The sequence below is a fragment of the Struthio camelus genome, chromosome 1, assembly GCF_040807025.1.
Source record: "Struthio camelus isolate bStrCam1 chromosome 1, bStrCam1.hap1, whole genome shotgun sequence".
Lineage (NCBI taxonomy): Eukaryota > Metazoa > Chordata > Aves > Struthioniformes > Struthionidae > Struthio > Struthio camelus.
Genome location: NC_090942.1, coordinates 43,394,526 through 43,674,994, shown reverse-complemented (window position 1 = coordinate 43,674,994; position 280,469 = coordinate 43,394,526). Strand labels below are relative to the sequence as shown.

General features: G+C 41.3%; 4 protein-coding genes and 3 long non-coding RNA genes across 21 annotated transcripts; 5 read left to right on the top strand and 2 right to left on the bottom strand.

Annotated features, from left to right (window-relative positions):
• The first annotated feature begins 36,888 nt into the window (after nucleotides 1–36,888).
• Nucleotides 36,889–137,359, top strand: OSBPL8 (oxysterol binding protein like 8). Of its 13 annotated transcripts, none has more exons than XM_068936043.1 (25): nucleotides 36,993–37,081; nucleotides 72,329–72,435; nucleotides 80,182–80,218; nucleotides 85,568–85,705; nucleotides 99,021–99,263; nucleotides 105,979–106,049; nucleotides 110,793–110,873; nucleotides 111,666–111,767; nucleotides 113,009–113,212; nucleotides 117,802–117,886; nucleotides 119,218–119,386; nucleotides 121,589–121,823; nucleotides 123,244–123,428; nucleotides 124,739–124,820; nucleotides 125,519–125,617; nucleotides 126,111–126,207; nucleotides 126,540–126,638; nucleotides 127,722–127,819; nucleotides 129,245–129,334; nucleotides 129,931–130,067; nucleotides 130,406–130,591; nucleotides 132,005–132,092; nucleotides 132,492–132,597; nucleotides 133,174–133,279; nucleotides 135,163–137,359. In XM_068936043.1, the coding sequence occupies exons 5-25, from the start codon at nucleotides 99,122–99,124 to the stop codon at nucleotides 135,296–135,298; spliced, it is 2,598 nt and encodes an 865-aa protein (XP_068792144.1). In that variant the 5' UTR covers nucleotides 36,993–37,081; nucleotides 72,329–72,435; nucleotides 80,182–80,218; nucleotides 85,568–85,705; nucleotides 99,021–99,121; the 3' UTR covers nucleotides 135,299–137,359. The 13 variants fall into 13 exon arrangements, with proteins under 13 accessions (XP_068792106.1, XP_068792094.1, XP_068792114.1 ...); XM_068936035.1 differs by lacking the exon at nucleotides 36,993–37,081 and adding an exon at nucleotides 96,015–96,135 and having other exon boundaries at nucleotides 72,197–72,435; XM_068936013.1 differs by lacking the exon at nucleotides 99,021–99,263 and having other exon boundaries at nucleotides 36,947–37,081.
• LOC138066374 (uncharacterized) lies at nucleotides 130,739–138,558 on the bottom strand. Its single transcript, XR_011139784.1, has 2 exons — nucleotides 138,425–138,558; nucleotides 130,739–131,533 (listed from the first exon to the last, which is right to left on the bottom strand). It is a non-coding gene; the product is annotated as an uncharacterized lncRNA (long non-coding RNA).
• A 1,344-nt stretch (nucleotides 138,559–139,902) lies between these two features.
• BBS10 (Bardet-Biedl syndrome 10) lies at nucleotides 139,903–142,165 on the top strand. Its single transcript, XM_068931285.1, has 2 exons — nucleotides 139,903–140,093; nucleotides 140,189–142,165. The coding sequence occupies exons 1-2, from the start codon at nucleotides 139,903–139,905 to the stop codon at nucleotides 142,137–142,139; spliced, it is 2,142 nt and encodes a 713-aa protein (XP_068787386.1). The 3' UTR covers nucleotides 142,140–142,165.
• Nucleotides 142,166–150,716: 8,551 nt separating this feature from the next.
• On the top strand, nucleotides 150,717–166,552 carry LOC138066376 (uncharacterized). Its single transcript, XR_011139800.1, has 4 exons — nucleotides 150,717–154,297; nucleotides 155,704–155,835; nucleotides 158,196–158,317; nucleotides 164,411–166,552. It is a non-coding gene; the product is annotated as an uncharacterized lncRNA (long non-coding RNA).
• A 37,323-nt stretch (nucleotides 166,553–203,875) lies between these two features.
• On the bottom strand, nucleotides 203,876–207,614 carry LOC138065771 (uncharacterized). Its single transcript, XR_011138845.1, has 3 exons — nucleotides 207,313–207,614; nucleotides 205,488–205,584; nucleotides 203,876–204,133 (listed from the first exon to the last, which is right to left on the bottom strand). It is a non-coding gene; the product is annotated as an uncharacterized lncRNA (long non-coding RNA).
• An 18,894-nt stretch (nucleotides 207,615–226,508) lies between these two features.
• NAP1L1 (nucleosome assembly protein 1 like 1) lies at nucleotides 226,509–258,636 on the top strand. 3 transcript variants are annotated; one of them, XM_068935981.1, is made up of 16 exons: nucleotides 232,232–232,403; nucleotides 236,008–236,100; nucleotides 242,551–242,585; nucleotides 243,296–243,384; nucleotides 245,758–245,860; nucleotides 249,283–249,424; nucleotides 249,873–249,953; nucleotides 250,187–250,312; nucleotides 250,809–250,880; nucleotides 251,533–251,672; nucleotides 253,263–253,408; nucleotides 253,491–253,510; nucleotides 254,782–254,904; nucleotides 255,615–255,647; nucleotides 256,002–256,052; nucleotides 257,917–258,636. In XM_068935981.1, the coding sequence occupies exons 3-16, from the start codon at nucleotides 242,569–242,571 to the stop codon at nucleotides 257,950–257,952; spliced, it is 1,179 nt and encodes a 392-aa protein (XP_068792082.1). In that variant the 5' UTR covers nucleotides 232,232–232,403; nucleotides 236,008–236,100; nucleotides 242,551–242,568; the 3' UTR covers nucleotides 257,953–258,636. The 3 variants fall into 3 exon arrangements, with proteins under 3 accessions (XP_068792074.1, XP_068792065.1, XP_068792082.1); XM_068935973.1 differs by lacking the exons at nucleotides 232,232–232,403; nucleotides 236,008–236,100 and adding an exon at nucleotides 226,509–226,680; XM_068935964.1 differs by lacking the exons at nucleotides 232,232–232,403; nucleotides 236,008–236,100 and adding an exon at nucleotides 226,510–226,680 and having other exon boundaries at nucleotides 250,184–250,312.
• Nucleotides 258,637–266,572: 7,936 nt separating this feature from the next.
• PHLDA1 (pleckstrin homology like domain family A member 1) lies at nucleotides 266,573–270,825 on the top strand. The gene has a single exon (XM_068935950.1). It carries the CDS (start codon nucleotides 266,669–266,671, stop codon nucleotides 267,152–267,154), a length of 486 nt encoding a protein of 161 aa, XP_068792051.1. The 5' UTR covers nucleotides 266,573–266,668; the 3' UTR covers nucleotides 267,155–270,825.
• The last annotated feature ends 9,644 nt before the right edge of the window (nucleotides 270,826–280,469 follow it).

Sequence of the window (280,469 nt, the reverse complement as noted above, 5' to 3'; positions counted from 1 at the left end):
GACATCTCAAGGAACTGTTCGAGTAAAATGCTTTCGATGCGGAATTTTGGGTCACGTCCGAAAAGAGTGCACCGCTTCCGGTGTTTGGTGTGTAAAGTGCCGTTCGGACACTCATAACACTGGAGCCTGCCGCCATCGTTTGGGAAACTCCACTGGGAGCGCGAATCGGAGCAGCCGCGCGCAGACACAAGTAGCTGCTGTTCAACAAGTAACACCTCTCGCCTCCGACCAGCAACAAGAGGGAGTCTCGGACTTGACCTGGCATCCGCTGTAGACATTAGTCTCTTAAATACTCAGCCATGTCGAATTCCTGCTGGAGTGTATGGCCCTGTTGTGATTCAAAACAAGTCTGTGGGAGCATTATTGCTCGGCAGGTCATCGGCATCAATGCTGGGGCTCTTTGTTTTATCTGGCGTTGTTGACGCTGATTACACCGGAGAAATAATGATAATGTTATATACCCCTTTTCCTCCCGTACGGATAACCAATGGACAACGCATCGCCCAATTGGTCCCATTGGAACAACTTACAAAGGGAATGCCGTCGTTAACTGATAAGGATTGAGGTGATGAAGGATTCGGTTCTTCAGGGGGACTGACTCTTTTGACCTTGACATTAAATGATCGACCTAGACACAAGGTTGAGATTGGTTATGACAATCAAAAACTGATCCTTATGGCCCTTTTGGACACTGGGGCAGATTCTAGTATAATTACTCCATCGCAGTGGCCCCAAGGATGGCCCCTGTTTCCATCAGTTACTACGGTTACTGGAGTTGGGGGTATAACATTTGCTCAAAGAACGCCCACGTTAAAAGTAAAACTGGAGGGTCGTCAAGTTTCTGCTGTGTTTTCTGTGGTACAACTATCACCAACTGTGCAGTGTCTAATTGGAAGGGACATACTCTCACAGTTGGGGGTTGTACTTACGAATGAGCACCCTTTGGCCTATTAGCCATTGCTTGGACTTTCCCAATTCCCATTACTTGGACAACTAACACACCGGTATGGGTTAAGCAATGGCCATTAAAACGGGAAAGTCTGTTTCATGCTCATCAATTGGTCAAAGAGCAATTTCAACAAGGTCATTTACGTTTGTCCACTAGTCCACGGAATTCTCCAATATTTGTCATAAAAAAGAAGTCAGGTAAATATCGATTGTTACATGATCTGAGAGAGATTAATAATCAGATGGAACCGATGGGTGCTTTACAGCCAGGGCTACCTAATCCAGCCATGATTCCAGAGTGTTGGTCTCTGCTAATTATTGATTTAAAGGATTGCTTTTTTACAATTGATTTACATCCTCAGGATCAAAAACGGTTTGCTTTTACCTTACCCTGCCTTAACAGAGAGGGCCCAGATCAACGATTTGAATGGACAGTATTACCACAGGGTATGCGTAATAGCCCCACCTTGTGTCAATTATATGTAGCTGCTGCACTACAGCCGTTACGTGAACAATGGAAACATGTTATAATTTATCATTACATGGATGATATATTATTTGCTCAAGCTGCGCCCTTTTCTGACAAGCAGATTAAACACATCCAACGAGTGTTACAATGTTCTAATCTGCTAATTTCTTCAGATAAGGTTCAACAGTCGTCACCATGGAAATATTTAGGATGGGTGCTTACCGACAAAACTGTGTCCCCTCAGAAATTACAGTTGCAGTCGCGACTACAGACTCTTAATGATGCACAAAGATTTTTAGGAGACTTGCAGTGGCTACGGCCCATAGTGGGTATACCAAATGAATTGCTAGAAGGACTCCGTCCATTATTGAAAGGCACGGTGATTGAAGAAAAGCTGATCCAATATTACTGCGATCATGTGGTCCTGGATCTACTGTATCTTATTTGTGTGTAATACCGTTTTCGCTATGTATCTCAATTCTCCACCAAACTTATGGGTAACATGGGCTAACAAAATGCATACTACTTCCTTTTGTTTGGCATTGGCCTCTGCCACTGATCCTTTTCGTACATGTTTGGTTGGAATACCCGGATATAATACAACTGATTTTTCAACAATATCCAATGCCACATGTAATAGGTCAGATGATAGCAGTAAATTACAGCCAAATTATTAGCTGCATTGAACAAAACATTACCCTGGGTTCCTCAAGAAATCGGGCTTTTAGGTAGCAGAATGTTGAATAGTTCAGCAAATGAATCAGGATGTGTTGAATTGGGTAATTATAGGCAAAATGTCAATGATCCTACATTTTGGCTTACACCCAGGAGCTATCCCTTTTGGAACAAAACATATATGTGTGGTGATCATAGGACCTATGGTTGGGGGAAAAATGACACAAAGATTTGGGCTAATGACAGTGCAAAGGCATTGCCTGGCAACACCTATTTGATTTGCGGGGATCGAGCATGGCAAGGAATACCTAGGTATGCTCATGGTGGTCCATGTTATCTGGGAAAATTGACTCTTTTTGTACCAAATGTTACTGTAATATCACAATTCCTTTTTAATAAGACACGCCGTGATAAGCGAGCTGTAGCAACCCTCACACCTGACTGTAGTGATCAAGTAGAACTCTGGGGACCCACGGCTAACTTTTTTGCATCAATTGTTCCAGGGGTAGATGCTGCTCATGCGCTTCGTACTATAAATAAACTAGCATGTTGGATGGTTAGGCAATCAAACGTAACAACACAGATATTGAATGAACTAGCACAGGACATGGAAAATCTCAGACATCAGATACTTCAAAATAGAGCCGCTATTGATTTTTTATTATTGCCTCAGGGACATGGTTGTGAAGATTTTGAGGGCATGTGTTGTTTTAATCTCTCCTCAAATTCAGAATCAATTCACAAACAATTGCAATGGCTTAAGAATCATACTAAGGATATTACTGTTGTAACTAACCCGCTTGATGCCTGGCTATCATCTCTCGGTATTGGTCCCTGCCTTAAGACCATGATTATGTATGCAATAGGTATAGGATTGATGGTTTTGTTGATTATATTGTTTTTACCCTGTTTTGTAGCCTATCTACAGAATATAGTTATACGCATGGTCCATAAAACACAAAATAATTTGTTTTTATTAAAAGAAGACGGGGGAAGTGTGGAAGATATTATTGAATACTGGCTACGTGACAAGGGGCATGAGAATAAGATCACAAGACCTGCTTAAGTGCAGCTGGACACGTAGGCAGGGCACGGAACAGTACAATCTAGGATAGAAAAATGTGCAGCAGGAGATAGAAACAGGCTCTTGGCTTAGAAACCAGAAAACAATATAGATAACAATGTCTTGGGAAAAGTGCATAGCCTTCTACTGTATCCACCTATAAGGAGCTTGGCTTTTGCAATATGTATGAGCTAATTAACTCTGTTATATAAGTAATAAGATAATTCTGAATAAACTGAGACTTGTTGATCATCATCGGATGTGCTTGTCTCCCGTTGTTCTCCAACAGCTTTGCTTTACATCATGTCTTCACTAGGAAAATACCGAGTTTTGCTCTTTTTTGAGCACCAATCAAACTTGGTTTACTTGTCAAACTGTATATTGGCCCAGCTGAGTCCCAGCTTGTAATGACCAGCAAACTGGACTTTAAATTTCACTCAAAGCCATAGACTACCATAGGAAATCCTGCCAAGCTCACATTATCTATCTGTATAATTACAGCTTTTTAGTTCAGTGGGGTGTGATTAGCTCAAGCTGTAACTCATTTAGTGCACTATAATTACAGTGCACTCAGCTTCACAGTTGGTTTTGACCTAGAAAGGGTATGTTCCTGGGGTTATTTTTAACAATCTGTTGGCAGTGCTTATAGGTATTACCAAGCCTCACAACAAAAACATCTGAAATTTGACAGGCACTTGACAGTCTTGTTAGTGGATGCCAGTGTCAAATGTGTCCGGATATTCCTGAGTATTTTGCATGTTGCTATCATTGTGTGTCTCTTCCTGTCATTTCAAGACAGTTTCTTCTTTTAGAAGCAGATGCTCAGTGAAACAAATCTCGCGCAAATGGCAGGGTTAGGCTAAGACCTTTTGCTCTGTTGGACCAAAAGTGAGTGGGAGGAGTTTTACCTTAGGAAGAGTGAGCTGATTTTTTAAATACTGATTTTAAGTAATTCATCTCTTTCTGATTAGAATTACCAAAAAGATAAATATGCAGTAAATGTTGGAGTATGAAAGGCAATGAAGAAATGCAAGCTGTGCAGAGAAAAAGTCTCATTTTATGATGAGGAACTACCCCTTAGTGTAATTAGAGCAACAGATGCAAAATGACTGGCCTCAAAAGAAAACAACAACTAAAAAAATCCCAGCTTCCACTAAAAATCTTTTGCAACACTTCTACATTATAGATGCATATAAAAGTTATGGCAGTAGTAAAGCCTCAAAGGATTGCCCTCCATTTTTGCATGGATTTTTGTACATAGTGCATTTCAATTAATGTTACTAGATGGTTCTGCGCATGTTTCACCACCCCTGTGCAGAGAAGCTGCTAATTCATCTGCGCTGTGGTGGTGGCTTGGTGGCACAAAAAACTGCCTGCTGGTCACACAAAATAACCTTTCTCTTCTTGTATGTTAAAAAGAGGCTTTCTGAAAATCTCTCCCCTCTGTGTCGCTTTCATGTGATACTGCTTGAGACATGAACACTGATAAACTGCTTCTGCAGGATCAGAACTGCTTTTCACCTACTAGGAAGGAATAATTAGTTACTACAGAGGAAAAACAAAAAATAATTTGTATATGTCTCTGATCATTAGGGAAAGTATTCTACATTCAAAATAATTTGGATCATTGGCCAATGTTTTTAAATTGTACATGAATTGGCACAATGGCCTGCAATACTGTGGAAACTTCGTATAGCCATCTTTTGTTTTTTTTGTACACCTGCAGGTTGCAGAAAAGGACACAGAAACACAGTGCTAATGCAAATACAACTGAGAACAATCTATAACAAAACTGTTTAAGAATTTTGCCACTATTGTTGTGGAAAACAGACTTTTCAACTTAGACTGCATCAAAAATATCCTTCCTCTGTAAGAGGTGATACTGGCATTTAGTAATCTGATAATCAATCAACTTTATTAGAGAACCCAATATTATTGAATGTTACTGGCAGGGAAGAATAGTGGAAGAGCTCAGAAGTATGCCTGCTTTTCTTACGGGGTGGTGCTGGAAATGGCTTGCTATGGAAGTAACAAGTAGTTTTTTCATAACAGTGAGTTAACTTCACTCTTTTGTGTGCAGGGCTGAGCACTCTGACTTTCTCTGAAGTTCTCCTGTCACTTACACCTTGCTCATCTGCTCTCTTAAATCCAAAGGCCACGAAGGCACCTGCAGCCAAAGCAGGATGAAACTTCCTGCCTGCTAGATGATTAAGATGTCCCAGCACATTAATAGAATGCTGTTTGCAGCAGTGATATGTGTGAACTGTGAATTACAAAGCCAAGCCATGGTGCTTTGTCCCACAAATAAATTGAAAGAACACTACCAGTCAAACCTGCCAAGTGAATCTGAAACAGATTAAACTCAAGGACCTTCAGGAACTCCTTTTCTTTAGACTCTGCATGGCAGTGTGTCTTGTGCAGCCTTCTGTGGCTAAGAGAAAAAATGATGCTGGCTAAAAGAGACAGGATACTAGTGTAGTCCTTCTAAAGTGACATTACTATAGAGGGTGGCTGTGGGAAGGGGATTCGTTTACCATTCACGATAAATAAACTGGTAAATACTCTGGATAAATAGTGGATAAATACTCTTTACAGAAAGATTGTGCTATTCTTATGTGTTCTGAAGGGCTGCATAATTGTAACAAAAACTTCTACTGCTCTTCCCCAGAGTGTTTGTTATTTGAGAAAGTTTTCCCAAGAAACAGTCCAAATAGGTCTCTCTTATTTTCCTGGACACGTTATTAAAAGCCCAAGTCTGCCACTGTTTGCCATGCTGAGAAGTGCTATCAGGACAAAGGAAAAATAGAACATGAAATCCTTATAATTTAACTGACTCAACTCACAAATTGAAAATATATTAGTGCCTTCTTTTCGTCATGTCTGCATATTGGGTGCCTTCCCTTTTTCTATGGTCACTTTTCTAAGCCATTATTTCACAAAGAGCCCCGATTAGAGTAGCAGATACTTTTCCATGAAACACTGCCCAGCTGATTTTATTGTAGAAGTCCTGCAAGAATAACTAAATAGAGAAGAAGTGTTTCCTTCTGAACAGAGGGTAAAGCATATGTCATGAGCTAGTTATTAAAACAACAATGTGCATTAATACAGACAGATTCAACCCTTTGGTAGGTGCCATTTCAACGACATTTATTAAAACTTAGCAAGTTCTTTTCCATAGTGGTATTTCAACTGCTCCAACTATCAAGCTAAAAAAAAACAGACAAACAGCATTTTGTATTAGAATTCTAAAGATTTATTCTTCAAGGAAAACTTATTTAAATATGAGCTGTATCTATGTACAAGGTGTTACACTAAGGTCAACAGAAGTTTTACCAGAGGTCAGCTTCTCACATGTCAGCTTCTCAAATGTTTAGGACATTTCTAGAGAAGTGATTTCTGCAATTCAGCTACTGGGGTAGCACATGAAGGCTTAGGCAACTTTGACTCAAGTCTCTGTTTTGGACAAATTGCCAAGATTAAATACCCCTTCTCTAGCAGTGTTCACACATCTCTTTATCAGGATAAAGACAGCACTGCAGGAAAAAAATGGGATGCTTCAATTTGCTTGTTAAAGCTGGACCAAAGTGCAGCTTTGAAAATTAAGATTCCCAGGGCGCTGAAACCAGAGAACAAGAGACAGCCTGCATCTGCTGCCCAGTGAAGACAGGACTTGATTTGTTTGGGAACAAGGACGAGAATCCATTTCCTACCCTGCCTCTTTCTCCAGGGAGGTGTTCTCCTCACCAGGCTATGGCCAAGCTCTTTCTTGCCCCCAAAATGCTGAATTTCCTTCTGTGCTGTGCCCCTCTTAAACAGGAAGGGAGGACAGGAGGGTACTCAAAAGTCAGATGAGGTGCATAACAGAAAAGGGAATCCATCTTGGCATTAGGACAGAGCTAGGATTTCAGGAACACCCCTCTGCAGTAGGCTCTGTTGGCGTCTATGTTTCCCTTCAAACCACCTTATCAGCACACAGACTTGTCTTCATCCCACTTCTGGATTTCTTGCTCCCCATGCAGACAGCATGGGTTCCTAACCTCAGGGTATGAATTTCAGGATCTGGCTCCAGCAATTAAATTATGTGGATTTGGGTTATTTGCAGCGACAAGAAATACATTAAAGGTGACATGGACTTGTGGTACCATCAGGAGCCATATAAGAAGCAATTTTCATGCCCTTTAACCATACTGCCATATGTAACACTGCATCAAGGCTCTCTTAACATGTAATAATTATTGAAAATGATTCTTCCACACCTGAGAACAGGGGTTCTTCTCAGACCATCCCAGTCTGTTCGATTTCCTGCATTTCTTTTCCTGGTTAAGAATTTTCCCCTTATTACAAATAATATGGCAGAGATGAGTGCCTAGTGCTTCTGCTTTCATGCTTATTCCTTTCTCTTTGTCACCTTTCTGGAATATATCCCAGTTCTTCACCCATCTTAAAGTGACTTGAGTAATGAGCAGTCTTAGTCAACACTTTAGCTGTTCTCTGCCTTGTGTTTTGCTTCTTAATGAGCTGAGAGGGTCAAATTATTAGCATGAACTTTCTCCAATAGCTGGTCTGACTATCCATAATTTTAGCAAATCTACTGATGCCAATTACAGACATTCTTCTGATTTGCTCTTCCTTGCCACAGTCAGTAGCCTACTGCCTGATGATTTCATGCAAGGTTCTCACCAATGTCTCTCTCTCCAGCAGTTCTGACGCAATTGTGCCCTCCTCTTCAGGAGGATTCAAACATCTTTATTACATCATTCTCATTATTCTCTGGCTTCCTTCATTGCATAATACAGTCAGTCTCTCTCCCTGTCACATACAGGAGAGAGCAGAGTTACTTGTTTCCCTTGTTCTGCTTTAGAGGAGTGCAGGTTCATATGGCACAATTCAGACATGCCTGATGACTGTAGGGAAAAAAATAAAAAAGCTTTATCCCAGAACACAGAAATTGACTCCTCATTACAGTGAAAGAATGAGAGAGGATAACCAAGAGATATAAGGAATCCCAAATGTAAGGCAAAAAAAAGTACACTAAGAAGTATGTGTCCTTTTGTTAGACTACAACTTGAAGTGTCTTTTAAATCCTTGGTCTCTCTATAGAAACATCCAACGTCCAGAAAGGGTTAAAAGTTACTGTGTGACATATTTGCAGACTATATTAAGCCTCTCATTGATTTTCTGTACTTATATTACACTCTACTGTGCATCTCAGTTTTAGTCCTGTATCTGTAAGTGAATGAACATACATGATACCGTACCTGCCAGCAGAGTAACTGAGCTATCCATCACATCACATTTGCTTAGTGGTCAGGTTATTTCCCAAACTTGTGCTCCGTGAATGTGTTCTACTGGGAGATTTGTCCTTTCTTTACTAACTACTACTTGGCAGACTGTAACTGCTCATTTAGAAACAATTGTTCTTTTCAGGCATGTATGCCTCTTGTTTACTGTTCCAAGGTCTCTCACACACCTTCTTACTACTCCTTGAAAGTCTATGTACACATAGAAATGAATTTTCATATGCAGATTTGAAGAGACTAAAGACACTGGATCTACTGAGAAAGTGGCATAAGCAATGACATCAAGTGGATTCTGATAATTTAAGCTGTTTTTCATGGTGATACAGGGTTTGTGTTGATGTACATGGTAGATACTTTGGATCGATGCAGAATGTTTAGTGCCAAGTGAAAATACATGGTCATAATACCTACACAAATAAAGCTTAAAAAAAGAAAAAAGCACCAATTCTGCAATTCACCATTCTACGATCTGAAATGAGATTTTGATTAAGGGGGTGGGGATAGGATTGGCAATATTAAACATCCTCTGACTAGATAACTTGGTCCTTCAATTCCAGTCAAGGAGAAAAAATTAGTAGATTATGATGCATAAGCATAACAGATCTGTCTATATCATCATTTAAAGCCTTGAAAGGTCACTCAAGGATGTTTTTTCTAACTTTTGCTGAAAAAACTACGCTGTTCTCTATTAAATTGGATAATATATGCAAGTTCTAGTCCCATCTGTACCTGATATCTAGAGATTAATCTAGGATTACAGCCCTACATTTGCCATTGTAAAGCCTTTCCTCCAAAGATCACAGAGAGCTTCACAGTCATTACTAAATGAGACCTTACAGTATTCCTCTGAAACGAGTTTCTTAAAGATGAAGCATAGAAGAAGCTGCAGAAAGGAACCACTGTGAGTTCCTGCTTGCACGGAAAGGTGTGGTGGAGCTGTGTGTCTATCCGTGGCTTCTCACAGAGGCATTTTATCAGGAGCAAACAAAACACAATGGCTGCAGGGACAGGTGCCGTACTCTGATATCCTTTCACAACATGTATGTAACTACTTTTGAAGCCTTGCTCTTGGGCCGTGGGGAGAACTCTGTCTTTCTCTGCTCCCCTGAGGGGAGTCCAACACTGCCCTGCAATGAGTCCTAAACTGCAGTTCTTTGGCCAAAGGGCTGAGCCTGGCACAAAGAACAAAGCTTGTACCTGGCTTTTGGGCAGAAGGAGCGAGAAAGGCAAACCATATAAAAAAGTTAACCGCATAAACAGTGTAGTTTTGGCAAGTCAGTGGTAGAACTTAGAACAGAATCTCAGTCCTCTTCCACTTTTCTTCCATGTAGGCAGAATTATCTAGATACTATAAAGATAAAAGCTGAGAATACCAGGGATATATTCAGTACTGCTCTGTCCCCAGTAAAGTCAACGAACTAACAGAAAAGATGAATTTGCTTTTGGTCTAACTTACCAAAGGAGCACTCAATCAGATAGTTACATGATGAAGAGTCTGTTTTCACTTCTCTCTTTGTTCTTCTCCTTTCATTCTCCTCTTCCCTTTCTATTTCATGCAGTTAATTTTGTTTAGTCTTTCTGGAAAGCCTCTACAGAGAAAGAGTAATGAAGCTACCAGTATCCTGTTAATTGAACTCCATTCTCTTCTGTCTTGTGCCTGGAGCACTCTGACGTGAAGGGAGTATTTTCATGATTGAACAATATTGGTTTATCTACATCACACTATAAAAAGAAATCATAGGGATAACTGTCCTACAACAATGATTAGTGTAGTAAGCTAGAGGGCAAATTCTTCTAGAAAGAACAGTTGTATAAGAGAAGGTATTTATTTGGTATGGTCGTGTACGTGTGTAGGGAAGTGCTGTTTCTTGTTTTAAAGCTGGTCTGTAAAGTCTCATTAGAGGCTTTTGTCATCTTCATGTTTTATTTATCCATCATCAGTCTCATAATCTAAACTATTTTTCTATTGCCTTCTTTCTGTCCCCTCAAGTATCCAGTTGTTTTGAGCAGGGTATTTGTAGCTCTAGTTTCTTCCTTTCCCCTCTTTCTTTTGTTTCTGTCTCCTCTACTTTTTAATTTCCATGACTAATGTATTACTGTGAATCTTGCATCCTTTCTATTTCAAAAGTGATTTTTGGTGCTTTCATAGTGTCACATTGTACCTTTCTTTCCTTAGCAGAACTTCATTTTTCTCACACCCCAGGCCTCTCTTCTCAAACCACCCAAAATATTCAAATCCCTTTATTTTATTCCAGCAGGTCCCAGGTCCCAGTTTCTGCCCTCTTCCAGCAGCTTCCTGCTCCAGTCTTCCCTCTAGACTCCCTGTCCCTTTTTACCACTCCCTGCCACCCCTCCATCACTCCTGGCTCTAATTCAGTTCCTTTCCCCTTTGCTGCCAGGACTGCTTCAGTAGAAGGAGCACTGAAAATCGCCAAGAGACAGGCTTGTTGCTCTCAGCTCGTGTCAAGTAGCACAAGGTCTGCAGCAATGAGAAGCAGCTGCTGCAGGGCTCTGCTTAGTCCCTGCACCTCCGTTTGGGCAATGTACATGCTCACTACAGACAAAATTCCCTGGGAAGGTGGGTACCAAACTCTGACAAGTCTTTATGTAGCACATGTTAACTGAGCTATCACAGAGATTTATAACCTTGCCAAAATAGTCTGTTGTCAGAAGACAAGAAAATAAGAAATTACTGACGTGAGGGCGTTCCCCTGCTGAAAAGTAACTCCAGCTCCAAAGCAGAAAGGCAGCGGAGAACTCTTTTTAATATGCACCAAAAAATTTTTCCATTATTATTTTTCTCAGAAGTTTATTTTGCTGATTTTTAAAGTATTGTTGAAATTTCAGTATCGATCAATAATTCAGTCTGAAACAGATATCCAGCAAGGAAAATTTCAGTCTGAACATTAAAAGTTTGTCAAAATGATAAACCGCTAGAAATGGAAATTCCACTTATAAATAATAAGATTAATTATGCACTCAGTTGTCTAGTAGAACTGAACTGTGCAGTGCTTGCCTGTGTGACTGTGTATCACAGTTCTCTACAGGTAGAAATCAGAATGGGTGGCCTGTTTCAAAATTCTAATGGTACAACACAGAAACAATTTTGCAAAACAGCATCTTGGAGATTCCTCCCTGCACCTCTGCCTCACCTTCTCTGTAAGAAGTCAGGAGATAATACATCAAATGTTCGTTCTAATGTTTTTATTTTCCCTGTGTTGGCTACCTGAGAAGAGCAATCTCTCCTCCTGTATCCCTACACCTTGGCTCAGACAACATATGTGCTCACTACAGACAAAATTCCCTGGGAAATTGGGTACCAAGCTCTGACAAGTCTTTATGGAGCACATATTAATTGAGCTGTCCTGAAAAGACCTTTAAAGTCAAAGTGACTGAATGACAGTCAGACACCGAATTCTTAGGCTCATTTGAAAACTTTAGCCTATACTCGGAATGAGCACTCACCAACAACTTGCTCTAGATGTCATCAAGCTTTGTATAGAACCTGGGATGGCTTCTCTGTGGACATTCAGAGTTTGTTACAATGTCCTGGTCATGAATCTGGAAGCGATAGCTGCAAGGCACTCCTGTACTGATGCAAAGTCTAATGCAAATTGGCCTTGAGCGCAAGTGTGGTTAAATTGAGCAAAGATAAAGAGAGGCAAACTGCAGTACTGTGCCTACATTTTTTGTGGGTCAGTTTTGACATTCTACAAGTAATAGGAGAGACAGATTTTTTTTTTTTTAAATATGAAATACGTTTTGGGACAAACCTTGCTACAGCTTGTTTGTGCTGCTTTGACAACAAAGGAATATAATTTGCTACTAAAGATGTCCCCAGCTCTTCAGATTGCATAAACCGGGTCCCTGTGCCACAAGCTAGTCATATCAAATACTCCTCCTGTGTTGTTGGTCCCCAAGTGGCATACATTCGTTCCTGAAGCTGTTGCCAGCCCACCTAATGTAAGCTGCTATAAATTGCACCTGGAAACTGAACCCAAGATCAGGGAGCTGGCTTCTTTAGAGGGGCTTACTGTGTACACATATAGACAGATCCTACCATATTTTGTGGCCATTAGGTCACATCAAGGTATGAGCAGAGTCCGTGTTTGCAGTCTAGCTCATTGCCAATAACAGCAATGGCACTGAAGCTCTTCTGTCACTAAGGCCTAAACCAGCACATAGACTCCAGCAATGAAATATCTTTGTATACACAGTAAGCTCTGTTTATGAATGTCAACACACATAAAGGCTACTACTGACATTAGACCAGGAGAAAATAAAGATCAATAGGACTGCTTGAGGAATCATTGCATCTGCAAAGACACTTTTGTGGATTTCACCCTGTGCAAAGCAAACGCGCTTCTATCATGTATGCAGAAGCCACAGATCATGGCTACAGACGGATCATGCAGAGACAGGGAACTATCTTTTTTGCAGGAAGATAGGAAGATAGGAAGCTTTCCTACACCAGAACCCAGTGGGATCTTCTCCATAGTATCTTCTCCCTCAGAGAAGGGAGAAGATACATGCCACATACTCTACCACGAGAGGCAGAACCATGCTAAGTATGCAGCAGTACTTGTACCGCAGAGCCCAGCAAGGCTGTCAGGATAGGGAACTTCTGTGTGACCAGCAGGTTGGCAGCAGGAAGAGTCTATGCCTTAGACAGCTGTTTTTTCTAAACTCAGGAGAATGGAAGGATCTCTTCAGGGAAGTACATGCTAACCTGGAGGTTAGCATTAGCCAACAGAGGCTCTTGAGATCCAATATGGAGGGCTGGACTATTACTCGAAACGATTCTGCATCGAGTTGTGGTGGCAACATTCACTGCTGCCTTGCTACAGCACAAGTTTCATAACATATCCCTACCACTCCAAGTTCAGCTCTGCTCTGTTATATAGCTACCTCTACTCTTTCATCTTTTTAGCTCCTGAAAGTGCGGATGGATGTCTTCCCTCCATTTAGTCCTCCTTCCTCTCAATTAGTAGACTTTATCAGGCTCCCCGACTCACTGATAAAGTATGCCACTCCTTCACAGAGAAATGGTTCCTGATGCCTTCCCACTCCTTTATCACAATCACAGAATATCCAAACTCTTGAAGAAATTTACAGGGAAAAATAACACCAGGAAATAACTGTTTAGTTGTTTATTGAAACACCTTGCTACTGGGGAAAAAGATGAAAGCGTGAACAGTCTAATAATGTTCTGTATGCATCATCAACAATTTCTCTATGAAACTTGGGGAGGTGAATCTAGCTGTGACAGAGGAGCAAGTCCGACAAAAAGTACTGCAACATTCTTCAGTGTCCCACCACATGGCTGGTAAAGATTTCAAAAGGTGAATGCACTGAGGAAAGGAGTGCCTGTATGGAATCCATAAACTACTAAAGTGCATCCACATCTGAAAAACAAATAAATTCTGTGTCCCAGGGGAGAGCCATGACCACTGAATCAACATCAACCACATCAAATCTTATTTGGACATTTATTCCTGAGTCACTCCCTCTCCTAGCTCTGAGAGCTTCCTTCTGTCTTCAATCTTATCTCATTCTCCGCCACAACAGAAAGCACAGAACTACACCTCAGTTTTCTACTCCTGCCTGCACCTTGGAGAGAGCTTGACTGTGCTTGCAGCTTCAGTTCTGAGCAAGAGGGGATACTTAACCATCTTGTGGATGTTTATACCTAGAAGATACAGCAAATGCATTTTTAGTCTTCTTCCTCTTTATTTGCAGGTTCATAGCTGTAAATTGCTTTTCATTTGCTGCGTCAGTTGCTCTGACCAGCAAGCAGATCAAAACAGAAACAAGGCTCTGCCCTTTGCCTAGCTACACATGGCAAGGGGAACCACATTAGCAGCTCTGAACATGCAGCTGTCAGGTTCCAGTAGCACCCTTAAGAGCAGAAGCGAGCTTTTCATTCCTCAGCATGGGTACATGGCTTTATCACAGTCTAATTCTGAGTCTAACCCTATGTGCAGGGCTCCAGAACTGATATTTCCTGCTGCCTGTTTGTGAGCTCCCAGGGGAACCAGCACACAGCAAAAGGCTTCAAGTGTTGCTCTTGCTGTCAGTGAAAGCAGCAAAATCTTTTGGGGCATTAGTGCTACCGTAGGTGAGAAGGCAACAGATGGAAAATAGGTTTAGATGCTCCAGTGATGCTCCAGGGATTGCAGATAGCAGGAAATAAGCACAGTAAAAGCAGCAGTAAAATTATTCAGGGCCTCTTACCCGCCTGGAGTCACAGGTGACTTGGCCACCCTTTTAAACAATGCCCAGGACAAATGGTTGGATATCTATTCAGAAGTTGCTAATACCTTGAAATATTAGGACAAACCCTGAATTCTGCTAATCTGCAGATCCTAAAACTGCACAAAAGATACAGAATGAGGCTCACCCATAAACCAAAGAGCATGAATAAAACCTACACATTTGTAGAGATGAATTTGTACTCTCTTGCTCTTATCTGCTCTGGCTCATTAACAGAACAAGAAACATTTTAGAGCTGATTTTTAAGTTACTTGCTCTTTGTTCTACAGACCTTGGTTTTGAAAAGAACACATACTGATCTATTCAATTGTCTCAAATTTTCTTTATAAAGCGGGGTGGGGGGGAATTTTGAACCTTCATCTATTTTAAGCTCTGTTTGTACTGAGAGAACACAGACAGAAGCACTGCCTTTCATTGCAGGGTGTCACAGATGAGCTACAAGTATGTGAATTCAGGGAAGAAAGAAATAGGATAGCAGGCAACAGCACCTTATTTGCTGAGTTATCTCATTGATTCAGAAGGGGTTGACCTGCAAAATAGTACACAAAAAAGGTACAAGAATTAGACCCTAAAGAGGGAAGCTGAAAAAAAAACGTTTTATTCATTTATCATAAAATCAAGCAACACAGAAAAAGCCTGCTTTGGCACAAGTTACAAGACTACCCAATAACTAGTTGTTTTTCCCAGTGACTCAGGAACCTAAGTTTCTAAAACCCCAAACAACAATATCAATCAAAAAAGGAGATTCCAGACAAAAACCTTATATCATGAAAGAGAGTTGTTCTTACTTTGTAGAATGCCACCTTTCCCAAAGAGAGATGTGTTCTGTTTTCTTATGACTCATGAAGTTATGAGCTGAGACAGAAGAACTCAACTTAGAGAATGAATGTAATAGTTTTAGTAGCTAAGACAGAATAAAATAAGAAAAATTTAAACAAACAAATCCAACTAATATATTACAAATATTTTTTAAAAAAAGAATCTATGCTGCTTCTACAGATTACTCCTGCAGACAGTGGTTTACAAGGCACATGGTAGGCCAACTGTATTGCAACATCAGTTTTGTGTCAGTAGAATTACATTGGCTGAATGGTTAAAACACACATATGCAAACTCTAGTCAATCTACCATTTTAACTGAAAAGAGTGATTACTGTTAGTAAACCAGAAGTGTAGAGTTTGGCAGAAGATGAGATCCAGGAAGATATTTAAAAATTCAGCTAAAAGCAAATATTCATATAGAAAGTTCATGATTGCAGCCCATCTTTATAGTCATCATTCTAACTCTTCCTTATTTTATCTGAGCACCTAATAAAGACAAAGCCATCCAAACAATATAACCTTATCTATTGAGGGTATTGTGCCCAAAATGGCAAGCAGAAAGCCGAAAAATTCACTTATCAATGACTTGCCTAAGGACCTACAGATAGTATCTATATCAATGCCTGGAGTTTAAACCTTGCTATCTTACTTATCAGCTCCTCCACCACACAGTCATGAATAATAACTTAAATCTCCACCAGAAGTGTTAGGAATCTGAGTCAAAAATGGCTGGAGATTGCTGCTTTAGAGTTTCGCTTTTGGATGATTCTGCTTATTGTTGCTCGCATATAGCTGAGAAAATCCCCCCACCTGCTGGAGAGAAGAAAATCTGCTCTGGTTTCTGTAATTATAACTATTCATCTTCCTCCGCCTCATGGGAGCTTGTCTCAGTTTTGCCGTAGCACTTTTTTGTTTGTTTGTTTTCAGTAAGCTGTTTCTGGTTTTAATACAGCTGGTTTAATTATCTTGTGTGCACAACAATTTGGCCAAGTCGTTTTGTGTGCATACATATACCACTATCTCAGATGTTCACTCCATTCTCCACTCCCACTGCTATTTCATAGTGAGGCAGACACAACTTCACTTTAGCCATAGTAACTAGATGCTTAATATGAGAAACTTACTTCATCATATCTTTACCACTCCTTAGGGTAGAAGGTGACTTGATCCAATATGTTTCTGAAAAGCAGGCTTTTCAAGCTGACCAGAACAGAAAATAAGTAAATAAATCTAGCAGTAGTTTTCCAAACCATTATTTTATCGATTTATCTGCAGTTTTCCACTGGGTTATTTGTATGAAGGGAGAACAACAATCCTATCCATGCCTTTATACTGTAACTGAAATGACTGAGTCAGCCCTCAGAGTCCTGGAATGTACTGCAGATGGACTGAGCTGCTGGAACAGATGCACCTGTCACAGGAAAAACTTTTTCATACTCTAGAGGTGATTTAAGCATGAAAACAAAGATAAATCTCTGCACTTCAATACCTACTATGATGAGGTCTGTCCGCTGTTTCTTATAAAATGCAGCAAAGGCAGCACTGACCTATGCTAGCATGCACTACTTGTCACTAGCAATAAAAGGAATGCTGTAGAGCACTGATATTATCTGATAGCTTTTGGAGCTTTTTGGAGAACAAGATTTTACATCTGGAATCCAGTGCTTTGGAATCCTTTCCACATCTAGCTTTCTTCAAGGCTCCAACTTAGCATAGAGCATATGCCCAATACATGTTTAAAGCATGGTAACAGCTTCTCTCTGTCTATCATGCCAACTGGTGTCTGTTTAAACATAGCTTAGAGTATCTGAAGAAACAGCTCACTATGGCAATCCCCCTGTCTACCTTACCAGATGAAATTCCACAACTTAAATAAAGAAAACAGAAGGCTAGCATCTTTGCCTGTTTTAACACATTGTGTTCACGCCCTACTTTAAACATCGAGCACATGTTCTCACATGCAAGCACACATACATGCCTACAACCTTGTGCATGCCTCCTGTTTCCAGTTTACAGGGATGATGGATATATTGTTAGAAGTCAGATCAATAGTTATTACCCTTTTATACTCCTCCAGTAGCATCATCCTGATTTCTACACCAAGCCCAAGAACAAAGACAACAGGAATGCTCTCTTTGACGGGACTGCTGCAGTCTCACAGAGCTTCGCTGTATCACAGACATTTATTACAAATGTAGCTGCCTTTTTAGCCAGGTAAATCCTGTTGGTATTTTTTCCCTCAGCTAACCTTAACCTTTGTGCTATGGTAACAAAAGCCAGTGCTCGAGCCAAGCACACAGAGAAGTTTTCCCTGCTTTCTCCTTCAGTTTCTCTACACAGGTCCAAAATATAACCCCAAAATCTGACATGTTCAGCTATTCAGCTGTCCAGTTTTTGAATACTTTATTTATAACAACATACTATCTAAGAGTCCAACTCTTCCATAACTAAGTCATATATTTTAATATATATATTATTTTATTAATTCTAGCATGTGTGAATCAAGAAAATCAAAACCAAAGTGACCTACAATTTAAACACTGATTTCTCCTTTTGGCATATGTAGCAACACCATCAAAAGAAACCGAATGATTTACAGCCTAGTATATAGTTGTCTACTTTATGAAGCAGTACAACAAAGAGGAGCAAACAAAATGGAGGAAAGGTAGTGAAAGTAGCTTTGATCTCATTTATTATTTGTCTTTTCAAGTGCATAAAATAAAACAGTAGGTTTTGCTCTGGATTCTATGCTTCTTATGCCTAGAACAAAGGCAGAATTATATGTAAAAAAAGGACCCATGTCTCAGAATCCAAAATCCTTTCTTATGAACAGATGGCAATCAGTCCAACCCACAGCCTGTTCTTTCCCAGTCAGAGAAAAGGAAAGAAAAGGCAGGTATTACAGTGTATCCAAAGACCAAATAATGCAACTCTGGCAATTCATCCAGTTCCCACAGAATTTTCTAAATAAAGGAAGTCAAGTATGAGCTGAAAAAGTATGAGGGCTCTTGGAGATATTATTACTAAGCTACAGCCTGTAGTAGTAGCTGCAAGATACACCTCCACTGATTTCTGTTTCGTGCAGCTGCGGAAACCCAGCAGTTATCACAAACTTCACACAACTAAAGCCTCTTGGGAATTAGGCAAGACCTTTTTCTTGCCATAAGCTTGTTCCTATTGCTGCAGATTATAATTTGCTTGCATCATACAACCAGAAAGGAATGTTTTGCTAGAATATTTTGATTATATAGGTTCCAATGGAAATGGGTTCTTTTGATTTAAAGCCACATATAGGGATGGTGGGGGGAAGAGCTAGAAAAGCACTTGTTTGCACAAAAAAAAAGAAAGAAAAAGAAAAAGAAAAAGAAAAAGAAAAAGAAAAAGAAAAAGAAATCGGCCCCTTGCTGTGCATTAGGTAGGCTAAACAAGAACATCACAGGTTTTCTTAGGGAGTGTCAGAAAGTATCAGTGCTGTCAATAACTTAAATTGCAAATATACAATTATTAGATGCTATTATATGCATGGAGATGCATGAAAGGTGTAGAAATCAAAGAGCTGGAAGAATCAGAACAGCTAATTCTTATGATGTCCAAGTAACAAAGAGTAAGGATAGAAAAATCACACTAGACTCTTGCCTATAGACATAACTATTACTTCAGCTAAATCGTTATTCAAACTGATTTATCTGGAGTAACACTCATGTAAAACAGCAAAAATACTTTTGGTGAATTCACCTAAAGCAGTCCTATTGTTTTGGAAACCAAAAGCTGGAACTCTTAGGCCTCTTAGTGAAATGACTGTAAACATACCCGTGATTTATAACTCATACTGGATCTCTTATACGGCAGTGCAGAGAGGGGAAAGGTTGTTTTAGTTCCAGAGAGGTTCCTTGTTGGGTCCTCATGAAAATCTGTCCATCTGTTGTCAAGTTTAGAGTCAGTTTGCAAATATACAGGCACATTAAGACAGGCCTAATTCCACAGATCCCATGTGCACTAGGCATATATCCCAAAGCTGCAGAGGCTGAACATGGTTTTCCACCTTTATTCCTGGAGCCCTGTAATTTCAGACATCAGCACCAGTGAGCCATCCTGAAATTTTTTATGCGTTCGCTCCCATGGTCTAAAGAGCCACTTTGTCAAAAGGATAAATAAAAGCCAGAAAGACTAGTATTAGCAACAAGCAGGTCATCAAGAACTCTGTGCTGGGCTAACAAGCAAAGTGTGCACCATGTCTTACTACTTAGCTTGGTAAGCCTATCCACCCGGTCAGCAAGGGAGCAGCCATGATCATATGGAAGACTGTTACTAGTTGCTTACAAGAACCAACTTCTTAAGCCACTTTTTAGGTGAAAGCCCTGTAGTTCTCTGAAGGACCTGGAGTAAAAACCATAAGATTCTTAAAGCATAACAATCACCTGACATCAGCAAAAAACTGTGAAACTCAAGAGCAAACTAGATCTTATCTGCTTGCAGAAAGAATTTTCCCCCTACTACTGCCACAAGCTACTCCATTGCCACAGAGAAGTCTAGTCCTAAAATTTCCAGTGGGTCAGCTATCCAAAATAAGGGCCAAATGATTGAATTTGCTCTTCCCCAACCTTTCCAGTCTGCTTCTTGAGAGACCTACAAAATTCAACACACTCAAATATATGCATATAGGGCCACACATTGTAGAAAACTTGCATTAGAAGAAAATCAATGATCCAGAAATACAATAAGAGCCAGGAAATGATCAAAAGAAATTTGCCTGTGCTGATTAGTCTCATAAGCCTGTGGCAAGATGCAATCTTCACATAGTACAATTATTCTTTCTGATCAGGATGCCTGCCTGACACAGTAAAAAGGATCTACCTCTTCTGGGGATAAACAAACAACAAGCAATATGTGCCATCAGAGATCAAAGCAAAGTTATTTTAATAAGTAATATACACTACGTAACATTCAGACACTGGAAACATTCATTCATTCCCAAAATATGATCAAAAAAGGTCACCATCATTAAAAACTCGTAAGGCTTTTTAATTAGTTTAAAAAAAAAAAAAAAAGAGAGAATTCTCACCTGAGAGTACCATTACCAGATCAGTAAGTTAAGAGTTTCTACATGCCATAACCACTATGCTTAGCTCCATCCCTCCCCCTCACAAAACATTGTCCTCCCAAATCATGCAGGTCCCCGGTTAATCCCCATTTTTTTTCTTACAGCCTTTTCTCTTTCAGATTACATCATCCTGTATCGCTCTCCCTCTCTGCAGCTGAGCCTATTTTAGCCACTTCCTCAGCAGGTATAGCTTACAAGCCCTCCCTCCCTTGAACAAAACTCAACGTGCAGCACAACTACTCTGCATTTATTATAGATGGGATTATAAAAATTCAAGCCAAGGCCCAAAATACTTAACAAGCAAGACGAAAATAGCTTCCTATTGCCAAGACCAGAAAAAATAGCTGTGAATTATTTTTTTTTTCTGACAATATGTTATTTATGGTAAGCGGGCAAGCACAGGGTGACTGTAAGTGACTCCAGGTCAAACAGAACGATGGTGAAATCTGTCAGCGTATGGGTTTGTCATCGCTCCCTCTGACCGTACAGCACAGAAAAATAGGGAGTAAGGATTTCTTGCCTGATTCCCCCCTGCTTTTAAACAGCCTTTTCTCCACCTTGACAAGAATATACAATACAGTAGGCTTTTCCTTCTAAAATGGAACCATCAGCAAAATGCTGATGCAAGTGTTTTCACAAGGGTTAAGTACACCATCTTGTGCTTTTTCGCAAAACTCTTGCAATTTGGGATGAGTTTCCCTGCTACTTACTAATGAGTTATAATGCCCAAGACACTGAAAGAAACGGCAGACAGATGGAGCTAGTGATTTATGCATAGACAGGAACAGAAGATAAGTGAGAGTGTTTATAGCAGCCATCTGCAACCTTTATGCACTGATTTTACAGTCTGTTCATTATATTTGGACTTGACACCAGCGAGAGGATTCTTCAGTATACAAGCAGCAGTGAACTGTAGGTAAATTGCAGTAAGATCCGTTGTAATGAAGATTTTAAGCTCCCTGAGTAGAGTACCCTACCTCAATCTTTTACTGAAGAAGGAAGCTCCTGCAAAAATATCCCAATGCATTATCCACTGACATACTAGTCTTATCAGGGTAGAATTTTCCTATGCTCGAGAAATAAAGTCATAAATCCTGGCATGCTTATCCTCTCTAACTTTGATCAAGTCCTTCAACTTTCTACTTCAGTATTTCCTTCTATGAAAAAAGAGGATACTTTCTTTACCTCGTATACTGTGAGAATATTTTCATGTTTTTATATTGCTTTTTACACGCAAATGCACACTTCAACAGAGTCAATGCATATTTCTTTAAAAGGTCACCATCGCATGCTTTAGGACATATGAAGCACATGTTTCAAGGCTGTTTTTGTTATGCACAGCAGGGGTGTGTCTAAAGTCCAATAATTTAGACAAGGCTCACCACTGTTCCACAACACCGGGTTATACAGATTTGGAGTACAGGCTTAGGTCTGTCTCCTATGAATACACACAGTATATGCTTTGGAAAATCTTCAGTGAAAGATGAATTTTAAAAAGCTGCAAACAATTTAAAGATAACAAGTGTGCCGATGCATTAGAACTGGAAAATAACAATCAGTTAAATGAGATTACACGCTCACAAGATTATACGCTATAAATGAGATTATCTATACGCTCACAAGTCTGTTAAGATTCTTTTTGTCCAGGAAAATTGCAACTATCTTCAGCAGCTAAGGAGTCAAATATGGAGAGACTACCTCCTGTTCTCCTTCCTACAGCATGACAAAACCCATGATGAATTTGCAGAGTAAAATGTGTCATGACATTCTTCCTGAACACTAGTATCCTAATATCTCCCTTTTTTACGTGAGAACAAAGCAGAAATGGGTAAAAGGAAGAAATCACATGGCATCCAGGTAAGAACCGTAAAATCCTGGCCCCGCTAAATTCAGTCAGCAGTTTGACAGGGCTACTATTTCAGCACTTCGGGATGGAAAGTTTTGACACAGTATCTTATCCCTCAGACCCTGATCCATGGATCTGGGTAAGCAATATTTTGTTCCAGACTTGAAACAGAAAGTGGACTACTGTGGTTTATTCCTACAGTTCTCTAAAACTAAAGGCTCCTAAGCACTGAAACAAATGATAAAATGGAAATTCACCAGAGATGTATTTTGCATCCAATGTACAAACGGAGTGCTCAGAGCTAAAGCACCTCCTCACTTATGGAGACAAATTTCCAGTGAAGCCTTCAAAAATTCTAAATGAGTTTAAGGAAGTTTTGTTTAAATCTAGACACTATGGCATTGAGATGACAATTTAGGAAAAAAAACCTAACATACACTTTAGCACTAGTGAGTAAATTGATTGTTGAGATTGTCCTTCACCTGAGCTCTGAGCAACCAAAGTGACAGAAGAAAAAAGTTGTGTGCCTCTACAATTTCAGATTAAGATCACTTAAGAAGGCACATCATTTTTGCAACCAGTTAGCACCCTCATATGAGGATACTGCAATTCATATTTTCTGTAGTACACAGTTTGTAAAGAGAGAAGAAAAGCAGATCAAGCAAAAAGACCTTTCTCTCTTCTCAGGTAAAGCCTTATATTTCTAGAGGTGAAAATAAACTGAGCTACCACATGATTACATTATTTTTACAAAGTTGTATTTAAATGACAACTGAGTGCACTAATAGGGGCAGAGTACCTGCAGGTATTTTACTTTGATTTTGATTCGGTCCTCACTGATCCATATGTTGCACAAATATTTAGTAAGAGGTAGAACTACTCCAACAGACTGATGTCTAATTTTAGCAAACAGACAATGGAGTTGTATTCGAAGGAAGAGAGGGGTGGGTACTCAGAGGAGGAAACACGTAATTACACCTGGATGTGGTATGGATGTAATTATTAGCATCTCAGAATTTTAAATTCAAAAAATTTTAAAAAGTAGTGTTTTCTTTTTTGAAATTTGTTTTTTTTTATGACTAGTGATATCATCAACTCTACAAACCGTCTGCCTAGCCATTTTCACAGTACCACAGGAAACTATGGATCTACCAGAAAGGGTTTTTAACCCACTCTGTTACAATAAACGGGTTTCAATTATGCAACTAGGTGGCTATGACCAGTTCCTATGGAGCACGAGTGTAACCCCTCTTCCTCTTTGGATAGTTTGAGGCTGTGTCTGCCGTGGTCTAGCCTTCATGAAGGATAGTTTCAAAGAAAGGATGAAGTATGGGCTTCAATGATTAGTTTGGGGAGGCTGTTCAAAGAATGTGAGAGAAGTAGCACTGCCATCAATTTTTTAAACTATTTCTGTGTATTTAAATTGGAAAGTCACAGACTGTGAAAGGTGAAAATATATACAAACTAAATTTGGCTCTCACAGCTAAATAGTTACACGAAAGATGTAAGCACACATACATGAGTGCACACAAAGGCACATTAAGTTCTTCATGTGAACGGAGGCCTGAAGAAACTCATTTGTTCACAGCCAAATTTTGGCATTATTGTATCAGCCAATTCCTAGATGATTATCGAGAGGACCCACTGGCCGTAAGTGGCTGGTGCTAGTGCAGGGAGCTGTGGGTGCCTGGGGTGGAAGATGCTGAGAGCTGCCCTGGGCTGGTCCCAGCTGGCTCCAACCCTGGCGCAAGGACCTGCAGCCTGCCAAACTGCCAGAGGCCAGGGGAGCCCCCAGCAGGACCACAAGAACTCCACCTCAAGGTCTGTTTGCAATTATTCCTTCCTCCTCTGACTTGTGCAGCCCTGCCCTTCATTGTCCCTCTAGCATGAAGTTTTTCTTTTCCTCTCATTTGCTTTCAGGTCTCATCTCCACATTTTTTTTCCTGTGCCTATTCATATGCCTCCCTCTGCTGTGTTTTTTATTCTGTACTTCATAGCTATATCATTTGTATGAAGTACTACATGAACTGCCAGGACAAAAGGAGGTGGAGGGGAAGGGGCAGGTTTTTTAAATTCTGCTTAATTTTTATACTGTGATGATCACTCTGTCTATGTAACGGAAGTCAAGTCAATGGAATTCAATGGAAGTTTCCCCATGGCACTGTGAAAATGGCTAGGCAGACTATAGACTTGTTGATACCACTAGTCATATATACAAACAAATTTCAAAAAAGAAAACACTGCTTTTTAAATTTTTTTGAATTAAAAATTCTCAGATGCTAATAATTACATCCACACCACATCCAGGTGTAATCGTTTTTCTTCCTCTGAGTACCCACCCCTGTCTGCCTTCGAGCACAACTCCCTTGTCTTTCCCATGAAGGCAGGATTGTATTTAGGGACCATTACAATGTACTAGAAGTAATTACCTAGGTTCAGATGCAGCTGTTTTTAGTGATGAGAAGCATTACTTTTCTTAGCAGATAGCTCCATTAAACCCTACATAAAAAAAAATCAGACCCTGAACATGTAATTCTGTTTTCCAGCTTTCTGAATGCAACAAGTTTGAATCTGGACCCACTTTCACTGGTGCAACTCAACTGGAAGAGGTGGGTTCATTTCTATGGTACAGAAGTATCACAGAGCAGAACTGGGTTAGGGATACACCCCAGAAAAAACTATCGTGTTGTTTTTTTAGCATATGCATTCATGACTATTGAAGACAACGGAAACTTTGCAAATGCTTCCCTTTAACAATAATCATTGTGCACAGGTCGAGCTTCATGAAGGTACCTTTACAAACGCAAGAAATGGTTAGTGAATTTTTTTAACTTTTTTTTACTGACTCTAGTCAATTTGTTCAAAACTGGGGATGCTGTGCCTACATTGTCTGTGGGATTTCATAGCTTCTCCTGCCAGGCAAATATTCCCAGGCTTCCCCTGTGTTCTTTTTATTCTCCTCCTCTTGGGAATCTTTTATTACCAGAATTTGGCTTCAGTTATACTAGCAATAGACCTTCATACAACAAAATGTTTAAGCAGGTTTCAGCCTTCTTGCATCTTGGTTTCATAGAGCTAAATTAAGATTAGTGGATTCCTACGTGTTTCCTATTGTACTTTGTTGTGGAGAAATCATTAAACACTCTAAACTGTTATGAAGATTTAATAATTTGCATTTGTTAGCATCAGGGGCATGTAATTCTCTCTCTGCTCTTATATAAAGCACTTATTAGATCATTTGTACCAAATGACACTAAAGAAAACTAGGAAAAAAATCTTACTGTTTAATTCCAACTAGAGTAAAAATCTCTAGGGAACTAGGTGAATTAACATCATTTTTAGTTCCCTTAAAATCTTAAGCCAGTGCTGTCCTTTGCCAAATAAAGGATGCTTCAGGGATGCAATAAGCTTGGCTTCCCTACAGCTTTCCTAAACTTGATTAAAAATAATTGCTATGAATGTCATAAGGGACTAGATGGTATTCCGAAGTACAGAATTTTGAATGCACTATAAGTATGCAATGATTTAGTCTTCAGATGCTCAAAAACATGTACTACCCAACTGAACTTTGACTAGTGGTCACCTGAAAAATAATTTCTGGACCCAAGTGGATCTGGATCTGAAAGTGAATCAGGACAGAAAGTCCTGGCTAGAAGTCACTGATAATCTTTCTTTGAGCAGAATAACACCCTTAATATCAAATACATTCAAAGGCAGTATAAAAATTACTAGAGTCCAGCTTCCCTGTTCTCTTAAAATAAGAATTACCCATATAGGCAAGCCATTTACCAAAAGCACTCTGGGACTGATACTGCTGATTAACGTGATATAAATATTGCCCGCTAGACTTACTACTACAACAAGCAGTAAAAATAACTCGGGTAGGAAAGGACAGTTTGAAATCATCAATGAGGGATTAAATACTGTCACATTCCTGAATGCCTGATTCCCAGAGATTGTCTATCTGTCTTCACCTGTGTGGATACTGAAATATCATTTGTAAAGCAGATGAGGAGTTCCTTTCAGGAGAGAACAGCACTTTCCTTCCTTTAAGTTTAACGACAGAGGAAAACTAAAGCCAGCATAACTATAACTACCTGAGAACTTTCACATTAGTGTCAACAGAGAACAAGGAATGAAGGGGTATTATCATGTCTCCTTTTCTAGACTAAATAAAATGCATTTTTCACTACTCTCTCTGAGATTATGTTTTCTAGATCTTTGATTTTTTGCTCTCCAGTAGACTTTCTTCAACAGGACACATCTTTCCTGGAGCACTAAGTTCCACACTGATCACTTTCTCTTGCCAGCATAGGCTACGGAGGCTAACTACTTTCTGCACTACATTTGTGCAATAGCATTTCTATTTATATACCTGCATGGCACTGTTGACTTGTGACTACTTTATGATCCACTGTAACAAAGACAATTAACTTTTGATTTCTGAGCAACTTGACTGTAGCTTCCATGCCAGCCTGTCTCACAATGACCAGCAAAGACTGCTGGGTTTGTGCAACCACAAGTGCGAGTGGAAGAAAGCCAGGGATGCTGCTGAGGCAGACACTTCAGCTGGGGAATCTGGCATTATGTCCAGTCCAACTCCTCCTTGAATGAATGGAGTATAAAGAGCCCAAGGGCATGGTGGTCATCTCCCACCTTTGAGGGACATGACACTGAGACAGGAGTCATGCGTCTCACAACTCTTAGAAAAAGGTTTTGTATGCAGAGTGCAAAAGGTTAACCACTCTTTTGCTACAGCCATTTTCCATCCTGCGTTTAATTGCTACAGCTTTCGCGAGCATATTTTACCGAAATGCATTATGTACCTTTCAGATTACTTTTTTTCCAGTCTGTCATTTTTACTCTGCTTTTTCTATCCTTCCTGCTTGCAACTTCCTTTATCTCAGAATTTCATTTGGGTCCATCATTCTCATTATCAGTAAAAATTGTCATGGAACCCACAGAACTCTATGAACCCACAAGAACCACTGATAAGTTCTCTAGTTTTAAACCAGAGTTTTAAAGGTAGACTATATACCTGCCTTACAGAAGTTTTATCCAGACCGTATTTTCATACTTATTAAGAATTAAAAATATTATTACTGAATTTAAGATATATCACAGCAACCTCTTCCTCTTCAGAAAGCTCCTTACACAGTCGTAAAGGAAATCAGAGTAATTTGACAGGCTTTGTTCTGATTTATTAATGCCAGCTGTTGCTTATTACTTTATTATCATCTAGTGCTTATAAATAGTCCAATTTCCGTTCCTAGAAATATACAGGAATAAATTATCTAAGTATAATTCCCTCGGTTGTCTTCTTCTACCCTTCCATCCTTTCAAAGATAGACGCTGATTTCTATTTTGCAGGCCTCTAGAGTCTCCCTCATACTTCACGATGTAATACATTACTTTCAGCAATACTTCTACAACTATGCACACACACTTGTTGCTAATGAAGGCTAGTTTATCCTCCTCCCCCACAGAGATACCTGCAGGTGAGATATGACATGCAGTATCGGGATATCCCGGAGATCTGAATTATCATCACTTAGTCTGTAGCTATTCTCTTTTGCAAATAAATAAAGGGCTCGGGTCTCCTGGACTGTGATTCACGGGCAAGTTTCATGACAATTGTATTTACATAGAGAGAAAAAATAAATAAATGACGGTTCAAATATTTCCTGAGATAAAAATGCGGTACCATCACAACAACTTCCAACTAGATTTGTAGACCACACGGTTGCAACAGACAGGAACGACAAGAAATTCCCTGTGGCTGGGGCAATAACAAGTCTACATATATTTCATTTGTGATGTTTATAGCTATTAAACATGTGCCAAAATGAAGGACATAACTCCCAGCCTGTCAGCATTAGCCTGTCAAGGCCCAGATGTGAGACACTGGCCTTGCATATATTAAAAGGCATATATTAAAAAGATTACAAAAACAAGGGGAAGAATGAAAAATAGCATAGCATAACATGGAAAAGACCTAAAAACACGTGTGATTAATTGCTTTTACATAGTTTTCTATCTATCAGCGTTTCTTATGACAGAAATGAAGTGTTAGATAACACAGGAGCTGTGTGGTACACAAGCTAAAATAGAGGAATATCGCCTAAGTTGCCTTTCCCTAATTAGAAAATGCTTCATAACATGACAGGATGGAGCTCACATAATCACAACGCACATTTGAAGAGGTGGATGGAGCCCTGATCCAATTGTCCTACTGCAAAACAGAAATCTTAACGAGATTGAGAGATGCCTGTGCTCTGCTCTGAATTAATGAATTCTTGTCTGTGAGAGAAAAATCAAATGTGACAGTAGACTTCTTTTAACAAAACCCCTCAAGCACTGGCTAGATAACCACCCTGAACAGTGAAAAAATATATATCTATATAGATATATATATTTACAGTAATGATGTGCTAGAGGCCAAGCATTTACAAGTTAAGTGAACTTTATCTACCAAGAAAATGAAGGGACTGGGACACGGTTAGCCCTGCTTAAGGTTAGGATGAGACCTGGAACTAGAACATGCTTTGAGGATTATGCATTTAAGGACATGATATAAAGACATAAAAGTACATGCATTAAGGACATGAATCAAGCTGGCAGTCAAGGGTTCAGGAGAGGGGCTTACAGCAAGACACAAGCTTTGTTTTCATAACCAGCTAAGGATCAATTGCAGATGCTACTAGTCACAAGGGGGGTTATACTCATAGTTGCCATGATCTAGCTGAATGGGCTTGCTTAAGCAGCAATTGCTAATAGGTCTCGGGGAAGGAAGAGCCTAAACTCACCTTGGGTTAAAAGCACTCCTTTTTGTCCTAAGCTGGACTACAGAATGGTATTGCATGAAATAAAGTAGACAGCTACTGAAAAAATAGGAGGAAAGACTTAACATAGGGTACAAAAGTAGAACCACAAAAGGGCACTGAAAAGAGAGCTTTAATAGAAAGCAGGGGACCAGCAGATGTTGCCCACTGACTTGAGATGGGACAAGAAAGCCTCACAGCTATGGAGGCCCCTTCCTTCCCCTGCAAGTAGGTAATCTATCTTTTGAAGACAGATTTATGACTATGTGTATGTCTTCACATATTCTGTACAAGATTCCACAATAAGGAGGAAAATACAGGGAACATAGCAAGTTCTGGAAATGAAGGTTTAACCTGGAGCATCCTGAACTAAACGTGTGCATGTGTTTCTTCCTCCCTGCAAAATTGGTATGAGTTGGAGGAATTGTGTCATCAGCACTCCAGGAAGCCCATTAAATCTCTGTAGAAGCTGCTGCCTGACACCCTTGTCAAACCATGCAGGGACAGAATAAGTGCTGGACCACCTAAACTCCACCCACTCTCATATCCCATCACTCTCAGTCAGTGTGTGGTGGATGAGTGATGGGCCTAATAGTAAGCTTCGCAAGGACAAATATTAGGGTCAGATGGGAGCCCTCGATCACAGTATTCACCTGAGAATGAAACATGGATAACAGTCGACAGATAGGTCTGCACCCTGTGCAGAAAACTAGCACCATGTAGTTCTTACAGGTGTACCAGTACAGGCCATCATTTTTGTTGCCTTTAGTCATGGCTCATCACCTTTACAATGAAGCGGTGCTTCTGTAGTAAATGTTCTGTGAAGAAATCCAGCTGTGGTGTCCTGAACACTGTGATGTATCTACATCCTCAACATGGAGAAGACTATCACCACAGAGAAGTCTTGACAGAAAAATACCCTCAGAAGCAGTGGAGTTGACTTGACCAGAGACTCCAGAGGCATATGCAGTACCTGCAAGAACCCTATCCTGTCAGCACCCGCTATCCAGCTAACAAGAACTTAGACCTACCTCAATCTTAAAGTGGTCTAGTCCAGGCACTCTCTCTAGTTTTCTGTGATACCATTATACAGACTAGAAGTTTCCCCTTCTGCAGTGAGTATCTCGTATTTTAGGAACTTTGATTACTTTATTAGCAAGGATCTTCTTGATTTCTCATTGCAAAACTCTTTTAGATTACTTTTTGGGTGGGCAGAGGGGGGTTGATTTCATCATTTAACTGTTTTTACGCAGAGGAAAAATTATCTACGTTTCCACAGAAGAATAACTGCCAAAGATGTGTGATGGTGCAGAACCAGCCCTGCATTCTTCAACTGCAAAGTTCAGATCTGGATTCATTAATGACTGCGTAACCACAGCCTGAACAGGTTTTGGTTGATATTACTGTCAACCAGATATAACTGTATGCTATGAAACGCATCAGGGCTTTTCACCTTCTCCCTCTTTGTTTCTGTCATCCCCTTCAAGACCCTGGCTAATCTAAACTTCCCAAAACAAAAAGAAATGTTTCAAACCAGTAGAAGAGCTAGCTTAACACCCCATCTCTGACAGTGCCACTGAAGTCTGATACATCTGGTATTTGCAGAGAGCCTTATAATAAAGAGTTATGAAATTAATTATTGGAAAGGGTTATTGCAAACCCCAGTAAGAGCTGACTTACTGTATAAAACATGAGTGTTTACATCCTGTACGTACCCAGTAGTACAAGAGGGGATGCATTTTTGTTATCTATTTCCTCATAATACCAAACACTCACACAAAGAGTTCTGAGAAAACTGACTGTAAAGATATGCAAACTAAGTAGCAGGTGAAGCAGGTGCATTAGGTCTCCTTGCAGCCACGGATTTCCTCTCAGAAGGATTATTGGATTAAAATCCTACTGATACAGCTAAATATAATTTTATCAAGCTAAATCCAATGTACCTGAGAAATCTGAGTTTCTCTACATGAAAGTGGAGGCTAAAAAAAAAATTGCACTCAGTAACAAAATGGAAGCCACAGAGTCATGTGGAAAGAAAGACATTTTTCAAGATAGCGTAGGAACTCATACAGCAGATATTTAAAGAGGACTTGTCAGACAAGTTCATACTAAAAATTGCAAAAATGACAAATTGAATCAGGGCAAAGAATACTTGAGCACTGGGGATGCAAAAGAATAAAAATACACTGGTACTTGACAAAGTGCTTGTGTTGAATTCAAAATCCTACAACATCATGTTGTAAATAACTAAATATAATGTAGAAGAGCAGGAGTAACAAATTTCATAGAGACAAGCTTAGATCTAAAGCAAGGAGGAACATAGGTAATAGCACTCTGGAGTGCCAACACTTGTGACAGACTGAGTAGTTGCACAATTCAGCTGCTTGTAAAATAAAAATGTGATCTAATAGTGGAAAGATAATGTTTAGATTTTTAAGTTAGCTCCATGAGTGAGTGGAGAAAATTATGGATTACCATGGAAAAAAGCCACGTCATAAGGATAGCAGTCTTAACCATAAACAAACTGAAGACAACAGGAAATAATGGAAAGTAAATTAGAAAGATGTCAGATATCTACAACACAGCTGTTAGAATCAAAGTTAAAATATTGCCATCTCGCTTCTAATTTCAGTTACTACAACCCTGCTGACCTCAGATCAGAAAATTCAATCATTATTAGACATATAAATATTTTTGAAGCATCAAAACATTTATTCTAAAACGACCATACATTACCAAACTGCATGATGAAGAGGGTACTACTAAGCATTGTCTTCTGTCATGAACTGTATGCTCAGAACCACATAATAAGTCTCTTTAAATTAATGAATAATGTCACAATGCAGATAATTTCTCCAACAGAACAGAGTAATGCAATGAGGCATTTACTGTTTTGCTTCTTGGCAAAAAGCGTTCAGCGGCTGTAGAGCTGGTTACTCCAGAAGCAATGCTAACAGTACCCCGTAGAGGGCAGCAGAGGACCTCTGTAAGTGTGTCCTTCCCCTTTTCCCCCCCGCCCCGCAATAAGAAAAGTCTAAAAAAGCACATTAGATAAACATTTCGCTAAAAAAAAATTTGCTATTCTCTTCCTGCCCAATCCCAGCTGCTTTTGTAATTATAACCAAGAACTGCATTTCAACTTTTTTAAATAAAATCTTCTCAAGGTGAGAACAAAAGCTGCAATTTTCTTTGAGATGTGTGAAGCTGCAACTTCTCGGAAGAGTAAGTACGGAACAGCTCTACAGAAGATAGGAAGTTGTTGATATATTTCATATTAATGTTTTCAGTCAAGATTTCTAGTACATTTCTGATTTTTTTCCAATTTTCAGAGACTAATTAGCTGTCTGTGCCTACAGATGTTGCAAAAAGTTATGCTATATGCTCCAGAGAAAAAGGAAAAAGGGCAGAAGGCTCCCTCACCAGGACTGCAGAACTCTCACTTTACTGTAGAATCTGCTGTTCCTTTTAGCCTTTTGCTCTGTTACACCTTACCAGTGGAGCGCCATGTGGTATGTGTTACCACTAGATAATCAGATAACACTTACCAAGATTACAGTGAATAATCCTCTAGTGACTCTGCAAGTATATTATCTCAGAATAATGCAAATTTTCTTATCATTGCTTGTTTGCATTCCTATACCATCTATGGGCCCTAATCATACCTCATCAGCCCACAAAGCTATGTGCAACCACAAAACAAAAAGCTGTGCCCTTTTGTTGTTCAACTTAAACTCTAAACTACCTTATCATGTTTTCTGAACACACAGCAGAGAATACATGAATTTAGGGATCAACTGTGAGATGCTGGCCTGTCACGAGCTCCCACACTCCTGTTGCAGGATGTTCATGCCTAGCACTCCCACTTCAGCAACAATCTTGCTCACTCTTTCGCTGCTCCTTTTCCAAGAGCTGATCCAGGAAGAAGCAGCTGTAGGTAACTGAGGTGAAGGTGTTTACTTATTTCAATATATTATTACAAATTTTATCCTGCACAGACTAGATGACCTCAAAGGTCATGTCCACCTTTAAATTGCGTGTATCTCTGCTATTTTAAAGAAAAGCATATGCCCTACAGAAAGACATGCTTCAAAGATAGAACTGACCTCCTACCCTTTTATAGAGCCGTTTCCACCTCTACTGCCGCATATACGTTAAGAGACATTGGTAACTGAGGCTTTCCTACAGGAAAAGGAGCAAAAGGAGCTCTTTTTTTCCTTGCTGAGGACCTCTCTTGGTTTTATACAGTCACAAGCATGTTTCCTACAGATCTGTTAAAAAGACACATACAACACAAGCAAACACTTTCCCTAGTGAATGTACCTGTGGTGCCTGTTACATGTTTCTTCTGCCTGACAATCCTAATGGGTGAGGTATAAACTCATACCTATATATTCATATATACATACCTATACATGTACATATCTACATACCGATACCCATTCATACCTACTACATACTCATATGTCTACTATTCAGTAGCACTCTGGCTCCTCAAATCATTTTTCCCCCTGCTATAAGAGGAATCATTTACAAAATTTCTCTGTTACATATTCCAGGTTTGCACCACCTATGCAAATGTATACTAGCTTTTATTTGACTCATTATAAGCCACGTTAACAGAGGCCTATGACTCTCCATAAATTGTTACTGCTGTCTTGGTGCGCGTTATGAGCCTTCCCCTTCTATCACAAATCCAAATACAAGAACTCTGTAGTGCTAAGAAAGCACTCTAAGGCATAAGGAATAGAAGTTTACTAGTGCCCTGCAGGAAAATGAAAAAAGCATAGCATGGAAAAGGGATCAAGCACAGTATAGCTTCATAGAATGCCACTAAGTGATCCAATTCCTGCTGCCAGCAACTGCCTGGCATCATATTCCTTGTACATCTAAAATTGTGACCTATCCATGAGCGTTTAGCACAGCTTTAAGAACTTCCACTTTTTTTTTTTTTGAGCTCTCAAAATATTAAAGTGCAAAATATAGTGTATTTGAAAAGAGCTTTAAAAGAACTGCTACCTGTCATAAGGCAAGACATGAACTGAATACACGAACAGAACTGCTGCTTCCCAAGGCTAGACTCAATCCATTCGATAGACCACAAATGACCTTAAGAATTACAGCTCTACAGTGAAAAAGCCCTAGTGTCTAACTCTTGTCAGAGTGAATTATCTCATTCCAGGGCTCTCCTTTGGGGACAACTATTGCTTAATTATAGAAAGCTTTATAAAAAGAGATTTTGAATCCTTTCTTTCAAATAATGAAAACAAAATTGTTCTCTGCAACATTTTATACCTAACTGTTGAGAAGAAAAAGGAATCTTCTGTACTCAGGAATATATACATATATATTTCTATAGAAACATTAAAAAGTATTGAGGAAATTATACTCAGTCTTTTAATTAAATCGTATTATTCAAGGAACAGAATGAAAAGATTGTGAGTGGAATATTAGCCCAAGATAATGGACTCCTAGTGACACTGCTACATAATTGAGGTAGAGCAGATAATACTATGAAATATAGATTGAGCTAGAAGGTTTTTTTTGAGATTTGGATATATTAATCGTTTGACTGCTTTTTTGCGTCATTACTTAGCAGGTCAACGCTCAAGGTGCCACATATTTTCTGAATGCACTGACAGTAGTTCCCCTCAGAATAAGCAGAAAGAGAAGATGCTTAGCCTCTTCAGAAGTTCCTCAGCCTTTTACAACTGTTTTCAGTTGTGTCACCTGGCAGATGACGAAAACCTGAGGTACGTATTCATTTTATTTTAAATATGATGACATGATACGGAAGCTGCTCATTGTCATTTTATACTACCAGTAACATTTTAAAACGTGCTCTGGATTTTTTGAAAAAAAAATCCAAAATGGTGTTCTTCCTGGCATAATAATTGGAGATCATCCCACTTGTAGAATTATGGCTTTTATTCAGAGAACACTTTACTTCCATTGTTACTAGGTTTTTTCACTGCCTAAATTATTTTAAAACACACTTAATGATTATTACAATGCTTTAATGCTATTTATCACTGAACTGTTTCCAGCATTCAGTATAAGTTATAGTTTCTACTTGAAGGAGTGGTGCTCCTTGAATGAAAGCTGCTTATAAAAACAAGCAAACAAACAAACAAACCCTAACATCATGAACTTCAGCAGCTCCCTCCCAGCTAGGCCTCCCTCCAATTATCCCACTAAACATCTTGGTTCTGCCTTTCAGATTATATTGTGCTTTTTGTTGTTGTTGTGGTTTTGGAACGATCTTTGCATCCTCTTTCCTACCTCAGTCCATCAGTGTTTCCCAGCTTTAAAACAATTATGCTTCCCACAGCTTCCCTGACAGTAGCTTTCTTCTTTTAGTCCCACATTGGTACCATCCAAGACCCACCCAGTCTTAACATAAAACATGTGGTTGGCCTAAGATTATTTCTGTCTTACGTTTCCAGGCGTTCTTAAAGCCATCACCCTGAACGATGGTAGGATCTCCTGCAGTTCGTAAAAGGGGCAGGTTCAGAGTCTCCTATCTCCTCCTCTAGGTCCTGCCTCTATGGATGAAGGTGGATGAAAAACTGACCTCGTCCTGCGGAAGGTATGGAGACACCAAAGTCAGCCTGATATACAGGACTTCTCTCCCTCAAAACTGCTTCAGAGGATTTTCTTTGTGCTGGGAGAAAACAGGAAACAGAAAGGGGCTCAGGCTCCCAGTTCCAGCTTCTAGACCACTGTATCTGAACTGACAAAAGCTATGTCGGAGGCAGAATACTGATAACTGTCCGGCCCCTCACTCGGATTTTACTGACTACAGCAAGTAGGTCTGCCAGCACCTCCAGCCGTCGCACAGATACGAATACTCAAGGCTCACAGCTTAGCCAAGGACAGCGCACGACCCTCAGCAAGGCCACTCTGCGGTTTTATGAAGTCCCTTTTGTTCTCTCAGGACAAACGCGATGAAAGAATTGCGCACTAGCTGGGAGAGGTACAGGGAAAGCAACCCCACCCCGCCTGTGGCCCAGCCCTGCCCGCTCGGCCACAGACCCACCCCGGGAAGCTACGTGCGCCCAGGGGCGAGGTAACGGGCAGGGCGAGGGGGCGGGGCGGCGGGGGGGCGAGGTAACGGGCAGGGCGAGGGGGCGGGGCGGCGGGGGGGCGAGGTAACGGGCAGGGCGAGGGGGCGGGGCGGCGGGGGGCGAGGTAACGGGCAGGGCGAGGGGGCGGGGCGGCGGGGGGCGAGGTAACGGGCAGGGCGAGGGGGCGGGGCGGCGGGGGGGCGAGGTAACGGGCAGGGCGAGGGGGCGGGGCGGCGGGGGGCGAGGTAACGGACAGGGCGAGGGGGCGGGGCGGCGGGGGGCGAGGTAACGGGCAGGGCGAGGGGGCGGGGCGGCGGGGGGGAGCGAGCTAACGGGCAGGGTCAGGGGGCGGGGCGGCGGCGGGGGGACGGTCCGCGCCGCGGGCAGGCGAAGCCGCGGCGCGCGAGGCGCTCGCGACCCCCCAGCGGCGGGGGCGGTGCACATGCTGGCGAGGCACGTGACGGGGCGGCGCGCGCCTGCGCCCGGCGGGCTCCTGGAGGCGGCGCTGCGGCCGATGAGAGAATCAAGCGGCGACGGGGCGGGAGAGCCTGCGCGTGCGCCAACCAGCGAGCGAGCGAGCGAGCGAGCGAGCGAGGTCGGGCGCCGCGGGCGGAGCGCGGCGGCGGCGGCGGCGGCGAGGGGAGCGCTCCCGGCCGGCAGCGGCCTCCGCCAGGCGCCGCGCCTCCCCGCCGGCACCGAGGTGAGAGCCCAGCTGCGGGGCTGCGTCCTCATCCCCATCTGGGGGCGCCTCCGCGTCTCGCCCGGGACAGCGGCGCGGCGCGGCGGGAGGGCAGCGGCGGCTCTCAGTAGCCCGGAGCCCCGCGGGGCGGCGGGGCTGCTGTCATCCGTACCGCTGCTGGCGGTGCGGGGCGGGGCGGCGCGTCGCGGCGGGGCGCCGCTGTGGCGGCCGTGCCCCGCTTCTGGAGCGCGCTGGGAGCCGCTCGGTGTCTGGCGTAGGGCTTCGGGTCCGCCCGCCTTCGGTTTGCCTGCTTGAAGTCGGGACCGGTGGCGTGCCGAAAGCCAAAAGCGGTGATTTAGCGTGCCCGCTGTCATCGCGCTGCCAAGGCGTAGCGGCGTTTCAAAACTTCCTTTTAGTTCGGGCCGGTCCCGCTTTGTAGTCAAGGCGTTCATCGTGCTTGAGGACATTTAAGCCTACTTCATGACAGACATTGTGTTAATTACTGCCCTTGCCCCTTCAACCCCCAAGGGTCCACAAAGCACAACTTGAAAGCTGTTAAGTACCAAGTGCAGTTAAAAATTCGCTCCTTTGATTGTGAGTAATCTTCTTCCACTCGCACTGCGAAAATAATCTCGTTGGGCAGTGCCCTGGGGAACAGAGCCTAAATCCTTGTTATTGTAACTGGTGCCTTACTGCTGCCAGCCGTTCTTCTGTGTCTTTTATGAGCAGGCCTTATAGATGGCTCGCTTCCAAACAGAGCGCCCTCAAAAGTTGCCTAGCCACATTTTGTTCAACATACTCGATGTCAATTCCTATAAGCCGCAAACGTTTGCTTGAAATATAGTCTTCCTAAATCATATTTGTTAGAGATGCTGTGTAGAACTCAGTGTCTCAAAGGACCAGGAAAACCATTAATCCATGTGTGTGATTGAAGATGTTTCTAATGTGAGATTTTGCTGCTTGTCCGTTTTGGGTCTGAGAACAGGAAGTCTTTTAAAGCTTATTTTTCATCTGGAAGTTTTCTTAGTGTTAGTTATTTCAATTTAATCGCGGGAAATATAGTAGAAATCAGTGCTTGATGCATTAAATATTATGCAGTTGAGTCCCTGCTGATGCTTATTTAATGTCTACCTAATTTTCACAGTTTTGGAAAGACAGGAGTTGAGCAAAAGTTGTTCTTCCATAGCAAACGTTATGAGCAGTAGCAGATGTCTCTTGTCTTTATCACCTCTGTTCTTCAGTTAGTGGATGTTTAGTGTTGATATCCTTAACTACTGGTCTTATGGGGGGGAAATCATATGATTTCGGTTGACAGATGCTTAGTATCTTAGAAAGGAACTTTTTAGAATTCCCCACAAGCTTCTTAGGATGTTTATTGTTTCAGCCATGCGCTGACTTTTATCAAAACTCCTAACCTTTGAAATAATCTGTTCTGTGAACTTACTACCATGTAGCCATACTTTCCACATGCTAATTAACAGCATTAACTGTTTGTTTCAAATACTGAAATTCTCTAAGATGACAGAGATATGTGGTTGGAGTCGCTAGTCTTGCCTTTGCTGTAACTTTTCTGTTATTGTAGAGTTGTGAAGCTGCTGTAAATAAAGGGAGTTGTTCAGACTGATATAACTTAGATCTAGAAGTGAATTGATCTCTCTCTCTTTTTCCTACTTCGATCATGGATCAGGGAAAGAGCTCCTTCTAAACACGCATTCCTGTCAAATTAAAAACTGACACTTCAGAAAAAGTCTATCCAGGTCATATTTCTGCCCACAACTCTTGAAGGACACACGGACTTCTAGGGTACTTGAAACTCTGGATTAAGTGTCATAAATGTATAAGCTTGTTAGCCTTCACAATATGAAGTAGAATTTCCTGACGTTGCGGGAAAAAATGATGAACTTTTGCGTTTCTTATTCATTGTTGCATAAAGGATTCCTGGCACCTTTTTTGTCTTTGTTTTGACATGGCAAAGTAGGTTTTGACTTCCTTGAGAAGATGATGTTGCTTCTACCTGACGTCAGGCTGAGCAACAGAGGGAAGGATTTGAAAAGTTCTGTGTCATAAGTTCTGCTTAGCTATTGGGTCAGTAGATGTATTTCAAGGGCATACTCTAACTCCTGTTTACTTTAGTGGGAATTGAATCAGGAAAAGAAGTCAGACTGATGTGCTCCTATTCTTTCATTACTTCATATTGTCATTTTGCAGAGCTAAAGGGAATTAAAATGCTAAAATCAATGGGAAAAGACTTTGGGAAATAAAGTTTACTGATGATTGCTCTATATCGAATTACTTGCAATAAACCTTTTAGTGGCTATAAATGCTCTGGTGAAATCGTCAAGAAGGCTCTTAGGGGATACAGTGCTTATAAATGTACTGTTTATCTTTTGTCTGCTCATATGTTCTCAAAGAAATGCTTGTACGACTTCCTAGTATAAGAAACTATGCATATTTTATATTCTGTGAAGTGGTATTCCATCTCTGTCTCTTTACAATAAATTTTTGTGCAGATCACTTCAGACAAGGTTCAGTAAACTGCCAAATCAGTTATTTGGCTTTTATCTCTTCAATGATGACTGTTACACCACCCACCCCTCCCACCCCCACCTGACTTTGTTTTGTGAAGCTTGAAGGAGAGTCTTAGGATTTATTCTCCCCGCTCCCTCCCCATGCCATGGATTTCTTTCATTTTTAGGCTGCCTGTCAAAAATGTTATCTCACGTTAGACTCTTTGGCTACTGTTTCCAAACAAAATAGACTTATATTTAGAAAATACATGCCATCATGTAGCTGAAACTTCCCCATGTGACTAAGCAGAATTTTTTTGTTTTCTTTTTTGTAAGAACCAAACTGTAATGTTGTCAGGTTTGTGATAAAAGCAGTACAGCAACTTTTAGTGTTAAACAAGCCAGAGAATCATAAAAGAAGATGGGGAAAAAGGTTTTCGGTAGTGAAACAGTATGAGCTGTTTTCTGGGAAACAGGATGTTCTTCCTGGCAAAATGTCTCATTCTTTGCCTGGTGGGTGCTGGTGCTGGTGCCCTAGAAAGGAGTAGAATGGGGCAGTTGCTTGCACCATAATACAAGTAGAACAAGCACAAAAGTTGATAATACTGTCCCCAAAAGCTTAATATGGGAATCTTGTTCAGGTAGATTGCGGATTCTAATATAGTTTGCAGTTAATGAAGTTCTTGCTTCTGTGGCAGATGTGCTGTTGAGGAGGAGGGGAGAAGTAGCTGAAACCTGTTTGAGATGTGTATTTGTGCAGTCCCTATGATTACAGGAAGTGAAACAGCATAGTTTTAAGCTTCTAGTCCTTTACCTAGGCTGTTTTGGTGAGTTGGTGAGGAAGATTCTTTAGTGAGTGAACTGTTATTTTTCCCCTCTCCCATTTTGTGGTCATACTGATGTTATCGAATCAATACAACTTTTTAATTTTGTTAGCCTTTTCAGTTAACTTTTATTGCAAGACATATGTAATTGATGGTAAAATAGCTCAGAAATATGTGTATTTTAAGAGCCCATGAGTGCAGTCTTGATGTAAAAACAATTTTTTCCGAAAGACTTTATGATTCATGTTAGAGGGCTCTTTCTGGATTTTGTTCAAGTGATTTCTGTTGTTGTTATCTTGTATTTTGAATAAGGCTGATATACTCTGTTTAACAAACTTCAGCCTATCAATAGTTTCCTTCCTTACTGTAGCTCCTTACAGCTCTTCCACCAATACAGAGAGAAGAATCCTGCTCAGAGTTCACAGCAGTGGCAATGTAAAGCCTCTGTGACCCTCCCCTTTCTGTTGAAAGGGTGAGCAGCTATAGAGATTAGTGTGGCTTTCACAGATTTCCCAGATGGCAGAGGATCTTATTTGTAACCAAAAAGTCCAAAAAATAAGTTATTTACTTTGAAAAATAAACATTGGCTTTCATGATCTTGGGAATTAGTAGAGAAAATGTATTGTTGCTGCTTTATGGACTCGCTTCCACCCTGGACCTGAAGAATCACTGTCATCTGGGAGATGGTTTTATAAATTATCTTCTGGTCAGGGAAATGGTTCCTCTGCTTGAAAAATTACATCAGTTAAAATGCAGTAGAAGCAGAAAAGATAGCCTTATCTAAAACCAACACTTGGCCAGCTTGTGATAAAGGCAAGTTACATGCTTTTCCAGTAATTTGGTCTTAGTTGACTCATTTTTGTAATTTCATACTATAGTAGAGAGACTTGGTGGAGCTTAATGTTTTGAGGACTGACACTGACCTTTAGAAGGAAGGTATATATGCAATGTTGAATCCGGTAAAACGTAAGTGATGTTTGGGAAACAGTGCTTGTAGCAGGGCACTGATTAGCAGCAAATACATTAGTCAGAAGCGTTCTGTTCAGAGGAGCTGGTTCTGGATTGTACAGTTTAAGTTCACTGCAGTATTTTGCTATGTTTGTTTTAAAACAAAACGTTTTATTCCATCTGTACTCTGCAACAGGGAAATCTGTTGCAGATGTAATGTGTATATTAGCATAAAAAGCCTCTTGAGAAAAGCTAAAAATGTTTGACAGATGGTAAGAGGCATTTGAGAAGGGAGATCTTGGTTGTGAGGAAGTAGCTTGGACCTCTGGTGTTAGGAGATGAATAGATAAACCCTATTTTCTTCCCACTTCTAGGTGGAAATGTGAGTTTTAGTTGTTTTTTTTTTCTCTCACTGCATTCTGCAGTGTTGATGATCCTTTATCTGATGAAGATGTTAATCTGTCACTCTGAAAAAGTTCTTAAGGATTCAATGATGTTGAAGCCATACCAGAGAGTGCATATTTGATCGTCCTCTTTCTACACTCAGCCGTTTCCCTTCTTTGTGTTTCATTTTAAATTGTTCCTGTTGCATTTAAGCTTGGACTAGTTCATAAGCTTTTATAGGCTATCTGTATATTTGTACATGTACTAGTGCAGTAATCCTGTCACCCAGTGTTTGTATTGAAGTACTGCACGAGAAGTTACTATGAATATCCTGTTGAGGTAAGGGAAGACAGCTTGCTTCTTTCAGTTATCTCTTTCTTACTATGGCTTCTTGTCAGCAGGTATTTTGAAGGTTATTTTGAGGACCAGCAAATTGCCTTTTTGAAAGGCTTGTACTTGAGAGTACAGCTATATTGCTGGTCATTTAAATGCATGAAAGAAACATTTCAATCAAATTAAGTATTGCTACACAACTTATGGAAACATTGTTTTGTATATCGCAGGTGAATTTTTGGATTATTGAAAGTTTTTAGCTATTTAAGGAATTATGCATCAGAAGAAAATAGGTTGATTTTAATACTGATCTATTTGAAGCCCACAGTAAGCTGGTGGTCCAGGAACCTGAGGGCACGTGGCTGTGGTCCGAAATTTATTGCAAGTCGAACATACTTTTCTCAGGAATAGCTTTGATAATTTAAAGAAGATTTCTAGCTTTTATAAATTAAATAAGATTTCTCACCTCTTCTTCCCTCTCCCTGTTACTTCCAAAAGTAACAAATTAACACCTGTAAATGAAAGACTTGACTTTCCAAAGGACAGAGATGACATTACCAAACTAGGTTTGTCTTGTGCACTGTAGGCCTTTTTCTAAGCCCTCACAGAGGGTTTTATCTCAGCGGTTGGCATATGTTCTGCTTGTTCCTCAAAAACATGTTCTTTAGGTATTGTATTTTTTTTACAGACAATTTGGAGAGTTAAGATGAACAGAGTTTATTGCTTATAACCAAACTATGTTAAGCAGAAAGAACAGTATATTGCTGGTATGAGAACAGTGTGATAAGTTGTCAGTTCAGTTACCATCTCTCTAATTTCTAAATTATTGAAGATTTTTGGCTGCATTCTAGTGGAGAAATGTAATTTTGAGGATCATGAAACACATTTGCCAAGTATCTAGCAAACTTATTTTGCTGAGATGCGGGAATTTTTTGCTTGAAATTTTTCTTTCCAGGCATTTTTTTTATTATTATTGGCAAGAGATTTAGTCAATGCATTTATAGACAAGAGTACTTCACTAGGTAAAACATGTGTAAGGTTTGCTCAAGTGTTGCACTGACTGATCTCATGCATTCTTGGTTAACAAATTCAAACGGTATGTTTGTACATTCTTTGCCTGTTTAAAAAATGTATGGTAGTGCTATGAAGCTGTGATTAAATACTCCTCAAATGGTACTAAAAAAACCAACGTATGTTTACTAGACAGCTTAGTTGTCCTTGTTTGGTTATGAGATAAAGAAGAGATTGGTCAGTTTGAGGATACGTAGTGACAGATAAAACCTTTTTCATACTAAATAACCTCCCCTGCCGGATATTAAATTCTGACTGATGTAAATAACCTGCTTATGGGTCGCTGCTTTTTTTTTTGCCCACAGGGCATAGCATGAGAGCACATGTTACATAGTGTTGCAGATGGTCTAAATACTGTAAAATACAGGTGGAGAGTTAAGGATACGTGGAGCAAAGAAGGGAGGAAGAGTCTAGTAGGAGTCTCATTCTTTGCCTGGTGGGTGCTGGTGCCCTAGAAAGGAGTAGAATGGGGCAGTTTGTCCAAAGTAGAGCTTTGGCTATGACCTGTTAACCTTTACACTTCATAAAGCAAATAACTGTTCTTAACCATGGAAGGAATAGCTAGGATATTATCTAGACATTATAGCAGTGAGTTTGCATAAACTACAGTTCGTTGTTTGTCAACTATGGGAGTCAAAAACTGTGCCTCACTGTACCAGGAGAATAGGTTTACCATTGTCACTGGAGAACTTTTCCAAAAGAATGACTACAGCCTTAAAACAAATGGCTCTAGAAGATCTCTAGTTTCCTTATTTGCCTGATGTTAGCTTTGTCTGAAAAAGGCTCCATTATGAGGCTTTTGGTGTGAGGAGATCGTCTTGCATAATTGAGAACTCTTGTAACGTCTTCCAATATTTTTTTTCCAGTGGAAAGCAATCACAAGACTAAGCTTATGTGTGGCTTGCAGAGAACTGAGCCAGTTTAAATATCCAGTTAGAATAGCATAATCCAATATCTAATATAAAGGTACAAAATGTTTTGGTTGAAACAAACATGTAATGTATATAATGTGATGTATATTACTTGGACACCAGACTCTGAGTTTGAACCATGTAACTTTCTTCCCCTCACGCTCACATGTAGAGCATCAACATGAAGTAACTCCTTTGTTTGAATTCATTGCTTGTCTCTGTCTCTTAAATAATTTACCATTAGCATAGCTCTAGACATATAGACAGGGCGCAGTGCTTCTTGTGTAGGGAGATGGCGGTTGTTTCTGCTCCTTGTCTGTATTGACACCCACACTTGGACTATTGAAAGTGAAGCTGCTTTTGTATGTGTGCTTTTATTAACTGTTTATTCTGTACCTTACAAATGGAAGCTAAACTAAGCGTAGCTGTTAGGAAAGTTGTTGTGTGATGTTAAGGATATCTGGGGAAATTGTTTAGGACTTTGATTACTTTCTAGTGAAAGGAGCCTATGAAGTCAACCAAACACTTTAGGAAGTAGGCTTCTTTTCCCCTGAGTAGGGGCATGTGTGTATGCTTTTTTTAAATTCATCTGTCCTTTGATTTAATTAATACATTTAAAACTTGCTTACATCAATAATGTTCTTACAGGGACATAGAATTTCTGTACAAAGAAAGACTATGTCAGTTTGGCCTTCAGTATAGCATAGACTTACCAAAGATTGTAATTTCTGCAGGCAAATTAGCTGTGTAAGATGTAACTACATTATATATTTCCTTTGGCTAAATGTCTTAAGAAATTCCTTTATTCCATTCTATTCCTTTTTTTCCTCAAAGGGGATTAAAAAACAACAACAACAACAAAACCCCAAAAAACAAAACAAAAAAAAATTCCCAGATAGGATCATTTAAGTATGAGCCTGTTGAACAGCACCGCCAGCTGATTGTTGGCACAGTGGAAAGGATGGTGAAGTGTGGCAAGGAGAGTGGAAACAGGAGCTTCACAGAGCATGGGAGGAACTTTCTAAGCCAATTTTGATGCTAAAATAAATATTTTTTTATAGCTGCAATTTAAAAAGCTATGCTATGTAGCTTTAAGCAAAGAGTTTCATGTTTTGTCACAGCAAGTTATTCTGCGCTTTAGTTGTTCATTATTAGAGCTCAATTCAGTCAAAATCTGATTTATTTATTTTGCTTCGGCCTCCACCTGCTGTATCTCTACATTTTTATTTTTATTTTTTTCCCCTGTTAAATTTGAAATGCCTTTTCCTCTCAGACCAATTCCTGGACAGCTCCTGGAAGACTGAGGTTGTCCTCTTGTAGTGAGTCAAGCATCTTTTGCTTTGCTATAAAAGATATTTTATAAATCTTTGATGTGTTCTTGTGGCTTCTTGACCTAGGTATGGCTTACTAATATACATATTCTTCTTGGTTTTTTGTTTTGTAAGCGGAAGCCATGTTTTTTGCAAATGGCTTCACTAAAGCTCTCAGATCAAGCGATGCTAATCCTTTTCTGTGATTAATGTTTTCCTTGTTAATACACAGAGATCAAGCTTGCCTCTCAGCAACAATTTAGAATATCCATGTTGATTTTCTAACCATGAATTGTAGGTCTTTCATAGTATTTGTTTTCCAAGAGAGTCTGGTTTCTTGTAATCAAGACCGTAAATCGCACGTAAAATGTATAACTTTGCATAGCAAGGAGGGGCTCTTGAGTACAGTGTGTCCGGTGTCTGCAAAATGACTCTCAGTCCCTTATCGTTCCACCAGGTTTCATGGTTAAGACTGCTGGGGCAAGTTTCACTTTTCACTATTTCTGCAGGTTATTTCAAATTATCCATTGCAGGCTTATTTGTATCTTCTTGTGAAATAGGTTCCTTTTGAATAGGTCAGAACATGTATGCTTTTAGTCTGTGTTTTTCATCAGACTTAATGAACTACAAAGCAGATGCAGTCCCTGGGTAGCAGGAAGGTCAAACCTTTAAAAGGGATCTTTGAGAACTTAAAAGCTTGAATTGACGTCACCTAGAAAATGCCACTAGCATCCTTTGAAGAAGTTTGAACAATACTAAACGTTTCAAAATCACATGAATGTTATCTCCTCTTTTGATATGAGATGGTACTAGAAAATAAAAGCCTTTTATGGTTGCAGAAAATTCAGCTGCTGTTTTTTTTCTTTCTTTCTTTCTTTCTGCACTTAGTGAGGAGAATGATTTAGCAATCTAGCTCCTGGAGTTTTCAGACCTGTGGGAAATACAAAAAATAATTGGTACTGAATGTGGTATCTTTATATTGTTCTTGAGACAAGTTCCAGGCTTGAAGGTTGAGAATCCAGTCAAATATTTTGAAATCTCTCATTTAGTATTTTGAGGGTGAAGGATTGTCTTGAATTTACCTGTAATCTGAAGTGTAGGAAGGGGGTTGTGTGTGTGTGTGTGTACACACGCGCGCGTGTGTGTCTGCGTGTTTTTTTGTTTGTTTTTATTTCCTTGTGCATGACTTAAGCCTTCTTTGGGTTCCTCACAGCTTCAGGGTTTTGCTTTGCTGTAACGCATGTTAGTACCTATTTTGTTTAGCACTTTCAAGTCTGTGTAGCATTTTTAACAGTGCTGTATGATCACATATTCTAAAAGAATCTGAAGTCTTTTTGAGGTAAGATGATTTAGCCTTGTCTCTCACCATCTAACTTGCCGTGTTAAATGGAAGTTCCTGTAGGTATTGTATGTTTTGAAGATGTTGCAGGCCTTGTGTAAATATAGAGGAAAAATGAGAAAGGAATATGAACCTCTTCTGTATGAAACTGGTTGATGGATTTTGCTTTTGGGATATTGCAAAGAACTTCATGGATTTTTTTTTTTTTGTCGCCTTTGTACCGTGTGTTTCACATGTTGGACAACTTTATTGACGCAAGTTACATATAGACGAAATCCTAGTTCTATTCTGACAATACTTCCAAGGCTGATCTTTCACTATTCACACCTGGTTTAAAAAGCAGGTGTACGCTTACCCTGTAGTCTTTAGAATTGTTATCTTCTGATGTTCCCATCAATAAAAACTGTGATGGAGGAAGAAATTTAACTTATAAAACAGCATTTGAGATATATCTGCATTAGCCTGTTTTATATCTGATTGATAGTGCTACTGCTAGGAGGATTTTAGCATAACAGAGTCTGCTTTTGTCTCAGTGCCAATTTTGTTACTGTTGGAGTTACGAGTTTGAAAGGCAATATTTGCATCTGTTGGAAAACCTGTGTGTATGAATTCTTTCAACCCCATAGTATGCTTTATAACAATGCTTTATATTAATACAAATATCTAGTGTAGTGAATGAACTAGAAATGTGTACTCAAATAACTTTAGCTTAGTTTGTTATCTAAAGTAGATGCAGATCTTCTTCACAGATGTTCTTACAGGTTCTAACATCTCACAAGAGACTTGTTCTGTTTACTGCAGTTGATTACAGCCTGTGTAATAAAAGCAACATAGCTAAGTTTATTGCAGATGTTTGGCCATATAAGGGTTATGATCCATTTCATTTAGCTTCTGTGATGGAAACAACTCTCAAGAATTTTTCTGATAAAGATAAATAAAATTCCTGAAGTGTGAAAGTGGCCTTTTAAAATTTTTTATCTTTAAGAAAAGGAGTATCAAAAACATGATGTCAGATCAATATTAGGGTAGAATGCTAAAACATAATAAATTTGTACAGTAGAAGCCTGTTACTGGTTTCAGTATATGCCATAGCTTGTTGTGGCAAAACTATTAAGTCTAGACTGTCTGTCTTGATTGGTGGGCGTACACAGTCTAGATCCTGCTCAAGAAGGAAGAGGCTTTGTTTCATGTACTGGCTTATAATGAAATAATTTGGTAACTAATCATCTTTTGTTCTGTGTAAGTTCTTGGCTTGTATAAAAGTAAAGTTACTCTGGTTTAATTTTTCCACAAAAGACTGAAAAATAGATTACCTTATAAAAGCCCTTTAATGCAAGAGGTAGAGGTGCCATTCTTTTTCCACAAAGCATCCTCAAAACATGTTAGTCTTTGAGCTGTTTGGGGATAAAAGACTAATAGCAATGTTAGTGTGTTTTTCCACAGTGTTTGAAGTTGCTGTTCTGCTGTTCTTGATGGTGGACTGAATAACATTAAAAAGTGTTTACTTTAAACAATTGAAACATACTGATTTTTATTAATTCATTGTCCATGCGTAAATATAAAATACAGTATCCAAAGACATTAGGATGATGTGTGGAATGGTAACTAAGGGAAGTTTGAACTTTTCTAATATAGTAATGAATGTAGGAAACGTGAGTGGTATTAAGTCAAAATATTAACATGACAAAAATTATAAGAAGTGAAGACCGAGTGGCACATCTGTTGTTCTATTTAACAAACATTTCAGTAATGTTTAATTACCATGATGCTTAGTCAAGTCTAGGGGAAATAACACTTCTGTAGTAGTTGAAGCAGAGTTAAAAATAAATAAAATGCTTGAAGCGTAGTGATTTGTCGATGAGTCTATAGGTAGTATGATTGGGAGACGTGCAGGGGAAAAATTTCTGTAGACTTGGGTCAGAAAGAGGCATCAACTTGATGTGAATTCATTGCTTAATAGGTCTGTCTCTTTTCATGTGAGAGTGACGTGTTGAGGCATTGTATGTCAGCTGAGCTCTGGTAACTGTCTTTGCACTATAAGCCTTTGGGTTTGACTAGCCCCTGTGGGCTAGTTTCATCCGTTATACAGCCACCATACATTAATTCTGAGCACAATAAACTGTGTTTTATCTGAGTTTTGATAATATGTGTTAAAATTTGCTAGTGTGAGCTATACACTTGAATAACTGATTGATTATGCTCCATTGGAAGTTAATATAGGAATAACCTTTGGGAAGGGAAAAGACATCTGTGCATCAGAAAGAAAAAGTTATTTTCATCTTCCTTTAGCCAACACTTAAGGATCATAAGCAATACTATTGCTCTTGATGTTTTTTCTTAAACCTATGTGTTCTCCAGCTCTCCAGACACCAAATATATCAGTAATTCTGTAAGATGTGCATTCTTTTATTCTTATTTCTAATGAGGAGAGCGTACAATGTTCTGTACTTCTCTCTGTGGGATTACCTTCCTTCTGATCAGATTCTTTTGCAATTTAAACAGTGTTATGGAAATCATGGTAATGCAGAAGAAGGGGGCAGAAGGAGGATTGGGGAAGGCTAGAAAATCCTTACTTAAAGTAGTGAGTATGTTTAACTTACCGTGACTGAGCAGCTGACTGTGCTGCTTGATAGTGTGAATCTGTAGCTGACATTTAACATACTTAAGGTGCAAGCAGTGTGCATGGTACTAATGAAAGGATTTTTTTTTTTTTTTTTGAATGAAGAGGACGTGTGTAACTTTTCTTAACAGTGGATGCATGTACACGTAATGGAATCTTCTCCCTCAATGTTGAGGTAGCTTCTTTTTTTTTTTTTTTTTTTTTTTTACTACTTTTCCTTTCTTTCTTCCACGTAAATGGGATGTTGAAAGACTTTTGCATGTTAGTTTTATTGAGGAAAAACTTCTGGGATTATGGTTTTCTTTTTCCTGTGATTTATGACCTGTCTACATACATTTCCCTGCAACTCCAGCTACACTGCCTCTTCTCATTTTCCTGGTTGTCATCTTTCTGCTCCCTTGATCTGTTATGCAGATCGTGGTTAACTTGCTGCAAGGAATTTCCTACCTCATTTTTTTTGTAACTCTAGACACCATATGACTAATCATGGCTTTAGCTATTTTTGGAAGATTATGGTTTTAGAAGAGGGCATAATCATAACCTTTTATTCCCTCCAGGTAGCTCGGACGCTGTGGAGGACGACTAGTTTTTTGTGAAAGTGATATACTTGCAGGAAGGATGTAGACTATGATCATCTGTATGCGTACTGTAGGGCACAGACACATCACGTGTAGTATCTGCTGTAGTGCAAGAACTTGCTATACCTGTAGAGCATGAAGTGTGTGAGTGTGTATGTATATATTTGTGTGTATAAAAACAATTGTGTTAGAAATATATTATGAGCCGGTAACTTCCTCTAAACTGCTAGCTGCCAGTCCTCAATATAAAACTCTCTCAGCTAGGCTTTCAGTTTAACACATCAGTAGAGGTAAACGTGACCTGAAGTCCTTACATTATTTGCAGCCTCTTTTATATGGATAAGCACAGCAACTTCATATGGTCTTTATGATGCAAATTTTAGGCTTTGAACATGACTCTTTAATTAGTCGGTCTTTTTTTTTTAATTTCTAAATTGAGTCTGCACGATACATGAGAAGAATTTGCAATTCTAGTACAGTAATTCTGGCTTCAGAATTTACACTAAAGATTTTCCTAGATTGTCCATTATGATCTATTGGAGGCTGAACGATTCATGTAGCAATACATATTTCCTGTGCTGAGAGTACAGTTTTGTACTGTTTCTTTTGTGATCAAGTCAAAATCTCAATGTTAATTAAAATGTAGTCTTCATGAGTACATTCAGAAAGCTGATACTTGTTTGAGTTTTGTTACATAAACCAAATTATGGGCCTGAAATTTATCTAGCTATAAAGATTTGTTAACAGAAAAGTCCAACAATAATGTCAATACTCTAATTCTAGCTTGCAAATAAAATTGTAGTTAAAGTTAGCTCTCACTGGCTTGTGCTGCCTTGCAGAAGGGAGTGAGCATATTGTAATGCAACAACTATGTTTAAATACCAACAATGGAAAAAATCAATAGTCTTTTTAGTGGGGGGAAGAATGGGCTTAGGCTATCGTATTGACAAGTAAAAGCAACCTCTTCTGAACAAATGCAAATTCTATCCTATTCTATAGTTGGACACGATTATTTGAATAACACACAAGGCTACTGAATACAAGGAGAGGTTTAAGCCAGATTTTTAGAAAACTCCCACTAGAAAGAACGTTCTCTTATTTGAAAATGTCACACTGAGGCAAGAAACACTGATTTAAAAAGCTCAATTCCTGCTAATCAAGATAGAAAGCAGAACGGAGAACAACAAGCTGTCATAACATGGAGGAAAAACTTCCAAAATAGAAGTCTGGTACCAGGTTTGTACAGCGTCAACTACTTGAATTAAGTATTAACTGGTATCCATTTACAGTCAGTACTTTAAAGAAGTCAGACTGTGTAAGCAGGGAAGATGCTTGCTGAAATCCAGAGTTCATAGTGGAACGGTGCTTGATATTCTCCTCCAAGCATAACAACAATATTTCCTTTTTAAGCTTAATAATTGATTCCTTTCACAGTCATCAACTCCATTTGGTTCTCATCTTGGAACAGAAAAACATGATTTTTTTCTCTTTTTGTGTAAACTAAGAGCTGATGTCAGAAAGCAGAAAGTGAGGCTTTTTTTTTTTTTTTAATTCTAAAAGGCATCTATTCTGGTCACTATCCCTTCAGATCATAGGTTATATAAATAATGCTTGATGTCTTAATAAGTAAGTTCATACTGAATTAAAACAAGTTTTAGCTCTTTCTTTCCTGTATCTTTGCTATATACATAATATTTGTGTTTAGTCAACTTTAAAAAGCTGTCCTTGTATATCTTATTGTTGCTTTCTACTTTCTTCGCTAGCAGAGCTTGACTTATATCACAAGACCGATTAAAGATTTGGTACTTTGTCACTATTTTTAATCATAATAAATTAGAAAAATGTATATTGCAGCATATGCTGAATATAAATAGTTACTTTTTGTTAATAAGTGATCAAAGTGTAATTTTTGAATAAAAATTTTGAACATGTGTTATTATCAAATGATGTTTGATTCCTGACTATTATTTTGTAATTGTACTTCATTTCAGAAAATGAATTGTTTTTTGCTTATCTGAAGCTGCTTTTGCTTTTGCTTGACAGATTTCTCTTTTTGTAAGTACCACCCATTTATGAAAAGGCCTTGTGTTATCTTTTACTGTATATATACTGAAATTACCTTCTTTTTATTAATTGTCATATAAGCAGCACAGAAGGAATTGATACGTGAACAGAATAAGGCAAATATTAACATTCAGTTGTTCTGTTCTGTGAACACTTCCAAGTTTCAGCTGGAAAGTCTTTCATTTGAAGAGAAGAAACAAGGTAACTTATCTTTAAATCCTATATAAATTAGATGTCTGCCAACAGAAAGCTCAGAAAAAATATATTGCAGGTGTTGCTAATTTATCTTCCTTCATTGCAGTTCTTCTTAGTTCCTTTCCAAGGATATATTTTTGAACTCCTTTAGTTATTTTTCTGTATAACATGTTGTGAAGTCCTCCTTCTTCTTATTACAAATGCAAGAGTTCTTTATGGCTCTGTAATTCTTAGCATCTTGTCTGCTCTTATGCTGTGAACAGTTAAAAATCCTGTCTTTTTGTCTAATACATTTCTTCTGGATCTAAACTGTTAGCAGAACTGACTGCTGTGCTGACCTGAACCTGTGCGTTCCAGGCTATCAAAGATCGAACAGAAAAGCTATACTACTATATGGTTTAGTCTGCTTTTGGAAAAACAGGCTGGTAACTGCCGTTAACACCATGGTCGCTTGGTTTAGCTGAGTAGGAGTGGAAGGCTTAGACCTCTTGAACCTCTGGGTCTTTTGTTCTTTGCTTTTGTTTTAAATTTCAGGAAGCTATGACTTGCTGCATCTTTCTTAAGTAAACAGTGTAAAAGGTAACTTGACTGTGTTTTGTTAGCGTGAACTGTAGACTAGAGAAAATGGGTTAAGTTTTTTTTTAATTCTGAATATGTTGTCTGGCAGCTGACCTTTTGTGAAATTGGTATGTACAAAAGTGTTCTTACTGGCAGTCACAGCAGAGGAAGGGGAAGCTGGAGTGACAGAGAGCTGATATTACTCTCAGCGTATAGTGTCCAGAAGTGATAGTTGAAATTTGAGACATGTGACACAGACTTGCACTATTATTCATCGTAGACATTTTCGGGGGAGGTTTAAAAAGGAATGCTTACGCTTCCAGTATTAACAATTGATTTTATTTTGTTACTATTTTTTTTTGGTTGGTTTTTCTTTTTTTTCTTTTTTGCTATTAGTTCCTTGCAGGTGATTAATACATGGACTGCTTTTTTATTGGGTATTTCTATCTTAATTTATACTTGAAACTTGGATTGTCTCTTTTTGCAACATGGGTGCCATTTGTTGTGACTCGTAATTCTTAAACATGTTGAGAGAAGTAAATACAGTGGCCTATTTGGAGTGTATTGGAAGTAAGCTCTTGACTCTTAGGGTCATTAGAATATAGTTTAGTGCCTTGGTAAAGGTGATGTTTGGATTTGCCTAGCCATCTGTCTATGAATACTGGGAAGGAAGGAAGGAAGAGAGTTTGTTTTGTCAGAGAGCGGCAGGAGTTTTCATTACTTGTAACTTGATATAAACTAATCTTCTGCAGCCTGCATTGTGTGTTCCAAGGCAGGGCAGTCCAGATAGCAGAAACAGAAAGTAATTTCTAAAACAAGCAAGTTTCATGTCAATGAAAACTTAGAAAAAGTCTTGAGAGAAGAAAAGTGGGGAAATCAGAGTTTTAACTTGTGGTCCTAAAGCCCTCACTGAATGCTTTGTTCTTTGGGTACCCTCTGCCCCCTGTATCAAGGGTCAAGGAGAAACTTGAGTCTTGGAGAGAAGTGATGTGAGGGCTTTAATACAATCACTTAAGGGTGTAGTAAACAGAAATTTCCCGACTTAGCCTACATCTGTTTTATTTTCTTAAAAAATAAAAATCTTTACTTCCACCTCAGTTGTCCTATTGCAGCCATCTTTTAGACTTTTGCTTTGTTTCATTAACTCACTGTTTCAATTATACTAGTCACGCACTTTAAATACCTTTTCTCCCTCCTAGCTTTATTCTTGGGTTCCTTTTTTGACGTACAGCATGACACACAGCTTCCTTGCTTTCCCATTTTTTTTTCCTCCAGGTCATCAGAGTCTTATCTTCAGTTCCACTCACCTCCCTTTCTCATCTTTCACTTGGGTATATAGTAGCGTATTTGTTCTTGGCTGCTGTTCTGCCTGTCTTAGCAGCTCGCAACTCTAGTGACATTCTTTGTGTTTCTTTGACCTCTGTCTGGAGGAAAATACATATGTTCACTTTTTTATTTTATTATTTGTTCTCATCAACCTAGTTGCCTCTTCTGCTGTTGTCAAATTTTAAATGTCTCTGCTTGAAGCCTGTGCTTAGTAAACTTTGCAGCTTACCTTGCATTGCACAGCTCATGCTATTGTAACAGTGTGGGAGAAGCTGCAGCAGAGTGCTTGTGTCAGCAAGTCTTTCCTCTCTGCAGCCAAATTACTACAAACATGAGCTGTACAAGCAAAACTAGTAACGCTCTGTTTCTCCCAGTATATATAGCATCTAGGATGGCTGTTATCAGCATCCATTTATTTGCTAGGACCAGAACACTTCTAGAAGCCTTATTATTGATACTCTGGCAGAATGCAATAATACAGATCTGTTCTCCATTGCAGCTGTGGACTTTGCTGTTAAGCTTGCTGACTTAAGGAGGATGCTGTTGTGACTTGGCTTTTGCTCCTCCTTCATCAGCATCTCTGACATCTCATACCTCTTGTGTTTCCCTGCAAACGTTTTGCTTAAGATCAAAGTTACTGTCATCTCTATTAAAAGGATCAGGCGGTCCTTTTCCGTAGGAAATGGCAAGGCTTGTAACTTATTCTGACTTGTGAGCGTTATGATAAGCTTGTATACTGTGTCCCATGAGAATCTATTTGAGCTAATATTTACGTACCTTACTTGAGTGGTATATAATGAGACTGACAACTCGGAGAAAGTTTTTAGCCTAGGGGGAGTGCAAACATGAGAATTACTGAAGAGGTGGCTTCTGAAACTGTTGACTCACCAGTGGTTGGTCTGTTTTTCTTGGTGATGGCATGGGGTTTTCATATTGGTGCTCTTAATTAAGAACTCCTTCTAAACCTATACAATGCAACCTCTAAGAGTTGTGTTGCCAGAGCTGTACGAATGGGATACAGCATATTTTGTTTTCCTCCAAGAATGCCCGTTGAAAGGAATCCACTTGGATGCCTGTCACTTATCCTTTCCAAGGGTGAACTGCATATTAAGAACTTGTGTGAAGCTTATGCCGTATGTGTCATGATGTGTATGACCCTGTAGACAGGAGTGACTCCTGGGGGGTTCAGCACAGGGGAAAGCTTCTAACTGCCAGACTAGACTCCTCTTAATGAAAAGAATTAGAGGTTAGACTGAACCTCAAGTGGTTGCTGTGCAGGCCAGTATTTTCTGGCAAGTCTGTGCCCTGATTCCAGGAGATTTGAAAGTTTGGAGGATCCAGATGTGCTCTGTTACATCAGAACAGTGCTTTCTGGGTAAAAAGGCTTATGCTGTTCTGATCCTGGTCAGCTGAAGTACAATGTCTGAATATGGTCAATTCCCACTTGCAGGAACAGCTTATTGTGGGTCACAATTTTGAAGGCTGTTAGCTGTAGTAACTACAGTTTTTATGATTCATTAGATGTTATGATACACGTCCTTAGCTGTCTGAGAAAGGACAGAGATTCTGCTTTTCAAGCTGACGTATCAGGTAGGTTCTGCAAATACTCAGACTGCAGTTCTTGTAACAAATCTTGCAGTTGTATGTATTGTGCTATTTAACCTGGGGTTAAGGTAGGTGTGAGTTGTACTCACATAGAATACTATGCCATCAACAGAACAACTGAAATACAGTAGTTGTCAAGGATAACTTAACAACAATCAAGATACCCCCTGATGGGAGTTAAATATTTGAAATAGGTCTTAATGTCTTAATGTGGTACTGAAGTTTTGTAAGATCATTCTAAGAAGGTTTTTAGCCACCTTATAAAGGGGCCACTTTCAAAGTGAATAGCTAAGTCAAGGTTGTCAAAATACTTGAAGAAATGCTTGCTAATCAGATTAGTGTGGGTGTGGGGGAATCAACACCCCCGTCAACTCCGCTAGGAAATGAGTGAAGCTATACTGCAATATAATACACAGATCACTGGAAACAAAATTCTGATGTTAAAATGAGCAGTAACCTTAAAACAGAGATAAGCAGTTTGGCTTCCTTACACAAGCAGAAACCACTTTCTCTGCAGTTCCTTCTATGAAAAAGGTACGTTATGTTTCTGCTTAGTGTTGTGAGTGAAAATATCATGAGCTTATGGTTTAGTGTCAGAGGAAATAATGACGATTAACATGAAGGACTAGATGCAACAAGAAACTATAAAGACATCTAGATTTTTATTTTGTCATTAAAATGTGACAGTGTCCTGTATAGAACAGCATGGAAAAATTATCAAGTTTTATACTTGGCTCAGAATCTGATATTATAATATGAATTTGAAGCTCAAATAGGGAAGGGTAGAAAATGGGAATTAGCTGTAGATTTGTTTTAAGCAAAGCTGAAGAGTGCTCTTGGTCCCCAGCTGTCACAGTATTTGTATCTGACATGCAAAGTAGCTCTTGTTTGGAGTCTGTATACTGCAAAATGTTCGTGTAAGTGGCCAGATGTTGGTCTTTATCTTCTACACCATCATTACTAAGGGGTCTGATAATAGAATGACATACTGACTGTGCCCCAGCTGCGTCAAAACCAAGAGGAAAAAATAAAAAAGAAACCTAATCACCTGCTGGAGATCCACACGCGTGCAGAACTTCACAGCAAGGCAACTTGTTTTCATATTTTTTACAGTGGATATCATATTGACTCTTAAAACTGATAAAAATGTTTTTGTCTAAACAAGAGAAAACCTCATGTTCAACAGAGTGTTTTAAAAGTTCAGAACCCCTTTTGATCAGTTTGAGGCACTCTTTGTCTGTGTAAACCGGAATGTTGCTACTCTTAGAAACATTCCTGAAAACAGACAGTTGCTTGTGGTTTTGTGGTGTGTTTCTTATTATTTTAAAGCCAGCTGAGCTTAAAGGTCAGCTCTGAAGAGACTAATTCCACTCTTAAATGTGCGTGTGTATTTTTTTTAATTAAGTTTTCAATTTCTGGGCTTTTATCTCAGTCGGAGGTTTTTCTGAAGCCTTACCTTGCAGTTAACTATTGTAGCCCAACATTTTCCATGCTCTTCACATGTAGGTTAGAAGCAGTCAATGACAAAACTGAAATTTCCAGTTCCACCTGCCTGTCCAGTAGTATTTCTTCTACTTTAGAAATGATAACCCCATAAAAGGCAGTTTCAGCAGCAAAAGTCTTGAATACCTCTCATTTTTAATAGTCTATTGACGGGGTGGGGGGAATAGAAAGAGTTCCTGCGAGTTCCTTCTAAGAGACAGACAAACAAAATGGCTTTACAAACCAGCATAATTATATTGCAGCAAATACATGTTTTCAAAAAAACTGCTTCAGTGGAAACCTTATTTTGTGTATCTGTGACATACTGTGCACTGGAGTATTGTTATCCCTAAGAACTATGTTATTACTACTGAAGTAGATAGGATCAGAACAGAAGGTTAAGATGTCCTAAAGTGCTATACTCATGCCTACTCGCATGGCATGGTTGTGATTTCTGCCTATTGGCTGTGCCTGGGCGTCACTTGGGGGAAAGCGCAAGCCCACAACCATTCTCAAAAGGCAGAATAAATTAGGGCACCCTATTGGGGGGGAAAAAAAAAGTTAAGCTTTGTTAAATGTGAACTTTGTTGTGCCAGCTGAGAATGGGTCCTGGCTCATTTTGGATGCTAGTAGTGATAGAACTAATATCTATCACCGTAGCTAATGAAGAAAAAGGGGAGTCATACTTCATAATCCAGGTAGTCCTCCTTCATCCTTTGTTTCTATGACTTTTTTTCCCCCTGTTAAGAATTTGGTTTTGTTAGTATTAGAGACCCTTAATAACCCTTAATAAACCTTAAATGTTTTAGTCTCTTCATGGGGAATTGAACAATTCAATTCTTCAGTTCTTGTTGAAATGTGTTTTATTTATCGGGTAGTGAATTATGATTTTTATAGAGACAACCAACAAATCCCTAGTAGTGTCTGAAGAAATAATTGTGCTTTTCATTTAATTTTTTTTTCAATTAAATGCATATGTAGTTCTGTAGTCCCAAAGTGTATAGACTGCTTTGCATTTTAATTGGTTTTCAAGTTGAATTCGTCTTTAATGTTCAAGGCCAAAGACAGGGTTATGTAGGTTAATCTTACTTATCAACACTTGGAAGCAGTTGTTCTTTTACGTGAAGTGTTGGCATGGTTCTCCCCTCATTTGCAGGGAGACCCAACGAGCTAGTTAGATCATGAAGTAATTAGAATGTTTATATGTTTTTCTTGGTTAGATGGTTTGGATGGATAATTTTCTCAATTATTTTGCAATTTCTCATTTATAAAGGAGATCCAAATGGATATTCATTAAAGATTTGGACTTTATGAAATTAATAGTACTCATGGAGCTACCAGGCACTAATTTCCTGTTTCAGATATGTTACAGAGAACTTGTATAGCCATTATTAAAGATTACAGTATGTTGTTGACTGTCTCCTTTTAAGAACAAAAACTAAGAATGTCACGGATTTTTCTAAAAGCTATCATAGGAACGTAAAGCTTGCACTGCATTAAGAACTAGTGGTTTACCTCAGTATCTTTTCCCTAGTTGTGATCATTAGGAGGAGAAGGCAGCTGATCTTTCCCTGGATTTTTTTGAAGGCTGCAGAATGAAGGAACAAAATCCTTTCTCACAGTAGAAGTTATGCAGACCTAAGTGTCTTGAACGAGGATTTTGGAACACTTGTTGCTTTCATTGAAATGAGTATTACATGTGCTTTTGCATGATGATTTTGAAAAACTTTATTCTTCTGCATGGTCATCTGCAGAAGAATCTGATTTTTTTTTTTCTTTTAAATTGAAACCTTTAATTATGAGGTGCAGTGTACCTGCTGAACTTCACTGACTTATGTCTCTGACCACTGATTTTGGGTCTGGGCACTCCATTAGTAATGGAATAAAAATACACTGTACTTTTATAGCCTATCTCATGGTTGGAAACGCGTAGCTCCAGTTGTTTTTCTGGCTACTTCTGCAGGAGATCTAAACAGATAGATTCAATTTTCTTCTAGTTTTCCTTTTTCTGACATCTCAGCGCTGTGTGCGAAAATAAATGTCGTATGAGACCATATGTGCCTAAGGAAACGAAAGCCTAGCTATGATTAAGTCTAAGTGTACATTTCTGAATCTGAGCTATAGCTACCTAACTTCCATTCTTTATTATCGAGATGGAGCTATATGTTATTTTTTTAGCAAAATACTGGACTTGGGAAACATGTGTAAGTTGCCTTTAAGAGAATAAAATGTGTAACATGGTACTGGTGTAGTTAGTTGCTATGGCAGAGAGATAATACTAGCTTAAAGCAATTCAATACCTTCTCTTAGTGTTTAAGCTAGTATTATCTTGATATTGTGTACAATTTTAAATATGAGTATAAACTATAAAAAGATATTTAAAAACTAAGGATTATTCTGGTCAGTTTTGGTGGCAGTATTGGAATGAGGGTAATAGTTTGAAGAGAAGGGTTTAGTTTTACTCTTTTTAAAAATAAAGACGTTCTCTCTGTCTTGGAAGTTTTATAATCTATTGAGTTTGTGAGGTGAAAGATGCTCCTTTTTAGAAGTATTCTTGCACTTATTTTATTAAGAACTGATTTTGCTGGAGTTCATGCCTGCCTTCCAGGTTTTTGTGACTGTTGTCAGTGTATCCCTGGCCGCCCCTGCTGAGGGATGTCTTTTTGTCTCCTGCCCCATGCTATTCTTGCTTCCCTGAACTAGCTGATTAATGGAGCAGGTGGAGGATGGTGGGGAAGCAGGGTTCAAAACTTCCCGTCCTACTGGATTGCATGGTTCAGCAGACAGCCTTCCCCTTAAGTCACCTGCTCAAACTATCTGACTACTCCATTAACCCATTTTCTGGGGAACAGAATTCCCAGTATTTGAGTACACTGGTCAGCGCTTTCGGGCCCTTAACAGAACAACTCTTCCTCTGTGTCGGCCACCAGTCTTTCCTCCATGGGAGCTGTTCTTCTCTGGAACATTTCAAAGGACTTCCAAGGCTTGGTCTTCTGGCTGCGCTGTACAGAGTAAGTGAGCTCGCAAACTTTGTGGTCCAGCAGGAACAAAATTCTGTTACCTACATCATCACACTTTCTTTTCTGCTTGAATGAGCTGGTCGTTTGTGTCAGTCCCTGAAGGAGAACGCTGAATGCACTCTGATAATGGTGTGGATTTCTTGCTACTGAGGATCCTGGTATCTCCCCTTGGTACTGGGAGCAGAAAGCACTCTGCTTGTCAGAAATGGGTAGCGTAGCACTTCTAACTTCTTAAGTCTAACTTCTGTGCTTAAGGATAGGCATTGATCTGGGAGAGGGCTGGATTCTGTTTTCAGCTCTGGCCAAAGTTTATATACATTGTTTGAGTGTAAATAGTGTGAGCTGTTGCCTAACTTAAAGCAGGAATATCAAGCTGGTTTCTGAGGGCTGTGAATTGTAGTTACGTTAAGTCATTTGGCTATGTTTGTATCTCTTCCATAGCCGCTTGTTGCGGTAGGCTAGGCACTTCTCATCACCCAAAGAAATTTCATGGGGGACGTTTACCTTTTTGAAAATGGGTGGGGAAACAAGGGGGCTGTCCAAAATGTGAGTGCAGTATCACTTGACAGATCTGGAATACCGTAATATTTTACAGCTCCAGTGGGCCAGATTATATGGCTTAAATGCTATTGATTCATCCTGTTAAGTTAAAAGCTGTATAGCATTCCTGCAGCGCTTTCAAATGCATGTTGATAAGCAGCGACTCGGGAGCTTGAAAAAGACATGCTTGGATGTTCGGTGCTAAAGGCGTTAGTCCTAGTTAAGCCTATACAATGGCTATTGGAAATACTTGTTCATGAGGTTTTTTTAAAAAAGCTATAGAAGATCTTGAGTAGCTAACATATAGACTAGCGTTGATGCATAAAAAGTTAGAAGTTAGGTTCACTAGCTCACTTTAATTAGGCAAGCAGTGAAGTGAAAAAAACTAAACTTGGCATGAACAATGGAAATCTTAATTAGACTTTCTAAAACTTTTTAATAATCCATGATGTGTAATCCAGATACTATCACTGCCTGTTTTTGAGCCTGCCGCTCCTTTAAATTAGAATTTCTAGCTTTTTTCCTGTTGCGATATACTTCTCTGACCTTTTGTTCTGCAATTCTAATACAGATATCCTGTGTCTTGAAATTGTGGAAATTACCTTCTAGCACTAGCTGAAGGAAACTCAAATGAAGGCTGTCTCTTATGTCATCAACTCTCTATTAATATCAAGAAGAGACACTGCTGCCAAGATATGGAAAACTGAATTGTGCTTGAGAATAAACATTAGATTCCCGTTTGAAATGTGCACGTTTAGTCCTGCAGCACATACATTTCATACAGCCTCCCAGTCATGGTACAATTATATTGCAACTAAGCACAGGTCAGCTGAAATTTGCCTGTGTGTGTTTAGTTTAAAAGCATGAGAGACTGTTTAGCGCTTGTATTGATTTTTTGTTTTGTTTCTCTCACTTTGGACCAGAAATTTGAAACATAGTTGCTCTCTAACTGAACCCTGGTAAGTGTGTTCATGGTTCATCTTAGCAGGAACCAGAGAAGTAATCTCAGTTCTTACTTTGATGAAATTAAGCTGTTTGGTGAGAGGAGGGAAGTTCTGTACTGGTAGATGTTTGGGAGCTCTGGATGAGAAAAGATAGGTATGTTCTTTAGATTGATGCATTTCCTCAACAATGCTTATTAACAAAAAAAATGCTCTACCATTGTTAGACTTTTGGAAGCCTGTAGTCCAGTGCTAGTTCTAAGTAAATACAGTTTAAGGCAGTGTCTACAGAATTTGAATCATTGTATTCTTCTTGGGCAGATCTTAGTAAATCAGCTAAGCAAAATGTTTTGGGATTTTTTTCAGTACCCAGAACCAATTCCACTCCCCCATGCCCTTTGTGAAACTAAAGGTTTCTTTTGTACAAGTAGAAATGAAAATATAAAAGAGCTATTAAAGTTTATTTCACTTCTTTAAAGTGAACTCATCTTTTTCAGTTCTTAGAAGCAGCGAAATAAACAGTCCAGAAAAAAGATTTAAAACTTAGTAGAATTGCCACCTGGAAAATCAGTCCTTTACTTCAGACTCAATTTTGAAGTAATGTTATTTGTCTTTCAGCTTTGGTTTTCTTCTTTTTCCATGCTGTAGAAGTTCATTAAGATGATTCTGTTCCTTCAACTCTCATGTCTAGGAGAGCTTGACAAACTTGTCTTTGAACCTGATGGTTCTTTCACATTTGGATCACATTAAACTGGATATCTTACAGATACAGAACGTTAGGATAGTTTGTGCTCTAGAGATCTTACAACCAAACACTGTCATTTATCAGTTGAATGGAGGGATCCGTTAAGAAATGTTGTTTTGTTTTTAGGGGGACTGCCATTCCCATTTTTCTAGGAGTCTAGCTCCCAGACAGATGGGGGAGAGACTAGGTGAGAAAAGAGGATAATTCTCCTTAAGCAGAAGACTATGTAATCTCTTGGACTGGGGCTGGGAAAAGTATTCTTCTTCTTCTCCCAGCAATACAGACTTTTTTTTTAGCATGAATGACATTGCAGCATGTATCATGTATGTTGCAATGTCTGAGATAGTTGGTTGGTGTTCATATTAAAACTACAACTTGTTTATAAACTCTCAGTAAGCAAAATGTGAGAATGTCTGACCAAGTACATACTCTGAAATTGTTGCAAGCTAGAATCTTGTGTTTGCTTAAGGCAGAGAAAAATGATATTGGGAACCAATTGCAATAGCTTTGATATGGCACTGAATTGTCCTCGTGATGATGCCTGTGTGTCCAAGCAAAGTCATTACAATTTCTGAGGTACAGCTTAAACCACTATGAAATAGCTAACTTCCTGTTACAAAGGAAGTAAAAGTAAAGAGTACTCATCTAGCAGTTGATATAGTTTATCCGACAATTGTCAACTCACTGATTCGTAATATGAACAATTGCAAGTAATCATACAATGTGGTCTCACAATAACTGTCTTTGAATCTTTATTTCTTATGCAGTTGATTAAAATTTCAAGTGAAGGTCAAGAATACAGAGATATTTGTATCTGTGATTGTATTCTAATCAAGATGTTTAGACAGTTTCATTGCTGAAGATATTTTTCTGCTGTGTTTAAAGTATTAAAGTAGATATTTTTTATTGTTTTTAGTGTTCCTTTTTCAGCATGATGAATTAGTTCTGCTACTAATATGACTAAAGTATTTTTCATAGGCTTGAAATAGTAGGTATCCCTTTTTTCCTTTTAATGCTTTGAATCTATATTCTTGACAGTAGTGTATGTCCAGGGGAAAAGAGAAAAATGTTCCTTTTAAGAAAAGCAAGGTTGGATTTTGTTTTGGAAAGTTCCATGTAAAGGAAATTCAAATCTGTCTCAGTATCTTAGAACTGCAACTGATTCCACTTTGGCATCAGAAATGGAAGGAATTGCTCTTCCACCTATCCATCTTGTCTATGGAAACATCTCTGACTTATCGTACTTTTTCACTTCAGAAATTCCTTAAACAAAAGTATTGTTTTTCCTTTTCCCTTGGCTTGACTCCTTTTGTTTCCTGCATCGGTTTCTGGTCACTGTTGGGTGAGTCCATAGTCCACAGTTGTACTAACTGTTGTGGCAGAAACTGAGGTAGATTGGGAGGGTGCCTCTCAGCTGGTGCATGTTGTGTGTGTGTGTTTTCTTGGGTTTTTTGTTTTTGTTTTTTGTTTGGATTTTTTTTTTTTTTTACAGATGCTATGTCTGATCTGCAAGCAGAAAGGCAGGTGCAAACTCTCTCCATGGCCTAGCTCAGATTAAGTGAGTTATGCTTTGAGAAATGGCTGTTTAAAAATACAGAGAATAACATCGCTGCCTGTGACAGAAGAGGGTTTGAGAGTGCCTGTACGGGCAGCCACGCAAGCAGGGCTGCAAGGCAGCGACCTCCAAGGATTGGAGAGGAGACAGTGACCAGTGCTGAGCACTGATAACCTCAGCATCAACTCCAGCTGCGACTAGGAGAGCTTATCTGACTGCTGTCAGAGTTAGAGATAAGAAGAAACCATGGGGAATACCAGCTGGCATCACAGTAAAGAACGATTTTTTTTTTTTTTGAGGTATTTACTGGAACATCTTTGCTTCTAATGCAGATCACTAAGTAGATGAACATCAGTTGGCTAGCTAGATGTGTCTGACTATTACTAATACATTTACAGTTGTGAAGGAAAATTTCTGATGCTGTTAGAAGAAAGGAAGGATTTTCAAAATTGAAGTAATCAAATTTGTCATGTTACATCGTTAAACGTTTTCCAGCTTGTCATCTTTGGGCAGGAAAATGCTAGGCCCAAATAGAGATCTAAAGCCCCAGAGCGGAGTTCCAAATGGAAAACAGTTTGAACTGTGTCTAACCACTTAAAGTGCTGCCTTTTTTTTTTTTTTTTTTTTTTTTTTTTTTGTCCCAAAGGCTGTATTTGACTGACTTAACCTTGTGTAAACAATGCTTGTGCTGCAGAAGATAAAAATGCATCTGCTGCAAGGTCAGTTGGGCATCCAGTTGGTTATTTTGCTGGTTGGTAATGCTGTCCACATGTTAAAGATTTTTAACTTTCAAGTTGGGGAAAAAAATGTGAACTGTCATTTAAAGTAAATTTACAAGAAGAATATTTAAGACTGTGATTGTATTTAAACGTTCCTTCGAAGGCAAGGGTATGTACTTACCTTGGAAAAGCTCCTTGGGTCTCAAAAAATATCCCTAAACACTGATTTGTCTCTAAAGATCATGAAACATTAGCTTTATCTTTAAGAGAGAAATGATTTGGGAAAGGAATTGTCATTGGGATCACTTGCAAGTCCCCTGTGTGGTAATTCTGTCCAATGTTGTTTGTGACTTTCTGCTCTGTTCTGCAGGATGGATTATAAAAATAAAGCAGTTATAAAACACTGTTCAAACTGCTAACTTAAAAGTAAGGGTGTGTCTGTGCTTGTTAAACTGTGCAGGTAAACATCTGTGTCTGCCTTTTGTATTTTAGAAGAGCAATGTTATTCTGCAAATGCTAATTATAAATGTGATCCTAAATTTTCTTTTCTGTATATGCATCTGTCCCTCAACACCCGTGAGGGTATATGCATCTGTCCCTCTACACCACCAGCTACTATGATAAAAACAAGTGTGTGTTACTAAAACCAGCTGAAGCCAACAAACTTCAGAAAACTATATTTGAAGAGGAGCAACGGAAGACAGAAATGAAATCCACAAAATATGAGAAGACAGCAACCCCTGCCCCAGCATCTCAAAATGTTAAAATAAAATACTATATTTGGCTCTGTGAGGCTTAATTAAATCTTATTTCTCCATGTCATGACAACAAAGCAGAACAAATGTTTTTGAACGTTAGGATGTCCAGAAACACAGGAAGTTCTGAACCACAGGCAGTTCCATCTGAACCTGAGGAAAAACTTCTTTCCTGTGAGGGTGACAGAGCACTGGAAGAGGTTGCCCAGAGAGGTAGTGGGGTCTCCTTCCCTGGAGATATTCAAAACCCACCTGGACGCGATCCTGGGCAATATGCTCTAGAGGACCCTCCTCGAGCAGGGAGGTTGGACTAGATGATCTCCAGAGGTCCCTTCCAACCTCAACCATTCTGTGATTCTGTGATACTTTAGGGAGTGTCATAGGTATTTCCTGGTTCAAGCTTAATAAATGCAAAAGCCTTAGTGATCCATTGCCTCTGTTATTCTTATGTGCACAAGTTAGACTGAGCCCTAGGTAAAACTGGCTTGTGGAGGCAAAGTGACTAGTAGTCCAGGTAATGAGACAATCTTACCTGAAGAAATGGCCATCTTTACCATGAAGACAGCCAACTTTGAGTCATGGAAGCAATCTTGCAAAATGTGCATCATGAAGACTGGGGCAGGTTAGGCAGCTTTGAAGTGCATTTTAATAAAAGGGCTCTGGAACATCTGGGACTTGATCATTGAGAGGCTGTTGCTTTTCATACCTAGAAGTAGCTCTTGCTGCCTGTTCTGTATTCCTTCATTTTTACCAGGACAAGTTTGCCTTTTGGACAGCTGCTTAAGATAATTTAGTAAATTGGCTGTTCAGAAGTCTGTCGTGCTTTTCTTGGCATTTGTTGCTATCTGCCACTCTCAAAGAATCAACTGAGTGATCTAGATTGTGCTGCTGGTTTGCAAGTTTTTTCTAGACTTGAGATTTTTTTTCAATTCTTTCATAAGCACTTCACCCTTCCTGTTTTGCTTCTTCTGAAAACAGCAATACAGAAAGATAGGAAACAAAGCTTCTTTGCACATGAACTGTTTATTCAGGAAATGAGAAGGCAGGTGATGAAACTCAGGCTAGACGTGTTTTACAGGGTGTATTTGGTGGTTTATAGCATTGAATGAGCACTGAGTGTTTGGGGGACATAACTGAAGGATTTGTTGAATCTAGTATGATTATACCATAAGCAGATTCTTGAGCACTTAAACTTGCAATTCAGAGTTAACATAGCATGTGGTTATTCATGTATGACTTTCCCTATACGTCTTTGTTTTGTCAGGCATTCCTATTTCACGTGACTTCTAGTAAAAGGAATTGAACTAGAATTTACTCATTTCTCAAATTTCTTTCTAGAACTACATAATAAAACCCCTTCCTAGTACTTCCAAGTTCTTGTCAGCATGCATAAGATGTTTAGTTTGGGAGATGGGGGAAACTGGTGACTTAAATCTTTTACCGAATCTTTTACTGAATCCTCTGGCCTTGTTGGCCACACTCCATTTTTACCAGTGACTTAGCTCCCGTTCCTGCTCTTTCAGGACTTGTCTCAACAAATGTGCAGTCCTTAGCATGCAGTGACTATGTGTCTGGAGCGAGTGACTGGCCTGATCTGCACTTGTTAATGAAGCATGCTTAGTGTACAGACTCATCAGCACTGACAGAGGGTCCGTGGCATGCTGACCAAGGTGAAAGTACCTTCACCCTGTTATGTCAGAGCCATTGCACGTGGCTGCTGAATTGCAAATTATTTGTGAGCTTTGGTTTGGTCACCCTGGTTAGATTCAGGATTTAAATTTTCTTTAGTCTCTTTAAAACTGATCCTACCCCCATTAGCTTTGAATTAATTTTTAAGAAACTTGTTTCTCCTTTTTTTTGGCGCTCATAATGTCCTTCTCAAAGGTGTTATCTTCAACTCTTTACGGGGCTCACTGAACTGAATGCATTGATAACCACACCTGAGAGCTGCTTCCTGTGGGGTAGCATTTTTCTGGTGTTGTGACTCTTTGCTTTCAAGCAGGGACCTAGGTGAATTTTTATTCTTCCTGATACCATTGTAAACAGCCAGCTTTTGTTTCTCTTACTGGGCCTTGTCTTGTCCTGTTGCTATATTGCTCTTTGAAGTCAAATATATTATCCCTGTGCCATCTTAAACTTAGAGTACACTGTTAACTGATACCCATGCTGGACAATTTAAGTGCACGAACTTATTCTAGGCCTTAAAGAAAGGAGGAAGAAAGACCCTTCTGAGTTCAGAGACCAGAGGATGGGTGCCTGTTGGTTACTGCACGCTGCTCCGGCCTCTCTCTTTCTGTGCGCTCGGTGCAGCACACTAGCAGGTCACAGATGATACAGTGCACTTGCCTCTGAAACTTGAGGTTAGAGTGCAAAAGTTGCCTGTGATACTGTAACAGATCACGAAACAGTAGCATGGTGCAAACGGGGTATCTAATGACTGGGTGGTAGTGACTTCTGAACAAAGCTAAAACCTACTTACATAACATACATTACACTTACTCGTATGCAGGCATTCGAGAAACCTGAATGCATTGATTAAAAAGAAAACACACACCCACACCTGCCAGATACAGGGGTCATCTCTACCACTTTCACTTTGCAGCTATACCTTGGCTGAAGTTTGAGAACTTTTGCAGGGTGGGGGGTGGCAAGGAGATCTCAGGTAGTGTAGCAGTTGTCTCAGCTATATGACTAAGCGAAAACTTTTGATAAATTTCTCTAAATTTAATGAAGTATTTGAACTGAAGCTAATCTTTTTTTGGAAGAAGGGGAGGAAGGACGAGTTCTTCTGTGAACTGAACTACTGATTTAATGTTAGAAACATACCCCCAGTAGAGAAGTCCTGCCATGGAGTCAGGGTTAAATCACTAATAAACCTGGAACAACTTTAGAAACGTATTTGATGAGGAACCTTTCTTATAGTGGAGGAAAAAAGGACTTCTTGTTCCTAATACCCCCTTTATTAAATTAAATGAACATATCCCTGTAATAAACATTCTGGTAATCTAATTAACCTACAGAACTCATAAGTCAATACAGAACAGCACCAATTCCATTTCATGCATCTCTAAAGGTACAAACAAAGGCTTGCCTTTAGAGTCCAGGAGATTTGGGACTCTCTCTTGCTGTTACAGGTGCATTTGACACTGCAAAGACATCCGACTGCTGCTGCTTTTGCTCTGTGACTGTATAGTTACAACTGCATAACTATACACGAGAAAATATTGTGTAACATTATAGTACTGAGGCATACTTTCATGGCTTTTGTGTGTGTTTTTTTTTTTTTTTAGTGCCTGGGTATTGGGAAGAGGTAGGGAATTGCATAAGGTACTTGTGTGTGCGTGTCTGTAGGTGTTCAAGATTCTGTTGATGCAGAATAGTAACTTCCATCGATGCGTGTGACCATCTACTTCCTTCAGAGATCTAAGCAGGATTTTTCTATTCTCAAGGTGCAGCAAATTGAAAATAAGATCTGTTATTATGTTATGGTTGAAGTGATGTCTAAGATGAAGTATGGATATTAACATGACGGGTTATTGAACGCGTGGTAGGTGGGATGAATCATCTTTCTGCTTTAAATGTATACATCTGAGCTAATCACCCTGGATTCTCTTTACCCTGGGAGAGAAATAGCTTATTTTATGGCATGTTTTGTTCGGTTGGTACAGCTCCTTTAAAATTAAATAAGAAATACCTTTGTAAATGCATGTTTGTATCCATTATCTGTAAAAGAAACATAAGGGATTAATTGGGATGTCATCATACAAGTCTTCCAATAAAATTGTACTCCATGTGCCCTTCTGAACATGGAAGCTCTTAGTTGTGATTTTGAAGTAGGAATATCTGTTAATTAAAACAAGAAGTCCCAAACCAACCAGACAAAAAGGCAAACTGCAAACATTTGTGATCATAGAGAGAAAGTAGTAAGGGCATTTCATAAATGTCCACCCCCTTCCCCCAAGAGCTAAAGAGATGGTGATTTAAATTTGGAGTTGTCCCCAAATCTAATATTTGGGTTAGTTGGAGTGGAAAAGACTTCCATGGGTAGCACCCCTGAAATAAACTAGCCTGGCTGCATTTAAAAACAAATAAATAAAACCCTCCCCTTTCCTACCTGGGCTGGGAAGTTGTTTCAAAGCCTCGGTACTGTGATGGTTAGAAGCATTCCGTAATTTTCAGAATAAATTTATTCTGAGAAGTTAATGCCTATTTGCGTTGGAATTAAGAAGTTAATTGCTTACTTGCATGTTGCTTTTTTGGTAACAGAAGATCCTTTTCTCTCCTTGGTATTGACTTTGGCATATTTCAGAAACAATATTGTTCACTTCCAGCCTTTGTTTTGCCAAGACAAATAAGCCAGTCTTGCTGTCTGCTCAGTGTTAAGTGATGTGGGGCAACGTAGACCTTACTGTTTCTGCACCTGCTTTACTCCGTGTGAATGTTTGAACATGGGTAGGTAGAATTTTCCCCCTCCCTCTTTCTGTCGTGTTCTGGAATCGATTAGATTTAGTTTCCTGGGAACCTGGAAAGTGGGTGACCGCTGAGGAGGACGCATAAGGAACCTGTCAGATACTACTACTCTTGAGGCTGAAATGAGGAAGGATGTAGCTGCGGTGGTTATGTAAACAAAAGGAGGACCAGAATACACCAGGAGTGTTGACAGTAAAAGCTGAGTTTAAAGTGTCTGTTAAAAATAGAAACGTGTTTACAGCTTTCTTGTTTTTTTTTTTAGGGTGAATGTTCCTGTAGCAGGAAAGATCTGTTTATTTGGATAACAGTATGGTGGCAGGTTCTCGTCACTAGAAAGGCTGACTAGCTGCTTTAAACATTAGTGTATACATCTGTTTGCAATGTTGCACGTTTTTCATCCCGTTTAAGTGTTTAATGTTTCTGTAAATCAAACACGTATGCAGGCAGCCTCGTGTTGCTGAATAGCCTGCTAATGATAGGACATGAAATGGCAGGGAGAGGGATGAAACAACCTCCAGGAGACATTTAAAAAAAGAAAGAAAGAAACAAACAAACACTGAAAGAAATTCTGTCTCGCTGATCTGAATTCACTGTGTACCACGTGGAAGGTGCAACTGGGAGCATAGGCCGCTTCTGGAAATCTGCAAAGCGTTCCTTTTTTCGTGGTAGTGTTGTCTTTCATTATAGTAATTTGAATTAATAACTTCTAATAATCTCCCTTAGAACGTGTACTGTTTGTAATTTAAAGGAAGACTTGTGATTTAAACACAACTCGGTACTTACTCAGGTACTTCACTGAGACCCTCTTTGGTTCTTTGAACTGAGCCATAGGGAACAGTAAAATGTGCAGTTCCTTAAGTGTTGCATCATACAGTGTCTTTTTGTTTTTAGTGTTTCTCATTAACATTTTTTCTTTTTGTGTTTTAGTGGTGTGTGTTATGGTAATTTGCTCTAATTCTGTATGCTCTTCCCATGGGAATTTTAATTCTGATGTGCTTTATGTAATACAGAAGAGAAAATACGGTAATAAAAAATTTACAACAGTTGAACAAATGGCGGTTCTTTATAGTGAGATATGTTTTCACGTGTGCAGGTTTCCACGGGCAGGCTTTGAATTGCATGACCTTGTTGGGGTGTGTTCGTTCCCCTCTCCTTCCCCCGTCGTCCTGCAGGCGACCCCTCTGAGGGGGCTCCGCTGCCTCCTGCCGTCCCCGCTGCCCGCACCGCAGCAGCCGTGCGGCTCCCTCTGGGTGTACCGTTAGCTTGAGCTGAAGCCCTACCTTTCATGCATCCTTTAAGCAGGAATAAGCTAACGCTGTAGCAAAAGGTAACGCAGCTCCCCCATTCCCCACTCAAAAAAGGAAAAAAAAATCCAAGATTTCTTGGGCTGATTCTCTGCCTTTTTGGCAAGACAGAAGGGCAGGGTGAGCGTGGCTAGGGAAGGGTGCGATGCAGGGTGATTTTTTTGTTTGTTTTTTTTTTTTTCCCTCCCCCTGCAGGATACTGGCTTTGCCTATTTTGCACAGGCCTGCTTACAGCCCTAGCTTTGGCTTGCGTCTTCTGCTGGCTGGAGCCTGGGAGAGAGAGGTAGAGCAGAGGGCTTTAGGTGAGCCTCTCTGCAGTCATCCTGCTGTAATGTACTTCCACCTGCCCAGCGCACTGAATGAATGGTTAAGGACTGGTTGGTGGGTTTTTTTTTTTTTAACCCTCAGTGAGTTTTATTTGATTCTAGAGCAGTTTCTTGTCTCTCCAGCAACTGTAATCGTGATGTGAATGCTAAAGATTATTGCGGCTTTTGTTCTCTATCAAAAAGGCAGATAGGAAACGTCCAGAGAACGAAGTGGTGTTTTCTAGCTTCTGGTGCTATGACAGCGGGGTGAACGCCCGAATCTCCCTGGGTGGTGCTACTTAACATAAGTGACCAAATCATAGAAATTAAGTCATGTTTTGCCTTATGAAACTCTTTCTGAAATTATATTGAGAAATTCTAAATTGACAGATTTGGTGTGTTGTAGAATAGCTCTTACATACCGAACCTGCGCGTGTGTGTGTCTGTTGGGAGGGAGCGGTGTGCTGCTCACGAGGTCTGCAGCCCAGAGGAAGTAAAGGGGAAAAATTGTGGACTTTTCTTTTTTGTGTTTGTTTTGTTCTATTTTTTTTCAGCATAACTGTTCCTCATTTGAGGCAAACATATGACTAAAAGTAGAAGCTTTCTAGTGGGGATGTATGTGGAATAACTTTTGGTTGTTTTAATCGAAAATGTCCTTTCTATTCCTAGTAGGTTGATTTGCATGGGTAATGTGTGTGTTTTGCAAGGGACCGTGATACAGACAGCGTATGACAGACAGCTGTTTACTCTCTCAAGAAGTAGGAGGCATAGGCCTCTTTAAGTGATTCCAGCCATTGAAAGTGACTTTTCTCTTTTCTTTTTCTCTTTTTTTTCTTTTTCTCCTCCCCTGCCCCCCCAGGATATATTGTGTAGCAGGATGGAAGAACTCTAATTGAAGACGAGACAGAGACAAGTTCTTTCAGCATGGAGACTGTTTTGGTTGATGGGGAACTTGATAGAAATTCAGTGAGTAAATGAAATATGGCTTTACGTATTCAAGTGAAGGTAAAGGTACTTGTGCAGGGGAAGGGTTAAACACCTTGAATTGGTTCTGGTTTTCTTTCAATTGACCTTTTTTTGGGAAATGCATTTAGAACATTATGTGGCATAACTTGCTGGATTCTGATGTCAAGGCGGCTGGATGTCAAGAAACTTGTTTATTGGATTTTATACTTGGTGTGTCTGAGTCCCAAGTGAGGAAGGTATTCCTGTCAGTCTTGCTAATCAGCACTTTACTAATTACTAGCTATGTAAAATTAAGAAAAGGCAAGACGAGTGATAATTACTTAGTCTCAGGATCACTTCAAGTGTAACAATAATCTGTGCAGTTTATAAACTTAATGAAAATATCACCACTTCATTTTTTTTCCTAAATTATGCTTAAAAAGAAAAAAAGGGCCAATGGGTACTTCATTATCATTTTAATGTTGAAGTTAATTAAGAACTTAGTTTTTCTGTAAGTTGTGTTACGTGGAAACACTCTCATAACTGAAGTGGAAAATGATTTTTTTTCTTTGCAAAGCTGCTTTCTTATACAAGCACTGCCTCAAAAGCCCAAAATAGGGTGGGTTTTTTTTTTTTCTGTAATTGAAGTGAAGCTCAGGTTTAACGCTTCATTAGTGACAAACTATTTCTGATAGTTAACTACTGCATAAAGCTATACACTTGATAAGATAAAGACAATAATTAGGCACTTGTAGTGATAAATTTGGAGACAAGCTGCGTTGCAGTGTGCTAAGAAAATTCTTGGCTTTTTTGGTAATAAAGTTCATTGATTTGCTACAGCACAAATGTGTCTATTTGCCCCATGCGAAATACTAGGAGTCTACTGTGTAAAAATATACTTTATTTTAAAACTTCACTTGCTGTGCTCATTATTTTCTAAATAAAAAAATGTTACCAGTTTACAGGGAACTTAACGGTAACTTGAAATTTGCTATTTTTGTCTTTTTTTTTTTTTGACATGCCTTCATAATAACATGATTTTAAGAGGAAATCTTGAAAGGAGGGTCTATCCATTATTGAGTCTATTTCAGAAGAATACAAAGTGTGAGGATAGATTTGCCTTTCATCGAATGTGCATAGGCGTCTGGGGTATCTTCTCAGAATGAATTCTTTTATATGTTGATCTAGTGTGACTGGCTACTCTTGAGTACTTCTTATCGGTAGTATATCATTTAGTTTGGGTAGTTGTGCATGTTAATTGCAGATATAATGTAGAGTTGTGTTACACTACAGCTGGTAAACATTCAAAAATATTTTATCTAGAATATCTAATTTACTTGATCCACAGTAGATAATACTGAAACTGAAATATTCAAAAAATAAGCATATCTAATTTGAAGAGAGATTGGGTCTAATAATTTTGAAAATCCTGAGTGCGTGCAAATCCTGACACTTTCCAGAGTTAAATTTTTTGGAAGGATTGTGTTTGTATTCACATGGAGATCAGGATCGATTTAGCCAACATTTTTTATTTGAAGACACTGGATTTGCTGTTTACACATTAGAGCTGGAACATAAAGAATAACTTCTGGATGTCAGTGCCTGAACCTTTAGTACAACAATCTGTGTGTTTAATTATTTTTTTTTTAAATTTTGTTTCTTTTGCTGTAATTCTGTAGATTGTGATTTATGTTCTTGAACTGTTGCAAAGAAACCTTGACTCTTATTCACAATCACAACAACTGCATTTCCTGAAAGTGGAAGCATCATTCTTCTTCAAAGCAGATGTGGATTATCTCAATACCCTAAATAGTTATATTTAGTGGTTGATTTAGTACCTGTTTTCTCTTTCTTTCCCTTCCCCCCTGAAGCTTAGGTATATTCTTGTTTCCTTCACTTCGGTATCTGTGGGTGGTCTATAGCTTAGGTTACACAGGGGGTCTACTGCAAGACTAATGTTTAATGACAGATTTCCAGAGTTCAGTCCAGTACCTTGCTATTAAAATTGTCCTTTCTCCTTTTACTGTTTTCTTTTGTTTCATTCTGCTAAAGCTTTGAATCGCTAGTGCAATTACTTTGCAATTGGATTGGATAAATCATATTCTGATACTTTGTGACATCTCTTAATTTTTAAAAGCATATTTTAGGCACTTGAATTTTATGTTGTTTACAACAACATACGTTTACTCCTTTACCATGGCATCAAAAAAATCAAGAGTTCTGAGCTGCTTTTCTGATTAGTTCTGTGCTATTACTTTCAAAGCAGATAAAGGGTGAAGTTAGATATATCTCAATATGTACTTAATTTTACTTAATGGCAGTAATTCTGAAATGAAGAATGAAACAGCCTGGCCTGACTTACCTGTTTTGGTTTGCAGCAACTTTCTGGTGCTTCAGCTTTCTTGGTGGTGATCGGACCTGTGAGAGTGTAAGCAAGCAGGTGATGGCTTTTCCATGGTGTTTTACAGAAAGGCTGTGAACATGGGTGGAGCACAGGGCAGATGGGAAACACAGGAGAGTTAAATATCCTAAATTGATTAGCTGCTCCTCTGTTCTTGCTTTGGGCAGAGAAATCATTTTTATTTAGACGTGCATCTTAAAACTCCTTTCCTAACTGTCTTCAGTAAGACAGGAAGGAACAGGTTTGAAAGAGCCGACAAACCTCTGTCTCTGACTTTGGGGTCTGGGAGTTATTTGTGGCTTTTTTTGTTTTTTTTCCTCCTCCCAACAGTCTTGTCACAATAGAGCGATATTTTTTCACCTTATGGTGAGATTGCATGTCTTCTGATGAGTTTAATTCTTTGTTGCTCAGATGTCAATGTGATCCTTGTAGATTGATGAATGGCACGCATTGAGTGAATGAAGGAGTGAGGATTAGAAGATGAGTTACTTGTATGTGGAAGAATCAGGCAGATAGGAGTAGATAGTGATGTTAGAAAGGCAACTGAAAAAGCAGCATTTGAGGTGGAGTTGGAGTAAAACTAAACTTTGTTAGCAGATGGGAAGAAAAAGGATGTTTCAGACCTACTGTGGTTCAAGAAAGACCATGCTACTGCAAGTAAAAGTCTTTAATGAGAAGAGTTAGAGGCCTGAAGATGCAAGAAGCAGATGGTAATAGCTTCAGAAGCAGGAGACAGGGCCATTAGTTTAAGGCTAGATGTGAACAGAAACCTATAGGAACATTGTAGGAAGGCATAGCAGAACGGAGACAGGTCGGTGTTAGTTAGGGTGTTTCAGGAGAAGTAAAAAGCTTGAGGAACAGTCTAAAAAGTTGAATGTAAATGAAGTGCAGAAAGATAAAATAGGAGAGGTTTAGAAAAGTGACATAACTTCAAATGTAACTGTGTAATTGAAAACACTGGCAAAGTACAGGCCAGTACATGTAGGCTATACATACTTTCGTTTGGGTATTGGCAGAGTTTTCATCTTCTAATACATAAATACCTAGGGTGTGTATGTCAGAGATTTAAGATAAAACAGATTGATTCATTTTTCAGAAACAACTATTCATTATTCTAGAAATAATAAGTCAGCAGAAAGCTGACTGTCTAAGAACATGAACAAGTAATTCAGGGTATGCGTTTTATGTGGGCAAATGATGAGGGTACATTTTCTACTTTATTATTAAAGTGCAGTGAAGTGAGTGTGTAGATATAATTCTTAGTTGTTTCAAAACTGCTACTAGAAGTCCAATAAGATAAAGTACTGTATATGCAAATGTCTACGGGTTTTTAGCACATCAGTAAATGAATAGGAATGCCTCTTTTTGCTTTCCCCTGATCCTCCCCTTGGACTATGTAGAAAACTGAAAGATTGAGTAGAACCAGCACAAACTCAGTTGAAAGTGAGCATCTTCTGTTGTGCTCTCCGTTGACACATTATACTTGAACTTATCCATAAGCACGTTAAATCAGCAGTCAATTCTTGTCCTGAAGCCTTTGTACAGGAAGAACTTGATTTGAAACAAAACTATTTGCTGCATTTCAAACTGCCTAATGTGCTACATCTGAAACGTAAAATATGTACTTTTGTGAAATACTTTACTACTAAGAAGTTAGATTTTTAAAATTAATCTCAGATCAAATTCATCCTTAGGTCTTATGAGATTGTTCAGCGTTTCAGATTTTTAGCTGCAATCATTTGATTTTTTAAAGTTATTTTTGGCATCCTGATTAAAATTCATAAAATACATGAGTTGTGAACATGAACGGAAAAGATTGATCAACGTTTTTCTGCAAAGTTCAAGGGCTTTTCGTTAGTCAGGCACTGTTAAACCAGCATGAAGTACTGGAGATCTTGTTTCGAGTTCCTGTTTGGAAATAGTTTTAGCCTGTTTTTCTAAAATAAACAAACAAACTTCATTGGCCCAGGACTTGGAACGTGCCATGGAAACAGGTACTTTGGCTTGAATATTTGCTGAAAAACCTAATTGTTTTTTCTTTCCAAATGTTTTTTTAGAAAACTTTCTAGTAAGCTTTAGCTTTTACCAAAACATATATTTCATAAGTAAGTTGCTTTTGGAACAAACTTGTACAGTCAGACCTTGCTATTTAAATACATGAGAAGACATAAAAGTATACTTTTTTTCCCTAAAGCATAGAATGTGTGTCCTTCTTACTAGTCAGATTTACGGACAGATTTAGTGATCCAGAATTTAAAAGTGGTATGATTGATCTTAAACTCATTTAGACGTTTTAGAGACTACTTTCAGGAGGAGACTGCCTTTAGCAGGCTAAACACTCTGCCTTGGCTTTAAAATATGCATGCCTATGCACAGTCTGCTAACAATTTAACTATAGGTTTAGGTGGTAGATCTTGTATGCATTTTTAACAAATTTGTCTTTTGTACTATGATGTTCAGACGTGTTAGCAGAGACATATGTTTCTGCTTTTACCCTAGTCTCCAACAGAAAAAATGACTTTGTTTTATAGGACAAGTGGGCAGATGTAATTTTAGCTTTAATAGCGTTTATTATAAGCTGTGCCTCTGAGAAATCGGTGTCTAGAAATAGTACTTTTCTGAAGTAGAGAGCTGTCTTGTATGCAATCAGAATTATGGCTGCTGTCTCTAGTGATGGCCTGTTTTGCTGTTTTTAATCCTTACAGTCCTGCATGTCTAAGCATAACGAGGAGGAGTGCATATTTTAGTATATTTTGGTAGCAATATTTTAACTAAGTATGCCTCAGCAGGAACTGACTAGATAATATGTTGGGAACCTCCCTTGTCAGAGGTCTCATTCTATAATGGCAGTTCATCTTAAATTAAATAAATGTGAAAATAAGTGTAGGTTGCGTCTCTGGAAATAAATTAAGTATGTATTTCTCTTAATTTTGGAGACGATAGACAGTAATGCCCTGAAGACATTCTTTCCTTAGAAGACATTAGAGTAGTAAAAACTACTACTAGTGGTAAGGCATTTTGTTGCCTTAGGGATCTGAGTCCCTAATCTGCAGTGATGGGAATTGCAGGTGGTACAGGGTGTTAAAGGGTGTTGGAAAGTAGAGGTTTCTGTGGCTGAAATGATCTGGTTTCTTTCTCATGTCGTATTTAAAAATATATGCTCATATGCTCTGCTGCTTTGAGGAAGATGCACAGGATCATACTGAAGAGTGGAGGCTGATCAGCCAGGACTGCAGTTTGCCATGTAAACAGAGGGTTTGCTGGAGGTGGTGGGGACAGAGTTGGGCAGGCTTGTGTTTCAGCCTCTGGCACAGGAGCTGTTTATACCAGTTCACAAGATTAACCATGCAGTGCTGAAATATTTACACAGAAGTTGCTGCTTGGTCTCTGATGACCAGTTGCCCCACACTGGGGTGTTATGCTGTAACTTGGACAGGACGGCTCCAGAGGCAGGCAGTGAGACATGACCTGCTGCCGGGCTTTTCCCTCTGTGTCTTCAGTGTGTGAGTGTGGGCTGGTAGTGAACGTGCTGGCTGAGTAGCAGGAGCTTCTCATCCTGTATTTCTGCTAACAGTTTTGTTTCCCAGTTCTTTGCTCTGCTTTCCAACTTCTTGTGTGAAATAAAGCAGACCAGTGAGTGCTGGTGCTCAGTGCTCTGGCCGGTGGTTGGATCTCTGTGCTGTTCCTGCAGGCTCTTTCTCCTTGCTCTAGTTGGTCAGGATACTCTTGAATTTTAAAAGCAGCATAGGGCAATACAGCTCCAATTCAAATATATATGGCTTCCTTGTCTGCAGTATGTTAGCACTCTATATTCAAAGAGACTTTACCTTAAAGCATTGAATTCTCGAATGCATCCCATGGCCTGGTATCTAAACCTGTACGGTAAGTTCATGGGTTGCTTCAGTAATATTTCCCTCTTTCATCTAAAGTCTCTGTCAGGGGTAGAAGATTGTTCACCAAAAGTGCTTGGACATATTTTATAATTTATTCCAGTTTCTCCTGTTCACTCAAGTCCTTTTCAACCAAGTGCAAAATCGTGGGGGGGAAAAAAAAGGTTCTCATCTTTCCAATATTTTGTACTGTAATACTATAATTTTTATTACAATATTTTGTACTTGCACATTGCAATGACAGTTTAACACCAGCGCCCCCTCCTGGCAGTTGTGAGGGGTAAAAATCCACCTTTTGACAGCAGGCTTGTGATTCGGCTATCCAGGAGATAAGAGACTCCTGCTTGCTAGGATTTTTCCATTTTCCTTCTTGTTTAGGCCTGATAACATAGGAGCAAAATGAGATTCTCTGTAAAGCAGAGCAAGGATTTCTCTCCTTTATGGAAATGGAGCAGAAGCTTTTTGTTTAGGATGTGGAAGATACAGTATATCTAGTTTTCTTATATTTTTTACAGAGGAAGCATATGTTCACGCTGATCAGTGTGCTTATTTCTCCTCTCTTTGTTATTCTTCTATCTCAAAGACAGAAAGCCCTTTGAGATGGGTAGGTGGATCTTACCTTACATCTGTGCACTGAGCACAGTCTTGATCCTGATTGTGGCTTTGAGTACTAATGATTCATAAAAGAGTCAATTCAAATGTCAAAAAAGGAGCAAAGACTATTACTATGTAATTATTCTCCTGTAGTGCTTACAGTTGGTGTGTTTCAATGGGAGATAAATATATATATATTTTTTTTTATACAATTCAATTCTTTGGAGACATTTGGATTCAAAATGTCATTTTAATTTTAAAACTGCTTGTCTCACTTCCTAAGCAATTTAAAATGCTACCTGTGGTTGTAATTGAACTACATCTGTGGCTTCCAAGTTCATATTTGTGTGCAAAAGCAGTTATGCTTGGCTATGGCATTAGTCAGTATTTGCATGTTAATGATCACTTAAGAATTTTTGTGTTTCCAAAACACTTGTTTAAAAGTGGAACAGTTTCAGAAATAAATTTTCTATTATTCTTTCTTTAAAGCTTTAGTCTTCTGAAAATGTTCCAGCTAAAAATTTCTTAAAGTACGCTGTATATCAAGTTAAATTGGCATAAAATTGCTGACTGAGAAGTTCCACTCAGGATTAGCAGTTGAGGCATTTGCTGTGTACTAACCATATATGATGATGGCTTCTAATAATGGCTTCTTTATAAGCATATTTGTCAGTTTTGTTGCTTCAACTTTGATTTCTCAAATGCTGAGTCTCTGAGGTCTTGCCTTCAGTATTGAGGTGCATGTTCCATTTTAGTTATGAACTAACACTGTTTTCATTGTCCTTCTTCTTTCCCGCTGCTGCTGCTTTTGTGCACTTGCTTCTTCCTGGCCTGGATTTTTTTGTTTGCTGTTCTTCGTTCTTCAATTGTATGTGTGCACAGCATCATGGTGATATCAGAGACTCTCATGGACCATCAAGTAAGTGACTCCCCTTTCCTACAGTATGTTTGGACATATGTTCGTAATAGCTAACGTGTATCTTTTCAGGTAGGCCAACTGGGCTAAGTATTAGGGTTTCTTCTGTGTTCTAATTGAGAAGCTGAAGTATCATGAAAATTAATTGTTGGAGAAGTATTTTACCTAGCAAACTATTCATTAGCATCTAAAAATTTCTTTCAGGTTTACTTTTTTTTTTTTTTTTTAAAGTGGGAAATGTTTATTTCTTGACTCTTCCAGTCATGGTCATAAATATTTTAAATTGTTCCTTTGCAATATGATATGGATATATTTATCAGTCTGAAATGGAACATTTTGCCTTTTACTATGTTGTTTTGAGTGCCTAGGATGATGAGTCTGTAATCTGAGCTGGAACATTCAAATGTTACTGTAGTAATAAAATAGTAGTAATAAATAATAGTAATAGTGTCATAATAAATAATAAAGACCTGGGAAATAATGATTCAGAAGCATTTTTAAGCGAGTCTGTTTATAGTGCTGTGTGATTCACTCAATTTCAATAAATTTACATAGTCAGAACTGTACAGGTGCATATACTCTAATACCCAAATAAGGATAGTCTCTGGTGCGATGATGGGGAAAACTTCTTTGTATGTACATGCATGAAATCAAAGATCCCTTCGTGTTATTGTATCTTGTGCTGTAGTATGGTCATATGACTGGTGGAATAGCTTAACCTCAGATTGAGAGGAGTTTGTGTATGTGGGGAAGGGGAAAGGGCAGACACAAATTCATTCTTGGTCTGTGCAGAAGCTGTAGTCTTTAGCAGTCCTTGTGGGTTGTCTGCTTATCCTACATGCGCTTGTTGGAGGTTTAATTTTCTAAAGGGCACTTTTCAGTGAGGCATGCTCTTAATGTTAACAATTGTAAAGAAAAAGCTGGTTAACACAGTCTTAACTACCCTTCCAGGTTTCTCACTAGAATTCTTTCCATTGTCATACTAACATGATCTTTTTTCAGATTAATACAGGCATCTCCTTTCTGTGACAGTAGACATAGAGGACAAACTTGTCTCAGCTATTTTTAATGCTATTTTGCAAATATGCCTCCAGCCTGCTGTTGGCCTCTTCTGTGAGTTGGTGGTGCAGTTAATGGCATCTCCAGATTCACTTTTTGCTTGTGAGCCCTAGATAGGAGGTACAAGAAGTCTGCACAGACTTTGATTGCAAGAAAAGTTCACAACCTTTTACAGTAGACAACTATGCAACACACACATTCAATCTGAAAAACTGGTATTTACTAGCGTGCACCCACACGTGCCCACAAACATGCACACACAGTTCCTGAAATCTCTTTTTTTCTCAAGTCCTGAAGTTGTTTTTCAAGGTTTTTTGATGAAAGCTAAAGCTTAAAAAGTACCACGCAGGCTACTGGGAGATGTCTGGAAACAGAGCTTTTAAAAGCTAACTGGAAGTTGGTGGGGGAGGGGGGAGTAAATAGTACTCTGAATTTACCAACTTCTAGTTTTCCTGCTTTTTATCAAGTAAAGCTGATCCTGCTGATTTATAGACATTCAAAAATAATACAGAATTGAATTATAATGAACCTATTCCTAATTCTGATGTCCTTGCACTGTTTTCAAGAGCACAGGCGCTTTGACTTTCTTATTATGCGTATAAAAGCATTGGGAATTTGCCATTTCAGTTTTTTTTTTCCATAGCTTCCTCTGATGACATAAATTGACTGTGAAGATTCCAGTTTGTGTTCCTTCTGATGCATGAATCTTACTGGCAAACTATAAATTAGCAGTTTGATGGCCCAAAATGAGGGAATTGGAAAACGTATTTATTACCAACTCTCATAGTTCTATTGGTATTAAAATGTGCCCTACAAAGATTCACAGAGAGGCTTTGATGTTGTAATACTATATGTTCCCTCTCCAAAACAACCTGCTGCTCATTTTCAGAGAGATGGATGGTAGGAGTTTATACCCATTCAGATAAAGGAAAGGATGAGCTGAGGTCTTCTGCATCTTGAGTGAGTGCTCCAAAGTCCAAGCCGAAGGTTTAAAATACAGCACCATTTTGTTTGAGACATTTGAAAGAAAGGAATGGTTGACAGTGCTATCGTAGGTCTTTTTTCTTTTTTTTTTGGATACAATGAGTGTATGTCTCCCAGATCCATCTCTTAGGTTGCAAAGATGGCAGGTGAAGCCTGGGAAGAATTAGGTGTGAGAAGTTCCAAGGAAATTGAAAAATATACGATATGTACGTCACAAAGTTCTACTGATCTGATCAAGCAGCTGAGAACTGACTCACTATGAAGTGTGAGTGCTTTGAAGACTAGTCAGAAACTGAGTAATATTTTTGAGGCTTACAGCTTTTGATTTGTGTGGCAAGATCTCACTGCGAGTACCTGTGGACACCTGAGTCCAAAACTGTACGTTTCAGTTTGGTATTGGGCACATGAGAAGTAAAATGTGTTTGACTAAGATCCTCATTTAGTCATTGATGCTAACTCTTATTTCACAAGTAAGCAAGGCCAGAAGAGTAAATGACCATTGCTTACTTTCAGTATCACTTTTGGCTTTTTTCTGTTGAATATACTGAAATTCAGGGGTAAAATTATTCCTTGTTAATGAGTTTGAAAGTAGCTATGGGACCATGAAACATTATCAGTAAATGGATGATTTGAGTATGTACTGTAAATTTATAGAGCGTTCATAAAATCAGCAGCCAAAGAGCTTCTCCAAATTGTTGTATTATCTATTAACGTGTAATAATTAAACCTGCTGTCCGGAAAACATCATCTTCCAAGTGGTGGCTTTTTGATTTAATGGCATCTTGAAAACTCAGGTTTATTGCGATTCCCCCCTTCCACCTACTTATTCCTTTCTCATTGAAATTGCTTTCTTTGTTTCTGGCCGTCAGCCTTTTGAGATTCCAGAGCTCCTCCCCTCAGATGCTTAAGGCATATCTGTACAGAGAGGTCCAAGCGCTGAATGACCTGCTGATTTGCAGTTGTGATTACACGAGCACATATGAAAATCAGGTCATTAGCTTTTTTGCAGAAAGAAGATAAGAGTTCATTACTAATGTTGCTCGCTGCCCCCTGCTCAAAGTAACAGAGGTATGATGCGTCTTTCCTTGTCTCCCCCCTCACCCCAGAGCAGGTGTCTCTGAGCATCAGGATGAGACATTTTGAAGTGCGGGGGGGGAGACTCCTTCCTAGTGGCTGCTGCAGTACAGATAGACATGTATGTTCTTAACTGATTTATTTCCATTTCTTTAGCACTCCTATAATGCTGCCTTAAAAGAAAATTCTAAAACTTTCCTGTTAATCATCTTTAAGGTTTGCAGGTTAATTTTCTTGAAAAGCCCACTTGATTGAAGAAGTTCATCTTAAACCCCCAAGCATGCAAAGTGCTTACCACAAGATATTCTGTATTAGGTGGTATGTAAACTGTGTTTTGTAAGAAAGGAGTCTTTTTAAACTAAAGGAGCATGAAATTAATAGCGACCTTGAAGATTTTAACCATATGGGTGTTGGTAAGTTACCAATCACTGAGTTTGGTTTCCGTTTTTGTGCAAGCTAAGTGCGCAGAGCTTGCTTACACCCTAAACTGTGAGCACTGAGAACTGCTTGCCTTTCTAAAGCTGAAGAAAACCCCTAGTAACTTCCAAAGTATAAACGTGGAAAAAGTGTTAGCAACTCTACAGGCTCAGAGAGCCTTCTGCAAAGGTCACTTGAAAATGTGTGGTTAATGACCTTAACGATTGATAATCTTACCATGCTGCGGAGTGGATGTTGGGGGTGGGGGGGTGCGCGGTGGGAGCAGGTGGGGTCCTCCCCCCACCTCAGCTGGCCTTCCCAAAGCCGTTTTCAGCAAGCTGACTGAAAGTGGATGCTGTTTTGGCTCGTCTTACCTCTGGTCAGGAAGAAGTGAGCATTGCCTTTACCAGGGTCCACTTTGGGCCAGTCTGTGAAGCAGCTGTCTGTGGTGCCCGTTTAGCTTTGGTTTCCAACACCTGACCCTTTCTGGGGCAGGCCATCCCCAGACTTAAGCAACATGCCCTCTTTCCCCTTGCTTGTAGCTGCAGGAAACTTAACAATCAGTTTGGTGCCGCAAAGAGAGAGAGCAAAGACAGTTGCTACTTGGAAGTAGCCTTCTAGCACTGACAGCTTTGAAGTCTGAAAAATACTTTATTTGAATATTATTTTTGCCTGGACTAGTAAAATGAGCTCTTTGCCTTGCTTCTCTGTCTCCTCATTTAGCTTTCCTGAGCAGCCCTCTGCTGCTTGGGGTGTAGTTTGTCTGGAGCAGAGCTTTAGACAATTTATCTGATGGGGAAAAAACGGTGCAGTTGGGTATCTCGTTCTCCTCACCTTCCTCATGCTGCCTCCTGTTTATTTCAGGCTTTCCTGGAAAAAAATCTGTTTCAGTTACTGTAAAAGTAGTAGTAATAAAACTAAGAAGTGAGTATCTGTATTTTGAAAGATTTTGTCTAGAAAATCAAACATTTTTTTGGACCAGATCTTCTGTGGAAAACTAATTGGGAAAAGTGTGGGATACCTTACAGCAAGAGCAATAATGTCATAAGTTACAATCTTTTAGTCAGGTTATTATTTAGTAGTCATCTCGTGTTTACCCCTCTGATGTCTTTTTGTCAATGAATCTGTTTCCACAGGAGACACATGCGTTAGTGAGTCAGTCATTGTTCCATTATTCAAAAATCGCTTACTGTTGCGTGCCATCTAAGGAAATGTACAGGCACCATAGGCAGGATGGCTGCTTGGATAGTCTTACAAATAGCTGTGGGAGGTCAAACAATTCTTCTTCGGACTAGTAAGGTTCATGAAGGGTAACTTCTGCTTTAAACTTTTCCCTTGACGAGAGTCTCTCTGTGCTCTTTATTAGCAGGACACACATTGCTTTTGACATATGTGTATATGCATTCATTGTAGCTTTCTGGGATTGGGGGTAGCATGGCTGGATCTGGCAAGCTGTCTCCTGGGAAGGCTGATCTTGTAGCCGGTGAAACCAAGAACTGTCACAGAATGAAGAAAGCAGGATTTCAGAAGTTACACCACAGCTGAGTGCTCTCTCTGCATTCAGTAGCAGCTTGTAGTTTTCCTTCTGTGCTAGTCCTTGTCTCCATTTTCTGCCTCGAGTCTTAGAACAGTCTTACGGGCTCCTTTCTCCCTTCTCTTCCCAAGCAAGTCTCTAACTAGAAATCTTTATTTTTAAAAAAGAAGAATTTCACAAGACGGCATTTGAATACCAGTTTCATAAATAGCTGTGAAATTGTCAATAGGAATACATGCACAAGCAAATAGTATTATTGAGTGAGCATCCATTTTGTATTTCAGCAGTGATAACAAACAGTGATGAATCACACCTTTTAACCCCAGGAAAGATGAGCCAACGCCAAGGGAAAGAAGCCTATTTTACTCCAACCAAAGAGCAACTCCAGCCATCTCTCAGCCCAGGAACCACCCACAGCCATGGTAAGAAAGAGTTATTTTTTACAGAGGATTTGAGGAACTTTGATGCTGACATTAACTGCCTATTGCATATGTTGATTCAAAAACAGTGTTTCGCAATAGAGATTTAAGAAAGAAAGTGCATTAAAATATTGCCTGTAATTCTTTGTATCCTTATGCTCTAATCAGAAGCAGAAAAAATGTAATACAAGGTACGCTAGTTTAATTAAGGATGGCATGACTTGTGGGAAAACAGTCCACATGACGGTGAATGACATGCATGTATAATGCTGTAACTGATGATCACGTTAATGTCTCGGGTATTTTGAATTGTGTCTTTATGCAAAAGTGTTATGACACACCACCTAAGCCTGGAAGTAAAGATCATTTAACAATCGCTTCTATTGGAAGATTCTTCTCTTTTGGAAAGAAAGAAAAAGTGTCATCACTGCTCTTTGCCAGTCTTCAAACAGTCCTCTGCCTTGTTACACTTACCAGAAACAAACTTAGGGAATTAATGTGAACTGACTGGATCCAAAATGAACTTGAGCAACAGAAGTGAAACTTGTTAGTGGACCTGACATGTCAATAGCATTATAAAAAAAAAAAAAAGAAAAAGAAAAAGAAGAGAGGAGAGGGGGAAGCCATAGTTACTTTCCCTGAAATTCTGTACTTGTTTGCAGTTGAAAGTGCCTGTAGTATCTTATTGCCTAGGGCATCATTATAAATATTTCTGTCATGGCATATGCAGTCCTTAACAAAAAAGGAAGACAAAAAGGTTTCGTTAATACTCTCTCTCCTTTTACTGTTGGCAGCCATGCTAGTCATTGTGCACTTCCTTAAGTTCTTGAGATGAGTAGTGTTCCTGTGATTTTTTTTTGTGTGTGCAAGCCTCCCTAAACTGCAGCCTGCCTCGCCAAAGAAATGATGGCAGTCAGTCATAGTAATAATGGCAGTCTCACAGGTGTCTCTGAATTATTTTGCTGTCTTCCCATTCACTGTAGTTCAAATAGAAAAAAAATTTTGGAGCCAAAGACTGTTGTAACGTATGTTGAATTTGGTAGTCTTTTAGCATATCTTAAGGATTTTTATGGTAGTATTTTCTGTGCTACCTATGGCTAGTTCTGAGATGTTTTCTAAAAGCTGCTGTTATCTCACTGGAACAGCAGCATCAAGTTCTCTGGCTTGTTTTGTGCTTAGTGTGGAAATAATGTCTGTAGAATTTACATATGTAACTTGTTTCGAATGTTTATTACATCATTCAAAGAATTGTTGGTAAATCTCTCTGAATACTGCACTGTAACCTCTACTTATACTACATCATTTATTAGGTGTGTTCAAATACTTTAGTAAATGCTTCCTTTCAGTGTTGCTATTTCCACTAATTTATAGATATAATCAAACTTGTGTTTTTTTTAAGGGCTTTTATTCATATGAAAAACATAAAACAGGTTTGAAAAGCATTAGTAGTCTTGATTGTGCTATGTCAGTCTCCTTGCAGATACGAAGTCTTCTCTCCCAGTTTTTTCCCCTGATTATTTCAGGGCTTATGTAAATGATTGGAAGCAGGTTAAATGTATCTGTACTCTGTTTAGCATCAGTCATCACTATGTCTTTGTCTTCCAGCAGGGCTACTAGAAATGAGGCTCTGGTTGCATGGTGCAAGGAATTTGGCTTGCAGTGAATTTCAGTAGTGAAAAGGTACAAAATGGGCTAGGCTTCAGCAACCTTTCATTACTGACTTCTAGCCTATCTGCAACTTGGGAGGTGTAGGTTTGATTTTTATGGAGGTGACTGACTCACATTTAAAAGTTGTGTGGTTGTTCTGTGGTGGTTATTCTGCAGTGGTTATTCATGCAGAGGAATTAGAGTACTGATGAAAACATGAGCTAATTATGTAGGGGAAAGCTATGCAAGCCTGAAAAATAGGAAGCAGAACAGATGTAGCTGCACGATTTGAAGGGATGGGGTACTTGAGTGTGACTGTTGTAACTATGGACATCCTTCTCATGAAGAGAACCGGCAAAGGTATTTACAAAGTGCCTGCAGTGTGATATAAAGAGAATACACAGAAATGTATGAAATGTTAAGATATAGCATTTTAAAGCTATTTCTGTGAACTAAACAGAGATGGTTTTAGTTACTGGCACGTGAGTACACCCTTTGGTGATGGTAGCATAAGTAAACAATTAAAAAGCATGTTAGGCACAGGATAAAGGAGAACCAGAACAGAGAAATGTATCATGCAGTCTGCAAGGAACTGATTAATTGTAAGGGGGAGCAAGCTTGGTTTGTGTCTTCTGCTTGTGTTTTGAGAAAGATTCTAATGCCTAATATGACAAACATGATTAAGAGTAAATGAGAACTTGAGTCTTAACATGTGGGAGTGGAGGTAAACATTTAAAAATAGCTTTATGCCCTTGGCTCCCTCTTTGGAAGAAAGGGTGAACTGTATAACGAGTGTGACTGTGAAGTTGTAAGTGAGATGTGCTTAATGATTTTAAGGGTTTCTGTGTATAACTGTTGGGTTTTAGTTTCAGTGAAACGTAGCTCTGTGGATTTCAAAAAACTTCTGTTTCCCTGTGCTTGGTTCCTTAGTTTAAAACAGCTAACTTCTTCCTTCCTCATTGCTTTCATTCATGTTTATAGTGAGCAGCTAGCTTAACCTAGGAACCTGGGGTTTTTTGTTTTGTTTTGAAAGGCTTATATTTGAAATATAGTTAAGCTGATGTGCTAGATAATGAAATGTTGTGTGCTAATCTGATTTATGATATATGTAGTAGGGAACCGAAACAGTTCTGCTTTAAAAATTTGTACCTTTAAAAAGTATGGTTAAGTGCAGTGCTCGAAAATGCCTCCAAGGGTTTTCTCTTCATTTTAAGAAAACATTGCAAAGTGTCAGTTTTGACTTAGCAATGTTCAGACGATTTAAGCGCTCATCCCTTCAGGAAGAGTGAAGGAGAAGGTATTGTAACTTTCTCTGTAAAGATTTCTTGCTTTAGCTATGACTTTTGCATCCATTATTTTAGAATGGAATTTAATATGTTATCTAAGCTAAAGATATCTGTCTTCTTTTTGGAATCCGATACACGTAAGTTTTAATAATGCCGAGTACAGCTTAATTTTGTAGCATTGTCTAGTGATTGTTCAGCAGAAGTGTATTTATGCTATCCTTGTTTTGTACAAGTTTGCATGAAGAAATTACACTGTCTAAATTTATGTAGTAGTTTTAAGGTCCTTGAGAGCATGCTGTGCTTTATTCGGAGGCCGAAGACTAGCTGATCTTCCAGGCTGCAGGACTGGCCTTTAAAGGTGTAGAGAACGTTTTGAGACTCACTTCCGTGGAAACCTTCAACTAGGTTATTTGACAGAAATTTCTGCTTTAGAAAAGCTGGCTGTGGGGATTGTTATGCTTGGATGATCTCACCAGTTTACATAGGAACTTTAGAGTTAGTGTTGAAAGGTTAACTCAGCAGTATATAGCATTGGTTCTGAGATGGATTTATAATCCTAATTATTGTGGATTTAATGCATTTTTGAATTTCCCATGTGTTAGTTAACTGTTGTTTCAGAATAAGCCAGTCCTGACCATAGCAGGTGTTACACAATGTGTTCCATAGAACAAATGTATTGGGGCTGCAAATATCAGTGCTTTAAGTTAGAGACTAGCAAAATCCAAGTGCCATACAGTGCAAGCATTGAGACACTCAGATGTGATGAAGTTTGAGAGATATCAAAACAAAAAAGCTTGAATTTTGCATCCACAGGATGCAGGAAAGGATTTATAGACACAACGTTGGTTTAACTACACAATCTTTTACATTTTTGTATGGTACTATCACTTCCAGCCAGCCAGCCATACAAATTTTCGTGGAGGCTCTAAGCTCAACTTTACAAAGGAAAGTATTCTGGTTGTGGCTCTTCTCAGCATCATAACTCTATAACAGGAGCCCAGGGTACCTCCACATTGAGTTGATCTTGAGAACATTTTCGAGTTTTGCTCACTTTACATTGTATACATTCAGGACTGCATGTTTCTAGTCTCTTTCCTTCAACAGCATGTTCAGAGAGCGGGAAAGATTTCACGAGAATGTTCAAGATGGTCAAGCTTTCTCAAGGAAATCTTTTTTTCATGTATAGTCATTAATTGTAGCTTATGAGTTCTTTGTTTTTAATTGTCCATGCATAACATGTCAAATCAGCATCCTGTCTCTAAGTTGTCGGTGCTGTATATTAAATATGAACGTTACCTCCAGTATGCCTTGTCTTCAGGTCGTTCTTGTGTTTTTTCAGTTTCCTGCTAGGCAATGAAATGTCCCTAATTCTGTGTGCCTTGAACATGCTAAATGGTCATGCAGCTTTTTTAGTAAATATTTTGTTTAGAATTGACAAATCTGGTATTGGACCTAGAAAATTAAATGGTCTTTTTGATGGAGACTTCAATAGGATTTAGGAGCTAGCTTTTGCTGTAAAGCTTTGTTTGCTTTTATGGGACGGCTTGGTTTTAGATTCTGTGTGAGCTAGCATGGTCTTGCTGACTTGCCAAGACAAAATTTTGGTAAATGTAGTGTATCTAGATTTTAGGACTCCTAAAACAACCTTCAGTTCTAGCAGTGTTTAATTTAACATTGATCAGTTTATTTATCCATCTAGCTCATTTTTTGTTTGTGTTCTTTAACTGAAAATGTTTCTGACTTTTAATAAGCTTTTAATAAACTACTAAACTTTTGATGAAGCTAATTTGTCTTTTTTCTTTTTTTTTTTTTTTTTTTTTTACTTTTTTTACTTTTTAACCTACCATAAGTGCAACACAAAGGAACCAGTGACAAAACTATTTTATTACAGTTAAAAATAAACGTGGCAAATATTGAATCTAAGACTGCATTTTACAAGGTGTATGCAGAACTCTCTGTGTTAGTGTAAGCTGTTTATGTTGTTATGCAAATTATCCTTGGTAAATTGGATTCTTGTAAATCTTGTTAACTCAGACTTGCATCAGCATACCACTTTATTTCTGTTTGATAACATGGATTAATATAGACATAGCGATCACTTAAAATATAACACTTAAAAAAATGAGAAGTCTTCAAAAAATGTTTTAATATTTCCCAACTTATGAATTTCTGTGCTGTTTAAAAAAATACTTCAAACTTTTAACTAAAACACCATTGATGCTTAAATAATAAAGTGTACTTGCAGGAAAGAGAGAAATCCGGTTATAATAGTAATACTGAAAATTCTGTAATTGGTTATTTGAAAAGGTCTGAGCTTTTCTGTTTTATTTTGTTATGAAGTACGTATGATGAAATGTTTTTATAGTTTATAATTTGCTAGTAACTTTTATATATTTTTATTTGCTCGGGAGATGATCTCTGGGCTTATTTTTAAAGTGTCGGAAGATGAAAATCTATTTGAAGAAGAATGCAAAATTCACAACATGCATTTTGGGAAGATTTTGCCATTTTAGGTTTCTGTGGATTTGAATGAGGACTTAATTTATTGATAAGATTCATGGGAATATCATCCAGACTTAAACAGAAACAAATAGCAATGGTGCTGTGTTGAAAAGATTATAACTGATATATTAAGGCTAGCAACTCAGCAGATGATACGTTAAGCTTTTGGAGCTCTGTTTTCTGCGTTTCATTGCTTGTGCAGGCGAGCTTCCCGGCTCATCTACTTGATCCCATCACCCCTCTGAATGTAGAGAAGTAGATGAATTGCAAAAGTACACAGTAGCTGGGAAAAGCTTATCAGGATGATTGAGATTAAGGTGGAGATAGTTGACCGTAGTATAAAACTTTGAGCTGAATTAATAACTGTGGTGCGCGCTTTTATTTTATTTTATTTTTCTCCTCCTTTCCCTACCCTTCCTTGTTATCATGCAGTCGACCCCCTCCTACGTTTGCCTCGGGGCATGTTTGCGAATAAATTGGTTCAGTTTGCCAATTAGGAGGGAGAAGGGGATAGATAATTTTATGCTGGGTTTTAGGGTCTTGACTGTTTTAATATTAAGTTAAACTGGCTTGCGGTGTGAGTAGGTGAATTCGGCCAAAGAGGGTAAGCAGTAGAAATGTATGCTCCAGAGGAGCTTAAGATGAGAAACGGAATCTGTCCCCCTCTCTGTATTTTGTGTTACATGACTGAGAAGCGGATAGATCTTGAAGATCATTTATAAGAAGTGGATTAGAAGCAGGTAATTAAGAAGGGAGATGGACTGACAGTGGAAGCGGAATTATAGATCTGCCGATAATTATGATAATATCCGTGACAAATTGAAAGGAGGAAGTGAAGTGGCTTTGGCAGGAAAAGTAAAGGCATTTTTGGCTGCGTTAAGCTTACGCTGAAGGCTGTTTGCTCTGGAGTAAACGTCTAAAAGATGTGCTAGGATTGTCGTGCATAGGATGCTCAGTTTAGAGAGAAAATGTAAATTTAACTACTTTTATGAATGAGAGAGAAAAATGGATATTTTCAAACATTATGTCCTGAAGAACACTTGCTAATTCCTAGAGGGTTGAGCTGCCTTTGGAGCCGTAATGACCAAGAAAATACAAAACTTTACCTTGTTGACTGTGTCTGGCAGACAGTGGATTATTGTAGATGGGTACAGCTTGCAGCCTTTGAAACCATTTGTTGCAGTTGGTAGCAAGCGTGGGAGACTCTGGACATCTAGCACATATCACCTCTCACCCAGCCCTCTGGCCAAATAAAAGGAATTTGAGGGCACTGGGGGAAGAGGGGGTTATTGTGGCACAGAGAAAGGAAAGATGTGGCCCAGGTCAGTAAATCTGAAGCCTTCTTAAAGTGTTAGCTGCTTGTTCTGAGATTGGCGCGTTAGTTTGGTGCTTTTGGTCAGGTTTCTGTTGAAGAGGTTGAGAGTCCACTCGTGGGTCTGCACAGGACTGAAGCCAGACTGGAGAGGTCCTGTGTTGGGACTGGAGAAAGGCATCCTTCATGCCCGTAGTTATAGAAGATGCATTTATTGCATGTGTGGCAGATTACAACCGTATTGTCAGAATATTCATCTCTGCGAGAATGTTGCTATTTCTTTTTGGTAAAGGTGTTTTGGCTTGGGGATGGTAAAATCTTGCCAACTGAACTGGTTCCAATTCAGGTTGTTTCCTGCGAATTTGGGTTATATCTAATCTCTGCTATTGATTCTGGTTTTCTCCTTGTGTTTCCTCTGACTTCACTCTGTGTATCCAGACAGGCTTAATTGTGCAAGTAATTTGAAGGTCATCTTTATAAGAGCCCTTTGTGCACTTTCCTGTTTCCCTCCACTATATCTGTCCTTCGAGTAGAGAAAGTGAAGAATGATTAAGTAACTGACTGTCCTGACACAGTAAAAGCAACTTTTTGCTCTGCCTGTCTTTCATTTTGACTTCAGTGCGTCTTTCCAGAAACTGTCTCACTGTCTCAGCACTGCAGAGGAAACTACTGGAGGGCTTTTTGAGGCTCTTTAACAAGCTCAGTTTTTAAGCAGTTTCACATTGACAGTAAATATTGCTTCTGAAGTCAACCTCCTTCATGTAGAAGAAGTATATTAATATGGCTAATGTCCTAGAAAAATGTTAACCCTTTGGCTTTCTACTGCCACAAGGGAATTCTATCTAAAAAAAAATCTCCTTGCAAGCCCTGATATTTGAGGGTCTTCATCTCTCAGGCTATATTCTTGGGATGTGTTTAAATTTGTCTTAATTTGTGTTTTATTACGGACATTGATTTTGTTATAGGATGCTGAGGAAGTATTTTGCCATCTGCTCTATATAGAAACCATGTGGACTAGTTGCTCTTCAGGTAATTCTGGACTAAATATCTGTTGTATTGCTGTATGTGGATACAGGGAACTGACCTCAGTGACACGGGTGATCTCTTCCAGTTTTGTGCTGGAGTGCGTTTGGTGGAGGCGAAGCCCCAGTTCTGTAAAATCATGCAATGTAGGGATAATAGCTTTTCTGGTATTCTGAAACAGAATGTAAGGTTCTTTTCACAGTAAACAAGGAAGGAGTTTGACCCCTAAATAATTTATTTTTTCAGCTTATGTTGCCAACCTGAATTTCTAGTGAATGTTTTCAGTCCTGCCGTGCATGGTTGGCCTTATGAAATTGTCCTGCTTTCTTTTTCTAATGCATACTCATGCACATTCTAATATAAGTCCGCTTTATGTGTTTATTAAAACTAGCCACTTCTCAAATGCTACTCCACCCAGCATTTATGGCTTGAGTAAATTACATGTGCTTCTTTCTTTTTCAGTTATAGCTTTGTGAAAGTGTGATACTGGGTTTAAAAGGCATGGTATGGCTGATTACTGTGAAACTTCTCAAGTTCTTTCTCCTTGTAAATCACTGCAAAGCTGTCCTGCTTGTACCTGAACTGTGACCTTGAGAATTTTACAAGTGGTGTTGAGATCGAAACTGTTGAAACCTGAGTAGTGACCAAGCCTACTTACTTTAGGTGGGAGGAGTTGAGCAACCCTGTTAGTGAGCTATGAGGTGCAGCCAAATACAGTCGCCAGTGGGCACTGAGAGCTGTGGTATTAATTCATTAACCATCCTCAGATATGTATATGGAATTACTCCTCAGCCAAAGCGTGCTTGTCTTGCAAATACTAGAGAACAGAAGAATATTGATGAAAGAAACTTGCCACTATAAACTACGACACAACATGTAGCCCCTTTTTACATATCTTTTTTGTGAATTGAATATTGGTGTCTAAAGGCAAGTATATCTTTAATAGCACTTTTTGATAAATGGGAGAAAAAGGCTTTCATAGTAAGTCCAGGTGCAAAATGTAGATGCTGGTTAAAACCCATTTATAGGTAAGATAGTCTAGCAGTTTGCTTCATCTGTTTTCTGCATATCATGTGTGTATACTGTATATAGGTAATGTGAAATTATTTATGACCTTTTCATTTGTTGGACTGGAGGGAATTGTGTTAGGAAACATAGCATTGTTGAGATGTCAGGGCAGATTATTGTCAGAGACTTGAAGAGTGAGTCTAAGAGTCTTCTATTTCCTCTACTACACCAGCTTTTAGGGAGTTTGATCTGAAAAGGTTTTTGGTTTTGGTTGTACACCTGTGGGGGAAGGGTGGAGGAGTACTGTGTGTTTTTTATTTTTTCTTTGCATAGGTAGATGTATTGTGAGTTATATTTGTTATTGCACCAGTATAAATATCAGCTTGTACAATGTGGTGTTCATCATCTTTAAGAATCCTTTGTATATAGACTTCAGAAGTTTTTTTGTTTTGGTTTGTTTTCTTTTAAGTCCTCAGTAGGATAGTTCAGAATGTGATTTGAGTTCAATTTCCACGCTCAGACTTAATGCCTGTACGATTCAAAGAGGTCTTTTTTTGATAAGCCTGTGCTTTTTTCAGCTGTAAACATTTTTCAATTGGAAAAATGATCTGAAGTTAAAAGTAGGTTGGTGTCAAAAGGGTTTGTGCTCGTGCATTGTTGGAATTGCATGTGTCTTCTGTTTGCCTTTGTTTTGTGTGCTGAGATTTAAGTTTTGCTCAGGCAATATCCTGAAAGAATGTCTTAATCACTGGATTATGATTTTGTTTTTCAACTGGTATTTACTACTAAAGAAGCCCTAATTGAGTAGCTGATGTGGGACATACATTCTGCCCTTTAGAAAATGTATGCAATGGATACATTTTCCTACCTAAAAGAGAGGTTCAGCAAATACTGAGAATGGATTGAGTGGGTTTTTTGCTAAGATACTTGAACTAAATAGTCAGAGTCCTTTTTTTCCTTCTTCCTACTGACCTTTATATAAAACAGAGACACCAGAAGACTTTTTTCTCCCTTAAGTAAAGCGATGTAGTCAGTCAAATGCCTGCTTTCATTAGCTAGTTAACTTCTGGTATGGAGAGTCGTATTTTTTTCATGTACAGACCCACTGTGACATGCACCTGAAACACATGTAAGCTAGAGCGCAGATATTTTCCAGTGCGCATAGACTTTTCAACTTCTGTGTAACTTCAGCCGTTGGACTTGGCTGTTGTTGTATTTGTGCATGTTTTGCAGCTGCGTAATTGTCCAAGCTGCTGCATTGGTTAAGTGCATTTCCTAAGTGAATCGATTACTAAGGCATTGTGAACTGATACCGTGAGAATAGAAAGCTTTCTGGGACTTTAGTCTAAAATTACTTAATTAAGATACTAGTTCTCTTTTATCAGAAGATTGGCCCGTTACGTCTGAATTTATTGGGAGGTTAGGGAGAGAAGAAGGATCTGTGTCCAGTATTTGGTGGCTACTGAAGTGCTCCTTCCTGTTGTGATGGACAGAACGTGCCCACTCTACCCAAAGTACCTGTGTGTCTTTTTAGGAATCAAGCTTGTTGCAAGGAATGAAAAGGGCTTCTAGGAGCTTTGGATGCTGAGCATGTGGACTGACTCTCAAGAGCTTTAAGAAACTTTAGCCTAGAATCGCAGCACCGAAGACTGTTGGTTTGTACTAACTGTTACGGATTCCTTTCGCCATAACAGCCTTTTAGTTATGTGCTGGTTCTCTCTCCAACAATATATACTGTTCTGAAGTAATTGAAGCAAATGAATGCATGTATGCAAGTGTGAGCAGGCATTATTAAGTCACAAGCTGTTGAAAAAGTGGATAACTAGTGAATTTTTGCAGCTAAACCATGTCATTCACTGTTTCACCACTGCAGGCTTAAGTGAAATATGAAGAGAATTTGTTGGGGGTGGGGGGAAGGAGATGAAGAATTAAGTTTGAATCAGAATCTTTTTTTTTTTTTTTTCCCCTCTTCTGTGTTGGTAACACAGAGTTATCTTTTGACAAAAGGAATATTTAATGTGCCAGTGAGTCTGACTCTCTTATCTTGCTGCTGAGCTAAAGCAAAAGGCACTTAGTCAAAATGCCCAGATAACAGCTTCCTTGATTGGGAGACAGCTTCAGTGAGTGGAAATGTGACTGTAACATTATTATTGTTGAAGTTCTTAATTTTATGTAGCTAAAGAGTTTAGTTTTGCTTCTAAATAAAGAAGAGGGCATAGGAAGGAACAACCAGTTTTTAATCTACTCCTTCCCAGCTTGGCTACATAAACAACGTCAAGGGAGTGAGCATGAGGGGGAGTGAGGGAAAAACCTTCTAAGATTATATTGTTTCTCCAAACCCCCATTTTGTGTAGCCACTCTTCAGTAAAATGAGCATAACGGGGTAAGAGTATATTGTAAAAGAACCTAGTAGCTTGGTAGAATAATTCTTAGCAGTAGCTGCAGACCTGGATGGTGTGGTGGCTCGAGGCCGTCCTAGAAGAAGGTGTCTGCATGGTTGCTGCTGGAGTCTCTCTTCAGATTGTTTGACCCCGAGGATCTGGTTCAAGTACAAGATACAGGAAGTGTCCTGTGACAGCAGTAATAGGAGAGCATTCCTTGACCGCTTCATAAACTTGACTCTGAAATAGTAGATAACAGAGCCATTCATTGGACAAAATGGGTTTGTAATGAGGGGATACAGTTATTTCTGTATGTAAAGGGGAGTTTTTCTGCTGGAGCTTTTTTCTGATTTTATTTAGAAAAAGTAAAATGCACATGCTGAAGAGATTTAGACCACTGTAGTTCTTGCTGTTTTGTAGTTGGTAAGTCATATTGGAGAAGTGTACGGTGCTGAGTTTATATTTAAAAAAAAAAAAAAAAGTTCTATTCTCCATCATTGTATCTCCTGCTCCCTGTGCCCCACTGCCCCAGTCCATAATTTTTTCAGCTCCTATTTCCTTCTGGGACACGCAAACAAGAATTGCCTCAGCTGAGAGAAGCGTGACACAAAGTAATGGATAAATGGAGCTGGGCCTGTATTCATGGTATGCTCATCCTGTTATCTGTGCCCACCTTCATTTTTTTCTTGATGGTATTTTAGTTCTTGTACAAAAGAAACATTAATGGCTCATACTAGGGTATTTCAGTCACTTCTCCTTTACTCCTGCCTCTGTCTTAAAAAAAAAAAAAAAAAAAAATCATTTTTTGGCATATGTTGGGACATTATTCTGTTAAAAGAGGTGGGAAGAAATTTTAACAATTCCTAGCAGGGTGGAAAAGAGCTACAATACTTACAATCAGAAAAATAAATCAATATTTTGTGTATGTGTCTTTTGTGTATATGTGTATACATACAGGTGCACACACAGAAAGATTGTAACTGAGGTTATAGCCTTTCACAGAGGTTATAGAATGCTTCAGTCTATTGTATTATCCTTTGGGCCAATGTGAATTGAAATCACTTGGCTGCAAATGGTATGGTTGTTTACATAAGCAGCTGGAGTAAACAATATTGTTTGAGGATTAATCAAATGAATCAAAAAAAATTATTTTTTCAGAAGTATTGTGTGATGGGAAAATGGAGTTGGCAGAGAAGCACCAGGCAGGAAGCAAATGCCGCATATGGAAGCGGGTGGCCGTACGTGCTAGCTGTCAGGGCAAAGAAAGGGCCCATCTAACAAAACTAATACAGGAGGGAGGATAGGGGGAAGCCTTTAGGACTTTATTCCTATTGTTAACAGCAAGAGCACTTTGGATCATTTGATTCCTAGACTTGCTAGACTTGAAGCACAGTTTACTGGGATTTTTAAAAGTTGTAGGTGGAAGAGTTGATTCATTTACATGCTTTGTTCATGGCATGAAGTGTTTAGGGCTTTAATAATAAAAAAAAAAAAAAGAAAAAAAAAGAAAAAGAAAAGAAAACACAGAAACGCTAACTCTTTTGTAGAGCTTATTTTGTGCAGCTCCTCCAGGAGCTTTGAGTGTATTTGTGTGTATTAATATGGTAGAGTCTTAGAGAAGAAAGAGCTATCACCTTACCTGTTAAATAAGAAATGAAGATATAGAAGGCACAGCCATCAGTTAATGAAAACTAGCTATGTAAGTGCCTAAATAGGAAAGTTTAGCACTGCTACAAAAAGCAAAATATTGGCTCCGTTCTCAGGATCTTTGACCATGTTTTTAAGTAAGCAAGGTATCAAACAGGGAAGCCGCATTAGCTCATGAGTTATTCTTTGTGCAACATATGTTTGGGAGTTGAAAGTCTGAGAGAAAGAAGAGTTCGTTTAAGGAATCCTGAAATCCTAAGTTAGAAGTTGCGTGCTTAGACAGCAGAGGTGAACAGAACCTCAGATGGAGCTGTACTGGAAAATGGGATGTGATATATTTGTGGAAAAGAGAAGCTGGAACAAAGCCATTCCGCTTGAAGGGTTCTAACGGATTTGCTGAAAATAGTATAGTGTTGCTTGGTTTCTTGCTGATTTGACAGCCTCTGTCTCTTCACTGCGTTTTTCACGTGTGCCCTTCGTTTGTTTTTTTCCTCTTATATCTTACTCATCAGAATGTGAGGTAAAAGGCTGTTACTGCAACACTCTTGTTCCAACCAGCTAATGCTAACCAGCTTTCACAGCGAACATAATCCTTACACAAACATCTTAACTCATGAAGAAAGAGGGGCCACTGCGACGTAGGTTTTCCTCATGTGCTGGGATTTCGTCTGTGTTTTCTCCAAGACCTGATGGCCGAAAGCTTGTCCGGAATGCTTCATTTGGAGGATATAATGAACTTTCTCCTGCTTTACCAGGTTTGTTTTGGTCTTGCTTTTCCTAATGTACAGAAGGTACCCTATAATTTCCACCTCAAACTCTTCAACTTGAATGAAAATAATCTACTGAGATGTTCTTACCTCTACTGAGGTGGTAGAGACTGTTTGCAAGAAATCAGGAAGAGTATTACTTGCTTGCATTTCGATATCGGCTGTTTGTAGTGCCGGGAGTTGTTGTAGATAGGCAAGTGAATAACTTAGTTTACACCGCAGCAAATATCCGTTTAGAAGGGATTTGTGTATTTGGTGCTGACTGTGTAGTTTGTTTAGGTGGTCCTGTTTTGGGCTTTTATGACTGAAGTTCTCCGATGTGGTTTATACCCTCCCCCCCCCCCCCCCCCCAAAAAAAAAAAAAAAAAAAGAACTTGCTTTAAAATAGAAAGATACTGCATAAGGTTTTAATTTGACCATAACTGCGGAAGAATTTGTATGTGTATAACCAGTGGTTTGGCATAAAATGACAAAATAGAATGAGTTAAGGCTAAGAGCATAACCTTGCTAAACTTCCAGCGTAGCTGTGTACTGTAAGAAATTTAACACCAGAAAAGGGCTTGAATCTCCTTTTGGTCAGATTTATTTTCTCCTTAAAATCAGTGCTGGGATATTGAAGTGAATTTTTAGAATGTCGTTGTCCGTAATGCACTTCTGATACACAGACTTGAATTTCAGTAGTTTACTTCAGGAAACTTGGAGCCTTGAAAATGTGTTTCAAGGTCATCTCTTTCTGAAAAGAAACATTGTAAAAATTGACCAGAATTATTCTGCCTGTGTGATCTGTTTTTTGGCTGCACACATGCATGGTTTACTGCTTTGTTCCATGGGACCAGAATGCTGAAAAAAAAAGAAACAAATTTTCAGCTTTTATTGTATGCCATCTGCAGAATAGGTCACTGAATTTGTAAGACACAGCCCACGGAAAACAGCTGGAGTGCATAGTGTAGGGGAGCTGCAGATTGCAGTTCAGGAGCTCTCTGCATCACTGGCGTATGCTGGCTTGCAGGATCACTGGAGCAGTAATTGCAACTGCAGGCTGGGGAGCAGTTGCTTGGGACACCAGGCTCTGTTAAACCTCGTGTTTTACCATATAATGTTTCCCTTCACTGAGCTTCAGGAACTGATTAGCCTTCTACTAAGAGTCTAACACTCTGTTTTATTAAAGCTGCTCAAGAAATGAAGATCTCAAATAAAGCTTGAAAGTGTAGAGCTGGCAGCTAGACAAAACCTCCGTACTTTTAAAATAAATGCATATGATCAGTAATTACTGAAACAGAAATAGATTAGAATTTCCTATTTGGTTTCTTCCTACATGGGACTGTGCATTAAAGCTGATCACCATCTGTAAGTTGACAATGAATGATTTTTTTGAAATGAACAAATGGAAACAGATTTTAATGACAAAATGAAGTTAAAGCAGATAACTAAAAAATTGATCCATTGGAATCTTCCATTTGTTTCAATAGTTTAGACAATATGAATATGTTGGGTAGGTATGGCCTTTCAGTTTGTGCTAAACAAGGAATTGTTTTTGCCTGTCTAAAATATGCTTATGTGTAGTTACAGAGCGTTCCTTTGTTACTATTAATTTATTTTATATAGTGTTTGCAAATAAAACATTACTGTGAGGAAGTACATAAAAGGCCTTTGCCTGCTTTTCAGTCTACTTCAGTTTCAAAGTGATGGATGCATCCAAGGCAATTAATATATGGTTGTATTGTTAAAATTGGGTGTCAACAAACTTTTGAAAATCAGTTATTTGAAAGTGCTATTGTCTCCTCTGTTCAAATCCTAAAGATTTTTTTTTTCTTGCCATGGTTATTATGACACTTGTATTTCTATCTCCCACTAGGTATAGCTGGTTGCAGTTCTTGCAGAAGCATACAGGTTTTTAGCTCAATTATTTAGTCTTCAAAACTGCATTCACACCACTAATCAAATCAATCTATCCCTTGCCTTGCATTTCAAAGTCAGTAATGTTGTTGATTGGCTTGCTGTTTGTGATCTTTTCATGCATTGATTACTTCTGTTACTTGTTCTTATGTTTTTTTTTTTAACCAAAAAAAGCCTCCAAGAGATAGTAATTCTTTCTTACCTTTTAGATAAAATAGGTTTGTTGATATTAAGAAGCAATATGCTTTTTCTGTTGTATTTTTCTCATTGAGAGAAACTGCAGATGATATTTGCTGAGAGCTACAAAATCAGCGCTTGGGAGGTAGATGTTGCCTGATTGGTTTGTTTTTTCCCTTCCCTCAAGATTGATTGAAGGGACAGATTGCAGGTGCAATTTCAAGAACAGTAACTAAGTTATCCTTCCAAATTGAAGCTTCTTAAGTTAAAACTTAACTTCCTAATAGTCTTGTTTTAAAATGTTGCCACGCCACACACTTCATGCTAAGGCTTCCACTGCTTGGGTACTAATCTTGTGTGCAGGTACTCATCCTTTTCTGAAGGCAGTGTTTTGAAGGATTTCTTTTTTCAGTATTGGCAGGATGTTCCAGCTCAGTCTCAAAAGAGGCAGTGTTTGATTTTGTTCCAAAGACATCCTACATGCACAAAAGTCTGGTTGCACAAGTTATATGCGGTTATCAGACTTTCCTGTCTGCCTGAAAGTTCATCACAAGTCTTCGTTGAAATTTAAGTCTGAAAGTTTTAGAACGATTCGCCGAGTGCTCCCAGTGGAACATGGTGAGGGAGAGTTTCCAGCGGATTTCAAGGTCATGTTATGAACTCCACTGGGTTTTGGACCAGATTTCAGATCACATAAGCCCTGACAGGCCTTCAGACAGATATTTGATTTGATGGCAAAAAGCAGACTTCAGTAGACTAATAATGCTACTCTTAAGTGTCCTGAGCATGCAAGAATGGTACTTGCGATGTTAAGACACTAAGGAGCGTGCTGGGGAAAGTCTGGGACAGTGCTGCCCCGCATGCAGTCCCTGGCATCCAGAGCCCCTTTAGTGGCTACAGCAGTGAAGCTTATGTTTAAAAAAGAGAAGAAAAAAAAAAAAGAAAAGAAAAAAAAAAGGAAATCTGTAAATGCCTGAAACAAAACTGGAGGCTTGATCTACAGATCTGAAGATTGGATTACATTGCACATGTTTGCCATCCCCTAGCTCTATTAGGGCTGAAGATTGGTCTCATGACTTTGGGTAGAACATGATCTGCAGATCCAAGGGTGATGATAAAAGAGAAAGTCACAGAAGAGAATTTCAGCTTCAGCACCTGAATTTTTGCGTTGAAACGTGAGCCAGTGTTATCCTACCGATTAGTTCCCAATTGTATTATAGGATTGGAAATGGCAAGAAAGCTAAAATATTGAGCTGCAAACACTAATGATAAGCATTGAAAATCTTGGGAAACAGTGTTTTTATTAGACACTCCTTCTAGCCACTCATACCCTGACACTGTCTGCGCTCCAGACAGCAGCCTCAGCTACCTTTTGTGTTGTTTAGTATCGGGAAGTGCAACTTTCAGTACCTTTGGGGCTAGCAAGACTACAAAAAGCAAAAGGGCAAAGCACTGTATTGAGGCATACTTTTATCAGGGATGCTGTTGTCGTACTCGGGAGTCCCCTAAGAGAAATTTCAAGTTCACTGCTGATAGCAGGAAGGGAGAAAACAGTATTTCTTATTGTTGATCCCAGGAATATAATTATTCTAATTTTGCTGTTTCCTTGACCATGTATTTCCAAGGCAAATTGTATGTTGTCCTCACTCTTGGCCCATGTATAGCTTTTTGTGGTGCTTCAGTACAGACTTTCCCTCAGGCATCAGTCTCGAACTGCTGCTGTTAAAAGAGAGAGGAGTGTTTCCTGTACTGGATACCTCCATCTTAACAGAGACTTGCTGGCAAAAGCATCGTTATACTGAGTAAGGTGGTGGCTAGATCAGCAACTGAATTCTGATTTTTCTTTTTTGACGTACCTTTTATCACAAGGAGAAAAGCCTGCCATCTGTATTGTGAATTAGCTTATTCCTTCTAGTGAAAGAGTAGTTACAAGTAGGGTAGTGTGGGGTAGGGAATTAGGCCTGGTTTGTTTGTTGTTGTTCATGTGACTAAGGAAGGGCACAGTAAGTGTGGCGACACGTTTATGAATCAGTGACTCTGTGCATCTCTCCGACTGGAGACACTGGAAGCGAGAAAGTGAAGTTCAGGGAAACATTGCTGAACTTTGCTCTTTGTGTCCGATGCTTTGGGTACAGAGCAGCTCATTCTGTTTTCATTTCTGCTTGGTGAGACTGATTTAAGGGTTGTTAGGTAAAAATGTGTAAAGTCATTAAAGCTGCTCTGCTTTAGAAAGCAAGCTGTGAATTACAGCTGCTTTTCTTTAAGAAGCACAATCCTGATGTCGCACTTCCTTGTTGATTCTAGTTGCTAAGGCATATATGTGTACCCACACGTATATACAGAACCTGGAAAGTCATTAGAAAATGTCTGTGTTACCTTTTCAGTGGAACTTGGTTCCTAGCTGGGGCTTCCTTTTGAGTGTGGGAGTAAAGAGAAAAGAACACGATTACTGTGGTTACACTGTCTGCTTGACTCCCTAAAACTGGCATCAAATCTGATAGTTTCCTCAGTGAACTAAGTCCTGTCCTTTAAGGCTTGAAGCAACTTTTTCTTTTTTGTTTCAGCACCTGATTACCTGTGCTGTAGAAAATGTGCTTTTGGATTTGGTGTTATATTAACCGTGACTTTCAGCCTCTGCACTTTGACATGCCTTTTTGTTTTCAGGATTCAGTGCCACTATTACAAATCTTCTGCCTGTCTAGGTACCCCTTCTCTGTGGTGAAGTCTTCTACGTTATAGGTTTCTAGTACCTGAACAAACCCATCACTAGTTGGATAGAAGAATTTTGTAAAGGAAGGAATTTTGTAAAGGAATTTTGTTTTCCCATCTGGATGTGATCCTGGGCAATATGCTCTAGAGGACCCTCCTCGAGCAGGGAGGTTGGACTAGATGATCTCCAGAGGTCCCTTCCAACCTAAACGATTCTGTGATTCTGTGAAGGGTTTAATAAACTATATACAGAAGGGCTTCTATAAAGCCATGTAAAGTTTTCTTTATATACAATTTAAATGAAGTATCTTTTTTTTTTTAAAGATCAAATTAAAAAATTATATACTGACAAGCAATCTCTGCAAAAGGTATTAAATTAAAAAATCCTGATTACCAAAACTAAGGGGAATCTAGGATTTCTTGTGTAACCTGAAGACCAACCTGATGCCTCTGTAACTCAGTGAAACTTCCCAAGGTGTGTATTTGCGATAGATAAGTCTGTGATATCTGCAAGTTTCTGAACAGTCTAAGTTGTGGAAGGTAAAGATACCAGTTCTCAAAAGCATCCCACATCAGAAACCCAAGCTACCCAACACCGCTACAGATAGTTTATAAAGCTTTTCTAAAAGTCTGGAGAGATCAGAAGCCCCCAGGCTTCCCCGAAGAATATGAAATCAAACAGTTCCTCTTCTCCTCGTGGAGACCTATCTGAGGTAGCAATTTCTGTTTCACAGTTCTGAAGTTGCTCTTCAGCCTACAGAAGGGAAGCTCAGGAGAGCACTGGTGTCTGTTTCCAAGTTATCTGTTGATGTAGTGCCCTCTGGTGGGCTAGGGCTCACTGGTTTTTGGTCTTCGAGGGATGCAAGGGTTTTTAGCTGGCTAGATTTCTCCTGAAATTTGTGCATGACTTTGTATTTGTCTGCTTTATATCTGGAGGGCATATGAATGGTGGCGTCCCTTATTTACTTAGGTAACTTCATTGAGAAATTTGTTTTATTGCTCCTTATAAGCGCTTACACTAGAACAGAGCTCTTCAAGCAAAACGGATCACTAAGATGATGTCTCATATATGTAGTAGATTCTTTTTCCTTAATACACACTGAGAACAGAATGTGCTTTTCTGTGGCTTGTAGTAGCTGCACAACAGCATCATTAGTAATTTGACCTCCTTTCCGTTGTCACACGTATACTGGCTACAGCTGTTGTCTCACTTTGCTTTTTGGATCCTGATGAAGTGTGGAATTTATATTGTGAATCCTTCACATCGGGTAAATATGGGCTTTTGATTGCTTTGATTTAAATCCTCACAGATACACCTATGCAGTGTCAAGCTAAAAGTATAAATTCAAGGCTAACATAAGCAGTCTTCCATATTTGCTCGCAAGAAACTGACTGGTAATCTTAATCAGTGTTGTAGATATGCTTCCATACATCTGGAATTTAACAGATTGTTTCTATCTAAAGAAATGAACAAAACAAAGAAGGCTTTATTTGGTACTGCACTATATATGGACAAGTGCACGTTTGGGAACGGAGGAGAACAGGACAAAAGTTTGCAGACCACAGTTAAGACTGGCCGGGTTATTGGATCAGTTGCAGCACCATCCAAATATGGTGGATGTTCTGGTCTAGAGTGGGTATTAAATTTGCCTGTATTGTGGTAACTGGTAAGTTTTCAGCTGATAGGATGAAATAATACGTATGAGTTGTTTGAAAACTAATTTTTCAGTTAGTTTTAATTAAAAAATCTCGGTAGAATCTTTGTGGTAAGTTACATGCTGAAATGATATAGAACTTCATTAAAAGTCTGATTTGCTTGCACTTTTTTGTTAAACATAAGTTGCTAAATTTATTTCCAGGCTAGCTCATGTAAAATGTAACATGCTCATATCATTCATAACAATGTCGCCTTTTCTTTAAGGTTTTGACAAAGGGAAGGACGATGTGTCACAAAGTAAAGAGGATACAGCACATTCTATATCAAAAAGCAAGGTAAGGAAAGTGGCCTCAAACTGGCTTAAAAATGTCAGCATACAAGAGAGCTGAGTACCTTTTTTATTAAATACAAGTATATTTAACTTTCATTGTAGATAATCCTGAAGATTTCTCCTCAGGTTTAGCAATAGATAAAGATTAAAGTAAGTTTATTAATACGGTTCTCGAGATGACATCACATGGAAATCTACAGTTTAGATTAGGGAAAAGGAAATGTGGATTCTTCTTGCTGTCATCTTAGTGTCCGGTTTTGCCTAGCCAAATGTAATGATGGATATAGGCCAACTTTTTGTATGGAAGAGGATTTACAGTCCTTAAAGATGTAGGTGAGGATGCTGTTCACTGAGCTTTAGCAAATCTTCAAAGACTGCTAAAGAAACTGTAACTGGAAAAGGTTTAGTTTAACCACTTATGAAGTTGCAGGCTAAAACATAGTTACACGTATTCTTTTGTTCTGCTTATTGAAAGGGCTTTTGTGCCTCAGAAGTCATGTATAAAGGTCCATTTCTGTGAGGCAGTGAGGGCACAGAGGAAAGCGTGCTCAGTAGTACAGTAAACTAGATATAATTGCTATTCATGCTTATACTCTCTGGCAGTCTTATAGAAATGGAAAAGGCAGGAGTCAGGCAAATTCATAATCATCGTGGTATGGTCCCAAAATAAAAAAAAAAAAAAGAAAAAGAAAAAAGGAAAAAAGGTTCATTGAGATGCAGTCAGAATTGAGACCGTACATACTGGAGCTGAGAGACACTGCAGTCACCAGAAACATAGCACTGACATCTTGGGATGGTCAAACTTTAAAAAGGAAGAAAACATGAACTACCGGAGAGCATCCAGAAAGACGTTTACTCTTGTTATATAATGATCCCAGGTATCTCCTTCCAGAGCCCGAATGTTCTGATCAGTAAAAGTGCCTGGCATGTCAGTGCACTAAATTTTTATCTAGTGATTGTTATATATTTAGAATAATAATTCCAGAAAAATATTTTATCAGATGTTTCGTAAAACAGATATCTTTAATGCCTTTAAGAGAAAAAGAGAGAGGAAGAGACTGCATTTTGCAAAGGGGGAAGTTCTGTATGATGAGATCACTGAACTGAGGAGTTCAAGTTGTCTGTTTTTCTTCCATAAGCATCACTGCAGGACAGAGTTTAAAGATACTTTAAATTATCTACGTATGTATGTTTGTATTTTCCGCTGGTGCATCCACTTGCTTTCTGGCTTTTACAAAGGAAGAATGTGATATTAGACACTTAAAAGAGATTGTCAGGGCGCAGCAAGAGCAGGCTTCTCCATAGGGAAAGGTGAGCCTGAGGGTGGGGAGTGACCACGCCAAGGAGGAGTGCAGTCCAGCAGCAGCAAGGTGAGCAGAGTGGGGCTGGAGACGGCAACCAGGCTCAGCCAACAGCCCCGATTGCCGGGCAAGTCCGTAGTGATAAGGCAGGTCTGAGGTCTAGCCAGAAACTGAAATCCATGGGTCAGTGCTGGATCAACGAGCGGCCAGGCACAGGTGTATCTGTAACCTTAGTTCAGGCTAGGCCGAAGGGCTCGTACCTGAGCTTAAATACAGTTCCCAGGGGAAGTGGGGCAGATGCCTGCTTCTCACTGCTTTCTCACAGAGCTCTTTTCATAGCAGTCTCATCCAGCGTTACACAGCTGCACTGTGTCAGAGCTGGCCTTAGGCACAGGTGAGGAAACCCCTCGGAGGGAGAGGGGATGCGCTCAGGGCTTTGACACAAATTTTTAAAAAATGTTTCATATGTCAGAGTCTGAAAGAGGAGTTGCTGTTTCCTCCATTTAAAACAAATGTTTAATAGATATTGAAAAAAATCAGCGTAATTTAAAGATTTTTAGTAACAGTTCCCTCCTTAAATGACGTCATTGGAATTGCCCTCGGGGAAGGCAACCTCGCCCTGAGGTCGACAGGTCTCTGTGATGTCATAGCTGAGAAGTCAGGCCCGGGTCTGATCGGAACAGCAAACCTCAGCATGTGTCATCTTTACCCCATCCTAGAGTCTCATTGGTCAGGCAGATCAAGGAAGGGTACTTTACCATTCAGCTTGCTTCTGACTGAAATATTTATATTGGTCCAGAAATCTCTAAATCATCTTTGACTTGGAAGTCAAGTTAAAACTGTTTATTTTAACTTGAATTTACTTCAAACTCTATTAATTATTCACCTTTTACTACCCAATGTATTTTTTCTTCCCTATGCTTATTTTTCTTGATTCTTTTCTATCCAGAATCTTAAACCTCTGTATACTTTGCTGTTACTTTGTTTACTTGCATTTTTCTGCTATCCAAGAGGAGACAGGTATTTCGGCTTATCCTAACATAGGTTTTTCTTCATGTTCCTTTTTGCAATAACTCTGTGTGGCTTAATAAGACTACTGATTCCTTTATACCCCACAAATAATCTTTAGCAGAAGATGGCAGTTGGCTGGCCTAGCTGTGGAGGTTAAGTAACATCCCTTCTTTCTAAACATGGATCAGAAAAGCAGTAACGAGCCTTGCCCAGAACCTAGCATAAAGGTACTGAACGTACCTCACTGGGAATTGCAATTGATTGGCCTAAAACGTCCTCCTCTTTAAATTAGGATCCCTGCAGCTTATTATGTGTGGATAGAGTACTGAGACAGTTACTAATTTAAAAATGTCTGAATCCTCAATCTATCCCAGATCTGTTGTACAGGTGAATATAGTTTCATGCTAGTGAGCTTTAGGATTGTTACTGAGAAAATGAATTTTTGTAACCTGGGGTACTTAGTGTTTGGGGGCTTAAATATTTATGGGCTTTAGATTGTATTAGCTTTCTGTTATTGAGCAACTAGATTATTTATGAATATTTTACTTAAGTTTTCCGTTATACCTTGCATAACGACTTCATTATTTCTTCTTATGAGACAGTGATCCTCCTCTGTTCCTACGTTTGAAGTACAGTATTTCTTTAACTTCTGGACAGAGGATTTACACCACTAAATCTCAAGTTGTATGTCTGTCTTAAAGCTATATTTTGAGTGTTAAGAGCATATGTTTAACACATAATGATAAGGATTCCTTCCTTCCTCCAAGATGTAGGTGGAAGTAGGACGTACCGATTGCTGAAATGATTTTCAGATAGCAAGATTACTTCTTGCCATTAATTTCACTTATCTTTTTGGGGCTTTTTCTGGCAATATGCTTCATGCCTGACAGTGGAAGCAAATAAAGAAAAACTAATTTAGCGTCGGCACAAAATAACAGTTCTTTACCTTGCAATAAAACTAGTTTAATTTTGGCACTTAACAAATAAAAGCTTGTTTGACTATTTTGACTTTTTGGCAAACAAATTAATAGCCTTGTCTAAAGAAACTCCTGTAAAGTGCTAATGCTAATGTCCTGTTAAAGTATTGGAGGCGATGAAGCAGGATCAAGGTTAAATTGCTGTTTGTTCTGTTCATAATTCTTTAATTTTTATCTCTTTGGTTTGAGTGACTTGTGTGTTAGGAAAAAAACAATGTTTAAATGCACTACTTTTATTATTGCATTAAATCATTACTTTTCTCAATGCTTGCATGTTTTTGACTATCACTTTATAGGATTCCAAAATAGAAATTCAGTGAATAAACTTTTCATTGTAGTCTGAGACTTGAAATTACCATTCAGAAATGTTGAACAGACTAAGAAGCAGTTTTCCGTGTCCTTGAATTTACAAAGCTTAAAAGGTTTTATCGGTATTTTTTTTCTCTGGGAAGGAACTTTGAGTGAATCAGATTTACGTTTCAATGCACAAAGAATATAACTCTTTGTGATTTATCATTTATATAGTGGATCCCTACTCAATGTTTCCTGAGTTGCAATAGGAATGACAAGTTCAGTAGACTTTTTTTTAATTTTAAAGACCTCTGGAGCCCAGGGCAAATCTTTGGTTGGCTCCAGTTCCCTTTTAACTAGTAGGCAACCAATGCAAAGGAATAAACTTTGAACCTTATAAGACATGGGGAAAGGGAGGAAGAAATCATGTGGTGCTGAGACAGCATATTGTCCTGTCATGAATGAGGACTTAGAGTTTATAAACAACCTCGAGTGTCTCTTTCTCCTGTCTCGTGGCACTGCGAGCTTCCCTAAGATGGCTTGAAAAATAGTCCGATCGTGGGGCTGGAAAGGAAGGAGCTGAACGAGTAGCTTTAGTGGTCAGCTGTACTATGATAATTTATAGAACATTAAATTATAGACTGAAGAGACTGTATTTTCCTTCATGGGTCACGGGGTAAGTTCCTCTATAGCAATCAATCTGGAGGAATTGTCAAGTTATGAAGGCACTGGGACTGGGATTGGGAATGAAGGAATATGTCAGACGTGGACCAACTCCCATGTTTAAATACCAGGATTTTCCTAAAACCTTGAAGTCTTCTGTCTGCTAAAAAACGCCTAGCTAGTCAAGAATGTGGCATATGAGCAACAGAGTACAGGTGCTAAATATCTGCTGTATGTAGTTCAGCTTCTGGAGAAGTCAGACTCTCTTTGCCCTTGCAATCCTTATGAAGTAAGACGACTCCATAAATAGACGGTAAACAGCTCATCTTACCTTTTTTTTTTTTTTTTTTTTTAATGTGGAAGAAATGGAAGAAAAGTGAATGTGATTGGATGTTTGTAAACCTAACTATGCATTTCATACACTTTTTTGAAAGTGCCTGAAGCAATAATATGTCCTGGTATCTATCGTTGTCTCTTCTTTATTCTACATTTTGTGAATTTCAGTCTGAATCCAAACTTTTCAATGGCTCGGAGAAGGACATCTCTTTGTCTTCAAGCAAGCTTACAAAAAAGGAATCTCTCAAGGTGAATAAATTCCAAAGTATCTCCTCATGGACTGTAAACATACTCACATAGTTTTACCATATTCTCCAGTGAGAAAATAGAAGCCAAGCAGTGATGAGACCTCTGTGGAATACCTATGTATTGTGAGGAGTAGCATTATTGATTCTCTTTGGTTTTCCAGTCTTATTGTGTTGTTACTTGAGTATGGGCTTCTGTAATGTAGTCTTTAGGGCGACAGAAGATTATAGGATAATTTAGGTTAGAAGAGACGTCAGGATATAACCTGTTCCATGTAATTAGATGGTGAAAAGAATTTTCAGGGTTACAACTTGGTGTACCTGCAGTCAACTTGCCGTACCTGCAGTTTTCCTACTGGCTTTGTCCCTGTGTTGTAACAAGATAAGACGCCGCTGTTTGGCAGTTAACACGGCAGGAGAAATGTAAATCTTTTGCCACTAAAGGAGGGTAGGTTGTACCACTGTGAATTCCTACTAGCGAGGGAAAGTAATTGGTGGATGAAGATGACTAACCAGATAATGTACCTGTAAATCTGAACCTGGTTCTGAATTTGTTTTTATATTTAAACCAGGAAAGGAAGTTTTTCTGGGATTCTAATGGGAGTTTTCATGATTCTCATTCTTAGAAACAAACTCTTTTATATCTTGAAGGCAAATACTCTGTTGTGTTTTAAAGCTGCTTCTCTGTATCTGCATTAGAAGGTTTTTTCCTTAATTTGTATTTATAGATGATTTTTGTGCAGTGATTACTTGTTTAGGTCTGTGGCATTATAAATATTTTTATTATTAATTACAGGTTCAAAAGAAAAATTACAGAGAAGAGAAGAAGAGAGCTACCAAAGAATTACTTAGCACTATCACAGACCCATCAGTTATTGTTATGGCTGACTGGCTGAAGGTCAGAATTTAAGTGTGAAACCTGAGCTGAAGATCTAGCAGCTGCCTGCTGCTTTCTCACCAGAATAGAAAAGGCTTAATCGCTTAGTTGCTGATCAATGTTTTTCTACAAGCGCAGGAGCTGTTAATTGCATCCCAGAGTCTCTCTGCTCAAATCCTAGGAAAATAATGGAGTAAACCTAGCTCCTACTTACTGCAGTCACCATAGTCACATGCCTCTCGTATGCATAGCAATTAACTTCAGATGAGTTGGCTTTCAGACTCTTATTTTGTCCTTTTGTTTTACACTTTGAATTTAAACTCTGTTGCCAGTAGCACAAGTCATTCAGATATGTTAAATATTTGAATACAGACTTCTTTATGCATCTCTTTCCAGTTATTTTTCCTTCCTCTCTTAAGAACTAACTGTCCTCTCATACTTGTATAAAAGGTGAGAAATTCATTTTTTACAGGTAGTAGTCAGTCTCATCAGAAGTATTGCATTCTGTTTAATTACTTGAATTTTTAAACATATTTCTTACAAATTGTACAGGAATTTTTTATGTTTAACTCTGAATGATAGCTTATCTGGGAAAAGTTTCTCCAGCTTTTTGTAAAATCAAGGTAAATAGGCTAGAATACTGCTCAGAGATCAGACTGGCATTCAGTCCTGCACATGCCGAAGGAATTAAATTCCAGAGTGGACAGAATGGATGTGAGCAGCCTAATCGGATATGGAAATTCAGGGAGGTTCTTGAAAGGTTCTCCTATCATCTGTGGAATGAAGTTAACAGCTGTTTATAAGAGATTTTGTCCAAGAAATACAAATATGTATGGGAGTTGTTATTTTGTGACTATTCTATTTTTCTCACCAGACTTCTGATCTATTTTCAGTGGGGCTCTGCTTTCAAAGATATTTATACCGTTAATCTTGATTTCATGCTAGTGGTAAAATATTTTCCAAATAGGAAAATTTCAGATGAAATCTCTAAGTACATCTGAATCTGTGTGTGGGGGGGGGAGGGGGGGGTATTGATCTGTAGAGTAAGTTTTCATCAAGAAAGAGTAGAAGAATGGACATTAAGATTACACTTTTACTGTTCTTTTGATGAAGTTGAATAAACATTTGGTAAAACTTTATACACTCGATAAACTTAGCTTGGAGTAAAGCTACTAAAATTCAATGTTAATTGCCCTTTTGTCAAAGGGGACGCTTCTGGTACTGGCTTCACTCAGATTTAACTTTAACTGTTCATCTTCTAGATTCGTGGCACCTTGAAAAGCTGGACCAAGCTGTGGTGTGTACTGAAACCAGGAGTCTTGCTTATTTACAAAACTCCCAAAAACGGCCAGTGGGTGGGAACAGTGCTCCTGAATGCTTGTGAACTCATTGAGAGGCCTTCTAAAAAAGATGGCTTTTGTTTCAAACTTTTTCATCCTTTGGAGCAGTCCATATGGGCTGTAAAGGTTAGTGGTCATCCATTGAGAACTGTACGTGTTATTAGCATTACCAACTTTGAGTGAAAACAACCTTAACGAAAAGTTGAAGTAAATATTCTGTTAAAGCTTAAGTGGTTTGTCTCTTCCGAACGTAAAGCTTAAGTGGTTTGTCTCTTCCGAACGTAAAACTTGAACATCTAGTCTTCCTCATTACAAAAAGTATTTGATTTATGCTGCATAGTTTACGCTGCTCTGTACGGTTAAACAGCTTCAACTGTGGTGTGTGGAGAGATGCCGTTAAAAAAATTAATGCTGTCTCTGACAGTGGTGTAAGTGGAAGAAAAGAGTATAGTATATAATGTTATATTTTACATCCATCCAGTCTAACCTTCCAATCGCTGTGTATGGTGGGACATTTAAGGAAGGAAGTGATTTGCCAAAATGAAAGAGCTGAGATGGGTTGTGATCATTTCTTGGCTTCGAGTCCTATTATTCAGGGTGTAATAAGTCATTCAAATGGTTTCCTTGTACAGTAGTAGTACATATTACAACTTGTTACCTACTTATGTTCCTTTTTTACTGAAATTTTAGAAAGATAAATGATGTTTGCTTTGTCATATATGGCATAATATTGTTAGCAGCTCTTAGCCCAAAATCATTGAAAAGCATAGTGTGTTCGGCACAGTAAAGGATTATTTCAGTTTCTCATGAGAATCTTTGCTTCAAAATTTGCTATTATTTACTTTTTATACTGGAATAAACAGGCTAATAAAGTCCTTATTTTATGTGCACATACGGAGAGGGGGTGTGGAAGCATAGCACGAGTGAACGTATTTACCTCCTGAAATGACATCTGTAGTTGAAATTGTTGTACAATATTAGAACCCTTGTAACAGAGAAATAAGCATGCCCTCTGCGACATACATCTTAATACAGATACTAATTGTGAGACTGTATCTTGTGAATCTTTTATTGGTATAGATAATACCAATATAGATATTGGCGCTGTGATATTTGTAGAACGCGCTACACTTTTTGTTTCTTCCCTGTCTCAGAACCAAGGAAGTTAGCAAGTGTAATTCCTGATGTTTGTTTGAGGTCCTCTTCCTGAAGCATTATCATTATCAGTATTATCTAAATTTATGACATGTAGATCAAATCTTTTGTACTTACTTTTTAGAATGATTTTATTTTAATATTCCTTAAGAGGATTTTTCACTGATTAGTGGTGATCTCACATTTGCAGAACACAAGCTTCATACTCTTTTACAAAGCTACAGGGTGGGGTGTTAACGTGACTTAATGGTTTATGATCATGTATATCTACGTTGCAAAGTGGTGGCCTGTCTGCAGAAGATCACAAATCAGTCTTATATTTCTTTATTGCTTGGCAATGAGAAATGGATTTGTTTGTTTTTCTAACTAGATGTTTAGAATTTAGAGGACATGCCCCACCAGATTTTTACTTTTTTAAGGTAGGTCAAATTTTGAACCTGAACAAGTTGATATTGTCCATTATAAATGTGCTGAGAGCTGGAGTGGCATTTGTTCATTTTGGTATGGCTATTTGCAGTTGAGAATTACTAGTTTTAATTAGGTGAAAGGCCTTGAAGTTTGAAACTTGCTGCCCTGTCTTCCTAGTTAACTATATAACTTCCTAGTTACAGATTTATTACTGTGAGGCAAACATTCATAAGTGTTATAGCAATTGACTCATTTACAGAGTAGATTTACCAGAACAAGCCTGAAGTCTAAGATAAAATGAACCTTGTTTACCATCAGCCTAGGAAGATGACATTGCAAGGAAATATTTACACAGATGTAAGTACTGCAGGAGATTTTCTTGCTTGAACACACTTCCCACAGCGCGTCCTTTTGGCAGACTCTGAATCCTCTTCTGCAGTAGTTTGAGGCCAGTCACTTAACATGCTTCCTTAAGCCTATTGCTGTGGTCTTTGATGTTCCTCATGCACTCTGAGATAGCTGATGCACTGTATCTTGTTCGTTCTCCTTCACATGCCCAGTCCTGAGGCCATTTTAATTTCCTGAGACTGCTACCTAGAAAAATTACTGGAAATAATTTTTCACTAATAGATTTAGTTAAAAGTGTGACTGCTTATCTATTTTTGTTACTTTCTATGAATGTTCGTGACATTTGCGTTTTATTGGCATGAATATTCTGTAGGAAGTAAATTTAAAAGTGTGTTGTTTTTTTTTTTAAATCTGTGGAAGTGGAGTTTTAAACTTAATCATTGCCTTGCATTGGAGTATTTGTACAGTCATTTTATCAGGAAGAGAAGCAGTTCAAATGAAGTCACCTAACCAGTGGAAACTGACTGATGTCTCTCTCTCAAAGAATATTAATATACAGATAATTGGTTTTGATTCGTAACTGGTGCCATCAAAATAAAACATGTCTGGTTCTTTTGGAACATCAGTCAATCAGAGAAAATCAAAATCCACAAGCAGTTATTCCAAGAGAAGTCAGCCTGCTTAAATGTTTACTGCAAATTATTTGCTCAGTTCTTATTACTGCATTGTCAAAGCACATAAGAACATACCTTTCTCACAGCAGCCAATCTTATCTTCATTCCCAAATTATAGTTATTTGAGGCGTAGTAACTACTATATTCTGTACACCTAGGTCTCATGGGCAGAGCTCTGCCCTTAGTCCATGTTCTGTAAACTGAGAATTGGAGGACTTGTGATGGCTGAGGCCTTTGTGCAGCACCGCAGCACCTCTCCTGGCACGCCGTGATGCGCCATGCCGCATCACAGTGCTCTTCCCTCCCCAGGGCACTGGTCTAGACCACTTCCCCACGTGCCCACTCAGCGATCTGCCCTGGAAATGAGGAGCGCTCCTGCATGGTGTTGTCTCTTGTGGCTTTTGTATAGTTAACGCCCAATCCTTCTATTGCTACTTCACCCAGCGCTTTTCATAGATGCACCTTTCAACTCATTCTGAAGAGGGCTGCAATATATAATCTTGTTTTTAACACCCAAATTGCGGTTACTCTGTACTTATTATTCGGAAGTTGCTGAACATCATTTACACCTGTGCTAGCTTGTGTGTATTGGTATCTAAGTGCCACCAACGCTCCTTGCTATCCCCCGCCCACCCTTGGAAATGTTTTGGCTGTTTCATATGCTTGCTTCTAAAATATCTGCCTTTATCTGCTTTTGCTCAAAACTTCTGCTTGCTTTCAAGTTCCCTCTTCTAAGCCTTGTACTAGCTTTTCATTAGGCTTCTCTGGGGAAATCAACCAAGACCAAAAAGTGTTAACTTACCCGTTAGGTAGGCTTAACCCAGCTCCACGATAGCTTCAAGTTTTACTTTTTAATACAGCCCTCTTTGCCTGTCAGTTGTCTTACTGTTTCTGTAGGTAAACTTTGTAAAGGAGCCTTAAAGTGATTGCTTGGTATTCTATTCCAAAACAATACTTGACAAAAATAGAAGGGTCTTTTGGAATAATGTTTGAATTCAAAATGCACAAATCTTCATAGTGTAAGTAAAAATTTGGCATTTTAAATCCTCTCTGTGTCTTTTAGTTGAACACAATGTCATGGTGTCCTGCTGATACTCTTTATAGAGGGACTTAAGCATCTAAATGCCTTTGATAGACCTAGGTATGACCTTTTTTGTGGGCACCACCTCCATCGAAGCCAAAGGTTAGGCACCTACATGTTTTGTGGTTTGACTACTGGATAGTAGAGAAGTTGAAGAGGAAGGAGGGAAGGAGAAAGGAAGAAGGGGGAACCTATACAGATACCTAGTGTTTGGGTGGGAGGGGTTATCTTCCATTTCCTGTGAATGTAGAGTGACTCATCTGTCTTCCGAGGACAGGCAGAAAGCATGCAGTCCAGGAGCATAGTGCAGTGCTGAGGAGCCAAGCACATTGTCATGTAACATCAGCATGAAGTGCATCACTGAAAAGGGCCTCCTGTTCTCTGCCATGGTTCATCTTGCCCTCATGTCTCGCTGTGCTTTATGAACCATAGCGCCCTGTTAGGAACCGAGGAGAGTCTTTGCTGTCATCAAAAAAAGGACAGAGACCGGAGGAGGGAAGAGCTAGCTGCTGTAAAAAATGTGGGCTCTTCTGCTTGACAGCATTTGTTGTAAATCCGTTCTCTTAAGCCTCCCCACAGAAGTGCCTTTTGTTTTGCTTGCTTTCAATCTCACCTTTTCAGCTTAAATACAAAGCTGAAGAGGAATTGCTTGTCCCTTGCAATCTTGTCTATGTGCTGTAATCCCTTAAAAATGAGGGTGACTCCCCCAGTAGGGTTCCTTTGGATGCTTTTGTCTTTTTGCTGTAAGTGGCATCAGCAGAGCGTTTGCAAGTTACTCTGCCAAGTATGATTTACCAAAAAACCCACCAAAATTATTTGAATGCCAAAGACCTTTCTCTTCAAAGTGGGCTTGAATTGGGAGCTGTACTTAGAGTGAAAACCCTGAAGAGGAAATCCAGTAAAAGAGGGCTGTCCATCTTTCCATTCATGTCTTCATTAGATGTTGCTGAGTGACAGCAAGTAGCCCTGCACTGTGTCAGCTTGAACAATACACTCTAAAACTGAATTAAAATATCTAATGCTATTGCTTTTGTTTTTTGTATTTCAAGGGTCCAAAAGGTGAAGCAGTTGGTTCTATAACTCAGCCGTTACCCAGCAGTTATTTGATCATCCGAGCTGCTTCAGAATCAGATGGTAAATAGATATTTTAGCATTTTTCCACAATGAGAGAACTTATTAGAAAATAGATGTCTTTAGTTCTTTTCCTGTATCTATTGCAGCATTGTGTTTGCAGTTCCATAGTTAAAGTTCTCCATTAGCGTAGTACATTCAGTTGTGTTGGTACTAGACGTTTTTCATGGTTATTAAAGCAGAATATTGTCCTGAAGAAGCTCACTGGGCTCTATACAGTTCCCTTGCTACGGTTGGGTAGAGGAGGGGAAGGGCTATTTCAGGTTTCATTATGTTAATTTTGGTCTAATACTCAAGCTGTCTCCTTTTTAAAGTGCTAACGTGGACCTACTTTGGTTCTAATGCAACTATTTATGTATTATAAAATGCAGTAATACAGTAGAGCTCTAGCAGTAACAGTTCCCTCAAAATATAGCTTTGTAACAATGCTTCATCACTGAGGGGAGGTGGCAGTCGATATTAGGGCAACCATCTTGAAAGGTTGTGAAAGGGAAACAGTTTAAGACGATGTGTAACTTTTTTTTAGCAGCTGCTTTCCTTCTATGGGTTAATTATAAGCTTACCAGTGCAGACTTTAAAAGTAGGACTTTATTTGCCTGCAAATCAAGAGATGATTGGTTTTAAAAAGATAGCGTATTTGAAGGGGAATAGGAGAAGTGGCATTTTGAGGTTATTTATTTTAATTCATCCCTAAGCGTAAGTTTATGCTGCTTTCATTATTTTATTCAAATCCTTTTATTTATTTATTGTTAATGACTTGCAAAGTTGGAAACTGATTATATACAGGGGAATGAAGAAAAAAAGAATGGGAAGACTGAACAAATTATTTTCTGGTAGTTATTTGACTTTTTGCAAAAAATGAAAATATCTAATGCTTTATACTGAAGTGATATTTGTATGTTACCATTATAGCTCCTTTTTCACATTGTTACTGTAGTACATTGGCAAATTTTGCCAAGCGATGCAGTTACTTAGTCTTCAAAACTAGCGCATGGTGCAGGCAACTTCAGAGGAGTCCGGCAGTTAGGGCCTAAATGGAACCATAATCCTTACAGTATATTCTAGTATTTCTTCCTTAATGCAACAGAAGCATAACTTACCTTGCTTGTTCTACCCTGAAACATCTCTTGTACCAGCTGTGTAGCCATGAGTTATTTCTGTCACCACCAGATTATAAAATCCAATGCATGTAACGTGGAACAACTCCTTTCCACTGAAGCGTGTCTTCGATGGTAAAGTAAACAGATTGGGAAAGGACTGTGAAACTAGGAAACTGAAGTTGTACAGTTCAGTAAAATACTTAATTTTTACTCTATTAACAACTCTGTCTTTAGGCAGGTGTTGGATGGATGCTTTGGAGTTGGCTTTGAAATGTTCAAGTCTGCTTAAACGTACAATGATTAGGGAAGGTAAAGAACATGATTTGAACTCTTCAGACAGCACGCATGTGTCTCTCTATGGTCTGCTTCGTGGTAACAACTTACACAGTGGAGAAAACTTCCCGTAAGTAAATTAATTACTAAAACTGATTGTCCTTTTGGCAAAACCTCGTAGCGATAACTTCATTTCTCCAGAGGGAGAATCTCTTTCTAAGCTTGCAGTTTCTTTTGCTCCTGAATTCTTTTTAGATGCGTTAGTTGCTATGTGTTTATAAAGGTTTGTAAGAGCAAAATGGGTACAGAGGGAGGTTTGGCCCAAGGAACTCAAAGTGGAATATCACATCTGTAAGTTTTAAATACTCAGTTCAGTTGTTAAAGTTTAATTTTTGATATCCTCAGGTTGGTCTTTCTTGTAGTCTTCACCTGAAAATATAAAGTTCAATTTATGTGACGGAAGTTGGTAGATCTGAATATATGTTGTTGTTCTTTGGTTGAACTATGAATAATATAGTTATTTAAACAGTTTCAGCATGTTTTAACTTTGAAGCATCGGATAATATAATAGAGTGACTGAAGTATTGTTCATTCAAGTTAAAAAAAAAAAAAAAAAACAGCACAAAAGTTGAACTCTCGCACTTGGATCTCTTCAACCTTTTTGGTATCAGAAAGTGCATAAAATTTATCATGTGGCATCCAGTGTCTAAGTACACTTGAGTAACTGCCTGTTCAGTTTAATAAATACTTTCAGATAGATTTTTGGGAGCATAATAAACTTTCTCATAAAAATATTATTAAACAAGCATGATGAATGGTATTTTCAAACACTTTGATTGTGACAGCAAAGTGCATTAGAAAATACAAAAGATTTAGTCCTTTATCTGAAATAATTAGGTCTGAAGCTTGGGCTGTGCATGACTTTTCTGAATAATATTCCATGAATTCAGTATACTTTCTGATTGACCTTAAAATATTTTGAATAGTCACTCCTGCATGTGAAGATTCAGTTGCCTGTCTGTCCTTTCTGGGTGGGCAGGAAGTTGATGTTGCTGTTAAAGTATGTTTCAGTATTTGAGGTGAAAGTAAAGCTTTGCACTGGGAGAAACACAATTCTTTCTGGCCTAACTAGCCTGAGAAAAGGCATGTTGTTGCCTCAGGTCCAGATTCATGCCCCTATCCACATGACCAAACAGTCTCTTAGTGGAGTTCTTGCTCCTTCCATTCTCCCATGGAAAAGAATATTGCTTTATACAGTTCAGCTGAAGATCTGTTGTCATGAATAGTAATTTAATGTCATTATGTTCTAGTTTGGTAGGTGAGAACTCTTCAGCTGGCTCAGATTACAGTCACACAATTAGTTACATCTGTTAAGCTTAATTAAGACTAATATTTTAATTAAGTAGTTCTTTGGATGTAGCCTATTCTAAGTGTTTTCAGTGTTTGAATCTCTAAGGAACAAAAAATCTTCAGGCCTGATTTTAATGGGATTAGCAGGAGAGGGAGAAGAAAGGTGAAGGTGGTTTTAGCTCCGTATTAACACAGCCCACCACACTTCCTGCTTCAGGTTACACAGTTGCACACCTTCCCAGGAAGACTGGGGCATGATGCTCTGCTGTGGCTTGGTCAACAAATTTTAAAAGGCTAGTTCTCAGCTGTATCTTTGACAAAATCAACATTTACTTTTACTGCCTTAGTCTGAGAGAGGAGGCAATGTTCTCCACCTGCCAGTTAGTGCCTTGTATGAAATACAACTTCAAATACAGAATCTCCTGTTTTCACTTGATCTTTTTCTACTAGGTGGAGAGTTGCTTTCCCACCCTGTTAGTATGATCTCATTTATCCAACCTCTGCAGAAGTCTTTCTCCTTCTCTCCAGTTATGCTCTGGTGCTATTGCAACAGTTGGTTCAGCCATGTTGTTTAGGTTGCCTGTCTTACTTGTGCAGTTGCACAAACAAATGTTATGAATAAAAGTTACTTGAAGTGTTGCCAAACGTAACTTCTTCTCTAGTAAGCGGTGAACTTTACATGTGCTTTCAGGCTTATTTGGTCTGCATGCATGCCAAACTAACAGGTAGTATATAGTGAAACTATACAGGGAAGGCAAATTAATCTGAGAACTTAATAGGTAAAAATGTAAGGCAGCTAGACTTAGTGCATTTAATGTTTCAGTGCAAAGAGTGCATCCTGTATTCCTCCAGGGAAGGTAGTTTGACGTTGCTGCAGATCAGGGTTGATGCTCACTGGCGCTAATGTTTTGTATTTTGTCCAGATCCTGGTTTGGAAACAAGAAATTAGTTGAATATTCATTTTGCCTTTATATTTGTGTAGGTTAAACGACAGTGAAATTGAAAGGCATCAGTTTAAAGATCCAGACATGTACTCTGACAAATCTGATAAGGAAAATGAACATGATCATGATGAATCTGATAATGATGGATTGGGGAAAAGCGAAGAAAGCGACAGTGACACCTCAGAACGACAAGACGATTCTTATGTTGATCCGGAACCAATCGATATTAAGGAAACTACTTATTTAGAGCAGAGTCATGAAGAACTTGGGGAGGTAAAAGTGCTGTTTATGTAGTGGGCAGACCTCTTTTCCAAATAGCAGGCTATAGCAGGGTATTTTAGGGGTCAGATCATATCTGGAAAACTGACTTGCAGGATTGGCTTTCATATTTTCTGTAAATACTGGGGCAAAGTTATTTCCACCTATGTTCTGCTGTGCTATACCACTGCTGTGCTTTTGTGTCTGAGACTTTGAGGAAAGATAATGAGAAGATTATATAGAAGAGGAAAGATAATGAGAAGGTTATATAGAATATTGCTCAAACAAAAGGCACTGATTTTGAAAGGACAACCTGCAAGAGAAGTTGACTGTCTCTCTTTCCTTTTGTTATTGTTTCTCATTGCTTTTCATTAACTTATTTATTTTTCCTCAGATAAAGAACTAGGAGCTGTAAATATTTTAATGCTAGCTGACACCTCTATTTTTCTACTTTTTTTTTTTTTTTTTTTTAAAGAAAGGAGTTAAAGAGCCATAGGATTTGCAGAATTCAGTAGAAGGCTTGCTGTCCTTTTTATGGTCACCTTAGATTCTAACACAATGCCCAGAGTTACCATTCCGCTTGTGTGGGTTGTCCTGTGCATCTACGTGAGGCAAATATGAGAGGGATTTGTTTATTTCATTTGCTATTAAGATACCAAAAAACTTTGTAAAAGAAACTGAACTGAACTTTTTCGCAAATCTCTTCTCTCTCAAGTGCGGGCTAAGGGAATGTTTCTTTTTTAGTTACCTACTGGACATAACTACTTGGTGCTTTGTTACTTTCTAGTATTCTTTCTATGTGGCCTTTAAGAAAAGTTAGGTTGATAGCTAATTCTTGACTGTGCATTTTAGAACTGTTTTGGAAAAAAGGCTGCTTTTCCTACAGCCTTTGCTTTTGATTTCAGAAGCTGTAGGGAGGAGTATCTCACCTTTTCTTGGACAGAAGGGGGCTGCAATTTTTGCTCGCTAACCCCTAAGTAGTCCTTTGAGGGAAAGCAGCTGATACTGTTGACTGATCAAGGTGGATAGCAGAAATGTGGCAGCTTTCCTGGTGGGGAAAAGCTGATAGAACAAATAGCCCTTTGCTTTATAAATCCTGCACGTGAGGACATAGGGTAAATGTACTGATACCTAGAAAAAAGCTAAGGAAGGACTCTTGAACAATAATATCTGTCTCAAAATTTTCTGTAGTGTTTTAGGGCTGATGAAACAAATCTGGTTTATAATGGTGAATAGTGAATCTGGCATCCTGCACTGAAGATGTATTTTATGTATTTAGAGCAACTTGATCCCATAGTTACTTCACCTCTTCCGAGTTGTTTGTTTTGAGTATCCAGTTTTCCATTCTCGTTACATCCTTAGAATGTGATAGAATGATCTGTCTTTAAAAAAATATTTTTTCTCCTTTCTGTAAGCAGTTTTTCATTCATCCTAGGCTGGAGAAGCTGCTCAGACAGAAGTAGTGTCAGAAGAAAACAAAAGTCTGATCTGGACGCTGCTGAAGCAAGTCCGTCCAGGAATGGACTTGTCCAAGGTTGTGTTGCCTACGTTTATCTTGGAACCTCGTTCCTTCCTGGACAAGCTGTCTGATTACTACTACCATGCAGACTTTTTGTCTGAGTGAGTCAATCCTATTTCTAGTTTTCTTTATTTTCGTAGAATGTATTTACATGCTCAAATAAAGCTAATAATTTAAAGGAAGCAAATGGAAATATTATTCAACTCTGAGTTCTGTATGTGAGTAGAACAGTTTTCTAAAGCAGTGTCTTTATAAATGGAAGAACTGGAGTTGAGGTGGAACAGGAGTTATAGATACAAAGGCCTAAAATATTTTATGTCCTGCGCTACTGTTCTTTCTTGTGATTAAGCTTGGTTGACTTTGTAAAATAAATGGTTTTTTATGTCTTTCCCTATTATATATAGGAAGGAGAGAGAACTTGTTTGGGCCTAAAATGTCACAGTGTGGTCTGGAAAGAAAGAGTTCTCTTTTGGAGAGAGGGAAGGATTCAGTTTGTCAAACTAAACCCAAAAGTAAATATGCTCTCAAAGTACAGACTTCTGAGGTGGATTACACTGCAAGTGCAGGGTCTGTTAACAGTAGAAAGAAGCAGAAATCCACGATAGAAAACAAAATATTTAGTATAATTTCAAACACAATTTTTTATTTTTATTACTCACTGGACAGGTAGGTTTTCTAAATGTTAAGAAAACTCTTTAATTTTGTCCTTGTGCAGTATACCATGTGCAATATATTAGGTAGCACTGTCTCCCAGATCTGACCTTGGGGAAAATTTCTGTGGAGGGTACTCGAGAGAAGTTCTCCAAGGAAGCTTTCGCCAGTGTTTGGAACATAATACTTTCTAGGTTTTGGAGAGTTTTTTGCGTGTTTCTCTTTTATCATTCAGACAATTTTTATTCTGCTATATCTGCTTAGTTATTTACACATTGAAATCTTATATACAAAATAGCGTGGTTGAATACATGCTGTGTATAGCTTCCTCATGCTCTGTGGAGTATGCTGTAGGTAAGAGGAAGCTTGTCCAACAGACCGGCTATAAGAAACACTAACTATACTTGAAATGTTTTTCTTGAATTTATTTTGTATTTACACAAATTCTTGCTGTTATTTTGATGGATTTGTGGTGATCTGTGTTTCGTGGTTTGAACAGTTAGAGTTTCCCCTCTCAGAAAAGACTCAATTTTGGAAGTGCTATTTCTGATTTTCTGTTTGATTTGCATTTTGAGACATTTCTTTGAAATTTTTGGTTTTGATGCATCAGGCTGGAAGTTTTACAATACTGCAAATCACAATACCATTGTCTTGGTTGCTTCCTAGTTATATCACAATGATTTGAAAAATGTTGTAACTGAAACAGTACATAATGTAATTCATTTCTGTATGTGATCTATCCGTTCTATTTGTTTCATAGAGCTGCTCTTGAAGAGAATGCTTACAACCGTATGAAGAAAGTAGTGAAATGGTATTTGTCAGGATTCTATAAAAAGCCAAAGGTATCTTTTCACATATTTTGTCATTATTTTAGAGGCTATGTCTAATTCCAGAGCTTTGGGATGTGTTGGAGTATGTTTTTAATTATGTTGCTATGCATTTTTTTAAAAGCAAGGATAAGTTTTCGTTATTTGGAAAGTGGACATTTTTGGTCACTAGCCATGCTTAAAATGTACTGTATTCAACTTTTTTTTTTTCCCTTGAAGTAGAAATTGAACTATATTTTTTGAGGTAAAGTTGAGACATTTCTTTATTTAGTAGTCATCAATGATGGCAGATTTCTGGTGAGGAAGAATAGTAATATTTCCACTTCTTCAGTTAGTTTTGTACTATATATTCTTTTCGTAGTCATGTTGGTGGGAAACAGTATTGACAGATTAAAGTACTTTTTTTTTTTTTTTTTTTTTACCTGACTTCATACAAAAGGTCTATAATAATTCTCCTATGATAATTCTCAGTTTTTGTTTGTCCTTGTATGTAGGCTGGAAAAGCTTAGTTCGTGTACCAAATCTGTGCTGGTTCCCATAGAATGAAGAGTAGAATAAATATGCGTAATATTCAGATGATGAATTCAAGTGCAACGTGTTCTAAATTATATATTATGCTTTTTCTTTCTCAGTCTTATCTTCAGTTTCAGACTAGTAAAATATTTTGTAAGTTCTGTACCTGCATTGTATGACTCTGTTCTGTTTCTGCTCAGGGACTTAAAAAACCGTACAATCCTATACTTGGTGAGACTTTTCGCTGCATGTGGATTCATCCAAGGACGAATAGCAGGACTTTTTACATTGCAGAACAGGTAGTTGCAAGAACTGGAAAAAAGGTTTTTGAGAGAATTACCTTTATAGCATTTTTGGGCTAGACAAATGATGTTGCAGTTTTAGAAAAAAGTATTTAAATACGTGAAAAATATTCAAAAAGCTCTCCTGATGAGCATTGCTCTTTTACAGACATCTCTTTTAGTCTGTCTTTTGAGACAGACAGACACATAGCAAGTGAGAGAGAGAGAGAGGTGTTTCCAACCTTTCTCTTCCCTCTTCCTCCAGTAAAAGTCAATGGTTAGTTTTCTGAGTAACTCTTGAAATCCAGTAAGACTGTTTGATTGATTCTGAGTAACGCTGGAAATCCAGTAAGACTGTTTGCTTGATCTTTATGCCTAAAAGATGTGATCGCATTTCATATATATTGACTGTACTTAATTGTGTGCATCTTGAATTTTGTGTTCTATCATTGTTAGTTCAAGGTTTATACTATACTGCATGCTTTTGTTCAAATATGTGTGTTTTCAACAGGTTTCCCATCATCCTCCAATATCCGCCTTCTACGTTAGCAACCGCAAGGATGGGTTTTGCCTTAGTGGTAGCATTCTGGCCAAATCCAAATTCTATGGTAAATAACGTGATGTTTTCTGGATGTGTAAAATGTGTGCATATGCCACAAGCTAAGTTTTGTGGATAGAAGAAGGCTGTTAAAGGAATTGGGTTTTTGATCATTGTATTCTGCTTTCCTTAAAAAGTTTTTACTACTGGTCTTGGGGAGTAATCAGTATTTTAATTTATAATTGGAGATGCTGCTTTTTGTAGTGGCTTCACTAGAAAGGATAGATTGCAGCACTGAATATACCAGTGTTCTTAATTTTGTTGCTCAGTTATTAGGAAATGTTGGCTATTGTCTTGCCGGGAGGAAACTACATGATAAAATATTATCTCTTTGAATTTTAGGGAACTCGTTATCTGCCATACTAGATGGAGAAGGACGGCTAACATTCCTAAATAGGGGAGAAGATTATGTAATGACTATGCCATATGCTCATTGTAAAGGTAGTTGGTTTTTTTCACTTGCTCGATGGCAAAGTTATGAGAACAGAGGTTCGTTATTCTTAGTAGTACATTGTCTTGGATTTGAGCTCGTCAGCTGAGAAGAGTTTTCTGAACATGGGCAACTTTGATGGTTGTCTTTATCTAGACTTTCAGGACAAAAAATAGTTTTTTTTAAAGCAATGATCTGATTTTTGGCTCAGACAATTTTTTTTTCTCAACATAAATGGGAAAAGTATATATATTTATATATAGCTATCTGTCATTATATGCCAGTAATTAACTGAATTTGAATTGTTTTCTTTCTAAAGAACAATTTTGTTGAGCTTCTCCAGTATTTTTTCTCTTGCAAATGTGAATGTCAGGCTAGCATCTACCCCTCAGTACACTATTTGAGTGTAAATCACACTTATTTTTCTCTAGTTTCAGTATAGGAAACCCATTAGTACTTTGTAAAGCTTTCAGGAAGGCTGGTAGTTGTACACAATTACATTGCAGTATCGCTGTTTTTTAAACTACTGCTTACCCAAGTATATTCAGCTGAATATTTTTTGCCGGACTTTGGCCAGTTAGCAACTACAATTCTTTCTTCATTTGAGATGTATGGAGATGAGTTAGCAGAATTAGATAATGTGACATTAGATTGGTAGGCCTTTTCCTTTCCATTTTTCATAGATGTTTTCGATATTCTCTGTGTGTGTGTGTGTGTGTGTGTGTGTGTGTGTGGTGGTGTTTTTTTTCTTTTTTCTTTTTTTTTTTTTTAAATATGGCTTTGATGATTAAAAATTAGCACTTACAATGGATGCATGTGCAGATGCACTTCTTCAGCCTGCATATTCTTCCACCCTACTTGTAATTCACTTGGATGTTTGTGTGTGTTTGAGTTATTTGACAGAAAGATAATGCTCATAATTAGGAAAGGTCACCTAAAGAGATGATAAATGGAACTGTTTTCTATTTTTTCCTCTGACACAGCAGGGTTTACTCTAGGAATTGTGCCCAGAGAACTTAAGTTGTATATCTTGTTTAGTTGTAAATGTTCATTCTCCCTCTCTCTCTCTCTCTCTCTGTTTTTTCCCCTCCCAGGAATTCTTTATGGCACAATGACTTTAGAGCTTGGGGGAACGGTCAACATCACCTGTGAAAAAACTGGCTACAGTGCAACCATTGAATTCAAGCTCAAGGTTAGGAAATGCTGTGGGTGGGCACCAGAAGGGAATGAGCATAATTCAGGTCACTCTGTAGATATGGTCTAATTTCTTTCTCTTTAATATGGAATTGGCTCTTTTGTCTTTTTGGAAACAGAAATTTTCATGTCAACTGCCGCGTGTCCAGCTATGTGTATCTAGAAAGCAACATTTAGAATACTAAGACTTATATTGTCCTGTATTATTTGTTCAATACATTCTTCTGGATCCAAAGGTCTGGAGTGAAATTTACAGCCCTGTCTTTAATCTCTGGTCATAAGGACACTACTAACATTGTTAAACATATCAATCTTAAGAACAGCTACAGCAGGTAAAAGCAAGGGTCTATATGTGTCTAGGAAAGTCTGTAAGAACAGGAAAAGTGTATAGTGATCTGATATGGAGCTCAGGCATTTTGTAAGGTGTTAATGATATCTTGTTGTGAATACCCCATTATGAATTTTTTTTAAACTGATAATGTTCAGAGTGTTTTTGACTCTGGAGACCTGGAGAAGCATTGAAAGAGAACTCAAATACAAGTTCTTCCCCTCTTCCATCCAGGATAAAGCTTAAGTTGCTTGTGACTCCTTGAGTAAAGATGATGCAAAGGTTTTAACAAGCATTTTGATCAGTCTGATGCCCAAGGCTAAGTTATATGGACTGCTTTTGAGAGCTGTATGTGCTATAGAAACATTGCTCCAAACTTAATAAACAGATGCAGTGAAATTAATGTTAATATTTGTAGTACTGCCACCTTCCCACTCAGAAAGGCTAAACAGAGAGTTCTCTACTACATATAGATGACTTGCATTTCTGAAAATATATTTTTGGTGTCTGAGGCAAAATCTGATTTGAAGCTGAACAAACAGTTGTAGAGGAGAGGTGTTCATGTAGAGGGGGAACCTGTGTGTTCAGTTGAAATTATAGGTGAAAATTAAAAATTAGGAGACTGTATTAATTGAAATTTTGCCTCGTCAGCCACAGGATGCATGTGCAGATTATCAAAAGGCCTGAAAGAAATCCCTGGCAATCGTGTTTGTTGCTGCTTCTGCAAGAGTTCATCCCTAGTAACAAAGGACCCTTGACAAAGTGTTAAAATTATTTAGTAAATGGCAGCTTCCTTCAAGGTGATATAGTCACTTAGTTTCCTGCATTATTCGCCATTTTCTGTCCAAATTTCTTAGGCAATTCCTATGCTTTTGTCTAACAAAGCTTCTGAGAGTATGAATAGAGGGTGAGAGAACAACTTTCTGTGATTTTATACTTATTTCTGAGATTAAGTAAGCAGAAAGTATTATCCTGAAAGCAGTGAGGGCTGTTTGCATCAGATCTCATAACTGTACTTTTTTCCGTAACACTTGACATGTATGAAAATATAATTTGCTATTAAAATAAAAATGAAAGCATTTCTTTGTTTTACAGCCATTTTTGGGTAACAATGACAGTGTTAATCAAATATCAGGGAAAATTAAGCTTGGCAAAGAAGTTCTGGCTATTTTGGAGGGTCACTGGGTAAGTAGTGAGCGATAGTACTTTATAAATTCTGACTGACAGTTAAGTGAAAATAGTACTCAGTTACAAAACAGATTCTAAAGTTTTGAGAATTGATAAGTGACACTTTTATGAAAGGGTCTTGTTAGAATCAGCTCAAGAATGTTATAACGTTATAGTCAGTCACAGGAATGAGCGACATAAGGTCGCTTGCAGCTCTCAGTGGTGGAAGAGTTGAGTGTGTTTGACTAGTTCATGAAAAAATATTTTTCAGCTTGTAAAATGTCTTCAATATATGTATTAGTGCTATGAGGAATTGTTATGGCACCAGCATGAAATCAGACCTGGTTCAGTTCTAGTGAGATGACAGTATCACCACTGTTTTTTGGGCATGGTAGTGGTTACATTGCTTTTCTATTCCAAGTTAGAACTAGTACAGGCTGTAGAAATTGGACTCTGAAATTAGCATTTGTAATTATTAGCAGCTACGTGTATCCGAAAGAAAAGAAAAAAAAGAAAAAAAAAGGTTACAAAAATTGCTTATTCCTCCCTTTTGTGTTATCTTGGCACTATTTGAGACTATTACAGTTAGGCTAACTAAATTATATATGTTACAGGACAGTGAAGTTACCATTAGTGACAAAAAGACAGATGCTTCCGAGATCTTCTGGAACCCAACGTCTGATATGAGGCAGCGTAGATTACTTAGATACACAGTGAAGTTTGAAGAGCAAGGTGACTTTGAGTCAGAGAAGTAAGTTTACTTTAGAAGCGTGTATAACTGTTTTTACAAAATAAAACTCATATTATAGTCTCCAAACTGTAAATATTAGCTAGTAGCTGATGTTTCCTGTTTTACTATATTTTCTGCTTGTGCCCTATAAAACAAGAAGGGAACACTGTTAAATACAAACTCATTATTTACAAATCTTACAATCACAGAAAGTCTTAATGGAAATATAGATACAAGATACATTACACTGTGGTAATATTTTTCTTAGAAGTTGATCCCTTTACTTAGCTTCTAATTAGGGAAATGTTTACAATTTTTTCTGTCAACCAGAGTGTAAGTCTGTGTTGCTCACTTGTCAGGCTTTGGCAGCAAGTGACTCGAGCAATAAATAACAAAGACCAAACAGAAGCTACTCAAGAGAAATATGTTCTGGAAGAAGCCCAGAGAAAGGGTGCCAAAGAGAGGAAGCTTAAGGGTGAAGAGTGGACATGCAAACTGTTTGATCAGGATTCAGTCACAGGAGAATGGCACTACAAATTTGCAGAGTGAGTGCTGGAATGTCTCTAACAAAAACTGCTATTTAAATGTTTGTAAGTGACTGTTGCTGAGGTTCCTGCGCTGGTTTCAGGAGTAAAAGAGCTTGTATAAATGACTGAGTTTAGACTTGCAAAACAATGCAACACTACTTGATATTTCTAATCATGTTACATATTTTATTTAAAATTCATAATTTATTAGCTGAACTTGATTGGCCCCTCACCAAAGAGAAGGTGTTAGTAGGTATTGTTGAAAAGACAGTGATTGCTGCTCATCGCGTTTCATATAACCATTGCAGTGAGCATTTTCCTCTTTGTCTTTATGGTTATGGGCCTCTCTGAATTCATGGCATGTTTTAGGGTTTTCTCGGGTATGATCTACTCTCACAAAAGCTGCATCAGAATGATCTTCATGTGGCTGACTTGCAGTTTCTATCTGGAAAAGGTAGTAATTGGCCTATTGGGCTTTGCATGCCTGTCTCTTCTCTTGATGTTGTATTTTGGCTCAAAGTTCTTCTCTTCCTTGAAGTGGAGAGGGTCTATAGACGAGTTTTATCGTTGTTCCTGAAACAATATGTTCTCAGTTCAAGCGAAAGACAGTCTGGTTGTCGTTTGGTCAGAATGAAGATGGTTTCCCTTCTTATAAGTACAAAATTTCTTATACTAGAATCATTTTCTGCAGCTGAACTGGTTACTAAGCAATGCTTTACTTCATTGAGGTGCAAAGCATTCCCCTTCCCTTTGGCTGTTTGTCATTGTGCAGTGAGCCATGCATCTTTTGCTGGACTTTTCTATATCAACCAATATTTGGGAAAGCCCACTTAAACATTTGAGCAAGCAAACTGTATGTAGCTCATTATTGCCTCTTGAAACCAGTCTTGACTACTGTTAGCTGCTTTCGGATGAAAACATTTGAAGTGACTGTTTCCCAACCTCTTCCTCCTAGGCATTCTGAAACACAGGTAAAAATGTCTGAATTATTATGCAATTAAGTGATTTATGGTGTCTACTGCCTTGTCTTGCTCTTCTAGAAGGGAAAAAAAAAGTCCAAAAAAGCCTGACTTTGCTCCTAGTTTCCCTGTAGTTCCATGATGACTTTACATTGTGTAGAAAATCTCTCCATGTTTGGCAAATACATATCTCCGGCCAGATATTTTCATAATGGTGTTGTTGGTTTAATACAGTGGCTTGCACTCTTACCAGCCTGCTGAGAAGTTGACGTGGATGTGAATTTTATCTTAGGCTTACCTGTCCCTTCAGGTTAGGACTGGGCTGTATGTGAAAGATAGCATTACTTATTCCGTGTCTACCTTCAGTAGGGAGAGAGATCTTCAACTTATATATTCTGAGTATTTTCCTTTGAGTAAGAAAATATTCTTATTTATATTGCTATGATATTAATGAATTGCATTCACTCTCTAGTACCAGACCATGGGACCCTTTGAATGATATGATCCAATTTGAAAAAGATGGCACCATCCAAACCAAAGTTCGACATCGGACACCAATGGTATGTGTGATTTTTGTTAGCTGCTGCAGCAGGATCCAGGGACTTGTACATATTTTATTATGTGTATGAAGCTGATCAAAGCACTGGGGGGGATGGAAGTTACTGTTGTTATCCTACAAAAATGTAGTTTACCCAGTTCGTAGTCTCTCACTTCTCTGTTGCATGGTGAGTGATAATTAAATGGATAGGGATATAGAGCATTCAAACTTGATCTGAACGGTTTAGTATGACCTTTCCCTTAAAAGACAAGATGCACAAGCTTTAGGCTGCTTTTACATAAAAAATCTTAACTTGGGCCTCTTATATTGGATATCGTGCTTGTAATTGTTACTGTTAAATTGTGGCAAAGCAGCGCATTCGTCATTCTTGGGAAATAATTCATAAGTGTATCAATTGTAGGTTAGTGTTCCAAAAATCAAACGAAAACCAACTGGTCAGCAGAAGAAAGGGGAGTGTGGTTTTTCATCCCCTGAGCCTGATAATCAGGATTCCTCTGGAAGTGAAGGTAGGAAAAGATATATTTGCATATAGAAATGGTAAATTTATTTGACAATTAGATGAAACTCTGTAGTCACACATACTCTCCTATCTCGGGATGCTTGTATTATAAATTACTGTATGCTTTCGATCACAATATTAAGTGTGTCCTGGAAAACCAGAAGCAGCAGCTGGCTCATGGTTTTAATTGGAAACTTCCCTGTCCTTTTAAGCATCCATGTGCAATGTAGGTAGGCTTAAATGCTGCACATACTAAATCTCTATGAAGAAAACTATTTGTAAATTCTTTGCTTAAAAAAAAGTGTTGTTTTAATTTGTAGATCAGCATATTGATAGAAGACAGATTTTTGTTGATGACGGTGCTTGTAGCAGTTAATATAGCGCATGTTTTAAAATGTCTGATGCTTAACTTGCTGTCCCTATGCTATAGTTGACTCTAGAATAAAGCTTTTCCTTTCAGTAAAAACTCAATTAGAAAGCTTTCTCCTCTTTTTTGCAAATGTTTTGGTTTGTTAGACCTTTGTTCAGTTTTGAACTGAGCAGTCTTTTCTGTCAGTTACATCTGGCTTTTGTATCTTTCTAGCACAACTTCTGAAGCATAATACAAGAGTAAGGAAAAAAGGGGCAGACCTTGCTGAACTGCAGAGTGCAATTGAATCTATAAAGGAAACGCAAGAAGACATTAAGAGGTAGACTGAATAACATGCTTTATAATAGTTGAGAGAATATTAATTTTCTAGCTTATTTTTAATTAGTATTTAAGCCCCTTAAGTGGAAACCAAGTAAACTACTTCAGCAACTTCTGTTTAAGAATTCTGGGATCTTTTTTGCTTTGGTGTATCATGTGCTTTGGAATAGTTCAGAGGAGGACGCTGCTGCGCTAACAAGCCTGATTGCTTCTATAATAAATGCAGACTGTTTTCTTTGGAGAGTTGTCAAATTATGAAATAGAGTTACCTAAAATAAATGGCATGGGGGTTTCTGATTTTGGGTTACTGAAACTATTTTTTAGTATTTCTTTCACTCCTGGACAATTGTTAATCAATTTTCATTCCTTGTACATTTGAATGATGGCAGTACTTCTTTCAGAATGTTACAGAAGGTTTTTGAGCCATGTATCTCAACAGTAGTATTAAATGGGAGAAGGAGAGATGATGATAAAAAAGCAGCCATAGTGATTTCAAACCAAAGGTTTATGTACTCCAGTAATTAAAATAGACTGCCTAGACAAAAGTATAAGATGGAAACAGTTTAAAACTTCATTTAGACAACTTAGTTGATGGAGATGGACTGATCTGTCTTTAAAAAAAAAAAAAAAAAAAAAAAGTATTACTGTGAAATTTCTTTCAAGACTCATGGCAATGCAATACTTGCCTTAGGGAAATCACCTGAGAGTTTTTGTGTTCATGTCTTATTGTAGGATTGGAACCAAATTTTGATTTTTAAGTCTCTTTGGAATTTGTCCTGCTTTGTGCTGAAGTTCACTAACATAGATGTAGACTAAGACAGGAGAAGGGATAGTTTTATTGAAGTAGAAATGAAGAAGCTCTGAGAGCAGAGCATTTTAAAAGCACAAGGCAAGCAGAGACTGAAACTAAATCTGTTTTATTGAAAAGCTTCTGAACATCAAAAAAACCCCTTCAGCTCAGCTAACCACCGTATTCATTTTTTATGGTGAAACTTACAATTATAATTCCCTCTCTGGAACAACTGGAGGATAATGGCTGCCAAAGCCTTCATGAATTCAAACACCAAACCTCATGTATGCATACAACAACACTCCATGCCCTCAAAGGGAGGCCTTTTATGTATATGTATATGTGTGTGTATATATATATAGAGAGAGAGAGAGAGAGTTATGTTTTAACAGTTTTTCACATTTGTAACTTTTACAATGTAAAATAGACAACCAAATGATGGGGAAACATTGATCATCTCAGGCTGTACACTAAGCACATATTAGTAACTGGAGTAGCTTTTTTCAACTAATTTTTTTTAATAGCTAGATATGCAGATGTGAAATGTTATTTAAGCACACAAAATATATGCACAGATTGTGTGAGCTAGTTTGTTAATCTTTGACTCTTACCTTTAAACACTTCAGCTTGTAGTGTATGCTTTTTAAATACAGCTTTGCCATAAGCTAGTGTGAACTTTATTTTTTGTTTGTTTTTCACTAATTTCAAGGAACAGCTCTCAAACTGATTATATTGTATCTGAAGAGGAAGTACTGGCTATTATTTATTGAATACGAGAAGTAAAAGTAGGACCATCAGAATATTTTCTCTCTTTCAGTGTCCTTGATGTCATTTTTGTTTGAAATGCAATCTGTGAAATGTTTGAAATAACCTAGCATTTGTTTTCACTGGAGACTGGTATATATCTTTTTGTTTTGGAGCCTTTAAAGGACAAGGAAAATTAAATCACTACCCTTGCTCCCAAATATAGCTTTCTCCTTGATATTTCATAATTTTCCTCAAAAGCTATCTTTTGCCTTGGACCCCTAACAGGGGCTAGGAAATGCCAAATTGTGTAGATTGTTATTTAAAGGATTTTATTTTATATCTTACAGGGACATTATGGCTCTACGAAATCGAGTCACTTCTAATTCACCACCTGTGGACAGCCATTTTTTGCAGCTTAAGCACTGTGTCTTCATTTTACTCCTGATTCTGCTACAGTTTGTCATTAATTTCTTGTTCAAATAGGAAGCGTGAACAAGGGCCTTTCTGAACTGGAATGATCAAACTCTTACTGGGGACCATATTTTAAGTTGGACTTTAAGTGATGCAATACTATCTCAAAGAGCCCCGTAGCAACAACTTACAGAACTTTGCGTCTGAGTGCATGGTTCAGAGTCATACTCGCATCTACCCAGTTGAAGTAAGAATTGTGCAAGTGCCAGTACACTCTTGTTCCTGGTGTGTGCCTCTTTCTCTGTCTCACAGACGTGCAACATCAGCCTTGTGTTTTATTGTATGTCATACACTGAACTGATAAACTTTCACTCTGGAATAGCTTAAATTCAAAATTCAGAGGTCAGTCCATGTTAGTAGGACCTTTCCTATTTTGGTAGAATAATAAAAAAGCGGAGTTTGTTACATTTAAACTCACCATTTTTTGGAACAAAGTAACTTTTGAAGCAACACCCTTACTTACATTCTTTGTAAATGACATGGGGTGTTTGGAGGTAAACTGTTTAAGGTCAAACAAATACATTATTATGCAAAGCTCATGAGTTTTAGAAACTGGCAAGTAAAGAGCTGAAGTCTTTGAGACCTTTGCAACTTAACGTCCTTGATTTGTTTGTGGAAGTATGACAGTTTTTATTCTGAATTATGATAAGGGCTTATAAGCCAGTGGTTTTATTTTTACAGTTTTAAAACTTAAGTTTCTTTATAAAAGCATTCCTTCATCTAGTATGGAGAACACGTTTTTAACATTGCAGCAGCCAGGAAGGTACTGTCTTGGTCCACGCATGCTTGTGAGTTGCAAATGTCAAGGATTTACGATATGTTTGTAAATTTTGATAAATTGGCAGCTTTGAATTTACTTTTGTATATGGCCGCTTCACAGTCAGAAGACAGACTACTGATATCAGGGACTCTTTCTTATATCTGAAACAAAATGTTAACATGCAAAGTTATGTTTAGTGTGTAGCTTGTGCTGAATCTCCCAAAGGACTATGCAGAGACTATGCAGAACAGAATTTAGCCAAACAGTCAACAGTTCACTTGCAAATGAAAATATGCTTCTAAGGGGAAAGGCTTCAGAAATATTGGGATGGCCAACACATGTACCAAAACAAATGGTCCCTTAAGACCTTAAGAAACCTTAAGTCTCTTTTAAATTCCTCTTTACTGCAATATATATACTATGTAAGTTACTACCATGATGCACCTATTCATTATTCTAAAGATTAATTATAAAGCTTAAATATCAATGTAAAACCAGGGTTTTGAATATGTTTTTATTTGAAGAAATATATGCATGTATACAACTTGCAAAACTTCAGGAAAATAATTTAGTGCTAGTATTTGTCTGGCGAGTTCCTTACGCCAGTCAAGCCTTTCCGTCTTTGCATCAAGTTAAAAAGGGGCTGGAGTAATGTAAAGGTACCTTCAGTAGCCCAGATGAGACAGTGGGATTATGAGAGGCACGATAGAAAGGGCAGCCAAGTTTGTTTTCAGATGATCTTCTCAGAAATCAAATGCATGCTGGGCAATGGAACAGTTCAGGTGTCACTTTTGGCTTTTTGCCATGGGTTGGTTATTCCTCTGTGACACCTGAGCTTATGCTTGGGCAACTTCCCTCTCTCTCAGACTAAGCTAACATGAGGAGACTGCAAAGTTAGCTTGAGGGTAGCCACTGTCACCCTTGTAAGTCCAGTTCTATGTCGGTCTCACCCAGTATTTAGTGAAAATACTATTTACTTACTGTCAGCCTCGCTCATATGCTTCTGTGGCTGACATCTTCACTGTACCTCCCCTTCCACTTTTTCTTTGGGCCCCAGCTGCATAAGAGTTTATTGCTGGAGTAGCCAACTGTAGCTTATTCTGCTTACTTCTTACAGCTTTATATTAGCATAGTTTGGTCTTGATTCATTTTCTGGAACATGGTAGCTTAACCAAACAGAGTGGTCTTGTATAAGTGGCCATGACCAGACTTGGTCTTCTACCATGTCTATAGCTGATGAGGCAAAATTTGTGAATATAGAAGGGCCCTCATTGTATTTTAAAAAAAAAAAAAAAAAAAAAAAAATTTAGGGATCTCTCTCTCTCTTCTTAAGTCCCTAACAGCAGAACCTGAAGCTGTTAGCAGTGCAAAAGATGTGGCATAATGAAAAAGAAAGCAGAATATGATGATATTAATTTAAAGCTCTCAGCACTTAATTAGATCATTCATTATATCACTCAAATGTCAAAGTTTTACCTATTTTAGGATGTGTTACAAGTCATTAAGTGTACTTTGTACATGGGAGGGATACATGAGAAAATGAGAGGGAGGTAAAAATAAATTAAGAATTTAGGCAAAAGTTTAAACTGAGCACTTAAATTTTTGGTGCTGAAGCTCATGACTAATAGTTCAAGAATTCTATCTCCCTTATAAATAAAAATATCCTTCTGCCCTTTCATGTTGGTTTTAATTACTTCTATTCAAGATCAGTTAATAACCCAGTCTAGATATAATTTTTATATGAACCTCATGGTAGTAGTGAATTTGGCCTAGCTAGCTGGCTGGCAGCATGCTTTTAAACAATGTCAGATTAAACACACACCCTATATCAGAAATTCATGTTCTTCAGTTCAAGGTGAATATAGGACTTGAAAGGAGCAAGACAAAAAGGCCTCTGCTCATATTTTTCCTTTTCCACTTAATTTTTAAAGGTTATTTATGTTCTAAAAGTAGGTTTAGTCCTGGTCCTGGAACGTAAAGGATACAGAGTGAAACTTTTCAAAGCAGAAGTCACAGACTTCTGCTTGACTGAATGATTACTGAAATACTAAAAAGCACATCTAAAGGCTGGTAATCCCTATTTTGCTGGGTTTTGTATAATGTTCCCTCATGTGAACAAAACAAAGGAATTTCTTGCCTGATTTTTATAGTACAGCTGGTTGCAGGTCTTGTTTATGAAGCCTTTTCTCTAGCACATCCCCATTGTCCTATTTTACCATGTTGTGTAGCTGATCTTGAATATTATGTACCTAAGACTGAACTCTGCTCGCAGTCATAAAAAGTGACTGTACAGTTTGCTGATGTTTGAGGGCAGTGGCCTCTTACTAGTTTTTAATGTTCAAAACAGCACTTAGTTTCACACTTGATTTTACTTTTACCTGATTTACTTTTTTTTTGTTGTACAGGTAATAAGATATTTTCAGAGTTTGTTGCCATGATGGTTGCTTGCTGTTGTTGTTGTTTTTCCTTCAGAAGCACTCTAAGCCTTTAATTTGCCATTCAGGTACAGATGACCTAAAGATAAAAAGAGTAAATTTGTCATGTGAAATGTAGCAAATACCACTTTTAGCAGTAGATGGTGTTTCTTGCATTTCACATGTTGATTACTTAAAGTAGTTGGTGTTACTTATGAGGGTATCATGTCTTCCCCCTCCCATTAAAACTTTTAAGGAAATAACTTGAAAGGTTGTCCTATAAAACTTTGTGATGGTGGTTTTCTTTTTCTCTTTGTTTGCTGCCCTCCTGTGCCTTTGGGAAACTTTGCCAGACTGGTGTTTATGAAACAAAATTTAGACTCAATGTTTGGTATAGTTACTTAAAGGGTGTTACATCACCGCTGTTTGTGTAAATAACATGTAACAAGGATGCTGTACATCTGTAAGTTTTTTAACTGTTGTATTGCAAGGGTGTCCCCCAATCACTGAAAATTTAGCAGGTACTCAAGTATTGCAAACAGTGCCTTCTCGATGGGTTTCTTGCAGTTCTGAGGTATGTACGGATGATTGTCAAGCTTGTGCCATATGTAACATCCCGTCTTTTGTGAAGGCTGTTGTTTTTGAAAACTCACTTTTCTGCTTAGTCAGGCTCTCTCTTGCTCGGAAAAAAAAAAACCCAGCAAACAAACTCTTAAAGCAAAAACTGTTCGCTCTTCTGGCTGGTGAGGCATGAGTGGAGAGCGTTTTGCATCTTACGCTGTTTGATACAATTAAGCTGCAGCTGCAGTAGTTTTGTGGTATCGCAAGAACAGCCATAGCACAATAACCTCACAGACAAATTTTGGGGGCTTTCTGGCCTTCACCTAATTTCTAATGCAAAGAAAAACTAGAGGGGGATATTTCTTAGAGGGTGTAGTGGACAGATACGTGTACATACTGTGTAAGTGGTCAAGTTTTCAGCTCTTTCCGTTACGTGGGAGCTACGCACACCGTACGAAGCACCTGTGTTTGACTAAGTCGGAAAAGCAGTTTTTAAAAGACAAGAGCCTGCCGTTATTTATTTGTTTCTGCTCCGTTTCCCGAGCCCCCCCCCCCCCCCCCCCCCCCCCCGCGCTGTCGCTAGCAGCGGCTCGGTCGCCGTTTTTATTCACCGTGTGTAACGGCTCCGCCCGCCGACCGTTGCCCGCGCTCTGCCCGCCTGGTGGCGCGGGCACCGAGGCGGCGCCCCCTCCCCTCCCCTCCCCTCCCCCTCCGTCCCCGGCGCGCGCGCGGAGCGCTGCCCGCCGCTGCCGCTCCAATAAAGACGTGTCGCACCCCCCGCCTCGCCTCGCCTCGCCTCTGTGCGTCGCCTCTTCCGCGCGGGGCCGCAGTGCGCCTGCGCCGGGCCATTGGGCGGCGGGTGACGTCCGCGCGGCGGCGGGATGGCGGCGGCGTCGCCGGTGGAGCTGGGGCGGCTGGCGCAGGAGGCGGCGGCGCTGGCGGGCGCGGTGCGCGGCTGCCTGGGCCCGCGGGGCGGGCGGGCGCTGCTGGCGCTGCCCACCGGCGCGGCGCTGGTCACGCGCGACGGGCGGCGCCTGCTGGAGGCGCTGAGCCTGGAGCCGCCGACGGCCAGGTACCGCGGCGGCCGCCCGCCTCGGGGGGGGGCGGGGCGGGGCGGGGCGGGGGAGGCGGCGGCGGCCCGGCGTAACGGCGTGTGTCGCCCCGCAGGATGATGGTGGCGAGCGCCTGCCGGCACCGCGGCGCGACGGGGGACGGCGCCAAGACGTTCGTGGTGCTGCTGGCGGCCGTGCTGCGCGGGCTGCGGGCGGCGGGGCGGCGGTGGCGGCGGGGCGGGGCGGCGCGGGCGCTGCGGGCCTTCGCGGCGCGGGTGCTGGAGCCGGCGGCGGCGGCGGCGCTGCGGCGGCCGCCGGCGGCGGCGTGGCGGGGCGGCGGCGGCGCGCTGGAGGCGCTGCTGGAGGCCTACCTGAGCGGGCGCGTGGGGCCGGCGGAGCGGCGGCCGCTGGCGCGGCTGTGCCGCGAGTACTGCGAGCGCTGCGCGCCGCGGGCGGCCGCCCGCGCCCAGGCGCTGCGGCTGGCGGGCGAGCACTTCGCGGAGCTGCACGCCGCCGTGGCCGGCCTGCCCCTGGCCAGCTCCCGCGTCCTCGCCGGCCTCCTGCTGCGCAGGGACTTCAGCGCCTACTGCCCGGCCGGCGGGGAGGTGGCGGCCGTCGTGGTCACCGAACCCCTCCACGCCGGCCTGGCCGCCCCCGGCGTCGAGCTGGTCGTCGAGTCGGAGGAGCAGTTTCAGGCCTGCCAGCGCTGGATCGCCAGGAGGACGGAAGCCGTGATGAGGCGCTTGCAGAGCAACAACGTGAAGCTGCTGCTGTCGAGCGTGAAACAACACGAAGTAGTTATCTATTTTGCAAAACTGTACAGCGTATCTGTTGTCGAGTGTTTGTCGTCAGAAGAGATCGCCCTTCTCCGCAAAATCACGGGCATCTCGCCTTTTACACCTTCTTGTGATGATACGCATAGAGAAATCACCGAAATTGCAGTGGCAGCGTTTTGTCAGCCCTTGCTGCTCGGCTCAGAGAGATACGTTCACCTTGGCTTCACCAGCACGTGTGCCTTTCAGCCTCATTGCCTCATTCTCTGTGGGCCAGCCCATGGTGTTAATGAGCAACACGCTGCTGCTTTTCAAGGGGCCTTTAAAATGCTAGAGCAGCTATTTAAAACAGTTGAACAGAGAGAGGAATGGGAAGCAGAAGGTGAAAGCCAGAATGAAACCTCAGATATCTGTGGTTGGCATTCTTCCGCTTCTGAGAAGCAACTCCTCATAGAAAATACCTCCTGTAACGCTAATCAGGGTTCTGAACGTCAGCTCAGAGCAGGTAGGGGTGAAGCAGAGACACAGATTGTAGAGTCTGACTTACAGGGAAGTGAAAATCCAGCATGTGTGCAAGCAGACTTGCAAACATCCTCAAGTCTTGTCTCACCCATCAAAGAATTAAGTGCTCTCACTGTCAGAGATAGCTTTTCAAGAGATGAACAGAAACTGCATCCAAAATGGAAGCATCCAGATGAAGTTCACAAGAATTGTAGAAGTGGTTTAGTGCTGGACAATCAGAAGAATGGTAGTACCGCTATATTAGCAGCAGGCAATGCTAATGCAATTGTATCTGAACACTTAGATGCTCATAAAGGTACAGAGAAAATTAGTTGTAAGGTGGTCCTATTTAAACATGGAAAGAGTGGTACAAGTAGTGGACAGAATTATTCCAAGTTGATTATAGAAGCAGGATCAGTTTTACCAGTAGGGGGTAACTTTGAAATACTGTTACATTATTATATTCGGCACTATGCAAAACAGTGTCGAGAGTCATCGGTAGCTGACATATCTGGTATCATTGCTGATGCCTTGCTAAGCATTCCGAAGTCCCTATACCGGACAGCAGAAGGAAATAGTTTTAACAAATTCTATCTCAAAGCCATAGATGCACTCAGGAAAAATGAGCCGCTGCCGATGGATCAGAAAGGCTTAGAATCGGTGTATTGTAAATACCAGTTAGTAATTTCCGTTCTTAATTGTATTACCGAGCTTCTCACTATTGACTTAATAATTGGTGTTAAGCGGCCGCTGCAAAAAATTGAGGATAATGACTCAGAAGATGATTTCTGAAACAATAAAGAACTCTTTTGATTTTGTGTTTTTGTGTGTGTTGTGGTCAAATGGACATGTCCCAGAGAGACTAAATGTAGTCTCCAGAGACCTAATGTGTTTTTTCCCTCTTAAAATTAAAGGAAGAAGGCAGACCAGCTGAGATGTGGGGGAAACACTGTTGTGAGCAGCACAACATGAAGTTTCAGGCATGAGAAAATGTAATTCTGAGTATAGCTGATTCCCAGTGCAGAGTGTGTGCGCTGCCTTCTCCATCATTGTGCAGAACATCCTGTGTATGCATCTGACCAAGAGTGAACTTTGCCTCTTTTTGAGGTTTGAGTATTTATGTAAGTTAGATGCAATTAGTTCTCCTGACGAGTTACTTTTAAGACGGGCACTTGAACTTGCATGTTCTAAGCAAGTTCAAAATTTTTAATATTGGTAGTCTTCATGATAAGCTGAAATGAATGTGATTTTAGATAAAAATGTGGTTTTGTATATATATTTGAATACACTGGGGAGAAAAAATGAAACGTTAGTCTGTTCAGTGTTAAGGCAGCAAGCATTAGGCCACTGCAGCATATCCCAAGGAAGAATTTTCTGCTCTGATATGAAAACCAGCATTTTCATCCTCCATTGAGTTCACTTCAGTCAAACTAGTAATGTTAAGTAGAAATTCATATTATGACTAACTAGCATTCGCTCTGGCAAATTAAGTTATGTGACGTTATTTGTACATTATTTAGTCATTTTTAGCTATTCTGGGTTGCGTTGTGCTGTTATATAAAAGCAGGCTGTGTAATCATGGGAAAAAGTATATAGATAATATGATTTTATGTGAAAAACCTTTTGAGACAGCATTCCGTTTCAGACTCTGTCATGAGGGATTTTACTCTCTTCCCCCGGCCCCTCCCCCCCCAGGATTTTCATCCTAATAAAATTTGCTTTACAGCAGGTATCACCTGGATATCAATACACCCCCTTTTAAGCTGTATCTTAAAAACTTCTGGTTGGATTGGGAGGTTTTTGAGTGAATGAGCAGCTGTAGCTGATAAAGGTATCACATTCATTCTCTGTGTGCAGTTGCGAGTATTGCATAATACAACAACTTTTTTTTTTAATCTGCCATTAAATAAAATTAAAGGAGGACATTTAAAATCATAGGAAAAATCACATTTCTTCCTCTACTGTACCTGAGAGGATGAGAGGATTACAACTGAAAATCAGATTTTCCTTCTGTTAATTTGTGTTGTATTCCAGACAGAATACTGTTCAAATGCTGTCGATGAGTTTTCCCTTCTCTTGACATGTCTGACCCCAGACATGACTGACTGCCATCAGTCCCCCAGCTGACCCCGACTGTAGAGGCTGTTTGTGCTGTGTTGCCCAGTCGGGGACCATACTCAGGTTGGCATGCTCCCCAACCAGCTGCCTTACGAATGTGTTAATGCTTGTCAGATTCCTAAGCCTTGGCTGAAAGTATTCAAGACTTGGTAGATATCCCAAATTTTAAAGCTATCTAATCTAATTTGCCCTTTGGTTGGTGACGTGGAGACAGTTCTCAGAGTGATCTCATGGCATTGTGGCTGGGACAAGCTGGGCTCAGCAAACATGTTTAGTCAGTCAAAACTACAACAAGCAATATATTTGGGCTTGCACTAAGGTTACACCAGCCTAGATTTTTATCTTGCAGTGGTTCCCAGAGATTTTTTCAACTTTGTACTTGAGGATGGATTGATCTCCACGCAAAGTGAAAGTAGGGTGCATCTGAACATGTGTGTGGACTCTGGTCCGTACTTAAAATACGATGTAATGTACAGAGGCACTGGTGGTGATAGTCTTAAATTAGGAGAATGGTTTTAGCAAATCTTTATGTTTAACTCTCCTTTCTGAAGCTCCTAGCAATCCTGTATATTCTACTATATTTTAAATGTATTGGAATATTTAAAAGCAGCAAGACGATCCCATTTGCCAGATGGCAGATTCATTTATACAGGCAGGTAACTGAAAAAAAAAAGTTCAGGGAAAAAAAGAAAAAAATTAACTTTAAAATCTATGTGTAATAATATATGATCCATACAGTAAGACTAGCAATTGCAACTGTATCTTGCACCCAGCAGCAGCTCCTGAGAATGAGAATAAGCTATTTACTTGACAAGGACCCTGTCTTTTATTTGTTGGTTTGGGTAGTGGTCAAGTTTCAGTACACTTTTACGGGCGGTGTTTCCTATGTTTTTAGCACGCACAAGCATGTAGCACCCCACTGAGACGGCCTAAATTCCACCAGTGTTCCCACAGCTGTTTTTTCTGTTGACTAGCCCCAGGCAGCTCACTGCTTAGCACCTCCCTTAGGCCCTTCCAGCTGATCTCCAAGGACACCACCTCCCCATTTACCAAGTGGGTAAAACCAACTTTGGTGGAAGTTAGACAACCTAAGTATGGTACGTATTGTCTCATGTTTTCTTTCATGCTCAATTGATTGCTGAGCTTTAAGGGGTTTTGGCACATCCAGCTATAGAGAGTAGTGCTAATAGGAACCAGTTGCAACAAAAGAATATTATTCCGTTGTGTAATAACTCATGCACTATTGTATGACATTTACAAGAGGGAGTAGGGGAAGACAATTTTTTGTTTAGAAGCAAATAATATGTGATGTTTTCTATCCTGGGAGGCGAAGTGGCCAAAAAGCCAGCTATCATTTCTGTGAAGAAAATACAGTCAACAGAAAGGCCCAGGCCAATAAAGTCAATCAGGCCCTTCATTCCCAATAATTTCAATAGCACATAGGTGCCATAATGCTATTGCCGATTTGGGTCCAAATGAAAATTCTCCTTTAGAAATAGGTGGGAGGTTTAATACTAATGGTGAAATTAGCAAATTCAGCTGCGTTCCCTTTTAAATGCGTTTATGTCTAGATAGCTGGAAAGGCGTATTTTTTGTTGCATTTAACCCAAAAGCTGTCAGAGGTTATCTTAAGGCAGGACTAAACGTGAATATGCCTTTTGTTGTATAGCAGCATAGTTACGGTAATTTTACATTGTTTCTGTTACCATCTTTGTAAGAGTCTTCCACAGACCGCAGGTGAGTGATTAATCATACCACCTGAGAAGATTAAGGAAGATTAAATTCTTAACTTACTTATATCTCCTTGACTTTTCTGGAGTTGTATTCACCTGAGCCTGTACTGAATTTCTGTTATGCAGCAAGTAAGTTTGCTATTACAGATAGAGACTTCCATTTTTGGTTACTAATTTTATTTCTATGCACATTTTGGTTAATTAGTCCCCTTGTGTCTTTTTTGGCAAGGTTCTTTTAAAGCTCTTGTAAAGAGAAAATCTATTTCAGTATTAAACTAAAGGGATTTTTGCAGTTGAATTCTCTTGAAATCTAAGAAATATGTTAACATTTTTGTCCTGGTTAAGAACAAAGATTGAATATGAGCTTTATTTACTATGCTATTTATCACGTTATTACTAATAAGACTGAAAAAAAAATGAATACTGTTTGAATTTATAAACTAGCCCTGGAAATGTGTTGGCTGTAATTAACGTTATAATTTTGGAGTAGCATTTTGTGTAAGGCATCATTTGTATTTTTCTAAATGAAACTAGAAATAGATATTTGGATCTAGGACTACAGAAATTACGTCCTTGTGAGACTATTAAACCAATAATTACATTCAGGAATAAGAATTTTAATTTTAACATGGTAAAACTAAAAGTAATGGCAGCAAAAATGAAAGAGAATTAATATACCGTATCTCCTTATTTATGATATAATTCAGTAAAAGACTCGACTCAGGAAGTAATGCTTATGCCTGTGACAGATGGGAAGAGAAGAGCTGAGCAATGCACTCTTTGTTTTAAAACACTCTTGGCAAAAAGAATACAAAATAGTTGTGCTGTAGAAAATGCTGGTTCAGCAGACAGTTTATTTCTCGTGAAATCACCAGTAGATGAAAGAACTGCTACACTGAAGCTGTTATTCAGTGCAGGATTAAGGGCACACCCGCAATATTGCTTCCTGCGTAGCTGCATCCTAAACCACCTACATCAGAGCTCACTAAACAAATACAAATTTCCGTTTAAGGTGTTTAAAGAATGTATTGTTTTACAGAAAAGAAGCTGTAACCTGTTCTTGTTCTGCAAGTTCCAATGAAACAATCCAGCATGGTGATCTTTCTTTTCATAATAATCATGACCCACTTTCAGTGGGTGTCTTCATTTTCCAGACTAAGCATCTGATTAAATATTACCTTAAAATGTAAATGCACAGAGCGAACATGTGGCAGGGATTTCTCTGTGTATGCGGAAAAAGGCAGCGCCAGATGAGAGTTACATCCATTGAGATTTTAACATTGGACTTGATACGTGTCTGCTATCACGTAGGAGGATTATATTTATTCTTTAGGAGCAATGAAAGTCATTGTACAAGCGGGTGAATTATATTCACGAGGAAAATAAGCTGCATAGTGTCCATTTCCTAAAGCCAGGAGTACTCTGAGGCTCCTGAACACCAATGCAGTATCAAAAGCAGTGCAGGATAACTTTACAGTGCTGCAAAAATTGTAACTATTGTCAGCGTTGACTGTATTAGAGGTGTCTATTGGGAAGTGTGGGATTGTGCATTGGCTTTTTTAATCAAGTGGGCAGCTGTGGCAAGAGAACCTCGAGGGCCTGTTCCCCCAGCTGCAAGACTGATTCTATGATTTGTCTTGGCGCTAGTGATAGCTCTGCGCTAAAGGTATGTTAGTAGTGATTTGTTGCCTCACTTTAGAACATTTTGAGTATACATACCTTCAAGCAATCTGTTGTTTCGGTGTGACTTGTGTTTTTTTTTAATTGATAGAACAAAGTAAAGGACTGCTTATTTAATTCCTTGATTGATTAATTTGTATGTGTGAAACCTTTTTTGGTAACTGGACACTTATGAACAGTTTAGGATTTTGGTACATTAAGGAAAATTCTTAGTACTAAGTCCCGAGTACTTTCCAGTATGAAAGTCAGTTTTTAACATTTGTGATTCAGCCTGAATGCTTTCTTTGGCAGAAATTTCCCGACATTCGAAAGGAGTGACTGCTTCCTGCTGACTTGTTTGGAAATTTTTGGCCAAGCAATTCAATTGTTTCCAAAAAAGAAATTAGAAAAAATACTTTGTTTTGCCTGAATTTTGTATGTTTGATCTTTTGTTCAAACTTCTCTTCAATCCCTTTGTGTCACTCCTGGGAGGACAGTTCTCCAGAGTCTCCGCCAAGAGACCTGGAAAGAATTCTGAACCTGGTAACGAAAAGGTCTGAACTAAAATCTTCCACTTCCTGTTCTGCGCCTCTGAAATAATGTGCTGCTGGGCCCTCTCCTTGCCACATTTATTTTGGTGATGTGTATGCATTGAAAGATTCAAAACCTTCTCAGTCACATATACGAGAGGTCCTACTGTGCCAAACTTACACGTGATACAGTTCACTTTACTTAAACGTTAATCCCTAGGGATGAGTTTGGCCAACTCGGTAAGCTTTGCAAGCCGCAATTTGGGTCAGCGGAAGGATTTTGTCGAATTTTCAAACAACTGTGCGTATAATACAGCAAGTATTGGAAATCAGAATTTGTAGTAAATTCTCTGTAATCTGAGACATTATTATCACCTTGCAAGTTTTTCTAAGCCTTGATAATTATTAGGAAGTGGTATCAGTCCCATTTTGTTTTAAGACTTTCCTGTACTTTAGAAGTTTGCCACCTTGGCCATAATCTTAAGTGTTGCAGAAGATACAGCCAGGATCTGTGAAAAGGAGCTGATCTGTAAACAAGCAAGAAGCAGGAGATTTTCTCCTCCTGTATCATTTGGTCGTTGCTTCTACTCTCTGCTCAACTGCAGAGGTCATGAGATAGTGTCATAAAGTAGTAACTCCAGGGAAAGAAGGATATTGTGCATGGAGCAAAGGAGGGGCAAGAATAAGAGAAGACAGTAGGTAATAGGTCCCAGTTCAAAAGGAAGAGAGGGATTACAGACACAGAGGGAAAGGATAAAGGTTGAATCAGAAATAGAGCAAAGAGAAGGACTGCCATATGGAAGGAAGAATTAAGAGACTCAGCTACATAAATGGGAAGAAGCAACCACAACTTTCATGCTTCCTTCCCTGGAGTTGCAATAACAAAGGGAAGAAATTATGTTCTGCTGTTCCCTTGGAAGAGTAGCAAAAGGTGGTTGCCAAATGGAAAAAAAGAAATACATGAAACTAACTTTCTCCTATATCAGAGTATGAGAGTAGCCACCTCCTGAACTGCTGCTGTGAAGAGAAGAGCCTTAGGAGCCCTGGAGACACCCTGTCTGTGTCTGTCACAGCAGTCTGGGCTGTAAACTTGCAACAGCCTGAGATAACAATTCAGATTTCTGAGCCTGTTACTGAAGCTCAGGGAACTTAAGGACGGAGGCAGAAATTACTGGGTGTGGATTTGATTTATTTTTAGATGGAACAGCTTGTCCTAACTGCCCATAGACTCTGGAATGTCTTTTGATCCTCAGATACTTAAAAGATACTCGCTAAAATCATCAATAATACTCCATTTTGCTCCCCAGACTCAGTGGCTAGGGGTTCCTGTTTTGAGCTTGTACAATTACTTGTGTCTGGAAAATACTGGGCAAGTTAATGTTACAAGTCATGCAGTGAATAGCACAGGATTGTAATGGAAAGGTTTGGAGCCTAGAAGCTACTAGATTTATTGCTTTGAAAATAATTATTCAAACTCTTATTGGAGTCATAAATCATCATCTGATAAATTTGCCCTTTGCTGGGCTTTAGATAATTAATCTAAATTTACTTGGGTTAGAGTGCACAAAGCCTACTGAGGACCTGTATACTTATTTTACATAGCAAAATATTACAGGAGTTCAGTATTTTAGCCTCCTTATTGAATTATTGGGGGAAAAAAAGATTTTTCTTCATAGTTCTGACTTCTTATATGACTGAGAAACTTCAAAGGAGAAAATTATTCTAAAACTCTTAGTTTACCAGCATCTCATATACCCATCTCTTATTGATGGTGTCCTATTTATTTAACAGCTGTAACTTGTGACCACAAAGAAAAGACTAATGGTTCATCCTCCACTGAAAGCGAGAGTTTTACTTCTGCATATTCAGAACCCCCTCTAATCCAAAAGTATTCAAGTGCTTCTAAACAGAAAGTATTAAATTTACAGATATTAGACCAGTATATTTGATTACATATACTTTGGAAAATGAGATGATCTATACCAGTTTTTTTCTAGTTAATAGTTCTCTTGTTTTTCCTCCTGAAAAAAGATGACTGAAATAAAATGCACGAACAAGAGCATAGATCTTGCTTTTGCAATTAGCAATATCTTACTATTATATTAAACATGCTTGAGTGTTAACCATTCGTTCTGTGGTGTTAATAGGATTTTATAAAAATGCCTAATATCAAAGTTTTAAAACCGTTTATTGACTCAGTAACTGCCTGACTTTGGCTGTAACGTTTTAGCTGCAAAGATCAAATTACAATAAATATAATAAATATAAAAACATCTCTAAACATCTTGGAAATCTATTACGATGGACCATGGAAGAAATACAGTGCATTTTGTCTTCTAGAGTTTTATAACAACGTATGCCTAAGGTTAGAATTGCGTCCCAAATCAGCAGTATCTGCAAACTCTGTTTAGTAGCTCATAAATTGTAAAGCTTTTTAACAATTTTGCCTTTACATTTTGGCACTGTTGGGGTTTATAACAAAGTCTGAATCTGCATCGAAAGGCAGTTATACTTCAGAGAAATAAATTTCTTATCGTTATTCCCTCTGGATTCTTGGTGTCAGAATGAGTGGGTGTTGACATCAGAAGTTAGAATAAATGCTACTGCTTTGAAATGCTGCCTCGACAGCTCCTAATGTTCTTGCACTTGTCAGTGTGAGCTTACTAAGTGCTCTAGTTTTGAGCTTAGAATAAATCTGTTGCACTCATAAAAGCACCCACATCGGTAGGAAGAAATGTGTATGTGTGTACGTTCCTTTAGTTTCCATAGTTGTGACATGTCATATTTTCTCTCACTAGTTTTCCCCTCCTTGCACTGTTTTGAAGTGCCGTGTGACAGTGGCCACTATATATGCACGTATTTTCCTCAGTGGTTGAGAGTTGTCACGCTCTGTTAACATCTTGGGTGCAACACAGGCATGGAACAATTCAATAGAGATTAGCAGATATGAATATTCATTTTAAAGCAAGTGATGAGGACTTTTCAAACTTTTTAGCATAATAAACAGCAGAGAATTAAAATCTTAAAGTTGGTGATAACTAGATCCTCTTACCATAATATTTAACTACCAGAAATTTCCAGGATGGGTTTATAGTTGGTCAGTATCATCATATACGTAGTTTGCTGTTATTGATATAATCAGCGCAATGATGAGATAGCAACATACATTTCTAGTAAAAATAACTAACCAATAGTTGGCCTTCTATGGGAACAATTGTCAGATATAACGGATGAGGGGCATTGGCTAGAGCAGGAGACAGAGATTAAGACCCCAGGGCTTTATCATAGCTGCCACTAATTTACTGCAAAGCCTGGGGTAAGTCACTTAATGCCTCTATGATTAATTTTTCATCATGAGATAGTAGCCAGCTTTATATTTATAAAGGTTTCAGGCCATGCTTTAAATCTCTGGGAATCCAAAAATGGATGCGTGTGCTATCACTTCATGTTAGAAAATAAATAAGATGTACTAGACCTCCTTTCAGTCTGTTGATTATCTTTCTATGAAGTCTAGAAGACTGTTTTTGCGGTCTTTTTACAGAATCACAGATGCTGTATATTTTATTCTAATTTTTACCTCTAACTACTGTAGGAAAACTGAGATTTTAATAAGTAAGCAGAAGCAACGTCTTTTCTTTTTAGTACAGAAAAAAATCCCACACATATTCGTGATTTCTGTGTGCAGTATGGTGAAATGTTTAAAATGCAGTGGTTTGAAGAAGTGCTTCCCTTTCCCTTGATGCAGCCATATATTTGTTCTTCAGTTTACTGAGGCACTAAATATGACTTGAACTCCAAGCAGCTTGGAACAAATTGTAACCAGAATATCTGGCATAAACAAACCTTTAGTAGGAACATTCCCATCTGTTATAGTCTATATTCACAGTGGTAAGGAAATACAAACAAAGTGATACTTAAATCTCATTTCCTTGTCCTCAGGTTCGTAAGAGACACAGGGCCGGTACATAATATTGATGATTTCTGAAAGGTGCAAGGAGGAGCTCCATTTCCCATCCGAGCCAACTTTTCAGCAAGGATGAGCTGCCTAGCTAGCTAGCTCAGCTAGCTCATCCCGAGCTAGCTGACAAAAGCTTACGTGCAGCCTTTCTTCATATGCCTCTCCTATCAGAAGATATGGCCATCGCTTATCAGATGGCGGGCACTCCTCTGGTTATACGACAGAAGGAAAACACACACCCTGTCCACAAACCAAGCAAGCACATGTGCTTCCCGTTGTGCTTCCCTGTCACGTGCTGGGAGGCACCCTCCGTTTGTCATGTGGCAGATGTGTGTCTGCTCACACGGTGAAGAAGGGGTTCCTTAGGACAGTTAATCCAATTCACTGTCTGCCTTTAGGAAAGAGCACAGTAGTGGATGGAGCTCCAGGCTGCATGAGTTGCTTCTGATCCAGATGGTGCCTGGTGCAGGAGATTATACAACGCTGATTGATTTCTGTGACTCGGCAGCCACTGGACAGCACAGTGGTTTCTATGCTCCCACTGGAATGTAGAAATGAGCAGGAAGGCCTAAAGAGCTAGGTAGGGAGGATGAAAGGAAATTTTCTTTTAAGAAGTCTGAGAGAAAGCTTTAAAACCATGACTCAAGAAAAAATAAGTATGTGAAAAACACAGCTGTGATGGAAAGTTTTGGAAAAAGAGCATGGACCCATTTTTTTGATTATTCAATGAGGTCAATAGCAATAGATTTAGGACTTGATCCAACAAAACAGTAGGTGCCTAAAACAGGTTCTAGGTGAAATTTGGATGCCTGATCCGATACTGCCACTTCCCTACCTTGTCACAAACACTGCTGTTGCACAACTGTGGAGTGGCCTGAACACCCTGGATGCCTCCCTGCATGATTTTTAAGGTGCTGCAGACATGTAGGTCCAAAAAAGCACTCAGGCTCCTGAAATGCAAGGTAGGCAGAACGCATTGCCTATATCTGAAAGCAATTGAATCCCTTCCTTTACCTATGTGCAAGCTCGCAGTGCAGAGCAGTGTAGAAATGCACAGGCCAGCCCTGACCTCCCTTGTTTGGTCTACTTGGCAGGACACAGCCCTGGGCCAGGGATGTGAGCACGGTGCTGGAAGCAGCGTGGCTGTTCCTGTGCATGTGGCACCATGAGCATGCAGCTGTGCTAAGGTCTATGCTCATATTGCTGAATTGGTTCTAGGTTCTGGAAAAGTCAGCAAACTCAGAGGTTTCTGCTTTCGCACGCACAGCTGGCTGCTGATGCTTGGGATTTTGTCAGAAAACATATTTAGAAGCCAAAGTTTATGACATTGGACATGCTCTGTGGGTACCCATCTCAACTGAGTGGAACATTTAGTCATCTGTCTTCTGCTCATGGTTACCTGGATTCACAAACAAATGCACCCAAATCTGCACCTAAAACCCTGGGAGGGCCTGAGCTGTTCAGCCTCTTCTTAAGACACTCCTACAGAATTTGATTCAGCACAAAGTCCTTTGTGATGGTTAAGGAGGTCCAGGAGCCCAAGCTGACAACTGATGGCATAGCACAGCAATTTGCCTATGGTCTGAGCTTCACTGGGCCCCATCATAGCCTACAGGAACACTGCCAAGAGTAGGTTCAGTTGTTTTTTCATCCAAACCTTCATGCTCACCGTCTAAAGCTGCCAGCGTTTGCTTATAGTCAGGTGAAGACCATCATACTACTTTTGGAGAGGTAATCGGTGGGAAACTGTTCTCTGTTTTTTAGCAGTGCTATACTCAGCACATCTGTGGCCATACAACAACATTTCTCGGCTTGCAGAGCTGTCCAGAGCTCCAGTGCAGTATTTATATTTGGTATAATTGTATCCAGTTTGATTATATGACCTTCTCCATAGCAGACTGTCTAGGAGTGTTGTCATACAGCCTTCCTGTCACTGGATCTGCCTCCTAAAAAACAACAGATGAAAGCTATGTCGAAGGTCACTGCATGGGAAATCTATCTTTTCCTTCTCTGCAGCCATTTATTTTAATTTATTAATTCCTTAATCCAAACCCAGCTCTAATTTTTGAGGGAACAACAGATGCTGACTTGTTATCTACAGTGTGTCATTTGGTTTGCTGGGAGAGAGCCCTAAGTGTTCCACTGACTGACTGTGTAACACTGTATGATTATTAGAATAAACTATATAGAGATGAAGACCATTTAGTGCACTGTAGGTGTCACCTTATTCCAAGATACCTTTGCATGAATCTTCAGCACAGGAGAAAAGTGCGATATAATAAACTGCCAGTAAAAATGTCTTGTGATTCTGCTTTGGATGCTCAGCTTTTAACAATCTTCATGAAATAGTCTATGCTTTGGGAGATTTATTACTTCCATTAAAATAATGGATCTAATATCTACATATTTTTCATTTATCTCTGGAGTATTATTTCTTTCTCCATAGATATTGGAGGATACATTTATTGAAAAGACCAGAAACTTTGTGTTTACACCAATAATGGGTTGAGTCAGACCTCTGGGTCAAAATAATACCACATATCTATTTGGGTATCCTTATCCATACTTTTTGAATTTCAGTGCATCAACCCTAATTTACAAAGGAGAAAGAAGTAATTTTGCTCTGGTTTTGTCCCATTGGGCAAAAAGCCACAATTTTTTGGTACTAGAGGTGATTTGAGTTGTTTAGGTTGTGAGCTGTATGCTATGTAATATACTTTCTAATGCACAGGGTGCCACGTCTATAGCAATTCTTGACCTCTGCAATGTGTAGAGTATTGTATGTTTATTCATGGATTCTCATAAACAGTGTAACCTGAGATGCGCTCAGGTTGTTATGAAGTTCTGACTTTGAACTTTAATTTCCGCAGCTACTTTGACAGAGCATCCTAGCAGCAGGGAAAAGGACAGAGACGTATGACTGTATGAAAAAGCTGACTAATTATCCTAAAGGTAATGTGGGGAAGTCAGAGAGAGCTGAATCACATGCAGTTAGCAATAGAAACCCCAATTTTCTGTTAAGAAAGGTTGATACATATTGTTGCTCATAAAGCCATCTACAGATTTTGGTTAAAATCCAGCTGTTGCAAACAGAAAATTTACTGGAGAGCCTCAACCCCACCAGTGTGCAGGTGACATTAAATGTCAGAGCAGTGATGGAACTGGGAAGGAGAGGGAACTTTTCTTTGGCTCTGTTATGCCCAGGAGAGAGAGAGACTGGTCTCATGCTCTGGGTTACACATAGCTAGAAAGCTGCCTTGCCTTACTGCACTCTGAAAGAAGTCATTTGCAGTGATTTGTCCTTATAAATAAAAATCAAATTCCAGAGCACAAATGGGAAAGATACACAGTATACAGTCCTGGAGTCTAAACTCTCCTGTGTGTTTGGTGAAAAGGAGACCTCTTTTAGGTTTTACATTTTATTTATTTATTTGCTAAAGTCAAGATAGTCCATAAAACATATGTTCCCATGGGACAGAGGTTTCAAAGGTTCAGGTTTATCAGTCAAAGGACAGTTGGGAAGGGCTGGTCCTAAACTCAGTGAAGCTGATGAAATGCTCCCATTGAGTCAACAAATTTGAATTCAGAGCATTAAGTAATGTGAAATGGGACTAGGAGTTGGGGATTGGATGGAGGAGGCTTATTTGCATTTGGCTCTGTTTTCATTAAGAATGTCATGCTTGTAACCAGCCAGGGATATCTGCTCACTGCAAGGCAGTGACTCCCAACTCCCGCTGAGCTGCAAATGCTGCGGGAGCCAGAACTGGCTGTCTTTCAGAGGCAAGTTACCAGTGCTCCCCATGACGTGGTGGCCCCCTACATGGAGGCTGGGCAGCCTCTCTTTGATTGCTAGGAGCTACTCTAGAAAGCCTTCTGCAGAAGAAAAATTAAAAAAAGAAAAAGAAACAACACTTCAAAGGAATAAGATGTTAACCCCAGATGCCATATCTGCTTCATGTGTCCCGGATGCTCTTGAACATCAGGTGCCTAAAGAGCCTAGCTCCACTCTACCCCTTTTTTACACCAAACGAAGGGAGGCCTCTTTCCTTTTTTTTTTTTTTTTTTTTTTGGAGTCCCTCTCCCTATCCTAGATGTGTTATATCACAACATGTGATACCATGTTAACGCTGTACAGACATTCCCATGTTGCTGGTCTGCTTGAAATGTCACCAAGCGCTGATGGAGGAACCAGGACTCCCAAGAAGGTTTGCAGGCATTTACTTGGGAGAGGTAAACCCAGAGATCTAGGGAGCCTTTTGGGCTCAGCCACTACTGCTACCATTAGGTTCTAGCATCCTTCTTCATTTCCGCTTTGCTCCTTTATTGTTAATACTGTTTTGTAATGTGTTTGTCAGCAGCTCTCACTGAAGTATCTGATCTTCTCCAGACTGCTACTTGCTCCTGGTTGCTTCAGTTCCTCAAGGCTGAGGTTACTTTTTATTTAGGGGAAAACCAGTTCCAAAGGATGGAATAACATTTTCTTTTAATGGGTAAGGGTTGTTTTTTTCAGGTTTTTAATAGCTGCTTCTGGTCAGATTTTAAGTATGAGTGTGTATGCTCCCTGGAATTGTCATAGGCCAGCTGGGTCTGAGGGAGCTCTCCATATTTATCGTGGCAGTTGTGCAGTACCCTAGATTAGTTATGCAGTAATCCAGATTTTGGATGCAAAAAAGAGGCAGACTGCAGGGCTCAGTTTTTCACTCCTGTCTAGGCAGGCTGCCTTTCAACTCACATTAGCTCCATGTCAGACAGACTGGCACAGCTCTAGTGACAACTAAATATCACCAGTGGGATGTGGAGGCTTAAAGAGCAGGTCACACAGTTAGAAATCTTCCCAGTGCTCCCTAGCAAATACAAGCCAGGAAAGGCATATGCTTTCTGATGAGTGCATGGACGTCAACTGCACAGAAAAAGCACACAGATAAAATTCCTACCTGCGTATAATCATATATGTTGTTCCCCCTGCTGCATTTTTCCACTTTTCTACTTGGCTTGTGTACAGCTTTTATTTAATGTTTTTGATTTGTTCCAAATTGTGGTCTCAATACAGTTGGTGAAAGGAAGAAAGATAGCAGGGAAGAAAGTTCCTTCTGAAGGAAGCCAACTGATAAAAATTAGTGACTATCCTGCAAGAAGCAGAAGGAGCAGCTGAAACCTTTCAGCTCTTCTTTTGCTAATGCTGTAAAAGCTGGCAGCTCTTTAAATTGGTGATGGCCCTTTAAATTAATCTAGCTTTTATTTTTTTTAATAAATAGTCCGTCAGAATGCCAAAGTACCTTTGGAAATAACAGCATGGTGACGTTAAGTTCATCTGGAAGCCTACCTGTTAATTGTTTTACTTCAATGTCTTTTGCTGATATTGAGAGCTTAAAGGAGCTAACTAGTATAAATCCAGAAAATGACAGTGGAGTTGCTTCCTATTTACATAAGTATAAATGAGATTTTTAAGAAAAGTCTGTGTAGATTTCTTTCAGGCTTTATATCTAATTATCTTAATCAGCTTCTCAATTCAAGGGTCTAATTTCCATTGCAGTTAATGAATTGCACTTATACATGGTGACTAAACTATCTTGCTATTTTTTAGGGTATATTCTAAAGACTCCTAATGAGAAAAATAGCCTCAGAGTTCTCCAGCTTTGTTTTTCCAAACATAATGCCTGTATTTAGTATATATTCTACAGAAAATGCGAGTGATAGGGATTAGTAATTCATGAATGATGTGGCCCATTTACAGTCTTAACAACACAGAATTCACTGTGGCATAGAGAACAGAAAATGCCCTTGACTTTCATGCGTTTAAAACAAAGAGAAATAAAGGCCTAATCCAGGCTAGAAACACAAATACTCCCTAGGTTCGGTCAGCACTGATGAAAATGTTTAATATTAGCTAAGAAATAAGTTGAAAATTGAATTTTAAAAGGCTGAAAAATAATAAATAAAAGCACAAAATTATTAAAATGTTGTAGCTGAAAATGAAGTGGTATTGTGCAATAAAGCTGTCATTAGCCAAAAGAACTACTTTAGAACAACCTCCCCAAATGCATGGTTTGTATTTGTTTGTCATTGCTTTAAATCTGTCTCTGTCTTTTTTCAAGACAGAGAACATTGTCACGGTGAGCAGCCCCTAGAGTCTGCAGTATTTATTAGCAGTTGGTCATTTTCACATACGGTTTTCTTTTAAAATAAATCTCAATGCCAAGCACAGGATCGCTGATCCCACAAGGCTCATTTAGAAATGGGTGACCTTACATTTTAAGCTTGACACCCTTGATGGGGAGGCAAAGGAGAGTAGACCGGCGCTCCTAAACAAGGTGTCTTGTGTTCTGTATGTTACCGGCAGAGGAAGGTAGACTTCTCCAGCAGCTGGCCGGAGGTGCCCCAGGCCCTGCAGTGACGGCCGTTGGCTCTGGGCGAGGATGGCAGAGCGTACTCTACGCTGCCACCAAAGGACATGAAGCCAGGCAGCCGCCGCTGTGTCATGTGGCGCTCAAGTGCTGCAACATCTCCATGCCTTGCTATTTGTATGGTCCTCCAGTGCCAGCAAAGGAACAGTAAGCTCCAAATGTCCTGAAATTATCTAGTAAGCTGCTGACCCAAATAACCGTTAAATGACTGGCATACGTCCAGTTCTTGAGACGTGTACTGCAAGCATGTTTTTTGCTGTGTTGCCGTAAAGTAATTCGGTAGCTTTACTAAGGATCTTTCCCGACAGAGGTGATGAAAAGTCCCCATGAATTAAACAACGAAAGAACACCCACTCATGGTCCTAAAATACTGCATATTATATCCTCAGAACGTAAGGCAGAAAGTGGCCCTTTCTCTAATTACATCCTCTTTTTGTTCTCCCCAGCCAGTTTCTTAGAAAACAACCTGATATTTAAGCGTACCTCCACGCATCGGTTCAACCTACTCTTCTTCTAATGAGATGGTTCTGGAAAATGTAAAGTTGGTTCAGCTGCACCTTCAGTACCTGTGAGTAAGAAAAGATATTTGTTTGTTTCCTTCTGTTCCCTGGTTGAAATAACCCCACTTGTTTTTGGAGTATATTTGCAACAGTGGCTTTGAGATTCATTGTGTACCTCTGCTTTGCTTCAGGTATGAATCGATCTCAGCAGACATTTAATGCTTGGTATACTACAAAGCATTAGATATTATCCGTAAGTGCCGCACAGAAATTTGCAGCGGTTCAGTAAACAGCTTACATTGCTGCTGTGCTGAGAATGACTCAGAGCTGTATAAATGAATTGTTACTAAACAGCAGGATATAAGCTAGGCCTTTCTTTACTCAACTGAATCGCATAAAGCAACTTATTGCTGGAAATATTTCTCTCTCTTGCCTTTTCTTCCCTGCAAAAAGAGGCACATTCTTAATAGCTGCTAGATATCCAAACCGCAAACGTACTAAAAATATAATTTGCCTTGTTTATTGTAGCATTTTAATCTGTTAGATCACGTGATGCCAATACAAATTTTAAAAGCTACATTTTTTCCTGGTGTGGTTTTGTTCTTTGTGTTTCAAGCCCATCGGTTTTATCTTTGGAAAACCCTAAATCCATATTTTTGTCCATTTTTGTTTGTTTGTTTGTTTAAACCTGTTAGATAAAAGCTTCAAGGTTCTTGCCCTGCAGTCTGCTAATAACCTGCATCCGTACATCCCACCGAAGAAAACGGATGCAGGATGAAAACTTCAGACTAATCCCTCCTTCTGGCCTAGATGCTAAAGCTGGCCGCATTCAGCTAACAACCCAGCCACAAGCCCAACCAAGCTCTGTTATCAGCTGGCTTCAGCCAAGTTGCTGACTCCAGTGTTACACTTGTTTTGTCCTGTGTGGGCTGATAAGAGAGCAGCCGCCTGATCTTCACTAGCTTGACGGGACTTTGATTTATCGCTGTCCTGAAGTAACCCTTGATATTTGAAAAGAGCAAATATAGATTTGCTGCTCAAATCTTTAGCCTTTCCGTTGTTTAAGCCTTGCATTAAACAGTAGGGATCTCCTCAGGTGTGTGTGAATCGCATACTAAATGGAAGGTGGGTGCCGATAGAATTTTCCATTTCCCATAGCAGAAGCGTCATTGTGCTCCACCTTACCTGGTTCTCTGCCTCCTTACGTTTTTGTCTTGTCTCTTCCTGTCCAGCATACCACTGGATCCCGTCCCTGGCTGACCCCACTATGGCACTTGAGCCATTGTAGCCTCCTCTCAGACAGCCTAAAGCAAAACATCACCGGTCTTTCTTGTTCTCATCACTAACCAAAGCTTTGCGATCGGGAGATCAGCTTCTGCCACATTATGAACAAATGTGCTTCCAACTTTCAGCTCCTCCTGAGGTTTGCCACCTGTTTTCCTTTGGAGACAGAAGGGCTACAGTAATGGCAATAAGAGGACAGCTTCTAGTTGTTTTCTTTAATGTAATTGTATCTTTTGCTTTTGTTATAACAATCGCAGTAACAACTACATTTCAAACATTTTTCTATCCAAGGTTATTTTTTATCATGCTTAGTGACCTTGTGATATTGCTTGGTGCTATATTCATCTCACAAGACGAGGAATGAAGGGGCAAGAGAGCTGAGTGTCTAACCTGAATGTGGGGACCCAAAATCAAATAAAGAAGTCCCAACAGCCCCAACTGTCTTGAACTCATTTCTTGCAGTACCCTGGCAGACAGAAGGGGGCTGCTTGTCCAGCGTTGTTATTTGGTTGGAAAATGACAAACAAACCTGAATACTCAGGAGGGAGCAGGGGAGGGCAGAAGGGGAAACCTGAAATTGCCCATTTGAACAAGAGACTCTCCCAAGAGTTTGTTAGCCTTTGACAAGCCCGCAGTGCTCACTGGTGTGGTTCTTGTGCACTGCTCTCCGCTTCATTACATGCAGAAGCCCAGATCCACCAGGGATACCAGGCCTTCAGCTAACTGAGAAGTTGCTGGGAAAATGATTCACAGCAGGGGACGTAACCTAGATTCAGATCCAGGGGAATTTCTGATGCAGATATATCTATATGATGCAGAGTTTTCTATATACTTGGCACACATTGCAGCCTCTTAATTTACTGAGTTGAGGGTCCATGTCCTTTTTCATTTACTTCTCACGCTGGAGTCCCTGCTGATCCCGTATATTGTCATCTTCTATATCTCTCTAGCACTGCTCTGTCACCCCGCACACAGCAGCTGGACTTTTGATAGTAATTAAGGTCTTTTTTGTCACAAGTACTTATTTCTTCTAGGCTTTTTGCCTATTCCTACTAATTGTCTTGAACACGTATTTTCAGGCATGTATTCTCCTCTCCTACTTTTAATTAAAGATTTATGTGAAGCCACTTTCTTACATATCTAGAGAAGAGTTTATCCTATTTTAAAAATTTTTTAATCACCACAGTGGCCTTTTCCTGGGTGAATGTGTCTAGTTTGCTTTTTGAACCGCTTTTCTTTTGCATCTCCAGAGCCCCCTGAGGCAGCATGTTCTATAGTTCAGCAGTGAGTTGAGGGAAGAACCATTTCCTTTGTTTTATGTCAACCCTGTTGGCAGGCTATTTTCTGTCTAGGGTGCTGCTTCTTCTAGGGTGAGAAATAATGAAGTGTGCACTTTATTCACCATGGCGCTAGGGATTTTATGTCTATAAAATGTCTCGTACCCCTCCCCCCCTTCAACTTCTCCTTCCAAGCAGAAGAGGCTAGTCTTTCTCATACAAAAACCTTTCCATGCTTCTGTTCATCATCTTCCCCTTTTTGTTTTTCTTTTCTATTCCTGCTAGATGTATTTTTTTAAAAAAGGATTGGTCAGAACAGTGCATAGTATCCAAGGCATGAGCATGCCTGGGCTTTGCACGGTCACCAGTTTGTATTTTCTGTCTTCCTTGCAGGTAACGTTGTTTTGCCTTTGACTGTCTCTTAACACTGAGCTGACATTTTCAGGATTCAGGACTCCCAGTGCCTTGGAAATCTCTTTCCTTAGTGCTAGCAACTGATTCACTGTCAGTGTTGCGGATGGATAGCTCTGTGCATGCGTGTGTGCGTGTGTGCCTGTGTGTGTAATAACACTGTGCTTACAGTGTTGAATTTCATCTGCCTCCTTACTGCTCCATCATTCAACACCCTGGAGCTGTGATCTGCAGCTCTTTGTGGGCAGCTTCAGGCTGAGTGATCCTGCCCGGTTCTGAGCAAGCCCTTGTCAGGGGTTACTGTATATTGTGCCCTCACAGCCTGGCCACTAGCTGCTAATGGTAGGCATGAGGATATGGCAGGTAGCACCTGCCATTATCCAACTGCAGGGATAGGTAGTCATGGCACTTGGGTGTTCTACCACCTTTTAGCTGGGGGAGAGAGGAATGAACAAGAATATCACATATGCTGCTTTGTCCTTGTAGTGTCTGGGAGGAGTACAGTCCAAATGAGCTTGTGGCATAAAAATGAAGTCCCTCTGAGCTATTGGGGAAAGGGAGATGTGCACTCTGGGCAAGTGCCAATTAGTGCTGCTTGACCTAGCTCTTTGCTTGTACCCTGAAAAGATTATGATGCTGAGGAAAAATGGATATGGTTTTTGCTAATTAGAAATGCTGCCTCAATACTATATTAGTTGTCCCCGGTATCAGTGGAGGTCATTCTGATCCTGTACAGTCTGGGCGTGTAGGCGTGAGCACCGATCCACCAGGTCCTGGGGCTGCAGTTAGGGATGACATGCATGAGTAAAGCTGCATTTGTGCTTACAGCCTGGGCCATTTCCATCTAATCCTCCTACTAGGGACCATGAATACTTATAAACCAAGACCGAGCAACTCAGTGACAAGAATTTTCTGTCACTATAATACTAAGCTTGCCTGTAGCAGGCACTCTTTCGAAGGGCAGGTTGTTCCACAGCAATATCTGCTTTGTGTTTGTTAAGCAAATATGAGTGCTCGGCCAGCATTGCACCTGTCCTCCCAGCCTCTGTGCCTCCTTTCCACAAGCTCTTATTTAAAAGGATCGTATAGTCCTCGCCCACAATATGCCTTTACATAAGCCTTCTCTGGCCGTTTGATCACTTGTTTTGGGCACACCCTGACGTCTGCTAAGTGCTGCCGCTTCAAGCGTTTCGTGAAGGCTCTGACGCAAAGGTGTCAGTTGCCCATGGCTCCCCCAGCAGGTACTGGGAAGAGAGACGCTTCTGAAGGGTGACTTCATTCTCCTGCGAGCTGAGTCACCCCTTGAAGGGTCCCTCACTTGCCACTGACAACATAGGCAGATTATAAATTCTTCTTAGCTCTCTGTTAAGTACCTGGTAGTAGATGGGATGAGTACCGCCTCTTTTTGATAATCACACAGAAGTGTCCTACAATTTTTGGAATATGGCCAAACACTGAATTCTTCCAGAGAAAAATAAATCTTTGGGGTTAATTAATATCTTTCTTACGCTAGCATAAATCTGCTGAAGTCATTAGAGCAGAGTAGCAAAATGAAAGGAAAGTCGGCCACCTTATTCTGAGGGAGGGGAAAGTCTTTGGAGAATTTTTTTCCTAAATTCGATTCTTCCCCTTTTTGGTTTTAATTTAATGCTTTTCTCAACAGATAACTGAAGGTTCCAAATAAAATTTGCTCTGCATGAATGAATCACTGTCACACTTTTTCTCCCTTTCCTTTAAGAAATATTATAGGATGAACAAAGACGTGCATATTGAGCAACTAGAAAACAATGAAAAAAATAAAGTGAAATAAGTGAATCTTAGTAGCTATTTTCAGCTGAGATAACTATGACTCATAACCAAAAATTTCCCTGAAAAGTGGGCATTTCTTTTCAGTGAACTTCAGGTAGATTATTTGTGTGCAGACAGCAGACTCAGCAGTTACAAAGATTGAAGTGTCATAATTTCTCAAATGCAGTAAGAGGGGAAAATAGAGAAGAGTCATGGAAAGCTGAGAAGTAAGGCAAACGCTGGAAAAACTGTGTTCATGAAGCTAACTTTACATTACTTTGCTAACTCCTGCATGAGTAATTGGCATCAGGTTGGCAATAGGTCATCTGTGAAAGAGGTTCTGATGAGGAATGCTAGGCTGAGTGGGTTTGTTCTTTCCCCTCCTGACTTCTGCACCTATGGCTCTTTTTCTCTCTTTTTCCCTTACCTCTCTTATCCCTGGGATGACAAGCAGATGTTATGCTCTGTGAACTCATCCACTGTAATGATTTTTTCACCCCATGAAACTGAATCCAGAAGAAAGTGGTAGGAGAGCTGAACCAGGAGGAATACATTATCAGAAGCAACCCAGAAATGGCGTCCCTGGGGAGAGCAGCTCTAGCTATAAGCGCTCAGGACCCAACTCTTCCCAAATCCTTTCCTGCATCTCTTCTGCTTCTACCACTTAACCTTTAGATGTAGTAAAACTATTCAACGACAATCAACCTGCCAACAAGTTTTATTCCTCGATTTTGTTTGTAATAAAACTCTAGCAGTAGTATTAAAGCATATCACAGCTGTGGAACAGTGGGCCTTGGAGCATTTGCCTCAAAAGCACCATGTGTGGTCAGTACAGCTTCCTTCTGGAGTTTCTTGAGGCTCCTGCTCTGCTTTGGGGTACCCAGCCTGTCTGAGCACGGGGGTGAGCTGCAGCTTGCTGCAAGTCAAAAAGGTTTCCACGTCTCAAGTAGTCTGACCTGCCTGGTCCATGGCTACCAAGTTACAGAAAATACAAATCCAAAAGAGCAACTTAGACCCAGCACCCAATTCTCTTCCAACATCAGCTGGTTAAATAAGCATCCAGCATTTCCCTCTCTGAAGTACGTCCCTTGGCTAATAACTTTTTGTTTTCCCTGGATCCTGATGACTCAGCTGAACTGAGGTTTCTCGTTACGGCGTTCGTGTGCTCGGCAAGGTAGGGTTGCAGTGTAGTTGCAGTGAGTGGCATGTATCCCTGAGCCAGCCTTGCACTACAGGGCTCAGGTACCTCCACTGCAACAGCCAAGGTAATTAAGGCTGAGCTTCGTGCTGTCACAGACGCCCTACCGTAATGTATCTCAGAGGGAGCCTTTAGTGAAGACTCGGTTATGTCTTTCTGTGCAAAATTCCTTTGTCTGAAATACCACTTGCTTCCCTCCGCAGTCTCTCATTTCCACTGAAGTTTATGGGAGGAAAGAAATGCAGAGCTCATGGGACGAGTGCATTCCTGGTTCAGCTTCACCGAGACCAGAAGAGTTAACACGAGGATGTGGTTTGGCCCCCTGGGTCGGAGCGTGACAGATAACGCAGCCATCGATTTTGCGAGCGTGCCAGGAAGGTGATGTCAGAGCTGCATTCCCAGAATCGCTGCTGCAGTTCCCCGGGGCGGCAGGGCGAGCGTGAGCAAACAGGACCGTGTGCCGCCTTTCCGGAGTTCGGGAGGGACGAGTACAGCCTAAACATCTCGCTGTCTCTCAGCCGTGCGTTCCAGCGAAGCCTCACGGCCCTGTGACTGACAGAAAAAAGCCTGACGGCTTGTGTCTGATTGATCTTGAAAGCTTAGCAGCGTTCCTACTAAATGTATGATTTCCCAGTGCAGGGGCATATGGTTTAAGACAACCTAGAGGCATGTCCTTGGGGAGGGAAGGGGAAGAAAGACAAACAGGCTTCCTTAGCTTAGATGTTTTCTTCTATTCATAAAGGTCTGGCATCAGTTCACCTATTTCCTGCACCTACATACCTCCTCAGCCGGCAGCTCTTCAGTATGTCCCTGTGCGCCCGTAGCATCCAGTCGGTATGAATATGTGTTACATAACACTGCTTCCTCTTTGGTTTGTCAGCCCTAATGGGAAGCACGCGATGAACTTTGCAGATGTGGGCAAGGAGAGAGCGGGGAGCGTGTGCTGGTAAGTGGGCTCGCAGCAGGAGAACCAAACCGAGCGAGGAATGAAGTACGGCTTGCAAGAACTTGCAAGTTCGTAAGGTACTCGAAGCATGTTTATTGAGAAACAAAAAGATATTACAGCAGTACATAACAAAATTCCTCAGGTAATACTTTCTTTAGCATTTGCCAGGTGCCATCCTGCCAGTAAAGCACACGGGCTGCAATGCGCCTCGAGACCCAGCCCCGAGCGCAGGTTTGCGTGTGACCTCCACAGGTCTGCGATTAGCTCCAGGGGACGGGGTGGATTTTGCCTCAGAGTGCAATCCCTGGTTCAGAGCCCCCCCTCACACCCCACAGCGGTGACAATTTGTCTTCTGCCTTCCTGAGAAGTGGCACAACAACACCCCTGCACACACTTTAGCTGCATTAGGTGCTGCCTAAAAAGTTCAGCTCTAGGCTGAGCACCTCCTCGTGAGTCTCTGCTGTCTCAGGGCTGAGGAGGAAGGTATGTGTTTCCACCATCGAGGAGCTGTCGGGATGCTCAGAAACCTGTGGTGACTCCATCCTCTCCCTGTATGCCTCCATAGTCCAAGTCCCAGCCTAGCCCGAGGTGTGTACAGAAAGATATACCAGTGCACCTGCTGGTTCCCACAGCCTATTTTCATATGGGGAAGGTGTGCAGTAGATAGCAGGCCCTAGCAAGCAGGCTGAAGGCATGCGGCTCTGCACTTTGAAGCGGTTTCAGCTGCGAGCGATTATGGAGCAGCAGGAAAACACTAGCTGGCACAGTTTTTCTGCACAGTGTGAAACCGTGTGGGAGAACCTGCCTCAGCCCTGCGACAGCGATAAGTGGTGCTCCCCAGTGCTCATCTCCTCTGCCAGCCTACCCATTTCTGAAGGCACTATTGAACCTGCGGGGAGGCAGAGAGCTCAAATGAAGCAATGTTATTTAGGAAGCCCTCTCGTACGTCCTCTTAGTGTTTCTCCCTTAAGGGATCGCAACATACTTGGGTTTTACTCAACGTTAGTTTTGAACAGCAAGCCCTCTGGCCCCCTTTGTGCTCCTCCTCCACAGCCTGTCTACTCCTTGCTTTCCAGACATGAGGAGCTAAGGGGGGTTTCTGTGGCCAGGCAGCCTGTTAACTAGTTTCTTTTCCTGGGTCATTTCCATTTTCAGCATAGCCAATACACAGAACAACAGCTGTGCCCTGGAGTCTTGGGTAAAGTGAATGATGAAAAGAAATAGTTGTGGATGGTGGCCTCCCTCAGCTTCTCTGCACCTCTCAGATCCGGGCCTCCAGAGAAGGGCTAGCGTCACATGTTGGGAAACCTGCTCCAGCAGGATTTGAATAAATATTGTGCCTTGAACCATGGAAGGGCAACTGCAAAGGCAATGCCTCACATTGCAGCCTCTTATAGCAAGTCCTTTTGTTCCTCTATACTTTGCTCATGGTTATAAACCTGTAATAAATTGTTCCTACATCACAGTTTTAGCGTGTGTGCCCTTTAGCAAGTAATGAAAGCATCCATTCTCTAATACAACTCCTAAAGAAACTGCAGATGTGTGAATTCATCGAAATGTGGATTTGGGGATTAGCTTCAATGTATTATGCAAATTTACTTTCCTTTTTGCTCATTAGGGCCACAGCGATGGCGCAACCATTGATGCTTAGGCAGAAATTGTTGCACAGCTCTGTGGTGCCTGACTCATCCGTGTTCCTGCTTTGTTTTCTTCCCCTAGCACTTAGCTGTTGTTTTGTCTGGGCTGAGTTTTGTGTCCAGCCTGGGGACCTGGGGTCCTGCCTGTGTGGTTGCCCAGAGCAGGGCTCTGGAGGTGTCCACCTTGCACGGCTGAATGCAGGCAGCCAACCTAGCGCTTTCTTCAGCTCACAGGTGTCTTCCAGAAGGCGAAGGAGATCAGTGATGGGGCAACCGCTTTTTCTGATGTGTCATCTCAGCTTGCTGGAGAATCAACTGCCTGACGGTGCAGAGGACCTGGCAGTGGGGGAGGACACGCTGCACTCCGGCGGGCAGCCAGCTGGCTGCAGCTGCCAGTTTGTGAGCAATGCTGTTATCCAGGGACGCCTCAGCAGGTTTGAGGCAGTTCAGATGTGGGTATGCAATCACAGTTTGACTGGGCACTGCTAAGTCGGCCAAAGTACTCGTATACTTTTGCCACTGGACACAATGGACGTATCATCTCTTGTCCATGGGGACACCGTACCTAGCAGCGCGGACTTTTGCAAAGCAGCCTTGCAGTGTTACGAGCTTGTTTGCATGAGGCTCCCCAGTAGGAGCCCTGCCCTGAGTTAACTGCTGCCCCTGGAAAAGGTTTTGTCTCAAGGCCCCGTGGCTCCTTGCACATCTGCAGCACGAGAGTATGGTGCCGCTTGCACCGCTCCCCTTAAGGAGAGACAGCCCAGATCTGGGTCTGACGGGATCTGCACAGCAAGCTGTGTGCATAAAACCTCCCTGCTCTGGGCACAGGCTTCCCCACTCACCATGGTTCACATGCAAGAAGGGTTCAGGGTGTGTGCATCTCCATATGCAGGTATATGTACGTGTGTATACATGTGTGTACATATATAGTACATTTATAATAGCAGGCTGATCTGGCCACGTAGCTTGGTATCCTCTGTCTTGATGAACAGCTATCCCTTCTGCACTGGGTCAGGATCTGGGAGAAGACTAGTACCTGGGGTAAGAGGTGGGGATGCAAACATGGACGACTGCCACAGAAGGCACTTCGGCATGGGTCGTGCAAGCATCACGGAGACCTACGCTAGGCTTATGACTTGTTTCAGACAGAACACAAATACCAGAGTGAGTTAGCTCCAGAGCTTGAAAAGGGGAATGCCATCCCTGGCTGGTTATGTCTTTTAGTCTTTCCGTAGGAACAAGGATCTTTTGTATCACCTCATCTTCAGGGGAGTCCCACCTGGTGTCGTCAGGGTGGCTCTCAGCCTGCTTTGTGGGGTTAGAGGGGCTTGAGACCTGGCCCTGGGCACCATATAACACTACCAACAACAGGGGCAGTGGCAATGGGTGCAGAAACTGGCTGTTTGTTACACCCTCAAGGGGGGACTCACCTGCTGCAGTAATTCTTGTTGTGCCCCTTTGAAGCTGAGCCCAGACCCTGGCTCCTAAAATTGCAGGTATTGAGAGGACTGGCTCTTGCAGAACATCTTCTGGCCGGATCTGAGGTGCAGCATGTGCTGAGTGTCACCAAGGCAGCCAGATCTCCTGACTGGCTGCCCAAGCGCCTGTGGTTTAATGCTGCTCTCACGATCTTGGGAGAGGAGTCATTCTAGCTCTTGCAGTATAGATTTTCTGGCATATGCTAGCTATGCAGATATTGCCTCCATTAATCAAAGACACTGCTTGCCTCAGGGAGAGGAGACCAGGCTAAGCCATTTCTCCCATCACACAGTGATCCCTGCCAGACCTTCTGCTCCCAAGATGAGTCAGTGATATTTGGTTTGTCCCTAGATCCAATGTGACGCAAGCAAAAGCAACCGAAAAAAAAAAAACCCTTAGACCCTAATGCTAGTCCTGAAACAACCCCAGGCAATATAAGGACAGGCTCAAGGTTTTGTTAACTGCTTGTTTCACTTTAAAATGTGGGGAAAAAAGCGCAAGTGCAGATGTGATGGCTGAGATTTCCACCAAACGTTGACTCTTCCTCCTCTCCCCTCCTTTCACTGCCCCATGCTGTGTGCCCTGGGGAGCTCCCTTGGGCTATGGTAGCAGAGCTGAGATTCACTGCCAGAGACAGGGTTTTTTTTGGCCCTAATCCAGCTCCTGCAGAAGTGAAAGTCCTTTCCATGGTTTAACTGGGTACAAGATGAAATCTATAGTGAATGTGCTCACTCAGGCTATTTGCCTTCTTTCAAATGGAGGAAGATGAGCCTGTCTTTAGCCGGGGCTTTGCAGCCATCAGAGCAGCAGCAGAAGAGCCTAGGCATCAGCCAGGGCTTACAGAGACACGTGCTACAGCCCCTGCTTCGCCCCAGGGCTCACACCTTCCCCTCCTGCCTCCATTGCAGAAAATCCTCCTTATGCAGCTAGACCAGCGAGGAGGAGGACGGAGCAGCAGACGGCCTCTGAGTGCCACAGGCTCAGCTGAGAAGAGAGACTCAGGAGCAAGTGTCCCCTCTAAAACACAGGTAAAATGCAAAATGTACAGTCCTGAAACCATCGTAGGGGTAATTCACCTGGCAATTTAAAGGCTCAGTCCAAAGAAGTTGGGCTTGCCGCCTTCAGAAACATCAGCCCGCAGTTGAAAGTGTTGAGCGTTTCCAACTGCAAATGTGGTCGAAGCCCATCTAACGCATTCCTAGCAAACTGCTGTGCCTACCCTGGCAATTAATTACCAGGAGCCGTCCTCAGGGGCCTCCAGCTGTAGGAATGAGTGTGCCACCACTGTTAACGAGCGGCAGTCTGGCTGGCTCAAACAGGCTTCGCCTAGACTGCTTTCCACAGCAGTCAGTGTTTGCTGGCCTGGAAAAGGAAAAAAAAATCACTTAAAGGCTTTTATTTATTTAAGTAATTCCCTGTCTTCTTGGGGAGGTTAATGCACCCTAAACCCGCAGTCTCCCAGAGCTCTTCTCGCATGGTGCTGACTGAGCGCCCTGAGGAAATGAGTAAAGATTGAGCTTGGTTGTGGGGCAGGGCTGGCGGTAATGTCACCCCAACCCAAATGAAGGGCAGCTGGGAAAGCCGGGGCTCAGAAACCCCCGAGCGGCAAGGCTCTGGGCTGAGAAGTGGGGACTCTGCCTTCGTCCAGGAGGCTTCTCCCAAGGCAGCCCACAGGCGTGAACAACCCCAAGGTAAAAGCACGGCAGCTTCCAGGCACTTGGGTTCGCTTGCAGGATGAGCTTGCCAAAGCCACTCGCAGTCCCCAGCAGCACTTGTCCTTGTCCTCAGTGCACATTTCTTCCAGGATTGTTTATGCTGGCTTTTCACTCTCAGGACGAAAAAACAGCAAAAACAACAAAAAACCCCAAAACAGAACATCAAGCTCTGCCTCTTTTTGCCTAACAGAACCCTGCAATTTCTTCACATTCCCTGGGATTTGGTACATGTGAGAACGAAGCAGATATAACGTGTTAAAAAACATATGGAAATGGGTTTCCACAGCTCAGGCCATTCAGGGAGCAGCCATTCACATAACTGCAATGAAACACTAAATTAGAGCCCTGCGACTGAAAGAAGCTACAAGTGACGACGGGTGAATGGAAGCAGCTCAGCCGTAGATGTGAAAACTGGACTCACAGAAGTAGCTGCGTTGAAGTCTGTGTCCTCTGGCAGCTGTACGACAGCCCCAGACGGGTACGTTCGAGGGAAGGGAGCTCAGAGAAGAGCCCTTTGCGGAGACAGTAGCTGCCAAGAGAAATGCAAACACAAGAGCAAGGAGCGCGACAACTCTTTTCCCACCTTTCCCGTCTTCTTAGATTTCCGCAAAACCAAAATCTTTCAGAAACTGCAGCAGAATTATTCTCAGTAGCTGTTTAATTTTGATTGAAGAAAAAGAGCACTTTCAGCACAAGCTGTCACGCGGCCTGTGACCACTTGCTGCTCAGTCGTGATGTGATTTATCGGTTTGCCTCCGGGGCAGGAGGAGGAATGACTCCTGTCTTTGCGTTCAAGGGCTGGTGGACGCACTGAGTCTCTCTGTAGCCTGGAAAGCGCCAGGTGAGCTCTGGGACAGATGCGAAAGGTGCCAATCTTTGAAAACTGGAGTTTCCATTTTTGTCCAAGAAATGAGGATTTCAGATGGCCTTTCCACGAGCGAGAAGGCTTTGTATTTCAGAGCGGAGGCAAGGCGGCGTCAGGGGCCATAATGTGGATTGACAAGGTGACATTACAGAAGCAGAAGGCCCCGGTGCCGGGCTGCCCGCCCCGATTGCTCGCCTCGCGCGGCTCCCGCTCTCCTCCCGGCAGGGCACCCGGCCGGCCGTGCCAAGCTGCCGAGACCGGGCTGGAGGTTGTAATACTCCTTTGCGCTGGGCACCAGCGATTGCACTTCCTTACTTGCTGCGACAAGTGACGCCGCGCAGCCCCGGAGCCAGCCCCGGGGAGCGGAGCGACGGCCCGCCGGGCAGGCGCGGACAGGCAGCGGCAGCCAAGGCAGCGGTGCCCCACCTGCACCGAGACGCTGGCCGTTTTGGGAACTAAGCTCAAGATAAAAATTCATCCGAAGAAAACAGGTCTTGCAACAAAACCGTGGGCTCTCTGGTGTGGGTCGTCCGGGCTGTCCCACGTCTCAGCAATGAACCGTGCCTCAGTTTGCATCTCTGCTGCTGTCTGGGGCTTGTGGGACGCGGGACCGAGTGGGAGACTGATCTGGGGGACGACTTTCCGGTTTGCCAAACTGCGGTCCTGCTCCTGGGCTCCCTGGGTTTGGCTGAGAAAGCAGCTTCCTAATTGGTAAAGATTTTCTCTCAGTTAAGCACAAGCTCCCGCAGTCTCTGCTCCCGGCCGGTCCCGCAGAGAAACCACCCGTTTGAGCCCTGAGACCGCACGTCCTTTAAATCTTCCCTTTCAAGCGCCGGCCCGCCCGGCGGCTGGGGGAGATGAGTCGGCCTGACGAGCCGACTCCAGCCAAACGTTAGGAAAAACCGTTTGCTCTTCTTCTGAAGCGTGCAAAGCGCGACCGCAGACGGAGGGGGCCAGAAAGGAGGGCCGCAGGCGCGCGTTTCGCTGCGGTCGGTGACCCTCTGTCGGTGTCTTCTCATGAACTTGCCCAGGTCAGCGCCGGCCGGGAGTTTGGGAGACCGACTGCCCCTTCGCAGGCGGGGTCGTGTCCCCCCCCCACCACCCGTTTTGTTTGGGTGTCGCGGCCGCGCGGCAGCGGCTGACTCGGGGCGCACCGTTTTGTAGGCGGTCGCTCGTCCTGCGCGCGCCGCCGCTTCCCGTTCCTCAGCCGTGAGGTACTTGGGGCCCGTTACTGCCCGGTGTCCCTGCCTGCCCTCAACGCCCGGCGCGCTGGCCGCCCGTTTTCCCTGCGTCGGTGCCCGGGGAGGGCAGGCCGAGCCACGGGACGGGACGGTTGGGAGAGGCTGAGGCGTCTGCCTTTCCCAGAAAGGCAGGCGAGGGGTCGGGCGGCCCGGCCGGCGCTCAGGGGCTGCCCTTGCAGAGCGTCCCCCCGTCCCGAAGGGAGGAGGTAGCCAAGGCCCAAGCAAGGCCGTGCCAGCTCCTCGGCCGTCGGGTACGGAAAAACCCTCCGGGACCTCCGAGCCGGGGCCGGGAGGAGCCGCCGCCAAGAGCCCGCTGGGCCGCGACAGCCACGCCGAGGGAAAAAACACCCGGCGCCTCGCGTTGACGCGAGGCGAGGGAGAGCAGAAGTGGAAGAGCGGGTGGCAGACAGGGAGAGCAGACGTTAACGCCCAAGCTCCCAAGGTCGGGGCGCCGCCGCGTCGGCGGCTGATCTTCTTCGAAGCGTTAGGGCAGAAGCATTAGCGTGGCCTGGCGCCGGGAGACAAGCTTTGTCGGGAGAGGTCAGAGCTTTTTATTAGGCCCTCAGATATAGACGGGGGAGGGGAGAAAAAAAAAAAAAAGCTGGCAAGTTTTGGGGCACACGGTCTGCTCTGTTTTTTCCGAGTGCGTCATTTGGTCTAATAAAAGATATGACCTCTCCCTGCAAATCTTGCCTCTCCTCCGTCCTTAGACCGTTGCAGGGGCGATGATATGCTTGTGGCTATATGTTTATTTGCAGAATGGCGGCGCTAAACCAAAAAAGTGAGTAAAGGCAGCCGTTCCCCGCCCCAGAGAGCAGAGGCTCAGAGCGGGGAAACACCTTTGTAAGAAATTAAAAACGAAGGCGGTGCCGTTCGCCTGTGCCTTCCTCGCCGCCCGGCCCCTCCTTGGGGGCGACGGCGGCGAAGGGCTCTGCGCTTGCTCTTGTTTCGGCGGAGCTGAACAACAACTGGCCTTTATTTTTGTCCGCAACAACGAATTCGTTCCTGCTCTGCCCTAAGCCTGAACAACAACTGGGACGTTCTGGTTGAAAACCGCCCTGTTTTGTTCTCGGGGACTAGCGCAAATTCAAAGCCACTGGCTGTCAGCCAGATGTTGTTGCTGCCCTCGTCGTCGTCGTTGTCTCGTCTGTCGTCGCTTGAAGATGCGTCGTTAAATATTTGTTATCTTACTATGAGGCAGGAAGATGTGTTTTAAGCAGAGAGCCCGGTGTTGCGCTGGGGGTGGGACGCCGCGCTGTAAAACCGGACGTCTGGTTAGACGGGAGCCGGGTGCCCCCCGCAGAGGGGCTGAGCACTCCCCCGCTCAGTGCACCGGTGCCTCGGGACCTGCCCCATCGGTTATACCCACGAGGGCACGCGCTTGCCCCGCAACGCGTCACGTGGGCACCTACTTGCACGTACAATAAGGAAGAAGAAGAAAAAAAAAAGACAAGTCACCAGCTGAAATGCCCAGCGTGTGCTTTCGCTCCCTCTCCTCTCTCCAAGCGTGTTTTTCCGGACCGTTACCACAGCGCGCGGGATGAAACAGGTTGTCAGGAATGGGATTTTTAGTTTACGGCTCGCCTCTGTCTGCTGCTTGGCTTTGGAAATAGCTGACAGGGAAGATGCCTGCTCAGCTGCACACACGTTTCCTTCAGCACCCAAACTCAGCTGGAAAAGTCTCTTCAGACGACTAAGATTTCAACTAAGCTAGGAATCTGGCAGTGTAATTAATACCTCACTCGAACAAATAGGCATTGCCCCGCTGCAGATAGCTTCGCATCAGGACCAGCTTGACCGAAGAATAATCTTCCAGCACCCAATGAAACTGAAATGGAGCCGAACGTTGTCTTGCAGAAGTATTTGTCACTTGAACGTGTTCTCCATCTGTGACAGTAGTCCTTCTCGTTGTTCACATGAGGACTAGTGAATTAATGACTGTTAATTAAAATAATTTTCTGGACAAAAGAAGTTTGCTACATTTCTCTGGCTCGGGCGAGGTTCAGAAATGACTAAAACCGTAGACTAAAATACCAGAGGAGGAGGCGAAAGGCGCGTGGGGAGCAGCCGGCCGGCGGCAGCAGAGGCTGAAGCCGTGAAGCCCTGACACGCAAAGGGCAGGCTCGCGAGTCCCTGCAGCGTTACGTGGGGGAAAAAACAAAACCTCCGTCACCCGAACTGAAGGCTTTCCCTGCGCCTTCCTCTGCCCCTTGCGCAGGGTTTGACCATCAGCCGCTCGCCCGGGCCGTGCAGGTGCCCCGCTGCCCGCCCTGGCACCGGGCAGCACCGCTGCCTGGGTTTTCCAGGAGGAAAACTGGGGGGAAATAATTTCCCAGACTTTGTTTCTGGTGTTTGACCATCTTCTGAAGGAGCTGTGTGTTGCTGTGGTTTTTTTTTTTTTTTTGAAGCTTAGTGAAAATATTCATTTTAAATTCAATATTTAAGAACAATGAATGACTAAAATCCAATATTCCTTCAAAAATATTCAGTCGTTTTGCACCTGGAAACGGTTTCATGTCTGCTAGCTGGCCAAAGGCCTAACGGAGCTCGCTAGTGTGGCTGAGTGCTTGTGCGCGTGTTTGCTTGCTGGCAAGGATTTATTCGCAAACATTGAAATAAAAACAGAGGCTTTTGCTGCATTCTCATACATTTGCTGGAAAACTACTGTTCTCAGACAAAACAAGTTGAATACTGGAATTTTTCCAGCAGCACTTTCGGCACTTTCCTGACATGAAAGTGATGGAAAAAAAGTATTTTCAAGGATGCTTGAATGAAGTGCACCAGTCTGTGTCATCTTTCCAAAGACATTTCCAAAGCAGAATAATTAAAGTTTTGTTTTGCATAGCCTGAAGGCTGCCAGCACTCTCTTCGCGTCAGCCTTGCAGAAGGTTGGGGATACTCTTTTAAAATACACGTACAAAACGGGCGAGATCGTGTTCAGCTCATGCGAACCTCAAGAAGAATAAACGCTTATTTTGCGACGCGTTTTGTCATGAAAGAGCGAACAGCCACGAAGCAGAAATCTTATAGGCAGGATCAGCAACCTGTCACAAAAGCAGGACCGGCAGCTACTGTGACATTCAGACCTGATATTCCGACTAAAGACTACGTAACAGCCGCTGCAGCCGTCTGTATCTCAATACCACAAAGTAAAAGGAGAAACCGGAGCTGTCATCTGCTGTCAGTCACCACGGCAGGTAGCGCAGCTCGCTCCGTGCTTAGGGTCGGGTTGCGGCTTTTCCACAATTTGCGACAGTAGGACGCGGTTGTCGCTGGTGTAAGTTATCCTAATGTAGGATCAGACGCTGTCGATGAGCTGCTGACAGCCTACACGAGCTGCGAATCCACGCAAGTGCTATTTGTGAGTGTGGTTGGCAATGCAGCAGGGCAGGAAACACAGGCGGCGTGCAGACATGAAGAGGGGCAAGTCCTCGACAGAACCGCTCTGTCTTGTCACCGCTGCCCTGACCATCATCAATCCATTTGCTGACGCGCTGCACAGGAGCACAGTTTTCATTAACGGTGTTACCTCTGTACTCGCTGGCCCATCTATTTTAAGGGCGGTAGCTGCCTGCCTGCCCGGGGGTGCATGCTGCCGAGAAGCATCGTGGAGGCATTTTACGCAGCCCCTTCCCCGGATCGAGCCTAGCAGGCGTCAGCTCCTTGTTTGCTGATCTGTCTTGCGCAGTCCCACGGGAAGAGAAGGATCCCACCGAGTTCAGGGCCAGATGCACAAACTCTTCCAAAGCAGCTCTTGGCCCAAAGAGACCAGTCAGCCTAAGCAGACCGGACAGACAAATCGTAAAAGGATAGCAAAGCTTTGGTTTCCTTTTTTTTTTCCCCCCCTCCATTTTGCAGATTAGGAGTTTAGATCCCTTCCTGCCGTGAATATGGGAAACGTTTGGCAAAGCTGGGAGGTGAATCCATGTTACTTGAACCCTGCTTTAATTTTGGCACAAAGTGTGTCTACACACATGAAGTGATAATGAAACAGAAGGAAAAATGTCCCGTTTTCACGCAGCGCTCTTGTGCACTACGGCAAAGGCACGCGGCGCTCCCGCCTTCCACTCGCTTCAACGCCAGCCTCCGACTGCAACAGCAACGAGAGCCCGAGCCCACGGCAGCATGTAAAACGCCAGGGATGGGAAAGCAAGAAGATGGCACGAGACATAAATCACAATTCACAGCCATAAAATAAGAAGGGTCAGCCATGAAATAAAGAGCTTTTACTTGCAATGGACGTGCCTACAGCGTCAGCTGCCTGCAGGTCAGCGTGCCTGGCGCGTGGGCTTGTTTTGTGCCAGCCCAGCAGCTCAGGGGCAGGTGAAACAGGAGCAGCTCCAGCTGAGCCCTGTATTTTCCACACCTGCACGAATCAAGGACAGCCTTGGACCAGATTCTCCTTGCTACTTCAGGAAAAATAATTAAAAATCACTGGAGGGGTCCTCCTCCACCATCACCTCACGTTTTCGGTGGGTGAGGATAGACATGCCAGCAGCGGGACGGCAAAGCTGGACGTTAGCCGGTGCCGGTGCCACACGCTTTTGCTGTAGTGTACAGGAGCACCTTGTGAAAAGAGGTTGCTTTTATTTCTGTTTCATCCTCGCTTTGCTTTACCGCACAGCGCGGGAGGGCATGGCTTTCCCCGAAGAACCGGCCTGCATGTGGCCCACGGCAAGCAGCTGCCAGCACCCTGACCCTCACCCTTGCTATGCGCGTGGCATCCCCAAAGGTGAGTCCAGGGTGAGCCTTTAATAGAAAAATCCCAGGTAGGTAAGGGAAGGCAGCATTTTGCGTAACTGTAGGACTCCATTTCTGGAAGAGACTTGGCCTGGTGTTTGCTTTTGCCCCGTTGCTTGCCATGGATGGGACAGGAGCTCCTCCATTGCCGTTTCCAGTAACATCGATCACTGCTTCGTCGGCGTTGCCTCTGCAATCCTGCACTAGAGGTGGAAACCCCTTGTGAGCCCAGGTCGCTGCTATGGCTGAGCAAGCCCTGGCATCTCAGGGAGGTCCCATCCCGACGCCCAGCACGGCCGGGTCCTGAAACCCAGCCGGCTGATGCTGAGCAGGGCTCCTGCTGGTGGAGGAGCACCTTGCTGGAGAGAGGGACGGGGCCCGGGACGTTGTCCCACTGCTGGTGGCACCTGCGCTGCAGATTTGAGGAAAGCGTGGTTAAAAAATAACACCGAGAGTTCTTCCTCTCACATGCAATTTGTTATTTTAGTACCTGTGTTTTAGGAAGAGATAAATTCATTGTATCCCAGGAGTTCAGATGAGGGTTTTTTGAAGCACAATGCTGGAGGCACCAGCCTGGAGGGGACATCAGCTCTGAGCTGCTTTGCGGTGTTGAGACACTTGGCTGCGATGTCCACCACAGCCAGATAGAGCGGTCAGGGACTGCTGTAACCGTCCAGCTCACATATGCACAAGAGGAGCCCAGAGCCTCCATCCATGAAGGTTTTGTAGCTGCTTCCCCTCTGGTGTTTCCAGGGCTGGCTGAGCACAGCCATCATATCAGGCCTGGGTTGGTCCTGAAGGATGTTGGTTCTCCTAGGGATATCTGCAGTCTCTGGGGGACTTGACTTTGCTGGACGTGGGGCTACAACCTTGCCAACAGCCTTTCTGGGATGCCTGAGTGTAAAAAGGCTCTTTGTAGTAAACAGACTCCCCCCTCCCCCAAAAAAGCATGAGGCATTTTACTTCAGGCTGAAGTATTTTACTTTACTAACTGCCTGCAATTTTGCAATAAGCAAAATTATTGTAACATTTATATATGGATGATTTTTCTGCTCCAGCCTAATAACAATTTGCAATTATGAGGCTTGAGCAACCTCTTTCAGTGTGCATCTTGAAAATAAGCCACTTACTTACACAGTTCTTCCTACGCAGAACATACATAGCTCTGGGCTGAATGAGTGAAGCGACACCGGAGCACGTAGGAAGAGCTCGCTTTGTAAGGTACTAGTACTTTTAAAAGTGCATCCTGTTTCCCTCAAAGAGTATTCAGTGCCTTTACATGTGATAGCTGCATTCAGTGCTGCCTAAAGTGACTATTTAAAATATCAGCAGCATGTCAGTTTAATCTGGTTAAAAATAAAAGGATTAAAAATAGAATTTTGGAGGCAACTTACATACACATATTCTGCTTTCCATCAGCGCTGTCCGTGCTAGTAATGCTCTTCTGCTGGTAGTGATCTGTGCAGCAAGCAACATGCCCACATTGACTATTACCTAGTTCTAGGAGGCAGTGTATCATCAACGCCATCAGAGGCTTGTCTAAAATTGGTTTGGTTTATTAAAGAAAGGACAAAGACAGAGAGAGGAATGCAAAAGTGACAAGCTGATGACATGTTCATTCAGCTCCTCTTCCTCTACAAATGAAAAAGTGCATAACTAAACTTAAAAGGGACTGCTGAAAAAAAATCACATAGAGGCCATTAATAATAAATCTCCCAGGGTGATGAGTGTCCAGCAATTAATTTTCAGTATAATGAATATCTCCCTTTGTTACTAACCATAACAGGGGTTGTGTTCAAATGATAACTCCTACCTCAAAGAGTTTTCAATCCCAATAAGTAATTTAGGCGCAGGGCGGAGATGTCCACACTGCCTTTGGCTTGCTCTGCCTGTGCGCTGCCTCGGACATGAGCAGGGACAGACCGCCCCGCGGTGAGCCCCGTCTTCTCCTTCCCCCTCACTCCCAAGCGCTCCCACTCCATGCATCTTTCTCAGCGGTTATTTATCCCAGTGCAAGCTGAGTTGCCAAATGAGAATGAATAAATATTAGCAGGAGTAGAAAATCTTCTGCCCCTGAAGGGTCTCATCCTGCAGTTTGCATTTGCGTGAAGGCAATAGGATTAGTCATGTGCTGGAGGGCTGTGAGAATGGGTCCAGTGAGTGCTGTGCCACCCTTTTGTTGCGGTGCAGATGGAGAAAAAGGCACTTAGCAATTGGCCAAACAGGATTTGCTAAGGTTAAGCACTGCAAAGAAAGACTGTAAATAAATGATCTCAAAGATGGGTCAGTCTTTGCAGTGTGTTTTCGTAAAGAATAGGAAAGTGGAAGTGAGAACTGAGAGGATCTTATGTGAATGAAAACTAGAAGAGGGAAAGAAATAAAAGGTTGCAAGGAGCTGGCAAAGGATAGCTCTGCTGCATGAATGAGTATGCCTGTGTGAGTGTGAGAAAGGGAGGGCAGTGACTGCACAATTACTCCTGTTCTTTTTGTCACATCATTTATTCATCACAAAGTGCTCTTGAGCATCTCTGTTTTAGGTTTGGGGGAATTATTTTATGGCATCTTCAACAATTTAAGTAATGCTCACTTCCATTTGAAAGGCCTCCAGGAATTAGAAGCGGCTGCAGTACCATGTGGTTGTGGTACAAAGTGCAGCGACCTGCCATGGGGAAGACGTGCTCAAGGAGGACACGCCCTTCCCTTACGTCTCACCATGCTGGTCTCTCAGAGCATCATCTCCATCCACGTTCCCGAGATACATCCAGAAATGCTCCTCCTAACTTTAACGTCTTTTTGTGGCACCCAGCTGCACAGGAAAGCAATAGAGTAGCCCACCAGCGAGCATAATCAGCAAATCTGAGAAGGTTATGATGGTATAGGAGATACCCGCTCCTGGCACCTTGCCATTCTTTTCTCCCTTCAGACAAGCTCACATGTGAGGAAGCCTTTTAAGCAATGCGCCTTCCCCCTTGGGTCTGACTTAGTCATAACTGCACCAAGAATGAGCAGTCCCTTCAGCCTGGCCAGGCACCACTAACTCCTCTCGGAGCAGCAGGGATCACAGATTCTTTTGCCCTCCTGAGTTCAGTCCCCCCCTACCCAGTGATGCTGGTCTCTGCAGAGCTACAAGCTGCCTCTTTCTCCCAGTCTTACCACCACATGGCTTTTCCCCATTGCAGTGCTCTTACTGGCCTTAGATGTCCCATTCACCCTTGCAGGGTCTCCAAGGAGATACCCACCTTCTCCCCCTCTCTGGGAAAGTCCTGGCCTTACTGATGTTCATGGCAAAACTGCTGTGGAAGGGCCAGTGCCTCACCAGTGAATTTCTTCCTTCATTTTCGCTGTTTCTGAGACCTCATCATACTTGGTCACTGTCAACCAAAGCCCCCAGCTTGGGAGGCAGCCTGGCCTGCTTACCTTTTGCAGCAACCCAGAGAAATAGCTTGTTTAAGCAAACAGCCCAGTAAAAAAAATCCAGGATATTATTCTAATCAGACATCTGCTTCTCATTTTTCATTTGTGTCTGTGCCTAAAATGAAAACATCAGCAAAATTATCTTCCTCAGCAAAATGCACCAGATTTGGGAATAAGGACCAAAGCCTCACTGACCCAGAAGCCAGGTTCCCCTCCCCCACCCTGTTCCCTCCCCTTCGAGCATACCGGATCCCCAAATTACACAGGAACACATAAACTAGAATATGAGCATTTGCCAATGGTCTCATATTTCTTCATCAGTGGCCTATATCTGAAGCTACAGAGGACAGAAAAACCCACAGAATGTAATGCACTTGGGACAGTGGTGCATATCTATACATCATAAGGAGAAATTTCTTCCTGATCCCAGCTAGCAATCAGATTATGGAAATAAAAATGCATCAGGCTTTTACGAAGGAACCCAGGAAAATATTGTGGATGCTTTATAGACTTAGAAAATGCATTCCTTGGTTAAAATCCTCATTAATAAAACTTATAGGCTGGTATTAATCACAGGAAATTGGCTAATCTCTGTGCAAGTTTTTATTTAATTACTAGGCATTATGTTTGGAAATCTAAGTACTTAGGTGGCTTTTCTGCCCTCAGTGGATCTGAATCACTTTCATTAGCAGGGAAGGAAAGCAAGAAGATGGAGGAACATCTGTGGTGGATGTCTCTTGTTCCAAAATGCAAAATGGGATAAAATATATTGTAAAATTTTGCAAAACCACTTTCACAGGAGGAACCAATCTCCACCAGGAAAAAGCTTCCAGCTTAGTAAGGTTTCAGGACTCCCAAGTTAATGGAGTTGCATGGACCCCAAGTGTGATCAAAACCTATCCAATTGAGGGAGATTTCTTTTCCCCAGACAAAGAAAGGCTTTATGTTCCTCCTCAAGTCCTGTAAGCAACATCATGAACTTGCACACAGGTCCTCATAGCATAGATGCTAAACCCTGAGCTGTGAAATGTGGTGGAGCTGCTGGAGTGGACGGAGGCATGTCCCTCTCCCACCACTCCCTGTGCTTGTCCCGGAGAAGTTAGCTATGGGTTTGGGCTGCAGATTTGCCAGTACACCAATGCACACAGCATGGGGAATAAGCAGGAAGAATTAGAGATCTGTGTGCGATTGCAGAGCCATGATCTCGCTGCAGTTACAAAGACATGGTGGGATAGCTGACATGACTGGAATGCTGTCATGGACAGCTACGTGCTTTTTAGGAAAGGCAGGCCAGGAAGGCGAGGTGGTGGAGTTGCCCTTTATGTGAGGGAGCAACTAGAATGTATGGAGCTCTGCCTCGGGGTGGATGAAGAGCAAGTTGAGAGCTTATGAGTAAGGATTAAAGAGCAGGCTAACATGGGTGACACTGTTGTGGGGGTTTACTACAGGCCACCTGATCAGGAAGAAGTCATCAATGAGGCCTTCTACAGACAGCTGGAAGTAGCCTCACGATCACAGGCCCTGGTTCTCATGGGAGACTTCAACCACCCTGACATCTTCTGGGAAGACAGCACCGCTAGGCACAACAGTCAAAGAGGTTCCTGCAGAGCACTGATGATAACTTCTTGACCCAGGTGGTGGAGATGCCAACAAGGAGAGGTGTGCGGCTAGACCTTTACTAACAAACAAAGAAGGTCTGGTTGGAGAGGTGAAGGTTGGGGGCAGCCTTGGCTGCAGTGACCACGAGATGGTGGAGTTCAGGATCCTACGAGGAGGGAGCAGGGCAATGAGTAGGATCGCAACCCTGGACTTGAGGAGAGCTAACTTTGGCCTCTTCAGGGACCTCCTTGGAGGAATCTCATGGGGTAGGGCCCTAGAAGGAAGGGGGGTCCAGGAAAGCTGGTTAATATCCAAGCATCACTTCCTCCAGGCTCAAGATCAGTGCATCCCTCTGAGGAAGAAGTCGAGCAAAGCGGGCAGGAGACCTGCATGGACGAGCAAGGAACTCCTGGCAAAACTCCAATAGAAGAAGGAAGTACACAGAATGTGGAAAAGGGGACAGGCCACTGGGGAGGAATAGAGGGACGTTGTCAGAGTCTGCAGGGATGCGACCAGGAAGGCTAAGGCCCAGTTGGAATTAAATCTGGCAAGGGATGTCAAGGACAACAAGAAGGGCTTCTTCCAATACATCAGTAGCAAAAGAAAGACTAGGGAAAATGTGGGCCCACTGCTGAATGGGGCGGGTGCCCTGGTAACAAAGGATACAGAGAAGGCAGGGTTGCTGAATGCTGCCTTTACTTCAGTCTTCACTGCTAAGGCCAGTCCTCAGGAATTCCAGACCCTGGGGACAAGAGAGGAAGTCTGGAGAAAGGAAGACTCTCCCTTGGTTGAGAAGGATCGGATTGGAGATCATGGGCCCTGATGGGATGCACCCACGAGTGCTGAGGGAGCTGGCGGATGTTATTGCTAGGCCACTCTCCATCACCTTTGAAAGGTCCTGGAGATCAGGAGAGGTGCCTGAGGACTGGAAGAAAGCCAATATCACCCCAGTCTTCAAAAAGGGCAAGAAGGAGGAGCCAGGGAACTGCAGGCCTGTCAGCCTCACCTCCATCCCTGGAAAGGTGATGGAACAGCTCATTCTGGAGGTCCTTACTAAGCATGTAGAGGACAAGAAGGGGATCAGGAGTAGTCTGCATGGATTCACCAAAGGGAAATCATGCTGGACCAACCTGATAGCCTTCTCTGATGGGATGACTGGCTGGGTAGATGAGGGGAGAGCAGTGGATGTTGTCTCCCCGGACTTCAGCAAGGCTTCTGACACAGTCTCCCATCACATCCTTATGGGTAAAGTGTGGGTTGGATGAGTGGACAGTGAGGTGGATTGAGAACTGGCTGGATGGCCGAGCTCAGAGGGTTGTGGTGAATGGCGCAGAGTCAAGTTGGAGGCCGTAGCTAGCAGTGTCCCCCAGGGGCCAGTCCTGGGTCCAGTCTTGTTCAGTGTATTCATCCACGACCCGGAGGAAGGCACAGAGTGCACCCTCAGCAAGTTTGCTGATGATACGAAACTGGAAGAAGTGGCTGACACACCAGAAGACTGTGCTGCCATTCAGAGGGACCTGGACAGGCTGGAGAGGTGGGCGGAGAGGAACCTCCTGAAGTTCCACAAAGGCAAGTGCAGGGTCCTGCACCTAGGGAGGAATAACCCCAGGCACCAGGACAGGCTGGGGGCTGACCTGCTGGAAAGTAGCTCTGCCGAGAAGGACCTGGGAGTGCTGGTGGACAACAAGTTAAGCATGAGGCAGCAGTGTGTCCTTGTGGCCAAGAAGGCCAATGGTCTCCTGGGCTGCATGAGGAAGAGTGTTGCCAGGAGATCGAGGGAAGTGATCCTGCCCCTCTACTCAGCCCTGGGGAGGCCCCACCTGGAGTATTGTGTCCGATTCTGGGCTCCCCAGTACACGAGAGACATGGCACTCCTGCAGAGAGTCCAGCGGAGGGCTACCGAGATGATGAGGGGACTGGAGCACCTCTCCTCTGAAGAAAGGCTGCGAGAGCTGGGCCTGTTCAGCCTGGAGAAGAGAAGACTGAGAGGGGATCTGATCAATGTGTACAAGTATCTGAAGGGAGGGTGTTGAGAGGATGAGGCCAGACTCTTCTCCGTGGTGCCCAGCGACAGGACAAGAGGCAACGGGCACAAACTGAACCACAGGCAGTTCCGCCTGAACCTGAGGAAAAACTTCTTGACTGGGAGGGTGACAGAGCACTGGAAGAGGTTGCCCAGAGAGGTAGTGGAGTCTCCTTCCCTGGAGATATTCAAAACCCACCTGGATGCGATCCTGGGAAATATGCTCTAGAGGACCCTGCTTGAGCAGGGGGGGTTGGACTAGATGATCTCCAGAGGTCCCTTCCAACCTCGGCCATTCTGTGATTCTGTGATTCTGTGATTTCCACCGTAAGCAAATTCAGCTTCTTGTCTCCCTGGGGCCAGCTCCAGCTGTCAGTTCACTGGAGATGTCCCCCTCCTTGCACTCGCACCTGCCAACTCTGCTCTCAGAGTCAGAAGACAAATTGAAAAAGCAGGGGCAGCAGATAATGTCTACAAACTACAGAGCTGGCAAATCTGTCAAAAGCACTTCAGTATTAAACTCTCACTTGAAATCAATGTTCCAAATAGGACTTTACTGGTTCTTTATTAAGGGCTAAGGGCAAACTAAGTATTTGTGTCTTCATTCACACGTGAGCTGGACGGCCTTTTTGCATGGTGGCTGTATGCAGCCCTTTCCTGACTCATGTCTTATTAAACCCCCACCACTGGAGGACCAAGACTGGATGAGGCTTGATGATGCCTCCTCCTCCAGCTCCAGGGGCAGGAGCACCAAAGCGCCCAACGTGCCAGCTGAGCCAAAGCCGACAGCCTGCACTGTGCAAGCCAACCCTGTGTGCGTTGCGCATTCACAAGCCGCCGGCTGCATTTCCTGAAAACAGGAGGGGAACGACTCAGCGAGCCCCACTCAGCCCCTGGGGAAGCGTGTGCAGCTCCCATTCGTGGGGGTGAAACTGCTCCTAGCAACTGTTCCTAGCAAGCCTGCTTTTGTGCTTTTATCTACACTTCCTAATCCTTTGTTACAGGCATCGAAGGAGAAAGGCGATCCTTTCCCTCCCCCGATTTCATTTCTGGAGAGAGGCTGATAGGAGGCTCACAGGAAACCTGGAGTATCCAAGCCGCAGGTGGTGTTTTTCCTGCTAACCGCTTTGTGCAAAGTCCTTCAAAACCGAAGATAACCACACAGAGCCACCGGTTGAAACGGGTAGTTCGTCCCCTGCCAGAAGGTGTTGCTTGCTGTGGCCACAGCTTGTTCCAAGGATAGCTTCACAAAACACCAGCTGAGCCTTGCCTTTAAAAGCAGCCCCTGCTTCAGCTTTTTCTGCTGCGGAGAGCTGCGGGCGCAGGAGCCCGCTGCTTCTCCGTCAGCTTCCGAGACCCGGAGAGGGAGGAGGAGGTAGGCGGCACATTGCAGTCCTGCAGAAAGGCAGTGCTGCATACACTCTTTATTTGCAGATTTTGCTTGTGCATTCAGCTAGGTGCCAGGGCGAGAAAATCATCCTCAGCGACTGCACGTTTCCCACAGCCAGGCTGCTGAAGTACAGCCTTGGAAAGCTATGTCGCTGCCCCTAGCTGCTAAGTAACTCACTGGCAGGGAAGCATGCATTGGATATGAACTACCTCTCTGAAGTTTAATTGGCCTTTAACGAAGGCTGTCAAGGTGTCATTCATTGACGCTAAAGACCCCAGTTGAGTATGAAAACTAATTTAGGAAATCATCAGGAAAAGTCTTGAGGTTTAAAATCACCACACACGCAAAGCAGTGTATAAAATAAATGTAGGCCCAAGAAAACACCAAGTGTCCTGTCGGCCAAATTTTCTGCTCTACCGATAGAATAGCAACCTCAAGATTGAAGGAATAAACCCAGCTGCACTTTATGAAGCTATATGGGTCATTCTGTCTTCTGGGGTAAGTTGGTGCAGCTCCATGGAAACCGAAGGCATCATGCCAGCTTGCACCAAGACAGACTTGATCCAGGAACTTTCTAAACCAGATAATTCATGTTCAGAAGCATGGGCAGATGTGGCCACTAAAAAGTGCTGCTGGCTGTGTTATGACCGTCACCACACCTATCGAAATATCTTACATTAAACAGTTGTAAGGGAAGGCATGCAGCTGGCATAGCCTTTCACACTAAAAGCATTTTCAAGGAGATGAAAATAGCATTAATGTATATTGACTTTGGGCAGTTTTTTATAATTCTGATGATTGGATGGGTGAGCAATGTGTTAAGCACATTGCACAACACTTTCCTAGGCTCTAAGTGGGCCTTTTAGCAACACACCAGCCTAATCCGCACCGTGGTGGAGCGGGCAACGGCAGCTGAGGTCCCCTGTGACATTGTGGTCGTGCTGAAGGTGCCTCTCCCTTTCCTGGTGACTTAAGCCCTGAGACCTGCCACTCGCTGTACCCAATATGCTTCTGAAATGAGCCTCAAAAGGATCAAATGAATTAAAAATACAAAGACCAAACAGAAGCCAGCCGAAGCCCAGGGGCTCAGAGCACTTTCTGCGGGGTCGTGTCCCCTCTCGCCCAGGTCACCTTGCAGCTCGCACTGCAAAGTTGCAGCACGGAGGCCGTCGCTGAGCCCTGCCTGAGCAGCGCCCGCCAGACCAAGGCTGGATGTAGCTGATCCTCAAGCAGTTCTTGCAAGAGCACCTCACAGCTCCCTGCCTTCTCCTCAGTCACGCACAGCACTATCAGCACTTAACCACCAATGCGCACCTAACACGGAACTTAGTTATGCAAACAATATACTGGCTAATTACATCAGGGACCCTTCACCAGGGCATGGATGCCCTATTTGTCCCCACAGCATCCTTCTTGGGTGCCTCACCACGCACATCACCTCCTTGCTGCCCCCTCCAGCCCCCTGCAGTGCAGCTGCCTGCTCCACTGGCCAGTAACAGCCAGTGACAGAAGGCACGGCCGTGCCAGAGGGCTCGCTCCAGGAAAATACAAAACCACAATATACACGTGGTTTTGCCCATCCACTGTCCGGAAGGGCCTGTTCTTCACCTCCCCCTCCCCCTCTGCCAAGCTTTTGTGCAAGACCTAGCCTAAATTTTTGTCATATGCAGTAAGCCTTAGCAATTTATCAGTAATGTCATTTATCTCAATCTGCTATAAAATGTATCTGGTTCTCTTTCTAGACTTTGCAATTCCTGAAGGAAATTGAAGGCCTTTCAATTAAATTGAAAGGCCCTGATTCAGTCTTTGGAACATATTTTCCTGTGTAGCTCCTTTGAATCAACATCCAGATGCCTTTGAAAAAAGTCCTAATTTAGCATTAAGAATGTTCCCATATATTCATAATAGGAGCTGGGAATATGCCAATTTGGCTGCTCGATGCTAACCCATACGATAATTTTCTGCCGGGCTGAGTCCTTTCAGGCAGAATTGCATTCCTTGTATGATTGCAGCCCGCCAGATCTGTCGCTATCCGCAGAGCGTCTCTCATTGTGCTCTCCTCTTCAAAATGTTGTCTATGCTGCCATTGCTGCCTTCCACCAAGTCAAAAGAAGTATAAAAATTAAAGCATGAGAATAGTTTCTTGGAGGAGGCCGCAGCTGCTGAACACAGCCCAAAAGTCAGTCTGAAGAAACGTCGTCTCCTGGGGCGATGCTGTCTGTGTGCAGGTGCATGTGGTGTTCTCCCAGGGCAATCCAGGAGTTCACGAGTGCAAACAACCCAGGAAAAGGGTTGGTGCCATCTTTTTTTCCCCACAAAGACTGCCGACTGAACCACCCTGGTGGCTCTCCCCCGTGTCCCCAGGACGAGGCATCCTTGCAGCCTCTGTGCTGCAGAGGACAGGGGGCTCCTTTGGGTGGTATCCTGCCCTCACCTGCTGGACGTGATCCTCAGACTTCCTCCATTGCTTTCAGTCTCTTGGCCTTTCCAATGGATACTCCTTTGGCAAGAATAAAGGCAGAGCTAGTTACTCAAGACTGCCTTTTTTTGGCTTTAGAAAGAGGCACTTTTAAGGCACAATTGACTAAACGTTGACATCTCCTTTGGGGTGGGATGAATCATGCCCTAGAAACATCTGCCGCGCATCAGATAATTTCCACCCCTAGTTCCTACACTCACCTATGTAATCAGTGTAATGCAAAACGAGTTTTACCCACTTACCTGCTATTGCTTCTGGCTTTTCCGTCTGTGCCAATACCACTACTTCTTGCACTCAGCACTGCCGAATGTGACTTAAAATTATTAAATATTCCTTTTTGCTTTCAGGATAGTGCCTCCTTTTTGAGGGACATCTCTGTGGCTTATGCTAGTGCATGTGCAGCTCAGTTGCTCTTTTCCGAGGTCTTTGCCTTTGAACTCAGTGTGCCCTTTTGAGTCCCTGTTTAGTTTTGTGGTTTCTGTATTTTATCTGCAGTGCCCGAGTATGAGCTCTGCTTCAGAAACTACAGCCTGGACCATGAGGCTTTTTTGGTTTGGCAAATAGTACTTGCGGGGCCAAGAGCTTATTGTGGCTGCCCCCTGCATCTCTCTGAGTATTTCATCCCGGTCCCCGGTCACAATCTGGCAGCTCGCTGGGCTCTCAAGGAAGAGCTGCAGCTCTAGGGTTGGCCTTCAGTCTGCTTCATGTTTTCATCTTCTTTTCTGCAGTCTTTATTTAAATGTATATTCCTCATATATTTCAGCCTAACGTAAAATGCTATATTGCACAGTTTTCTATACTACAGGGTCATCCTCAGTTGTCTGGGAAGCGATTAACACAAAAGTTGCTTCAGGGAAGCTCCCACCCGGCTGTTCTGCCACCCTTGTTTGTGGCCATGGAGCAAAGCGCTGGTTCAAGCTTCAGTACAAATTCACATTTCTGGAGTGCCTCAGCAGCGATTGGGCTCTCAGTGGGCCATCCTTGCAGCTGCGGTGGAGCGGGGGGCGTCTGCTTTTTCTCTCAGTACCACACGCCGTTTAACACCCACTCCCAGAATCTGCAAAATGCACGTTTTGATCAGCGTCTGAATTTCCCTTGTGCAGCACAAGAGGGGCTCTCGCTGGGCCTGTCAAATCACAGCTCCCTATACGTGAAATCTTGGTAAGCCATAAACACCTGAAGTCTCTCTCACCTTCACACATTTTTCCTGGTAGCTTGACTCCCCCTCTTCTCCTGCGTTGGGCAGGAACATAACAGATTAAATAAGAAAGAAACAATTTGTGCAGGGGAAGGGTTTCTTTTTGGGAATTTCCTTCTTTTTGATAAATAGCATTTTCGGCAGCTTCTCTGCATCCACAGTAGCGGTGAATCTGGGGCACCACAATTTGCTGGAAGTGTTTCTGTCCTTCCAGGTGGCCTCTCCCTGGAGGCACCTGTCAGAGAAGCGCAAGAGCCCAGGTGTTGTACCTCATGCAGCAGGCCACCGGGTTATTTTCAACCACTTTGTTGGAAAAAAAAAAAAAAGTATCCATAAGGGCACTGGAGGCAGAAATTGTCCATGTTGGCTAGAGGAGGTTATTATGCCATCAGGCCATCAGCCTGTGTTAGAGACACAGAGCTAAAAATAAACACATGGCCCATTAACCTTCAAGTGCCTCGCAGCAATTGCCTGGGGAAAAGGCAGGAGAAATGAGTGGAGTTTGAAACAATAATTAACAGTGAATGGATGCTGAAAGAAAATGTGGATGACGTGGGAATTATAGCAAAAGTCTTTTCCCAGGAGAGCTCTGCCCCTCATACTCCGCAGGGCACTTGCATCTCCCAGGCAGAGACTTGCAGCAAGACTGGTTTCTCTACCATAGCACATTTTCAATAGAAAGAGCCCTTCTTCACCGTTTGGATTTGAGAGTGGATAATTGCCTGCTTTTTTGCTGGCAGATTGGGTTTCTGTGCCCTTAGCCTGACAACACACCTGGGACATAAGGGGACTTGTTAAGGGCAGGAGCAGCAGGAAAGGCAGACTGCCACCGCTGCTCAAGGAGCCCAGGCAGAGGAGCGGGCATACGGGGGCCTGAACCACCATGGCTCACGGCTCTGAGCTCACGAACAAAACCAGGAGAAAATGAATGTATTTTGAAAAATAGACCCTTTTTGCCATGCAACATGCGGATGGAAATTTTTTGGACCAGCTCTATTCCTTGTGAAGGCAGAGGGCTGCGAATCACCCGGCCGGGGTGATTCATTGCAGCCCAGGCTCTGACTCAGCTTTTGGGCAACTCCTCACGTGCCAGGTTTGGTCTTGGCCTGATCCCCATCGGCCCGGAGAGGAGCTGAGGGTCTCTCCACCTGCATCCCCACTCACACACACACACATATGCGCTCATACCCACGTTTCTCCGCACCACTTGGCTGGAGGGAAGGGTACAGCTTTGCCTCCCAACGCTCAGGCTGGAGCAGGAGTGGGGATGCGGCTGGAGCTGGGTGCCGGGCAAACCCATGGAGATACATTGCTCACACGCTGCCTCACCCCGATGCACAACACGGAGGAGGGCTGAGACGCGCTCCTTAATTCCTTAGTCTCTCTTTGCCACCTACAAACCAACAGCACTAATAATACTTAATGATCTCACCTACAAATATTGACTCATGTTTGCAAAAGGCTCAGAAATTCCTGCCTGGAAGAGGCGATACAGCTGTATTGTTCGCTTTTGCACCCTGTGCCTGTACAGTGCCGAAATGCTGGGGAGAGAGATGCTGTATTTGGAATCCATAATACTTCATTCAACGCAGCTGAAATCTTAAATGTGCTAAGCTGAAATTGGCCTCTCTAATTAAAAGATAGCTCTTTGTAAATGAATAAAGATTTACTTTTTTTAAAAAACTAAAATGAAAATTTAATTACATCTTGTGTAACTCTAGGCAATTTTCAAGTAACTGGGGAGTTTTTGTTCACCTTTTCTGGAGTGTTCAGGATTCTGCATCTCTCTCTCTTTTAAATATATCTGGCTTCTAGTAAAATATAATTCATGGCTACAATCATTTGATTAAATGGTGCTCCAGAGGATTTACCTGCAGCCACTACTGAAAGAGGTGCCTTGTAAGATCAAGTTTCCTACAAATCCCACAGTGATTTCCACATTCTTCTAGTGACTGGAGTGCCTGCGATACAATAAAACAAGTGGAAAAGCCTGCTCTCATTTCAGTTAGGATTTAAAAGTGCAGCTAACATTTTAGCTTTGGTGTTCTCTTCCGAGAACCAGGGGAGAAGCACGATCATGATCCCTGCGGTTTTGCCAGAATGACACGAGCTTTGCGTGTGCACTGGACGTATCACCCGGGGGACGTTTTTAAACCCCGTCGAAAAGACAGTGAGTGACCTTTTGTATACTGTAGCTTGACGGGTACTCCCAGGAAAACACACTCTGTTTGATCTCTTGGCATTTCCTCTGCTGTATGCCCAGGTTACTCAAGGGCCGTATCTGTATGGTATAGAGACGGTCAACAAAACAAACAGCCTTCCCAGGGCTCCCCGGCTTTGCATTAACGCAGCCTGGAACAATTTCCTCTTTCCTGTCTTCTGCAGCATGTAACCGTGCCTTCCCTCTTTTGTCTCTGAAATGAAATGCTTGAAGATGATTTTTGGCTTAGTTTTGGCTTGGTTCTGCTTGCTTTTCTTTGTGTTTATTGCACTGTATGGGTCTTTGTTTTCACCACCTTGAAACTCTAAGAGCATCGAAGGAGCCGTACGCGCAGACTGAAACCCAGGCATCCCTGCACCCTTTGGAGAAACTGAAGTGGTTGGAAGCGATTCCCTAAGGATTAAAAGGCATGACTTCTGGGATGAGGGTGAACACTCCTTTTTCAGGGCATGATGTTTCCTTCATTTAATATAGGTGTAGAAGAAAATTTACCTGACGGAAACTATTCGGTAATAGCAGCTTCCAGGTTTCTCGTGCTTTCTTTGAAGCAGCTGGTCTGGCCTGTTCTTACCCAGGGGATCCTCGTCTGGAGAAAACACCCGTCTCAGCCAGGCTTGTAAATCCTCTGCGCCCGGCTAATGTCAGGTGTTTTATCCTCAGTATGTGCCGCCTGTGTTTTTGCTTTTCATTTTGAAGCAGGTGTCTGTGGGTGGATGTGGTGGCTCGCCAGGACTTTCACTCCCTCTCTCTCCCATCCCATGCTCTCGTCCCCTCCCAAAGCTCAAACCGTGAAAAAGGTCCATTTAGTAACACTTAACTCTCTGTCCCCCAGCAAGTGACGTCTGACTGGAAATAACACGGAGGCAGACTCCCCCGGACACCTGCATCTAAACCTGCCTTGCGCTACACCCGCGGCTGGGCTCTCAGAGCAGGGAGAAAGCAGATCTGCAGCCTGCCGGTGCAAAGGGTGCCGCAGGTGGGCCGGCGAGCCTCGCCGTGCCACTCGTACCCAAAACACGCTGAGGCGCTGTAGGAGTACAACCTCTGCCCGTGACCGAGGCGGCCGCATCGGAGCAGCACCTCCGGGCCAGCAGCACGGAGAACGGTAGGAGGGCTCTGCTGTTTTCTGCACTCCATGACATTAATTATTTACATTTTTCTGGGACTTCTGCAGGTAATCTTAAAACTATTTCTGCAGTGAATAGTTGTTAAATTATGCATGGTGTTTACTTTCCGTCTTCTGCAGTTCTGCTATCTTTCATGAATATGAAAAGCTGAAATCCAGATAGCTGTCTTTATTTTGATGGTGAAATTTTCCGGAGAGATCGGCCTGATTATACAAATCTGTCCTCCTGCTGATATTGCCGTTTACTTCGGCAGGACTTCTTCAGCGATTGGGAATTACTCGTGTGAATGAGGGGTTGGAGAGTCGCCTCCCCGGATGAGGAAGGGGAGGGAAGGCGCCCTGCACGCCACAGGCAACCCGCACTGTAACCGGGACGTGGAGGGAAACGCGAGGTCTGCGCTGCCCCGAGGTTGCTGCGTATTCCTGAAACACCGCGTGCATCAAGCCAGCTGCCAGAGTCCAACAAAATGAACGCTGAAACCTCAGGATAACAGCAAGGCACAGTGAGAAACAAGGCTGAGTGTCAAAGAGTTCGAAGCTGAGGTACCGCCTGCGATAAATAATCATTCCCTTGCTAATCCTGTAGGGACAAAACTGGCTTTTCAGCCCTGATGAATGAAGAGTCACGATCTCGGTCAGAAATGAGAAAGCTGTCACACGCACTGGCTTCTTTTTTTCCCAAGCAAAACCATCTGTGGCTTTCTGTTGGTGGTACTGATACACCTGCAGCCCCTGGCCCCAGCCAGGCTGGGTGTCCCCAAATGTGCTTGCTTCTTCACGCGGGAACATGAATTCCCATGCACTAACAGATAATGTCACGAAAGCAATGTACACAGGTGCGCAACTTCTCCTGAAACCGTGAGATCACTATAGGAGACACTGAAACAGCAGCTGAACTTCCTGTAGCCAATGTAAAACCAAGATAACCAATGCAAAAATCTTGCTTTTTCTCAGTTGTTGTCATGTTGAAGTGAAGAACACATCATTCAAAATTTGCCCCAAAATCTGAGACTGGGATTCTCATGAACACTTAGAAATAGCTTACTTTACTTAATTTAGGCCAGTGTTAAAGTCCCTTAATTGCTATACGATTTTTGAAAATCCCCAGTTTTTTAGAAACAAATGTACAAATTCCCACAATAATGAAACCTCTGCTACTTCTGCTACGAAATCCAGCTCCTGAACAGTTTCCAGCAAAAATACTTAAACACATAAGCATTTCAATAGACATTTGCAGTGGAATGCACACATTGTAAGCTTGACCTCCAAATCCACTAAGGGATTCTAAACAAAAATATAACTCAGTAAATAAGACCTCCTAAAAGGTAAATGGAATTTTTAAAATACTTTTGTAAATTAAATGTCAATTGTAATACATGCAGGAGAATGTGTTTGTCAAGCAAAACATTCCTTTAATCAGCTGGGCTGCATTTACCCAGCTGAGCCTGCTGACCACGGGGTGGGAGTCATCTGAGCAGATGTAGATGTCTACGTCTACATAGATGTGAAATAAGCACTTCCAGGATATGATGCATCTTATCCCAAAGTAGCTATTTAAAATAGATCAGATGGATTGCAGCTCCCAAAACGCCTGCTCCTTTCCTGATCAAGAGCAAGCCTTAATGACAGGCTGTATCACTGGGAGTCTCTGGGTAGGGGGTCTTCAAAGCCAGGTGGGACAGATCCCGGGCAGGGAACCTGCACGTGAGGCTGGAAGGAGCAGCCTGGCTCATGGGCCCAAGGCCACTGCTGTGGCGAATAGCTGTGCCAGGAACAGTGCAAACTCCATGCCAAGGGCAGGTGGGAGGTTTCCTCTGCTACGCCTTCGGAGGGGTGCACCAGCACCTCGGCGCACCGAGGGTTAGGGACATCCCTTTTATTTTCAGTCCAGATGTATTGATAATCTGCAGTATTTAAAATATTAATAATTATAGTATCAAACTATTATATTACCTCATGATCATCATTGTCTGATATGTCCCTGTCTCCTCTGGAAATCTCTCTCCTGCGATCATCTGCATTCATCATAGTGCCAGCACATAGTGACCCTGAGTTTGGCTGCTGTATCAAGTGTTTCTCCTCCTCTGCAGTTTCCACTGATGAGCTCCCAGTTTATCCTTCCATTAGTCCTTCGGTACCAGGCCCTGCAACTCGCTCTGCTGAGTGCAGCTCCATTTCTGCTGCTTCAGACCCCGCCAGGTCATCCGATTCCTCCACCTGGTCACCTGCTGCACCAACAAACCCTCACAAACTTGCCTACCAGATTTAGTTGGCCCTCTCACACACTGTGCCAGCGTCATTAGTGAGGGGCTGATCCAAGAACAGATGCTTTATTTAAAGCAAATATAATAAAAAGGGAACCCAAGTTGGGAGGGCTTTCTGTTTTTTGTTTTGTTTCGTTTTGTTTTCCAAACTGTAGTTTAAAAGTATCTGAGTCCTTAAAGGGTCACCGGCCAATTATGCCTGGTCACACTAAAAGCGTCATCTTATGAGCTTTCCTTGCAAAATGTAAGTCCACATAAAAGAACTCAAGATTATAATGGTGAAATTCAATCTTTTGTTATACATATTAATGCCTCAGACAGGTATTTTCCTACAGAAATCTTCTTGTATTATGATGAGGATGGAAATGTATTGTTGCCCAGATTACGAATCCCGTATCAATCATCTTAATTAGAGATCATCATTATGTACAGTTCAGACTCCACAGCAATGCTGAATGTAAATATATTTATTAATATTCTTATAAATGGAGATTAACGCTTTGCGTATTCCAGCTGTGAACATGTTTGGAGAAGAAACAGGGGCTCTAGCCGCTTTTGTGTTTGCTTGGTTAGCCGAATAAATCTAGTGACAATATAAAGCAATATTTCATTAAAGAAAACAGATTTTGTCTTTTGAAAAAAAAGAAATCCAAGTTATTGGTCAACCGCTTGCACTCTTCTAGTCCATTCGGAGATGCTGCTGGGCAAGATATTTAGATTGATCTCTGTGTTTTTGCTTTGTTCGGGAGTACTAGTTGCCAATATCCAACGGGTGGTGTAGGCTTTCTGCCTGGGACGTCCCCTGCAATGACAGAGGGCCCCTGCGGGGTCGGCCGCTGGCAGCCCTGGCTCTGAGCTGGGCACAGGCAGCAAAGGCAGCGCTGCAGAAACGCTGAATTAGCACAGGAGGTGGGAAGTGCTGAGAACAGTGTAAACAAATATATATCTGTAATACTGCAGCTCCAGCAAGGAGAAATGCATTCACAGTTTTCTAGTTTGGTATTTTAAGGCATTCTAGCCATGGTGTTTGACTAACAGCGGCATCACGTGAAGATCTTTTATAAAACTTTACAACCCACAAGGGGTATGTAAAGTGAGTGAATCTGCATTTAATTTGGTTCCTCAGTGGAGATGACAGGAGGCCACACTTCTAATGAGTTTTCCTGTGACCTCTGTCAGGAGCTGGTGGTTTCTTGCACGACGGAAACAACAGAGGAATCCGGAAGAGAAATTTGCTGCTAGCAAGAAAAAAATGGTGTAAGAAACTGAGACTCAGCAACAAAAGAGAAGAAATGTATGCTACCGGAGCCCGTTTCTCCTCTCCTCTCCGATGGTCCCGCACCGTGTTAACTCTTGTGGTCTCAGATGAGTCACTCCTGGGGTATAATGGTATAAATGAGCTCGCAAGTAGGTTCTTGTTTCTGGCTCCTCCAGCCTGAGTATTTGCATAATAACGTCAGCGCTCAGTTCTGCAATCTGAGCTGTACCTGAGTGCTTCCTAAAAGCATTTTAAGATTCATCAAACGGGCACTGCTAATACTCCGGAGGCAATGATATTTAGGCATGTCAAGGCCAGATAGTTGCCTTCTCATCAAATTGCAGGGACAGAATTAAAAGGTCCAGGTATTTAGCTTGACTAACAAAATCAAGAATTAAGCCTAACATATCCAGTCCCGCCATTAGAAAAACGGATTTGTTTTGCAGGCACTAGGAAGGTAATGAGGCATGAAGCCGTCGCCCATTGGCTCGGTCTCGTTTCTCATTCTCTCTGTGAATATATAAGCCTGATTAGGAGGACTGAAAATTATGGCTCACAGACTTGCCCTGTTCATTTCCAAAGTTGCACGTGGGCTGCTCCCTGGTTCCTCGACCTCCCCAGACACCGTTAGCACTGGTTTGTTTCAGAAGCGGCAAATAAGGAGCAATCTACAGCCGCTATCTTTATGCTGCTGCATAGTAGGCATCTGGAAAAACAGACACAGATTCAGATATCAATGGCTACAGTAATCCCCTCTTGGCAGGAAAGATGAACAAATGACCTAATAGGTCTTTTTCATCTGGAATATCTATGAACCTGAAAACGGTGCTGAGCTGATTTCCTAAAATAGCATCTTCATCACCCGGCTGTGTTTCTTAAACTGGTACTACAAAACCAGGGCATTTCTATGCTACCTCAACTTCTTTATTTGTCCCTGTGAACTCTTCTGGAATTGCCCACATTTGAAAAAAAAAACCTGAAGGTGAACAATGGCTGAGCTGGAGGTCTGGGGCCCACTGATCAACTTCTGTCTGATATGATTAAAATAGGCTCTCAGATACACGCTGCATGTTGCCGTGCCGTATTGAAATTTCCATTATGAATATAATAGCTGACCGATGGATGACAAAGCAAATTACTTCAGCTTTTTGATAAACATGAAGGAAGTAGGCGTTTACCCAAATAAAAGTAGGGGCTGTGATTTCACTGCTCTTTGAGAAACAGCCTGCTACCCCCTGCAGCTCCTTTTGCCCATGCATGGGTGAGGAAGACTCCCTCCTATGGGGGCAGGGAGGAACACCAGGCCTCTTTCTAGCTACATTTTTTGGAGATGGGAGGTAGGCATCTTCTTTCCTTCTATGTTCTCTGGGGGAATATCACCATGTCATCTCAGTACAGAGAAGAAATTCAAAATTGCCTCATATTTCAGTAGGAGAGATGAGGACCTGCAGAAGAAGGTCTGGCTGGTTTCCTACGGTGTTACTTTGGCACTTGCCTGGGATTCATCCTCCTGCGTCCCCACAGAGGTTTGGGGCATTATGGGGCATGGGATGTTTCTGACCTCCCAAAAGTGCTATGTGGGTAGGTCTTTGTGAAGATCAGGAATTGTTCAGGTGCTACAGCTGTGGGAGCTTTGGGATAAATAGCAAAATGAGCTAATTTCAAGGCCTTGATGTGAGTAAGAAAAAAACAGCAGAAAGAAGGGCAGAGAGAAGCAAGCTGCTGGTGGGAGTGATAGAAAGACACGACCACAGGGCCTTTCCCAAAGGAAGGGTTAAGGCTGGGGTGAGGAAGACCAAACTCTCTATTTTGGATGCTAATAATTGTCTCTCAACTCCCAGTCCTGTGCAGTTAGAAGTATGTGCTATCTTTGGGTTTCTTTTCCCAAGCCACCGCCTCACGCGCCAGACCCAGCTGGCTGTGGGACCATAATGGTACAGTGGGGCCTCATGCGCAAACGAGCTCGGCAAGAAGGCCCCTTCCCCAGCCACCTCCTCATATGATGGCCTCTGTCATGTAACTTAACGTGTTACGTGTTATGACTGATGTGTTAAGATGGGCTTGTGTGTTCATTATATGGCCCAGCACAGCTTTATTTCCCAGGGTGGAACAGAAGATTCTTGCATGGTCCAGGCAGGGGACCAAGAGATCAGGTCAGAGAGCCTGCGAAGCGCTAATCACAGCTGGACGGATCACAGGAAAGGGAAGCAGAGCAGCCACAAGACGAGAGTGAGCTCTGGAGGATTTTATTTGCTTAAGCAAATTTCAGCATCAATGAACGAATCACATGCAGACCGTCGATGGAGAAAAGGCATTTCATCAAACTATGGTTTTATGTAAACTAATCAATAAATGGTGTTTGGATGGAAATGTTTCTAAATTTCTAAACTGTTACCAACCCTGCAGTCTGATGTTAGCAGAGCCATTTAAATGATTTGCAGCCTTGTACTCAGCCCAGAATCAATCTGTCATCCTGTCTGTAATTTAGTCTTGCTATGAAGATGAAACATCTTTTCAAAATTCATCACGGTTAGTGAAATGGAAATAGCTGCATTTCTATTCAGCCTCTTTTAATATTTTTCTTTGGATTTTCCCCCCATTCTGAGAGTATAACAACCACTAGAAAACATTACTTCAGCAAGCATCTCCTGATTCTCTGGTGTTCAGCGGGGGCAGAACTATGCTCTTCCTTTCCCTTCAATGTTGTTGTGACCAGGTGAGGAATATGATTTTACTATGGTTTTATAGAAATTGGGGGGTTACTTCAGCACTTCCAGTCTTACCCTAGGAGTAGATGCAAATGATTTTCACTGCACATCTTCTTGTAATTGAGAGAGAAAAAAAAATCACACTGTTTATTCAAGAACCACATGACCTTGTATCTGCAGTGGAGCATGGGGTCCTTCCTTTGATATTACTCTTGGGAATGTTGCAAAATAATAATAGAATAATCCTTTTCATAAGCCCATATATGTGTCACCAGCCATGGAGGGGCTCTCCATACTTGGCAGGGCTTTGCAGCTAAAAGTGGGCACAGTTTTTGCTGGGTTAGGGGAGGAAATTACACCTCCCCTCCTTCCCTCCCATCCTTCTGTCTGCCTGGACCAGCTGTAGGTTGGCTAAGCTCCACACACAGCCACGTGCTTGCTTCACCTTTGCAGAAACCCATCACCCCACCGCCCATCGTCTCTTCTCAGACCAACCTCTTGCCTCAGTCTCACTCTTCACAGCTGCCTCTCCCAAGCTCCATCTCTGCGTTTCTCCCTCTCTGGGTCAGCCTCTGAGAGGCTGGATGCTAAGTTTTTGTCAGGCTTGTGCAACCAGTCTGGAGCAGAACTGGAAACAGCACCTTTTTGTCCTGTCCTCAAAGTCCTGCTTTTATTACTAGACATTGCTAACTGTTTGGCTACAACGTCTGAAAGGGTAATGAAATGCTTCTTCCACCTCCACACTGAAATTACACAAACTGAAGTGGAAAACTGCTGATCAGAACTCCCATCTACTTTAGCCAGGCTAGGATTTCACCTGGTGTCTCTCTGCAGTCTTCTCCTTGTGCGAGTCCTTGCCTCACACACTGCTGGGGAGGTCAGTCCTTGGGTAAGGCCACCAGCATCCTCCACTCCGCTTATTTTGTTGAGCTTCTGAAGTCATATTCTTACAACGCACAATAGTTTGAATATGAACCTTTGTCTTCAACCAGGGCCCCACTGTGAATCTTTGAACCAGAATGTATCACTGGATTTTAGCGAGGACACCCTACACAAGGGAAGCTCACAATAAAGTAATGCACAAGTGCAAGTTCCTATATTAAAGAATGTAGCACTTTTTGGAAAATCTCTTTCACTATCTGCCACTGTAAATATGCAGAAACGCGCTGCCAGCAGTGCAACAAGAGAAATCTGCAGCCCCTGTGCTGGAGGCTGCCCGCCTCGGCTACCCCTCAGTGGCTGTGCAGAAGGAAGAGCACGCTGGAAGCCAGGGCGAGCTGGCTGGGGTTTGTTACATTCCACTTTGCTTTGCAGCTGAGGCGGTTTGGAAAGATCTGGGTCAGAATCAAAGGAAAAGCACTTTAGCAGGCAAAGCACTAGTTTTTCCGAATGCGTTTGTAAAAACGAGATACAATATGCAGCCGGGAACAGCCCTCACCCCGTCCTCAGCCGAGCACACAGAGCCTGTCATGGGTGAAGCTCCTTCCTCTCCTGCAGGGTGTCTCACCAGGACTTCAGGGCACCAACCACTGCAGCGCTATGGAAGAACTGGAGAGAGCTTCAGATGGGGATGCAGAGACCAGGGTGCTTTTCCCAGTAATGCCAATAGCTTCCTGGGTAACTCTGGACTGATCACTTCACCTTGCTGAGTTTCTGTCCTGTTGGTAAACATGGGGCTGGTATTACAACCCCCCCCCCCCCACCAGATTCTTTGATCACTACTGATACTGGACAGCTATGTGTCTGCGTTAGCCAAGTATTGCCATCTCGAATTACTGCTTGCATGACTTGTTCCTGAGGTTCCTCTCTGCTTCTGGCCACCCTCGTAGGTCCTCTTTCCTTTGTATCCAGGATAATCACAAGCACCCGCTACCAAGAGTCAACAGCTTTTGAAGTTTAAGCAGCTACTGAGGGATCATTGGCCTATTTTGCTTTATCAATATGAAGCTAGAGGCCATGTTTACCATCTGAGCCACTGCGATGCCCTCTGAGACGTTTGTAGGAAGACCTGGTATATCTTGTGTTTTCATACACTGCCAGGCAAAGAGACATGGAGGCAAGAGCAAATTCTGGAAAGAAAGAGATCACGAAATGAACTAAAGCTTAGTTTGTTTGGTGTAGGTCTGCATCTTAACTATATAATGACACAGAGAAATGTATAATGAGCTTGGGATGCTTCATACAACAAAGCTGCAGTAGAAGTGTGCGCTTCAAGATAGCTCAGAAAAAAGGAGGCAAGACCAAGTCTGGGGTGAGGCTGGTAGGCTACTGGAGGTAGGAGCAAGGGAGGATTGGTGGGTCAGGATCCTGGTTTCGCAGGTCAGGCCCAGCTCTTGGGAGTAAAGACAACGTGCCTGAGAGAGTGCTGTGACACCTGGCTGCCTTGTCTATACATGGAATGAGTCAAAAATAAAACATTTAGCTATAAGGACTAAAATACTTTTTTTTCTTTTTTGCCCTGGGGAAATGCAGAGTAATTCTATTGGTAACACTGGAGTTATCTGCAGTTTTTTGGGGTCTAAACGGGCTCAGACTCTTCCCCTGTGTGAGATGAAGGCTGTAATACTGAACGCGAAGGTAAGAGTTAGCCTGCCAGAAGGTTATAATAGCAAGGAAAAGGAGATTTTTCAGAATTCATGTCCGTGAGTAATGGGTTCCATGTACAAACATTTTCATAAAAAGGCTTTTAGTTCATAAATTGTTTTCATTCCTGAGCTTATTACACTTTCCCTTTCATATTTGCTTGCTTGCAAGGTTATACTAGTTGTTAAAACAGCCTCCCCTCTAAGGTTTTCTATGCCCACTGTGCTGCTGCCCAAAATGGCAATACTCTTGCTTGTTCCTGATATGTCAAAATGTATTTTTTCCTCATGGGATAGAAGTAATTTCTGAAAAATTAAGACACTTAAATTCTAAGCTAAAATGAGCACTCTGATCATATTTACCAGTGAAACCAGACTGTGATCTTCTATTCCTTTCATATTCACTTTTGCATATTGCGTTTTTGTGTGTAGCATCCACAGGCACTGCCCCAAAATATCCAAATGAGAGTCAAATTTGTAGTTAGAGAGAGCACTGTGAACATTAATTTCTCTTAATAGCAGTTTACATTTAGGTTTCATGGAAATTCATTGGTTGTGGAAGAATCTTTTGTCTCATCTTCTGTCTCCTAACTATTTACGGTCTAGCATTTTGTCCAGCCAACTTTCAAAGTCCATCCAACTTTTAAAAGACAATTTTTCCAGACAACTGCTAAGAAATTGAATGGCCTCTACAAATTAAAAAATAAACCTTCAGGAAAAAAAAAATAAAAGCAAAAAGAAAGAAAAAAAACACCCCCAAATCTATCAATCTACTCTTCAGTGAAACAGTTTGAGAGATTGGACAAAAATTCACTAAAAAAAAAAATTACAAAATAACTGCATATCATTTGATAAGCTGCTGAACCATGGTGTTTACCTTGTCTGTCATTCAAGGTGTCTGTCTTGAATTCATTTTGTTTACAGCCAGTGCCACAGATGTATATCAGAAATTGCTGTCAGGACAAGCGGCTATGACACATCACATGGGCTACGCCGGTAACATCCTGCCAGCTGTGTTATTGCCTCTCACACCATAAACTGCAGAAGTGTAACAGAACAAGATGATACATTTTTAAGAGAGCAAGGATTAGAGTAAGCTGCAGCACAGGTTCCACTTACAGTGTGCTAAGTAAAAAAGAAGAAAGAAAGAAAGAAAGAAGAGAGAAAGAAAGAAAGAAAGAGCGAGAAAGAAAAGACGGACTATTTCTAAAATGAACTGGCTCTTTATTTGCAGAAATGTTGGAACAGTGTGAAATATTCCAGGCAGGTATTTGCAGGCTGATATTCCCGGGTCCCTCTAAACCTTTCTTCCCTCAGCATGTGCTTCTCCACCAGTTGCTCGTTGCATTCGTTTCGTTCCCCGCTGCAGCTGCCCCACACTCGATTCTTGTACAAGCGCGGAATAAGAAACGACCAGTTCCTTCTGAAAACAAAACTGCTGGAAAGAAAATAAAATTCTTTTTTTTTTTTTTTGGGTGGGGGGGTTGGTCATTAATGACACCAGGTGTCAGCACCGCAGACCTGGGAGCAGCACGGCAGGGCGCGTGGAGCGGCTGCCGCACAAGCTCGCAGGAAGCAGTCTAGCCACCGAAACGTGGAGCTTGGCACCGACTGCCCTGCCCTGCTGAGAAGCGTACATTATATATAATGCCAAGACGCGGCGAAAATGCCTGGCTCTGAATACCTTCTCGCTTTGGAAACTCACTGTCACACTTCAGGTAGCAAAATTCAGTCTCAGGGTGGAGCTTTGGGGTGGATTATGACTTTCTCGCCCTCCTGCCCGCTATGCTTCTTCGGTACCACTGGCCACAGGTTTTGCAAGAGGAACTGGTCCTTATTTAATCTGAGATGTACTACAGAAAAGTCAAATTACCCAGCAGTGCCGGTGTAGAAGGCATTCTTCTCCCCTAGCGCCCAAGGGAATAACTTAAGAGCAGCAACTTGCTGTTCTTGGCAGTCTTGGTAGACCAAGAAATTAATACTGTAAAGCATGAGGTGGCCTCTCACCCTTGAACTTTCCAGTCAAGTCAACACACAGTAGCGGTGCAGAATGCAGCAGCAGCCTGCAGATAAATGGAGACTGGGAGTTTCCAAGGCTGTCAGTCTGGCACCTTTTCTGAGCTCTAAATTCCCTTGAAAATGTGAATGGGGGTGGCGAGGAGGAGAACTAAATGCAAAACTGGTATCTTTGCTTCCCATCAGCATGCTAAAATTAAATCCTTTTTAGTAGGAACTTCCATTCAAGAGTAATTTTAAATATGAGAGACAAGTACATTGTTACTAACTGAATAATTTATAAGTTTTTTTTTTTTTTTTTTTATCAGGAGAGAAAGTAAACTGGCGAAGAAATTCTAGCATAATCTAAATCTGTTTAATTCAAATATAGCATTCGATATAAGCTTCTTTTTTTTTCTTGTGAGATGTGGCTGGGATGCTGCCATCCAAAGGTTCTGCAAGTTATAAATAAACAGATCAAGGCACTGCAAAAATTTTTTCTCCTGTCTGAGAGTGTATATACAAAGAGTAGTCTAAAAGGGAACAGGGGCAGAATGATCTCCACAGTTGCCACAAGGGCTGGGTGCTCAAAGTTGGAATTATGGGATTTTTATGTATCATTTGACCTTAGTCATTTGTCATGAATGCAATGAGGCCAACAAGCAAGACAATTAATCATCATTTTTTAAGGTGTTTTGCTTGCTTATAATAAGTAATAACTTATAGCAACAGCACGCAACATGTCAGAGTGTTGCAGCTCTTGTACTAGGACAGGAAAGAAGAGGCGTATGATGCCTGCACCTGGGGAAAAGAGACGGGCTCTTATCTGGGGGTCCTCCTTCTGCTGGGGCTTCCCTTGAGCCTGAGTCTGGAGAAGGACTGCAGACCCAGGTCGCTTCCACCCTGGGAGTCCTCGGCTGAGATGATGTGATCCACCTTCCTCGTCCTCTCAGCCAAAGAGGATTTTTGCCGATGTTCGTGCGAGACCTCTGCTAGGCATACCGAGACTGAGACGCCTCAGCCGTTACAGTCTACATGAAGACAAGCTGGAAGAAAGGAAACTTAATTATCCCCATTATAGAGACAAGGAGAAGGATGGGGGCCATGCAGAATTCATAACTAAATCTAGATTATTTGAGTGCCAGCCCACTGCTGAAATACCCACTCAGTCTTTCTCCCTGCAAAGGCTCTGACTGTTACATCTCTGCCTTTAGACCCCATGACTAAATCTTGCCAAAACCTTTCTCTAGTGGTTGTGCGTGTGAGTAAGTGTGTGCATGCTCAGCAGAGAAGGAGGGAGAGAGGCCGGGAGAAAAAGAAGAGAGTAGGAGACAGGGAAGAAATTCGGAACAAAATACTGATATCTATCATTGTCACGAATAGTTCACAGTTACACTATCAGCCCCATCCACTACATCTTTTCTTACGATGTGGCAATTTGAAGTAAGATACATAAACAAGTACTGTTCAGCATTGAGCTCAGGAAGCTGGTTTCCCATGGACTCACTGTGATTGTGAGATTGCATGGAAAGTTGTGTTAAAACTGAGTCATTGCTAAGCTCTCTCTTCTACCTGGAGTGTTTTGCTATGTGATGTGAGGGAGGTGGATCTGCAGGCTTGCAGTTTCTCCGACTGTCTATATTGGGCAATTTCTACGGTTTTGCTTGTCTCCCCATGTGCCTAATTTATACAGCTGGCAGGACCTGTGTTACTTGTAAGCTCCCTACTTTTCTCTCAGCTTCAGCTGCAATCCACCACTGGCTTACGACAACGTGCAGGGTGGGAGGAATGGCACACACAGGAGACAGACGGGTAGGCAGGCAGACCAAGAGCCAAAGAGCATTAGCTTGTAATTCTTAGAAAAGCAAGCTAAAACAGGCTGGATTATTTCCTTAGTGTTTGGGGTCCTGCAAATGAAGATTTAAAATAATTCACATTAATATTGCATCTAAGCCATGGCATAGCATATTTTCACATAGCTAATTTTTCCCTCTCCTCAGTGTCTCTCACCTGAAAATATTGTTGCTAAATGGTGCTAAGGTGGAAAAACCTTAACCAAACAAGGTGCTCGACTGCTAAAAATCCATTCTACCCACACATTATCTCTGTGCAAAATTCAGCATGGTCTGAAACTCAAATGAATCTAGGAAAACACATTTTTCCATTACCCCCTCCCCCCCAAAAAACACAAAGAAAATGACTACATATATTTTGCAAAAAAACCCACAGATAGGTGGGTGTTTTTTCCCCATACAAATAAATTTTGGTCTGTACGTTACATAGCTTTAAAGACTAGTACAGCTTTAGAAACTCTAAACTTGAGTGGAATGAAAGGCAAATATCTTTACTGCTTAGGGCTATTTGTTGCTTCTGCAGGGAACTTTTATTAATCCAACTCACCTTGCTAAAATTTCCTCTTATAAGAAAGGATCACTTGTGCAAGGCACTTGCAGCATGGATCCCAGCAGTGGAAGTGCTTTCCCTTGAGGATATGCAGCTGTAGAAAAAGGAACACAAACAAAACCTGGAAGTCTAGGAAATTTCCCTGAACTTAACATTCAGAAAACTTGTAATTGTGGCTGATCATGCTTTATACAGAGCTTTATACAGTTCCATTGACAGGGAATAAAAGAGGATTGAAGAAACATGGGTGAGCGTCCTTGTCTCAGAGATAAATCTTGGGGTTCCCCCACGTATATGCATGCAGAAGCAGTGTCCTATAAGAGTTAAGAGGAATGATCTGTTCAGTGTGATGATATCCCTATTCTACTGACTTTAGAGACTAGAGCAGCCATTTTATTTCAGCTGCTCCAGGTTTTTTCTTGCACAGCACTACTGCAAATCCTTATTTTTTAGCTCTCCTATGCTGCCATGATTTCAGTAATATTCATAGAAAGATTCTGACCCTCTTGTCCTTTCCCTGAAAGGATGCTCATTGGAGCAAAACTGGGTACCCTGCTTCTTTCCCGCCATCCCTCTTTCTGTCATGAGCTATTGAGTTCAAATCGGAATTATTTAAGATAGTTAGGAGCTTGGCTTTCTGAACTCTGCTTAAATTAAATCAAATTAAAAGTCCATTCTGAATAGTAACTAAATTCAAAATAAGGGCACCTCATCTTCTCCTGCTCCTAAAAAACAAATTATGCCTTGCCTCGAGCTCAGTCCTTTCACTGTCTCCCTGAAGCGCCTGGGAGGGAATTCAGTCCAGATTGACCTTCAGACTTCTCTGTGGTATTGGGGTGAGAGGTTTTCAGGGCATGAACACCCTCTCCCAAAGGGCCACGTTGCTCTGGGGAGAAGAGGGGAGAAGAGAGGCACTCCTGCACCAGGAAATGCAAAAATAACGTTGAGTGGCTCCCTCTCTGAGGGTACCTGCTGCAGGAAAGGCTAGTGGTCCAGGGAACGTCATTTACAATGTGTTTCTGTACCAGCAACATTGGACCTAATTTATTTTTGCTCATCAGCAGAGTAATGATGAGTTTTTTTGTGTCTCTAATCAATTGCAAGTTGTACCTGCTAAGCAGCTGAAATTTAAGCCTCCAAAGATGGGATCTATTCTTTTGCTTATCACGTTGCTTGGCTGGTCGTAGTTCAGGTTGACTTGACCGCTATAATTATAAACCTTGGGGTTGGTTTGGAGGGGTTAAAAGTGCATGCAGAGGTCAACTAGAAGGATGAAAAGGAGTGCTCCCTCCTTCTCTTTATTTGGAATCTGTGAAAAATATAAATTTTGATAATTTGGGGTGAGGCGCAAAAAGCAGGTAAGTTTTTATTTAAATTCTCACATGTATTTGATCAGCTCTAGTTCTGTTCCCTTCCACTAACATCCGCCTCCAAGTCACTGGACATATATTCATTCTCCCCTAATCTCTGAACAGGAAAAGTGACACATCTTATCCAATCATAAGAATGGATAACCATTGGACAGATTTCTGTCTCTCCTTTAGAGTCTTTCCCAAGTTCTTATGTGATTTTTGTCCTAGCTCCTCACACTATTAGTAGTACCATTATTGCTAAGAAAAAAGAAGAAAGCATAATAATAATAATAATAATAATAATAATAATAATAATAATAATAATCTGGCATTTGTCGGTTTAGAAGACTAGATTTCAGTTTTCTGTTTTTATTTTCCCTCATTTTCTATTATGATTTTTCTTTCTCTAACTCTTTCCTCATTCATCAATCTGCTATGCCATTCAGCTTTCTTTCCTAGCCCTTTCATACCTCATTCCATTTCATTCTTGTTGTTGCTCATGCACTGGCCATTTGCTTGCTGTTCTTTGTCTTCGGTTCTTCTCACATCAGAAAGAACACTTTTTTGTTCCTCTGGGCCCTGCCAAAGACCAATGTTCACCTCAAATGCAAAGAAGATGAGTAATGTGGATGATAGCAAAGCCTGAGTTGATAACTTCTTGCATCTTATTGGCTCAGAGGGTATGTTACCTTCCAGCAGACTTTCCAACCTGCATAATATGAACATTTAAATACAACCGTTCATCACATGGTTACGATTCTTTGTTAAACAGAATCACTGCCCCTTTCAGAACACCAAAAGAACACTGACTTAGGCAGAGGTATCGGAAAAAGAAAAAGGAAAAAAACAAACATTTGTTGATGAGAAAGCATTTCAGTGGGACCCAGGAGATCTATGTTTGTTCCTATGTTTACTACAACTCAGTGGGATTTTAGAAAGATGTTGAACCAGATGGCATAGCCATATTTTTAAGTATCTTGAAAAGAAGAATCTCTTGCATTCAGAATAAAATAGGCAATTAAATATTTGGTTGTACTGATAATGTCTAAAGGTTGATCACTGAAGTCTCCTCATCTAGCTGTGACTCTTACAAAATGTGTGAAACATTCATGAGAAATGCATAACAAAAGCTGATATTATTTCCCTATTGTTTTGTAAAGGATTGGGTTTGTTGTCTTAATCTGCTATTCTTTTTTAGGTCTCTTTGCCGAAGAGCAGGAAATGCCATTCTCATCCCATGTATTTTTACATTCCCATGAAGATAGGATCTTTCTATTTTCATTCTGTGAAGCCAGAGTAGGTGAAATTGGTCTTGAAGCTGGGTCTCTTATATCACAGGTGCATATTATAAACCATCAGACTAGCTGGTGCTTTGTGCTAGGTGTTCCTTAGTCTCCTCTCTTTCACTTTGCATGAATTACCAGGAAGAAAAAAGACCTGTTTATCTCATGTTCTCAGGGGGAATCCTCCTCACGGATGTTAGCTATAGGAAGGCCATATTTGATCTGAAAAGACTTTCTCAATAGAAATTAATGAAATGTGTACATTTCCACTAAAAGCAGAGGTTTTAGAGAATTCACATTTTACAGTGAACAGCTGTTTCATTGGAAAATTCCTGACGAGCTGTAGGATATGGAAAGGCAAGGTCATGTGAAGTGGTGTTGTCATCTCCTGCTCTTTAGAGGATTAATGTGAATCAGAATAACTGCAGCAGCCAGAACAATTAATAATTGAAAAGGTGCTAATGAGAGCATTGATGAAGTCAGCAGAGTCAGAAATTTCTTACCCGTAATACTTTTCTCTTTTTGATCCTTTTTACAATGTGTGTGCAGGAATATTGTGAGTATTTTTTCCTTGTAAAGCTTGACCATCTTTTAATTACCAGAATTGTGCTTGGTGATCCTGCGACTGTACGTAGGTGCCTGGTCATCAAAACCCTGCCTGAGCTCCTGAGTCTTCCTGCCATCTGTGCTTCTCCTTTGCAGTTCCATGAGGTTCATTACCCTTAGGGACCCAAGACTATCTCTATTCTGTACATCATTTTGTCTGTGAACTATGCAAGTCATCAAAGAGGAGTGACTACACTTTCCCTGTAGAGTGACTATAGAGTGACTTCGTTCTTCCTTCAGACCGAGCAATACTACCTGGTTAGTCCCTTTACAGTGCTTGTGTGACCACCAATAAGATCCACCATGAGCAGACAAAAATCTTACTCTCTGTCCATCTGCTAGCTTTATCTCTGATGTAAAGTCAGGTTGAGCTGTCATCCAGAAAATCCTTGGGAGAGGCTCAGCCTGATGGCCTGTGTGGTCTTTCCCTGCTGAGGGCTCTGGGCTGGATGCTGTCCTTATGAAATGACTGGGAGGACTCCTACTTCTGAAGGAAAACCTGCACCAAGAGTGGTCTGTTGTTGGCTAAGTGCAGAATAAGGAATGACAGGGCAAAGGAAGACCAAGACCAAGTAGGTAGTTTCATTTCCCCCAGCTGCCTCATCCTTTCCCATTGGAAAACCCTGCCAACATTGTATTCCTCCTACCCAAAATATCCCTGAGGCTTTACTGGAGAGACCATAAATTAGAGTTTGCCTTGCTGTGCGTTTTTCACCATGCCACATCTAATTTATGGCACCCAAAATGCCACTTTTGCTTAACAGGTATTATTCTGAATGTAAAGTACTGATTAAATGCAAGGTCCGGAACCCTGAAAAGTGCCCTAAAAGCATGTCATAATCCTGAAATTAAGAAACGGATACATCCCCTGCAAATCTAAAATTGCCCCTCCTTTCCCCTCCGAAATTATGCAGTAGTCATTGGTAGGCTACCCAAGGCCTACCCAAGCAGCTTCTGAAGCACAACGAGCTCCCACAAAAGGGAGAAGGAAATAGCAATAGAAACAATGTAAGCCTGCAGTTCACAAGGCTGCAAGCAGAAATTTCTGTCTCTATCAGGAAGAAACCAGTTTGTCAAGGTAAGCCATAATGCAGAGTAATATACTTCCTGGGAGACAGAAACATTGGAGCACGGTCGCCGTTGCTGTCTCCCACCTGTGAAGGTAAAAACATACGGTCAGCCAAGGTGGGAGGGAACTGGAAGGGCCGTTAAGTGTGTGGCTGCTGGCATGCCTTTACCTAATAAAGCATAGTGCATTTCTGCTCCAAGTGACCCACTTAAAGGTTGTATATCGCTGGCAAAGATGACTAATGCAGATGAGGCACAAAAAACACTCACATGCTCATACTAAAGAAGAGCTTAAATTATACTGTTCCAGGGCAATAATCCCATTAAACAAAGGCTGCGCAGGTATGTGCCACTGATGGAGAAGCTGCATAATTACAGGATGAAAAATCAAAGTGGGGAGTAATTCTAGGCATTGCCAAGAGATTACAAGCTGTTCAGTTCAGGATCTGTGCAGAAGTGTGTCTAAGGATCAGAGCAAAGATCGGCAACTCTTTCCTTTGCTGATGCATGCTCTGCATCCTGCTTGCCCTAGGCCTCTGATAAAGAAAATGTAAAGCTTCCTTTTTAAATTATTGGTCTCCTACCACCTGTGCCATGAGTGTGTACCTGTGTCTGTGAGTGCCCATTGCCTAAGTGGGAGCGTGCTACCCTGAGTTCCCAAACTCTTGGAGAAGCCTTAACCCTGAAGGATTTTTAACCCTCTTCCAATGGCTATGAGGGACTTTCAAAGCATATTTTTCCATGGATTCACTGAAGTGTACAGACACCTATTCCAGCACTCCAATCAGTCTTGAGAATATCCAGCCAAGCCCAAAGCAACAAATTAGCAACACTTTACAGTCTATGAGCTAGCTTCATTGTTTTTCTTGCTGAATAATATATGAAGAAGAACACAGGCCCACAATCACCTACCATTGCCTGTGCCTCAAAGCATTTTCCAGGACATTCTGAGGAGAAAAAAAAGATAAACAGTGATAAGTGAGCTATTAAGAGTAAAGAATGTATTGATATGCACAGACAATGCAAGTATAACATTAGCTGTAGCCAGTGAATTAAAATTCATGAGGCCACACACATTTTTATTTTCTGAGAAGCTGGTCTTCCATCTTCGTTATGTCTAAGGCATCTTTTATTATGCTACCAAACAGCAGACCCCAATATTCATGTACTTGTGCCATTGTATAAACAGCTTTTGGAAGCTTTAGAAGGACCCGGATTTTCTTCTCATATAATTTCTTTCAAATGACATATGCCGTGCATTCCACCAACAATGAACGCTGTGAAGGGTTGACCATATTACCTGACCGTGTCAGTGCATGGCAGCTGAGATGTCTGCTCTGTTGTATGCATACCAAAACTCTTGAGAGACTCTCGCTGATGTCCTATGTCCTTACCACTTCTTCGAGGAGCTCCCTTGCCTGTCCTAAAAATATGACACAGTTAAACAATAGCACTAGAAAAGAGATTCAAACAGAAAGTAGTTATTTTTTCAATACACTGTAAAACTTTACGTCTTTACCCATAGAAACCTGAAGTCCTTGAAGCTGGGCTGCATTGTATCTGCTGCCCCAGCCTTGATCCAGCAGATGTTTTCAGTTCATTGGTAGGAGTATAAACTCAAATAAGGGTAACACTAATGAGATAGTCGGACCTTAAGTAACAGTGATTGATCAGATATTGATTACATGAGCTGAAGGCTAAAACTGTGTTTACAGCCAGCTATCAAAGCTGAAAAGAGCTGCAATACAGAACCAAGGGAAACCCTATGTGAGAGAGACTTGATCAGAAACGGGGCTTTAGGCTGAGAATGTCTCGCAGTCGGGGACAGGCGGGACAGAGGAGCACGGCTGGAACACAGTCAGATGCTGAGCCAAGGTCTGGAGGGTCAACAAGTCAATACTGTGCAGTGCGGTCCTGCACAAGGAGCCAGAGGGCAGAGGTCAGGCTGTTCTTTAGGAGCAGGAACCTGGGCAACAGCAACAGAAACAGAAATGTCGCTTCAGCCAACTGGTACACTGAGTAGCTAATGAGATCCTAAGAGACTGAAAAATCATCAGGTGGCTGGCTGCAGCCTGCCTGCCTGTTGGGACTTAGGAGGAATAAGCTGTGGATTGAGATATTTTTGGAGTAAGCAGTAGCAGATTCAATGTAATGAAGCAGAGCTCCTCCAGTTCATTGAACGTCAAGAATATACATTGCAAAGCATTATTTCTTCAACTAATGTTTTATCATTTAGAATGAACTAGAGCTTTGAGCATTCTAGATAAACAGACTATATTCATAAATATTTGGAACAGTACTTGCCTGTGAATTCATATCCCATTTACAAATGACTTAATTATATCACTAGTTGTATCACTGTCACACTAAAGCATATAATTCCACTTTAATGCTATAAACTATTCTTTAACGTAGAAGGTCTTTAAAATACCATAATATTCTAATACAAACATTAAAGACTAACAATCTAATAGGGAGCAACATAAAAAAGTTGTACTGTTATGCAGCATGATACAATGTAGCATTTTATAATTGTAACTGTTTGTATTAGTATTATATAGTACCTAATATGTTGATATATGAAATGCTACTACTTGGACTTGAAGTTAACAAAACTTCTCTAACACTTAATGAGTTCTGGAACTTCCCGAAGACTTCTTATACAATGCATGTATATAATTCTGATTTTACAGAGGAAATTTCATGGAAATCAGGCCATCTCATTTCTCACAGAACTAATTCCATAATGCCTCTCCCTTCCTAAACTGAAGGTAGGAATCATTTTTATCTACATCTCCATTGCCAGGGGTTGCTGGTGCTTATAAATTATTTATGCTGAAATCAGATTATTTTTCATTGTGCATTAGCAGTGAATTCATGACTGACTGATCAGCTATTAGGAAGTAATCAGAGAATTGGTAGTTTGGCCTTTGACACAAGGCGAAGGTTTCTTTCAGAATCTCTTTAGGGATTTGCAAAAAGAGATGCTTTTCACTTCTTCTAAGTTCCTTGTTATTTTATCCACTATTAACTATTCCTCTGGAGTTGCAAAAAAACATTCCAAAATGATTTTCTCAGGAAGATGCTTATGTAATGCATGCACACGCAGATTAACAAGTCTACTTTCTGTCCTTCCTCTCCGCATAGCTTCACTGTTGGATCAGATTACTGGTTCACTTGCCTGGCATCTTGCTTGGATGACTCCTACATGCCTAAATATTGCTACAAATTACTTAAATATCTGCTATGTAACCAGATATCTCCAGCTCATTGCAGATTTGCTCACTCAAGGGATACATACCTGCTATAGCAGCGCTATGGTATCATCTAGACCTTTCAGGAATTTTCACCATCTTTCTTGCCTTTCAGGCATTTGCCATAACACAAAGTTTTTCTGAACAACAAATTCAGGAGAAAAGGTATTGCTAGGACAAGGACCCCATCTGCCCCAAAACAGCAATGCTGATACACCTGCAATAGCCCAAAGGGAAGGGACCTCTAACGAGACCTGCACTCTGTCCATGCCTGGAGTTTTGCAGCCAGAGTCTGGTCCTGGCAAGTGACTCGAGGGCCCCTGCGGAGGAGGGAGCCAGCAGCCACGGAGCGGGGAGATGTCACCCATACAGCTCCAACCTCAAGCCAAATGACCAGGCGCTGCATATATGCTCTGAATTTCAGACAGGGAGGCTGCTGCGGAGAGCAGAAAGGAAAAACAGGACTAGTAAATATTATGCAATAGAAGCTGAGCACATCTGTAGGTAAGTGGAATTAATCCCACACCTTATTTTAAAAGGGTTTAGTTACTTCAGGTAGTGGACCCCAACTCTTATCAAACTTACTTTCCTCTACTCCCTTCCCACCCTATGTGATTTCCTTCTACTTTGCTGTCCAGGTTTCTGTCCTTCAGCCTCTCTCAGCTGATGTAGCAATACCATAGGGATCTGAAGAATGGCAGGTCTGTTTATTTTAGTGTAAGATAGGAAGGTGAAAAGTAAAAAGAGCAACAAAACAAAACGACAGACCAAAAAAACTCCAAAGCAGTTTTATCCTCAGCTTTCAGATAGTTATATTTCACAAGAAAACAGCCCAAATTAGGCTACAGATATAATAAAAAATGCATGGAGATTATAAGACTAAATGATGCAGAAGCAATCTGCTCTTCTAAAGAACATAAGAATGCTATATTTATAACCTGGAATCGGTATGAAAGGACTTAGCAGAAAGGTAGAAAGTAGGTAGAAAGACCTAGTAAACAGGAGGAAACATAGCCAACTTTCAGTTCCCTAGGCGTCAAGGCTTTTTTTCCAATGCAAATCTCTCATGCAAATTATGGAGAATAATTTTTATCTGCCCTCTACATGAATATTTCTGAATTAATCAGACAGACATGTGAGCACTGTGTATGTTAGACATGCTGTGCTACTGTTCCAGTAGTTTTAAATGAATAGCATTACATTGCATTTTTCATTATGAAAAATTTAGCTGAGTTTTTTTTGTAGCGTATCAATCTTTCCTACTCAAACATCAACTCTCCACAAAGCTTTTATGCAAATATCACAGAGCCACAGACTGGTAGAGGTTGGCAGGCACCTCCGGTGGTTGTCTAGTCCGAAACCCTGCCCAGAGTAGGGTCAGCTACTGCAGGTCACTCAGGGCTGTGTCCAGTCAGGTTTTGAGTATCTCCAGGGTTGGAGACTCCACAGCCTCTCTGGGCAACTTGTTCCAGTACTCGACCACCCTCACAGCGAACAAGATTTTTCTTATTTTTGAAGGGAATTGCCTGTATTTCAACCTGTGCCCATTGCCTCTTGTCCTGTCACTGGATACCACTGAGAAGAATCTGCCTCTGTCTTCAAAGCTCTCTCAGCCTCTCCTCGTTATGTCAGATGCTCCACTCCCCTCATCATCTCTGTGGCCCTTCACTGGACTCACTCCAGTATGTCCATGACTTTCTTGCTCTGGGGCAAGCACTCCAGTGCTCCGGACACAGCACTCCAGATGTGGCCTCACCAGGGCTGAGTAGAGGAGAAGGATTACTTCCCTTGACCTGCTGGCAGTGGTCATCCTAATGCAGCCAGGATGCTGTTGGCCTTCTTTGTCACAAAGGCACATTTCTGGCTCATGTCCAACTTATTGTCCACCAGGACCCCCAGGACCTTTCCGGCAAAGCTGCTTTCCAGCTGGTCAGCCCCCAGCCTGTACTGGTGCAAGTGGTAATTCCTCCCCAGGTGCAGGATTTAGCACTTCCCTTTGTTGAACTTCATAAGGTTCCTGCTGGCCCATTGCTCCAGCCTGCTGAGGTCCCTCTGTATGGCAGCACAATGCTTTGGTGCATCAGCCACTCCTCTCAGTTTTGTAACATCTGCAAACTTGCTGAGGGTGCACTCTGTCCCATCATCCCAGTCGTTAATGAGCATGTTAAACAGTGTTAGTCCCAGGATTGGTCCCCGGGGGACACCGCTAATGACTGGCCTCTAGCTGGAGTTTGTGCTGCTGATCACAACCCTTTGAGTGCTGCAGTTTGGCCACCTCACTACTCACTTATATAGTTCATACTTCATCAATTTGCCTATGAGAATGTTACAGGACCCAGTGTCAAAAGCCTTGCTAAAGTCAAAGTAAACAACATCCACTGCTCTCCCATTATCCACCAAGCCAGTTGTTACATTGTAGTAGGCTATCAGGTTGGTCAGGCATGATCTGCCCTTCATAAATCCATGCTGACTACTCCCAGTCACTTTCATGTCCTTAATATGTTTGGAAATGGCTTCCAGGAAGATTTGCTCCATCACCTTTCCAAGGGTCAAGATGAGGCTGACCCACCTGCAGTTCCACAGATCCTCCTTATTGCTCTTGAAGATATGGGTGACATTTGCTCTCTTCCAGTCTTCATGAACCTCTTCTGATTGCCATGACCTTTCAAAGATGACTGAGAGTAGCCTCATAGTGACATCGGCCAGCTCTCCAACACTCATGGGTGCATCCCCTCAGGTCCCAGGACCTGTGTGTGTCCAGTTTGTTTAAATGTTCACTAACCAAATCCTCCTCCAGTTAGGGTACATCTTCCTTGCTCCAGACTTCCCCTCTGGTCTCAGGAGCCTGGGATTCCTGGAGGCAAACCTTGCCAGTAGAGACTGAGTTGAAGAAGCATCAAGTACCTCAACCTTTTCCACGTGGTTTGCCACCAGAGTCCTTTATTTCTTTAAGCAGTAGGACAACATTTTCCCTTGTCTCCCTTTCGCTGCTGATAGATCCATAGAAGCCCTTCTTGTTGCCCTTCACGTTCCTCGACGATTCAGCTCCAGGTGGGCTTTAGCTGTCCAGATCCCCTCCTTGCAAGCTTAGACAGTGTCTCTATATTCCTCCTGGGTCACCAGTCCCTGCTTCCACCTCTTGTATGTTTCCTTTTTATGTCTGAGTTTTGTCAGGAGCTCCTTCTCCATCCATGCAGTCCTCCTGCCACCTTCGCTTGACTTCCTGCACATTGGGATGGACCATGCTTGAGCTGGGAGGAGGTGATCCTTGAAAAACAACCAGCTCTCCTGCATCCCTCTTTCCTCCAGGACCATATCCCATAGGTTTCTTCCCGGCAGGTCCCTGAGCAGGCCACAGTCTGCTCTCCTGAACTCCAGGGTTGAGATCCTGCTTTTTACTTTATTCCCTCCTTGTAGGATCCTAAACTCCACCATCTCGTGGCGACTGCAGCCAAGGCTGTCCCCGACCTTCTTATCCCCAACCAGTTCTTCCGCGTTTGTAAGTATGACGTCCAGCAGAGCCCCTTGCCTCATCAGCTCCTCCATCACCTCTGTTAGGAAGTTACCATTAGTGCACTCCAGAAACCTTCTGGATTGCTTGTGCCCTGCTGTGTTGCCCCTCCAGCAGACACTGGGGTGGGTAAGTCCCCCATGAGGCCCAGGGCCTGCAAATGTGAGGCTTCTTCCAGTTGTCTGAAGAAGGCCTCACCTATTTCTCCCTGTTCAGGTGGTCTGTAGCAGACACCCACCACCACATTGTGCACCTTCCCTTGAATCCTAACCCATCAGCTGTTAGCTGGCTCATCATGCATCCCCAGGCAGAGCTCTGCGCACGGAGTTGCGCTCTCACATACAGGGCAACCGCCCTTCCTCGGCGTCCCAGACTGTCCTTCCCAAACAGCTTTTATTCATCCATGGCAGCGCTCCAGTTGTGTGAGCTGTCCCACCACGTCTCCGTGATCCTGATGAGATCCTAGCCCTGCAACCGCGTGCGGACCTCTGGTTCCTCCTGTTTGTTCCCTAGGCTGTGTGCATTACTGTACAGGCACTTGAGAGAGGCACCAAGTCATGCCGATTTCCCAGGGAAAAAGTGCGAGAGATTCCCCCTTAGTGGTGTCCTCTAGGCACTTTGCTATTTGTGTGCATACGCCTGAGGGGGGCCCGCCTCAGCCCTGTATTGCTGGTCACAAGGTCACTCTTGTCCACCCTGCACCCTTTGCTTGCCAACCCTATCCACAGCTTCCTCACTTGCTTGTAGGTTGTCATCTCGCTCCCCTGCCATTCCTAGTTTGGCACTTGCCTTAGCAGGCTGGTCAGCTTGTTGGCAAAGATGCTTTTGCCCTGCTTGGTCAGGTGAGATCCCATCTCTTCCCAGGAGTCTTCCATCCTCAGAGAGGATCCTGTGGTCATAAAAAACTAAATCCTTGCTCTTGACACCAGTTGTGCAACCAGCTGGTGACCTGTAGGATCCATCTACTCCTGCTCAAGACCTTCCCCCTCGTTGGCAGGATCAAGGAGAAAACCACCTGGGCAGCCTTGGCCTTGGCCCTTGCCCAGAGCCAGGTAGTCACGCTTGAGACACTCCAGGTCTCCCCTGGGAGTATCGCTAGTGCCCACATGGAAAAGCAGCAGCAGGGGGTAATAGTCTGAGGGCTGGACAAGCTGTGGCCGCCTCTCTGCCAGGTTCTGGTTCCAAGCCCCTGGCGAGCAGCAAAGCTCGCTAGGCAGCAGGTCAGGTTGGCAGATGGTCCTTCATCCCCCGCAGAAGGGAGTTTCCCACTATTGTCACTCACCGCTTCCTGCTGGTGCTGCTGTGGGGCTGGGCTCAGGCTCAGTTGGCTCAGATACTTTTCTGGACACAGCTCCCTGCCCATCATCTGCAACCAGGGCACTGACCTATTCCACAATGGCAGATCTGCAGGTGGGGAAAGAGCCATCCTCCTGGTGCCAGCAGTCATCAACTTCCAATCTGCACCATCATGGGGCTCTTCATTTCCCAACCTGATAAGAAGACTTTGCCTGCCCCTCCATTGGTACAGTTGGGAGTTTGGACTGTTGTCTCTGCAGGGGCCCAGAGGTGACCTGCTCAGTCTCCTTTTGATCATCTCTGATGCTGTGCAGTCTATTGACAACCTCCCACAGCTCCTTTGTGGTGACACAGTTCCTCCACCACTGCACCCATCCTGCAGATCTCACAGAATCACAGAATGGTTGAGGTTGGAAGGGACCTCTGGAGATCATCTAGTCCAACCCCCCTGCTCAAGCAGGAACACCTAGAGCGTGTTTCCCAGGATCGCATCCAGGTGGGTTTTGAGTATCTCCAGGGAAGGAGACTCCACTACCTCTCTGGGCAACCTCTTCCAGTGCTCTGTCACCCTCACAGTCAAGAAGTTTTTCCTCAGGTTCAGGCGGAACTGCCTGTGGTTCAGTTTGTGCCCGTTGCCTCTTGTCCTGTCGCTGGGCACCACGGAGAAGAGTCTGGCCTCATCCTCTCAACACCCTCCCTTCAGATACTTGTACACATTGATCAGATCCCCTTCTCCAGGCTGAACAGGCCCAGCTCTCGCAGCCTTTCTTCAGAGGAGAGGTGCTCCAGTCCCCTCATCATCTCGGTAGCCCTCCGCTGGACTCTCTGCAGGAGTGCCATGTCTCTCGTGTACTGGGGAGCCCAGAATCGGACACAATACTCCAGGTGGGGCCTCCCCAGGGCTGAGTAGAGGGGCAGGATCACTTCCCTCGATCTCCTGGCAACACTCTTCCTCATGCAGCCCAGGAGACCATTGGCCTTCTTGGCCACAAGGGCCCATTGCTGCCTCATGCTTAACTTGTTGTCCACCAGCACTCCCAGGTCCTTCTTGGCAGGGCTGCTTTCCAGCAGGTCAGCCCCCAGCCTGTCCTGGTGCCTGGGGTTATTCCTCCCTAGGTGCAGGACCCTGCACTTGCCTTTGTGGAACTTCAGGAGGTTCCTCTCCGCCCACCTCTCCAGCCTGTCCAGGTCCCTCTGAATGGCAGCACAGCCTTCTGGTGTGTCAGCCACTTCTTCCAGTTTAGTATCATCAGCAAACTTGCTGAGGGTGCACTCTGTGCCTTCCTCCAGGTCGTGGATGAATACATTGAACAAGACTGGACCCAGGACTGGCCCCTGGGGAACACTGCTAGCTATCTCCTGCTGCCCCAGCTTCAGCAAGAGGCCCCAAGAACTCCCTGCAGCCCCAGGCCTGGAGAGCTGCACCTTCTCTCTGGAGCTCAGCCTGGGTTGAGGCCTCTGATGGGCAAAAAGAAATAGCTCCAGTGGCATCCTGCAGCATGCCACTACCTTTGCTCAGGACCCTGCAACAGCAGAGTTGCTGGCCCCCTTCTGTGTGCCCTTCCACACAAACTGCTGCACAAACTGCTGTGTTTGTTGGCTGCCTGTTAGCTGTGCATATTTATTTTTATCTCTCACCCTCGGACCTCAGTTAGAGATCAACTCACCTTTTACGACTTTCTTGAGCAGATGAAGCATCTTGTAGACAATACCTTATGTGCAATTTGTAATTTTCAAAAAAGTTCTTCCCCTCCCCTTCTCAGAATATAGCTGTCCTGGTTTCACAAATGTCTTTAAAATACAGTAGATATCTACCACACAAGACAAAAATTTTCCATAATCCATGAAAACACCCAGTACTCTCATCATATGTCACAAAAATACACTCCACTGGTTTTCTGTAGCTACTCAGGAAATAGTTAAGCCTTCAGTTATTACTGAAAGGTTGCATAAGCAAGGTAGCAGGCCTCCCTGTCAGATTGACAGGAAGGATTGCAGCAACATTAATATCCAGCATGGTCTTATGATCAAAAGTTTGCTTTCTCTATTGCAGTAAACAGCGTTTGAGCTTCTGACAATCCTACCAATATAAACTCTCCTAGACCCTCCCTTGTGATGGAATAGATGTCAGCACCTGACAGATTGTCCTGCAGAACTGTAAATGTGAATTACCAGGTAAAGCAAGGATAATGTAAGATACTGCAGTCATTGACTTAAACTCAAAGATTTTTACCTGAATAGCCTTTCCTTTCCTCTTTCTTCCTCCCAGCCTTCCCCCGAAGTCAAAGCGCAGGAGTAAAGAGCAAATGAGAGAAAATGACAACTTGTTACAAAAAAAAAAGTTTAAATTTGGATCTTTTCTTACAAATTTATTTAAACATAATAGAGCTTGTTCATATCCATATTTCGACACCGCTCAGTCAACTTCAAGTATGCAACTGATCAGTCTTTGAATGCCAGCCACCTAAGGTGCTGTTTTTCAAGCTATAATTCTTGTTCTTCGCCATCTGAAGTTGGGTAACTGAAATTTGTTCCACCTGCATTCTGCAATGTTATGTGATGTCAAGATGCCTGTCTTCAGGCAAGAGTTGTCCATGTTGCTGAAGAACATAAAGCTTTAGAAAAATGTATTGAGAAAAGCAAATAGTCTGTATTCATGTCTGTGCTTACTAAAAATTTGCCATCTTCTGAGAAATCAGGTTGCGAGGGAGTGCAGAGGAGCAGAAGGAACTAGCTCTCCCATGCCAGGTCATAACAGTGACTAGAGCTGTCCTTTTTTTAAAGGACAAGGCTGGAGATTAAATCGGTAATTGCCAATTCATTGAAAACGAAATTGCTCATCCAAAAGGGTTAGCCTTAGCAAATGTTTCAACTCAAAAAGAGTACGGGACAAAAAGTTCTAAAATTGTCAGTGTTTCATTTTGACATATTTTACTAATAAACTGAAAGATTTGAGATTTATCATGATTTTTGTCATTTCAAAATTAGAATTAATGCTAGTAAAGACATAGTGAAGTGGTTATAATCAAAACAAATTGATTGAAAACAATCTAAATGGAATGTGTAGGTTTACTCAGTCTCTGATTCCTTTTGGGAAAAGGGAAGGGAGGGTTTTCAGTTCACAAGAATAGGATATTGACTTCTCCTCCGTATTTGGGATGCAGTTTTTTCATATGTCTCACAACTGCTTGTGGCACAGGAAAACCATTTCCTGCTCAGTTCTGGGGCTGAATATGTATCTTGTCCGTGCCAGAGGTGGAACTGTGGGCATTTTTGGCAGTAACAGAGAGTTCTGGCAGTGACTAGTACACTCTGCTACAGTGCAAAAAACCCAAATCAAACTAAACTCCAAACCACAAATTCTATCAAAGCCAAAGAACCTCAGCAGTACAAGGGAGTGAGATTGTTCCATTCACATATAAGGTGACTATGAGAAAGCTGCGTATTCTTCACCCCTTTCGACAATAGATCACCTGCATCATTATGAGACCGCAGCCATACCCTTGACTATCTCTATCAGATTTCATGGCATTTTATTGTTACTGTGAAGCAACTAATTATACTAGAAAAAATGACCCCTTGGTATATACTTTTGCTGTTATTGTTAAATTGGATACATTAAGGATAATGACAGGCACTACAAGACAGACAACTTTCTCTACTTAATGTCTTTTTTCCTTATGACTTACCTATTTTATATACATTATTAAAAGATTTCTTCTAATCTAATAATTTAATAATCTATCAAATGCAATGCACATCACGTTAAAAAATATCATTCCAGAGTGCTATTTAAATTAGCATGGTTGGGTTTTTTTCTGATAGAACTATTGCACAGCAGATGCAATACTTTATAAAAAGAAATTGCAGTAAGTTCCAGCCCCTGGCAATGACCCTAAAGAATGCCAAGTGCATTGTACTTGACATGTTAACTCCTGTAGTACCTCAGTAGTAATGGTACTTTCAATTTCTTCACTGATCTCAGTGTATCTGTGCTGTTTACTTTTTCCTGAGTTTACCACTTCACAGTGTATCCCTATTTTCTTCAGCTCCCCTTTTTTTTTTTCTGTTACTTTTGGTTTAGACCTTCTATATCTATGAGCAATCACTATAATGTAAGACAAGAGTCACGATTTATCCCTGGAGAGTTAAAAATATCTAGAAATGAATGATGTTGAAGATTTATTATGTCAAAAATTGTATAATCACTTTTCAGCATTTTGGTTTTTCCAAGCCATGTCATTTTTCTTTGTCTTTTATTACTGTATTTCAAAGGTTACATACAGTGTATTTCTTATTTTGCTGTTACCCCAGTCTGAAAATGTGTTCCCTGAGGGAAAATTTGCTCTCATTTCACAAAAGCAGAAGCAAGTGCAAAACAGAAATCTGAGAGAGTCATTCATTCAGTTCTACATAGGGATTTGCCTGATTTGCCACGTGACAGTTCAGCAGAACTTTCTATGCTGTCTGTGGAACTGTTTATAAACTATGACTTGCTTTCTGGGATGATGTACTTTCCTTTAAAAAACAATCTATCCCTCAAAAAGTAAACAATATGTGGAAGAAATAACAACTGCTCTGTACTGTTATCGTTCGCTGGCTAGCCGTGTAACTTGGAATAATCATTCTGTAAATGTAGAAACAATTGCTTTTTGCCACAAGGAAGCAATGCAGTCTTTTAAAGGGACTATTCAGGATTCATTGTTTTCATTGTGTACAGGTAAACCTAGTAGTTCTGCACAGCATTTCTTCATAGTTTCAAACTGAGCTGAGGAGAAAGCATCTCTTTGTGGCACTTGAGGAACCTTGGGCTATTTATTTTGTAAATAGTTCAGTGAGGGTGTTCTCATTTTCAGTGACCGATGATAACTTCCATGGTGATTGTAACTAAGCCAACTACTACAGACAGAAGCAGAAAAGGAGCACTCATATCATCCCTCGTCATAACTCAGTGCTCATGTGAGGAGCACTGCCAGCCGATCTCAGGAAAAGAGTAACTGTAGGCAATCAGGACTGTGGCAAACTGCTGGGGGTGAGCTGACCTGAAAGCAGCTATGATCGGAGGAGAAGGTGTGATCATCGTCTTCCTTACATACATCATAGCTTTGCAGTGCTGACCAGGACCTGAGTCCTGTAAAACTGACCCTTCAGTAGGTACTAAGCGTGCCTGCTGCCTTGCAAGAGCCACTTAGGTTTTCATGTAATCAAAACCAGGTCCGTGTTAAGGACCTTTTGCATTTTCTGTTGGTATAAAAGGGAATGAAAACAGCTTTACCGATCAAAGAAATCCCTGCCACAAAGCATGCTGAGCTCCATGACTTACACGTTTTCCTAAGCTAAAGCCCCGTGGCTTTAGCTTGGTTGTAGTCTGAACATAACTCAAGTACATAGCATGTATGCTGTGCTCAGGAAGACTGACCTTGGATGTGAGTGTCATCCCAAACCCATTTTTTGCAACAGGCTGTTACAGAAACAGTGGCTCCGCCTTCTACAATAGAGCTTGACTTTCTTCAGGCCTCCTCCATACAAGCTTAGGCCTGTGCTCAGTCCCTGGGCGTCCTCACAGTCTCCATCTGGCGCTAGCCCCTGCTTCAAGCCTGTCTTTACAGCAAATGTGCAAGCTGGTGATGCGGAGGGAAGACTCAGCTTTAAAGTGCGCGTAACTGGTAATGTCCATATATTTAAGGGAGAGATGAAAGTTCAGACTCCTTGATATTTAATAGCTCCATGGCTGGAGTAAACAGCTAGCATGTGAGGGACGCAGTTCAAATCCTTCTTCCTCTGTCTGATCTGGAGCAGTGATTTGACCTTGAGTCTCTGTCCAAGAGACTTGCCCTAGCTACTGTGCTATAGAGTGGCTTTGCTGGCGGCTCTTGCTGAAACTCTCCCAATTTGTAGAAAATACTATATCTGTGTGCAAACAATAGCCACACCTGGACATTTTCTTACACTTGTTTTAAAGCTTTCAAAAAAGTTTCCTTTCAAGATGTAATATTTTGAAAAGTAATACACACTTATACGGAAAATCTGTGAATATACGGAATGCATTCTCAGGTGATTTGATTCCCATCATTTAGAAAATGAAGTTACTTTGACTTTCAGTGCAATATCAAGGCAATACTCCCAACTATCCAGCCAGATTCAAACTAAAAGCTGCAGTGCATGCTCTAAAACATGGGAAACATGCAGGAAGATAAAAAGTTCAAAGCAAAGAAGAGTATACGGGCCATTAAAGTTCAAGCACAGGATTAATTTCAACTCAAGTCTAACTCTGAAGTTTTTTTAGTCCCATTGTCAGGATTGCATAACTGTCAGGATGAGGTGAACCGTTGGCTTTGACAGCTGAACAACCCAAACCAGAAAGCTGGCATGTGCACACAAGTCAGGTAATGTAAGAAATACTTTTGTCTTTCCTTCTTCCATACATGTATGATGGCAGGAGCCATGTGGAAGGAGGAGTGGTGTGTATATGTCCTCCCCCTCATCCCTTCCTGCTTAACTGTTCACATAAACTGCTTCTTCTTGAAAAATGTTTCCGTATTTGATGTTCTTCAAAAATTAATGAAGAGCCCTAGTATAAGGACTCCACTTTTATTTTGTCCCATAAGAAGAAGTTGACCTACTTGATGAATGCAATCCTCCTAAGAAAGCTGTGAATTTTGGGTGAAAAGGCATTTATCTCCAATCTAGAGATAGGTGGCCAGGACTTTTGAGGGTTTAGACTTATCCCCTACTCCTTGGCCTTTGCTGTTGTCTAGCTTAACTCTCTACTCAACAGTTCTGTCCATCTCATTTCTTACGTGCATCACTCCTGTACAGGGGTCACCGGGTCTCACCATTTCTCTAGGTGGCAGGCTGCATAAAGATAAGCAGTGCTAGCATTCTTGTGAGTCTAACCCTTGCTGTGTCACTTGTTTACTTCTGATTGAATAAAGTGAATGTCTGCAATAAAATAAAATTGATCTTGCAACAAATGCCAATCAGTTGCTCATTTTTATTAAAAGTCGTCTGCAAAAGTCGTCTGGTCTCTTCATATTCCCAAGCATCAGACACTTCAGGTGAATAAAATTAGCAACTAGTACAATTTTAAAATCTGAAGGTCTGAGGGAGGCCACAAGTAATTTTGTTTTAGAATCACAGAAGATTTCCATTCCTGTTTCTCCCAAATTCTTATCACTGGCACAATGCTTTGAAACTTTTTGGTTGGATTCTTCTTTTGTCTCCATTCATATTTGCAGCTTCCAGTTATTTTAAATTCCACACTATAATCCCACCTCTCCAACTTCCATGTCTTGGGGAGCAAGACATCCCTAATTTCTCTGCTTAAACATGTGTTTTGTAGATGGTATTTCTTTACCATAGAGACATCTGCTTTTGGGACCTAAGATTTTACTAGAATATACTGGAATAAAACTGGTGTGGTGCAGTATAGTGAAGACTAGGACCCTTTAGCTATTGCTTGCTTTTAACATAGATTGCATTGCAGATATTAGGCAGATCCATCACTTTTTCTTCTTCTTTCACTTTCTGCTGTCATTTCCATTATTAAATAACTATATTTAGACCGCAGACTGCCTTAGACAAATAGATGTAAGAAAAATGTAGGGACTGTGCATTAAATATCTCATAAGTGATATACATCCTTAGGATATATCCTTAGAAAACAGCTCTTATGCCATACAGCTCTTATGCTGTATGTTGTCCATCCCAACTGTCTCCAATAGTGTTTGAAGCCATCGGCTCTGTTCCAAAGTCTCCAAGACAATTAAGTTTCTGTAAGTCTTGCATAGATTAAGGATGTCTTCTCCAAGTGTGCTAGGAGATACTATTAGTTGGGAGTCTCTAGAGACTACTAGGCCTCCTTAGGGCTCTGGCAAACAAGCATGGCAAATCAAAATCAGAGGCCTGGAGCCGTCGCTGCTTCTGGCTGTCCATCCTGCCCAAAGCAGGAATGACTGAAGCGCTGATGAAACAGCTTTTGAACAACCACAGTTCTCAGCCTGGTCTTTTAAGGTGAACTGATCCCCTGGTTTTCTGGTACCTGTGGTCTTTGTGAATAGGGTTTAATTGTTTGGGTAAGTCTGTACTTATTTGATAGACTTATTTTTCACTCCGGTGCCTTCAGAAACCCTCCTAGGTCGGAGGGGAAGCGGCGGGAGGAAGGAGGCATGCTCTGAGGGGAGCAGGCGCGCCGCTGGATTTTCCGGCGCTAGAAGGGTTTGGAGCAGTTTTACGCTTTGGCCCCCTGCAACGTTTCACCCCGGCCACGCTCCCGCCTGGGAGGAGGTGGCGCCCGCGCCATGCCGCGGCCCACGCCGAGGCCGGCGGTGCGTAACGCGAGCGGTTTGCCGGCCGGGCGCCGTCCGTGCTCGGGGGCGGGCCGGTTGCCTTTCACCCGCGGGCGCCCGGCAGGCAAGAAGGACTCCGTCGGGAGATACGTGAGAGAAAAACACACCTCCCCGCGCAGGGGCTGGCGGAGGCAGCGCCCGCCGCCCCGGGGCCTTGCGTGCGCGCTGCTTCGCCCGCCCGCCCCGGCCCGGCGCCGGGCAGGCCCCAACGGCCGCCGCCACCAACGGCCGCCGCGCGCGCCACCCGCCCAGCCAGCGTGAGCGCGCGCGCGTTGCCAGGAGACCGGGGCGCGCGGCGGCGGAGCGGGAGGGGGGGGGAGGAGAGGGGGAGGGGGGGAGGAGGAGGAGGAGAGCTACGTGGTGACGTTAATTCTATATGAGCGCGAGCGGCGGGAGCTCGGGTCTTTTTACCGCCAGCCGCGCGGCGCCTCCTCCTCGCTCCTGAGTCACGGCGAGCCCCGGCCCCGCGCAGGTACCGGGCGGCGCGCCGGCCCGCTGCCGCCGGCGGGGGGGGGGGGGGGGGGGAGCGGGGTGCGGAGGCGGCAGAGCGGGCGGCGGCGGGTCCCGGCCCGGCCCGGCGGAGCGAGGCCGCCAGGGCGGTGGTGGTGGTGGCGGCCGCGCCGCTCCCTCGCGGCCCGCGGGATGGCGGCGCCGCTGCTCTCGCCGCGCCCCGGCGGGGAACGGCGCCTCTGTCCCTCCCCCCCCCCCACCTCTCCCAACCGCTTCCCCCTCCCCCGCACGTCCGCGGGTGCCTCCGCCGCCCTCGGCGCCCCGCGGAGGGGGCAGGGCCGGGCTAGGCCAGGCCGCGCTGCCGGGGCCCGGCGCTGAGGGGAGGCGGGTGCGTCGCGGCAACACGTGGGGCCGGCGGCGGGGCGCGGCCGGGAGCCGGCGGGGGGCAGCGGAGCGGCGGCCCCGCGGTGGTGGTGGTTGGGGGGGGGCGGCGGCGGCGGCCCCGTGGTGGTGGTGGTGGTTGGGGGGGGGGGGAAGGGGGCGGCCCCGGGGGTGTTGCGCGGCCGCGCGCGGTGGCCTTGTGCGGGCGCCCGCTCCTTGTTGTCTGGCGCTCGCCTGGAGCGAGGCGAGACTCCTGTGTGCTGTGCAGCTCGCCGCTGGCAGGGGGACCCAGAGATGCAGTCAGCGGCTGGGCGACTCGTGCTTCCCTGAGGAAAGACTATTTTTTTTTTCCCTCCCCCCCCCCCTCCGCTTTTTCTGGAGTTCAACATGTCTCTTCGCTGGATGCTTGCTGGCTAGGATCACCCGGAATGAGGCCTTTGCTTTCTTCCTGATTGTAGATGTATCCAGCGTAAAGGACTGGCAGCAGCAGTTACATGAGATGAGCGATAGTCTGCCATCAAGAAAGACTTAAGAAAGTGCCTGAGGGAGCTAGTGACTGCAGTTGGAAGTCCTGGAGTGTGTTTGTCATTGCCATATACATGAAAAAATACAAAATATCCATCCATTACACGTCAGATATTTAGGGGGACTTACACTGTCAACGTTTACGAGGATTTCGGTATTTAGAACAAAACCTTCCCCATTTGCTTGCAGAAAAACCCACCATAAACTCTCTGAAAGTGGTTGTGATAGAGTGATAGTATGGCAGTGTCTTCCCCAGTTTCTCTCCAAGCACACTGTAGCTGGTGGATGGGTTTGATGCATCACATTTTGTGTTTTGAAACCCCATGGAAAGATGCTTATGTTTCATATTGTAATTCTTTGAGAGGAATTTAGAGTAACAGTAGAAGTGGCCATTAAACTTGCAAGGTATGACAAACAACCCCTCTCCCAAAAAATGGAGTTTGAACTTTTAATGATAATGGAGGTTCCTTGTAATTTTCCTCTCAGTCATGAAATAAAACCTGAGAGAGAACAGCTAGGAGGCTTAAGATAGTGTGCAAAGTTGTGAGTACTTTCTGACAAAGTAGCTAGCTTGTTAGTAGCTTGTTAGTAGCTTGTTAGTAGCTTGTTAGTAGCTTGTTAGTAGCTTGTTAGTAGCTTGTTAGTAGCTTGTTAGTAGCTTGTTAGTAGCTTGTTAGTAGCTTGTTAGTAGCTTGTTAGTAGCTTGTTAGTAGCTTGTTAGTAGCTTGTTAGTAGCTTGTTAGTAGCTTGTTAGTAGCTTGTTAGTAGCTTGTTAGTAGCTTGTTAGTAGCTTGTTAGTAGCTTGTTAGTAGCTTGTTAGTAGCTTGTTAGTAGCTTGTTAGTAGCTTGTTAGTAGCTTGTTAGTAGCTTGTTAGTAGCTTGTTAGTAGCTTGTTAGTAGCTTGTTAGTAGCTTGTTAGTAGCTTGTTAGTAGCTTGTTAGTAGCTTGTTAGTAGCTTGTTAGTAGCTTGTTAGTAGCTTGTTAGTAGCTTGTTAGTAGCTTGTTAGTAGCTTGTTAGTAGCTTGTTAGTAGCTTGTTAGTAGCTTGTTAGTAGCTTGTTAGTAGCTTGTTAGTAGCTTGTTAGTAGCTTGTTAGTAGCTTGTTAGTAGCTTGTTAGTAGCTTGTTAGTAGCTTGTTAGTAGCTTGTTAGTAGCTTGTTAGTAGCTTGTTAGTAGCTTGTTAGTAGCTTGTTAGTAGCTTGTTAGGTTAAACTTGATGCAGTGCCCCTTTTTCAATGATAAACTTATTAAAGTAAGTGAATGGCACAGAACTTGGACTGAAATGAGCTGACTAGCTTCTCTTCTAAATCCAGAAGTTATTTTACCCTTTTGGGACAAAATTAGGACAATTGAATTCTACACACATTGGAATTTGAATGAATTTTGGATGCCTTTCTACCAGAAAAAAACTTAGGCCCATCAGTGCTTCAGGTACCTGGAGCACTGATACAAATGCTTAGAATAGGCCATTGGTACCTAAACTTTTGGTTGTGTAGCCCACTTATTCCTGTGTGAGAGATATGTATTAGGACTCCTTCCTTTACCGCCCCCCCCCAACTCCTTTCCTCTGTTTTGTGACAGGTCTTGCATATCATGTGTTTCTGGTTTCTGGGGCAGTGGGTTATCTGTGCCTATGTAGAAGGAGGGACTTATGCATAGACAGTATACCTGGTGCTTTTCAGAGCCACTATCTACGCAGTCAGCCCAGTGGTTTGGGAAGCATGCACCAGAGGTGGTGGAGGAGTGGTGGTGGAGTTTACTGTAGTGGTGTATGTATGCACTGCAGTAGTGCAGTAGTGTGCTGTTGTCATCCTTATGCTTCGTCTAGTCCATAGCTTACTCCAAAACTGTTCATGGGACCAGGCAAGGGAATTGGTATGGTGAGCTGCTTACTGAGCACTTTGAAAACAGGTGGTCTGTTTTTTTCTTAGCCTCTTGCATGACTGGGAATAACACGTGTGCACAAGTGAAACTGTAAGCAATTGTGTGTATTGTATGTTATGAAGGATTTTTTTATGGAGTTTTCACAACACAGAGAGCTGACTCTTCCAGGCTGGCACCATATTCTTCAACATAACTACAGAACCTCAGTTCTTCAATAAACTTTGGTTTACTGTACTGTCAGTCACGTTGGTATAAGAGTGTTCATTACCTGAGCTCTCAAAAGTTGAAGTAATTGTAACTTAGTTCATTACGACAGATATATCCAGTCAGGGCAATAAAACAGCTTGAGGATTTGAGTTCAGTAGTGAAGAATCTCAAGGGGAAATAAGATAAGCATCTTCTATTTTGAATTCTTGATTGAATCCTTTGGTGAAAGCTAGTTTGTTCCAGTACACTGATGGGTGTAAGGGATGTCTACAATAGCTGTGTGTCTGTGTTAGTATGGATATAGCCTAATTCACCTTAATGTTTTTGTGACATAGCTGCAAATGTGCTGTATTTCAAACTAAACTGTCAAAGGTCTTATTTCCCTGGGAAACTTCAAGAATTGGAAACATTGCAGAAAATGGACATGCAGTTGTTACTTAAATGCCTGTTGGCTTTTTTCTGTATTTGCATATATGTTCTACAGTGTTTCAAATTTTTTTCATGAGTTGATACTGCATTGGTATTTGGCTGGTGCTGTAGACCCTTGTACAGAAGATACTAGTTTGCAAACAAAACATTAGTGCTTAATGCTGGTTGTAGGTTACTAGAGCTGTGGAGTGGTCTGAGTTAGCTTCTGATTTGGGTGACTGCATTTCATCAACTTTTATTTAGGAAACATATTGGTAAATAATAGAGCAGAGCTGTATTATACAAGCAGTATTTCATCTGAGAAATGGTTGTGGTGATGAGTAACATTTATGGGTCAGTTTTCACTTGTAAATTACTTTGGGTTCAAAAGTGGATATAATTAAAACTAATTCAATTTAGCTGATCCTCACTCTGTTCAAGCATGAGGTTAGTGCAGTTCCTCATCACCTAACTTTGTTAATCTGGAGAGTGGGTCAGTCTGGTGTCTTAATATATTTGTCTAGAAAACCAGACATGCCTGGAAGGTGTCACAGAATTTGCTTGGGGATTCATTTGATGACCTTCTGAAAAACAAAGCTATTTAAAAGCAATGTATGTGACTTTTAAGGGTTTGCTACACAATAAAAAATAACAGAAAGGGAGAAATCTAATTACAAATATGGCCCATATATTTAGCAATAACTTTGACCTGAAGTTTTCAGGAAGACTGCAAATGTTGCAGACTAAAACTTCAGCTGCGTACAGCTGAAAAAGATGACCTCTATTCATTTTCCTTTCTTACCTCATAGTTACTTTTAAAATATATAGTTTGTTTAGAGTTTTAAAAATATATTGACAGTACATCAGCTGCATCTTAACTGCTGTCAAAGTTTAGACTGGAGATTTTGTGCAGAGGGAAAGATGGAAGGTGTTTAGATTTTAGTAGCAGGAAATACAGGATGCATTTTGGGTCTTAATGTGTGCTAAGGCTGTGCAACCTTGAGAGAAATAACTTACAATGTTGATATCTTAGTTTAAAGCTTAACTTGCGGTCATGAGGAGGCAGTTGCATATCAGATGTTTCACATAGTCTTTGTAGACTGTAGAACGAAATATTATCAGTTTACCCATTTTCTTTTTATGATCAAAATATGAAAGTAACTTTTTAGATATACAGCTATCAATTTCTAAATGCTTCTGTAGCTGTGAAGTGTTCAGCCAATGATTAGCTTTGTTTATCCTTTTTTTTAAAAAAGAAGAGATCTAGTATGCCTTTTTAAGTGTTAGAAATTCTGATTAAGAGACTTGACTAAACAGACCTATGAAATCTGGAGTGGAACAAAGCCTCAGGCTTCCAAGACCCAGCTTAGAATCATGAATGCTTGTTGTCTTTTCTGACAATTTGCAGTAAGATTGGTTCAGTCCACTACTTTATCTAGATGTTGGTTAATAGCATTTGAGAGATGAGCAATGAGAAACAACACAAACAAATTTTTCAAAGTAGAGATGATTCTTCCACAGTTCTAGTGGTACCAGCAGGAGCTTTCTGTCAGGGAAAGTTTCCTTTTAATTCTGGCTTCACTTAGTTCTGGGGAAGAAAAGTGTTTACCTCTCAAACAATTTTTAATCTGTTTTTTTCCACTTCCCTTTAAGTAATTTTTACGTTACTTCTTGTTGCTCACCTCTCAAATGCTATTAATCTCAAATTTAAACTGTTTCTATTTCACAGGTATTCATGTTACTGGGCCCTGAGTCTGTTTCTTCTCTACTGCAGTATTAGCAGTGAATGCAATATTTTTAAGGATGTGCCTTTTTAAGGAAGGGTGTAATGAGTATGTTTTGCATTGTTTGTTTTAGTCATTGTTATGCATCTATTTCAGATCTTCTTGACTACTTGTGTGTTGAATAGGTCTTCAGTGGGTTGCATGCAATTATGCCTATGTCTTTGTACAGCAACTTTTTAACCTTTTGAACTCTTAAAATTGATGGAGTTGTGACTTCTAATGTATGTTACTTTAGGTTTTAGTACTGTTTTTCTACTCTTCACCTTTTTAAGCCGTCCTTAATTCTGTGATACTCCATTTTGGAAAGTTAAATGAATCTTGGTTTCTGTATGGTTAAGTATGAGTTGGTCTAAATGCTTTACTCTTTGCTGTGCGTATGAGGTAGCATCACCAGAAACATGTTCACCACTGTTGGAACTGGTAGCATCTTCTTGACGTGGCTTCTTGATTTTTCATCACCTTCTTCAGTATTGTGGACTTATCAAGTACTTCTTCTGGTGCCAATAGCATGATTGAACGGAATTTACAGAAAAATTCTTGTGAAGGTCACTTTGTAGGTAAGGCTTAAGTTTGTCAGCTTTCTACAGGTATAATATATGCTTGCAAAAACTCTTTAAATGCTGCACTTATATTCATTTAAAAGAGACTTTCTGAAACCATAACCATGTATATACATCTGCTGGATCTTATCACGCGTTTTAACATCTCAAACAACAGTCATCAAATGCATCAGTTGGATCACTGTTGTCTTTCTTTAGTGAATGCTGGCTTGTTACTTGAAAATGGAATAGACTTTAAAAAAGGTGTGCTGTTCAATAATGGCTTCATTTTCATGGAAATTATACTGAACTGAAGCTAGTAGAATATATTTAACAGCCTTTTCCATGAATTTCAGGAGCTTCTGAAGGAGTGAATGAATTTACTATTCTGTATTAATCAGATGTTTCAGCAAAAACATCCTTTTGAAGCTTGGAAACGTTTTTTTGGTGTGTTTTAACTTGTTTTTTTTGGATAAGGCTATTAAAATATTTTCTAAATTAAACTGATTAAAAAGCATTAATGCTGTAGTATTTTTCTTGCAAATAGCAGCATAACTGCCAGCCTTGTCATATTTGATTCCAATTGGAATCTCAGGCAACTGATGTTCTGCTTTCCTTCAACTGATGTTGTAACATACACAAGTTGATCATGTTAAACTACTAAAATGTAACCTGCTACCTCAAGTGCTTTGCTAAAACACTATTTGTGTATTCCTTCTCTGACACTCACCAGCAAACTGAATGCTTTTATCAGAATGAAGTGTATTGATGAATAATCTGGTAGTTTTTAAAGATCTCTTCATGTATGAAAACTATCTTTAAGTTATTTTTTCAATTTGAATTTAAACTTCTGGATTACTTTCATGATAATGAAAGATTGTCCTAAATAGAAATTGGTAGATTTTCTGCTACAGAATGTTGGCACCCTGGACAAAGGCCACATTGTACATTAATTACCCTATTTTTAGAACATGGTCAGGGAGCCCAGATCAGTAGCAGAGAAAAACATGTAGATATAATTCAGTCCTGACTTAAAATTGTAATTTTGTAGTCCATTTCCTTCTTCTGGAGACTCCTTTTTTTTTTCCCCTGCAAAAATAAACAGGCGCTACCTAAAATAAACACAAAATGCTACAATAATAGAAGAGTTGAGTGTTTGTCAGAATCTTTATTTCCTGATTTAAAAATTAGGTAAGAGGAAAGCTCTAAAGAGTTTCCATGTGAATGAAGGCAAACCTTGCAGTTACTAGTAACTAACTAAATTAGCTGTATGTGATTAGTCTGCTTTATTTTGAAGAATTTGAGTTTTCCCATCACATAATTGGAGTTCTCATGCAACTTGCAGAGAACCTTAGAGTTGAAGTAAGCTGCTGTCACGCCATAAGATGTCCATTGTGCTTGCAAGCATCAGTGAAATAGTTGCATTGACAAATGGCTGCAATTGGTTCCTTTACCTCAGGAGTTACTAGGAGCAAGTGAAAATGGCAACTTAAAAGCGAGAGAGAATATGATTTTCAATTAATTGCATTGTATTACTTGGTTCTGCAGTATCATGATTTAGTGTTTAGCAGTAGCTAATGCTATAATTTCAGAAGGGAAAAAATAAAAATTTCAAATTTTGCTGTTATCACAAGGCCATCTTAGAAGTTGTACCGTACAGTTGCCCAATAACATTAACTTTTTTAAACCCTATTCATCTCTAGAAGGCACTCGCCTGCAGGATCTTCCTTCTCTTAACCCTGCTCTTACTCATGTAACTGTACAAAAGAAAAATCTGGCACTGTGTGTTTTTTTTTTTTTTTGAAACCTTGCATCCATTCAAGCACTTTGATGCAAAGAGAGGGTACGCAGAGCCAAAGGAGAGCGAGCATGGCAGAGCCAAAGGAGAGCAAGCATCAGCTTTTCTGGCAGCGTTTGCCAATTGGATTGGCTTTAGCTGACTGGAAAGTTGTAAGGTCAACAAGGAAACTTCTTTTTCCCCCCTTACCAAGAGGGCTTATCTCCACCGTCTCCCCATCCTAGTTAGCTTGAGCAGTTGCACATAGTCACAGTTACAGGGCGAACTGTCTGCCAGCTGCAGTCACTAGTTGGCTAGTGGCAGTTGGCACAGAGGAGGCAGCAGCCATGGGCAGTCCATCCCTGCCTCTGCTCCAGCTGCAGAGTTTTAATGGGCTATGTCACTAATAGAAACTCTACCATAATTTTAAGCAAAAACTGATTTAAAAGTTCTGAGTATGTTTTGCAAAATACAACACTCATCTAAGTTCTCTGCCTGATGAAGAAAAATCTTGCTCGTGCTTGTGCTAAAAATTCCTATATATCCCAGTACCAGTTAGCATTTCTGCTGTCTGTTGATCTGGGACTGTCTTTTGGGCACAGTGATTGAGCTGGTGCTTACACAATACATTCTAACAAAACAATTGTTTTGTTTGAGTTTTCTGTAAGGGACCAGTGGCACCTTTTCCTTTTTTCTGTACTGAGAGAGCTAGATTCCTCCCTTACATTGACTGTTACTAGCTCCTTAGTCTGTTTATCAGGCCTGGGTAACATGATTCAAGCCTTTCTGTTAGACCATACCTACTTGTGGGTACCTAGTTGTGCATTTATCGCCTGCTCTTTTATTGTTCTTGTGTTTGGGCAATCTTAATTATCTACTCTAGGTTTGAAAATTTAAATTAACTATGTCAATTTTAGCCTCTCCTACGTTACCAGTAGAAAATCCTTATTAACAGAAGAACTCTGAGGCACTAATAAAAGGAAATTCTCTGCAGAACTCAAATAGCTGGTAATATCTTTCACCAAATAGTTATGGTAACGTGATGTGCTGGCATAGGACTATGCTAGTCATGTATCTGAAATTAGTTTTTCACCTTCAGCTTTCCCAAAAATACATATATTTTTTATAATATGAATGATTTAATCTTTGATTGTAATAAGTTATTTAAATATCGTATTAATGATATACACAGTAGCTCTTTTGGATCCCTGTGTCCCACTTCCCACGCTCCTGATAATTGATATTGCATGAACTTAAATGCAAAGGTAAAAAGGCAATTCTTGCTTGATTCCCTTTTGAAATGGCCTTTTTTTGTCTGATGCATTACTGAGCTGCTCTATTTCAAGAGTGGCTAAATGTTCTCCCCATTACTGAACCGTGGGATCCTTTCCTATGTAACAATTTTCCTATCTGGCAGTTGATACTATAGCTTCCACTAACAGTTATGAAATGATTGATTTGTTTTATTAGGCCTTAATATCTAAAGGATTTGAAGTGCGGAATTCTGTACCATGTACTGTGCATATTTAAACTGTTCACCCAGTTCTGACATTCCTGTGGATGAAACAATCCTAAGTTGAGCTTTTAGGGAAGGACCCGTTTACTGTAGATGTTAAAAATAATTGTTTTAGATAGATTGCTTAAGCCACTAAAAAGGCTTGCAATTTTTTCATGTTATCGGCAGCATAAAAAAAAAGTTAAAGCTAAAGCCTCCTGAAATGTTAGGGAAGAGCATCAATTTCAAGTAATTTTCAGTGAATTTATTCACCCTGAGTTTCTTGATCTGTAACAAGTGTTGAACTTGGCTAGTATGAAGTAACTTGTCTGGCACTTCTGGTTTCACAGAATGGCCAAGGTTGAAGGGACCTCTGGAGATCATCTAGTCCAACCCCCCTGCTCAAGCAGGGTCTAGAGCATGTTTCCCAGGATCGCATCCAGGTGGGTTTTGAATATCTCCAGGGAAGGAGACTCCACTACCTCTCTGGGCAACCTCTTCCAGTGCTCTGTCACCCTCACAGTCAAGAAGTTTTTCCTCAGGTTCAGGCGGAACTGCCTGTGGTTCAGTTTGTGCCCGTTGCCTCTTGTCCTGTCGCTGGGCACCACGGAGAAGAGTCTGGCCTCATCCTCTCAACACCCTCCCTTCAGATACTTGTACACATTGATCAGATCCCCTCTCAGTCTTCTCTTCTCCAGGCTGAACAGGCCCAGCTCTCGCAGCCTTTCTTCAGAGGAGAGGTGCTCCAGTCCCCTCATCATCTCGGTAGCCCTCCGCTGGACTCTCTGCAGGAGTGCCATGTCTCTCGTGTACTGGGGAGCCCAGAATCGGACACAATACTCCAGGTGGGGCCTCCCCAGGGCTGAGTAGAGGGGCAGGATCACTTCCCTCGATCTCCTGGCAACACTCTTCCTCATGCAGCCCAGGAGACCATTGGCCTTCTTGGCCACAAGGGCCCACTGCTGACTCATGCTTAACTTGTTTCTGCATCTGTTGAAAATAGCAGCCTGCAGTTTTTGTTTAGTTGTCTTTTTTTGTACCTAGCTATTCTCTAGCTGGGGTCCTCTTTGCTGACACCTGACCTTGTCCACTTAGGTTACTGTCTTTTCTTGCAGTTACTTGACCCCACATATGGCCCGTTTGCTTCAGCTATTTTCTGTTAAATGCATTGCTTTCAGTTATCCAAGGCCTGCCTTGAAAAAGGAGGCAGAAGGAGGCTGAGGTGCAGCTGTGTGGACAGGCTGCCTCATTTGCTGTACTTTGAGTTATTGACTACTGAGGGAATTAATTTGGGCAGAAGGATAGGCTTGTTTTTAAGACTTGAGTATGTGATTCCTGGCTGTAGCTTGGGTTCAATATCCCCCAAAAGGCCCATTTGTGTCCCTTGAACTACTTGAGAAATTTCTTCTACATGCGATTGCAACCTAGTTGTGTGAGCAGTCCCTCTAGAGAGGGGAAATGATGTTTCCTGAGACAGAATGGGTACTGTGTGTGGTATGGTATCCACAGAGATGCTGAACAGCTGAGAACAGTTGGCCAGCTGCCAAAGTTAGGGCTTGCGCTCTGTGTTTGTGTAAAAAGCTGTTGTTTTGTTGGAGGAACTGTGTCTCAGGAATGTCTTGCTTCATCAGCTGACTCCTAATTCACCTTGCTGTGACCTGTCCTCCTGAGGCTCAGCGGATGTCAGGGTAATCTAATACTAGAATGCTTGCTTAGGACTGTTAAAGCTGACCTTCAAGGAAAAAAAAGGCTTCTCACCACAGCTATTGTGTAAACTCAGACTGGTTTGTGCATGGATAAAGGGAGACTGGGAAAGAGGAAAGTCCAAATCATTTGACTATGAGAAGGACTGCATATTTAAAATGAAAGACTTTACTTATGTGAAATTACTTAGTGAAGAAATAGTAACCCAATAGTGTTCCCTGAAAATTGAAAATTTATCCATGGATAGTTTGAGGGTAAACACATGGTGTGTCATTTTCTGCATGTATAGGACAAAATTAAAAAAAGTTAAAGCAGAGATTAAAGAAGTGAAATATCATTTAAACATTGTGGCAAATAGCAAACTTTGATACTGTTCTGATAAGATTTAAATTTTTAAAGTAATTCTGCAGGATGCACTCAGAACTGTAGCTAAGCTTGTGATTAACAAGTAATCTCCTAATGTTTTTGTTCTGAAAGAGAACATACGCATTTCCTTGTGATGGCGGGCAGGCTTCTGATCAAGCTTAAGCTACCTGTGTGAAAGAACGTTTAAATGTTAGCTTTTAAAAAGCTTTACTGTAGTTTCCTTTGTTCTTTTGCTTCCTTTTTGTTGCATGAACTCCGGATGTGCTGTCTTTCAAGCCCTGTAAAAGATAAGATATGTGTTTCTTTTCCTCTGCGTATTTCTAAAATAAGCAGCAAAATATCTTTCATTGTAATTGAAGCCTCTGGACAGTACTGCATTTGCCCGTAATTCAGTGCTACTAACTCTAGCTGTTGAAATAACAGGGAAATAAATACTTTAAGAATTAGTAGGTTATTTACCTCCTGGCTTTTGACCAATGGAGGGATGCCTTTTATTGGTGCTCATAAGCCTTTTGCTGCAGTCGTGAGGCCTAGATTCTAAGTAGTATCTCAGTCCAAATCTCAGTTTTGGACTAAAACACCTGCCATGGCCAGCTTTGTTATAATCCTGCACTGGTAACTGGTGAGCTAGTATCTCCCAAGGATTACTTCAAGCAGCAATAGGAGTGAATGCTTCCTGTTGCTCAGGTGTCAAGGTGCAGCTGCTGTACGCAATCCTAGATGCATCTTGGAAACAAGGAAGGAGGGCTATGCCACTCTGCTTTTTGTGGGAAGCTGAGTGACAGTAACTAGGAGGACTGTATACCAAGAGTACTGTATACCAAGATTTAGGGAGATAATCACAATAATTATTTTGCAGAGTGTATTTTAGTATTACTGATTGTGACGTGTACGGTATTTAATGCTCATACACAAGACTAGGACCTTGTATTAGGCATTGCGCAAAGGCAGTGAGGGTTATTACCTCTCGAGGAAGATATTTTCTCAATACCTGTCTGTCTAAACAGTTTTTTTTTTTTTTACCAGTAGAACTGCGTCTGTAGAGAAGCTTGGGGTTGTTTAAGTTGATGACAATATAAATGTGATGTAGCTATATATCCGTGCTCGGGGGTTGCACAGATTATTCTAAATGTCTGCCAGTGTAGAGTTCTGTTGGCATAATGCCTTGTAGCCTTATCACACAAGAACTGTTGTCTAGAGCGGATGACTGTATAATGACAAACAGTAATATCATCCAAGCTTGGGGAACAATTCTTACTGCAATTTTTTTGATAGAGTTGTATAAAAAGTGGAGGGGAGATCAAAGGATGATGCATGAAAAAAGATTATTGCAAAGAGAATAGAGAGGGGAAAAAATAGCATGAGGCTGATGTGAGCACATTGAAGGGAGGATTTGAAGTTGACAGTTGTTTGACATGGTCTATTTGAATCTCCAAAAACTTTTGAGGAATCTTATCCAAAGGCTTTTAGTAAACTAAGCAGGTATGGAAAAAGATGCAGGCCTTGCGTAGGTTGTTTAATAAGCGTAGCTATCCCTCACAATGAGGGGGAGCTAGTGAGTGGACTTCCTTAGGGTTCTGTACTCAAATGCATGCCTTAAACATGATCATAAACGATCTTGGAAAAGGGGATGAACTTTGAGAGGATGAAGGTTGATGATGATATTTAGTTATTCAGGATGGTAAAGAAAAGGGCCAGACGTAGACTTCAAGAATAACACAGGCTGCTAGTGAAATTTTGTCTACTTCTCAGCGCAATGTAGAAAAAATGGTGACTTAGTTATGGTCTCTGAGCTGAACGTCACAACTGAAACAGGCTCTTACCTGTTTGATGCTTGAGTGATAACATCAACTTGGTGATGAGTAGCAGTCATTAAAAAATAATTATAATTATTTATGAAGAAATAGAAAACAGAGCAATGTCCTAATGCTACTGCATAAATTCATGGCTTGCCTGCGTTTGTGTGTTGCCCTGATCTCACCCCTGTTTCCATCATGCCAAAGAAGTAGTAAGACTGAAATGTACAGAGAATGGCAGTAAGGATGATGAAAGGGTTGGTGGGTATCCTGTGTAAAGAGTGACTGAGAAAGCTGAGACTCCTTTGGACTGGAGAGGGAGGAGGGCAGGGTTTACACTCTGAAGAGGGGATTCATTGCTCGCTCTTCCAATGTAGTGAATGAAGAAGACATCAAATGAAGTTAGCACATAGTGCTAGACAAAAGGAAGCATTACTTAAAACAAGGTGTGGTGCAGCCTTGGTACTCTGTCTCTGGATGTTTTGCATGGTATCAGGGAAAGATAGGACTAGTTCATGAAAGAGATTTATTGGAGGGGGGAGGGTGTTCCTTGCCTATATTTCCTGAGCCAGTATGTTTTTTGTGAAAGTTATGGAAAGCCAGGAGAGTTTCTGAGGGAATTCTTGCCTTCTCCTTACTCTTCCCTAAGCATCTGCTAATGACCTTTATGGGGCCATTACTGGTACTGGTTAAATAGCTTTTTGCATGACTAGGTCACAGCTAATCTTCTGTTCTTATTTAGGAAAAACAGTTCATTGAACTGTAGAAGTAGGTTTGTTTTAGCAAACCTGTATCTAAGAGATTTCAACTGCTGTTTGTCAAGCCCACTGGCTCTACAAGACCACATGAGTCATATTGTCACTGGTCACACCTTTGCTCAAAGAGCTGCTTCTGGTTTCATGGGTTGAGGACAAAGGGAGAGAGAAAACATTGGTCTCTGCAAAGAACAAAAATACTTAGTGAATGTGATTTTCTGTCATAGTTGCATGGAAATACATGAAAGACAGGTGAATGCTTCTCACGTGTTAAAAAACAGTGAGATGGCCAGCCTTCTTGAAAAGGTCTTGCATAGAGTGCAGGCTGAGAGTGAGTGTAAGGAAAAGGTTTTATATTTTGCAGGCATAAAATCTTTTGCAAATGAAAAAATAATGCTGTTTGTGATCTAGCTGTAGAAATGGTGGGGATAGCAGTGCGAGTGTATAATCAAAGTGTGTTCTGAGTTTCTATAGGTCCATAGTATCCATCTATTGAGAAAGGAATCTGAAGGGGGCTTTTTGAAATGGTAACGTATACAGCTTGCTGCTGTGTATAAACCTGAGGTTGTAAGACAGGCAAACATGATCTGAAATGCAAGAAACTTGAAATGAATCCCAAAACATTACTGGAACTTCCTGATTTCTTAAGTGAATTTTTAAATGACCTTTGGTTTACCTTAGTGCTGTTATTTTATCGATAGCAAATACTGTATTAATTTTCTGAAATAGATTGACAAATAGGCATTTCTTTAGCTTTTCTAGGTACTAGAGAATTGAATCTTTTTTGGCTACACGTTCTCTGAAATACTTCATTTAGGGCCAAAGCTTTCAAATACTAATGAAGACAGAGATTACTTGCTTCCCATGTAATTATTAGGAAGTATTTATGATACTGAGCAAATATATTTTGATTGAATCTACCTACCTAGAACGTAAGCATTAAATTCTGAAGAGCTTAGACTCTAACATATCTCTTTATGTAGGCTGATACTGTCCTGATCTTACTGGGTTTATGTTCTTGTGTTAACTTTTTTTTGACAGATCAAACATTTTTCACTTTTTTTCAGGTGGGGGGAAAAAAAAACTGTTGTAATGACTAAAATCCTCGTGAGGACACGTGAGAAGTTGAACTTTTAGCAACAAAGTCAAGTGTGTTCAGCTTAGTGGACAGCAGCTAAAATAAGGACTTTAAAGCAGTGATTGCCACACTGCTTGGACCAGTGGATGAATTGGTAATTAGGCCCGGTGGTTCAGGAGAAACTAAGATGACAGTAGTGATACAGTATTGTCTAGTATGTAATACTGTCTCTGAGTTCAAATTACCAGGAACTTTTTACTTTAGAGTCCTCTAGCTATCATTTTGTTGATTGAAAATGTTATCGTAGTACGTTCAAGAACGTAGTAGGTACCTCATGGTATATAAGATTTGAAATAGTCTCAATATTTAAATTTATTCTTATTGTGTCTTGAATGTGTGGTATGATGATACTTAACAGAGGCACTTAAATTCTGGTCATTGAGGACGTGGTAATTAGCCATGTTAAATAGCTTGGCATAGTGGCATCAAACTTGTTGTGAAATGTAAATTCTCTTTGTATTTTAAGGAACTACTTGGATTGTTTTTTTTTTTGTATGGCTAGTGGATCCACGGATCCACAAAAAAGTTAGGCTGCATTTAGTATTAAAAGGAGCTGAGTGAAATGTAATTCTCTTTGTATTTTAAGAACTACTTGGATTGTTTTTTGTATGGCTAGTGGATCCACGGATCCACAAAAAAGTTAGGTTGCATTTAGTATTAAAAGGAGCCGAGTGAGTTGTAAGTATGCTATATCTGCAGTTACCTACTGGAAGTGACTAAACAGTTACCAAAAGGGTTCTAGGACCCTTCTTATTGCAGTTCACTTTCAGATTTTCTGATTAAAAATAATGCGTAAAACAAAAATAAATTACTAATTTTCGTTCTGTAATATTACTGCAGTCCTATGATATAAAATGCAACCCACTATTTTGCTGGTATTTCAGCTTGCACAAGTAGATTTCTTCTAAACCAGAATCAAATTCTTATGTATTTTTGTGCACTTTAGAGTGAGAACGCCAAAACGTTATATGGGAGATATGCTGCTCTTCATATTACAATATACGTTCTATCTTATTTCTCCAAGGTTATGCAGTTCATCTTAGTGTTTTTGGCATTGATGGCACTTGGCTGTAGATCTTGTAAATGAAATCTAATGCTGCTGTTCTTACATTTTTGTTTTGTTTTTTTCTCTAGGATTTGAAATCTAAGAGAATGGCAGACATTGACAAGTAAGTAAAATCTGTAGGTTAAGGAGGCTGTAACAGTCGTGCTGTGTGTCTTATTTTGTACTTCAAATAACTGTTCTCTAGATGCTTGAGAGAAAGGATCTGCTACAAGGTAGTGGTCTTGGCACTGTGGCAAGATGTGAGGTTTATAGCATTTGCACAGGGGAGAAGAGCGTGAATTGCTCATGCAAAATGGTTTTGGGATCCTCGATGTAAGTAAAACTAAAACTTGGATGAGGTACTGGTTAACTGTTAGGTACTTATGTTAGCTGGAATTCTGTGAGGGGAAGAGGGAAGGCAGTGCTACCTGTTACTGTAGTTTCTCTGTATGTAGTTTTTTCTACTCGGAACACTCATGTTTCATGGCATTCAAAGCACTGTTTAGGTGAGCCTATCCTTGGTTCTGTAGGCTTGCCCGTTTTATCGGGGAGGATTCATAGAGCAGAAGGGTGCAAAAGTCTTTTAAAAAGGAATCTTCAAAATTCTAGAAAGCTATTAGCTCTTCACACCGTTCTGAGCCTGTTGAAAGTGAAACAATCTGTAGTGACAAAATTTGCTTTGACTATTAAGATTTCTAGCTTGTAGATCAGAACTGATGCATCAGTTTGCCTGATCTCTAACTTGATCTCTAATGTGAGCTCCTTAAGCTATTTTAAGTCTCTTTAATTTTATGAAATTAACTTATTGATCCTGTTATTGAATAATCCTAATAGCAAGGAACAGGCTGAACTTGATCAACAGGATATGGAAGATGTTGAAGAAGTAGAAGAGGAAGAAACTGGTGAAGATGCCAACAGCAAAGGTAACCTTGAAAATAAGGCTTTTTAAACTGCTGCATACTTGCTTTCAAATTAACGTTAAAAGAATTTTACTGCTTAAACTCCCTGGAAGTGATAAAGCATAAATACTGATGCACTACTGTGCACTACTGATGTCCTAGTATGTTTAAATTCTGAAGCAAGGAAGAGTTTTTTCTCAGTTGGATGACTTCTTAAAATACTATTAGTTGTTTGCAGCCACTCATTCTAGTCAAGGTCAATACCTATTCAGGCAGGCAGTGTTAGCTGCCTGAAAGGATGTACAATTGAAAAAGAAAGACTTATTGTGGATGTGTTAACAGGTTCTTTCAAAAGTAACAGCAGTCAAAAGCTTTTAAAATGTGATGCCTTGGATAGGAAAATATTTTTTGTGTGTGTATATTCACGCACACAATTAAAAATATACATGTACTCACACACACATCACGTTATTGATCAGCTGCGCTGCTGCTGTGTAACTTGCTGCTGAGTAGTCTGATCCTGAACAAAGCAAAAATCATCCTTAGTGTTACAACTAGTAGAAATCAATATATCCTTCCTCCTTTCCCTTGCCAAAAAGCCTGAACATGTATCAGAGCACTTGTTTTATATCTGTGTGCTTACAAGTCCTGCTCATATGTTGTAGTTGAAGTTTGGGAGCACAGGTAGAATCTGAAGAGCAAGTAGCCAAAAGGAAAATCATTTTACGTGGAAGCTAATAATCTCCACAGGAAAGAGTTTGGGATTGCTGATAGTGTCACCTTAAGTGACTGCTTGAACAGAACAATGACACTGAAGAGAAGCTGAATAACTTTGCTCAAGATGATGTTAGAGGCTTCAATCTATCTGTTGGTGAAAGAGGTGTTACTTATACTGGATAGCAAAGTTTAATGGAATGCAGTGGTCAGGTGAAGAACAGTTTACAGTATTTAAATGGTAAGTACTCAAGTGTTCCAAAGAAACCTAGCCATGAGATAATGTGGATGTGCAATGAGATAATGTGGATGTGTGTTTTTTGGTAATTAATCTCGGCTATTGTGGCTGAGAACTTGAGGGCAAATGATACTGTGTGAATCTCTAAAGGCAAATTGGGTGATTATAGTTCACAGAAGCATGTTTCAGTACTAAAGTACTTGACAGAGTCTTCTGAGAGGATGTTGTCAAGCAGTTCCTTTGAGTTTGTAACTGTTGCTTATCTGATTTTCTGATATATTTTTTCCATGCAGAATTCTTCCTCCAAGTTCTACTGATTTGATCCTTTTTTCATTTAGGCAATTCCATTTTCAAAGGTCCTTCTGTGGACCCTGAAGAAATAAAGCACTCATGCTTTGAAGAAACTTTATTGATCTAAAGTTGTGTGTGTTGGGAAGGACTGAAAAGTTTCATTTAATTTGAAGGTGTCAGAATGCAATATAAAGATAGTATTTTACAAAGGATGCACAGTACTTGTTTGCACACCTGTTAAAGCTGAGTACAAGGGCAAGGAGGCAAAACAGCCTGATTAAAAACTGATCATGAATGCTTATTCTAAAATGAGAACTTGTAAAATTCATTTCTGCAGATTATTGAGGCACAGACTTTGAGCATAAGTAAAAGGGTTAATGTTAATGTGGGTAACGAGAACAGTTAGGAATATGTTTTAAAAACATATACAAATTTCTAGCCTCCCTTTGTAGTTTGAAACAGGTTTCTCCTTTGCACAAATTGCTTTCTAAAGAAGATATAGATGTGTGTATATATAGTACTGATACTCTAATCAATAATGTGTCAGACCGATTTGATCTAATGTGCTGTTCCTTTTTAAAAAATAAATTGTTAAGATTTTTTAAATTCCTTTCTCCTAGAATTTTTTTCCAGTAAAAATGAGGTAAACAGATATTTAAGGTAGTTACTAAATCCAGGTCTGAAACAGTTTTGTTTCCATGTGCTTGTCTAAAAGGGAAGGGAAGCCCCACCTTCATTCTGGACTCCCCTCCTAAAGTTAAGAGCACAAATTCTGGTACTTTGGATTTCCGTAATGAGTTCAAATTAGAAGAACGCAAGGCAAAAGTGATGCTTTTGGGGGCATCAGAGTAGGCCTACCCTTTTAACAAAAGCTCAACTTTCTGAATGCTTGCTATTTTAATTCAAATGCTTTTTCCCCTCCCTCCCCCCCCCCCCCCGCCCGCCCTTCCCTGCCCCCGCAATGATCAGGATAGGGCAGACTTGATCCACTTGATTCATGATTAGAAAATAGAGGGGGATTTAATATACTTCTGTCTGGCCTGTGTTTCTCCTTACATATGTATGGCAAACCTGTGGCCTTTTCCTAGTACTAAAATCACTTTTCTTGATTAGTCCAAAGCATTTTACATTTACAGAATCTTTTTTTTATTTAGCCCGGCAGTTGACTGTGCAGATGATGCAAAATCCTCAGATTCTTGCAGCCCTTCAGGAAAGACTTGATGGTCTGGTAGGAACATCTACAGGATATATAGAAAGGTACAATGTGTTCTAATTGGTATGAACAGAGCGGCATAAATAGAGTGACATAAATGCTTTTGCTTTCCTAAAAAATATTGTATCTAATACTAATAATCCTGAACTACTGTGCTGCCCAAATGGCAGAAAAACTAATGTAGTCAGTCTGTAGTGAATCTGGGAATTGAAGAGACCAGACTTAAATTTTTTTGCTTTTTTATTTGGGTTTTTTGAAGAAAAGAGCGCTAAAGTATTTACACTTGTAAATAGGCTGTTCCCTCCTATCACAAAATGACGTCCTTCTTTAAGATGTTTTCCTGCTATTTGCGATGTCTTTCAAAGCTTTGCCTTAATCATAAAATATCAGTTTAAGTATGGGCAAATACTTAGAGATCTAATGTCTCTAGTTCCATCGTTTTGTAGTTATGGTGTAACCAGAAAAGTTAATAAAATTAGGCATGTTTTTTGGTACTTCGCATGGACTCCTTCTGTATCAAGACTTGAAACAACAGTCTTAATTTGCTGTTTTTTCCACTCTCTCTGCATTAACAATAGAATTTTTGCCTCTTATGTAATTTGTTGTGTGTAAGCTTTTCACCAAAACCACAGGAGTTGTAGAGCATATAACTGTGTTCCCGTAATACTCTTATACCCCTATTGACTTGAGCTGGGGCAGGGACTGAGTGATAGGCTTAGCTGCGACTGCTGCTGTTACTACTACTACAGTTTTTCCCTGTTACTGTAGGTAGTAGCATGGAAGAAAAGCTTGTTTAGCTTCTGTAATAAATATTGGTACAAGAAAGGGCATGGAGTCGAATGGGTACCTAGTTTCCTCTTTCTCTCTGATGTGGATAACCATCTATATCGTTTATAATTAAGTTCTTTGAGTGAGGTTAAAGGGAAATGTCTCAAGCTCTGTCTAGTATAAAATAACTTGGACAAAATGTGACTGATATGGGTAACTGCTGCAGAGTGGAATTTTGTCCATCTGTTGGCAAGGGAAGGTGGAATTGGCAACAAACCTCTAAATGCATGCTAATCAGCATCACCTACTGCATTTGAGATCTGAGGGTTCTTTCTGTTATTCAAGGTCCTGTACACTATGGGTTTTTTATATCCAACATTTTTCTTCTGTTTTTCAACATATATTAATTAACCTTTATTAATCTTTCAGGTCCTTGATCTAAGAAGTGAAAAAAGCATATTATTGATTTACGTGGCATTCTTCTATGCAGCAGCTCCCTCTAAGATACTATACCATTTCTTCATCTGTTCAAGTACAATAGCACATCCTTTATTACAAAAATATTAGCACCTTTGTCACCGTATCAAACGCTTACCTAACTTGCAGTGGAAAACAGCTGGAAAAATGTGTGCAGCTTGTTGAGTCTGTACCTTCTCAACACGTGCATGCTGGTTTAACCATGCTTTACAGGTGTCTTATTCCATGTCTTCCCAAGCATTATTTTAAGCTTATTTATCTAGAGTCTAGACACTGAGATGGCACAGAAGTTGGCAGGAGTCTGAAGTCTTAAAAGCCTGTTATGTGGGCTGTTAAGGAACTAAGCTAACCATAAGCTGCTCAGAAACTAAACAGGTTCTAGGAAAACATCTGAGCGGGCTTAAAATCTGCTAGTTGTTTGGCAGCTATCTAATAACTTACCTCTTCACCTGTGCCTGACTGAAATTCCCTCAGGTGCTTGGTGGAGGTTGTATTGTTGTGTGATCTTAACAGTCATTATTGGCTTGTGTTCAGAGCAACAAGTTGCACTTTGTTCTTATGCATTCCTGTTAGACTTCTTGGTCTGCTTTCCCCTTTTAGATTTACTTAGTAGTAGCTCTCTCTTTCATTAAACTACTTTTCCTTTTAAAGTACAGAGTTTATAAAGGTAGATGTGCAAATGATAAAATTTGAACTAGTTGGTATGGACCCTCTAGAGACGGCTACATTTCATGAATCTGTTACCTGTCATATATTCTGCAATAAAGGGGCTAACCTCTGTTACTCTGGCAAACTAGAACTGGATACACTGCATGTATGGCACTACCATCTTAAAAATTTCGTGATTGTTTTTATATGCAGTTGCTAGGACTGGTACTCTTAGTCTAAATATATGCATGTGGCATCAGTTGGATGATTATTATATTGCTTGCCTATGTGGTCTTATTCCTCCCCCTGAAAAACCACTTTTTTGCTGAGCCAACTGAACGTGATACTTAAGTTGCTGTTTGTTCTGGGTTGTTCTCAAAGCTAGAATTGCAGAAAAGGGTTAACATGACTAGGCGCTGGGAGAATGTGAGAGTAATGAGAAAGTTACCCTCCTTTTATGAGCATTCATGACTAAACTTAAGCTTTTTTGGTAGTACATGCAGCATATGCCTTTCTGATTTGGGCAAAAGTACAAGGTAGATGTTGATTTATTGTTAATCTGTGCATTGTCTTGGTAACTGGAGACAGGATATTAATGTTAAGCATAAGCCTGCTAAGCAGAGTAATTCTGCATTTTTAAAGTAAACAAATATGTTGGAACATGTGCATATCATACTTAGTGGGGGTATGATAGCTTTAGTAATTAATAGTAACTTTCAGTGTTTAAGTTAACACATTCTTGTTGGTTACTTCCACTAACCTGAAGGTGGCCCTAACAACAAAAAGCAATTGTTTAGTAGTGTCCTAATAACATAGCCCAACTGCTTAAATAAAACAAATATGGGACATTGGCACAGTAGTCTTCTATAGCCATGTGCTGGTGATTGGCTCACCTAATGGGAAATGGAGGCTGCCCAGAATCTACCCCATAAATCTCATTAAAAGTCTTGATGTAGGTGCTTTCTGTCCTGACAGTAAGTTTACATTAATGTAGTTTTCTACAAGTGAAACTTAAAGTTACAGCTGACAAGTATTTATAGTGAAGATTGCTTTAATACTTTCCTGGTGCATATGTGTAATAAAGTGGCTCATATAGTAAAGCAGCTCTTGCTCACTTTGGGAATCATAAATAATATGTTAAAGATGGTAGTACCAGCTTCTTTCCTGACTTAATCTTCAAAAAAATTTTTTTATTGACTTCCTTAATGGAGTAATAACTCAATTGTCTTGAGCTTTCTTCCATAAAACCAAGCCAATTAGTGAGTAGTCTGTTCTTAATTATCCTCAGCTGTATGAATGTCTTGTTGTATAAGTTTGAAGCTTGAACCAGGTATTTGGAACACTATGGCTCTAACTCAGGTTAAAATCTCAGTTTAGGAGCCTGTGCTAACAGTTTGAATCAGTGTGGTATAGTGGATCATAGTTCTGAATTGTTCAGCTTTCTAAGGCTTAAAATAGGGTGTACAATCTGTTTTGATGTAACTTTATTATAGAGGGTGATGGTTAAGGAAGGAAGGGTCAGCATGTACTTAGAGTGCAGTGTTTGTAACGGTTCTGTCACTGAATTTTTCAGCTTGCCTAAAGTTGTTAAAAGACGTGTGAATGCTCTCAAGAATCTTCAGGTTCAATGTGCACAGATAGAAGCAAAATTCTATGAGGAGGTTCATGAGCTGGAAAGAAAGTATGCTGCTCTCTATCAGCCCTTATTTGACAAGGTATTTTAATGCTAATCTGATTTGTACTTAAAAGCTTTAGCTTAGATGAAATTCTGAAACACAAGGGAATATGAATTGAAAGCTTATGCATGTCCTGAATTACTTTGGTTTCATATGTGCCCATTCAGCTGCATTGACACCAATTCACCATCCATGTAAATATCAACTAAGATTAAGGGGGAGAGAGGTTCAGCCCGTTCCTCAGTATACTGGGATTCATTCTATCAATTAAACATGCCTGAAGATGCAGTAAGCTTTCTGCAAGTTTGGTGCTTATTTTAGAGTGTGTTGGAAAAATTGTAACTGCTGAGTCTCCAAGGCCAGAATAAAAAGTTTTAATACGTACTTAATACAATAATTGTGTGAATTTAGGATTAGGAATTATTGGATAGGGCATTGGTCATTGCAGTGACCAGGAAATGTGAAAGAATTTATGTTAACCTTCCAGCGAAGTGAAATCATCAATGCAATTTATGAACCTACAGAGGAAGAATGTGAATGGAAAGCAGATGTTGAAGAAGAGATTTCAGTGAGTATCATAATCAGTTCACATCAATATCTCAGACCTTAGCATAGACCGAGATTCAATACAGTAAGTAAAGTTAAAATATTAAAATGGAGGCTTCATAATTTTTAATTTTTTCCTTAAAGCATGTGCATGAAACTTAATCCATATGAGTATCAACAAAAAACTGTTAACCAAACCTTGTGGGGCACTCTCTTAAAATCTAGAAAAACTAACATTTTTATTCTATCAAGGAGGAAATGAAAGAGAAAGCCAAGCTTGAAGAGGAAAAAAAAGATGAAGAAAAAGAAGACCCTAAAGGAATTCCTGAATTTTGGCTGACAGTATTTAAGAACGTTGACTTGCTCAGTGATATGGTTCAGGTAGGTGGTGACCTAGGCTTGGGTGAGGTTGCTTTAGAACCTAATCCAAGCACGTTTTCCAAGGAAAACCGTTCCAAGAATAGGAACGGTACGTTACTTGACGTGTCTGTTGGCGAGTGAAAATGAAATGAATGTTCAGATGTAATCTCTGACTGTTTTCATCTGAGAGCACCCTGGAATGCTTTCTTACTACGTTATTTGTTGAACTTGTCATTTTACCTTACAATATACCTTTTGTGTATGTAAGAATCTGTATATGAAAGTATGTCGGATATAGCTAAAAATTATTTCACGTTTACGTAAGATTTAGGCTTTACTACAGTGGAAATTCTATGTGGATCCTATTGTTGCCATCTGCTGGTCATGTTCATGAAAATGTTTCAGTGCTGTAACAAGGCCTTGTCAAATGTAAAACTTATTCTATGTGTAGCTTTTCATCTCTTCAAGAACTTAAATCTGTGTACAGTGGAAATTGAATAAAATCTTTTATTTACAGGAACATGATGAACCTATCCTGAAACACTTAAAAGATATAAAGGTGAAGTTTTCAGAAGTTGGACAGCCAATGGTTAGTTTTAACCTATTAAACAAGCTTGGCACTGCATGATCCTGAGACTTTTATTTGGGTATCTGTACTGGAGTCTGTGATAAGCAGGTGTCTTTTGGCAGTCTTGAGAAATATGCAGCTTCTTGTCTCCTGACAAATAGTGCAGGACTAGTACTTGTCTTAGAGTCCTCTACGAATGGGTTTATGTTTAATTTAACCTTCAAATTCCAATGAGTGAAGAATTTGGCCTTAATGTCTGCTGACTAAGTTTCACCTTTAAATTTGGACACTTCCGGGCATTTTGGTATGGTTATTATAATTGGGGTACATTCATTGCCAGAAAGAAAATAGCTTGCAAAGTTTTAGTATTTTAGATTTATAAATTATTTCTGTACTGCAGCAGCAGGAAAGCCGTTCATCAGGAGATCTTATGTCATTATTGCAAGCAGTGTATTGAAGTAATAAGCTTAAGGTCAACATAATAAAAAACATTTTAAGATTTATTGTACAAATTGGGCAGCAAATTATAGAATGAATCATGTGTGTACACCTTTTCATTACTGATAGAGATGAGTATATTCTATTGCATCTGTTTTTTGGATTTGGGTCTTTTTAAGTATGTGGATGTTAAGTGTGTATTGCTAAATTGCCAAAGATTCTCTTTGTTTTTAAGAGTTTCACATTAGAATTTCACTTTGAACCAAATGACTACTTCACAAATGAGGTGTTGACAAAGACATATAGAATGAGGTCAGAGCCAGATGATTCTGATCCCTTCTCCTTTGATGGACCGGAAATCATGGGTTGTACAGGGTAAGTGTTAGTTTAAAAAACCAAACCAAACCAAAAAAAGCTTAATAATGACATAGTGTTTTCTTTCGGTGCTTCCTGAACATTAGCATCATCAGAGTACAGACTTGTCTATCATTTTGTGAGGGTGCTGGAAAAGATACTGATTACTGATTTTCAGTAACTTAGCTTTTTAAAAAACTTCAGTCTTGTAACTTCATATTAGTTTGAAAGATTTGGGACTCTTCCCCTTTGTCTCCATGTAGTATTGTGGTCAGAATTACTTTTAGATTGGGCAAGAAAGACTTCTGCAATAGCTATGAAGCTAAACTGGAAGTTGGATAGCCTGTCTTTCTGTAGGCCTTGATGGCTTTTTTCTAATTTTTGGTCACTGTTTGAATCCTTCTGTATTTCTGACGCATGCAACACTTTGGGCAGTCGATTCCTGTTTTACTTTTGTATCGCAGCGGTCCAGTTTGTTTCAAAATAGTTGAATGTTAGCTCATTGCCTTTCAATTAATCTGAGAAATAGTGAATACCTGTCTCCTATCTACTCCAGGTTTCTCAAGATTTTAAACATCTGTCACATTTCCTTCTCAGTGATGTTTTCCATTCTGAATCAGCTGTTATTCCTCAAATTATATAATTGTTATCTATGCATGTCCCTTTCCTTGTGAAGAGAAAGGAGAGAAAACAGTTCTACATAATCAGCCTGTGGGTACACCAGGGTTTTACATGTCATGATTTGTTCTGTTCCTTTCATGTTAATGTGGTCTTTTTTAACTTTCTGGCTGCTCTTGAGCAGATGGTTTCTGTGAAACCAACCAGAATGATGCCAAGATCTATTTTGAGTGGTAGTAACTAATTTAGAGCCTATCACTGTGTAGTCAGGGTGGTTCTTTCTCATGTATTACTATGCACTTACTGATCCTAACTTTCACTTGTATCTTAATTAAGACAGCCTTTTCTTACCCAAAACAATGTACCTAGTTCGTTTGAGTCTTTAGGAACGTGATCGAGAGACTTCTGCAAATACAAGCGATCTTACTGATTGGAATACTGTTTACGTGCCTCTAGAGTTTTTTGAATATCAAACGAGTCTGGGGCATGATTTTCCTCCACAGTATAGAGACAAAAATCTACACTTGTTTGATACATTATTTGAAGGGCTTACTGCTTTACAGTGATGGGTATTGTCAATTGTAGCGTATTACTAACATGACCAAATATGACAATACTTTATAAAGGAAAACTGTGATAAAATGGGACTGTAGTTATCTTTGAAGTTACTACAGTCTTAAAGTGAAATATGTGTAGGTAGCACTGAAAATGGTGTGACACCATTCTTTGATATGAAGCTAGGTAGAACATGATAGCAGCTTAACATTAGTATTTCAGAGGGAGAGTGGGAAAGGAAACTTCTGCATGAAAAAATTTCATTAATTACCCTACTACTGTCATTCTCAAAGTATAAACTAATGACAACATAGCAGTGGTTAGATAATATATTTTAATGTTTTATATTCAATGTATCCCTTACAGTTGTGATAGTAAGTTTTAACAGGTGGAATCGTATTAACCAATAGCTGTCTGTCTTTTTTTCTCCTTCTCCAGTTGCCAAATAGACTGGAAAAAAGGAAAGAATGTTACTTTAAAAACCATTAAGAAGAAGCAGAAACACAAGGGTCGTGGCACGGTTAGAACAGTGACAAAAACTGTTTCCAATGACTCTTTCTTCAACTTCTTTAGTCCCCCTGAGGGTAAATAGAGTTTACATCAGTTTATGTAAATTGATTTGAAGTGTGATATGTATTTTACTGACTTGTTTTTTCTTTCTTACAGTTCCTGAAAGTGGAGACTTGGTAAGTTGACTTAAAAGTAAAGGGGAGATGACCTGTAGAAGAATGCATGCCTTTGTTCAAAGTGTTTATATTTGTATTTAGGAATTTGTTAGACGGCTTCAGCTTTAACTATTTCTGTGTTAACTGCTAATATTTATATGGAAAATAGTGTATATTTGACTTTTTCCCCTTATTAGAAGGATTTTTTTTGTTGAGTTGGATAGTGGAGTTCAGTTTAGTAAACTTATCCTTCCTGGAAGTTAGCATGTGAATTGTTTAACTGTTGAACAAATACAGTGATCTTTGTTATTAGGCTTCATTTTAATATGTGGTGTTTTTTGGTCTTTAATTGCTGCATGTATGTAAGCTGCGTTTTATGCTGTTAAATATTTTCCCAGCTATTAAAACTCTTGGAGAAAGTGGTAGAATAGGCATAGAGTCTCACTCCTGTCTTCAGTGTCCTCAGTCTTGCTGGTAGAAAACTCTGTGGCAATAAGCTGTGTGTGTGTGTTTGTTTTTTGGTAAGGAGAAAAACTACAGAAAACACTTAACAGTGTCGTTTAAACAAGTTATTCCTCTTGTGTGAGGAGACTGACTAGAGCCTCTAGAACCATGCTGTTAGAACTCCCAATTGGTTAGACCTCTGATATTCATGTAAGGTACCAAAGGTTGTGTGTTCATAATGTTTAAAAATTCAAGCCTTTCGACTTGAAGATCACCCCTCAGGTGGGAGTTAGCAGAGAACTTATTATATTTAAAAAAAAAAAAAGGAATGAAGTGAAAACCTGGGATTAGAACAGAGATGATGTGAAAGTGCTTCACAATAGATTGATTAATGGGAATCGCAGAGGTGATGCACTATAGGAGTGAAAAGTAGTTAGTAAAATGTTTGTTTAAAAAGGGTCATTTGTGAAGTGTTTGCTTCTTAACAATATAATAAACCCTATATGTGAACGGAAGATCTGCAGGAGATAGAAGAGGTATTTATATGGAACTATTTCTCTGCTTGAAACAAAAGTAAGTTGGGGGCAGTGGAAGAATAAAACTTAGACTCCAGAACTTTGTATAATTAGGCTTACCAGAGAAACAAACCCTGACCACTGCATAACGAGTAAGCTATTTGGAAGTATAAAACTTGATCCCACAGTTTTAATTCTATAAAACAAGCCCCAAACAATAAAACTCAGTGCACTGGATTTGTGTATATCTGGCCATATCAAAGTCTGAACGGCTTGTTTATGTCCAAAATAGTTATCCGCTTGTAGTTTAGGAAGTAATGTTGTTTTATGCAGGATGATGATTCTGAGGCCATCCTTGCTGCAGACTTTGAAATAGGTCACTTCTTACGCGAACGTATAGTCCCCCGATCAGTGTTGTACTTCACAGGAGAAGCTATTGAAGATGATGATGATGATGTAAGTAACGTTCTTTCAAAGTGCAAAAAACTTTTGAATATTGGTGTTTGAAGAATTTTGTGTAACTTCTGATTTTTATAATGTTAGTATCCTTAGAATGGAACATACGAACATTAGTAATCTCAACTGAGCTTCCTAGAGGATTAAATAGGAAGCAGCACACAGTTAATAGCTGTTTGAAGTAGCGACTTTGAGCCAAAGGTGTTACACAAGATGAACACTCAGCTAAATATTTTTAGAATATGTCTGAGTAGGAGTTTGTGCATAAGACATGAATGAGGACAGGTAACAGTTGAGCTGATTTGCCTAAGATAAGTCCAGCCTTGAGCTGAATTTTTAGGATGTAGAATGGTGAAGTTTAGTCCCCAGCTTTGAGACAGGGGGAAGGACAGCAAGTGATTGAAAGACTACGTTATGCTTTGAGACACCCTACTGGACAAAAGTGTTGTCACCACCTAATAAGCTCTTTCAGCGTTGTACATAAGGAACTTTTAAGGTATGAAGCTTTCTCTGCCAAAGTGTTACACTTAAGGGATTGAACGTTTTTCATGCTAATGCACAGAGCGTGTTTAAATCTGTCAGATCTATATACTTTGAAAGTACAGTAAAATATGGATGGTCCCTACTGTCAACTTCAGTCATCCAAAATAAATTGATGTCAAAAATGAGTGCATTTATAACACTATCAAAATCATTTTTTTCTTTCCTAGTATGATGAAGAAGGAGAGGAGGCAGATGATGAGGTGAGCTGAAAAATGGGCTTGATTACGTAGCTTCCCTTCTGTAGTATGTTGTCCAGACCAAGAATTCCTTCAATTTTTGAATCCTCTGGACACTTGGGTTAAGCTTTACTTCTTGACTGTAAGACCAGTGAATATCTCAAAAACAAAATAAAAAACCCCAAGGTATCTTATAAATTAAGGTGCAGCTGATGGCAGAAGATGTATTTTGTCGGGGGACAAACTAATACAATATGCATAACTTGAAGTGGTAATTAATGTATTTAAGAGTAGAATTTTAATATTGAAAGTGTTCTTGAAAATGGCTCTGGAAGCAGATGTGGATAAACTAAAATGTAAATAAGTGCTTTCTCTTAGGAGGGGGAAGAAGAAGCAGATGAAGAAAATGATCCGGATTATGACCCAAAAGTAAGCAGTTATGAAGGATTTAAGTAGTGTATACACTCTTAAATATTCATGTGGGCTAAATCTTGATTTTTTTTGTCATTTAAATATTTAAAACGTAGTGTCTACAGGGTGAGTGTGCTTTGGCTAAGGCTGTTTCAGTCCTGCTTCTGACTGTCTAAGACTAGCAAGGCAACTTTGTTGAAGCTCTTCTAGTAAGAAACATTTTATTGCAGTAATTTTTGGCTTTAAGCAGTGGAATTAGCCAACCTTGTTTTTCTATAAATTTGTCTTGCAACAAGCTGCTGCTTTTAATTTGATGGTAGGAGTGTTCTGTAGTGCTTGAAGGACATAGAGAACTGTTCCAGTAATCCATGTTCGGTTTGGGAACTTGTCCCAAGCTAAATACTGACTCTTCTACTACACTGAGGAAGTCTGTGCTGAACTGATGCCTTTTTCAGAGGAGATAATGGCAAGCCTGGTACTTCTTGAGGTAGCAGAAGTCAAGGTTCAGGAATGTAGCTGCAGCCAAGAGCAACTGGCCACCTAGCTTTGTATTTCATGGGCTGGGCAAATTGGCTAATCGGCTTTAGTTTGTTGGAAAAGTGATTGAGCCACTGAATTTATAGCTTTTTCACTAGGGAAAGGTATGTCTGACCACTTAATGCTGTGGAGTGAAAGCTGTAGCCATGACAATGAAGATGGGAGGTCTTAGACCAAGTGTGAACTGAAAATGTCTCCTGGCAAACGTGCTTGTTAGCTCAAATGAGGAGACAGTATATTTGTCAGGAGGAATGGTATGAGCTACAATCAAAGTACTATTGAAAGAGTTACACAATCCTAGGATTGTATCTGGAAAGATGTAGGATGCGAAAGTATTAATTGAAACGTACAACCTATTGGTGACACTTCATCTGGTATAGTGTGTCCAAATTGGTTCCTATTGTTCAAGAAAGTCTTTTAGAATCAAAATGAAACAGCTGCTAGGTGGGCTTCTTATTTCTGGCATTTCAGCAATTCACCTTAAAAAAAGGAGTCAAGGTTAGTTTTTTTTTCTAGGCTTAACAGAACCGTAAAAGGGCAAGATATAGTGCTCTCAGTATCGGAGAACTGCCGAAGGACTAGAGAGAGACATGAATGGTACCATAGTGTGTTGACATAGAATAAAAGGTTGTAAGCTGGTCACAGGCTGAAAGCTAGGTGCAAGTTTATTAAAGCACTGAGGTCCTAGAATAGCTTTCCAGACAAGGTAGTGGAGTAAAACTAGATGAAGATCAAGTTTAGGAATGAAAACTTGCAACTGAACTATAACCCTGGAAAGCCTTTTCCTTAGATTTCCTGCTTACTGTAAGATGCTGTCTGTCTCAATATAGCAGAGAAGAAATCTTCCACTTTGAGAAATTCCAGCTACTAGAAAATTCCCAGGATGTGTCCAGAGTGATAACAAAGTACCAGGATTTGATGTTTCATTGTACAGCTATACAGTGGGTTCTAGAGTAAGGCCATGCCCTTGTTACCAACCCAGGGAAGTTTCTTTTGGTTCAAATTGTGCAGAAGACCTGGATGCTTCTTCAGAGCCAAGCTATTCTTGTTGTTTTACGTAACTCTCCTTCTAGTTTTGGTGACTTTGAAAGCATGCCACCACACTTCCTTCTGGATCAGTTTTGTTCTGGGTCATATACACCCATGCATTAACAAAAGTGAAATAAATGCAGTGTGGATGCTACCACATCCAGAGACAGCTGTATTACTAAAACAGGGTGATTGATTTAAGAGAGGAGATGCAAGAAGAACTTGAATACTGGAAGCTGAGAAAGTATGTTTAACAATTTTAATAGCTGTTTTAAAAACTAGTATCTGTACACTGATTTTTCTTTTTCCTTAACAGAAGGATCAAAACCCAGCAGAATGCAAGCAGCAGTGAAGCAGTGTGTATGTGGCCTTGAGGATTACCTGCACTGTAATAGCCTAAACACAACTATTAGTTACTTACAGCCTTATGTTTTGTATCTTGGTAGAATTAAGTAACCAATTTGTTAAAAATGAAATCAAACAAATAAGAACCAGTTTAAAATGTAGGTTCAATCTACCTAGCATTTTAACAGTATAATTTTCTGCCAATATGTAGAATGCAGTAAGTCCCCTAAAGCATGAATGTTAATTCATTGCTACATAGTTTGGTTCTTGTGAAGTCTTTGTCACGTAGCTATTAGACTGCAGCTGTGAAGAATATCAGAACTGTTAACTGAGACCAATATTTGTTTAGAGAAAAATCCTCTCCTGAAGAACCAACCAAAGTATTTTCAGCCCAGTAGTCTGAACGGGTTTAAGTCTGCTTGCACTAGCTGTGCCTTCATTACTTTGTTATAGAAATGGCAGTGACTTGTACTAACTAGGAGATGATGCATTTTGAATTTGACTACTTGAGAAGACTAGTATAATTTGTTTAATTTCCAATGAGACCACATTAAACATTCATAACTGTCAGCTTGTTTATGCTATGGGTTTTGTATTTTATGTGACATAGTGATCTACAAAAGAAACCTAGTCATCATATTAAGGTTATTGTTTACCACTGGGGTGTGAATAAAACCTAGTATTTTCAGAAGCTAGTCTTGTTTTATTATGATGTGTTTATCTGCTTGTGTAAACTGTTAAGGCATATCTTTCATGCTGCAGTTCACTTTTTACTAGAAACAAAAATCATCAACAGTTACTGAAAAGTAAATTATATAGCATTTTAAAAACAAACAATTTAATTATCCGGAAAGTTTGATCCGTGCTTTCCTTTTGCAACATGATAGTTGTGAGCCTAAGCTACATGTTTTAGTGGTTAGTCAACACTGCCGTTTTGAGAAGACAAATTTTTTGAAGGGGGCCTAGATCTGATAAAGGACTTTGGTGTTGCCATGCCTGACTAAGGCATCTGGTTATTAGTATGGAATCTGGAGGCAAGAGAGGTGCCTTGGATTTCCAGTGTGTGAGTGGTCAGAGCTAGGATGGCCAGAACAAGACCTGCTCCCCAGCCTGAGGGAGGGCTGGGACACTTAGTTGCGTTCTGGTTTGTTTTTTCACTGTATCAAGGATCGAAAGAGGAAGAGCCAAAACCCGGGGAATTCCTTCCTCCTCCCCAAATGTTCTGTTTGCTAAGCTACGCTTGCATGGTGTGGTTCATCAAAACTTTTTTTGTTTTGGGTGTTCATTGTCAGCTTAAAAATAAGGGCTTAGAAGGTCTTTCTCCTACTAACCTTGCCTCTAGCTTAGCAGTGAAGGTGCTTTTTTGTTGAGATGTGGATGTGAATGCACTCAGCTTGAGGAAACTGAACTGATGTCTTCTGTTCAAGTCTTCCATAGTCAATTGACTACTACTGTACTATGTGCGGCCTTATCCTTCACATAATTTGTAGAAGCACTGATTTTTAAATAAGCACCCAATTAACTTTTTGAGGGATGGGAAGACCCTCATGGGGTAGCAAAGCAGCATCCAGCTAGCCGTGGATCTGTTCCTGCAGTAGTTACTCTTTTCCTTGCCCCGATGTACTATCAAGTATAGCCATAAAGGGTTAAAGTATTAAAAAGAGCAGGGCAAGGGGGAGGCAAGGGCCACAGGAGGATGGTGCTGGGGAAGTCTCCAACATGTCTCTTGCTTGGAGGGCAGATAATACAGAATGAAGCTTATCCTAAACCCTGTTCCTGAATTCTCAGTCCTGAGAGGAAGGTCTACTGTGCTCTGACTAAACTTTTTTTTTTAATTCCTCAGAGGCTTGAATGCCACACTACTTAATTTTAGAATTCTTGTCAGATCCCATCTGTCTCCTCTCTAGATAGCTATGGATTTGGGAGAAGGAGCTCTCGTTATCCATAGCTGTACCTAACAATACTATTAAAGCTGTGCTCTGTGGTGTTTTTTAGGTAACCTATAGATCACAGCATAGAAAAATAAACCAATAAAAGGTTAACATCGCTATTGCTTGATAGCTGTGTGTTAAAGTGGATGTGACTGTATTCTTGTGATGACATTAATCCTGACAGAATATGCTTAGCCTTTGAGATGCTGTCCCTGTCAGGTGTTTGTGTCACTTGGTCTCTTCTCTGAACACTTCCCAGGATTAGGTTTGAACCAAGCACTGATTGTTTAAACTTGAACTTCAGGGCATGCAGAAACCAAGCTCATGTTATGGGCTTGAGCAATCACTAACATGGGGCTTTTGAGGTCATACCTTTGGACATGAGAAGTATCCAAAGTCCTTACTTAGATCTAGCTCATTCTTGCTAACAAAAGAGAGAGCACTGCCAAAAGTCATCCAAGGAATTTCAGAAGTTGTTGTTCCTGTCATATGAAATGTGGCTTGTGCTTAAATTGCTTTCTCATCTAATACCTTCCTACCATTCAATGTAATAGTATTTGAAGAGGGGAATTGATAGATGTCAGAGCTCACCTGCAGCCTGCAAGATCCAGAGCCATGAACCCATATCTGCCTACAGATTTTGGTAAACATCTATCTAGATCAAATTGCCAGTACTAAATCAGTTCTTGTGCCCTCCAGACTGCAGCAAAAGGAAGGGTATAATCATACAAATTGAGGTGCCAAGTCTTATGGCATTGGTTAGAACTGTTTTGGTGCTTAGCATAGTTTTGTAATCTCTAACGCCCTTGTTTAGCAATTCTGAAAGGCAGCATGTAGCAGCAACATTAAACTTTCAACATTGATTGGAGTATTGTGACTCATTCTTTTCACCTTTCTTGAATTTATACTAACTATAGAGAAATTACTAATTGTTTACAACTTGTTTACAACTGCAGGCTAGGAAAATGTCAGTGAAAAGAAAATAGGACTTCCCAGTCAGTTATTGCAATACTGCACTGAAATTAAAGAACTGAGCACATGTCGTTTTCTGTCCTGTTTTGGTTGCTGAATTGAAGGGAACGGCCTTAGGGGGGGAATAAACGGGAGTTGCTGATGGAGGAGCTAGGAGAATTGTCTGAGACTTAAAATGAGGGGGAAGGGCAGACAGCTTATGCTTGATAGAGAGGAGTGCTGCTTGGTACTTGTAGACTTTCAGCAAAGGTAGATTGTAATATATTACATTAGCATTAAATGGTTTCCTTGTCTGGTATAGCTTTAGTAATGTAAAACATTATTTTAAAACGATATCCTGAAATAAAATAGACCAGATTTAAGCTTAGCATTCTTAAGTCTTAGGCTCTGGAGAAGAGGGGTGTTGGGTGCAATTTAGAAGTGTTATCTTGGGTTATTTCAACACTTCACATATCAACACTTGTTACTGATGTCTTCTGTAACTAACTAGCTTCATAAGCGCAGCTTCTTAGCTGGATTCTTAGAACTGGTGTTTCTAAAGCTAGATAGCAGGCATCATAACTTTTACATGTTTTTGTTAAATGAGAAACCACAGCAGAGCACAGAAACTGTTCGGGAATTGAACGTGTTCATCTTTGCCTTCAAGCTGCTACTTATACTTCTTTCTGTTTTAAGGCCCACTGTTATAGATTGGATTCAGAAATTGATAGAAATTTTCAGTTAATCAGTTTTTCTGCATCTACCAGAGATCTCCAGTTCCCAAAGGCTCTGTGCAGCAGTGTTCTCTGCCTTACATTGGTTTGGAGAGGAGGCGATATGCTGTGGCATTCTCACTGGCTTAAGGAACCGAAACGCTGAACTCGGGGGGGGGGGGGGGGGGGGGGGAGAGACAAAGTGATAATGAAGGTATTCCTATATCTAATGGCTCTTGCCATTAGGATTTCCTGGCACAGGAAATCTGAGCAGGTGGACTCAGCTCTCCAGCACTTCCCCTTTCATTCTGTGCTGACCTACCCTTTCCTAATTGGACAGTAGCCCTGTCCAAGATCTCTTGTGTAGGTTGGAGAAGCCCTTGCTTGTGCCACCTTCATTTTGCTTCCTAGTAGCTGCCCGGTTCTGTTTGAGGTGCACTGGTTCCCTGTAAGTTTTCAAGTGGATGTCAAGTTAATAACTTAATTCTAGCATTACGTAAAGTGGAAGTAAATCATCTATGAAAAATGGTAAGTCATTTTTGTAAGCTCTGTCAAAGAGGAGTTGGCAGTTTGTCCCATGGCATGTTGGACAAGGCTTCTCTCTCATCACTTTCAAATTCTTGTGGACCTCCGCTCAGATGTAGTCTTCCGCATGTGGCTGGCACCTTTCATCTTTTGTGGGAAAACCAGAACAAGTAAAGCAGACTAGACAGCGTACCCCAAGCAAAAGAAAAGCTATTCAAAATTCAGATCTGCTTGGTGTATGCTAAAAATAGATGCATGAGGATTGTGTGCAGCAGAAGAGTTAGTCGCACTGATTTTGTGTGTCTAAGGTGTGCTGAGTTGGCAGGAGTAGTTGCCTCTGTAGCTGCGGAGGGGGCTTAGCTCCTGAATGGAGCTACTCTGAGCTATTCTTTCATACACTCAAATAAACGTTGCAGGTATCCTCCCAGCTTCAATATTCATCCTGGAGGGATGAAGAGTTGGTGTGTTCTAAATTTACACCTGCTTTACTGAGCACTAGCTGATCAAATCTGAGAAACTTCAGATCCTTCAAACCCTCTTACAGGCTGGCTTTGCTCTACAGCGGGCTCCCAAGTACTTAATATTTTTGGAAGATGGCAATCTATGAAGTATACGGGATTCTTCTGGAGGGGGAGAGGGAGAAGCCTGGAGCAGCTACAATGTCAATATTGTATGCATGGCGCACAGTTTCTTCATTTGGTACTGGTGTGAGTCACAGGGAATGCTAGGGCTTGGGGCAATGTGGTTGATAGCTGTGGGAAGTCTTTCATGCTGTTTGTGAATGATTTACTGTGGGGTGTGTACAGGTTATCAGTGAGAAGGATTTAATTTAGAGGAAAAGTTTGTCCCCCAAATTATATGCTCAGTGCTTCAGTCTTTGATCAGCAGCAAGTTCCGGTGAAATTAGTGGGAGGTGGTAAAGGTCAAGGAAACACTTTCTTAAGAAGTAACCACTTGTTTAATTGCTTTAATTACATACTGCAACACTTCTGTCGTGTTTCTCAACCCTTGACTGTTTTTCTTGTCTCTCTCGGCATGGCTCTGCCTTCTCCCGAGCAGTGACCATCTCACACTTTGTTTAGGTTTCCCTCTTAACCCTTTTCTGTTTCAGCCACTCATTTCTCAGTAATGGAAGAAATTACACTGATATTTGAGAGTTATCACTCAGTAGAATTAGCATCCCTTTGAAATAGTAGCTGATGGTCTGTCTCAAGCTGTGTTTATTACCAAAAACAGCAGGAGAACACTAGTGAAATTATGTTTGTCTTTAATAATGGCTTCCCAAAACTTTTTAACTTGCCCCAAGGTTTAAAAACTGCACTTTAGTTGCTCTTACGGCAGTTACTCTTTAGTCAGGGCTACACATGCAAAATTTCAGCTACTTGAGCCTTTAAGTTAGGGAGCTTAGAATGCAGCAAACCACTGTACCCAACAACCAAACATTCCTGTCACTAATGCCAGCTCGGAGCATGTAAACAAAAGGAAAGATTCAGTAAGGAATAAACAGGTCTATTAGCTGTGTTGTCAAGGATCAGATTCTGTGTTCTTTCGAATTGTAGTATTCATGTTTGACAGTAGGTGGCATCTGTATACCAGGTATTTCAAAAGAGATTTAGCAAAAAACAGATGTGAGACCTGCAGAGTATTTATTTAAACTTCCATAAAGGTAGCAGAAATATAACTTTTAATACAACTGTAGTAGTTTAAAACAAACTTTAAAAAAAACTAAGTAAAATCCCACTGGGACGTGTAGCATGCTTAAATGTGTTAAATGTGTTTTTTCAAAATACTAATTTAAGGAACAATAAGTTTATTTCTAACTTTATTAAACTTTATTAAGTTTATCTCTAACTTTTGTCTAGGAAAATGAAATTTGTGACTCTTTAGAGGTAAATTCAGCATAATAGAAGTGGGATGCAAGTATCTTGTTCTTTTACCATGCACCTCTGTCCGTATTTCATGTTACCCTGGTCTCACAGGTTTTAACGAAAAGATCTGGTGGTATTGTTCAAATGTAGCGATTTTAAACGGTTGTTAATGCTTGCTTACAGAACACGAATTTAAATTGATGTTTTGAGTATTCATTTCTGATCATGCGCTTAGCTGAATTTCACTAGCAATAAACAGCCGAGTCTGTACATTAGCAGAGTATGTCCATCAGTGTTTAGAGTTGGGTTAAAAAGCTGATATTCAACACTTATTGTAATACAGCTAAGAACTTCATACCTGGCAAGGCCTAAGCAGAATGAACTTACTCCAGTTCCTCTATGTATTTGATTTGAAAGTCATTGGCTTTCCATGCTGTTCTCATTGTTTTTATTGATTAATTACAACTTGCTGTCAGCACTGAGAGTAAGCCAAAAAAAAAAGGCACACATTAAAATATATATTAGATTATGCGTTAATGTCTCTAAATGTTAGCACAGTGTTGTGCCAAGCAGTTTTTGAATGCCTGCTATACAACGCTGTGCAAGACTACTCTTAAGTCTAAAACCAGTTTATGTACTACCAATTAGTGTGTGTATTTAAAAGGAAATGGCTATTCATTTATAGCAATGGAGCAGCAACCACAATTGTGTAAGTGAATTGTTAGTTGATCTGTGGTTTTAGTTCAATGTTCTGCACCTTGTGTAAATTCAGTATTCTAAGTTATAATTTGGTATAGATTAATATATAAATAATTATATTTATAGCTATATATAACACTTTAACTAGTTTTATGATTGTTTGTTATGGTTTGACAATTCCTAAGTTAAGTCTGTCTCCAGGTGACACATTTACTTAATCGAGAGTAACAAAATACATACCAAATACATCATGTTAGGAGATTCTCTTATTTCATTCAAGCCATGCGTGAGGCTGCTTGAATATGCTTCAGGAGTGGAAGATGCAGGTATTTGCACTAGGGACCTAGATTCAAATTGGGATGGACTGCTGTTGAGACAATCATGAATGATATTCAGATCTGTCTGACACTAATACTCTGTTAAAATAGGCATAGGATTATTGCAATAACAAACTGTATCTTACATGTTAAGCTCTAAGGAGAATGGACGTTATACAAATGGTCTTTTAAGATACTAATACCCTTTTTAATTCGGTTTGTGGCTAGTAAGTTGCCCTTGTTACTGATTTGAGTGTCTTCCGGTTATGTTAAAACTAAAGGTTAATGAATTGCCTTTATTACCTTAATTGTTTACCTCTCCATTTTATCAAAATTATTCTTGAGTTTTAAGAGAAAAAGATTATAATTTTTAAGATATGTAAGAGGAAACATGTTTTAGTGTTATCAAAGATGGGCTCAGTTAAAAAGCAGTCATCAGCGCTGGAGGGTTTTTTCCTAGTTTGTTCCCACTGACCTATACTACAGCATAGCCTGCTGCTTAGCTGCCAAGATTATTGTGAGGGGGTGTTTTTTTGTTTTTTTTTTAATAGCGACCTTAAATAAATGTTTAAAAAAGTAGTACTCAGACATAATGTGAGATTTCCAGCACTTGGTTTACATTGGCATTGTCAATTTAGCTATGTGGGCTTTTGTTTTAGATCTAATACATCAAAGGATTTTAAAACAAATAGCTCAGTGTTAACCTTAGGCTACTTGGATGAATTCAAAGAGCCTACACCGAAAGCTAACTAACATGGGGGCGAATCCAAACCATAAGCTAATGTGTGGAAACAAGGCAGAATAATTAGAAAAAGGGTTCTGGCTGTTTGTCAGTTTGGATTTTTCCTAGGGCTTTTTCTAGTCTAGTTTTACAATTGCCACATAATGAGCTCCCAGGCTTTCCTTTGGGAAGTGAGCTACATGCTTGCTTCCTTTAGACCTTACTCCTTGTGCTGGAAAGAGTAAAAAACTATATTTATGTACAGAGGTCACTTTCCCCAGCAGAGTCCAGAGCGATGCTAAGGAGAAGGGATGAAGCTGGGGCGTACCGGGCTGCCTGTCAGGCTTTGTCTCCTTTGTTTAACGGAGTGATGATCGCTTCACCATCGGCGCGCTCCCAAAACGGGCAGCGGTGTTTCTGGCCTGGCAGCAGGAGGGCACAGCACGGACCCTTGACTCCTGCACCCCAGCCCCCCTTCCCGTGGGCAGAGGCTGAGTGAGGCTAAGGGAGCTCGCTCCTGAGCCGACCTGCTCAGCAAGGGCGCTGTAGCGCCTGTTGATTTGCGTTCAGCCCCCTGCGGAGGAGGAGCGGGGCCGGCTGCCCGCGGGCCGGGGCCGGGGCCGGGGCCGGGGCCGGGGCCGGGGCAGGGGCAGGGGCAGGGGCGGGCTCGGCGGCGCCGGGCTTCCCCGCGGCCGGCGGAGCCGCCTTTTCCGCTGGGTGTCACTCTGGGGCGGGCGAGGCGCGCTCAAAAGCCGAGGGGAGGGAAAAGCGGCGGCCAGTGCCCGGCGGAGCCGCGCAGCCACGCCACGCCGCGCCGCGCCACGCCACGGCCCGGCCGGCAGCCGCTGCGCTCGCTGCGGGCCGGGGCGCTGCCCGCCCTCCGCCTGGGCGCCGGCGCGGGGCGGTGGGTCCTCGGCTGGTGCCGGCTGCCGCCCGACGCCAGCGGCAGCCCCAGCGGCAGCCCCGGCGGGCCGAGGCTCCCGGGCCGTGCCGGCAGGATGCTGGAGAGCGGCTGCAAGGCGGTGAAGGAGGGCATGCTGGAGAAGAGGAGCGACGGGCTCCTGCAGCTCTGGAAGAAGAAGCGCTGCATCCTCACCGAGGAGGGGCTGCTCCTCATCCCGCCCAAGCAGCAGCCGCCGCCGCCACAGCAGCAGCAGCAGCAGCAGCAGCCTCCGCCAGCGCCGGCGCCAGCGGCCGAGCCGGCGGCCAAGATCAAGGAGCTGCACTTCTCCAACATGAAGACGGTGGACTGCGTGGAGCGCAAGGGCAAGTACGTGTACTTCACGGTGGTGATGGCCGAGGGCAAGGAGATCGACTTTCGGTGCGCGCAGGAGCAGGGCTGGAACGCGGCGATCACGCTGCAGATGGTGCAGTACAAGAACCGCCAGGCCGTCCTGGCCGTCCGCTCCACCCGCCACAAGCAGCAGCAGCTCCTGGCGCCGCCGCCGGCCCCCCGCCGCCGCAGCGCCTCCAGCTCCGCCTAGGCAGGTAGGGGCGGGCGCGGCGCCGCCGACCGCACCGGCCCCCGCCGCATCGCCTCCGCTCGGCCGCCCGCACCCCGCCCGGCGGCTGCTGCCCTGCCGCCCCCCGCGCCCAGCAGCCTTTCAGCTCCGTTATTTATGAGCCGTGCGGAAGCATCCTTTGGCGCGACGGGACTTCTCCTAGGAGACGTGGCGTGCTGTAACTTTCGTTTTAACGTGTTTTATTTATTAGCTGTTTGTTCGGTTTGTGTGTGTGTGTTTTTTTTTTTTTATTTTATTTTTATTTTTAAAGGCTTGTTTGCAAGACATTTCTGAATGTAGGCCGTATCTGAAAAGCAAAAGGGAGGGGGGAAAAAGAAATCAACGTATCCATTAGCTCCCTCAAGAAACTGAGAAGTTCTGGGTAATCTGTCCGTGTGCACTTTGACGAGAGTTTTTTCACTTTTACCCCTAACTTGCTGTATTACTTGGAAAAAGCGTCGTTTGGAATTTGGCTGAAACCTTTACTGCATGCGAAAACTCTTCTCTCTAATGAAAACCGTGATTAGAATCTGGGTCTAAAATGACTTTCTTTGAAAATATGCGCCTGGGGGAAGATGATAAAATTTTACACGCATTTGCTTATTCAAAAATAATGATTGTTATTCCGATAGTAAAAAAAAAAATCTGTCTAATGCATGAGTTGAGGATAATCTGACCAATGTCTTTTGCCATACACGAATCACAGTTGGATTCAAATGATCTCTTATTATGTTTTTACTCCCTCCAGGCTAGAGGGCAAGAGCTGAGAAGTGTGTATGGATCTGAGTGTCTGAGTACAGGGCTTCGTCAGCATGGTCAGTTTGTGAGAGGTCTGGGTTCTTGACCTCGGCCAAATTTTCATGGCAGTTTTTAAATGTCTTGCATTAAAGTAGCCCCTAGTTTAAAGTTATATACATCTTAGTGTGCAAATGAATTATTTTGATCACAGTTTTCATAAGCTGAAAGTTGCTCTGTAGCTGAGATAAACTAGATTAATTTTGGTGTTTAGCACTGTCAGATGTTGAGCGATGCGTGTGATCTTGCCTCTAAAAATGTTGATGAAGCCGTGAAGTTGGGAAACAAAGGGCTAATTGCACAGCTGGTGTGTCTTCCTGTGCCTCTTAAAAGTCAGTGGGGGTTTCGCTGTGATTTTAGCGAGAGCCGTTTGGAGCTGTTCACCCCGGGTGAGGAGCGAGCTAGGCACACACTGCTGTGCTTTCTAGGACAGGGCCCTTAATGCAATCGGTTATTTCCCGCTGTGTGCTGCTGTAGCTCGTGTTCTCTGGTTTACATTAAGCGCAGAGCTGGTGAGTGGGACAAAACAGCATGGCCCGTTATTGCTGGTTCAAGGTAAAAAGTTCCAGCCATGGAGCTATTTATTTAACTAACGTGGTGAGGGAAAACTGCTTTTGGCCCCTTTACAAGTTGTGTGAATGTAAACAAAATCTTCTAAAGCCGCACATCCAGGACTTTTTACTGTTTGTGTAACCAAGACGTAGTTTGACTGTAAAAACCCCGTGTGCTTGGTTCAAACCCTTTTAAGTGTTTAAAGGAAAAAACTGAAGTGACACTTGAAGGAAGATGTCCAAATTCTGATTTCCTTCGTACCCTGAACTTCCGAAGCTCGATCCTGTGAGGAGTAAATGGAGATCTCTTTTAGTCCTCATCTCTTATTACTTGCCCCACAGATGCCTGCGTTACGTGCCCAGAGAGGGCAAAACACGTTGTGCGTTGCGTCGCAGAACGAAAGCCCAGACCTCTGCAGTCCTCTGCAGATGCTCCCAAGTGCTCCTTGCTGATCTGGCCCTTGAGAAGGTTGTGTGTGACAAGCTCGGGGTGGTAGATTACAGCCGTCCTGACAAAGCTGTTACTTTGAGGCTAATTGTAATATAAGGGGCCCGGCATCTTTTAGGATTAGATTCACTGTCTTGGCAGCCATAATAGCCAATTTCCACGTCTCTGTACATCTGCCATTATCATTCTGCTAATGCTTGGATGTTAGAGTTGCAAGGGGATTCTCTAATGAGCTAGTCAAAGACTTACCAAATAGATTGTAATTTGTAATTTGGCTCCTCTCTTTAGAGTCATTAATTACAGTATACTGAGTAACTAATCCACCTTTTCAGATATACAGACTGATAGCTCACCTACTAAAATATGTTTTAGCCTACTGAAGAATAAATGTAACTGATAGGAAATAATTTCTATGTGATCTGAGGCATATATATGCTTCTGGGAGAGGTAATTATTCCTGTCTTACGTATACTCAACCGCAAACCCACTGAATGCCACCAAAGTCTGTGGATCTGGTCTAAAGTTGAAATGTAATCATTTTTTCCGGAGGTATTTGTACATTGAAAACAAAAGATGACAGTTTTAGAGTGATATAGCTGACGTTAAGGTTTGAAAAAGGAATTTGGGAATGAATGTTGATGTGTTTTGTAGTTCACCAGTTCAAGGTCAGTGTCCCGCTTTCACATTACATTTCTTGTTTCAGGATGGTCTGAAGTACGCTCTCTCAAAACCACTCAGAGCAGCCGCGCTCACAAACTTTTGCCTGCCGTCGTTGCCCACTGTGTTACCTTTTTAAAAATGTCTGTTTTGGTCTGCCAAGCTCTCAGGTGGGAGAGATGGTCAACTTGCAAAACCCACCTTGAGCTGTTTGCAAGCTGACGAGCCCAGGGTGGGGTGGGCGTAAGGCCCAAACTCCCTTTTGCCCCTCAGGACCGTTTCCTGGAGCTGAACGGGGGCAAACGGGCTGGGGCCCCTGAGGGCCGCCGGCCTGCGGGCTCTTGCTGTGTCACTATAAATAAGGCTCAACTGCCTGCAATGGTCAATCTGGTAACTTTCTCATGCTCTAAATTCACTAGTTTTCCTGACTTGTAGCAATGGTAGACCAAGAAATTGTTGTTCGATGTTACATGGTGAGTTATTTCTATTTTTAATCTTTTCCCTCTCTTACTGCGTAACCCTTGTTGGAGCTACTTGATTAAATGCTGTCACTGCCTTGTAAGCAATGGCTATGGAAGTAGGTCCAGCAGATCTTCCTCCATCTTACTGGAGCTTTGCAAGAAAAGAAATCATGCTGTCCTCTTTATGAGGGGGAAAAAGGGGAGAGGGTATATGGCTGAGATTAATGTAACAGAATAAACGAGAGTGCCAGTAAAGCAAACACAGGCAAATCCTAGGTGTAGTTAGCAAAAGTGTGGACAGTCACTTAATATGGAGGTCAGAATTAGATGTCCTTTTTAAAAAAAAAAAAAAAAAAAAAAAGGGAAAAGTGATTGAGGGGCAGGATTCATCAAGAAAGTTCAAGCTGTGGTGACCATTTTGTACCGTGATAATTTAGAATTTGGGGGGAGGGAAGGGGAGTGGGGAAGGAAGATCCAAGTGGATGTTATCTTTGCGACATCCTGGAGTAATTCCTCTTTTTTAAGGTTCATGATATGCAAATACCAGCTTCTGAAAAATAGCTGCCGTGATGTACCAAATGTTTTCTAGCATATCCTATTGTGAGCAGAAATATCAATGTCGTCAAAAAAAAAAATTGTGTGTAAATATGACTCATAAATGATTTCTGAGAGATGTGATTTATTTTTCATATTTTTCAAAATGCATTCCATTTCAAATAAAGAGGTATCTATTGAAAGAAATCTCAATATGCTGAAGGAATGGTTCATTTGGGCTCTTTCCTGACTTAAAAATGGTTAAGGCCTGACCTAAGCTTTTCCAGTGTCTTAAATTCAAACTTTTTTAACCCGTGCAGATCTCTTCCAAAGGAAACACTCATTTAGTTGCCCAGATAATCTTTATGCATAATCTAGCTACGATGCTCAGAGTCCTCACTCTTGCCCCTCACGCTGTGGGACATGGGAGCACCCACACAGAGTCCTACGAATCCAGTGATGCTCCGCTGGCAATCCAAATCAGTCCACACAGAGCAGATCTTTAGGACACAGACTTCAGCTGATAATCTTGACCAGTGAGTGCCTGGCTCTATATGACAGTAAGAATCAAAAATACGGAATTGAGCGTGCCTTCTTGCTCTTCTATGAGTATCTAAAATGCTGTGATTGAATTTCAAGTAATCTGTTAAGTAGTCTGAAGGGGCACTTTGGACATTAGGTGTATTGTCCTACCAGAGACTCATTTTTCTCACTGCCTCATGTGAAAAGAAGTGAGGTGTAAAAAGAAAAATGTGCAATGACATCTGTTGCTTTGCAGCCTCTACAGAAGTATAGTTGTTCTGGTGCCTCGACTTCCTGCAAAGCCGACTGGTATTGCAAGTAGGGGCTGTTTTTTAAGCACCTTCTAGAAGTATGTTAACTCTAATTGCACAGTCTATTCCTTAGGTCCAGTCTATATATACATATATGTGTGTGTGTGTGTATATATACGTGTGTGTGTGTGTGTGTGTGTCTATATATATGTATATATATAGTTACTAGTTGCTGTTTTCCTTCACTGGAAGGATATCAATAACGTCTTCTGTGAGAAAGTTATTATTGTAACCGAAGTATAAGACAATATTTTCAATGCTGAGTGTCTAATAAGTAGGCATTTTAACTTAATATTTGATCCATAAACAATGGCATAGAGAGCCTACTTCTCTCACGGGCCCAGCAGTTTTGAGAAGTTAGGCACTTTTGATGAGGCATCTGTGGATTTATTGTCCTTATTGAGTTCCCACCATCGCTTGCAGCTTTGAGAGAATATGTCCCTTAAGAGCTCTTAATGACAGTGATAAACTAGTGTCTTGGAGCACACACACAGAAAATGGGCATAAATACACATAGAACAAGAATTTTATCTGTTTCTGCCCCTGCATCAGTGGTGATAACTTTATAACAGTGTGTAGATAACATGTTTCTCTACTTCGTTTTGACTAAGCAGGTGTAAAATAAAGGTGCTCACATGCTCGTTGTACATAGGAAATGTTCCTAGAAAATGGGCCATTATTTTCTTAGTGAGGAATATTATTTTAGTATGGTTTTCTCAAGAGTTTACTGTCATCTGAAATAGAACTGGAAGAACGCTCTCTGAAATTCGGGAATCAATATAAGGTACAAAGATATCATCTGTGGGCCTGAACCAAAATCCACTGAAATTAACAGGAATTTTAGACTAAAACAGATTTTTGGCCTTTCTGGTTTAAAAAAAAAAAAAAAAAACACACACAACCTACAGAAGCAACACCTCCTCTGCCCATCGTTTGTGCCAATAGACATAGTGATTAGTATAATATTACTATTATTGTTTTTGGCTTTCCTTTTTTACAATGAAATGGGAAAGAGTAATAGGAAGATGCACATATTTTCCAAGGAAAATCAAATATGAACAGAAAACCCTATCTGAACTACTCTTTCCCCCTTAAACTAGACCCGGACCAGAACTATTTCTTGCAACTATTTATAGATTTCAGACTGAAGTTGAACAATTTTATTTTTAAGTGAACCCAAATCTGAAATAAACCAAAGCGTGTGCTTGTTTGATTGCCTATTTCCGAGCAGGAACATCATAGCCCTTTTTAGAAACATACCTTTAAGGCTTTCTTCAATTACCTGTTTCTAAGTCAGCTGTCAACTTAAGAGTCTTTTAAGCAGTTTAACTACAAAGTTATAGGGAGTAGAATGAGGGCTCAGGTATTCTGGATAAGGGTTTTTTTGTTTTTGTTTTGTGTTTTGTCTTTCTATGGAGAGATTTTTGACTTGTGAGCTAAGGACAGTGGGAGCCCTATAGCAACCGCTCCCCGCAGTTAGCAGCGTTGCTGCGTGCTTGTCGGTGGAGATCTGTAGAGCAAAGGACAGAGACTTGGCTCCTCTGAAGACCTGAACACCCTCGAGGTTTCCTGACACCCAGCAGCCCTGGCGGGTGCCTTGAACCTCACTGAGGACTCAGTTACTTGCTGGCTCTGGTCCTAACTCTGCATCCCGAACTTACAAGGACAGTGGCATCGCTTCCTGGGTGAGGCACCGTAAAATGAAATTGCTCTGTGAGCTCTCACCCTCTTGAAGTTCATGCTCTGCGACTTAAGGGCTGGTCCGACTGCTGCGCTTCCAAGTTTTCCCTGTGAGACTTTGCAGGGAAAGTCAGAGGTGATGCTTCTGTACTGAAGTATTTGGGACATTCTTGATTTCTTTTGTTTTTTAGAAAATCACAGCAGAAATGTTTATCCCAGTATAGACGAATCACAGCCACTTTAACCAATTTTACAATCCTTCCAAGTGGTTCTGATATACGTATCTGTCAGTGGCAGGCAATGCTGTCCGAGAAATGGTTGTTTGGATGATACTTTGATTTACCTTTTCTGTAAAATGATGTTATGACAGCAGTGATTTCACATAAACACCATTTTTATTGACCGTATTTCATAATTTTTATTTTGTAATAGTTAGTTTAATCTACAGCTGCTGATTACATACCAGTAAATACATATAGAATGACTAACCGTTACAATGAAACATACAGGGCTCTGTGGTTAGGAGAATATTTCAAAGGAGACAATTTACCACACGTTTTGTAAGGTTTCCAGCAAGATGAGGAAATAGCTGCTTTTGTTTTTAAGATCTTGTCAGTGTTTTGTAAATATTCCTGATATTTATGACTGTACACATGGTTTTGATTATAACTTGCAGGAGACTCAAGTATTGGGTCATACGCTGTTTAGGAGGAGATCATTTCATTAACTGTAACTTTTGTTCTTTCTCAACATTCCAGGTTTTTACACCTACTGCAATTTATAAAGGAAAACAATACAGTGAACAATGATGGCAAAGCTAGAACTCCGTCAGAACACAAATACAGCTTGTTCTTGGCTTTGCTGCCGCAGCCAGGGTCCTCCAAGGGAATGGCTCTCCTTTATATTTCAATGTGCTTTGGACCCGGGCCTGTGTACGATAATTCCCTGCACTTATGATAGCACCTCTCTGCAAGGCTCTCCGTGCGCTTGTGTAGTGTATCTCTGTTGCAGAGGTGAGGAAACGCAGGAACAGAAAATTTGTGTCACCTGCTGAAGGTCATGCAGGAGCAAGCTGCTGGCTGCTGGGCCAGGAAGGGAGTTCCCAACCTTGGGGGGTTCTCTGGGCTGAGGCATACCCTCCTCTTCCTCCTCCTCTTCCTCTTCCTGCTCCTGCTCCTGCTCCTCCTCCTCCTCCTCCTCCTCCTCCTCCTCCACCAGGCTAGGAGAATGGTCTCCACTGCTCCCTCCCTGGCAGAAGACGCCTGTAGCTGATGTCTCCATCTCTGTGTGAGGAGGGACCACTTCGTTTTCCATACTCGGTGAGGACCTTTCTTAGGGCTGCTTTTGAAGGCAGTTTCAAAGATGCTCGCCGATATGGCAGGTCCCTGAATGGAGACCTAGCTTAATGCCTACCCTGTCAGACAAGCCTCAGTTTTCAAAAGATCTTGTGGTGCAGTTACCCATTAGAAAGGAGAGCAAGATGAAACACAGGTACATTTCACAAAGGATTAAGCACAGTCTTCAGATGACTTTAGATTATTAAATGAGCTTCTGAGTATTACCAGCACTAGCCACTGTGCAAACAATGTACTAAAAGTGAAGGGAGCTGTGGGCTATTGCCAATTTCCTGAGCTATTAAGTTCCTGTATTTACCTCGGATTATAAGGACAGGTTATCGGCCCCATAATAATTTGAAAGGACTGTATAGATATGAATCCAATGTTAATGTAGCTTTTCCAGCTCATGGAACTGCCTCAACTGTAACAGATGAAAACCAAAACAAGGAGGGGAATAGCTTTCTTCTTCTCATTTGTTCTTTTATCACTTGACCATTTTATTGAGAGAAATCAACGTTTTAGAACAATTTTTTTTTTTTGCCAGAAGCATCTATCCCAATCAAAAGTTTTTCTACCATAAAAAAATTATTAATGCACAAGGTTGTAGTAGCTCATAGACAACTGGCTTATCCTAATCTACTGCTGAAGAGTAATGGAGCTCTGCAAGGCTATCTTTGTGTGCCATTTGCAAACAGCCCCTTAAACTGTTTGCAGAGTTGAAAAATATTCCACAGTCTTTTCTGTGCCAGCAGTTGCTGCAATATGCAGATGACCTTGCTAGGGGCTTTTTTGTATACAGAGAAAGATGAACATGAGAAAATTTCCTGTGTTCTTTTAAAAGTCAGCTTTTAAGTGAAAAAATTATTTCTTTGTTTGCTTTTTTTAGAGCTGTTATTACTCTTAACCAGTCGTGGACTGATGCCTTGAACTGAATTACAGGCATGTGTACTGGCATCTTTTTTTCATTTTATCACGGATCGTTAATATTTCCTGTTCCACTAAGCCACGTTTCCCCGGTACTCATTCCTAGCGCTTGGCTCCTACACAGAGTCACAGCTCTTGTCACAAGGCAGCGGGCTGCGTGCTTATCCTTCATGCAAGTGCTGACTGACGGATCAGCAAGAGGGAAGTAACGCTGACAGCTCTGCTCTCCGACAGCAGATTGTCAGCATTCCTGCCCAGGGCACCGAGAGAGCCTGGGAAAAGCCTGGTATTTCTATGGGCGCTCTCTAAAAAAGGCCGACCGTCCCTTTGGAGCGGGGAAGATGGAGAGGGATGGTCGGCTGGGCTTTCCAGTGCAGGTGGATTCAGAAGTACGAAGCGTCTCTTGGTGACGCCGCACAGCCCAAAGCGACTGTTATGAGGTTGCAGGCACGAGCCGAAAGGTTGGTCATAAAGACAGGGATACCTAATGGCTGAGAGCGTCGTAAGGCATTACAAAGTGATGGTAATTATAAGTCACTTTTTTTTTCTCTTCTCAGTTTTAGAGAGCAGACAGCAACTTGTGCAAAGCACAGGAGAACGGATCGGGGATGGATGTGTCTGGGGCGAGGCTGAGATCTTTCAGGCAAAAAGGGCAAGTGAAGAGAGACACTGCGGCACCTAATGCTTGGGCCTACTCTTTAAGACTGGCCTAGAGACAGTGGAGAGCAGCAGCCGCACCACTGCTAGGGAACATTTAGCTGCTGCCCCAGGGAACGGCTAGAATCACTCCCAAACAATTCAGAAATTTTTCTTCTGGGTTTTCCCAGGGGCTTGAAGAGTCATGGGCCACAGATGTCTCCAGTTGTGAAACTGCAGCAACACAGTGATCAAACCCCTGCCATCTCCCCATTGCCCTTAGTCATCGGGAGTCCCAGCGGTGGAGCTGCTGGCGCAGGCTCCCAGGAGAAGACCAGGGGGCAGATGACTCAGGGAAGGCAACTGGGAGCCAGGGCAGTGGAGAGCTTGGTCTGGTTTTGTTGTTGGTTTTTAAATATGTCTGGAGAAACCTTCCTGGGTGATTCCTCCTCTGTATGTCTGCATACAAGGAAAAGGAACAGTCTTTGTCTTAAATGGTCTTCAAGGTCTCACTGGTCTTTTGGGGATGTGCCAAGGTGTTGCTTTGGCAGCGGCTTTACCAGTGACACGTTTCATCATTGCAAAATTGTACAAGTGCTAACTCAGAGAACAGTCAACTGAACAAGAGCTTCTCCGTAAAGCTCAATAGGATTTTTCCCAAAGATTTTCAGTCCTGCTATTTTGCTAAGTTCATAGCTCAAGACAGCTCAGCCGACCTGTCCTGAAGCGGGGTTGCAGGGGAAGGTTCTCTAAGCTGATGAAGTAAAATAAATGTTTTAGTCCTATCTCAGGAAGAGAGAGCCCCTTCTCTACGAACAGAGTCTTAGCCAGTCAGGATAGGAAAATGTAGTATTCATGCTTGCCACCTTTGTTACCATGCTTAGGGAAATGTGAGTGAAGACACAGGTTTATTGGCAGCCTTTTCCTGGGCACGTGGACGAGCCATGAATAACAGAGAAAGCTTGCTTTTGACCAGCAAGTAACACCACAGTTAAAGCTAAGTTATCATTACTAGAAAGTACTTTTTTCCCCCACATTGTCCTTAATTCTGCTTGTTTCAGCCATCTAGCCACCTTCTGGAAGGTAATTTCAAATAATCTGGACATTTTCCTTCAAGAATCATCCACAAGAATCTCCCTTGCTTCTGAAGCTCACTGAACAACGGTAAGGGTTTGTGCAGGTATCCTCAATGTAGTATTTAACTGTTCAGAGCAATGGAGCAATTCTAACAGGACGTGAAGCTTGCAAAAAAGAAAAGATTATATATCTGCAAAGGTGGTACGGCTACAAAGATCACTTTGCTGGCTGTGACTTTCTAATGTTCTAATTCAGCTGAATCTTTAGGGGATGTAACAGTTGTTAATTTTCAAAGCATTCAACCGAGGATTTTTCACTGCATTTGCTCGAATGAAGTCAAAACCTTAAATCAAGCTGAATTCGGGAGGAGTAATTTATTCTTGCTGAGCTCTGGATAGGCCAAGTTTTTCTCCAGGCCTCTTTTCCCTTCCTCATCTCCGAGTTGAAGACGCATGTTCAGTGGGAGAGGTCTGTAAAGCGTAGTGCTAGCAGCTGTTCCACAGCGCCGTTTTGTATGCCTGATTGACGAGGGTGCTGTGTGGTAAAGAAATCATATCTTTTGAATCATATCTTTGGATCAGTCCATTAGGTCCGTGCGCAGCCATCGTTTAGTAGGTTTGCCCTTGCAAAGGGAAACTTCAGCGTAGCTGGGGCTTGGTCTTCATTCAGCTGTCACAAGCCTCCCCTGAAGTGGCCCAAGGGTACAGGGTGGACATGTCACCTTGCTCCCCGTTGGGAAGCACTGCCTTAAAAGCAGATGCCAAAAGACTCCTCTCTCTGGGAAGGCATTTCTGAGCCTGTAAAACTAGGCAGCCTTTTGATAGAAAATCAAAACCTTCCATCAAGCAGCACTGAGACAAAAGCCTGAAAAGCCTGCAATGACTATTCTATGCAAATGTCTTTCAGGGGTGCCTTTATTACTATATCTTTATGGTGCAGCCATTGAAAAGGTTTTGCAAATATTAAAGAGATGGGATTGCACTTCCTGCCTCGCAGCTGCAAATATTGCTTCCTGCAAGGCGACTGATGAAGGTGAAATCTGTTTGCCTTTGCAGCTGTCAGTTCTGGCTTTCTGCTGCAGGCAGCAGCGAGTGAAGGTGCACTGAGAGCAAGGAAGGGTCTAAAAGCACTCTTTATTTATATGGTACTCCTAATGGTTCTTCTAAGCTTACGCCTTACAGCCTTTCTTTAACCTTGACTTTCCGCAGCAGCTGTAAAACCCGGTCGCTCCCTGATCTGCAGAGTCATTCAGCGTGATATTTATGCAAGCACCTAACCCTATACATGTAGCCACTTTTTCTGAAGCTGACAGGATTAGTCCAAATTTTTGGGCCCTACTCAGTCAGACCTTGCTCGTGTGCATGAAGGCATCGGGACACAGCTGTTTTCAGCACCCAGGTGTTGACTGTGTAACACCGGAAAGCTGCATCTGCAATTCATTGCTGTTGGTCTGTTTAACAGTGTTGCTACAGACGGCTGCAAGGTTAGTGGGCTAAACAGCTCAAAACTGTGATCGGCTATTCTAATTGTGCCTACCCTCAGCCCTTAAAACATCTCAGCCACTACTAACCTCCTCACTGTTCCCCATTCGCTTCCTCACGCTCCATTTTTGTATCCTTCCCCTCCCTCCCCCAAGAAACCTTGCTCTTAACTTTGTCAGAGGCCCCAGAGAAGTCTCCAGTCCCCAGGTTTGCATGCTAGCTACTCACAGCATTCAAGTCTTTCGTGTCCTGAGACTAGTGTGCAAGTGAAGTGCCAGGAACGAGAAACAAGAATGAGTCTACTGGGTAGCCAGTGATATCCAGTAACTGTCCCCCCTCGACAGGCTGTCATAGCCCTAAATCTTGTTACAGCTCAGGGCGTGGGGAGTGTTTGTCAACAGAATTTTTTATATATGAGGACTGCAAAGGGGTCAGTTCAGCTTGCCATCTGTGCTGAAGGGTAAGCCTATATGTTTGTGTGCACAGAAACAGAAATATATGTATGCCTGGGGCAGGCCATGGGACTGGTAGGGGATTCGGGGGTCCCCCAGCAGGTACAGGGAGCCCAGAGGTCCAAGGATGGAGCTGAGTCCTGTGATGGGGGAATTAAGAAATAGCTGAGGTTCTTCCTCTGCAGTCCTCTGGTGCCCTGCAAAGACTTTTTCCGCAGAGTACAGCTATTGCTGCTCACAGCCATTATATCCGTCAATGTAAAGCCAGCAGTCGAGGAGGCTGCATAATTCACACCCATTTCTCTGACTGACTCTGTGGCCTCCTTGGCAACGTGATCTCCTAGTCATGCAGGCTGCCCAAGAGGGAAGGACATGCTGTACGTTAATTTTTGCCCTTCAGCTCGAGAATTACCCAGCAGCATCTGGAAAGCCTCAGTCCTTCAGTGGGAGTGATGCATTGGTGAAATGGCTTAAGGAGCAGGGTCACCTCAAATGCTGCCACTCCACCTAAAGGTCTGGAGGCTACAGGACGCCACAGCCTCTCCCTACCACTCCCCGGGCTTATCATTAGACAGCGTGCTGATATCTCAGGGAATCTTTCCAAATGACTTGGAAACATGCTCGTGGAGCCATTGGCACGCCGGGATGGGCTTTCCTCAGCTGGCTGCTGTTCGCCCCTCGCGAGGCCGTTCCACAAGTTTGTGGCAGTCAGCACCATCTAACAGCACTGAATCCCAAAAATCCTGGACTGATTGCCTCTAAAGGAACAAAATCTAAAGGAAGCTCCAAATGACTCAGAAGGGGATGTTTTCATATCTTCATTGGAAAATTTCACTAACTGATTATACCTTTCCAAACAGTTAGAAGGAACAGATAACACAAATGCATGGAGTGTTCAGGAAAATTAAGAAATGAAGCTCTAGGGGTGAACTTTTGGCCCCACTGAAGTCCATGACAAAATTTCATTGATTTCAGTGAAGGAATTTGCCCTTACTGTTGATTTCTTTTGGAATTTTGTGGAGCTTTCTGCCTATTCACTAGTCAGTATGAAAAATACATAAAGGAAAGATTTTTTTCAATGCTGTAGGTCATAATTTGTTTAAGCCCCTTGGCCAAGGAGAGAAGGAGAGGTAGACACCAAGAAAGAGCAGCGTCAGGTTTTCAAGAATTCATTCTCTAATATGGTGTTTTCTTCAGACGATCTAGTCACCCAGGCCCCCGGGAGGAAGCACAGACATCACTTTGGAAAGTCTGACGTTTGTTTTGATGTCAAAAAAAGAGCTTGTTTGACAAGCGGTCCCCACTTGTGTACGCCGGCCTCTTGAACGAACGTCTGGCCTGAACTCTAGTCTGAGCAAGGTTGTAGCAGCTGTTTCAACATGTAAGTCCGTTTTTGTGCTCGTCTGCGTGGATTCAAAACCAACCGGTGGT

Coding starts and splice junctions, on each gene's coding strand:
- PHLDA1 (XM_068935950.1), top strand. CDS start 266,669: ATGCTGGAGAGCGGCTGCAAGGCGGTGAAGGAGGGCATGCTGGAGAAG.
- NAP1L1 (XM_068935964.1), top strand. Junction 253,409..253,490: donor CTTCTTTAGTCCCCCTGAGG/GTAAATAGAGTT, acceptor TCTTTCTTACAG/TTCCTGAAAGTGGAGACTTG. Junction 254,905..255,614: donor TTGAAGATGATGATGATGAT/GTAAGTAACGTT, acceptor TTTCTTTCCTAG/TATGATGAAGAAGGAGAGGA.
- BBS10 (XM_068931285.1), top strand. CDS start 139,903: ATGGCGGCGGCGTCGCCGGTGGAGCTGGGGCGGCTGGCGCAGGAGGCG. Junction 140,094..140,188: donor CTGGAGCCGCCGACGGCCAG/GTACCGCGGCGG, acceptor GTCGCCCCGCAG/GATGATGGTGGCGAGCGCCT.
- OSBPL8 (XM_068935993.1), top strand. CDS start 36,896: ATGAGAGAATCAAGCGGCGACGGGGCGGGAGAGCCTGCGCGTGCGCCA. Junction 80,219..85,567: donor AGACTCTCATGGACCATCAA/GTAAGTGACTCC, acceptor TTTGTATTTCAG/CAGTGATAACAAACAGTGAT. Junction 121,824..123,243: donor GTCATGAAGAACTTGGGGAG/GTAAAAGTGCTG, acceptor CATTCATCCTAG/GCTGGAGAAGCTGCTCAGAC.